The sequence below is a fragment of the Mesoplodon mirus genome (assembly GCF_964341445.2).
Source record: "Mesoplodon mirus genome assembly, chromosome: 16".
Classification (NCBI taxonomy): Eukaryota; Metazoa; Chordata; class Mammalia; order Artiodactyla; family Ziphiidae; genus Mesoplodon; species Mesoplodon mirus.
In genome coordinates, this window is record NC_138992.1 from 70,817,524 (window position 1) to 71,075,869 (window position 258,346).

The 258,346-nt window shown below is 46.2% G+C and overlaps 1 protein-coding gene across 4 annotated transcripts; it reads right to left on the bottom strand.

The window, feature by feature from the left end:
* Window positions 1–41,760: 41,760 nt before the first annotated feature.
* On the bottom strand, window positions 41,761–223,251 carry CHD7 (chromodomain helicase DNA binding protein 7). 4 transcript variants are annotated; one of them, XM_082601631.1, is made up of 38 exons: window positions 222,944–223,251; window positions 163,197–165,060; window positions 123,774–124,204; window positions 108,952–109,093; window positions 103,586–103,723; window positions 102,481–102,546; window positions 96,544–96,599; window positions 90,218–90,332; window positions 86,691–86,774; window positions 85,114–85,251; window positions 84,910–85,031; window positions 84,313–84,556; window positions 82,920–83,096; window positions 78,674–78,817; window positions 77,207–77,462; window positions 71,274–71,484; window positions 70,423–70,618; window positions 69,971–70,138; window positions 69,579–69,758; window positions 66,074–66,184; window positions 65,780–65,985; window positions 63,266–63,465; window positions 62,932–63,091; window positions 58,500–58,589; window positions 57,941–58,044; window positions 56,476–56,605; window positions 55,919–55,991; window positions 55,702–55,759; window positions 54,780–55,008; window positions 54,353–54,561; window positions 53,600–54,274; window positions 52,679–52,836; window positions 50,514–50,744; window positions 49,842–50,285; window positions 46,543–46,764; window positions 45,345–45,485; window positions 45,022–45,126; window positions 41,761–43,728 (listed from the first exon to the last, which is right to left on the bottom strand). In XM_082601631.1, the coding sequence occupies exons 2-38, from the start codon at window positions 164,886–164,888 to the stop codon at window positions 42,736–42,738; spliced, it is 9,099 nt and encodes a 3,032-aa protein (XP_082457757.1). In that variant the 5' UTR covers window positions 164,889–165,060; window positions 222,944–223,251; the 3' UTR covers window positions 41,761–42,735. The 4 variants fall into 4 exon arrangements, with proteins under 4 accessions (XP_082457757.1, XP_082457756.1, XP_082457754.1 ...); XM_082601630.1 differs by having other exon boundaries at window positions 52,679–52,839; XM_082601628.1 differs by having other exon boundaries at window positions 52,679–52,839; window positions 53,600–54,561.
* Between the last annotated feature and the right edge of the window lie 35,095 nt (window positions 223,252–258,346).

Sequence of the window (258,346 nt, forward strand, 5' to 3'; positions counted from 1 at the left end):
CACAGGAAGTCATCTGCAGAGAGGGCTGGGGATGCCAATTCGGAGGTGACCAGTGTAGAGTCCGTAGTTGCAGGATGGATGCGGGAGATTCAACAGTGTGAGACAAATACAGGGCCAGCAGGTACTCCCAGCTGAGCAACGCTGAGCAATCACACAATTCATCAAGGTCAGGTGGACAGAAAAAGGCAGAGGTAAGATTCAAACCCATCATCATGGATCTTGAAAGAGGAAGGGAAATATGGAACAGAGGATATGCCAGTGTTCTGTGATGCTAAGTCACTCGACAGAACAAAACAGAAGTCTCTATTCTGCATGAGCATTGAAGCTGAAAGAGACAGAAGTCTAGACACTCTTCTGATTAAGTGAGGCAAGGACAGGGAGGGAATCCGAGAGGTTTGAGAAAGGGCCACCGCCCTGACACAGTGGCCAGCGTCTGCTGGGCCGGCCGCAGCCTCTGCCTGGAGGCTTCTCTGGAGCCTCCTTCCCTCCCCCTCCCCTACCGGAAATGCAGCCCCAGGGCTGCCATGATGGCTGCTTTCCAATGGCCACGGAGCCGGTGAGGGCAGAGACGGGGAACAGCTCACCCACTTGCCAGAGCCCTGGTGGCAAAAGGCCCTACAACACAGGAGCGAGGTGGAGGCCCTGAGAGGGACTTGCCTGAGGCCAGCAGCTGGGGGTGAGGGAGGGAGGGGACCATCAAAAAAGAAAAAGTCCATTGTAGCAGCATCTGAGTTTGCTTACAAGTGAGCTGAGAGCCCTAGGGCTACGGCAGAGGGGCTGTTCCACCTCATCCCTCGGCTGGGTGCTTCCTGTTACCTCACGTCATATTCTTTTGTCTCTTCCTCTCCTCCACGTCCCACCTGAGAACTGGAAAAGCCTTGCCCACCATTCAAAAGTCTAAATTTAGGAATGAGAAAAGCAGGAAAGGAAGGAAAGAGATGGGCCCTTTTTCCAGGGAACACAGGGGTGACTTGATGCTTTTATGGGAGAAAAGAACCAAATCTGCCCTTGGCTGCTGGGATAGACCTGTGAGTGAGGAGGGACACCCCAGGCCTCTGGAAGAAGTGGGAAGCAGACCTGGAGGCTGGATGGCAGGCGCCTGAGAGAGGAGGCCCACACCCAGGTCTGAGGGGGCTGCTTCTGGGGGCACGAGTCTCTCCCGAGGGGAAACACTGGTCCTGGTGCACGGGTCGCGGGTCTCTCCCCTCAGAACTGCGTAACCCAAGCCCGTCCCCACCAGTTGGCCAACTCCTCAAGATGTACCCTCTGTACCTCCCCCCCCCACCCCGCCCACTGCAGACAATGGATTTTTGCTCTGCAATAGCTATGTCTTCTGCTTTCAATCAATATTGCCGACTTTCAAGGCAAAGAAGGTTCGCAGGTAAAGAGGGCAGCGTCTGAGCTCTCAGCCGGCCTGCTGGTTTGCGTGTGGAAGTGACTCAGGGCAGACGCCGGTTACAGGCAGGCTGCAGGTCAGGACAGCGCCCCCTGGAGTTGTGCAGGCGGCAAGCGCAGGAACCCTGGGCCTCCGCCCCCGCTGCTTCTCCCCAGCCCTGCGACCTGCGCCTTCCTTGTCTCTGCGACTGAAGCAGCTCCTCCCAGACTTCCTGCATCTCTCTGCCTGGACTGTTTCTCCCAAGTGGCACCATGGCTGCCTCCCTTTTGTTTCTTGATCTCAGCTCAAATATCAGCTCTGCAGAGAGGCCGTCTCTCTGTCCGGTGGTATTACTTTCAAAGCCCTCATCCCTATCCAAAAGTCATTTAAAACTTCACCTGTGAGCTCTCGCTCCCCCATAGGATGTAAGTTCCCTGAGAGCACGGCCTCGGCCGGCCGTGCCCTTCCGTATCCTCGGCACCTAGGAAATTTCGCACCTGGCTGGGATCACGGCTGCTCCGTAAAAGGGTATCAAACTGAATTCATTGAACTGAAGCTTCCACCCACAACAAGTGGCCAAATGCTACAAATGATTTGTTTCTAAGCAATTACAATTTAGCTACAAATAATGATTTTTGCCCACATCCCTCAGAAGGATGGTCCATCTTCTCCCTCCTCCTTTGCCTCTTTCATCTCACCAGATACTACATTCGGAACGTCGGGAACATCTGTAAACTCCCCTTGGTTAAAGGGAACCTATGACTTTAAAAAGACAGTCACCACTGAAGTTGGTATAAAACACACTGTAAAAGGAAAATCTCCCAAGGAGATAAAGGGCATCAGGAGTAGGGCGGCGCCTTTTTATGAAGAGTTCCTAGGTGGTGCCGGCCGGCTGCTCCGCCCGGTAAAATAGGGCAGCAGGGAAACCTGCCTGTGGCCTGGTTTAACCCTTCCCTGGCCCTCAGCTCACTAAGATGTTGGGGAAGATCAAAAGAATTTGAGCACTACTCTCTGACTGGAAGAAAACAGCAAACGGGAAAAAAAAAAAAAAAGACTTGATTCCAATGTTGCTCCCCAGCCCCAAGCTTTCTTCTCCCAAAGAGCCTTCTGTTCAGAGAAATTAAAGGACTCTGATAGCAGATCACAAATTCAGGACAGAAAAGCTTCACTATGCAGCCAGAGACTGTATTGTGGGTAACCAGACATCGGACACTGTTTTTTGCTTATGAACTTTTGGAGACCATTCGAATAAAAGACTGTTTGTTCCTGGACAAACACTCACCAAGCCTTTAGGAGGAGGGGGAGTTTTTGTTTTGCATTTTCCCTTTGTAAAAAAAAAGAGAGAGAGAGAGAGGAGAGACAGAGACAGAGAGACACTTGCTCTATTTACTTTTCAGATGGAAGAACCTAGACTAATTTGTTTACTGTTGCTGGGGATTTGTGTTTACAAGTTCCTATGCCATTGCGGTAAAAAGAAATGCTATTTTTAAAAAGCAAAACCCCACACAAGCCTCCATATGCAGGGCTTTTCTTCCTCTTCCTGTCTCCCCACCTTCATCTGACAGGTGGTCAGGAACCTATAAGGCAAGTCAGCACTCAGGAGCTAACTCGGAGGCACTTTTCTCTCCCTGCCTCCCTTCACAGAAGGCCATACCTGACCTGGAAAGCACTCTCTCGTCAAAGTTCAGTGAAATTCTACTTGCCCTAAAAGTCACACCCCAGATCTGCTGCTTTTCAGAAAACCCAACTCCTGGCCTGGAGGAGGAACCTACACCCTAGGTTTCAATTCCCCATCCCTTGCAGTCTTCATCCTCCTTGTATCCATGGACCGTTTCTGCAATCAAGCTAGCAAGATGTGGACTGATGTCCTTTTAAAAGAGGGTGTGCCGTAACTGGGTCACTCACTGTGTGTGACTAATCGTGGTTGCCTGGAACCACAGTGACTGTGGCTTCAACCTGACTTGGTTGTTTGTAAACCGCAAAATGACCCAGCCATCTGCAGGCTCTGGAGCTTGCAGCTCTTCCTAGGCCCGTTCCTTCCTCAGCGGCGGAAGGGATGGGAGCAGCCCTGGGCTTGGGGCCTCTGGGCATGTGCGGCAATCCAGACGGGTGGCTCTGACCTGCTCAGACTTCCTCTCACTCAAGTCTTTGCAGGCTCCAGCTTCAGCAAAAGCGTCGGCAACAGCTGCTCTCTGGTCCCAAGTCCACTTAGCCACACTGAGTCCAAATGAGAAAAAGAAGGGGCCCAGAATAAATTTCTTTTCAAGAAAAAAAAAAGGAAGAAAAAATACTTGCCCCGACTTAGTTTGGGGTCCTTTGTTGTCCCTATCTTTTACTCATTTGTTGCACTTAAAATGTGATAAAATCCATACATCTTTCCCCAATCACTACAGCAATTTAAGGTATTTTCAGGACAGAAGCATCCTTTGCCAAAGGGTCCCCCAATGTATCCTAAGTTAGGAGCACCTGAGGTTGCTTTGCTGTAATGCTGGCCCCCGGCAGGGTCAGGGATCAGTCTGGTCCGGGTGCAGGGGGGAGCAATTAACCCCTTCCCTTCCTGACACCCGACATCATTTTTTTCAGGCCTGCAGTGCTAAAAAAAAAAAAAAAAATCACTCAGGGGGAAAAGGTACAGTTATAAATGAGGAAAATGATTGGTGGGGGGGGGAGGGGAAGGATCTGTTCTCACTGTCTCTCGGCACAAACGCCTCACCCCACCTCTCTGGAAATAGGGTTTTATCCTACACAGTTGGGGTAAAAGTCGAAGGTCCGCGGTGGACTCAGCCGGCTCCTTCAGCCCCGCCCCCTTACCTGCGTTCCTCTCACCCCCTCTGAGCAATCCCTCAGGGAGACACTCACTTTCTGCTTTCTTATCACATTAAGTCTGTAAAGTAACTACCGTCTTGGGGAGGGGAGGGGGGAGGCATTTTCTCCGAAAGGACGGACGGAAGCAACAAATGGGAAAGAAAACAGGCAACGCTTGTGAAACCCCAAACCGGATTGGTAAGAGCAACATCATAAATTATGGATCCCTCGAGCCGCCTCCGGCCTGTCACCGCGCGGTCCGTCTCCAGGGACCCGCCGGGCGCGGGCGACACCGCGGTCCGGGCGCGCGGATCGCCGGGGCCTGCGATGCCCCGCGGGGCCCTGGGGGGAAGGAGCCCCCCGAGCCGGCCGAGGCCAGGCTCGCCTTTGTTCGCCGGGACCCCCGGAGCGCGGGCCGGGCCCGGGGACCGCAGGGGCGCACGGGGCAGGTGCGGGGCCGGGAGGGCGGCGTCACGCGCGGGACGCCCATCTGGCCCGGCCTTCCTCCAGCGCCCGCGGCGGCGGGTGGAGAAGTCAAGGTCAGCGGCGGCGGCGGCGGAGCCTCGGTGGGCGCAGAGCCCCGGCCCCTGGGCCCGCGCCGCGCCCAGCGCCCCGCCGCCAGGCCGCGTGCGCCCCTGCTCGCCCTTCGTCCTTCCTGCGGGGCAGCTGTGCCGTGACCCCGGCAGCCTCCGGGCTGGCAGGATTGAAGGAGCCTCCGCCCTGCGGAGGAACTGCGAGCCGGGTCCCCCAACCCTCACCAACCCCACCTATTGTTTTGTTTTTGTTTTGTTTTTTGGCAGCATTTCAACCACTCTTCATAAGGTGGGCAAGCCCCCCACCCCGGTTCACATTTAAATTTGTTGGTGTGCCAAATCGGCCTGGTGTTACAGCCTTTCAGCGCTGCAACCCGCACCGCAGACACAGTGAATGAGGAGATTAAAGCCACCGAAAAACGACTCATCCTGCAGATGTGGCCTGCGGAAGGCTGCTCTATTGACGAATGTGTAAAGGGGCTTTGTGTGTGTGTGAGTGTGTGTGTGAGAGAGAGAGAGAGAAAGAGAGAGGGAAGGAGGGAGGGAGGGAGAGAGAGAAGCCTCACATTTGTTCTTCGGTAATTTGTCTTCAGTATGCTTTTTTTTTTTTTTTGATGATGATGATGAAAGGTCAACTGTGAGACTCAAAAATAAGCCACCTTCTCTAGCAAGCCCCTACTCCCAGAAACGAATGGCAGAGCTGGGGGTTCTCCTCGGGCAGAGAAAAGGGAACTCCAAATCAAGCTGAGTCGGGTGTGAGTTGGGCCCTGGAGAAAATTGTGCGGAGAGGAAACGTGGGGGACGGCTTCCTGGATTTCTGCTGCAGGAAGAAACCACCAGTGGGAGGGAGGGCAGCGAGGGGAAGGGCGAAAGAGGGCCGGGGGAGGGGAGAGGGCTGGGAGGAGGGACCGGGCCTCCTTAAGGCCGCGCGAGGAGGGCGGGGTGGACGGGGGAAGGTCGGGCCGCCTTTGTTTGGCTCGGGCCGGCAGGGGCTGGGCCCCGGGGAACTCGCCTGAGAGCGCCCAGACGGTCAGCTGCCCGGCGAGGTACCAGCTGGCACCTGTGCCTGAGAATGCCGCGTGCTTTAGCAGCATCATTATTGCGCATTAGAGCACTGCAAAGATAATTATTAACAGTTAGAAAAAAGGAGGACGGGGGACTTGAAACCCCAGACCCCTTGGCTTATGAAACTCCCAGTTTACACGTGTAATTTCCAGCAGGGTTTGGAGGCCACCACCTCTCGCAAAGCTGCCAGCCTGTGACTCTAGATTCGACAGCTGGAACCAGTTCCCCGGGGGGCTTCTTTCCTGCTCTCCTCCTAGCTCAAAGGTCAAATTAGGGTCAGAGATTAAAATGTCAAAGGTCATCACTCTAAGATATTCTGATATCCAAAGCAGTTCTACCTGGAATACCAGAACTATCCTTTTTATCTGGAATTAAATAGGTCCAATAAGGGGGAGTGGGTACTTTGGTCTTCAAATAACAATAATCACCTCGACAGCTAATTGCTGAGCTCTTTTCATGTGTCAGACACTCTGGAAGCACTTACCACCACCATCTGACAGATGAGAAGACTGAGGCTTAGAGAAGCCCTGGGGGGTACACGGAGTTACTCAGCACCCAGCAGTCCTGTCCCACTGCCTGGAAGGTGAGGAGATGGCAGTAGGAGCTACAAGCCCACCAGAGAGCAGGCAGAATGAGAACGTATATCCTGATTCTCTGTAGCCAGCAAAGACCCTTTCTCAGAGCCTGAGATCTTGCACAGAAATGCTCCTTCTCCAAAGACACATTCTCTCCAAACATGTCCTGGTTCGGGTCAGAAGTAAACCTCACAGAAGTTAATGTCAGGGTTTCTGGAAAACCAACTATTTTCAAGAAGTGCCTTCTTTTACAGGTTGGTATAGTAATTTAATTAGTGAAAAATGTTTCACAAACTTTCTTCTTAAAAAGTTTGCCTTCGGGGCTTCCCTGGTGGCTCAGTGGTTGAGAGTCCACCTGCCGATGCAAGAGACACGGGTTCGTGCCCCAGTCCGGGAAGATCCCACATGCCGCGGAGCGGCTGGGCCCGTGAGCCGTGGCTGCTGAGCCTGCGCGTCCGGAGCCTGTGCTCCACAACGGGAGAGGCCACAACAGTGAGAGGCCCGCGTACCGCAAAAAAAAAAAAAAAAAGTTTGCCTTCAGGCTTCCCTGGTGGCGCAGTGGTTGAGAATCTGCCTGGCAATGCAGGGGACACGGGTTCGAGCCCTGGTCTGGGAGGATCCCGCATGCCGCGGAGCAACTAGGCCCGTGAGCCACAACTACTGAGCCTGCGCGTCTGGAGCTTGTGTTCCGCAACAAGAGAGGCCACGATAGTGAGAGGCCCGCGTACCGCGATGAAGAGTGGCCCCCGCTCGCCGCAACTAGAGAAAGCCCTCGCACAGAAACGAAGACCCAACGCAGCCAAAAATAAAATATAAATAAATAAATTTATAAAAAAAAAAAGTTTGCCTTCAACACATGCAACTCCTTATATGGACAATAATAAACTGTTTAGGGATCAAAATCGGCTTCACGTTCGAGACCCAGCTAGGCTAGTAAACTCACCGCTCAACTCCTGATCTAATTTTTTTTGATGTTGTAGTGACTGAAATCAGAGAAGACATTTAATTTCAGGTGTACGTGTTGAATTTATAGCATCAGATTATGATGCCAAACTGAAGCATTATTGCTATTAATACTGCTAATAATGACTAACAGCAATCACATAAACTGGGCAGTTATTATGTGTCAAGTATTGCACCAACTGCTAAACATTCATTATCTCATTTAATCCTTACAAAGAAAACCCTGACTTCCACTCCTTTCCCAGTCTCCACTCCACACTGCAGCAGCGAGAGAGCTCTTTTTAAAATGTAAATGAGGTCAAGTGCCGCTCTTGAGTGAAGTCCTCCAATGGCCTCCCAAAGTGCTCAGGAACTGAGCTCCAACTGCTTCCCTTGGCCCACAGGCCGGCACCACCTGGACCCGCCTGTTGCTTATTTCCCCTCACAGCCCACAGCACTGTTCTCCAACCAAGAGTCCAGTGTTCTGTTTCTTCAGCCTTCAAAGACACTTGCACCTCAGGGCCTTTGCACATGCTTCTCCTGCCTGAAATATCCAGCCTTTGCCTGGCTAATTTTGTTCATTCTTCAATTTAAATGTCTCCACTTCATGGAGACCTTCCTTCAAACCAATCAAAGCACCCTATTTTCCTTCATAACACTTAACATCATGTAAAATTGCTTATTTTTTGTTTGCTTACTTGTTCATTTCCCTCCCTGAGCAACAAAAGCCAGAAGGACAGGGACACACGTTCAGTGTTGCTCTCCGAGGTATCCTCCACACCTGGTGTTTTGGGGACACGCAGTGGTATTTGTTAAATTAATCAACAGAGAAGCCCTCTCACAGGAGGATACTATTATTACCCTCACTTTATAAATGAAGAAACTGAGGTGCAGGGGTGTTGAATAACTTGCCAGAAGTCCTACAGCTGAAATGGGGCAATGGCTGTTTCAGGTCGCTAGCTTTGAATGAAGCCAAAAACAAAATGACAAACACACGTGATCATGAAGAAATGTTAAGACCAAACTGGATTCTATAGAAAAGGAACTCTGAACAATTTGAATTTACAGAAGGGTGCTATTTTCAAATACATCAGAGATGAATACATCCTCTTGTACACTTATTCCAGCCATATAGGTTGACATTAAGTATTCTGTGGCTTCAGGTGCAATGTTTCCTACTATTTCTGACTTTTTTTTAAGGTTTCAAAGTATTTGAGGATTCAGACTATGTCTCTTCAAATAGCACGGGCTGACGGGCATTCCATCCAGTCATTTCTGCTCTTACCTAAGGAAACCAGCAGAACATGGTTTTATTTCACAATAGTAGGAGCCAGATGTAGCCACGAGCCCAGTGACCTATATTCTTCTAGTACAGTCGGCCCTCCCTATGTACGGGTTCTGCATCCTCAGATTCAACCGACCTCAAATCAAAAATATTAGGGGAAAAAAAGAATTCCAGAAAGTCCCCAAAAGCAAAACTTGAAGTTGTTCCATGCAGGAAACTATTTACATAGCATTTACATTGTATTAAGTATTACAACTAATCTAGAGATAATTTAAAGTTTAAAGGAGGATGTGCATGTGTGTGTGCCATTTTATATAAAGGACTTGAAAATCTGCAGATACCCTGGGATCAATCCCCCTTGGATACCGAGGGACAAGTGTACTTCTAAATCTCTGAATAAATCATAAGAAGCCCTCACCCAAGAGAAAGGCAAAATTCAAAAAGAGGAGGGGCTGATTTATCCCTCAATTGCTGGAGTGCCTTTAAAATGAAGGATTTGCTGTTTCTCCAGACAATAAGCGAACGGCTTTTCTGTAACGAGGAAAATGTCCTCAGTCTTCTCTGTTTGTTGCTTTCACAGCTGAGATAAGCCTGCAAGTCCTACTGAGGAAGTGCGGCCGGGTTCCAGCAAAGCCCTGTAGCTGCACATGCAGTAACTTCCCTTCAGAGACCTGAAGTTTTCTGTTTCCTTCCGGCAGGAACCAGAGATGCTCCGTAGGAAAATACAGGAATTCGATTCACAGGGAACAAAACACAACAAGCCCAGGGGGAGGGAGAGATTTTCTGGAAATATATGAATTTCCCTGGTTTCACATGACACTGTGTATGGTTTATAATTCACGTACCACAGGAGGCTGAAAATTGTCATTTCCTGGCCCCTCCAATGGTGGTTTTCCAGTGAGGAGAGCGTTCTGACTAACCAGTGCTGTTTTTTTTTACTTTGAGTCTTCATGTTTGTGAAAGAAAGCTGACCTGTACTTGCAGGGGGAGGGGATGAGAAGGTGGGCTGCAGAGAAACAACCTAGAGTTGGTCTTATTATCAATCATCTCTGCCTGTTGTCAGAGTTTTAACAAGAAAAACCTACCCACACAGACCGGCATTGATATGCATTTCGGCGTGTTACTTAGAGCATAAGTGAGACATCATCTAACTTTCTATCAGATGGGTTTTTAAAATATAAATATTCAGACCAAATTGAGATTTTTAGGAGAATTTTGTAACATCCAAACTTGATCATGAAAACATAGGCGAGAGAGGTTATATGCACTCCCTGTTTTTTAGTACACAATTTTGGTTTCGCTGGTTCACTTTGTGTGTGTGTGTTGCGGGGGGAGTTTTCGAATCCTGAGCTTCTGTGTAACGTGCTTTTGCTGTTATACTTAAATGACGCTGAAGTTCAGCAGGGGCCCGCAAAGTGAACCTTCGGTTTGCTCTGGTTTCATCAGTGATTTCTCTTGTGTGGTGGATGTGAAAATTGGCTTTTCATGAAAGCAACATCGGGGCTCATTCAGCCCTTCAGAAAGGCCTTCTGTGACATGGGGAACCTTGGTGTATAAGGTATGATCAGCTGTCTGTAGAAATGACAGGCTCTCAGGGGTAGCCAGTGAATGTGCAGCTTGCAGAAAATTAAGAGGCCTGGTGTCACGGAGGGACGAACCCACATTCTCAGGAAGGTAACATCAAGTCACCAAAGAAGACCTCGGGCCCATCACAGTGAGGGAATGAAGGGACCCAATCTCAACTTGAAATGATCAGCACGGGGATTTTTAGATCCAGAAATTGTCACTCTTTCCCCAGAATTGGCGGGGGGGAAGGGGGAAGGGGATGACTTGAGCAATGAGTCATATTACGCACTCTGGGACAGACTCCTGACCCCAGAGATGGAGGCCAGAAGGACAGACGTCGGTGGCCTCTTGTTGTAGGTATTCTTGACCACGTGGGTGGTAGATTTTGCATTACACGTGAATTAGCTGGACTTAGGGTTGACATGTCAGTTTCGTGTGGGTTTTGGTTAAGCAAGAAGCAGTTCTAAGCCAACCACTCCAGGTGACCTAACTAATCATTTCTTGCCCTGAGAAGCCTGGGACCGGACTGGGGACTTCGCCAGGCAGTGCCCCCTGGGAACCCAGCCTCCCAGCCAGCTAGCCCCCTGGTGACACATCCAGCAACTCTCTGTGGCAAAACCCCAGGGCCTGGAGAAACCGAGAGGGAAAGTGCCCATCTCTTCACAACACCTCAGCCCACAGCTGCAATCCGACATTGGATACTTTTCACACGATTCACAACTATTAATCAAAAAGCAGTTATTTTTCAACAATCTTGAAAATAGACACCCCAAAGTCAGAGTTTCTAGGGATTTTCCCTCCGGGAATAAAGGTGTGAAGAAGAATCTTCCTGAATGGACAGAACTATTTCTAGTGGGGCAAGAAGGCTGGAATATTCTCCTAGAACATGAAAAGGACTCATGCTTACGATTAGGAGGTGCGCTCAACTCAGAGAGTGAGGCCTCTCAGGAAGTAGAAGAGTGAATGAAAGAATAAATGGATGAACACGGTGCCACTCAGTGAGAAAATGAGGGGTGATGCAGTCTCTCTGTTTTCCGGGGGAAACACTTAACTTGTTCACAGGGCTTTTTTTTTTTTTTTCTTTTACTGCTGGAGGAAAGCCACACAGGATGCGATTCTGTGGAGCAGCCTAGAGACAATTAAGCCAGGTTTCCAGAGAACATTCTGGCCCCGTATGTAGGTGGGTCCGTGCTGGCCTCAAAGCCTTCCTCATCAGCCTCAGGTTACTCAGGTGGTCCTTCAATTTACTTGAAGGCATTAGAGGAATAATGTAAAAATCTAGAAGAATTGAGCTCATAACGTGATAAGTAACACAATTCTGCGAGCCTATTAGAGGGGAAAATTGAAAAGGTTGCAGCCAATTATTAATAAGACAGGTGAACATGAGCTGTCTGGGGATGTGCTCGGACCACAGGAAACAGATTACCGGTGTGAACATGCTCGGAGCGGTCACCTAGCAGCCCTGGGGATGGATCCAGCCAGGAGAGGAGGTGTTTTGATAGTCCACAGGGATTAAAAAAAAAAAAAGTGAGCCAACATAAAATCAAGATTCTTTTTCTACATGTAGTAGAATCTGCATTTTTACCTTCTTTATCTCACATACTTACAAACAAAATTCTTCATTTTTTAGTTTGAGGACGCTAACCTGGGTCAGAAAGAGCAGGATAAAGTGACTGATCTCATCTAAACCACCAAAAAATTTTGCTTTTAGGAAAATGAAACCACCATACTTCCTTGAAGAGGGCCGGGACTCTTATAAGACAGGCGGGAGCCCAGGGCACAAAATTTAAGAAGGCACTTACTGTCCGGCAAGCGCAGGCAAGTGCAGGGCTGGCACCTGAAAGGGAGAGAGAGGGCCTCCTTAAACTGGGGGCTTGTGCCTCCCTCTGGTTCTGGCCCACTAGGAGTTACAGTGGGGTGGAAGGAAGAGAGAATGGTGGAAAGCATGAAGGCTCTTTTACTAAAATAAAATCAGAGGAGTATTGGGCTTCCCATTTCTATTATATTTTAGAACTCAAACTATAAAACTCTAAATTATAACCCCCCTGACTCCATCACCTCATCTAAGAACATGCTTTTAGAAGCTTTTCTCAGGACTGCACTCTGGTTTAATAAGGTTGTTTCTTGCTGCTATTGAAACCCATCCACCAAGCTCTGCGCTCCCTGTACATATGGAATAGCTGAGTAATGTCTTTTTTAACCTTTATTTTCCTAAAAACATCACCTTTTAGCCCCTCTCAACCCCGTTCACCTTTTCTTATCAAACCCATTTTCCTTTAGTCATGGAGGTGGTAGGTTTCCAGTTTCCATTTAGTCACATATACTCTAGTGGTATCACCTAGGGTTTCCAAAAAAAAAAAAAACCACTCTCTACAAAGATCTTTCTTTCCGCCAATGTCGTTTTAGGTTTGTATAGCATATACTAGAAATAAAGATGGGAGAAAATGCTGAATGTAATCTTTAGGCCACAAAGATTGCTGACTGCTGTGCCGAGCAAAAAAGCCAGACTGCAGCTTCTCCATAGGTCCCTTGATCTATAACGGAGCACAGCTCTATCATCCCGGCTGATTATTCCAGGGAAAGGGGTCTGACCTGAAGGAAACGAGCCGCAGGCTGGTTGGTGGCTATGAGGTGTCCTGACATGACCACACTGCTTCATACAGACACTATGGAGCAGATGCTAACAAACCCAAGCAGGTGACTTTCAGGGAACTGCAGTGTGAGTTGTTAAAAGAGACACAGCTACAGTGGAGTGAGAAGGGATGGAAAGAGAATCAGAGACGAATGTAAGCAGGAGGCATGAAGGTGTGAAAGTTGGAAGGCCGCAAGGCCATGAGTTATGAGAGTCCGGGAGGCAGGGGGGAGGAGGAGGGGGAGGAGGAGGGGGAGGGGAGGCCAGCAGTAGTGACAGGAGAGGCGGACCAGGAGGCGCTGGCCTGGGCTGTGCTTGCGGTGAGCATCCCTTGTCCTTTCTTCACGCGGCAGGGGCATGACCATCCCTGGGGCACCTCCCCAACCCCCGTTCCGGAGCTTTGTTTTCAGGGCATGGACACTCCCCAGCTCCAGCTCCAGCTCCAGGACTGGCCAGTCAGAGCATCCCATTCACCTGGCGGCAGGGACTGGTGTGAGGATGGGCCTGTGACCCAAACCAGGTGAGCGAAGCCAATGGAACTGGCTTCCAGAAGTATTACTGAAGCTGCAAAGAGAAGTTCTTTTTGCTGCGGTTGTGAAGATAACCTTGCCCCGAGCCACCATATGGAGAATGTCGGCCCCAATGTGAAGTCAGCCCAGAGAAAGGCAGACCCAAGGGGTCGAGGGGGAAAGCCTGGGCAATGAAGGTGAGGCCTACCTCTCTCTGACACAGGAGGCACCGTGATGGGGCCAGGCGCTTGCTTCAGGGGACAGTGGCATAGCTGGGCCAGCTTGGAAGGACTGGCCCTCATTCTCTCTAGTATGTACCATATAAACCTAACACCATACTTGCTGAAAGAAAGAAGCTCAGAACACAGTGGCTTCTTAGCCGGTGATAGTTATCATTACCAAGACATGACACACCCTTATCAGCCGGTGGGATCCCATCTCTGACTCTCAGGGCAAAGTCACAAATTTTCAAAAGGACCCTTGTAAGTCCCTTAGGAAGCTGCCACATTGGAGAGAATTTCTCCAAGGTCCAATACGTCCAGATTCTCCTCACTTCTGGACAGATCATTGCTTCCTCAGTGTTTACACGTGAGCACTTGTGGAGAATCCATCTCTTTAAATGCCAGAGTGACAGAGATCAGGCCACAAAGGCGTGTGGCAGCTGAGGCCCCCTAGAAGGACAGACTTCTGACGCCCATCTCAGCCTGCGAGGGGTGTAGCTCATTGAGTGGACGGACAACATTGCCTGCACTGCCACACTGTTATTCTGCACTCCCCACACCACCTTGTTTTCTTCCTTTTTGACCTTTATTGCCAAATTCACTAAGGCAAATATGCATGTGGCAATTATGCTCTAATATTACGGTCTGTTCCCAGCTAAGTTATCACCATCAAATCACATACTATGTGGATCAGCACCCAAATATCAACTGCCAGGTCAGTCTATCTGGAAAATACTTTGACATTTAGATTATCTTCTCCCCAGCATATGCCTAGAGCTGAAGAGGGCATTTTTGGAAAGTAAACTTTGTGGTAATTCTAAAATAGTCCTTGGAAAACAGTATGGAGATTCCTCAAAAAATTAAAAACAGAACTATCATATGATCCAGTAATTTCACTCCTGGGTATTTATCCAAAGAAAAAGAAAACACTAATTGGAAAAGATATCTGCAACCCTATTTTCATTGCAGCATTATTTACAATAGCCAAGATATGGATACAGCCTAAGTGCCCATCAATAGATGATGTGGTATACATATATATATACTTGTATATAAAATGGAATATTACTCAGCCATAAAAAAGAATGAAATCTTGCCATTTGTGCACAGCATGGATGGACCTAGAGGGTATTATGCTAAGTGAAATAAGTCAGACAGAGAAAGACAAATACTGTATGATTTCACTTATACATGGAATCTAAAAAAAAAAGAGCAAATGAAACAAAACATAGCTAAACAGAAACAGAGTCATAGATACAGACAACAAACAGGTGATTGCCAGGGGCGGGAGGCGGGGAGGTGAGTGTAGGAGAGAAGAAGGTAAGGGATGTTAAGAGGAACAAACTTTCAGTTACAAAATAAATGAGTATGGGTAGAAATGTACAGTATGGGGAAGTAGTCAGTAATTATATAGTATCTTTGTATAGTGACATAACAGCTAGACTTACCATGGGGCTCATTTTGAAATGCAGAGAAATATTGAATCACTATGTTGTGCACCAGGAAGTAACGTGGTGTTGCAGGTCAAGTACACTTCAAAAACAAACAAAGAGGGCTTCCCTGGTGGCGCAGTGGTTGAGAGTCCGCCTGCCGATGCAGGGGACACGGGTTCGTGCCCCCGTCCGGGAAGATCCCACATGCCACGGAGCGGCTGGGCCTGTGAGCCATGGCCGCTGAGCCTGCGCGTCCGGAGCCTGTGCTCCGCAACGGGAGAGGCCACAGCGGTGAGAGGCCCGCGTACCGCAAAAAAAAAAAAAAAAAAAAAAAAAAGAAAGAAACAAACTCATAGGAAAATAGATCAGATTTGTGGTTACCAGAGGTGGGGGAGGGAACACTGGATGAAGGCCGTCAAAAGGTACAGACTCCCAGTCATAAGGTAAGTTCTAGCGATGGAACGCACAACATGATGAAGAAAACGAGCACGGCTATAGGTTACAGATGAAAGTTGCTAAGACAGTCAATCCCAAGAGATCTCATCACAAGGGAGAAGGACATGTTTTTTCCTATTTCTTCCATGTTGTATCTATCTGAGATGATGGATGTTCCCTAAACCTCCTGTGGTCAATCTTTCATGATGTATGTAAGTTAAATCATTATGCTGTACACCTTAAACTTACACAGGGCTGCATGTCAATTATATCTCGATAAAACTGGAAGAAAACTAAAACAAAATCGTTCTTGGATACTTCCCAGGGTCAGAGGGTAGCAACGCAAAGGTTTGGCTTTCCCAAGAAAGCTGCAATCGTGGATGCTCAGAGCAGCCCAAGCCCCATTTCCTCCCTGACACTGACCTCACAGAGCGAGCGCTTCTGTGGGAGCCCTGCCCAGGGGAAAGCAGTGCAGCCACAATGCCCACCAACAAGACACGCGGGGGGAAGTAAACGTCTCCTGTCCTCAGAGGGCTGCACTAACCTTAAAGGAGGGATCTGGATTCAGTGAGCACTCACTTTATACACTGGACGGAGATGAACAGAGACTTGATGCAATTTGAGAGGACGCAGAAGGACCTAGAAACACTGAGACCAGAGAGCAGGGGCAGGGGATGGGGGTGGAAGGAAGGAGCACGGACTAAGGAGTGAGCGTCATGGAAGGCAAATACTCCCATCCGCTGTCCACCACCACCCCTGCCACCTGGGAGCTTAGGGGGTGCGGTGGTGAGTGGAGCCAAGATCAGAAACAATCTGTCACAAGGCAGGGGACGCCATTAACTATTGGTTCTGGGTCTCTCTCTACTCCTCTTTCCTTCAAAAGAGAGCAGGCTAATAGCAGGGTTAAGCGTTCAGGGTCTGAGCCAGATAAATCTATTGATAGATTCGGACGTTGACCATCACCTGGTTGCTTTCTGCCCTGGAGCAAGTTACTTCTTTTTGCCTCAATTCCCTCATCAATGAAGATGATAACAATACTACCTATCTCAAAGGACTGTAAGAGATAATGGCTGAAAAGTGCCCAGCACACAGAAAATGTTCGGTAAATATTAGTTGCTGCTACAGTATCTTCTCCCCCATCCTTAACAATTTATGCAGGGCCTGTGATAACTGATGTGTGTATAGATTATTGACAAAGCGCCATCCTCCTCTGGGCATCCCGAGGCTGGAGAGAACGCTGGGGATGTCACTTTGATCTCGTGTGTGTTTACAGTCAGCAGAAATTAATCCACGCACTAGATTTGTCGGTTGCCATAGGCTTCAGGTCCCACTTAGGAAAAGACCTTGAACAAGAGAAAGAAACATTCAATGTCAGTAAGTGAATTTGGAACTTCACCAAAGTGGGCTCTTACTCAAATGAAGTCGCATAAAGCGTGAAAGTTCTCAGAATGGTCTCCCTTGATAATCAGGTGGAAGCATCGGTCTTTACATTCCAAAAGCAAAGTTGTAAGAAATGGGCCTTTCAAAAACCCCAAATTCACACCAGAAAAAAAAAAAACATCTGGAATATCTCCATACCAGACTCCGTCACACACAAACTTGTTGAGAAGACGTTACTTATCTTTGCAATTTCATGTTTCCACTTGAGGGTGGTTTTCCCAATGTTTGCCCCAACAGGGGACTTAAACTGTGTTGGTCACTTTAGGACAGAGACATCCTTGACAATGAGACTCTCACATACGTTTTCTGCATTTTCTGCTGAATTACCCAATTGACTGTGGTTTGCCATCTTCTGCCTTTTCGTAAGGCTTGAGATTCAAGAAATCCTCAACTCATCTTTGGAAAGTAAACTGGTGATGAAAGTAGCTCTGGTAATACTCATTACAGTTTTAAATGACTCCTTTTTTTTTTTCCATTTCATCATAGTCAAAATTAATTTTGTGGCTCAGGTACACGAAGAGATTTAAAGCGATGTTTATAAAATGAATTAGGCTCTTCCTCATCTTATTCAGAGTTCTCCATTGTGTAGATATTCAAATTGTAATGGAGAGGCAATTTATGAGAGAGCTCTCTGGTGTCCTTGATTCTGGATCCTCTAGAGGATTTATTAGTTAGTTCTCCTCCTCCCTGGGGGCCAGAAGACGGACCATGTGGCTGAAAGACAGTGGCTTTGACACTTTTTGTAACAATCAATTGTTCTCCAAACATCCCATTTGGGATATTTTGATGAGGCTCAACAGTAGGGGCTGGGGAGGGGCAAGGTGGGAAGGGAGGAGTGGAGTGGAGTGGAGTGGGGCACCCATAGCTCAGTGGTGTGGATGCAGCTTTAGCGTGAATCGGTGACAAACGTCATCTTTAGCTCTAGGTGTGTGAGGCCGCCTGCGAGCGTGCACAGGCCCAGAATGGGTCTGGGGGAACCTGGTTCTGATCCTGCCTTTGCCCTTATCTAACCCTTGATCCTAGAAAAGTCATATAGATCCCTGTGGTCTCCACCTTTGTCAGCAGTAAGATGAGGCTGTTGGAACAGGCAAGCTCTAAGGTCTCTTCTAGCTATGAAATTCCATGATTTAGCAATTTACCAATTGTAAAACTGTTCATTCGGCTAGTCGTTATTTCAGTATGTCTTCAGGGTTCCGGTAGTTGATTACACACATACATATACATCTTTACAATTATATCTCTTTGCCTGTATTGAGCCATAATCATGATCAACCGAAAAAAAAGACTTCAGCTAGTTCATTACTAGAGCTGCCCCATCCAACACGGGAGCCGTTAGTCGCCGTGGCTGTCTACCTGGAAACGAGTTCCTCCATAATATGAGCCACGTTTCAAGTGCTCCATGGCCACACGTGGCTAGTGGCAACAGTATAGGACAGCACAGATACGGAACATTTCCACCATCACTGAAATTTCTATTGGACCAGAGCTGTCATTAGAAGGAAAATTGTTTCTAAATAAGAGACTAGGGACTTCCCTGATGGCCCAGTGGTTAAGAATCTGCCTGCCCATGCAGGGGACACAGGTTCGAGCCCTGGTCCAGGAAGATCCCATGTGCCACAGAGCAACTAAGCCCGTGCACCACAACTACTGAGCCTGCGCTCTAGAGCCCGCGAGCCACAACTACTGAGCCCGCGTGCCACAACTACTGAAGCCCACGCACCTAGAGCCCATGCTCTGCAACAAGAGAAGCCACCGCAATGAGAATCCCGTGCACCGCAACGAAGAGTAGCCCCCGCTCGCCACAACTAGAGAAAGCCCGCGTGCAGCAACGAAGACCCAGTGCAGCCAAAAACAAATAAATTAATAAATTTATTAAAGAAAATAATAATAAGACACTAGCTTGGGTGCCCAAGACTGGTTACTATTTTCCAAGGAGTATTCTTCCTCCTAATCCTAGATTGATAAATCATGACCTCCAAAGCCAGTCCCATAAACCAATAGTCATTTTTTGGCAGAATTTAAGGCATCTCAAATGTCTGCTTAAAAATACCTTCCCCACGAGTTGGTCATGGGGTTTCCCCACCCACTCTTGCCCACTTCTCCCTCCCTCCCACCCCTGCCAACTTCCTCCTCTCTCTGCTGATCCCTGGTGTCTAGTAACCCTGATGTAATAACTCAAGGCAACAGCAGCTAAAGAGGAGAAAATAGAGCATCTTCCCACCATTCAAACATGCCATTGATTACAGGGCATAATATTGTTTGTTTTTTGGTTTTAACTTCTGACGCTGAGATGATTTTAGATGGCCCACAGGTGAGCTGCCAAAATAACAGAGAGCTCCTCATCCAGCTTCCTCATGGTAACACCTTACATAATCATAACACAACGATCAAAACTGAGAAACCAATGTCAGTATAATTCTACTAGCTAAACGGCAGATTCTATTTGGATTTCACCAGTTTTTTCACTGATGTCCTTCTTCTGTTCAGCGACCCAGTCCAGCATCCCATGCTGCATTTATTTGTCACATCTCCTTACCTCCTCCGATCGGTGGCAGTTCCTCAGTCTTTTCTTGTCCTCCATGACCTTGACATTTTTGAAGAGTGCTGGTCAGTTATTTTGTAGAATGGTCCTCAATTTGGCTCTGCCTGATGTCTCCTCATGACTAGACTGAGGTCCCGCATCACTGGGAAGGAATCTTCAGAGGTAACGTATCCTCCGTGGTGCCTCGTATCAGGAGTACAGACTGCTCTCTGGCACGGGGACAACTGTAGCGAGTGAAGTTCCTGAGAAAGCAAATCCAACAGTGCTGGTGCTTATGTCTCATGACTGTGCCCAGTGGTGTCAGGGGTGGGAGCCATGACAGATGGTACTAGGAGATGAGAAACACAGGGTCTTCATTCGACAGATCCTGTGATGTAATCTGGTGGTGTTATTCCTTCTCTCACCCCGCTAGGTTCTCTGGGATTCCCAATATCTTTTTTAATGAGTTTCTTTTGTGCTTAAATCAACCCCAATAAGTTTCTGCTGCTTACCTCTAAGAACGCTCCTGGATGAAGAAATTGGAACCAGAGGTGGTTATAGGAAACAGACCTCGAGGTAATGAGGGAAATCTGGGATTGGTTATCAGCCCGAGTTGGGGCAGATAGCAGAAAAAAAGTTCAGGTAAGAATCTGATTCCGTCAGGTCCAATGCATGGTGGCAAAATGGTTATTCGTGACCTGTGGTCCTCCGAATTAAGTGCCCATTCAGGGCAGGCTTCAGGGGGACAGGTGACTCCTGCCAACAATGGTACCAAGGCCACAGGGAACTAAAGATCTAAGGGCGGAGCTCAAATATGTAAACTTTTGGCGCAAAGCATAGTCAGAAAAACATGGGACTTGTATGACAGTTAAGATAAACTCATTTCTTGCAGATAAGCCTGAGGGAGACAACAGCCAGACTCAAAGTTGGATCCTGAAGGCCGAAGAACTCCGTTGCCAATTGAATTCGCAGCCTTAGTAGGTATTTTATGCAAAATTTAGGGCATTGATCCGGAAAGAGTAAAAGCCTGGGAGTTGAAATGGGGATCTGGGGAGTATCCACTAGAATCCTCTGGCTCCCGGTGAACCTTCCACAAAGATCCACACCAAGGAGATAAGTACATATTTGTAGATCAAACTGAATTTAGTTGATATAGGAGAGTCTGGGTTCACTGAGTTAGCTCAGGCGGCTGCGAACAGTTTCAGTTATTTATTTGTTTAGTCAACTGAAGTCTGACTCATCGAGAGTCCCTGCTGAATGAGACGGCGATACCCAAAATTAGTTGAGGTAGTTGAAAAAATCAATCTAAAGACTTCAAGTTTGGAGGGACAGGACTGTTACAAGCAGATTTATCATAAGTGAATAAGTGAAATATATTCCCCCAAATGTACCGTGTCTCCAAAGAAGGCCCCAAGAAAACACTCCCTTCATCAAAGCACTGAGAAACGCATGGGTTAAGTGAAGGCCAGTGTATTTGTATGGCGCTAGGGTTGCCATTTTCTATAGGCTGGGTTGCTGGTGGTCTTAGAAAACACCCACTTCTGGAGACCCGGAATGCCACTCTAGTCCTCCAGTCAGAGAGGGAGATTTGGGAGAGTGAGGTAAGAAATAGTGTTTTGACCTTTGACCAAAGTCCTCTTCCAGGAGATTCAGTAAAATCTTATCCTACCCACCCCCCGCACCCACCGCTCCCCGCCCCTGTCCCCCTCCCCCACCCCACCCTTTACTAAGTGTGTCATCTCAACAATTCATAGAATCCTCACTTTGGCTCTCTCTTAGAAAAGGAGCAAAGGCTACTATCGTCAATGAATTGGATGGAAATCCCTGAAGCATACTGACTGCTTCTGGCAAACAGTAAATCCAAAACTATGCTTTATCTCTGGGAGAACTGCAGAGATAAGTTCTTTCACCAAAGATGTAGGGGGTTGTAAAGTACATACCTCAGCCAGAGTCAGTTTCTGTTGCTTCTGACTGAGGATGATCATGGGTAAAGGAAATAGAACCAGAAGTGGTTACAGACCTCAGGGCGACGCTGAGGATAGACGGGTTTTGGAGAATGAATGACAGTGGATTACCATAAGGTTAATAAAGCGGTTGTTCTAATTGCCACGACTCTTCCAGAAGTGGTCTCCCTCTACTGAAATAAGTCAACAGAGCCTCTGGTACTTTCTATGCGGGTAATAATCTAAAAACAAAACAAAAAAAATGCTTTTTTCTCTACTTCAGTAAGTAGAGAACATCAGAAGTTTGGTTTTGCCTGGTCGGCCAGCAGTACACTTCATCACCTTGCTCCAAGGCTCTATGCCAAAGGGCCACTGATCATCTCTCTTTCCCAGAAGGCATCACACTGGTCTACTCCCCTGAGAACACCATAGTAACAGAACTTGGAGAGCAGTAAATAGCAGGTGCCAAGATATCCTGGTAAGTTATATAGAAGCCGAAGGTATCAGATACACCCCATGAAAATAAAGGCCACATCAGTACAGTTTCTGTGGGAGGCATGAAGGGATATCTTCTCAAAGTGAGGAACTAACTGTTGCACCTTGCCGTCCCTAAGAAGCACAATGCCTCGTGAACTTCTTGGAGTTTGGAGGCAACCTTTACAACATTTGGTGGTCCTGTTCCCCTCAGGTACCAGGTAACTTGAGACGCGACCAGCTTTAAGTCGGGGTCAACCATTCTCCACCAGCATGAGTGTGTGACAGACAGAGCCCTTCTGCGTGAGCCTTATGACGGCGGATCCAATGGTTCCAGTGCGTCCGTAGCAGATGAGGACACTGTATGAAACCTCGGCCGGGCTCCACCTTGTCTCCCGGCAGAGGCCTCCAGGTTTGAGAAGCAGAGCCACAATCGTTTGGCAGGAATGAGTTTCCTTCTGAGAAATAGGCATTGTTACTGGACTCTGATGGGTGTGGAGAAATCTCAGCCTAGAACACCGGGTAATGCTGAAAGGCACATCACGAAGCGGGCTTTATCTCATCCTCCTGGCCATAGATTCAGGCATTCCCAGACGCACCCGTCATTCAGGCTGAACAGATCCCGAGGGCACAAGGAAATTGTAGGAGATGACTCACACTTCCGGTCTGAACCCTCCTCCTATATTAGGACCCTTCCCTCAACCCACCCCTGGGCCTCCTGGAGAATTCTCCTCACTATATGCTGGTGTCAGCCAGAGACAGAGTGCTGAAGAGTTACACCTGACTCAGGGGTGGCCTTGAAGGATGGCTAAGAAACCTTCCCAGTCACTATAACTTTGACTTTTTTCATCCTCTATCTCACATGGAAGGAGATTGGAGTTGATCAGTCTATACAGGCATTGGTTAATTGTTTAGCCATACGGTAAGGAAATGGGAAAGAGTAAAATTTAAGAGCTGGTGACCAGGTTAGGGAAAGAATATGGACTGGCCTCTAAGAACAGGCACACAGAGTGCCATGTAAATACTCACCAAAAGTCCCCTGTGATGGAGGAGGCTTTCTTTACTAAGCTGGATGTGATGACCTAGTTTCTGAATATCTGTCAACAGCTGGGCTCACTCAATAGGTTCATGAAGTAAGTGGCCATGAAGGGTGCCAGCGAAGCTAAGCATGGGCTCAAAAACCTGGGCATGTCCTCACCTGGCTGAGTATGCAGCTTTTCAGCAGCAGTGATTAACCCTAAGTGTCAATACGGTGCCATCCCCAGGAGGAGCAGCCAGCTTCCTGGTGGATGGTTAATTACACTGGATCTTTTCCATAATTAAAGAGGTAGAAATTCATCCTTACTGGGATAAACACTTATTCTGGATTTGGAGTGCTTTTGCCTTTCTTCCTACCATGCTTCTTCCTCCATGACCTGCACAGTCTTACGGATGTCTTTATTTTTTTTTTTTTTGCGGTACGTGGGCCTCTCACTGTTGTGGCCTCTCCCGTTGCGGAGCACAGGCTCCGGACGCGCAGGCTCAGCGGCCATGGCTCACGGGCCCAGCCGCTCCGCGGCATGTGGGATCTTCCCGGACTGGGGCACGAACCCACGTCCCCTGCATCGGCAGGCAGACTCTCAACCACTGCGCCACCAGGGGAGTCCTGAATGTCTTATTAATGATGGTATCTTACTAATGATTAACGATGGTATCTCACATTCACACAGAATTACGTCTCGCCAAAGCACTTACTTCTGAGGAAAAGAAGACAGACAATGGGTGTCCATGAGACTCACTGATTTTACCCTGTAGAACAGCAGAATAACCTACTGAAGACTTAGTTCTAGTGACAGGAAAAGTAGAAAAGAGAAATCTTGCCCTTAAATTGAACCAAATGATCTTGCCACTACACAACCATTTTTGACCTACAGAAATGGTGCGCTGAGGCCATTCAACCTAATGATTTAGGGTATACAGAGTGTGCCGAGCCAGCAATCAACACGTGGTGCCTCCACCTGTGACTAGGGTGGCTTGTGGGAATGGTATGACCTCATGATCACTTGGAACCATTCTGTTTTCTGATCCCACAGCACTGGGCTTTGTTTAGAGGTCTTCATAAACAAGGAGAGAATGCTTCCTCCAGGTGGGGCGGCACTGGTTCCACTGTACTTGAGGCTGAGACTCACACCTGGACATTTTATGACCCTCCTCCATTGGATGAAGAGGCAAAAAAAAAAAAAAAAAGTGTGTGTGTGTGTGTGTGTGTGTGTGTGTGTGTGTGTGGTGAGGGGGGTGTTAGGGATTGGGGCTGAAGTAATTCATCTGCTTATAAAGAGGAACTGGAGTTGCTGCTCCACAGTGGGACAGAGGGGACAATGGATAGGCTCCAGGAAGCTCCCTGGAGAGCCTCTGGATGCAGCGTTCTTGGAACCTGGAGTCATGAGCTTTGATAAGTTTTCTCTTCCTACTTAAATGAGCCAAAATCGGTTGCTGTGAGTTGTAACTAAGAACTCTGCCACACCGGGCTGGACCTCAGGTCCATCGCTGTAACATGGAGGTCAGACAACTGCCCACTGCCGGGTAATGGTTAAGCACACACAGACGTAAGATTCCTTAATTCAAGTCCTTACTCTGCCACTGTCCAGCTGTGGCATCTTAGGCAAGTTACTTGACGTTCCTGTCCTGTTTTCTCATCTATAAAATAGAAATGACAGTTAAAGCACCCGTAGCTTAGGGCTTTTGTAGGGATTAAATGAGATAATTTGCATAAAATGCATATAGCAAGGATTCATGATGTTAACTATCATCATCTGTGTCTATTATTGATATGAATCTTAAAGAAAATTACCTAAAATCATAGAGTGTTAGTTATTATTTAGGATATATCTGCCCTTTCCTTCTCCCTCTGTGTCGTGCTCGGTAACCACTTGTATAAGGTATGAGGCAGAACATTTTGGGAGCTGCTGGAAGGAGTCCTGGGGTGAGACTTAGTGCACCTGGGTGTTGATACCCGCCTCTCGCTGTGTGGGCTGGAGACAGTTTCCTTATCTGTAACTTGAGAGGCTTGGGCTTGTTTCCTCCAGTTGGATCCAGCCCTGACAAGCTCAGGATGTTAGGGGAAGGGCCACAGGCTGAACTTCTCCTGGAACTCCTGTCTCTGGGGTATGTCTCACAATGGAGTGTTAGATAGGTGTTGCATAAAATAGAAATTCATTCACGTTCCAATTTTTCCCAGCACCGGACCTAATGACAAGTTTCCCTCAAATATTTCAGTCAAAGGAATCAGAACTTTCAAATGAGCTAAGACATAACAAATACTTAGAACAACTTTGGGACAACCATGCAAGTATAAACCACGATACCACACACTTCCTAGATGTGTGGAGTGCAAAAAAATGTTCCAAGTTATTTGCTCCCTGTAAAAAATAGAATGTGAAATTGACTCGGAAAAACTGACCCAACCTTTATAGAACAGGTTAGATTTGAGTAGTTTACTGACTATATTAAACAAAAAACTTGAAAAGCAAGGAAAAGATTTAGTAATCCCCAGAATGTTGAAAGAGGGATAATTAATGGGGATGTGATGTCATTACTGTGTTTCATCTTTAGTTCTGAAAGTTTTCTGAACTTTAGTCTTCTCATTATATTTCTTAACTAAATTTTAAAGTGTTGACTAAACAAAGAATCCTAAAGAGAAAGGCCAGCAGGCAGTGTATATTTAATAATGTTGAGTAATTACATCTTTGTAAATTACAACTCTTCCATTCTTGTCTTGCTCACAGGTATACTGAAATGACAGTAAGAGACTGGTCGTTAAGTATACTTCAAATGTTATTACGCTAAATAAGAAAAGGAGAGATGTCATGCAAGAGGACTCCCTAATTTAGGCAAGGAAGCTTTCATAGGATTCTGGAGGGAAATGTTTTCTAAAGTAATAAGTTGGCATTGTTTGCAGATAATAGAATCACCCACCTGGGGCGGCGGTGCTGAACGAATCAACAACCAACCCTTAGAACTAACCAAGAGCTTCGCCAGGTTTAGTCAGTGTGGTCAACCTACTAAATAGCAGAAACCAACCAACTAGAAATTTTAATGAAAAATAAAATAAAATCCTTCATTCATAATAGCAACAAAATCTATGAAGTGTCTATGAAGTGTGGAGAAAACTAAATTTGAGGAGGAACATATAAGATGACCTGAAAAACAACAGGGAAAGAGTCCACGCTCTTGGATGATTTAATAGTTTGTGTCAGTGTCTCTAAAATTAACCCGTGATTGCAATGTAATCACAATCATGATTAGAAATTGAAATTTTGAGGAACTTAAACTTATATTAACATGTATATGGAAGAATAAAACATCTAAATCCATCTTGAAAGTAATAGAGAGAGGATTTTCCACACTAGATAATAAAGTATATTATAAAGCCACAGGGGGAAAAATGTGATATTGGTACAAGAACAAAGAGGCTAATGGAATATTACACACACACACACACACACACACGAAGTTAATATATGATCATGGTGGCACTATAAACCAATGGAGAGAGTACAGAATTTTTAGTAGCTGGTAATGGGGAAACTGGTTCACTCTAAGGAGAAAAGTACCACTGCACCCTTATGTAATAGCACTTACAAAGATGACATCCGGATAGATAAAATTCTCAATGTGAAAAGTAAAACTACCAAGTCAAGAAAGCCTGGGATAAGATCTTTCTGATACAGGTTTGCAGACTGACTTTCTAAGTAAAATTAAATTCACCAGAAAAAAAAGCAATCCCAACAGAAAAACAGGCAAAGAAGCTAAACAGGCAATTTACAAAATGAAACCAAAAATGCTAATAAACATGAAGAGATGCTCAAACTCATTCGTAAATAGAGAAATGAAAATAAAACCACAGGACACAAATTTACGTCTGGCAACAGTTAGAAAGATAGACAATGGCACAGGCTGGGGCGGATGTGGAGACAGGGCAACACTGGTTCTGGGTTGGTGGAGGGTAGACGGGTGCAGCACTTCTGGGGAGCAGCCCATCACTGCTCAGGCACAGTGAGGGTAGGCACGCATCGGTGACCCTGCAATCTCATTTCTGAGTGCACGTCGTAAGGAAGTTTGCATGGAAGTCCGTAAGAAGACATGAATGCAGGTGCTCTTTGCAGCATTCTTTGTAGTGATGGAGAGTAGGGGCCAACCTGGTGTCCATCAGTGGGAAAGTGTGTACCTAAAATGCGGTGGATGCACGTGGCACGTGGTAGGCTGGATAATGCCTCCCAAAGATGTCCCTGTCCTAATCCCTGGAACCTGTGACTATTACTTTGCAGATGTGATAAAGTTAAGGATCTTGAGGTGAGGAGATTATTCTGGATTATCTGGGTGGGCCTGATGTGATCACAACATCCTTATAAGAGGAAGGCAGGAGGGTCAGAATGAGAGAAAGAGATGCGAGGACAAAGCAGAGGCTGGAGTGATGCACTCTGAAGACAGAGGAAGGACCACAGCCAAAGGATACAAGCAGCCATTAGAATCTGAAAAAGACGCAGCGAAATAGGTTCCAGAAGGGACCAGTCTGGCCAACACCTTGACTTTAGCCCCGTGAAACTGACTTCAGACTTCTGACCTCCGGAACTGTAAGAGAATACTTTTGTGATGTTATAAGCCTTTATTTAGGTGTGTGTAACTTGTTACAGCTGTAACAGGAAACTAATACTCTTGCTGAAATTAAGCAAGAGTTAGAAGCAGTGCAGTAACTATACACACAGGAACATAAATTAAGCTTAAATTTTCTATGTTAAGAGAAAAGGGTTTTAAAAAAATATCATGTTCATGGATCGGAAAATTCAATACTGTTAAGATGTCTTTCTGCTCAAATTGGTAGGTAGGCTCAATGCAACCCTAATCAAATTCCCAGCAGGCTTTCTTTTTTTTTTCCTAAAAATTGACAAGGGAATACTAAAATTTATATGGAAATACAAGGGAACTAGAATAGCTAAAACAACTTTGAAAAAGAAGAATTAAGTTGGAGGACTTAGATTACTTGACTTCAAGACTTATTATAGAGCTACAGTAATCAAGACAGTGTGGTTTTGGCATCAAAATAGACAAACAGATTAATGGGACGGAATATAGAGTCCATACACAACCCCAAAAGTATGACCCGGAAGAAAAACAAATTGATACACTGAACTTCGTCCAAACTAAAAATTTCTGCTCTTCCAAAGGCTCTATTAAGAGAATGAAAAAAAAGCCACAGACCAGGAGAACATATTCACAAATTACACAGTGTATGATAAAGCACATGTATCCAGATTATAAAAATAACTTTCAGGGGCTTCCCTGGTGGCGCAGTGGTTGGGAGTCCGCCTGCCGATGCAGGGGACACGGGTTCGTGCCCCGGTCCGGGAAGATCCCACGTGCCGTGGAGTGGCTAGGCCCGTGAGCCATGGCCGCTGAGCCTGCGCGTCGGGAGCCTGTGCTCCACAACGGGAGAGGCCACAACAGTGAGAGGCCCGCGTACCGCAAAAAATAAATAAATAAATAACTTTCAAAACTCAATAATAAGAAAACAAAAAACCTCCTCCACAAATGACAGAAGATGTGAACAGACACCGCAGCAAAGGAGATACACAGATGGCAAATAAGCACATAAATGGTCCTTAACATCATTAGTCACTAGGGAAATGCAAATTAAAACCATAATGATACACCACTATGCACCTATTAGAATGTCTAAAATTAAGAGAACTGTCTACATCAAGTGTTGGCAAAGCATGTGGAGGAACTGGAACACTTCTGGCAGGAAAATGAAACACTGAAACTGCTTTGGAAAGAAGTCTGGCAGTTATAAAAAGTTAAACTTATACCTACCACGTAATCCAGGTGTTCCATTTCTATACATTTATCCAAAAGTAACAGAAGTGTCTCTCTATTAAAAAAACTCATAGGAGCTTTACTTGTAACAGCCAGAAATTGGAAAAAAACCAAAATGTCCATCAGCTGGTGACTAGGTACATAAATTGATATATCCATATAATGGAATACTACTTACGCTACCACAGAAAGAAATGAACTATTGATACACACAACATGAATGAATCTGAAAAACAGTCATGCTTTGCAAAAGAGGGCAGACAAAAAAAAAAAAAAGAGTACATACCATAGAATCCCATTGATAGAAAATTCTAGAAAATGCAAGCTAATCTATAGTGATAGAAAGCAGATCAGTGGTTGCCTGGAGATGACGGGTGGGCAGGGGCAGGAATAGAGGGGTTACAAAGAAACAAGAGGAAACCTGAGGGATGATGGACCTGTCGGTATCTGGATTTGGGTGATGGTTCCACAGGTGTCCAGACTTATCTAAACATGTTCAGTAGAACGTCTGCCAATGATATCTCAATAAAGCTGTTAAAAATAAGATAAACTCACAAGATTAAAAAGTAGAATGAGATACACAAACTACCATTTACATAATTAAATATATGTGTGCACGCAAAACAACACACATTTTGAAAAAAATATAAGCAAAACTAAAGCACATATCTGTGATAAACACATTAGAAAGTGTCTCCTAGGTGAGTGGGAGCTGAGAGACCAGAACTGGAGTAAAAAAGAATAAAAAAAGAAATGAAAGAAGAGAGAGACTTTTATAGACCAGTGATGATTAATGAGGAACACAATGAACTCAACCCTCTGCAGAAAAAAATTTTTTCTCATTATTTATTATAAAAAAAATGTATCCTAGGATAAGATAAATTTTTGTCTCAATTCAAAATGGGAATGTTTTTGAGATTTTTATGAAACTGATGCAATAATTTTGTCTCCAAAGGGAGACAAGTCACATTTTAGTGCTTCTGGATATGGACTTGTGGCTGGTATGTGTCATATCTCTGAAAATCCTGCTAGAAATCCTGCCAGCAGCAAAATGCTGCCATTCCAAAGGGCGTAATTACCTTGATGTTTACAAAACTCCGTCATACCCTTTACGTGGGCCCATTGCACAGATGTTTAAGTACCTTTAAGCTGTGTTTTCCTATGTACAGCTAAAAACTCCTAGCGGTCGTTTCCCTTTAAATAAGGCCAACAGTAACCAGAAGATACACTTGGCAGAAAGGGTTCCCTATGTAAAACATCATTTATTTTTAGTTTATTGCAGAGAAATGAGGTAGGGGGAGGGTGGTTAGAAAATAATTAAAAGTGTGTGCTTCCTTCTAACATGCTATCTCCACTAACTGAACTTCTAACCTGACATAAATACATTGCATACTGTAACCTGTTTCGCCTTATTATTAACCTTGAGCGTGGCAACCTATAAATCATCCCCGAAACAGCTGGCGCTCAGCATTGCCCCAAAGGTATATGATTACGATCGTTTTATATACGTCTTGGTATGCAGACATGAAAAATTCATTGAAGAGGTTGGTATTGTAAGACTCATTGTAATGAATTTTCTCAAAAACATAGATCATGCTTAAAATAGGTGTCTGCTTACTATAATGCAGCCATTTATATCTTCTGAATTACCTTGCCCATAGCTCAGCCATTTTCTTAAAGTCAAACACGATGATACCGAAACAGATTTGCTGCAGTCACTTTGCACTGCTTAAAAGTAGTTTTGTCCCCCCTCTTTCTGTGTTAATGCCTACACAATTCAAGGGTACAGATTTTTTTTAAGGGAATCATTTGGAAGGTCTTTCCTTAAAGGCACCCCATTTACTTCGGTTTCTCAACCATGAACACATAGAGTATAGAAACCCCCAAAATTGTTATGCTTCTCACAACTCGCTAAGCTTTTTCACTGCTCCTGAAGAATGGTTCATATCAACATTTATTAGAATAATAAAACGTTAGTGCTGAAAGAGTCCTCAAGTGTCGCTGGGCCTTCACCGTGTAGATGAAGTATCCCCAGGGGGCGGTGACCTCCTCAAGGTCACACATCTGGGAAGGAGGAGGTTCCAGACTTGGAGCCGAGTGTCAGGTTTGCAAGAGTAACAAAATAATCACTCAGATAGTACTTCTGGGTACAGGTTCAGTGCTAAGTGCTGGACACATGGTAAACTGCTGAATCCTTCCGGCAGGCTTGTGAAGTGGGCACTGCCACCACCACCATCATCACCATCACATTCAAGCAAACAGCCCCAGTGAGGAAGAGCAGCTTGCCCTGGGCATGGACTCATAATTGGCTGAGTAAGATTCAAGCAGACTCACTCCAACCCAAGTCCGTATTCCTCACCACTGCTTTTTACTTCTCTGTGATGGTTTCTTATTTTTTCCTTTTCTCATGTGGCTGGCCAGACTTGTAACCTGTTACTATATGAATTCATAAAGCACGCAGGGTGTTAGTTTGCTGGGGCCACTATAACAGAGTACCACGAATGGGGTGGCCAAAACAACAAATTTATTCTCTCACTGTTCTAGAGGCCAGAAGACCAAGATCAAGATGTCCACAGCGTTGGTTCCTTCTGAGGCCTTTCTCCCTGGCTTGTGGATGGTCGTCTTCTCTCCATGTCTTCACATGGTCTTCCCTTGGTCTGTGTCCTGATCTCCCCTTTCTATAAGGACACCAGCCACACTGGATTAGGGCCAACTGATAGGACCTTATTTTATCTTAATTACTTCTTGAAAGACCCTGTCTCCAAATACAGTCACATTCTGAATCACTGGCAGGGGAGGGGGGGCGGTCAGGGCTTCAACGTATCAACTGTGGCGGGGGCGGGGGACTCAAGTCAGCCTATAGCACAGCATGACTTTTCCCAGTGGAAAACACCTGATTTAAAACAAGTAGGCTTAGGGCTTCCCTGGTGGTGCAGTGGTTAAGAGTCCGTCTGCCAATGCAGGGAACACGGGTTCGAGCCCTGGTCCAGGAAGATCCCACATGCCGCGGAGCAACTAAGCCCGTGCGCCACAACTACTGAGCCCGCGTGCCACAACTATTGAGCCTGCCCTCTAGAGCCCACGAGCCACAACTACTGAGCCCACGCGCCACAACTACTGAAGCCCGCATGCCTAGAGCCCGTGCTCCGCAACAAGAGAAGGCACCGCAATGAGAAGCCTGCGCACCGCAACACAGTGGCCCCCGTTCGCCACAACTAGAGAAAGCCTGCGCGCAGCAACGAAGACGCAACGTAGCCAAAAATAAATAAATTTATAAAAAAATAAATAAAACAAATAGGCCTAATTCTTGTAGGTATATACATCTTCATTTGTTACCAGGTATGAGCTGTTAAAAGCAGCGAAACCTTTTGTCTCTGTGTCCTTTTAAGCCAAGCTCCAGAAAAGAAGAGCTGGTTCTGGCAGAGGACTTGTTTGCTTGCATTTCAGCCCCTCCTGGGAGCAGGACCTGACCTCACGCTCCATCTGTGTCCAGCACAGCCTGAGCTGCCGCACTGCCTACTGCTGTGTCCAGCAGAGCCACTGCTGTGTGGAGCCAGGCGTCGTGACTGAGCAGCGGGACAGCAGACAATGTGGTAGGCTTCGCAGATAAAAAGGCAGAAATCCAGCCTCCCCCAAAGGCAAGCAACGCACACACAGAGGCATTTTCCTTCTCAACTCACATGCTTCCTCAAACGGATGGAAAGTGGAGGGCAACCCTCTCGGGCCTATTTTGTTTTCTTCTGATTTGATTTTTATACCAAAGGGTGAGTAGGGGCCCGAGTGCAGGTCCTGGGCGTTGTCTGCCATCTGGCAAGCAAGGCACATGGGCACCCAGAAACCTGGGGTAGCCTGGCAGGCATGCCATTCAGGCCCTGGGGCCGGCTTCCAGAAGCCAGAGAGGGAGGAAAGGACTCGTTTCTATCCTCTAGCTTTGTACGAGGACCGTGCGGAGAGGCCCAGACATATATTTGATTGCCCTGAATTTCTATCTATCAGCCTCGATCCTAATGAATGAGGGAAATAATTCATTCTACTAAAAACAAACACACACACTCATACAAGAATGGAGCAGATACAATGGGGACAACCTTCCCTGTGGCACCACCATCACGCAGGGTCCGTGTGCACAATAGCTGACACTGTGAATGTGTTTATCTTGTGCCCATTCTGCTCATTGTTCTCTATGCATTAGCTCATCCAGTCTTCAAAACAGGCCTATGTGGTGGGTGCTCCTTCCACCCCGACTTGGTGCAGTTGAAAAGGGGGGCAGTCATGGCCGCTGGCTGTTACACAATGGACAGAGGCGTCCTCTATCCAGGAGACGTGTGGAGGATGCTCGGTTTAACTGTGAACTGGGCTTTCCTCTTCAGGGACTGGTCTTTCATCAGTTCTCCATTTCTAAGTGGCATTAAAAGCGAGTCCCAATCAACGCACACTTAATTTTCTGGTTCTCTTTCTCACTACCCTCTCAAAGAGGGAGTCAGATGCTTTGAAAACCAGATGAAACTTAGGGACCCTCTTTCCAGAAAAACGCATACACACACAGGTGTGCATCCGACTCCAGGAAATCTGAGGCCACCTTCACCTCCCTCCCACAAAGCCCATCCACAGGCCCAAGTTAAAAGTCCTTGTTTTAAAGCACAATTTTCCAAAAAGCAGGCAATTATAGATTTCAATTTATTGAAATAATTGAAATTTCAATTTGTTCAAATAATTTTCCAATAACCATTCATTAGTGTATCCTAAAATCAATTTAGAGGGGCGTGAACATTTATTTTTTTAATGGAATAGGATACAACAGAGAAGAGTGCATTAGAGGATGTAAGGATATGTTATACTGTGTGAAGCTTTGAAAAAAATTCATATCCAAATGTGAATATGTACCAGGTCCCAGTGCCACTCGTATTTCTCTCTGGTGTTTGAGAGCCAGCGCCCTGGAAGCCTCGCCGCCACCCGGACTCCCTCCTCCAGGCTCTGCATTGCTCTTGCCTGCCAGCATTTTCAGGACGGGCATCAGCCTCATTTCTGTGGGACCTTCCTTGCAGACCCGTCACCCCACCCCTCCCTCAGTGCTCTTCAACTGCACCTCCTACGCCGCTTGGCTAACTCGATAGATGAGGATGGTTTCATTTACTTTTGTTAAGACTTTTTTTTTATTGGAGTATAACCGCTTTACGATGCTGTGTTAGTTTCAGGACGGTTTTAAAGTCATCCTTTACTGCGTGTCAATTCAGTGGCAGGCGCTGAGGACTTTGCACAGTCACAATTTCTAATCTTCCCACAACACTACAAGGAAGGCATGTTTGGTGTTATTATTATTATTTATTTTTTATTTTTATTTTTTTTGCGGTACGCGGGCCTCTCACTGTGTGGCCTCTCCCGTTGCGGAGCACAGGCTCCGGACGCGCAGGCTCAGCGGCCATGGCTCACGGGCCCAGCCGCTCCGCGGCATGTGGGATCCTCCCGGACCGGGGCACGAACCCGCGTCCCCTGCACCGGCAGGCGGACTCCCAACCACTGTGCCACCAGGGAAGCCCTATTATTATTTTTATTCCAAGTTTACAAATGAGGGCGGTGAGGCTCAGAGGAGAACCGAACTCTGGCCGTGCAGGGCTGCCCCGCTGTATACAGTGGAGTTGCCTGCCGGCTGTCATAACGTGGTAGAGAGATCTCTGGGTTTACAGTCCAAACACCTGCCTGCAAGACCCAAGTAGGCCACCTGCTACTCTGGGATGGCTGAGCCTTAATATCTTTCATCTCTAAACTCACAACTAACTTGTGGTTTCAAAATTCTATCAGCTGAGATAATGCCTGCATTCATGCTTTGAAATCTTGAAATCGCAGGCAGGTATATATTATTTACACGCACTACGTCAGCAACACGCGAAGGGCCCAGAGAGCAAGGACCCTGACTATACCCTTTGTCCCGCGTCTCCCCCCCGGCATACCCTCTAGCTGCACATTAAATATTTGCCAACTGATGGCTGCTTAAGAACAAGAACGATGCCTATTATTCCCTTTCCCTAGTGAGCTTTAAAAAAAGTGTCCTTCGTACACAAAAAGACTCCATGACGTTTGTCCTTGAGAGAAGAGGAGGCTTCTTGTAGGAAGCCCCGAGCACAGATCGGCTGCCTGAATCCACCAAGCAAGGGTGTCCAGGTCCAGGGGGAAATCGGCCGTGGGCACGGGCCGCAGGGATGCTGTCCTCGGCCCCGCCGCCGTCATTTTCAGATCACCGCTGGTGCACCAACAAGAAAAGAGGCATCACGACCACGTTCACGCAGGAGGCGCTGATGTGTGAGCCGTGCAACTGACGTTTCTAAACTTTTTTTTGTGGGGGGAGTGGCAATGATCCAGAAGCCCAGATGGCCCCTCGCCTTCGAGTTAATCGAGATCAGTTCAAGCTGCTGGTGCTCTGGAAATGAGGCTGTCAGGTGCAGGGAGCTAAAATTACCTGGAGCCGAGGACAACCCATCGTGCCCCCCCTCCTCCAGGATCTGCGGGCTCAGGCCCTCCTGAAGTATTCACTACATTTACACACAGCTGACAATCAACTGGCCAGGATATTGTGTACCTGGAACGGCTATTAAAACCTAAGTCTGCCTAAACCCTCCAGTTACGGTGGATTTCTGTGTTTTCTTGAGGGCAGGGAGAGGCACCAGACTCCCGTCACCCATGAAGATACATGTGCCACGTCAGCAGCATTTTAGACAGTGGGAGCGCTGCGACCAGTTCTCCCTTTTCCCTGTGCCTTAATGCTATAAACCACCTGCAAAGTAAAATCATGCGCTGTCTGATGCACACAGACGTACACAGAGAATAAGTTCAAGCGTGCTGGGAACATGTGGACCGGAGATGAGTTTTTGGCCATTTAGTCATCTGAGCTCCAAATACAAGGAGGAACACCAGATGATTTGCAAAACTGCTTTTCTTCCTGCGCCTATTTTCCACCTTGGTCGCCCAGTCCCCTCTCAACCTTTCACAGGTCACAGCTGTTGTGCGCATTTGGCCTGCTCCCAAACCACATTAAAAAGAACAACAGGGGCTTCCCTGGTGGCGCAGTGGTTGAGAATCTGCCTGCCAATGCAGGGGGCACGGGTTCGAGCTCTGGTCCGGGAAGAACCCACTTGCTACGGAGCAACTAGGCCCGTGAGCCACAACTACTGAGCCTGCCAGCCACAACTACTGAGCCCGTGAGCCGCAACTACTGAGCCTGCACGTCTGGAGCCTGTGCTCTGCAACAAGGGAGACCGCGATAGTGAGAGGCCCGCACACCGCAGTGAAGAGTGGCCCCCGCTCGCCACAACCGGAGAAAGCCCTCGCGCAGAAATGAAGACCCAACACAGCCAAAACCAAATAAATAAATTAAAAACCACCACAACAACAATATAAACACAAAAGCTTTTGTTTCTCTGACATTACCAACGGTATTTGGGTTTTCGCAGTGACTGTCCCCCACGGGAGGATTTTAATGGTAATAAACATTTGATACCTGAGGATCTCCTAGCAATGGACAGCTTTCTGGTTGAAACGTAAAGGGACACTTTCAGCTTTAATTGCATCCTGCCCTCCCCCCGCAGGCGGTCCTGATGGCCAGTGGTGTTTTTCTTCTCAAGAGCCGCCTGGAGGCTGAGCGGCAGAGCCCAGCCCCTTGTCCCTGAGTTGCCATTGCTGTGTTACTCTGTTTCCTCTCAGAACACACAGGCTCTGCACAAGATGAGGCTCGAGAGAAAAGGGGGTTTGGGGTTTGTTTGTAACTTTACGTTTTGGAGAGTGAGGGGGAAAGGGAGAATTCTAAGTGGTTTCATGTAACCCTTCAGGCCACTGAGTCGGTCCAGCGGCTCCCCAGAGCAGGCCAGGCTGAGAAGCAGGCCAGCTTCGTCCAGCAAGAACACTGCCTCCGCAGTCAGACACGGCGGCTGCTCTCATTTTCCAGGGGCACTGACAATCAGATGGAAAGGATCCCAGAGGCGCCTCGCAGGGCTTCCAGCCTCGTGAGAGAACAGGAGCTCTGCAGCTACAGATATGCAAATCCGTCCTGAGAGCCACAACTGCCCAGAAAAGCCCTGTAGGGGTGGAGGCTGCCAAGGCCGTGTCCCATCCCTGCAGGGACTTCAAGTCCCAGACTTAGCTGGGGCTGCCTGCTAGGGCCATTCAGATACGCGATTCACTATCCAAAAACTCTAAGGAATAAGCTGCAAGAACGTGCAAGGATATTTAGACTATCAGTTGCGCAGGTTCTATCATAAAATCAGCATGGATGTAAATAAAGCAAGCTCGTAATGGTATACAGTTTTTTTTTTTTTCTTTTTTGAACTTGAACATCTTTCAGTCATCCCGTCCTGGGGTACTCTGGTCTTGCAGCATGAGAGACTGCAACCTTCTGGCTTGTTATTCAGATTACAACATCAGCTGTTATTAAAAGAGTGTGTAGCTTATTCTATTTTAGGTTGGGAGTTTTTGTTTAAGCTCATGGACTTGAATGAACAAGAATGGCAGGTTTATACTTCACACAGACAGCCCACTGCTGGACACGGCTTACACTGGAGGAGCCTAAATACTAGTTCTCGCCACCACACCCGTCCCAGCACTCAGACTCGGGCAAGAGATCCTGCCTCACCAGGTAAACGGCTGGTGGCAAGAACTCCGAGCTAACTCGCCAGGCTGTGCTCTGGGTTAACTCACGAGTGCCTATTACCAAACAAAAATGCTGAATTCTAAAATGTTAAGAGCCTCCTGACTCCCAAGGAAACATGGTGAAACATGTTGAACAGGATGAATTTTCCGTTCCAAGACGTGATGTGTGCTCCCCAAACTATTAAATTTACAGCCCGCTTAGGTTTCAGTCACCCAGCCTACATCCAAGTTGAAGTCGCGTTAACTGCAGCTGACAATTAGGAGATGGTTTGGGGATGCAAAGGATGTGAAGCTACTGCAGTACCTGGCTTGAGTCACGGGAAAGAATCAGGTCCCTCTCATGTGTAATTCTGAAATCAATCAAAATTCCTGTAATTTTCAGATCAAAATGCAGAGGCGGGCAAGGGATGACGGAGGAAACCACCAAGAGTTGAGTATTAAGTGATGCCTAAACCATATTTTGACTTAGTGTTTCTCTTTATTATACCTTAGAATAAATCTATTATGTGGTCCTTCAGCTGTAACTCAGATTCACCATGACAGATTTATCTTGGAGCCCAGTAAAGACCTGGCGAGTGAGAAACGTTCACAGGAAGAAACCTGCTGGAAGACAGCACTACACTTAAATAACATGTCTGTATCGCGTTTGGAGATGGGTTCTGCCATCTTTGTTCAAATGATGAAAACTTCAACCAGTTTAGGAGCTACACAAATGATAAGAGTCAATCGTTCTGGAGCTAAAGATGTCAGATGAAAGAATATTTGAAATTTTAATTGTCATTACCCTATTCTTCAATTTCATTTAAATTACATGGTAAACATTCATCACGGAGATGCAAATGAAAAATCAACTCTACATTGGTAGATCCAAAATAAGATCCACAGACCAATAGGCCCATTAGGACGGTGGACCTATATTGCCAACACATACACACAGGGAGTTTTTTAGTTCTGGTCTAGAGCATTAGGAAAGTTCAGCAAAAACCTTAGACATAGAAATGATTTCTATAGCTCAAAATACTTTGAAAATCACCATTCTAACTCCTACAAGAAAAAAAGTCTCCAAATTAGGTGAGTCTCCCAACAAAAAATTCAATGATGAAATACTTTCACTGAAGGAGTCTTATGTTAGATTAAATATTCCGGATGGTAATTTATACAACTATTTTGCCAAACGTAGTTTACTTTACTATAAAATGTCTATAAAACGATGGTAAATCTTACCTGTGCTAAGAAAATACACAACATTGCTCATTACAGAGCCAAGTTGAATGCATAAGGTATATTCTAACTTTTAAGTGCCTGTTAGGAGAGGTCATTTACATTGTTTTGCTTCCTAATTTAAATTTATTGATGGCTCTGGAGGCGCACTGATGTTCACTGCACACACATCACTTCAACGACGCACACACCTTCCTACCTCCGCTACCTGTTAGAAATAATTGCTGAAAACTCTTCCCAAAGATAATTAACAAATAATTTTCATTGAACTGAAAAGATAACTTTGTAACAGGACATGGACGGAAAGATTTCTGTTCCTAGCACCTTTTCTATTAACAGTAATCATAGAATTAAAATAAAAAAAAGTGTATGTTCTTCATCTGTTGGTTTTACCTTTGGGTATATTTCAGTAGGAGTAATCCTGAAAAGTTAATTCAAATTATTCACTTAATGTAAATTGGAGGCTCTATTTCTTTAAAACATAGCCCAAAGCCATTTACCGCTTTCCATCTCCACTGCTACCTACTGCCTTGATCCAAGGCTGCTACAGCAGTCTCCCAAATGGGGCTCCTGATTCTTCTTTACAAGCCATTTTTTTCACATTGCAGCCATAGTGATTATTTTTTTAGAAACATGAATATGATATCAATTCTCTGCAGAAAACCTTCCAAGGAACTTTCTATGGCACTTAGAAAAGACATCCAAGTCCTCCACCAGGACAGGTTTGGTCCCTACCCCCCAAATCTTCTAGGCAAACAGCCTCCCTGCCCCCGCTTCCTCCAAGCTCACTGTCAACACAGGACCTTTGCATTGGCTCTTCCATTTGCCTGGAACGTTCTCCAACCAGCTTCGTCTGGCCACTGCTTCTCATCACTCAGGTGTAAGCAGAGTTGTCCCCTCCACAGAGAGCTCCTGCCTGACCACCCCATCACCTTATTGAATAGTATTCCTCCATCTACAAAAATTGTATTTGTATCTGTGTATCACCTGTCTCTTCCTATTAGCAGATAAGCCCACTGACAGCAGGGCCCTAGTCTATTTTTGGTTTTTGCTATATTCTTGCCACTAAAACAGTACCTAGCACATAGCACCCAGTAAAGGTTTGTTGATGAATGTTAATCACCCCAGCGCAGTGGTTAATGCCTAGGGCTGAAATACCCCAGAAGTTAGATCAACCTGAGTTGAAATACCAGGTTTGCAATTTGCTAGCTTTGAGGCTTAAGTTAATCTTTTCTAAAGACTTGACTTCTTCATAAAATAGAAACATTCACGGGGCAAGATAAATCCAAATTTAAATGAGGTAACTGGGACTCAAGTTTGCCTAGTCAGAGCTCACACTCTTCTTCCAGGTTCTGCCTCTTAATTCCCAATCTGAGATTTAAGGTCCCTTATGGAGGGATAAGGGGGGAAACATAAAAATACAAAAGCCCTAGACACTTCAAATCATCACTAAATAACTACTTTATTTCAGAGACCAGAGTGCAGTATTTCAGGAAACTGTAAGGAAGCTCTAATGTTAGACTGCCTGGGTTCAGATCCAGCTCCTGTACTTACTGCTAGCAAGTTACTTAAAGCCTCCAAGTCTCTGTTTCCTCCTGGAAAGCAGCACTTCCCTCACAGAAGAGGAGTGACGGTGAAACAGCAACGCCATGGAAAGCACTGAGCACCTCAGTGCTTAATTTATACAAGCACAGGACAAACACCAGTTATGAAAGATCAGACTGAATTTAAAATATTTCTTACTTAGGCAAATTCGAGATCTCACGTCGAGCATTAACTCCATTAGAAAAAACAAACAAACGCATTTTTTGCGTTTGGAAACTTGCATGACTTCAAGGCCACCTTCACAGGTAAATCCCAGATGACTCAGGGCCGGCTGCTGACCTACCTATCATGTCAGGGTTCCTTCTGGCCACAAGCAATTGATGCCTCTGCTTTGAAGATCGTCATTATTCTCAGCATCTTCCTTTAACAGGGACAGAGTCACATCGTGTGCTCTATTTACAGAAGGTCATAGGAAAACTTCCAACGCTATAAAGAATTTCAGAAGAAGCCCCTTTAAGACTCACTTTATGAAACATATCCTCCCTACCTAAGGTCCTATTTTAAGGCTTAAAAAGTCTTTCAGTTATTTAAATATTTAAGTTCTTTATACTTTGTGGAAGTCTAGTCTTATTTTCCACGTTTGAAGAATTCTGTTCCCGAAGCTATTCTTTTAAAAAAATTCTTTTTAAATTTAATTTTATTATTGTTTTTATTGAAGTATAGTTGATTTACGAAAGGCACTTTCCTGCCCGCGCACTACCCAGGCGCTCACTTTCAAGAACGAAGAGTCACGGTGAGGTGACTGGTGAAGCCACCACGCGGCGTCTAAGGTGGAGGCTTCACGGAGCTCCTTTTCCAGAATCATCATGGGTATATTTTCATCTTGCGATGCTAATTCACGGAACCTCATTATCTAAAAGGGACTCGGACAGCCTGTCTTGTGCCACGTCGGGCGGGGGACGGGTTGGGCGCGTCCCGGGGGCGGTGTGCAGGGAGCCACCGCAGACCACCCTCACCCTCTCTTCCCCTCCTTTTTAACTGCAGGGACATGGGGCTTTGTGTTTGGTCAGGTGACATTACAAGGTGAAACAGAGAATCTCAAATTCTACCTTACCTCAAAGGGGCGCCCGAACCAGCGGCTCTCAGCCTGTGCGTGCGCGTACCTGCACGTGCGCTGCGTGCCTGCATTGTGCGTGTGCGTGTGCGTGCGCGTGCTCGCGCTCGCCTGCGCTTGCTGCAGCGGCTCCCTCCTCGTTCCACGTGGGGCTCCGTGGCGCTGGCACCGAGCCCGGGTCCTCAGGACACCAGAGTGCCTTTGCGTCCCTTGCTGACACCACGGCATTGTGTTTTTCTACCCATTAACCGAGGATAAATGACCCAGATATTGTGCCTATTAAAGCCTCGTTTTTCTTTTGACCCTTTGTTCCTCGGTGTACCACGTTATCAGACGCTGCACACGTTTTTTAAGTAGTCTCAGCCTCGCATGCCCTTTTGAGGGAGTAATGGGAGGTTTCTGCGTGTGGTGCTGCTGAGATATCTGGAGTGGAATTATGTCAAGGTAATGTGAGGTTTTTCTTCCAGTCTAGTCGGAAGACAATCAGTTTAGCGTATTACCAACAGCTAATCTGGTATAGGAGGATATATCAAGAAACTGTACAAAGGCCAGAATGCTGTATTTGCATCTATTGCGAATACAAAAAAATAGAGTGAAACCAGTTCCCCTACCCTACTACATTCTATAATTACATCTCTGCATATCATGGGTCACTTTTATTAAAAGCATCATTACTACAGTTGGCAGCAATTTACATTTTATCTTACATGATAGCAGTTTTCAAAGGGAAAAAAAATAAAAGGACATCACAACAAAGAAAAACAATACATTTACAAAGTCATGTCTGTAAACTTCAAGGCTAGTTTAGAGCTGAGGTAATGCTGTTTTAGCTTGTGGCTAAAGTAACAAAGTCCTTTAATTTAAAAAAGGTACCTGATTCTCTCTCACTCTTTATTTATTCATCTATTTATTTTGTTTATACCAGTGCATTACAAGACCACGAGACAATGGAACTGCAGTTCTGTCTGGCAAGAACCCTCCCAGTAGGTTAATTTCCAAAGGGACCCTTCACATTCAACAGCTGCCTTCTTATTGCTGCGCCTCGGGACAGAGACGCTCACACTAAGGTGGAGATTGTCAGAGTGTGTGGATGTGTGGGATGCGCAAGTGCGGGAACCCCCGTGTAGTCAAAAAGGGAAACAAATGAGCAAGGGTGATATGTATGGTAAATTTCATCTTGACCTTCACAGCAAAAAAATTAAAATTAAAAAATTAAATATATAACTTCATACTTCCTTTGAGCAGCACTTCCTTCCATTCGTGCCACTTGGTTACAAATTGCTCTTTATTATAATACCAATGGTACCAAAAGAAAAGGAAAAGGAAAAAACAAAACAAAAAAGCAGAGCATTATGTAAGTTTCCTTAAAAAGACATGATCATCTCTCAAATTTCATCTCTCCTAGGGATAATAAATAATGCACTGCACAATACTTAATGACCAAGATACCTTTTGACACACCTGTATAACATGACTTGGACTTTTTTTTTCTTTTGCTACACTATGTTACAGAACAGCTTATAAAACTAGGCATGAACATTAAGTGTGAGTGTAAACAGTAGGACTACCACTTGTCAGAAGTTTTAAACACTTTAACTGAAACTGGTACTGCTTAGCCATCATTTTCATTGTTTTCTATTTCGTCCCCCCCGTCGAGTGAGTCTAGCTCTTCGCCCTGCGCTATCTCGTCTTCTAAGACTGAGGACTCCGCCGTCTTGTCCAGGCTCTCCTCGGCGTCGCTGCCCTCGAGGGTCTCCTCTTCCTGAAAGGCGCCCCCCTCGGCCTTGTCGGGAGCCTTGTCGTCGCCGGAGCCCACGGCGTTCTGCAGTCCCGCCAAGGCGGGGAAGCCCGGCAGCGTCAATCCCCCCAGTCCCGGAGGTAGAAACATGGACGGGTAGAAGAGGCCCGGGGCCATGGTGGACAGGAGGAAGGGGTTGAACGCGAGCGGGTTGGAGGGCAGGCCGGCCGGGCCAGTAGCAGCACCAACAGAGCCATTCGCAGGGTCCGGGCCCGGAACGGCGTCTGTGCTTTTCTCCGAGTCCTTGTTCTCGTCCTCGTTCTCGTTGCCCTTCTCCTCCGCTTTGCACGCGCCGTCTTCCGGCTCCGCGGGGCCGCCCGCGGCGGCGGTGTTGCCGGCGGCCGCGGCGGCGGTGTTGCCGGCGGCCGCGGCGGCGGTGTTGCCGGCGGCGGCGGCGGCGGCGGCGGCGGCGGCGGCGGACAGCGGGGTGTTGAGCAGCCCGCCCAGCCCGAACATGCTGGGCAGGCCGGCCACGCCCGGCAGCACCAGGGGCAGCACGGCGGCCGGGTTCTTGGCGTCGCCTCCGGCGGCGGCGGCGGCCGTGGCCGTGGCCAGTCCCGGAGGGAAGCCCATGAGGCCGGCCAGCTGCAGAGACTGGAGGTTCTGGAGGCTCTGCAGGCTCGTCAGGTCCATCCCAGCGAACAGGCTGTTCACCAGCAGGGGGTTGATGCCCGACGTGGAGGCCACGGCGGCGGCGGCGGCGCGGGCGATTTCACTTTTGGGCCTCCGTCCCCGCCGGCTCGCCCCTTCTCCCCGCACCACGGGTCCGGTGAGAAGACGGTCAAACATCGACTCAGGAACGAAACCCTGAAAGGAAGGGAGAGGCAAACAGGGGCTATCAAAGCTTCGGAAGAAAACCTCATTTCCACGCGGGACTTTGTGATGGACTGAACACTGACATTCGGAATGGAAATACACAATTATTTCCATTCTAGAAGCTCAAGGATCAGACCTCGGAAAGCAAAACTCCTCTTTTTTAGCACTGCATAGCTCACCGAATTATGCTGAATTGCAGAAAAAAATGTTAAAGGCTACTCTATCGGTGAGGTAAATGTCAAGATATCTGCATCCATAGCTAACTCGAGAAATATCACATCAGAAGGAAGTTGAAAACTATGGAAAATTTAAAGTTATATTTTAGTATCTACCCTGGAGAAACAAAAACTCATGTTCACACAAAAACCTGTACATGAATGTTTATAGCAGTTCTACTCATAATTGTCAAAGTCTGAAAACAGCCCAGATGTCCTTTCGTGGGTGATGGGTAACCACACCCAGGGGTACATCCACACACAGGAGCCTTGGTCAGCAGCGAAACCTGTGACACATGTAACCACTTGGATGAATCTCAATACGATGAGTGAAGGGAGCCGTCTCAAAAAGGGTACGCAATTTATGCTTCTGTTTAGGTGACATCCTCAAAAAGACAAAACCTCTAGGGATGGAGAACAGATCTGCGAGCGGTTGCCCTGGGCTAGGGGTGGGGACAGAGAATAATACAAAGGAATTTGGGCGAGTCACAGAACTGTCTGTATTCTGATTATGGTGGTTCAAGAAACCATCCATGTGTGAAGACTGATAGAACTGTATACCAAAAGAAAAATAAGCACTTTTACTGGATACTTGAAACAAACAAAAAGAAATCAAGACGTTTAAACAAATTAATTTAAAAAAGAAATAGTGAGATTAATGCTTAGGCAGAATTGCTGTATTTTTTCATTTATTTTAAAATCAGAAATCACAGTTAATCTTAAGGATCTCAACCACCATAAATTCCATTCCAAAGATGCTGTTAGCCATGTTTACCTGGGGCATTCCTCCCCGGAGCAAGTCTGCCTCGAAGACTGTGAATGGATATTTCTATACAATCCCTTTAAGTCAGAGCTGTCAAATTAATCTACCTTGGTGGATTAATGACATATTGATACAAGGAATGATGATGTATTAATGATGTATGAAAATGATGCATTATGTCAACTCTTTTAAGCCAAGAATAAGTTATCATTGAATAATTAATGGCCCACAGAAAATAAAGAAAAATTCAGGAAAACAGTTTTGTACAGATACCTTTCTGGACAGAAAGGCAGAGTCTGTACTTACAGACTGCTTGACTATATCGGTCCAGTCTGGGGCAACTGCAAACTCGGGGTTTTCTTCCAGCCACCGGGGTAGATCCTTCATCGGAGGCGCCATAGCTCCACCCATCTAGGGAGAGGCATTCGGAAAATGATTTAGAAACAGACAAATTCTTCCCTCTCCCCCTCCCGTCTGTGTATCTACACATATACGTACACAGATCATATAAATATACAGGTATTCTGGAAGAAACATGATTCTTTTCCCCTATAAAAGATGTCAGAATAAAACACTTCTTTCTGGGAAAAGAAATCACATAGAGATCAATTCCCTTTCCCAATGTTTACCTTCTTCCCATTTCGTTTATTGACAACAGGCACCCTTTCTTCTCCTGTCAAAGTGTTTATATCCAATTTATTAGGGTTTCGACATCTATGTCGTTTCTGTTTCGGTTTCTGAAATGAGGAAAACAGCACATCTGCATTCTTCTGCAAAAAAACAAAAACAAAAATCATATTTAGTAAAATTGTACTTAGTACTTGTTCTTTCCTATATAAATGACAAACAGAACCGTCAAGCCATTTTCAATTACTATGGAAGTTTCAAGAATCATTTTAATTATTAGAAACCATAGTTTCCTTTGAAAGGAAAGACTATTCTCTTTTTCCTTTACTTAAGGAACAAACTTAGAAGCGGAGAACATGCTTTTCCTTTTATCTCTCAATAACTTGCTTAAAATCTTTTCTTCAAATGTTTAACCAAGTCATGGTATTTGAAAAGGAAACTTTCTCTGGTACCTTTGCTAATCTCTACTCAGAGACTTGAGTGGATACAGAGGTGATCTCACATCTACGACATGCGACTGTACATGAGGAGAAACAACCCAAGGGATAAAAGAGCCTTTGCAGGAGGGTGCATTCTGAGTGGCAGGAACTCAACAAGATAAAATGTAAACTCCTACACTTAAGTTTTCAAAAATTCAGTCACATAAGTTATAGGACGTAAAACATCTGCACAACCAGCTAGCAAACAGTTTAAGTGACAAATCATCTGGAGATCCAGTCTCATGTTTAATAAACGGCGTGAGTGTTACTTGTTTAAGAGGCTAATAAAGTCTTGGGCTGTGTTAGCGGCTCAGGTCTCTGCAGTAACAGCTTCCTAATATTCTGTGCTGGGCAGACCCAGTCCAGAGACCAATTAGAGCACGTTGGGGAGTGTCTTCCCAATAACGAGACCCCCCTGGAAACCACGCCACGTGAAGAGTAACAGAAAAAAAAAACAAACATCTATTTGGTGGGAGAAGGAAAAAGCAAGGAAATGTGTACTAGGCGTCTTCAAATAACTACAAGGCCGCCCGTCACGTAGGACAGACCTGAAGCTAGTTTCTCTAATGTAGAACATACAATGACAAAAGCTAGGAAACGTCCGAGATGACGAGACATTCAGGCGAAAGGCAGGGGGACCAGGGATTTCTCCGTCGCGTGGGAGAAGGAAATGGACTGACTGAGCAAGAATCCTCCCAACTCTGCACTCTGTGATACTCACTGGTACGTAACTTGGCATATCAACAGTGTAAGCGGGATGCAGCTTCAGCCATTCAACTAAGTCCTTATTTTTAGGAGCTTCTTCCCCCACCAGCCTAGTCCCATCTTCGAGATTTATAACAGGGATCCGCGTGTCTGGGTCCAGCTGTCCAGGAGAAGGAATGTTTCTTGTAGGTGGGGTCTCTATATCTTCTTCAAAAGCTTTGGTCACCTCAGCATCCTCCTGCAGAAAGTTGACAATGGTCGGAATTCTCACATGAAGAGAGAGATCCTGACAACATCCTAGCCCGAGGAGACGCCAGCCTAGCATAATGGATCTCTGATCATAAAGGGAAAAAAGTTACTTGAAACAACGGCAGTTTGGGAACAGCTATTAAGTGAGAAGATGGAACATGTATCATTCTTCACACTGCAGAATAAGTTAATGGGGTAGAAAATTCACAGTCCATCACTGTGGACTTTGATGTGATGTGGTCCATCACCGCTCCATGTTTGAGACCTTAAGCAAGCCACTAGGAGCATGACACAGGCAGTGGAGCCTGAGCCCGATATGCATGAAAGGTAGCTGCTCAATCTCTTTTGGGGATCCCTGGATAGCATCATTAAAGAAATTATAATTAAAGCAATGTTCCAAAAGCCAGTTTATACCTAGCTATTTGGCACTCTGTGATCAGTACACTTTTGTCGGTAGTACAATAGCTCACATGAGCCGTGTGTGGCAACACTGGAAAAATCAACTCTAACTGAAGTTGAGTTAGAGTTGAGACTCTACCATCACCCAGCCACTGGTCCTCAAACTCTGTTATTTCAACCTGCAGACATCTTCAGTGAGGCCCATCTGTCCATCCCTACTGTTCCCGCTTTGGTTCAGGTCTCCGTCACTGACCACCTGTATCACTGCATTTACTCCTAAACGCTCCACCTGATTCTAGTTCCACCCTTCTTTAATCCAACCTCCACTCTGCTCAAAAATCATGCTACATCACTCCCCTGCTTAAGCTATTTTGATAAGTGAATCCGCATCACCTTCAGGATAAAATCCAAGTTCTTTAGCATGGCAATCACAGCCCTCCGTGGTTTGCAGCCTACCTTGTCGCCAAGGTCATCTCTGCTGAAGCTGCCTCCTCACCAAAGTCCCTGGCCAGTAACTTTCAGTTCACCAGACATGATAGGCTCTCTCTGGCCTCAGTGCCTTTGCACATGCTCTCCCCGCCCCCTCTTTTCAAATGACTTAACCCCCATACAACCTTCAAAATTTCACCGAGGTTTGACCAACGCCAGGGAAACTTCCCCGTCTGTTTCTCCCCATATCCTCCTCCTCCAGTCCCATTCTTCCTTTGGGTTTTCAGAGTACCCCAGGGGCTTCTCACGACAGTGATATGTTGTTATTTATCTGTCACCCGTCTTTTACACTGAGTTCTCTGGTGCAGGCACCCGTCGGGCCTTTATTCTTCGCATCCCCGTGCCTGGCTCAGGGCGGGGTTGGCTCTCACAACTTACTTACTTTTCACAGCTGCACAGTGGTCTCCAGTTTGAATGCTAACACAACACAACATTTTGGGATCTGTCTTGTTCCACACAAGTAACCTTGCCGACCTCTATACCTCTTCACTACTCAGTTTATTTACAGACCAATCAGCATTCTCCTTGTATTTTATGTGCATGCACATAACCCTCTATAATACCAAATGAGGAATTCCCAAATTCCAACAGTTAAGAGTTAAAAAAAAAAACTAAAATAATAAAAATAAAAATACATTCTCTTAACATCTGTTAGGAGTTTTGAGCCAGGTTGCTAAATATGACCTCAGGGGAAAGAAACAATAAATTCCTAGGGACAGCTTAAAATATGTGAGTGAATAAAGTCAGCCATAAGTTTAATATAGGGTGTATAACTACAATAGGACTTGGTCGCACTGACTGTTAATCCCTGACGCTGGGTCCACAGACAAACGTGAGATTCAAATTGAAAGACAATAAATGAAGCCGTGTGTGAGCTGCAGAAACTCCCGATTTGTTGATGTTTGTTCAGTGAACAAAACCTATCAAAGCATCAGGGTGGTTCCCAGCAGGAAGCTAGTGGCTGGCGATGCCACTTTGGGGACCACACACCTAGAAATGGCGTTTTAACTTAGGGAAAAAACAATCACAGCTGATCCACTGTGAGGTGTATTTTTCAAGATTCTAGAAGTAGTCAGATGATCAACAAAAAAGACCATTACTACCACTGGTACATTCGTAATGAGTTTTGAAAATTACCTTTTAACCACCCGGATGCTTCTGGTTTAATCAGACCCCACTTAGGGGGCAAGTTTCAGTGAAGGCTATTTTGTCACTTCCAAACTCTAACTTGACCACGCCTTCCCTACTCTTTTATTAAGTTTCCTCTAAATTCAAGAAATAAAAAATGGGGAAATAATAATAGGAATAAAATAAGGAAAAACATATTGAAACAAACGTCTCCCCTCGGTGTTTCCCAAACTGTGTCCCACCGCCCAGGGGATGGGCCAGCCGCCGGCACCCCATCTCCTTGGGCAGGAGCTCCAGCACCTCTGTGCTGATTCGGGTTTCAAATCCAAAGGCTTACAGTACCTTGTACCCATTTTAGTGCTTTAAAAAGACTTCGTGTAATCGGGCTCTCTGGGGTAAAACCTCATCCTTAGCTGGGCGGCACTTTTCTAGGTGACTGGTTGAAGCGGATTAGGGAAGAGAGTTATTTTGATTACACTGCACTCATTTCCTTTGAATTGAAGAAGAGGATGACAAAATCCACTGACAAACATAGTTCTTGCAAACCTAAACTAGCACAGACCTCAGTTCAGTGGAGGTTTTGAAAATATCTGCTTCTGGAGGCAAGAGGATTTGCAATCACCGCCTTTGCATGCGAACACAAATCTTAAGTCTGAAACTGAACGAATCTAATAAACGCCAGGCCCCAAACAGATGGATACTTTTAAGAGCAGAAGCTTTTTCCACCTCGAGGGTTCAGAGACAAGGATTACAGGCTCAGAAGAACACGTTTTTGTTTTGGGCTAGTCTTCCGAGAGTGATCAATGTATTAGGATCTTGGGAAGAATAAATCCTCAAGCTACCCATGGTTCAGGCCGAGTGACCTGCGTCAACGCTCAACACAGTTTTCCGGCTCAGAACCACGACTCTGTCCATCGCGACTCCTTCTTTAGCGGAAGGGGCCGGCTTTCGCGCCGCGTCACCGAGGGGCGCGCGCCCCGGAGTGGGCAGCAGAGCCGGGACCCGGGCCGCCGGCGCGGGCACGCGGGGGGAGCCAGCCCCTGGACTTACTGCACTCAATGACGTCCGTTTGTGGCTCATGAACAGCAGGTCGAGGCCCTCCACGTTTTTCCTCCTTCCCCGCCTCCTCTTCATGGGAGGCTCTCCATCCACGAGGGAGCCGTTGAGCAGATGCCTGGCGGGCGTGCGGGACAGGCCTGCCTGGAGCAGCTCCATCTGAGTCTTAAAGGCATCAGACATGGGCGCCGAGACGTTAGGCAAGATAAACTTTGAAGTAAGAGATGAAAAATTTGAGGTAGAGCTTGCTGCCTCTCTCGAGGCCTTTGATAAATCGACAACTTTCTCTTGTCCGTTTTCCGAGACCACCTGATTCTCCCGCAGCTGGGCAACCATCTCCATGAGGTTTCGCCGCTTGGCAGCTCTTTCGGCCTCGATTTCGATCTTTCTCCTCCTCCTCCTCCGCTGGCGAGGGACGGAGAGGTTGAGGGCGTCTTCCTGTTGAGAAATCCCAACACAAGAGTGAGCCAAAACTGTACCTGCTGCACGGGCTGGCTCGCGGAAACCAGGAACGAGAAGCTTAAGGAATTAAACATCCGAGGCTGCTGAACGGAGCGGAGGAAACAGCAGCCTCCTTATTTCTCAGTAGGACCAGTGAACACGAGCTTCCAAACCAAGTCAAGGGAGCTTATCTTTAAGCGGCACCAGCAAAGCGCTCTAACTGACCTTGGACAACTGAGGGGAAGTGGTGAGGTCCTCGCTGCTGCTGATGCTCGCCTGGCCCACCACCATGGAGAGCTCGGCCAGGCTCCTCTTCTGCAGGGGACTGTCGGCAGTGGGGGGCGTGTAGCCAGGGATGAGGCCCTGGAAATCAAACATCTGGCGCCTATTTACCGGCCATTTGCCTTTCAACACTGCTTCACAGATGTTGTCTAATCGGTTTATCATTACTCGATCCTGGAGGGAGAAGAAAAGTCACACGAAACTGTAACAAAGACCTGGTGAAAATTACGAGATACATACATCCACTGAGAAGCTGAAGAGCAGAAAAGGCTTAAAAGCAGACGGGCAGGCGAAAAGCAAAAGTAAACAAAAAGCAAACAAGCATGGAAATAAACCAAACCCACCAGAACCACCTTACACTGGTGTGAGGTCTGAAGGTGGCCGCAACACATAAGACTCAGCATTTTTCAATTATGAACAGTGAATCACATAAAACGAGAGAATGTTGCATAACCACCACCTCTAAAATGTCCCCGTGTTTTACAAGTAACTGTTGTGTAGGCTAAAGATTGTTGGTGCACGTCAGCAGGTGACAATGGAAGCCTGCAGTCAGCTTCTCGACGCTCTGGTGCTTCAGTCCCCAGGCTGGACCGCAGCCTGTCCCAGGAAGTGGGACATCATTAGCGTCACTATTAATAAAGTTCAGCATTATGAACGGGCAGCAACCTAGGAACACCTAATGAGCGTCAATTTGCATCTCCCACCTATCATCACTTCAAGTTTCACTGAAGCGTGTACTTTAAAAATTTCTAATTACAGCTCTTAGACCCAGTTTCCATAGATTAAAAGCCTGCTACTATGGACCTTTCGGCTTACCTGGGAAGCTGCCTTCTCAACTCAATAAGGGAGACTAGCAAAACAGGGGAAATAAGGGAGCATACAGAGGAAAAAAAAATGTCTCCGATAGTACACTCTTCAGTTAAAAATTTCACATTGTTTCTTTCACAATTAACACTATGGGAGAGTGGCCTGGGGATGAGTCCACGGAAGCCTTTTTTGTGTTGTTTGTTTTAAACCAGACAGCCCTGTTATGGTGATTAGGATGATTATCTCCCCACCCTGAGAAACAGACCCAAATTACATAGGGATTTATTATAAAATTATGCCAGTTAGCCAAAAAAGTAATTTCTACTTTGCTTTTGGTTACAGATAACTGCATTTGGAATTATCTCATAATGTATTCGAGCAAATGGGTCAACGCCCACCCCCTTCCCAGTTCAGATTACAGGGTTCCAAATGTATGAAGTTGTCTTAAATCTGAAAGTTCTGCTTCAGGATTTAAAAAAAAACCAAAACACACAGTTTTAAAGTCCACACAGGTTCCCTCGGGCATTGTTGATGGGATTACAAAATGATACAATGGCTATGGAAAACAGTACAGAGGTTCCCCCCAAAGTTAATAGAACCATCACATGATCCAGCAATACCACTTATGGGTATGTTTCCAAAAGAAATGAAAGCAGGGTCTCAAAGAGACATTAGTACATTTACATTTACAGTAGCACCATAATAAGCTAAGAGGAGGAAGGTACCCAAATATCCCAATGATGGATGAATGGATAAAGAAAATGTGGTGTATACACACGATAGAATATTATTCAGCCTTAAAGCAAAAGGAAATCCTGTTACATGCTTTGACACAGATGGACCTTGAGGACATTACACTAAGTGAAATAAACCAGTCACAAAAAAACTAGTACTGTATGATTCCACTTATATGAGGTATCTAAGCTAAAGGAGCCAAGTTCACAGAAACAGAAAGTAGAATAGTAGTTGTCTAGGGGCAGTGGGGCAGGGGAGTCGACCTACGGGGAAGGAGTTTCAGTCCTGCAAGATAAAAAAAAGTCCTGGGGGGTGTCTTTTACAACAACCTGAAAATATTTAACTCTACCCAACTACACACTTAAAAACAGTCAAGACTGTAAATTTCATGCTATGTGTTTTTTACCACAATAAAAAATTCTTTTTAAAAAAGATTCACACATTTTACTTTGGCAGAGGGGTGAGTCTTTTGAAACAATAATCCATAGACTGTACTAGACAAATAATCTGATTTCCTCCACCCTATTCTTTTTTGGTCACCAAAACAACGACAAAACCCCACCAACCTTAGGCCAAAATGAGAAGGCAAACGTTCTTTCATGAAGGAGCTGAGCTACGGATGGATCTCCATCCTCCATGTAGAATCCGTCTCGGGTCTCATCCCTCGCAGTGCTCATGGAAGCATTGCTCTCTTCATCAAAATTCTTCCCTCTCGAGACAGTTCCTGCTGAGAAATGAGTTAATGTGCATCGCTCACAACCAGCATATCGCTGAAAAGGGAGTGTAGAAAAGATAAGATTTAATATCTGAATGCTGATGAGCTCCATTTTATCGAGTACCTACTACGGCTACAATGGTATTAGGCATGTTACAAATCTTGTCCCTTAAAGCTTGCGAGGGCCCTTTCACGTAGATGGTGTGATTCCTGTTTTACAGATGAGGAAGTAGAGAATTAGGGACGTTACGTCACTAGTCGTCAGGCATCCGGCGAACAAGTCTCGCGGGAGGCTGAATGACAGCCAAGCCTCTGACCCGGCAGACCCTCTGTTCCTCCACCAGGAAAAGGACTAATGCGTTGGCCACAGTTTCGAGCCGCAGCTCCGGCAGAAAAGTACAACGCGGCGCTTCATTTTTCCTTCGTGGCAGGTGCGGCAACCTACCTGGGGCTTAGGAAGAGAACTGGTTCTTCCCAGATTCTACTCCCACCCTTTACTTCGGAATGAAAAATAAAGCATCATTTGTTTTAAAATTGTTAGTGTCTGTAAAACCCTCCTTCTGGGAAGTTAAGTCGTTCGAAATAGCACGCTGACACATCATATCAGAGCACAACGTACATCTAGGCATAACCTGACACTATTCCTTCACAGAAGGAAATGTACAATCATTACCTTTAAAACGACTGGAAAGAAAAAAAAGAGCACCGGTCACATGACAGGAAGACACCTGCGGGGATGGGGTCAGGAGAGGCCTGGAGGGCCAGGAGTTACCTTCGGGCTGGGAAGACTCTTCCGACTTGTCGTCGTCCTCCAGCTTTTCCTCTTCGTCCTCCTCGGAACCCTTTTCCGAAATGGACTTGGGCCCCGTGTCCGCACCGACCTCCACCCCTCTCGGCTCGCTCTTCCCGGCGCCGGGCTCGGCCTCGGCCTCGCGGTCCTGCTTCCGGTCCTTCCCGCCGCCCTCGGCCTCCTCCTCCTCCTCCTTCGCCTCGGCCTCCCCCGCCTCCCCGGCCTTGGCCTCCGCCCCTCCCGCCTTCTCCTCCTGGCCCGGGGCGGTGGCGGCGGCGGGGGCGGCGGCGGCGGTAGCGGGCGTCTGGCCAAAGCCCAGGGCCAGCGCGCTCAGGGCCGGGGCGCCGGCCGCCCCTCGGGTCTGGGCGAAGGTTTTGTGCGCGTCCAGGAAGGAGAGCTCGGGGTCGTTGAGGATGTGGTAGTCCGTGCGGCTGACCCCGTGCTTGGCGGCGCCCACCAACAGGTCCCGGTCATGCCTGCCGCACTCCCACCACTCGGGCAGGTCCAGGCTGGGCTGGCAGAGCCGGAGCCGCTCGGCCAGCTGCGGGTGGCGCAGCACCTGCTCGCGGATCTTCCGCAGCAGCTCGATGCGGTACAGGGTGCGCGAGGCGCGCTCCTCCGTGATGGGCTCGATCGCCGAGGGCAGGTCGGGCGGCTCTGCGGCAGGGGGAGCGCGTGTCACCCGAGGGCGCCCGCCCCGCCCCCGCCCCGCTGTTCCGTGCCCGGCGAACCTACCGCCATCTGGCTTGGCGGGCACGCGACACACCCGCCGGCACATGGCCACGAAGCAGCTGAAGTACTTCTCCAGACTCTCATCGGACTTCTTGTCAAGCCTGGCAAAGGCTCGGAATTGGTTCCAGTCGAACTGTTGTTTCGCCGGGTCAAAAATCACCCCAAACGTGGACACCACGCGGTAGAAGTCCGCCTCTTCCCGTCGCGTCCACCTGTCAGAAAGGAGACGTTAGCCGGACTTGGGCTGCGTAAAAAGGCTTCACGTTTATTACTGCTTTTCCTCGTTGGCCCTGAACTTAATTCACAGGGCTTGTCTCCTTCTGGGGGGGCCGCTTTGACGGCGGTTATCCTGCCTGCGATGCCTGCCTCCCGCGGGTGGAGGAGAGCAGAGGGCAAGGTACCAGGCGCTGGTGCACCCGCGGGAACTCACTTCTGCCGTTTCTCCGATATTATAGCCTCCCTTTCAGCTTCCAGGGCCCGCACTTCCTCCCGGGGCCGCCGTCTCCGCCGGTCGGTCTTCATCAGAGCCTCCTGCCTCAGCTGCTGCCTTTTGTAGCTGCGCTGATAGGCGGTAATGAGCCTGCGCAGACGGGTGGTCAGGGTCGAGGTATTGGGCCAGTACAGCTGGCCTAACTCGGCGCTGCCCTCGCTGTGCTTGCCTGGGGAATCGAAGAGAAGATTTCTGAATGTGTAGCCATAACCTCGCCATACACAGGGTTTCCCAGCCAAAGCAAAACGAGATGACTCGCTAACATTCAAGTGGCAGTGTGGGAAAGGACATCGTAGGCTCTCGTTTTTACAATATAAATAAGGAGCGATGTTAGTGTGGAACTTGTAAACCATTTCTTTCTCAGCTCCTTAGGGGGAAAAAAACCAAGGTCATACGTCAATCGTACATAAAGAAACATACTTTGTGCCGCAAACTACATGATAAGGGTGCCCTCCTGTAATGTGATCATCTTGAACGTAAAAGACAGTCACAAAATTGTGAGCTAATGATCTTACGTTAAGAAAAAAGGGTAGTAGTGTCTCAGTAAACTGGCAGATACTTAACAAATGCCGTTTTTAAGAGCTGTATTTCTAAAGATGCTTCAAAGTTTTCACGACCTGATTTGAAACATAAATATGTAAATTATCTTAATCCAAAAAATAGTTATTTTATCAAAGAAATTCAACAGAATGAAAAACCAAGAATAAACAGGCATTAGAATTCTTCACAAAAGAGGCGAGTCAGCGTAGATGAAGCGGCACTTGAAGACGCCGCCGTGGTGAAGCGGCGGCAGTCCAGCCGCAAGGCAAGGCCTGCACCCCACGCTTCAGCCCTGCTCCCCCCGGCTTTCAGGGAGCCATACCTGGGCCGCGTATTTCCATGGGTTCTTCCTTGTCTTCTGGAGGAGAATTTGCAAATTCCTCAAAAGCAAAGCGAGAAAGAGAAATTATTTTAATTTGGGGTTTTACTTTGCTTTTATCTTTTAAAGAAAAGGCCATTATCTGTAAAGTTTAACAAGTCTTATATGAGCATACAATATTTTACTGGTGCCGTAAAAGTCAATGTACTCAAGTTCTTACATCTATTTCATCCTTGAACGGCGTTCTGGTTGGTTTATATTCTGGGTCTTCATCTTCTCTATCAAATTCTCCCCTATATAAAATTTTAAAAAATGTTTAAATCACACTGATGAGCAAGAGACTGAAGGGAGCCTGGGAAAGAGTAACAACCCGCCTGATGCCACTTTAACTTCTGAGTCTGACATCCAAAGCGACTCTGTCGGTATTCAAATCGTGCCGCCATGGGGGATGGGGTGGGGGTGGTGTGTGTGTGTGTGTGTGTGTGTGTGTGTGTGTGTGTGTGTGTGTGTGTGTGTGTGTGTGTGTGTGTGTGTGTGTGTGTGTGTGTGTTGGGGGGCGGGGGCTTGTCATCATTTGGAAAAGACAAGTTGCAGATTATCTAGATCATATATTGTGTTTAAATAGTCATTATGATATATAAACAGACTACACTGGTAAACATCACTTAAGTCCAAATCAGATGCAATGTAATGCACAGTGCCGTGTAAGAACTGAACCCTGCCAGTAGATGTGACACTGACATAAAGTTTATTAAAATTTTAAAATGTCCTTCTTACCCATCACCGCCATCTGCTAGCATGTCTGTTCCTCTCTGCTCGGCAGCGATGGCCTTGGCATCGGGCATACCAACTCGTTCCAGGAAACACAGCGCGGGGTCAGCTCGCATGGAATTGTACTTCTCGTACCCTGTGCCGTCCCACCGGCCCACAGAGGACACACACGGAAACAACGAAGGCCCATCACTCACAGGATCACGAGCACGGCCACCTCACCCGTGGCTCTCGATTGAGGTGATCATTTTATGTAGGATTTAAACGGACCAGGCTGTAGTAGCCTATTCTATGGAACACTTATCCCCGGGCAGATGTGGAGGGGGAGGAGGGGGCCAGGTTACATTTCAGGGATGCTATCAGAATGACTGCAAATACTAACGGAAAAACAGGTTCAGAATAACTGCAAGATGCCTGGGAAGATGTCTGACCCGATTGTCCCCAAGACCTAATTTTGCTTGGCATTAAAAGGCTTCGTAATGTTCTTCTGTGACCTCTGCAGTGGTCCACCCCACCTTCCCTGGGAACAGCTTCGGTCCTGCAGGAACATGCACCGCCGGCTGAAACATCCCTGTCTACGTCAGGCCAGCGAACCTGTCTTATTAGGTTTAGGATGACGCGTGTCAGTAAGATGACACTGTTCCCTCTATGGTTTTCAGGCTGCAATTTGCTTTCTGACTGCCCGAGTTGACTAGATGGAAGATGGCAGATCCCAACAGTGCACTGCGGGAGGATGATTTTTAGGCTGAGCTCACAAAACACGGCTGTGGTACGGAGGCAGAAGAGCACAATTCAATTAGGATGTGTACTACCACACCCCGCTCCTAACTGCTGTAGAGCCGCAAGCCAAACTGTAATCATGAAAGGTTTTATAAGCCATCATTCTCCCCTTTAGTCAGGCTGGGCTGCTGAGAATACCTCCACGACCTCCAGAGACTCGGGATTATAATCAGGAATCGTTCACTGTATATATCATGCCAGTTCTGCATCCCCAGCCTTTCAAAGTTAACAAGGCTGCATCCCACTCAGGGGAGCCACGAGTTCTCGGCACTGACATTTGTGAAATATTGCTTGGAACAAAGCCCAGGAGGCACTCGTACAGATTAATAGCAGAGGTTAAGCCCACCGTCCACTTTGACACGGGCTGGCAGAGCTCGCAAGGGGAGCCATGCTGGAAGCAAAGTTTAGGGAGAGCTATAGGACAACTTGGCCATTATTAAAACAAATATGGCTTGGGTTTTATTTACAGCCAAGAAAGAAATGTTTTCTTCTCAAATACTCAACAAACATTCAAAAACAGCATCTGATATTTACAGTTCATATTAGATTTTTAGTACAGGAAATGGTAGACGCCAAGAGTCCTTTGGAACTATCCTCATTAATATTATGACTTTGGAAAGAGAATGCAAAGAGCTCTAAGTAAAGACAAAGCCACACGGTCAAGATGTGGTCCAACAGAGACGCCCCTTACCGTGCTTGAACACTCCAATCAGGAGGGACTTATCAGCTTCCTTATCCCACCAATCTGTGGGGACTTCCGCGTGGAAAGGCTCAGGTATCCACACATCAGCTTCACTACAAAGACAACCGTTGACATGATATTTAAAACAAATCCCAGTATTAAAAAAGAATGCCAAGGGACGAACACAACCCGCGTCCCCTTCCCACAAGCACCTGAGCGTCGTGGGGTGGGGCTGGGGGCGGCGTGAGCAAAGGTTAAAAGGGCAGAAGTCGGCCGCGTCCTACCAGGACCAGAGGTGAACTTTACCACGCAGGGCCCCGTTTTAAAGGTCAGCTCAGAACACCGGTCATTTAGTTCACACCTTTTCGTACATCCACACATACATACGAACAGGCTTTTCCCGATTCTCATCACGTCCCCAGGCTGGTAGGGCAAACAACTGCTCTCGAGATGCAAAAAGGAAGAGGCGCCACCGATGGCCGACGGAGGTTCGAGGCGCGCTCCGTGCTGTGTTCTGACCGCCCGGATCATCGCCGAGGGGAACGGGTGAACGTGGGCTCATACCAACCTTGAGTCGGCGCCCTCTAGGATCTTCTCCGCCTGGTCTCCTATCACTTCTTGTCTCAGGTAGTACAGCATGCGGACACGCAGCAGGACCCTGGAGAGGAAGACAGAGGGGGGGAGAAGTTCTTAACTTCAGGACTGTTTGCCAACAGTGGCTTCTGGCAGCTGCTGCTGTTCATCCATCATCCTGCCAAGGCTGATTAGCCATGCTGTATGGTAGGCTTGAAGCGTGACAGATGGTGGCACATAATCACCTCTGTGTGGTGCTTTCTGCTAGCTTCCAGCAGGCCTGCCTGGCAACCGCTCCCCCTGCACAGAGAGGGCCGGAGCTCAGCCCGGCCCGGGCACACTTCATGGAGTCTACCTAGTGCAGCTTGTGAAGTTTAGACACGTAGCCCACCACTGCCTCTGAAGTATCGAAGCGAGTTTGTAAACAACAGAGCAGATGGCTTTCAGTAACTGTTCTGCTTCATTATCTCATAAAACTTCCTCAGCTGCTGCCTTAATACCATTTTTGGAAGCACATCAGAAGTTGTAGGAATCAACGAGATATAAAATCTGGTTTTACTACCTTACAATAAACCCTCAATATGGAATGTCAGGTTTTTCAGATTATACGACTTTGCTTCCGAGAAGGGAAGATGGTGGTGGCAGTGGGTCCTTACGTTTCCCCCTTAAGGAACAGTCACCGTTTTTTATTCCTTCTAGCTTATATTACCTGGAAGCCTAAGTTATAGCTTAACAAGTAATAATAAAACATCACAAAGGAGATGAAAATGTGTCCAAGGCACTGAAGTTCCTAGTCATTTTCAAGGAATCAGTTTTTAAAAACTCATGGAATTCTAGGAACCAGATTTTTTATCTCACTTGATTTCCCTCAATGGCGTAGAGCTAATTCTTTCAATAATGCCCACCTGGTAAATCCCCAAGGCCTGTCTACTCCAAGTCTAGCATCTCCTGCTGGACAGCCCCCAGTGTGCATTCAGGACTCATATCTGAAGACTACGTCCTTGGCCATGAGTAGGTAACACCAAGTGCTACTCCCCTAGCTGGATAATCCCATCATACACTTGCAGGACACTTTACAACCCACGTATCACATTGACTAACACTAGCTCATTTGATCTTTACAATAACTCTATGACAAAGTGGAGCAAGTTACAATTTCCATTTTCACAGACATGAGAACTGAGGCCAACAGAGGACAAGTGACATATCCAAGGTCACAGGGTCACCTTGAGCATGGACCACTCAGAATTAGGCCTTCTGACTCCATCACTTCATAATGTCTCTAGGGACGTGGCACTTGTACTTGAAAATATCAAAATGACAACTAGGGGCGGCTTCACCACGACAGACACTCCTGATCGTACACAGATACCCCGTGACCCGCCTTCCTCTCCACCAACAGGCTGCTCCTGGCCGACCTGGGTTCTTAGCGGGCAAAGTGTGAGGCTGTAAACACCTGAATGCACTCCAAAGTAAGCGACCTTTCTGGATAATTCGTTTTTATTTTTTAAGATTTCTTTCTTTTGATAAGATTAAAAATTGGTTGTGCCACACTGAACCAGCAGGAAGAAAAGTGACAGTGCAGGCCCCCATGGCTGGCACAAGAAGACCCTGAAGACCAGATCTCCTTCCAGAGGATGCTTGGCAAGGCGATGCCCTCCACCTTTAGCTGAATCCTCTTTTATTCACCAAAACTCGGTGCAGCAGCAGTGGCCCTAACGGTTTCTCTCCCTTCGGTAGAAGACAAAGTTTTCTGCCTCATGAGGAATTTTAGTTTTGTGGAGGCTTTTACGAACTAACTGTGAATGTCACCTTTCTTCTAGAGGAAAAAAGTCAAACCAATGCACTGGCAAGCTGAGAGGCCTGGCAGGATAATGGGGTGATGGGAGGTGGCCTCTGACCCTAAGGAGCTTGCACGTGGTGAGTCAGACAGACAGGACTCCTAACAAGTCCCCAGACCTCATTCTCATTTCAGCGGCTATCCCACTGGTGCCCGTTTTCCGGACCAGCATCCGGGCCGGGAGCATGTGTGCACTGAACTGTCCTACCCTTTTCGTCTCCTTCAACTTGAGGCAGTTCCTGTCTTTGTCTCTTGAAACTTTTTTTTTTTTGCGGTACGCGGGCCTCTCACTGTTGTGGCCTCTCCTGCTGCGGAGCACAGGGTCCAGACGCACAGGCTCAGCGGCCATGGCTCACGGGCCCAGCCGCTCCGCGGCACGTGGGATCCTCCCGGACCGGGGCACGAACCCGCGTCCCCTGCATCGGCAGGCGGACTCTCAACCACTGCGCCACCAGGGAAGCCCTATCTCTTGAAACTTTTGAAGAGGACCGGCCAGCTATTTTCCAGGAGGTCCCTCAATTTGGGTCTCATTTTCTCTCTGACTGTTCATCCCAGAGAGGAGATGGAAGAGGCACTGCCGGTTCTTCTCCTGAGACCCAGGGGAGGATGTGAAGAACACTAGTTACATGTCACGTACTAACTTAACTGGGCCGCGTACCCTACAGAGGTCTGTTAGTGACATCAGAGTGGGAAATTAAAAACCGCCACCATCACACTGGGGTCCGGGAAGAGGAGCCGTTGTTCCCACACTAAACCCCTTCACTTACAGTTTGTCTGAATCCAGAGTTCGGAAGGTTATGGACCCCAAGTTCACATAAACCACAAGGAAACAGAAGTTTTCTAATAGCTCTAAGTGGGGCAGGACTTTAGGGAGAACCATTATGCTATGGCAGTAAGAGCAGTTTCTGAGGTGCCAAAAGGGTTTGAGGTAATGGTTTTGAAGACTCAGAAGGGAAAAATTTTGTCAGTCAAAATCCAGCAGTGATGATCAAAGGTTGTCCCTGAAAGCAGCACTGCATTTAAAAAGGGACGAGAACCACGAGTCAGTGCGACCCAGGAGTAGCAGGTGTTCTCCAGGAATTATTTCACTGACGTTTTCGACAACCCTGAGGGGAGGCAGCGTTCCGAGGTGGGCAGGGCTGCTCGCAAGCAAGGGCGCTCGCCACCCCTTAACCAGCTGAGGGACCTCGAGCACCCGAGACTTGGTCTCCTTGCCAGGTAAATGGGGATGAAAGAGCCCGACTTATCCGAGACAACTCAAAACACAGAGTCCACAGGAAGCGCTTGGCGTGCTGCCAGTATTAGGTGCTCAGACTTCTGTTGTTACGATTTAAAAGAGAGGCAGACATTTATTTAAGCTCTAGTTGACGAATACAGAAAGTGGGTCTTTGAGAGGTCAAGGAGCTTGCCCCCAGGTCGCCCAAAGCCAGGAAGGGGAGAGCTGTGCAGCGGTAGCACTCCTCAGCCCGGATACTGAACACGCACGCTCAGAGGACGGGAGGAATCAACACACGTGGATGCTGGTGTAACGTGTCGGCAGCTCACAGAGCTCCAAGCGATGAAATGAATTCGGATCTAGTATCCTTCAATTATGTATAATCAGGTTCTGGGAGTAAAGATAAGGAATATGATTCTAAGCTCAGAGGTAAGACGAAAGGACCCGGTAACTGAGGCATTATGAAGCAAAAAATACCACGTGAACTCCGCAGCCGCTCGACTGAAAGCAGTCAGTTGAAGGCGGGATCATATAAAGTTAACCATAATTCTCTAATACACGTTGGTTAAAACTTAGTTATCCACAACGTCCGCAGCAGCATCATTCACAACAGTCAAAAGGTATCAGCCTATGTATAACTGATTCACTTTGTTATAAAGCAGAAATGAACACACCATTGTAAAGCAATTATACTCCAATAAAGATGTTAAAATAAAGAAAAAAAGTATCAGCCAACCCAAGTGCCCACTGATGGATGGATGGATGGATAATCAAGTGTGGTCTATACGTACAATGGAATATGGCTCAGCCATAAAAAGGAACGAAAATCTGGCACAAGCTACAACACGGATGAACCCTGAAAACATTGGGCTAAGTAAAACAAACCAGATACAGCAAGGCAAATATTATATGATTCCACTTATGAGGTACCTAGAATAGGCAAATGCACAGAGACAGAAGGTAGAATGGTGGTTGTCAGGGGCTCCAGGGGGGAGAAATCATTTAAGAGGTACAGAGTTCATATTAAGGTCAACAAAAAGATCTTGGGTAGAGACAGTGGTGGTGAGGACACAGCAATCTGAGCATCATCAGTCCCAGTGAGCTGTTCACTTACAAAGAGTTAAAACAGTAAAACTGTGTCATGCGTCTTTCACCACCCCCAAAAAAAAAAACAAAAATCAGTTGCCTAAAGGCAGGCTGCCACGTGACTTGGCATCACGTTTCAAGAAAAGCAGTAAAGCTGTACCAACACAGTAAATACGGTATAACAGTCTTACTGATATGTATCTAGTACACACACATACTTCAGCACACGCGTGTTTAAGAAGCAGAAGGCTCGCCAGCTCCCCACGCCCGCCCTCCCTGACGTACTTGTTGCAGTGGTGTTTCAGATGCTTCTTGTAGCTGTCCTCCTGGAACAGGGCGTCTGGGTTGCAGCCGGCCAGCCAGTCAGCGTCCTGCACCACCGGGTGTGAGCTCTGGGCTTTCACCTTTTTGCCCTTCCGGCCCCTGGGCACCGGGGCTGATAAACCTACAAGCAGAGTAGTCATGATAACCATAACAATAGAAGCTCTCCACGACCCCGGTTACGGCATCAGGGTCAGGAATCTCCGTGGAAGGCAGGGACACACGGGGTCTGGGACACGTCCCGAGCGTCCCGGCAGCTCCCTGGGAGCCCGCCGCACGAGGCGCGACGCTGACCCACCGGAATGGTTGACCAGGGCTCGCGTCTGGCCGTCGGCCGTGGGCGTGATCAGATCCCAGATGAAGCTCTTGATGTTCTCGTCCCCCCTGTAGTGGTGGAGGCAGTACACGAGGACAGTCCTGCAGATGGTCTCCACGTCCTGCTCGCTGAGCTGCCGCTTGTAGCGGCCGTGGGAAAGGATGTCTGTCCAGCGCCCCCAGCTGCAAAGCAAACATTCACATGCTGACGGTGCCTCTGGGTGTAGACGTGCGGCTTTGGTTTCATGGTCAGGTGGCAGTGTTAGGAGAGCCTGGGTCAAAACTAGTGACCTCTGACATCAGGTTAGAGTGAGGCAATCCAGGGCGCCGTTACCACCCGGCCGCGTGTTCACTGCGCCTTCCCAGCTGAGACCTGGAAACCCCCTGCTCCGCTTCACGCGGGCACGGTTCGTACTTTCCGAAGCTGACCCACCATTTGAGATGGAAGGTGACGAGAGTGACTACCCCAAATCAGGGATGCACGCGGCTAAAGGTGCAGCTGCATCCATTCACCTCCAAGGGACGCCCTGATAATTAACGAGAGGCCATGAAAGGTCTCCCTTTGACACAGGGGTGCTAGGTGCCAAGTACAAAAGTGCTCCCAGGTCCTTGTGTGAAACGGGGAGAGAGGACCGTGGACAGACCTACACGTGCAGCGTACAGGCAACGCTGCGTGAGCGTGCCCTCCCCGGGTTCCAGGCGCTCAAGGCAGGAACCAGCCTCCCCGCGAGGGGCACAGTTCGCCCCGCGGCCCCGCCTCTGCCCCGCCTGGTCCTCCCGGCTTCAGAGAAGTTTCCCCAGTTCCTCAAATCGCCTTCGGACACACGGCTCTTTCTGCTGGGAACTGTCTCCCCCTCCCTGCCCGACGTCCCACCCTCCCTCTTACCCCAGCTAATTCATGATATCCATTCACACGCCTTCTCTGATTCCCCACCCCCCGCAGTGGGCAGACAGCCCCGAGCTGCACCTCAAAGAGAGAGGACGTGCCTCTGCCCCACGGGCACGTGAGCACCTGTGCGGCTTTACCAGTTTACTGCCCTTTCTGCTGGTTCACCTGCCTGCCCACCTGCCTCCGGGGTGGAGGGGGGGCGCCATGACCACCTGCTCACGGCCGTGTCCTAGCACAGTGCCCCGCAGGTGGTAGGTGTCCAACACACCTGATGCCTGTGGGAGGAGGGAAGGGTGTTACTGAAAGACAGATGTCCTAAGCATACTGCTTAGCTTCAGCAGTTATCAATGTTCCGTTTCTAAAGTTAGCAGCAACGTTCTCAACTTTGATCATTAGGGTGAAACATGGAAGCAGGGGAAGCAGCAAAGGGTTCAGTAGCTAGGGGTGGCCAGACCGGCTTGCAGAGATGATGAGGAGAGGTGACACAGCTGCCAAGACCCGGGACTGGCTGCAGTGGAACCTCCTTTACTGCATAAGCAGCCACTGACCCAGCACTCACCGTGCCTGCTGGCCCCGCACTCTGGCCCGAGGACACAAAGAGGGAGCCCTGGTCCTCACGGAGCCCTTCACCAGGGCTCCAGCAGGAGAGGCTATCACCTGACATGCCGAGTGTGACAGCAAGTGCAGGGAGACCCTCTGGGCCAGGTGCTGAGGTGATGCCTGCTCAGAGGTCAAGGGCAGGAGATGGTGGGCGGGCAGGGCTGCACGTGGAAACAGAGATGAGACGGAGCAGCGCACACGGCAGGAGAAGAAGCCTCTGTCCCAAGAGCAGCCCGGGGTGCCCGCGGAAAGGACCCACGAGACAGACAAGGGCCAGGTAGGAGCCCTGTCTGCCACGTTAGCAGAATGTTTGTGTTTCTTCTGAAACTAATGACGATCCATCGGAAGAAAAAAAATCACAGAGCAGATGTCGTCAGATGTATAGAAATATTGTTTTGGTGGCAGTTTTTTCATTTGAGTGGCATTCGCCTACAGTCCCACCATGTGCCAGAGCACGCGTATTTACGAATTCAGATGCTCACCGAGCACCTGCCTTTCAGAGCCCTGTGTGGGTGCCGGAGGTTCAGATATGGGTCAGATGTGGATCTTGTGGTCCAGCAGGAGAAACATGACCCATTCAGAGTGTTGAAGTGACCACCATTTATGTTTCAGATGAGTTGGAAGAGCTATACAAGTTGAGACAACTGCCTTCAACAAATTTTTATAATGGAAAAATAATGAAAGATTACCATAGTGGTAAGTTTATGTGAAGGTACACTAGGAAAAGGGGTTGTTATTCTGAGACTTCGTTCTGAGTTATTAATGATTAGCAAGTAAATTTGGATCTGACATAATTCCTTAAGGGGCAAACCCCCTTCGAATCCGTGAGGATCATCTGCACAGCTTTGAGCTCTTTAACCAAGAGGCCCCAGGCCTGCCCGGGTTGCGTCAAAGGCATTTGCTACGGGGAGTCACAGAAATCCAAACACAAATAGGGTTTTTCTCCGCCACTTGGAATTCTAAGTATTTTTCGAATAAAATTCCATCTCTCACAGGAGCCTGACTCACCCATAGACAAGCAGGTTCTTCTCTACTCTGAAGCACTCGCTCCTGGCGTAGCCCTGGGACCTGTCCTGCGGCCGCCGTGGCTTCGTGCAGGGCTTCTCCTCGGAATCGCTCTCCAAGTCTGAAAAGTCCATCAGCTCATCCTCCTTCACTGCACTGTACAGCCTGGTTTGCTTCCTCACTCTTGGAGTGTCAATAACCAGGTTGTTCTAAAAGACAGCAGGATACATTTGACACTTCTGAAAAAGCAACCGCCGGGGGAGATCAGGCAGAGTTTGAAGGTGACCTCTCACTCACCCTCCCATTTAAGGCATCAATATCCAATTCCGCCTTCTTAGCCCACTTTTGCCAGAAATTTGGATCATCCAAGGAAATATCTGTCCTGTTTCCAGATGCAACAAAACTGGCCTAAAAGGGAAAAAATGCATGTATTACTTTGAGATGCTTTTCTCAGTGGCAAAAGGCAAAGCAGTTTTCACATATGCATTCACTTGAACATGGACCCATCCTTCTACTGTGAGCCAGATGCTGTGTGTGGTCCATGGGACTGGGATGAAGGGCTGTCCCTCAGGCAGCTCACTGTCCAGGGGCTGATAAAAGATGATAAAAGATGACAGCACAGCATAATAAATGACAGGCAACCAAGGTACGTACAGGTGTAGCCGATATACAGAGAGGAGCCCTAACCAGGCTCAGGTTGGGTGCGGGTACAGGGAGGGCACTGCTGGGAGGAGGGAACAGGCCCTCCAGAATACGGTGCCTGGACCAGAGTGTTAAAAGCCCACAGAACAGGGGCTTCCCTGGTGGCGCAGTGGTTGAGAGTCCGCCTGCCGATGCAGGGGACACGGGTTCGTGCCCCCGTCCGGGAAGATCCCACATGCCACGGAGCGGCTGGGCCTGTGAGCCATGGCCGCTGAGCCTGCGCGTCCGGAGCCTGTGCTCCGCAACGGGAGAGGCCACAGCGGTGAGAGGCCCGCGTACCGCAAATTAAAAAAAAAAAAGAAAGAAAAGGAAAACAAAAGCCCACAGAACAGGAAAGCATGTGGAAACGTGCAGGGCGGGGCACGTGCAAAGGCACAGAGAAGAAAGGTGATCACGTCGTATGGCTGGGGATCTGGGTGGTCAGGGGAGTGCAGCCCAAGGTCAAGCTGCGGAGGAGGGCAGAAGCCGGGCCAAGCAGGGCCCTGCACGTCCTGTTAACAGAGTCTGAACTCCATCCGGAGGCAGTGGGGAACTCTTTGAAAATGGGAATCATCTCAAGAGGTATGCGACCACATCCAAAGTCACCTGTCAGAGGGACCACAGCAGTGTCCTGCAGCAGGGAGGGCAGAACAAAGCAGGACAGGCTGCCGCCACAGTTGAGGGAGGAACAGTGAAGACCGGCAGAAATGAAGAGAAGGATGCAGTCTAGAAGGTAGCCTTTAAGAGGTAAAATCAAAGGAGTTGGAATCTGAGTGGATGTGAAGCCTGAAGGACGAGGAAGCCAAGAAAACCTCAGCACCCAACTCTGGCATCTGAAAGGTGTGGCTCAGGTGAAAAAACAGGGGTGTGTGTGTGTGTGTGTACATGCACACGCATGCAAACAGAGGGTGGAGGGACAGGGATGATTAATCTGCTTTGGTACCTACTGAATCTGAGGTGTCTGTGAGGATGGAGGAAAGAACCTGAAAGGAGGCTGAAAGATGTGAGGGAGAAGGTGTTGGATCACAGAGCCCAGAGGAGGAGAGCCTTTCAAGACTGGAGTAGCTGGGACAAGTGGAGTAGCTGGGACAAGTGGAGTAGCTGGGGCAACTGAAGTAGCTGAAGTAACTGGATATCTACATGCAAAAGGAGGAAGCTGGACCTCTGTCTCCCATCACACACAAAAATTCACTCAACAGGGATCAGAGACATACAGTTAAGAGTGAAAACTATAAAACTCTTAGAAGAAAACACAGGAGCACATCTCTGTGACCTAAGGTTAAACAATGAACCAAACGCACAAACGATAAAAGAGAAAATGGGTGGGCGTCTTAAAATTAAACACCATTAGGAAAAGACGAGGAGAAATATTTGCAAATTGTATTAGCTGATGGGAAACTTTTATCTGGAATTCTTAAAATTCAGTGGAAAAGATAACTCACTCAAAAGAGTTCAGAGTTGTTCAAAAGATGTGAATAGACATTTCTCCAAAGATGATATACATATATGGCCAATAAGAACATGAATAGATGCTAAACAGCAGCAGAGAAACGCAGATCAGACCAGAGTGGGCTCCCACTTCACACTCAGTAATAGGACGATAATCAACAAGTCAGACAACGAAAAGCGTTGGTGAGGATGCGGAGAAATTAGAACCCTAAACACTGCTAGTAGGAAGGGAAAATGGCACAGTCACTTTAGAGGACAGTCTGGCAGTTCCTCAAAGGATTAAACACAGAGTTAACATACGACCCAGTAATTCCATGCCTGGTATATATGCAAGAGAAGTGAAAACATATGTCCACAAAAAACTTGTTCACAGATGTAACAACAGTATTCATAATAACCAAAAAATGGAAACAATCTGAATTTCATTATCAGCTAATGAATGGATCAACAATCAATGTCCATTATCAAGTGGTAAGTGAGGTATAACCATAGAATGGGATATTGTTCAGCAATAAAAGGAATGTCTGAGGCTTCCCTGGTGGCGCAGTGATTGAGAGTCCACCTGCCGACGTAGGGGACATGGGTTCGTGCCCCGGTCCGGGAAGATCCCACATGCCGCGGAGCAGCTGGGCCCGTGAGCCGTGGCCGCTGAGCCTGCGCGTCCGGAGCCTGTGCTCCACAACGGGAGAGGCCACAACAGTGACAGGCCCGCGTACCGGAAAAAAAAAAAAAAAGGAATGTCTGATGCGTGCTACAACATGGATGAACCTCAAAAACATGCTGAGTGAGCGAGGCCAGGCACGGAAGACCACACGTTGTATGATTCCACTTATATGAAATGTCCAGAGGAGGTAAACCTCGAGAGACGGAAAGCAGTTGAAGGGTTGCCAGGACTCAGAGGGGGAGGGGACGGGAGACGGGGTTGGGGGGTTGTTACTGGGGTGATGGAGACGTTCTAAACTTAGATGTAGGGATACTTGTACAAGTCTCTGAATACGGGAAAGGCACTGAACAGTACACTTAAAGTAGGGGAATTTTGCAGTAAGTAAATTACATTTCAATAGAGTTGTTAAAAATGAAAGCGTGGCATTGGGCCTGGGTGTGGATGGGGGAAGCCTCAAAAGGGGCCCCGGGCGGAGGGGATGGAGTGGAGAGGTGAGGGAGGGGTGGAAGCTGGCAGGTGGGAAATGAGCAGAAAGGGAGGCAGGGGAGACCAGCGTGGATAACGCTTGCGTGGATCTTCGCTGCGAAAGAAGAGCTGCGGGCTTGTAGCCAGAGCGGAAAACAGACGCGGGGCTTCTTCAGATAGGGGTGAGCTGACTGGTCTGAAGGCTGTCAGGGCAGGTCAGGATCACAGGAAAGGGGGGAGAGGGTGACGGAGCAGGGGCTCCAGAAGCAGAGAGGGCGGGGCCGGAACACAGGTAAAGGACGAGCCTGGCGAGGCGGGAAGCGTGGCCGGGACAAGGTGAGGGTGACCCCGAGGCCCGGTACAGAGAAGAGAACCCAAAACACAACAAGTGTTTCGTGCGTCGGGGGCTCCATCGAGCGGGAGTTCATCACTAATCTCTTAACGTGCAATATAAAGCAGACGTTACGTGTGCTTCCCGTGAGCGCGGGACACAAACTCTGTTCCGCTGCCACAGAACACCCGCCGCTTGGGATCGATCCGCACCTTAGCAAACGTGGAACCCTTTCCCTCAGACTCGATGGTGATGGTGTGGGTTCGCCGGAGGAGAATCTGGTCGATATCTTCTTCGCAGAACTTAGACCCCTCGTCCTCCTCATCCATGAGTGCACCGTAGGCCCCTTTCCGGAGAAGATCCTCTATTTCTTTCTTGGAAAGCTGTTGTACCTGTTTTAGAGAAATATTTTTAGAATTGTCTGTAGACGGAACAAATGATTCATCTTTCTCGAAGAGGGTAAACCTTAATGATAAGAAAGGAAAATGTGACAAAATATGCTTAAAGTATCGAGGCCAAAAGATAATCAGATGCTGGAAAATTTCTCAGTATAAGCTAAATAATGGAGCGAGAGTGAATGCACGGTGTGGGCAGCATGCTTTACCCCGTTGGGAGCGTTTTCTCTTCCGCTCATGGACTGCAGGACAGCTTTATCCAGACCGAGCTTCAAGCTAGCTTTGTCGAACATTTCCCTCTCGTAAGAATTCCTTGTAATCAGCCTGTAGATTTTCACAGATTTGCTCTGTCCTATTCTATGACATCTAGCCTGAGCCTGGAAGAAAAAGGACATGAATGGCTACCAAAGAAAGAAGACTCGACTGTCAGGTATAAGAGCATCTGCTCCAATAAATAGGGGTGCAGTTTAACAGAACAGGGTTAACACACTAAGAAATTACTCTCACATTATTAATAAATTGATTACTAGTTGGTTCATTTGCCCCAATCACGGGACACTGCCTGAGCGACTACACGATTTTAATTTATTGGTCTGACATAGCAGAACGACTTTCACAAGTGGGAGAGGGAGGCATCGGGGAGATTTTCTTGCATGTTTACCTGGAGATCATTTTGGGGATTCCAGTCGGAATCAAAGATGATGCAGGTATCAGCAGCAGTAAGATTAATGCCTAAACCTCCTGCCCTTGTACACAGGAGGAAAACAAACCTATCAGAGTCAGGTTTGGAGAACCTGTCGATAGCTGCCTGGCGGAGGTTCCCTCTGACCCGGCCGTCGATCCTTTCATACGGGTACCTAGAAAACGTCAGTGTTAACAAGGAGTCCTGACGAACGGCCAAGATACACTTGTTCCTTTTTTGGTGTTTTAAAGAAAGTACCATAATATGGGATATATATTAACAGGATGGTGTTCTTTATCAGAAATAATTCCAGAGCAAATAGGTGTTGTTGTAGTTTTTCATACAATTGGTCGAATGCCCCAAGGATTAAAGTTCCTTCTACTTCCTCTCCAGTGAAATATCTAAGCTCTGAAAAGGGCTGACACCTCCAACAGGGAAACAACAAACCATTTCAATTTTCGGTAAGAACTGTTCTCCCCTAGCCAAAGGAAAGAACTGGAAAGCAGAACTGCCACAAAAGCACGTGTCGCATGGACTAGCCGTCATGCCCATCTATAGCTTTTAAAAAGAGGTGTGACACATGTCCCCTACTCCATCCCCTTTACTATAAAGGCCACTTCAAGGGACTTCCCTGGCGGTCCAGTGGTTAAGACTCCGAGCTCCCACTGCAGGGGGCACGGGTTCGATCCCTGGTCAGGGAGCTAAGATCTCGCATGCTGTGCCGTGTAGCCAAAAAAATTATAAACCCACCCCCCCACGCCCCTTGGAGGTGAAGCGCGTGGAGCCCCGTCTTCTGACCCCAGCTCCCCGCCCGGGTGTGGAGCCCTCACCGTCTCTGAATGAGGTAGTCTTCCAGGATGTCCAGGCAGCGCACCATCTGGGAGAAGATAAGCACCCTGTGGCCGCCGGCCTTCAGCTTCGGCAGCAGCTTGTCAATCAGCACGAGCTTCCCAGCAGCCTGGATCATCGCCTGGAGCTGAAAATCTGGAGAGTCGGCATTGTGTGTTTCTTTAAACTCTTCCAAAATTTTCTCTTCAGCACCTGCAGAGATTGGATAGCATAACGGGAATACTGTAATATTCTGTTACAGTATGGAATACTGTTTTTAGTAGTAAAAACAGTGAACCTGCTTTCAAAACCCACTGCAAACTGTAAGGACCAGGAGGCTGCACTCGTGTTTATGAACACACATCCATCCACTGGCTCCAAGGAGGGTCTACACAAAACCGTGGAAGTACAAAAGGGATCAAAGTTTTAAGCGCAGCACATTTAGGCGTTTGTGGTGGTGGTGGGGGAAACCCCACATTTTCCAACAAACAAATGTTTGCTGTCTGTAGAAACTGAATTTCAACAACAGACTGTCAAGCCAGAAGTGGCAGAAACAAGCCAAGGGCCAGATACCTACAGAAAATTTGGAACCTAAAATGCTAAAGAAAGGAAGAACTGTTTACTAGCTGAATATAAACACAAATAACAGAATCTGTTCTGAAACGAAGAGACAAGGGAACAGGGTTCTAGCAGTTATGGTGCAAGGGCAGACGTCTGTGTGTCCACCTGCACGTTAGTACAGCCAAAAGGGCTGCGACAACAGGAAGCCCATTTCCCAGGGTAACCTTAGGGATTTCTCAGGGCGCCTGAGCACACCTCTACTGCGGTCTCTGCAGTTCCCTCCACGTTCATTCTCATCTGATGATTTCCTAAGGTACAAAAATTCTACCCTGAATTATCCAAAGCTTTAAAAAAACAAAAACCGACCTCTGTTTCACGAAAGACTTCTAACCCTAACCCTCTTTTTTCTCATCGCCCCACAAGAGACCTCTGCTCGCTCCAAGACCTGGGTGCGTCGGAGAGAAGCCTGGAGAGAGAGGCACCTTCCCAGGGGTGGAAGCCCTTCCACCTCCTCCCCTGACCCCAGACGTGCTGGCTCGGGGAGCAGCAGGCTGAGCTTCCTGCAGCCGCTTAGGTGGCTTAACTAGAATTAGGCAGCAGGGGTTCGGCCACGCTGGCTGGGGAGGGGGGGGTCAATCAGGGCCCGGCAGCTGTGCTCAGCCAGCCCCTCTCCCCTGGGGATAGAGGGGTGGTCACCTATCCTTTGGAAAATACAAACAAATCTATCTCATGGGATTTATCCTCAGCCTTAAACCGTACCAGGAACTTGAAACCACTCTTCTTACCACTGGTTTTAAACGTGAACGAACTATGCACAGGATGGGGATACGGGACCCTCACAGGGTGTAAAGGTCACGTGAGTTGGGCCACCAGAGCCGTGAGGACAGGACGGTGGCACAGAGCAGTGGGTGGGACAGCAGTGCCCTCCATTCCCGTTTTCAGGGCACTTGAGCAAGTTAAGTCATGACACGGTCACACACTGAAACACAGCTTGTTCATGATTAATCAACAAAGGATCTTACTGAGACCAGATTAAAGTCACTAATGCCTGGACCGGGCACTGAGGTCCGCGCAAAGTGCATCGCCACCTCTCAGGAAGGGCCTGGCAGAAAGTGCCGGCTGGGTCCAAGCTGCTGTCTTTCACTCCCCCGTCCACAAGAATAAAACGCTCATGTTCAGGATGTTAATCTAAGTGAAACAAATGGCAGAGGTTTTACTAGGAAAAGGTAAAAACCAAAATGCTGTTTAAGAGAATCGGCAGGAATATTCTTGAATAAAGAATATTCTTGAATAAATACTCTTGCATAAAGTTGAATAATGTTTTTCAAGGCAAGAAATTTAGAAATCTAGGTTCTGGATTCAGGACAAGAAGGCCCTCAGGAGACAGGAAAAACAGATTTACCTCCATATATTACATTAGGTCTTTTCAAAGAGTTTGTTCTTGTTGGATAATATAGTACAAGCTCTGCAAGTCAGATATAGATTTTACCAATAATATATGGGTAGTTATTTTTTGCTCATATTAGGATTACAATCCATAATCAAAATATAGCATTGTAGCTTAAGTTAATGGTCAGTGAATAGCTTTTAAAAATGAAATACTCGTTTTGACAAAATAAACATGTTTGAGTTATTTTAGTAAAAAATTTGAAAATATTAAGTTCAGTCTAATTGGTAGAGAAATTTAATTTTTTTCATTTTAAATTTATTTATATGACAAAAATAACTTTCCTTCTTTTTCAGTACTACCAATGATTTCTTATGTCATCAAAAATAGCCAGAATTAAAATACATTTCTTCTTGTCTGACGAAAGTTCCTGCTGAATGAATCAATTCAGCTCTTTGCTGTGAATTCAGGTTCTTGAAGTGGCAACCAGTTGACACTAATAACGCTTCATTTAAAAATATCAGCAAACATATTTCCTATATGGTTCCTTTAGCTCTACCTTATGCCCAGAAGAGCTGAAGACAAGAGGGCAGGGATGGAGTTGCGGAGGAAAGCAACACCTACCTACTAAGTCATTACAAGGCCGAATTTTCAGGTTTACCAGTTAAAGATTTACCTTGATGCTAGATCTGTAAATATCAATCAGAAAATTAACTGGAAATAGGTTATGATAAGCCCAAATACACCGTTGGCACTGCCCTGAAGTCCTGCATTTACATTTAAAAGTGTGTGTGTGTGTGTGTGTGTCAGAGACAACTTGAAGAAGTGTGGAAGTCTGTTCCCTTAAACAGATGGTCACTGTGAGGGCAGGAGCTGCAATGTTACCTGGCTATATTAGCCGCAAACAAACAAGAAAGTATTTTCTTTTTAAATTTTACTTATTTATTTATTTAATTTATTTATTTACGGGTCTTCATTGCTGCGTGCTGGCTTTCTCTAGTAGCAGCGAGCAGGGGCTGCTCTTGTTGCGGTGCGCGGGCTTCTCATTGCAGTGGCTTCTCTTGTTGCAGAGCACGGGCTCTAGGCGTGCGGGCTTCAGTAGTTGTGGCTCGCGGGCTCAGTAGTTGTGGCGCACGGGCTTAGCTGCTCCGCAGCATGTGAGATCTTCCTGGACCAGGGCTCGAACCCGTGTCCCCTGCATTGGCAGGCGGATTCTTAACCACTGCGCCACCAGGGAAGCCCAAGAGACTATTTTCTTTTGCAGATTCCCATTTTCTCTCTGAAAGTCATTCCATCACGTGAGCTCAGTCTTGTCTTCTTTCTGCCCACGGTTCTCCACCGCCCTCCCCCCACCACCAACAGAGGATGCATAAGTCGCCCTGAACCACCGGGGCCCCTACCAAGTCTTTGACATCATTTTCACTCTAACATACGGTAACATACAGTTACCTGCTCAACTTCTAGCAAGCAAAACAACTAGCAACACTTACCAAGCGTTTCTGGTCGCCTGACACTGCTCGATGCTCTTACAAGCCTCAGCACGTATGAGACACAGTTCCCATTTACGTACAGTTTGTGTTCTACAATCAGTTCTAATTTTTTTCCCGCTTTGCTGATGTTATCGCTCTCAACCGACACCAATAGCTGCTTCTCTTGTCCGCAAGCACAGAAACGCTGTGCTGTGTTGAATGAACTTTCATTTCACTGGGGCTGCTTTGCTCTTTCACAGCCAACCCAAACATCAGTTTAACTTTCAAAATTGAAAGCCTCCTGTAACTGCTCCATCAGTGAGCGTGGAGCCGGCGTTGGGTCAGTACTGTCCTTCCTTCTCCAGGTTGTGGATGAGAACAGACAGTGCTGGCCCTGGGGCAACCTCTGAAACACAACCTTTACATAGGTCACCTGGGCAGCTGTAACACCCGGTGCGTCCATGTGTGTATTTTTTTTTTTTTTACTATAATTTCCCAACGTGAAGGCATGTAAGGATGCCTGCTTAACAGACACCTTGTAACTTGCTGTCAGGACAGAAAAGCTGACCTCGAGCTGTGACCAATCAGAACAACAGCCACGGATCCACACCTGGGAAGTCCTCAGAACCTCTGCCAACAGCGAATGACCCTGGAGAGCCGTCAGCCGGGGAGGAGACCTCCGGGCGGTGGTCTGGGGTGGGCTCCCCCCTCCACAATGCTCAAGGCATGTGATTAGCATGTAAGCTGACAAGGTAAACTGATGGGACTAGGGCGGATTTCTACCAAGCACTGCGGAGACATTCCTTTCCCACACTTCCTGCTGCAGCATTTCAGCTTTTGTTAGTGCCTTCTTTTTCCCCTTGGAAGCTACCGTGCCTCATTTTTTTTTTTTTTACAGACATTAAATGAAAAAGTGTGTGTGTGTGTGTATGTCTCTCACGTGTGTGTGTCCATGCACCAGAGTTTTACTCATACCATCAACCACCTTCAGCCCCAACTCCATCTCCCCAGCTCAGGACCAGGCTGGTGACACTCGCCACAGTGGCCTCACAGGCTCTTAAACACATGGCGATTAGCAGGCTGGCAGCATTAAACAGGCAATGATCACACATGATACTCTCTTTAAAGACCAAGCTACAAGCACGAAGTTTGAACAAGACATCCACTGATGTCACACCACAGCCACGGCCTCGTGTGCTATGTTGAGACAGTTCCAGGTGGGGACTACTCTGTCGTTTAGGAACTGCAACTTCTGGATGTGAGGTGGTCGGTACGTGTGTGGTTACGCAAGGGGGAGAGATGAGGAACTCTTTAATTTAGCTGCACTTGAACCTCATGGAGTGTGATAATGACAAACCTGGCTTTGTTCCTTCTCCCCTGGAAAGGAACCTAACTGAATTGCTGGCCAATTATAATTGCACACAAGCACCCTGATTTAGCGGGCCATCACTTTTCTTTAACCCGTATTAACTCCGGCCTGGACTATAGCAGTCGCCTCCTAGCGGGGGCTTTCTGCTTGTTATGTCTTTCCCTACTCCCGTGCATTTTATACGATGTTGCCAGATCAATCATCCTGAATCACGTTTCTAATCATTTCCAAGCTTCACCAAAATCCCACGAGCTATAGCATCTGGGCTTCCCACAAGGTCCCACTGTGTCTAAGGTTCACCGTCCTGCTGTTTCTTACGCGTCCTTTATACTTTGGGCAGGTTCCCCCTTTGTTCTCTTGCCTCCTTCTCTATGTTCGTGTGATTACATCGGCCTAAATGTCCTTTCTTCTTCTAACCCTGACGGGCAAAATCCATGTCTCGATGCCATAGCTTTCTAACAGTTTTCATAATCTCAATCCCTCACAAACTGAAGGTTCTCGTATTCCCCAGAGTATCTAACGCATCATAGGCATGAAAGCTTTATTCCTCTAATGATTTTTGGAAGGGTATGATACAGGTCTGTACTCGTATCGGTTCATAACACCACCAATTTAGTTAAGAAAACAGGAAGACCACAAAGCATCCGTCAGCATCAGGAACCAACTATTATCAACACTCGAGGTAACCTCTCACTCTTAGAGAATGGATGCTAGAGGCCTCCAGACCGCAAGAACTTTTCTCCCATCCAAGTCTTGAGACAGCGGACAGCTGCCTCTCACCCCAAAGGTGCTCCTTAACTTCTCTGACCTAAACACACACACATACAGAGCAAGGAAACCTCAACCAGGGGCTCATTTCTCTTTACCTGTTACCATGTCTGATGACTTCTAGCCACCAAGCACCCAACACCTCCCTTCAAGGGGTGAGATGCAGACACAGGAGAGGTGAGCAGAGGTCCTGCTTCAGGGGTCAGTGGGGACAACAGTCCTGCACCCTCGGCTACAGAGAAGGAGGCTTTGTGAAGAACAGGAAGATGCTGAAACCCACACTGGGATGATTATGAACCATAAAATCATCAGTCTGGAGGGAGAAAAGGATTTCTGGGGTTTTGACAATTACTGAAACAAGGTGCCAGGCGGGCAGCTTACCGTTAATAAGGTAGGGATGATTGCAGCACTTCCGTAATTCCATCATAGTGTTTAAGAGGTTGGGTACGTTAGCTTGACCACCACCTTTGGAAAGAAACGTAAAATTCTTCTCAAGGATGGCTCGGTAATATTTCTTCTGAATGTTTGTTAGCTCGACTTCGATGATCGTTTCTTCCTTGGGGGCCAAGTTCTTTTCCACGTCCTCTTTGAGACGTCTCAACATCATTGGCTTTAGGATAGCCTGGAGTTTTTGCACCTAAAAAAGGACCTCAAGTAAATACCAGTATCATGACTTGCTTGCATGGTAAAACATATACTAACATGAAAAACCACGATTCTCTTATTTATTTACCATTCATTTTCATTTGTCAAAGCCCAGGAAGGGTATGAAGGCACCGATCTTACACTACAGATGTCATAACAGAAGTGCATAAAGGTTGCGTGGCCAATTTCCGATGGGCTACTTCGCTTGCCCAGGAGTCCTGAACAGCCAGGAGGCTTGAACGGTACAACACAGCAGAAAAGAACCCCCCTTATTCTGTTAGTTTTCCCTTCTGTCTGTCTTAAGCCTTTGTGATGACGAGGAAGGAACAGACAATGTCATGGGAGTGCCACACTTCAATTCTCTTCCTTTCTAGAAAGAGCTGATAGAAAGTGTGAGGACGCCAAGGAGCTATCCGGTCCCTGCACCAATGAGCACGCAGGGACGTCCCTCTCTGTTCTCTTTTCTGTTGACTGGCAATAGGAAACTGCACACCTGACAGCTCTTATTTTAAGAAAAGCAAAACAAAACAAAACAGACTCCACTGTGAACTAAGCTAAGAGGTTTTAGACAGTAAGTTAGGGGAGGGGGCACATGAAGACCAAGATTTCAAGAGTATCTCCACGTTCATCTCAGATACAGCCTAATAACCAACACCAACGTAACTCTCACGATGTATGAAATAACCGACCACTTTTCATATGCAATACCATATTTATTTCTCACAGAAATCCTGCAGGGTAGTTAGGACCCATGTTTCTAAATGAAAGTACGTAGACTCAAGAAAAGTAAGCAATGTGACCAAGTAAGAAGTAAGACTAGAACCTCAGAACTCCAGGAGGGAAATGGCTCGACTAATTTCAGCAGCTTCTGACACTACGCCCGAAGCATACATGGCAAAACCACCAAACTCAATAGCACAGTGGCTGAAAAGTACATGAACAGGTACGGAACCTCTATGAATCGCGACAGCCCTTCCGGAGGGCAAAGGGACAAACAAACCAATCAGAACACCACCTTAACGAAGACTCAGGATGTCCAAGGAGAGTGGGTGTAAAGCTCACCACCGGTCTACTGAGGTTGGTTGGGGGCAGCGGGGAATGGATATAATTTACATTTTTAAATGGTTAAATCTGAATGCTCTGCCCTTGCGGGAGTTAATCTTCAATTACGTGACTGAAATACAAAGGAGACTAGGTAAGTACCTGTTCTTCGGTTTTCAGATCACCAAATTCTTGCATAAAGGTGGTTTCCGAAGGGAATCGACCTGGTTCCAAGAAGTGAAGCAAGCTGAAGAGCTCTTCCACGGTGTTCTGGAGCGGGGTCCCTGTCAGCAGCACTTTGTGTTCCTACAGGGGTGCGAGGAGGGCAACTGAGCAAATCATAACAAAGCGCGTCTCTTAACCCCAAAGCCTCTCCCGATACAGGCATTTTCCGACTTCCACTCATGAACGCTGAACTTCAGCACCCGCCCTGCATAAAGTACAGGAATTAGATCCGAAGGCGGAGGTGCGAGAAACGTGGTCTCCGCTTCAGAGAGACTCCCGGACCCCGTAAACGTGTCTTGCCATTTTGTTTTTTCCTGGGATTTTTAGGTCCCAGGAAACATTTTGGTGCTGTGGCTTCGCAGGTCCCCTACATCTTGAGGCTTCTCTCCCCACCGAAGTTTAAGGTTTTTCCTCAAATCCCTAGGCTCAGACAAAGCTCGCACGCTTCTTTCTGCTCTCCACACCGACAGGGCTCTCCCCTCCCCGTCTACTTCCTGCATGACTCACTTCAGAGACAAAAGAAGGTCTTCCACAGGCAACAGCACATGAAAAACTATTTTTTTCTGCAAACATTTCAAACTAGCAAAGAGGTCAGCTTGGTTTTAAATACCACAATCACTTTTTTTTTTCAAATAGATGCTATTTCTAACTTTGTCTCCTTGAACCAAAGTACGTATTTCTTTAAAGCAATTCTTCCTGTTTACGAGCTCTTTCTCCAGCTTTCCTTATGCATTTGTACCCCTGGCCTCCTACTTCCATGTGTCCGACATGGTGACCAGTCTTAACCACGGTGAATTTATTAATCTGAAGGGCCTTATTATTTTCTACTTTGGCCATCTGGTACACAGTCCAGTTACTAAAGCTATTTCAAAAGTGGCTACACCTTCTAGGAGGCTCAAAAGCAATATTCTGACTCAACTGGAAGTCCGATAAGGCTTGGTTGCCGAGCGGAGGGTATGTGCTCAGTAAACACTGGATGGTGACACACCTAAGGGCATATGCTCTTTTTCTCAGTACCTACCGCGTCTTATCTGTCAATGGAGTACTTTGAAAGCGAGGTGAAGCAGTTCAATTTGCTTTTATTCTTCCTTTGCTCCCTTTTGAATAAGAGGTCTCTGATTCAGGAAGACACACAGACCATCATCATCTTCCAACTCATTAAATTCATAAAGAGTAAGAAGCTTGCAAATCCATTCAGGATTTTCTAATGTATAACCATACTGGTGAGTAACCTGGGCCACGGTCCCTGACATATTCAAGTCCAAAATTACTTTATCCAAGAATTGTTTAAGATATTGCCATAGATTCAGGAAAAGAGTTATTGCTGTGGCAGAGCTGTGCTGGTACTAAAGATTGTCTCCTAGTTTTTTTATATCCTTTGTGACCAAGTGAAATGCTGAGCCGCTATCCAAATATCAGTACTTCAGAAAAAGCCTTTTAAGTTATTAATTTCAAAATTAACTTATTTGGGGGGGAAAAAAAGAACTTTTTATGCTGCTTCCCCTCAAGGGCTGTTTAAAACCAGTTTCACTAAATGATTACACATATGACCGTTCGGTAAGGCTGCATGGGTAGCAAAACAAAACCAGGTTTCCCTTTGAAAGTAACTATTATGTAACATACAATTAATATACAGGTGTCACAAAATGTCAGGTAAGAGACGGGCTATCAAGCTTATCATCTCCAAGCTCAACTATGTCAGCAGCTAGGCTTTTGGCTTGAAAACGTTACCATTCTTTTTAGCTCTGATGGGGTGGCGTCCATTTGATTTCATTTCAGCAGAGTCTTTAATTTGTGTGAGGCCTCCTGACAATGAAAGATGAGATAACAGAATCCATGAAGAACTACTGCTACCTCCAGAGAGTCCCCTCCTTGTCAAGAAGGGACCAGGAGGTGGCCCTGCTTCCAGGGCTCCCGTGGAGGACAGTGGGGACCGTAAATGTCCCTCATCCCAGCATCTTCACAAGAATTTCCCTTGTGATGCGAGAGTTGAAAACATTCACTGGTCCTCCCTTTCTCAGAACGCACTTAAAGATAACCCGAATCACTTCCATCATAGCTGCGTCTAGTGCAGGTAACAGCAGTTCCCTGTGACCTGCTCCATAGCTAGATATAGTTATTATTTGCTATTTTCACCGTGACTTATTCTAGAAAAGATGAACAAAAAGTGGCCAGTGTATAAGTTCTCATGATGGATGTTTTAAGTAAGGACTTAAAGACCAGGCAATGAGCTGTTCAGAACTGGACAAATATAACTATATTCTAACTCTGAACAATAATAATGTGTTCCATCTAGAAAACAACTTGTGAAAGTAAAGATTCTTGATCATCAGAAAAAGAATTATTTTGTTCATTTGTTAATCAGAGCTCCCCATGGTGAGACATGAATGAGTTACAGGTATGCCAAGTCCTTGGGGCAGCCGGCACGGCTGTGACAGTCAGGACCCCAGGGCCAGTCACCTGCAGTAGTGGCCAGCCTTCTCAGCTTACCCCAGTATGATATACGAATATCATTTTCTATATGTGCCATTATGTGAAAATGGTTAGGGAACACTGCGGTATGTAACAGAAAAATTATACATCAATGAAGTATTCCTACAAACAACAGAAAATCCTTTGAAATCTCCCAGTGACAATTAGGTTGTTTGATGTTGACAGTTAAACGAACTGTGCTCACCAATGAAGGGCTGTTTTGCCGTAAGAATCTACTACCTGGGAGCACAGACACTAATAACAGAAAACAATGGAAATAAACTCAGATGACTATCTAAGCCTTCAGGAAATGGTGCCATAACTGTGTCTTATATGGACCACTGTGAAGATGGGTCCCTACTCAGAAGACGTAGTTAGATATTTCATGAGAATTAATGTTCACCTAAACATTAATAGGTTTACTTCAATGTAAGACTAAAATATCACCTAGAGAGACCAAAGAGTTTCTCTTTTCCACATGCTTATTCATGTCTTCAAGACTGTTCACCATTTACAAGTGTTCTAATTTGTTCTGTGGACTGAACACCAAAGAATACAAAACTGCTCTGAGAAAGGTCTTAAGGATGGGAAATCCCATCCTAAATAGGATAATTCAGTCAGACCTTTTCCTTTAAACAAAACTAGATTTTTGTTTGTTGTTAATTAAAAGAATAGCTGGTTAATCCAATCCCCTTAATTTAGGAATAAAAGAAGCTGCTTCAAAGAACCAGCTGCAACAGAAAGCTTTTAAGTGTTCTTTCCCGTGGTACCAGTCTTCAGTTAGAAATGTACAAGCTGTGAACATACAGCATATTCCTTCCCATCTCAGACTCTCGATTAACAAGAGATCAAATTAATCTATAGAAGTCAACACTAAAGGGATTTGTAAAATCTTTCTGTATTTTTGAAAAGCTCATCAAAACATCCAAGACGTGTTAAATAACAATATCTTTGCTTCTTAAGTGTACATTAAAAATAAAAACAAGTGATCAAAACCCATCTTGTAAACTACAGAGTGAAAAGAAACCTGAGGATGACTGAGTCATGTAGGAATTTCTGCTAGAAAATCATACAGCAGTGTGGAAAGGAAAATCAGTCAAATTCTACCACTTCTACAATATGTTTTCCTATGATACTCCTACTGAAAAAAAATCTAATCAGGAAGCCCTGACTATCCCTTAGGAAGCTGGAAGAGTATGGGATAGACATATCTAAAATTCCAGATCAAACTCAAGGTCTTGCAATGCCCCAAACTTCTGAGTGTCTGCATGAACTGAACCAATTCCAGATATCCATTCAACTTACTGAGAACTTGCACCTACAAGTCCTCCTGGCCCCTGGACACCAAAACCTACGAGCCCTGGAATATAACTGGATGATCATCACGGAGCTAACATTTGGCCCAACAGCTTATGAAATGGCAGTATTTACAAACAAAGGGAAAAGCAAATACTGGAAACTCATTTCAGTGAAAAATACCATGACTATCCTCTGCTGTGATACAACTGTGCAAAGAAACCAACCAACAGCGTGAGAATCAGGAAGACAGCAGCAACTTTTAAGTCACTGAAAGCGCAGGAGCACACATCACAGTGTTTGACTGGTTTTGCAAACCCCCTTCAAAGGTATCAGTCAGATTCAGAGCAACAGGAGTACCGAGTCAGTGACAATTCTACTCGGGGTCAAGGGAATGGCCAACATGACCACTGACCAAGTCCATCAGCTTGAGTCCCTCCAACAGCTTGCAGTTCCGATTCTTCAGCCTGTGGGCTTCATCAATGACCACGCAGCGCCAGGGAATATTCCGCAGCTCAGGACAATCGGTCAGAATCATCTCAAACGTAGTGATGATGGCGTGAAACTTATAGGACCCCTTTATCACTCGACCCTACAAGAACAACTCTGGATTATTACTTAGCATTAAAGATTACATTAATAACTTTAAGGATGAATAAATAGCATAAAATATATGTATTGATCCCCTTGGGGACATCTTTATTCTAGGTAACACTTATACTTTGTTTTCAAGGTGTTTTGGAGGTTTTAAGCTCTTATGGTACAACAGAGTTTTAAAACCTTACCTTTTTCAAGGGAGTCTGAAAATTGTTAGTAAAATTTCCAACCCAATTTCCTTACAGATCACATGCAGTGAAGAGTCACTAAGTGTGCCCATTCTAGTTACATCCTACAGACTCCAAAAGGTGAAAGGCCAAAGAGATTATGTACTGAGACAACTTTTTAAGACCGCTTTTACTTTTTAAAACTTCTTATTTATTTATCTAAACTTTTGTAACTTGCTTTTTACTTTTAACGTGCTAACACGAAAAGAACATTCAACTCGGGACAGAACTTATAACAATTTCCCAAATCTAAAGATCAACACCAAAATAGATTTTAGTTTTTTTCTCCTTGAAGTATTTAACTGTAGGTCAGATTTTACACTCAAGGTAAACAAACATAGAAAACAAAACTCTGTCCTATTTCCAGCTATAGGACTTCCATTTTCCGCCTACTGCTTAAAACTATTTTCGCGTATACTATTTATTCTTCTTTCTTTGTCATTTATGATGCTTCACTGTCAATATCATAGGATAATTGCAGACAGGTAACTAAAATTAGTTAAAAATCATAGCAGTTGCTACTAACAGCCAAAGTATAAATTCTCCCCTTTGGGTATATTTCATTCAATGTACTACTACATATTAATACTACATATCTAATATTTTTCACTTCTAGCAACAATAAGTAACACAATATTCTTTCCATTCACATTTAAAAACTCCATTTTTTGTTTCGCTTTCTTCTAGGGCTTGCCAAATAAACCAAATGAGCATAGCAACACATTAAATGATTTTTAGCAGTCATCCAAGGTAAAACGAAATTTCATTCATTCTAACAATTAGAATGACCAAGGCTATAAAAATAAAGAGCCGCAATCAAAAGATGTGGAATTCTAAGACAAACACAAATTGGGTAAGAAATCTAAAGCAAAATTCTCTATCTGCAAAATCTAGACCTCCCCTGCCAAAGGTCTGAGCCCATTTTAACATCCAACGCCTTAAAATGTCTATAAGCATAAGGACCGCCCGCCTGTGGTGCTTTACCTGGGGATCTTTGAAGTACATTTCATACAACTGAATGGTCCGACGACTAGCTTGACTCCCATGATACACAACCACGTTCAACTCTGTCCAGGTCCGGAATTCCCTTTCCCAGTTGGGGATTGTGGACAATGGGGCAATTACTAAAAAAGGGCCATGGATTCCTTTCAAATATATCTCATAGAGAAATGTAATGGACTGGATAGTTTTTCCCAAACCCATTTCATCTGCTAAAATGCAGTTTCGCCTTTGGGAGGGAAATAAAACAGGGAAACTTTAGTAAGTATACGTACAAGACAGTGCTTTCATACTCATAAATGCCTTACATGTTCCCTTAGATACAAAAAAATACAGTTTCAAACAAAATGCTTGCTCTAAGACATAAAAATTATTTCTACACACTTCTAGCAATCTCTATAATTCATGTGTTAAGTAAACAAATATCAAGCATACTTCCAGGGTTTGCTTTTCTCTTCTAAAATAATTTCTATTAGCGAGTTAAAATGTTAAGCTATATTTGATCAATACTTCAGATAACGACAAAAAAGCTACTACAGGCTTTTTTTTTTTTTAAGTGAAAAAAACCCACGATTTACGTACATGTTGTACCAATTGAAAAGCAGCCAGTTCACTCCCTCCAACTGGTATTCCCTGAGTTTGTTATTGTTTTTATACTCCCTGGAACTCTCCGATTTCTTCCAGTCATCAGCAGGAGGTCGCTCCTGTTTCGAAGACAGTAAAAGTCCCATTAGTGGTTTCTCGGAGACCACATACATTAAAGCCACCGCCGCTCACCCTCCTTACCACGCGCGCTGTTTCCGGCTCCCGGGACAGCAGCTTCTCAAACTCTTCGATCTTGGCTTGGTCGATGTCCTGCCGCAGCTCCCACGTGCTGTCTTCATAAGGCAGTGAACACCACTTCACCAGGTAGTGAGTCACAGGCTGGGCCGGGTTTAAACACAGCACAGTTGGGTTCACGCTCTACCGCGCTTACCGACAGACACGACCCCAGACACAGTGAGACGGAGCTGGGAGAAGCTTTAGAACTACGACCACTGAACGAGGAGTCCTTAGTTACAGAGTCTCAAGTCTAAACTGGAAATAATATGACTGAGTATTATTCAGAACAAACTGATTTTTATCTAAGCCACTGGGAAGTCATGTTCAAAAGCCAAAAAAGTATACAGACATAGCTAGCAAATAACAAAGCTGAATTTCAGCCTTATTCTTATCTGTGCAAATCGTCGGGCGTCTGATTCAGACTTATATGGTAAGCCATCTTGGTGTGTTTACATATTTGCCTAACTGGCTACTTTCTTAAAGAATGAGAAACAGACTTCAATTTATTAGGATTTCTGCCTTCTTCTTAAAGAGATACTATTTGCATGCTATCACTTTAAAATAATGTGTTTGAGCTCTAGAAAGACTGCAGAGCAAAATATTTTGGATAACACAGATCAAAACGACTTCCTTTGTCTTTCTTCTCGAAAATATTTTGGTTTGTTGATCTTCATCTCAGGACCAAGGTACACTGACCTGGTTGTGATGTTACAAACATTTGCTGTACTAGGTAAATACACGATGGGAAAAAAAAATTTTTTTGAAGTACAACTTAGCAAAACGAGAAAGGTAAACATCATGTCACAGACACGATCTTTGAAACATCATGGACCTCGTGATACAGAGTTTGGAGTAAAATGGGAGTTCACTGCAGACTCACTAGACAAGCAAGATCCAAACCTTTATAAAGTTTAATTTACAAGAAGAAGCTAGGAATGACATACCTCATGGTGGGTGGGCATATACTTACTAAGACACAAAGCTCAGAAGTCACTAGACTTGTCTTTACTCTCATGCCCTATCAACTGTCCTTAACAACCTCGTAGGGTTCTGCAAAGCAACCTGGGCGTGCCTAGACTGGGATCTCATAAAGAGAAAGATTTTATAGTATCTTCTGTGCACCACATTAAATGAGATCCATCAGCTTCACTAAGGACGTCCAATGTTAAATGTCTCTGAACTGCATTCTGCTATAAGAGCACTCTTAATTTATAAGGGAAATTCATGCTACGTAATAGATTTATACCAAAATATACTGAATCCTTTACTGATCATATCTGGAACCGTGGGAAAAATCTCTTTGCTTCACACTGAAAACTGATTTCTTTTAAAAAGCTCTCAGACTAAACAAAAAACACATTTACAGTGATTATTAAGTCCTAAAACTAATAGTAAGTCAATAAATTTCAGTTAAGTTTAGAGCAAGTGTGTCATAACCCAAGGCCCTGACCAGAACCAGATCTAGGAGCCACAATCGTTCTCCATAAGCACGCGTAAGCTCTCTGCGTCACTGGCTCCTAATACAAATGATCTTCTGTTACCTCTCCCCGGTCATCTGTGCTACGTGCAAAGTCCATTATCCGGTCAACCTCCACGTAATCTGGATTAAAAAGCTCATCTTCAATCTACACCAAAGGAAGAAAAGTTAAAATGTTTATTTAACTCCTCAGAGTAGACACTATTTCACTTTTCATCAGGCAATAATATGCTGGGTCACAGGAGTACAAAATTTATATTTGGCAAGTTCTATTATATTAATTGAAATGCCACAATTTAGCAAAATCACTCCCCATGAGGAAATCAGACTTCTCAGACTTTGTTAACTGGGTCTTTTAATTACTGTGCGAAACCTTTTTACTGTGAGAAAATGTTTAAGAATGTTTTAAATGAAGTGTGAAATTATAATTCACTAATGAGCCATCCAGAAGGCTTATGGCACGCAATGCATTTAACATTCCTGAAACCACAGCTTGCGGTGAGGACTCAGAGCCACGGACAGTGAGTGCTGTTGGAGTCTCGTAACCACTGGAGTTGTCTGATGCCTCACAGCATCATCTGCAGAATGTTATTCAAAAGCTAAAACGCTGAGACCAGTGAATTCCATGTTTTAGTGTGAACAGAGCTTATGATGTTTGGTCGTCTTTGCCAGTCAGTATTAGTACCTCATTTGAGCACAGTCTTGGCGTTCATCTAAGTGTTCTAATGATTTATTTGTACTGAACATAGAGCATTTGGCGAAAACTCTTAAGGATAAAGAAATGAGGCTTAAAAAATTGGGTTCTTGGGCTTCCCTGGTGGCGCGGTGGTTGAGAGTCCGCCTGCCGATGCAGGGGACGCGGGTTCGTGCCCCGGTCCGGGAAGATCCCACATGCCGCGGAGCGGCTGGGCCCGTGAGCCGTGGCCGCTGAGCCTGCGCGTCCGGAGCCCGTGCTCCGCAACGGGAGAGGCCACACGGTGAGAGGCCCGCGTACCGCAAAAAAAAAAAAAGGGTTCTTTAGCCAATATATTAACAATCTTTACAAAACTAAAGTAAAGCTGCATGCCTGCAAAGTTATCTCATGTAAAAGAACAGAATGAGGCTCAAAAGGAAGTTACAGACTAAGCCATACTTTAAAGAAGTCAGAGTCAGACAAGTTAGAAAAGACACATTATTATGTGTTTCTAGAGATTAATTTATCAGTAATATAACTTCATTCAAATGCTTTGCAAAGACATATTATAAGCCACTTAGATACTGGTTGTATCCCCTGAGTTGCAGGTTGAAGGGCCGTTTGGTCACAGTTGGCTTGAGGATAACAAACATTCCCTGGGCCCCTGGGCCCACTTATAGCACCCAGTCTGGATGCTTTGAACTGTGAATTATAAAACAAAAGCCAGAAATACCAGAATGTGTTTCAACTGCCTCAGGCCTTTACACAGAGTTCATGACTAAAGCAAAAAAACCTTTGAAATGTTCCATTAATTTAAAATGTTAATATATTAAATGCATTGGCTTTGTCAAAGCTTCTAGACTTAGGTACACAATATCTATGTATTATTCATATAAAGCATAAACACTAGAACTTTCCATAAACTAGGCTCTTCTGATAAAAGCTCTCTCTAAGACAACTTGTTCTTAAACAGAATCTTTCATTACTGAAATAAAATCCTTAACTTTATTCCTAAACGTTTATCCTTCAAGCGAGCAATCTATGCCACCATGCGTGTGACATAATTTCCAGTTTTGATAATCTTTTTGAGTAGAGATTTTAGTTGCAGTGACTTAAAAGGAAGGCTAAGGTGAAACAGAGAATGCCAAAGTGGTCATAACTAAAAATCCCAAAGAAGCAGAACCATGGGGTACCTGAAGCCAGGACCATCTACAGGACATGACAAACAGTGTGTCTGGTGAGTGGGGGGTGGGGGTGGGAGGGTGCGTGTGTGTATATAAGAAAGAAAGAGGGGAAGAGAATTGGGATCCTTCTCTGTTCACCTTCAGGTCACCTTTTCAGACTCAAATTTATGCTACTTCCATTCAGGACAAAACTTGAGATCTCTAGCTGCCAAGTTACCAGCAAGATAATGTATTTCAGCCTTGGTACAGGTGATTCCCAGAGATAGACTCAAAAAGGCAGACTACACACCTCGGGCCGGGCCCACGTCCCTGAAGTGCATCTGACTCCAAGAAGCACAAATAAATTTAATGAGCAGAACCATTATTTAAGGACCAGGGCAGGGGTAACCACTGTCCCCTTTCCTTTTCCTAACACAGATGCACAGAAACATCAGTAGAACATACAGTGTCTCTTTCTAGGAGGAAGCTAAGGATTTCAACTTGCCCAACATCACAAACATTTAACTTCAGTTTTATTAAGGGGCATGAAAAACAGAACTTCCTAGTATTTTCTCAGCACCTGTCCTTTCAAAGGAAGAATCACCTACATATTCTCCAGGACATGAGGAGTGAGTCCCATCCAAGCACCTGCACCCCTTGGTGCTGACCGCTGCAGGCAAGGAGGCTGGTGCTCGGTGACATGGACACATCTGTCTAGTGGAATCCCCTCCACCTCATCTGCCCCATCCAGTGCAGATTTTACAATATGCCTTTGGGGGCGTGGAAATCAGATTCCAGGAGAAGGCGGACCTGTCACCTGAGGGCATAAGGATTGACTCTATGACATAAAAGTACGGAACTTTCTTCCATCCCCCATTCCCCCGTCTCCAACAAGGGGTCGGGGTGTGTGGAGTTGGTCGTGAAGCAGGTATTATTTTCCATCAGATTTCACACTTCTGTACAGTTTGCATTCTGTTAATTCCCTTATGGAGAGGAAAACTCATAAGTCAGCCAATTTAGTCTTTCAGTGTGAAGGTTTCTCTTTTATCTGCTTCAGGCTGTAAGTGAAAGCAAATTGGTGACCACAAGCCCAGGGACCCCAGGAAGCACTCTGTGAGGACATTTTGTCAATGTAATTGACTACACTGGAGGGGAACCTGGCACTGCGTAAAACAGGCAGGACTTCTTCCCTGCCCTAGGTATGGGTACCTTCTCATCATAATTGATAACCTAGGATAAAGGGGGGCAGGCAAAGGTATTAGAATATCATATCAACTCCTGTACCACAGCGTGTAATCTGTGAAAGGGAGTTCAGTGAAAACTCTCTGTAATTAGGCACTGACTTGAACAGAAGAAATTGGTCACACACCTCCCCCAACACAAAGAAACTTTTATATCCTAGAACTTATACTTAATACTCACTGTAGCGTTTTTATCCTGCTAAAATCTTAATAGGACTTTTGTCTACTTACTTTTTTCACTGTCTACTAACTGTATTTTCATTACAAGATTTAATCAGACCATCATATTTCCACATAATATCATAAGGACCAGTATCTTCTAGAACTAAGCAACAGGAAGAATGAGAAATTTCCTGTTTACAAATTATTTTAGCAATAACCAGTTACCGATATGCAAGTAACAGCACCAAATGAGGCAAACTAGTTTTTCTTAATAATATACTGACCTAAAATTCAAAATTCAGAACATTTTAAAAATGTAAATACTTTAGAAAATTAACCAGGTGTTCCATACCTCTGAAAGGAATTTGTTCTGGCCCTGCTTTGCCTTAAATCGTTTAATCTTTTGCTGAATTCTCTTATCTTTTTCCAGATCTTCTACAGATGCCCATTGACAATGAAGATAAGAGCTAAAAGAACAAAATAATATACTGAAACAGGTAGAAAATAATTAATCTTTTATTATACATGTTCATTATCATTCCCCCCCAAAATGAACTAAACAGATAATTAACATAATAACCTGTTTAACTACTCACAGAGGTTGCCAAGCCACATTCAATATAACTACTAATGTTTGAGAATAAGAAAAGAAAATCGATAATAATGCCTAAAATTTGCCTTCTGCTCTGGGCCTGCAGTTCTCTTACCCACCTCCCATTAAAAAAAAAAAAAGAAAGAAAGAAAAGGAAATGACCTAGTAACAAGCTGTTTTTCATAAGTGAATGGATTACACTTCAATACAAAACAATTAGGACTACAGGGTGGCCTTAATTATGAATTCGTTTTGAGCCTTTTATCATTAACTGATGAGAAATAGAAGGTTTTTGTCAAGGTAAAGGAATTCAAATTTAAAAGAGCGAAGGTAAACCTAACTCCCTCCTTCTATAACTGCTGGGCAGCAAAGGGCCACCACCAGCTCTGGAACTCCCTTGTCCCCAACCAGCTCCTGGTCAGTTCCCGTCTCCCAGCTCTGAGAGGACTGATGCCCCTTGGGGTCCCTTGTGAATTTTTCACTCCCTACTGTCTACCCTCTCCTTGCACTGGTTAGTCTCCTCCTGTTCAGACCTGCCACAGGCCTGTGCTGAGCATCTGCTGTGTCTTCTCTAACCTGAACTTGAATACTCCCCACCCTTCCTTGTCCATCCCCAAGACTCACTGGTACACAGTTACTGTTTTATGGTACCTCTGACATTCTTTCGTTTGGTATTTCAATATTCTTCTGTACTATCATCCTCTCTCTGCCACCCCCCACCCCCCTCCATGGCCTCGACTGTCTGTTGCTTCTCTTTCTGGTGATGACATCAAAAAGAAATGAGGTGCTTTCACAATCAAGGTACCACTACTGTTAGAAATTATGCAGCCACTGTAAAATCTCTCAAAAAATAATTAATGATATGGAAAAGGCGTCTGACATTAAATATCACATCATTTGCATTTATGTAACGTCTAGTATGCATTTTCATAGGTAGGACTGATTTAGTTCTTCTACAATTGACCAAGGGAGATAAGGACTTTAAATACATATGCCTTGTACAGATATGAATTGATAGAAACCCTGCGCACAGAGGGAGAGAGAGAGAAAACAGACTAGACGAAAATGCATCAAAATGTTAGTAATGATCACTGTGGGTGGTAAGATTGCAAGTATCCTACTTTCAACTTGTAATTTCCAAATTTTCAATAAATAATTTGCAATACTGCTGTAACCAAAACCAAATATTACAAAAATCACCTAGTCTAGTCTCCTAATTATTGGACGGAAAAAGGCATGTGTGCAGTCGGCACCCTTGTCTTGGCTGAGGTGAACATGCCATAAAGCACTGCCAGGGTGACCACAAGGGAGACACAGGCCCTTGAGCAGCTGGGTCCAGCCCTGCTCTCCCTCTTGTAAACTGGGCTGAAACTTTCTGGCAGTGACTCTGCTTTAGCTAAATGGAGAAAAACCACAGGCTTTTGCTCTAGGATCAGAAACAAGGCAAGGGTGCCCATAGCTCCACCACAATTCAATATCATATTCCAAGCATTAGCCAATGCTATTACATGAGAGGAAACAACAAGAGGAGTGATAAATGGAAAATAAGAAGTAAGACTATCTTTATTTGCAGATGCCATGACTGCATAACTGGAAAACCCTAGAGAATCAATTAGGAAACTAATTCAAATAATAAAATAAAATAATTCCGTTATGCAGCAGGATATAAAATTAACAGACAGAAGTCAAATGTCTCCATTCACACAAATAATAGCCAGTTAGAGGAAATAGCATTAGGGAAGACCTCTTTTACGGTATCAACAAAGATAAAATACTTAGTAATATATTTAATAAGAAGTGTGTGAAACTTGCATAAGGAAGTACTTAAAACCCTCCTAAAACATACGAAAATCAAGTTGAACCAACTGGAAAGACATCCTTGTTTTTAGATAGCATGACTCAACATCATAATTCATAAATGTGTAATTAACACAATGTAAATAAAAATATAAACAACCATTTTAATGGAGTTAGACAAGTGAATGCTAGATTTATATATAAAAATAAACATGCAAAACATCGAGGAAAACACTAAAAAGGAAACGTCTTAGGAGAAACTAGATAAATCAGATATTAAAATACACTAGAAATCCTCTATAAGTAAAACAGTGTGTTACTGGCTCGTGCAGAGATAGAGCAAAGGATCAGAATAAATAACAGGTGTGGATACAATAAATATGTGTCTTTAGTTCATGATAAAGATTGCACCTCAAATCACCGGGGCAAAGACGGGCTTTTTAATAATGGTGCTGGAAGAACACTATTTGGAAAACAATAAAAAAATTAGAGCCATGTTTTACCCATATACAAGAGTAAACACCAAGTGGATTAAGCACCTAAACAGAGCAAATGAAACCATTCAAGTACTAGAGGAAAACATGGCAAATTCCTCTTTAACCAGGGGGTAGGAAAAGGCTTTCTAACTATGATTCAAAAGTCAGATCCTATAAAAGGAAAGATTAATAAATCTAAATATACAAAACACTTTTTAAAACTTACAATGCTGTAACCAACAATAAATAAAGCCAAATGACAACAGAAACTGGGAAAAGATAGCTGCAACATATAACACAGATTAAGGACTAATATCCCATATATATAAAGAACTGTTAAAAACTGAGGGAAGCACAATAGAAAAAGGGCAAGAGATAGGAACACATAACTGACAGAACAAGATACAAAACTGGTCGTTAAATTTATGAAAAGATGTTCTAAATCACTCACAATAAAAGAAAATGCTAATTAAAACCACACTGAAATACGATTTCCCACAAAAAGTAAAAATAACAAAACAACACACCACACTACACTGGAAAGGTTGTGGGGAAATAGGCGCTCTCCTACATTGTTGGTAGGAATGCAAACTGACACAACACTTCTGGAAGGGAATTTTGCAATGTCTAACAGAACTACATTTATGTATGCCTTTTGATCTAGCAATCCCCATTCTAAAAATTCACCCTGAAGCTATGCCTCCAACAATTTGAAAATACATAGGCATGAGAATATATATTGCAGCATTATCTGTAACTATAAAATATCAGAAGCCATTTACATGCTGGTATACCCAGGAGATTGGCTGGATAAGTTATGACACAGCCATACAAAGGAGTACTAGGCAGTTGTAACAAAGAATGAGGAAGACTCTATGAACTGATGTTGAATAACTTAGTATACATAGTATTGTGAAAAAAGCGAAGTGCAAATGTGTACTGATGCTATTCTTTTGTGTTTAAGGAAGAAGGGGAAATAATAGTATCTATCTGCACATTCATGCCAAAACTTATAGGAAGGATCAATCTGGGATTAATGAAAAGGTAAGTAGGAATGAGGTGGAAAGGACGGGAGGGATGGCACCTCCTCTTTGGGTATCATTTTGTGTGCAGTTCTGACTACTGAACCGTGTTAATATTTCATGAACTTGGAAAAAAGCAAAAAAAGAAACAGAAAAGAAAATCAACAAGGATGGGGGGGCGTGGCCTAAAATGGAATACAAATACAAACAGAAGCTAATGAACCAAACTGAGTAGCAAATAACATTGCACTGAAGGGGGGCTGGGAGGAGAACTAACCTGAGGAAATACTGGAAAAAGCATTTAGCCTCTACAGCATCAGGCTAAAGACAGAAGAACTCTAAATAAATACTGAGTGAACGCTAGTTAGCAGGCTTCTTTTTCACAGAAACATGGTCTAGTAATCCTGAAAGCACTTCCTATATATCCTAGGATTAACAAATAAGAAAATATATTGTGGAAAGTAGGAGCCAGGTTTCTCATAGTCGAAGAAATGGAGTTATTAATATTGGAAGGGGAAAGAATAGAATGAACCTGGTGGTACTGAAATAAAATGGGAAGTATCACTATACGGGCACTGGTTTTCCCTGTTGGTAGGTAGGTAGGTAGACAGACGTGCATGTGTGTATATATAATAAACATACATGTGTGTGGAACATAGGTAGGTATATATGTCATACATACATACATGTCATACATACACATGCACGTGCATGCCCTTCCTAGCCCCATCCACTGAGAGGTCTGGAAGCAACGACCCCCCAGCAGCAGTGAGCACACCTAGTAACCCAAATCTTGGTTTCTAAATGCCCTTCTCCAGTAAAACACCACCAAGGCTCCTTAGAGCAACGAGCAGTTCCAGGACTTCAATAGGGACGTTGCAAATGGGTTAGGAACATCCTCTGGTGCCAGAAAGTAAGGAAGAGCTCCAAGAAGGAGGGGGACAAGGCAAAAGGAAGGGAGGAGACGGCCTGCAGGGGCTGCCACCGGCCAGATCTGGGATAATGTGAGCCAAGTATATAACGGTAGGATGGTAAGGAATTATGACGCACTGAATAAAAGGAGACTCGGGAAGTCCACACAGCTATAAATAAGCAGATAGGTAAGAAGGTAAAGCTCTTCCTGACAGCAGAAGCCCGACCAGTAAATTCAGAAGGAACCATGGAATTGTTAAATCACCACTTAGTGACCGTCACGTTTAACAGTCTCAAAGCATCTTTCCACAAGATACTTTTTGATTATAAGAAGAAAAACAGGAATTCTTTGCACTGTCTTTGCCATTTTTCTGTAAATCTCAAATCATGTCAAAATGAAAGGTTAAGAAGAACTTTTAATTTTATGGAAACGTTAACGTCCCTTAGATCTCGATAACGTCAGAGAGGAAAGCTACTTCTGAGCACTGCTTTGCCTCATCTCACGTGACCGATGGCAGACAGGTGGCTCGCCTCCCCTGGCTGGTGGCGGTGGCACCTGGGCAGGGAGCCCGGGCCCAGCTCTGGCGCTGTGCGCCTCACCTCCCACAGCCACACGCTGACCGGGACGGGTGCCTGTCTCGTGGTGCCACTTCCTGGCAATCGATACTTAAACTTCTGTGCTTTGAGTGTGATTTGATCAGCCGGCCAGAGAACTCTCTTGTCTCTCCGGCTTACTTCGTTTTCTCCTCCTTATCTGGTCTTTCCGCGCTCCTTAGAAGACGACCTGAAAGCACGCCATGTGCATAACTTGCACACATGTAGGCTCATCGTGCTCTGAGCATAGAACGATGACAACATCTAACGTTTACCGAGCATTTTTCATTTCACTGAATTGTTACAGTAACACTGGTAAGAGACTCCTTCATCTTTTTACCTGGTCAGAGGTTTTGCCCGCAAACGTCAGAAATGCATCCGTTAATTAACACAGTGCCAACTGCAGCAGGGGGGAATGACAGAAAGCACGAGGCTTGATGCTTTTATTTTCGACGGTAGGGTAAATTTTCTCAAGCTGTTCTGACAGCTCCCCAAAGCCTCTCTTTAACCCTAGAATTTATTAATATGGTACTTGAGTTCCTTGCCTCAAAAAGCTTAAAGTACCTTTAAAAAGTTTAAAGTACATTTAACTTTTATGTTATCAATAAATATTTTTGTCCTTGTTCTGTGATTGCGATTTGTCCTCCTCGGCAGGATGACTACTGATGCTTCCAACGAGGCGGCCTCGTCAGAGTGTGCTTGGTCCTAGTATCCAGCTTCCATCTACAATCAGAACAACTCACGGTGGTTTTTCATGCAGTTTTCTTAAAAGTTATGCAATTCAAATTCACTAGACGAAAATGAGAAATGAAAACGGAGCAACAAAATCATAGCTCATTGCATTTCGGAACATGAGTGATGTCACGATTTCCTAGAGCCTCTGCCTGAGAGCAGAGTTCTCATCTCGGGTGCCAAGCATCCCAATGAAAGGTGAAGGCAGGGAGCCCCACAGAGCAAAATTCATTCTCAGAGTCAGGCAGGTATTATAATGCTTTCCTCACTTTTCTGTTATTGTATGAGTTTTCATCCCCTCTAAAAAGAACTTCTTGGTTATACACAAAAACTAGTCAGCCTGTACACCAATTATACATTTTGCAGAAAAATAAAGCTCATAAACTATCAAAGATAGAAAAGTTAGTAGGTAATGGCCTAAATGGCACTGAATAAACCACACCAAAATTTCCCCGTTGTTAAGTTTTTTAAAAAAATTTTCCTGATTACCTTTTAAAATTTGGTACATTGAAAATATATTCCTCCATGGGAAAAAAAGTCACAATGTACTTACAAGTTTTTGTATTTCACGTAGAACTCCTCAACTTCTAGCTCTTCTCCAGATTCCTTCTGCAACAGAGGAAAATTTCAGACATGTACTTGAAACCATCTACTAGAATGTTCCAAAGTAATGATTTACTCCTGTGTGGGCACAAACAGGCACCGCGGAAGCAGCATAGGGCGCTCCTGGAAGGATGAGCATGTGGTGAGCTGCTGGGAGGCCAGAGGGATGGGGGTGGACCGTGCGCGCTACCCGACGGGCTCCGGCTTCTCAGACGTGCATGGCTTTAGCACGTCCCTAACCACATGCAGCTTCATTCACAACAGCCTGACCCCAAATGTGGCTTTCTGCCAAACCCACAGTGCTAAGTAGACACCAAGTGTACCATTTTCTCAGGCAGCAGCCAATTAGCCACTGCTCTCCTGAATGCCATATGGATTATTTTTGGCCGCCTCATGGCAACTTTACATGGTGGGTTTTGTTATGTTTTAAAATATTTAAAAGACATTTATTCCTTCATATAGTTAATAACACTAAACAAGAAACCATATAAAACTAAACCTTGTTCCGAGGCTGTAATTTCAGTGCATCACTATTCACAGTTTCAGTTTGACTCAACGGTACAATTAAAATCTCTCAGACAAGATGTCACATACACACAGCAGCCAAATAAAATTAACACTCCAAATACTACACCAAGGTGAGGTTAAAATCGTGACCCATCAGCCAAATCAAGGGTGACCCATCAGCCAAAAGTCGTGACCCATCAGCCAAATCAAGGGTGACCCATCAGCCAAAAGTCGTGACCCATCAGCCAAAAATCGTGACCCATCAGCCAAATCAAGGGTGGGTGGCGAGATTATCTCGAATATCTCCCCTGATCCTGCCTATTGTAATGTCTGTAGAAGATACAGCACATATAATATGTTAAGCCTCTCTTTCAATATTTTTTTTTCCTCTTGGTTGTAGGCTGTTAAACAAGTCGTGATATGTCATTTTCTTCTGGAACATTTGATCAGATAAATCAGGGATGTAAAAAATAAACACCACTTACAGATGTTTAGAAATTGCTTTTACACTCTTACAAGAGTACCTGCCTTGAGGGTCACATTTGGCTGCTAAACTGCAAAGAAAATTAAGGCAAGTCAGAACACAGCAGAGGGCAAACAACGGAGCAGGGACTTCTCACTGGGTGACAGACTGGCACCAGATCTGTTCAAAGAGACTAGGATCACCCTCAATCCCCAGTCTTCGAACTACTGTCAAAGACTGAACTTCAAACTTTTCTTCAAAACTCTCACACATAGCAGTTAAACCTAAATTTTAAGCAGTTCTTCCATCTGCCTAGAGATCACCAGTAGGAAGACAGGATATTCAGGAGTGGGGTCGAAACCCATTAATATCTGATCCTGCCCTAATGGATCTATAAATGGTCATCACCCTAAAGCAGCTTCTTAAATCAACGTGTTCAGAAAACCATCTGTAGCCCCAGATTTTCTTTTTTTAAATTATTTTTTATTGGAGTATAGTTGATTTACAGTGTTGTGGCATGTCCCAGACTTTCAGGCATCCAAAATGAAAAGAAATGTTTGCTGGGTGCCCTCAAGAGCCAGGGACATAAACCTGCAATTACTGTATAGGTAAATTCTGGTCGATTCCAGCAACAATCCATCCCGAACTCACCTTACATTTTTCTAGCCCTTAACATTACCCCGTTCCACTCCCACATTTCAGCAACCATTTCAAGACACATTATCTTTGTATAGAACTGGAGATCACAGTAGAAAGGCAAAGATAAGACTGTGGTCAGCCAAGGAGAATGGGGAACCAGGGTGAACCTAGATCTTGTGATGCTTCTCACAGCATATCACGAAATTCAAACCTCGAGTGGAATGCAAACGTCTGGTCTACTGTTTTTACTTTTTTGATGTTAACTATGTTTCTTTCAGTTCTGAAAGAGTTTTTCAAAATTACTTATCTTGGAGGCAGTAAAAAGACACGCTTTATCCTTTCTATGTTCTGTTCTCTCCTGATTTCCTTCTTCCGGATCTTTCCTCCTGTACTGTCCCCTTTCCATCTCGTTCTAAGTGGCCTCACTGTCTGTGTAACTTCTAAGTGGGCCTCAAAGCACACAGATCAACTCTTGAACAAAGGGACAGTTTTCATTCTGTCTCGATTCTGCTCCAGAAAGTTCCGACTCCTAACGCCATCAACGGTCTGTCCCTGACTCTCGTGAACGCCCATTGTCTCATCACGATCAGCTATGCCTCTGGGGGTGTGCTGTGGAGATCTCAACAAGAGGGTCTCAGGCTGTCTGGGCGGAGGTGATCAGGTTCTGAGACCTCATTTAGTAGCACCTGGAGCTCGTGCAGAATTGTCCCAGGACCTGTTGCTCTTGGACATCCCAAATTAGAACCCTGTGCTTTGTTTAACTGACCACACATACTGGGTCATCTTCTTGCTCCCAGAGCTGTAAGTAGAAAGCTGTAATGGAGCTGTGGTGCCCTTCATTTCATATACATATTATCACGCTGGCCTCTTCTGCTTTACTTAGAGCAAAACAATTAACCAAAGTGTGTGAATTCATAAGCTCTCAGGAGCATCATTTTAATTACGCACTAAACGGCAGTCGGTTTGACCAGAATCTCTTGACAGTGGAAAACAGCCCCAGCCTCTACCTCCCATGCCCCAGTGTTCAGAAGCCTTTCCATAATGGGCATATCCAATGCATAACTGAGTCAAGGCACTATTTCTGCAGGTGTGTGCATGCACACGCGCGCACACACACACACACACCACGCAAATTTATTTCTAGGACAGTTACTGTTAAACTTGAGAGTCCTCTAAAGTAATTTTATGTGCTCGATAGACTAGTTTTGAGAAATGTGTGTATCTTTCATTCACTAGACTCCTAAAGCAGTCTGTCAAAATCCTTACTATTCACATGAACTTGAAAGTTCCAAACATATTGAGCCATACTTGTTCCACTGTTCACATGACACAGAAACCTTGACCAGGCACTAAATCAACTCTCCTGGTCACCTGGATTCTAAAACAGCCGTTCAGCAAATGATAATCCTGTTGGCCTGAAAGAATGAATGACCTTTCCCAAGCATCCTATTACTAAATTAAGCAGTCACACTGGGGAAACAAAGCCAAACTGTAGTGTGAAAAGGCAGAAATTTTGTTAAAAAATGCACAAAAGAATGAGAAAGCGCCTTGATAAAGGTAACAATAAAGTAAAGGTATGAATCCATTCCTACTTCTGGCCCAAGTAGGTTGGTATATTCTACCAGAAATACCAAATCATAGTTCATTTAGGAAGAAAATAGGACATAATAATACAGAATCCACTTTCAAAACTATTTTTGACCTTCTGGTACAAAAAGGATTTGAACTGTTTTCCCCCAAAGACAGATGGCTCAAAGCAGAAGGGGCTACATGATGACTAAATGTGGAAAAGAAGAAAATTAACCTTTACACAATCCAAAAGTCCATTCTTAAATCTACCTCAAAATTCAAATACAAGTACCACCTATGTCCCTGGCACTGGGTCTCAACGCACATTAATTCGGGTTTAGAACAACATAAGTGCCTGAGCCATCCCTACATAACACGAGGTGCGGAGTTAGGGAGGATGAGTTCTGTGAGTTTGCACGACTCCACCATAATGGCTGATGCTTCTCAGGCTACAGTGATGAGGTCAGCTGATTGCAAAACCCATGAACTGTCCCCACTATGTGTCCGCACCATGCTGGGGAGGCTGTGAGCCCTTAACCAGTTTCCATAGTGCTGCCAGGGGGAGACAAAGGCACCTTCTCACAGCCATGTCTTCCATTATTCATGGTAATAGGAAACAGACCAGCAGGCATAGCTAGAATCCAGGGGAAAATCTCAAATTTCCTTTTGCTTCTATCTGCTACACTTTCCTCCAATATTACTAAAGCTGATAACTAAAGTAACTATTTGGAGAACATTAGCAGTTTAAAAAGTTAGTTCCTGCTAATGTTTACAACCTTCTAATGGTTTTTTATGGCCCTTTATGAAAGGCCACTAATCTACAAGCAATTCAATGGGCTCCATACCTCTTTCTTATTTTAAATCTTATCTCAAGGCATATCTCTCCTTCCAGAGGAAATTTCCCATTAATTTTCTCCATCCTAAAATTCACCTACTCAACAAATACTCTACCCTCAAGTACAATTCCAGTGATTTTTAATCTCCTGTGTTAAGGTAAGCCTGGTCATGTAAACGGCAGCAATACCTACTCCTAAACTGTGGGTACCTATCTTTAAAGGATTGGAAAGAAAAAACAAAAAGTGCCCTACGGTGGGCAAAACAGACAGAAAAAGTGATGCCCTACATCATGCATAGTCTAAGCAGCTCTGAATAATAGAGCTAATTATAATTTGCAACCCCCAAACCTGCTGGGTATGCCTGCTGAAGCACTATCGGTTGAATGAAAATTATTATATCCCGTCCAAACCACGTGCTATTTATTCAAACAAGCCACTTCAATTCGCTGAAGGGGATTATTCTTTAAAGTACATCAAGCATTCAAATTTTGCCATATATCTACAATTCACAAGTTAACAGTTCTAGAGTCATTAGAAGGACAAAAATGCAACCTTTCCAATTAGTTAAATAGTGCCCATTTCTGCTTGAACGGGTGGGAAATTTGGTTGAGATTTTATGTTCACCAGAGAGGAAATCCTCATGTTCAAAGAGCTACCAGATAGACACCCCCTACACTCCCACTACCTGCACTCATTATGAAAATATCTTGACATGTTGTGCTTGATTATTTTTGTTTGAACCAGAGTTGTATCTTCTGATAAAAATCTATACTTTGAATAACACAATACAAAAGCAGAGAGTATTAGAGCAAAGGTAAAGAGAAGTATACAGCTGGTGCAATACCATTTTCAAGGATCTCTAGATAGTATCTCAATAGTAAACGTTTCCTATTTGATAAACCCAGAAGCTCACTTTAAATCCCATAATTCCTCCATTCCTCATCTCTCTCCCTGGAGATTACACTTTGTATACACTTTACATCTTTAAAACAAAAAAGCTTATTTTACATGTCAAAACAATGAGGTTGTCTTCCACATACCTTGAAAGCAATAAAAAGAAACAACTCTGCCTTTGACAATGATTCAAGCTAGGAGACAGACACCTATGTCTAAAGGAGACCATTTTCTAGAGACACCAAACACGGTTTGCAGGAGTATGTAAATGCATCTGGATGCCTATGTACTTCTTCAAACTAAAGTGTTTTCTCAAACTGGGCAAGAAGGGAAACGGTGGGATGAAATGGGGAGCCTCCAACAGTACAAGAGATGCAGTGCTCCTGGAATTCGTTGTCACAGAGTGTGTGTGCCCCTCAGTGACATGGGCACCAGGCTAGTGACAGGTACTTAGGGCTCACCTGCGTGGATCAACGTGAATTCCGAATATTTTGGAAGGATAAGTCATATTATCTTCAAAAATTACACTGAAAATAGTTCTGTATTTCACTTCTGCACTAACAAAAGAATACTAATATTTCAATTGCATATGAAAAGTATGAGAAAACACCTACTTGCTAACATGATAAAGAGATCTTCCGGGGGGGGCGGGGGGGGGCTGGGGTAGGGACCTCCCTAAGAGAGATGAGAGATAGATTCATGGTCATGATTTTTCGGAAATAATATTTATGAAAAAGGCAGCCTACAACTCTAGGAGTCCTAATATATTTCTTTTGAGACGTCTGAGTCCTGGCCTACTCTAAATGGGGTAATAAAGCACTGATCGTTTGCTACATTTTAATTTCATTTTGGGTTGAACATTCCAAAGACTGAAGTTTAATTTTCAACAGTGAAATTTTTAAAGGAAATTATAAAGCAAAAAATAATTTAAGAGTCACACACACACCCACAGGTTTTGATAATTCCACACGGTGCTTACCTGTTTTTTTACTGAACGACTACTCATAATTTTTTCTACCACTGGACCGTCTGCATCAACAGATTCCTAAAACATAAAGTGGAATGAATGAATCCAAACAGAAAGTATTTCATTCTAAGCTGTAAAAGCAAGAAATCATTCCCTTCTGCGCCTCCTTCCATACCCTTTAAATTCATACCCTTTAAATCACTGGGTACGATCACCAGTGGGGAATATGACTGAAAAGAACAAAAATCTCCCTTGCAGAAAGGCAAAAGGAAGAGCTGTGCTTATTCCTTCACGATTATGTGGTTTAATTGCGTGGACTAGCATGGGTCCCTAAAGCCAAGGAGCGTTCAGAAACTCCAGCTGCCAAGAGAAAATGATCTCTGCGTGATGGCAAAAACATAACTTTTCCTCGTCTGGACCCATGGGGTTAATATACTCATCATTCTGTTATTGTAGGCAGCTTTCTATCTATGGAGGTCACATAAAACGCTATATAACAAGAGCGCAAATTACCAAATAAAATACAAAACTGTATTTAATATATTTTTCAATGGGTTGCCAGTTTGTTAACTAAAGCACAGTAAGGGTAAGAAGAGGGCTTTGGGGGGGGAAAAAAAAGATCTTCACAATAATCAATCCTCCATTGCTACCCATATTTTACACAAACTCTTTTATCCATCACTTACATGGCACAGAGAATAAAGTAGGCCCTGCTGGGTACTACAAGGCAGTAATTTCATAAAGGGGCTCTTACAGTGCCAAGCAGCAGGAGACAAGCTTGAGTGGTTTATTAAAGTCCCAGAAGCTACAGCACTGAACTCTCGGAGGTAAATTCAGCCTCCCTGCATCCTACGTCTGCCTCATCCTCGACAAAGACCATTAATTCTCCAAAATTGTGTCAAATTACATATCACAGGCTTGGACAAAAATAAATCTCAGTGAACGGGGCTTTTTAAAAGACACTCCTAAAGGACTAATTTCCCATAGCGTGTTCGCCAACACGAGATGAATGTTCCCAGCTCAAAGTCCGACGCCTCGACTGAACTTCTCAGATTCCAGCTATAAAATTTCCAGCCCATCTTTTGAAATGCACGTGAGAACTGCGCAGGCCACTCACCTGCGGCTCCGACTGCGAGGTTGTGGAGGGCGAGTCTCTCCCAGCAGCGTCTGCGTCATCGGCCTCCTCGTCGGAGATCTTGAACTCCAAGTCCTCGGTGTACCGCTTTCTCTTCACCTGCCTGCTGGACCGTCTCTTCTAAAACGAAAACCCGACAGACTGGGTTTAGAAAGCTGCTGCTCCCCTCCTTCTCCGGAAGGCACGGCACATTTATAAAATAATAACGATCGTCAAGAAAAGCTGGTGACGTTAACCCTGCAAATCACAGAAGATATCGCAGTGGCAACAAACAGAATGGAAATGGGGGAAATCTGAAGCCAGGCGCCTCGGACAGCGATGGCCCTGCCACTCCAGGGTACGTGACCTTCAACTGGGAAATGGAAGTAACAACACATCTTCCTCCTCATTCAGCCGGTGAGTTGCTCAAACGTGAAGGCAATACTGAAGCTGGGCGATGGATATGCAGGGGTTCGTTATACTCTTCTATTTTTGTATGTTTTAAAATTTTTCCCCACAAGAAAAAGTCAAAAAAAGTGAAGGCATGAGAAGATAATGTGTGAATAATAAAGTTCTAGATAACTATTGTTACATTAGTATCCAAGGTTCCAAAACTATCTCAGAGACCCATTTAAATAGAAAGTTTATATTTTCATCTTGGTCCAAAAAGAAAGAGTCTGAACATTTTTAAAGGGCTGAAGGATTGAACAGCAGAATTTATAATGAGTGACTAGGAAAAGGAATTAAAAAAAAATTTTTTTTACCGCACTGATGAAAACGTGAAGGACTGTTAATAGCTAGCATTAACAGGATTATTGGCAAAATGGGCCCTCTCCCACCCAGTGGTCAAAACAGAACGCAGTACACCTTTGCAGGACAGTGTGGTCACAACGTAAAACACCCCACCCCCTTCCCACCCCCCTTCCCAGCAAGTGCACGTCTAGTAAGCTATATGACGCATCTGGGTAACATCTAGCAGATAAATGGTTAAGTAAAAAGAAAAGTAAGTCAAGTAACAATAGCTAGCTTGTAATTCTAAGATTACAAAAAAACCTTGTGTGTCTATTTGTATGTGTGGGCGATCGATATATAAACTCCTCCAGAGAAACATACTGTAAATCCTGTTTACTGCCCTACACTCAGTGAATATTTGCTAAAAAATGAATGTATACGGGTATGTTTTCAATAACAGAAAAAAATCTGAAAAGACACAACTGTTAATAGCTGTTAATTCTGGAGAATGAAATGAATGGAGCAGAAAAAAGGATTTCGTACTTTTTGTTCAAAACAATTCTAGATGGCTTGACCTTTTTGATATAGAAATAGTTTTGTCAGTTAATTAAAAACAGAGAGAAATAACCTTCCCATTAATATGTGTATGTGATAACACCTCAGATAACTCGAAAATGACACGTGTAAATTTTAAATCCCTGTTCAATTACAACTCATGGGTGAGTTGGCAAAGCACATGGAAGAAATAAAAAGAATACTGAGAAAAGTAACACTGATGCTAACTGTTCTCTAAGAATTATGAAAGAAACCCTTCTGAAGAGCCTTTCAAATTTTAAAGTTGGGACAGTAGGGCAGAGAGAAGCAAATTACCCTGCCGTGCAGACCTCAGGAGAGACGGGCATGGGACCTACAGGGCACAAGTCAGGACCAACAAGGCCCCGTGCATGTCTAAAAGAATGGGAACCACTCAGTTTTACTGTATTAAGTTTGTGCTCCCCCTGCTCTCAAAGGGGATGTGAGACAGCTCACATTACGACTGTGTATAACAGGACCATCAGATGGGTCATTCGAGGCTGTGAACTCAGCCCTACAGCCAGCGCTGCAGAGGCACGATGTACCCCTCTGCCGGGAGGTATCGGTGGGGGGGACATCTTATTAACAGACTTCCTAGCGGCTCAGACGAGAGGGAGCGGTGATGTGGGCCAAAGGCTCCACCTCTGACCCTTCTCTCCTCTCCAGCCCCACACAGAATAACCAATTCCATGTGGAGGTGACACCCAGGCCAGCGGGGGTCTTACCACCCTCCATCTTGCCCCACATCACCAGGGGCAGTTTGACCTCGGGGGTCCAGGAGCTGAGTGCCCACGTCAGAATGAGGCCAGGCTCTCACTGCGTGACCCTGGACGAGTTCCTTTAGGGACCTCAGCTTCCTGGTCTGTAGACTAGGGGTAATGATGGTAGCTGCCTCATCAGTATACGGTGAAGATCTCCTAAGAGAATTCATTGAAAGCACTTAAAACAGCGCACTTAAAGGGACACGTTAATGCCACATGCTATTAGCAGGATTACAGTCATCAGTAACTAGCTCCACCTTTCCAAGGGAAAGTCAGAAAGCAATGAGGCTCCGAAGCCGGGCTACGTCACACGGCTTCCCTCCTCTTTTCCCAAAGCTGATGTGGAATAGCTCCGCCTCTTCGGCTTACTTTAGTATCGCCTGCTTCTGGCTGTCAGTTTCTTTAAGATATAAAAGCCTATTATCAGGAACAACATTTTAATTTGGTGAAATTTAGTACAGTATCTGTATTTCTTTTGATACATCAATTTAGCTAAATGGAAATGGGTGAATCTACAGTTTCATCTTTCTGTCATTACTGTAAGGAGAATGTGCTACTAATGACACATCTGTGATGTTTTATCAGGTTTCCATGGTTGGGGCCACACTGCCCTAGTATTCTTCCAGCACAAGTAACTAAACATCCTTGGACAGAGTCTAAGACAAATCCACTTTACACTAAATCCCACTCTGATACTAAAGAAATGTTCCAGTACAATAAAACAGAGACGTCTGGGCCTCCCTGGTGGCGCAGTGGTTGAGAGTCCGCCTGCCGATGCAGGGGACACGGGTTCGTGCCCCGGTCTGGGAAGATCCCACATGCCACGGAGCGGCTGGGCCCGTGAGCCATGGCCGCTGGGCCTGCGCGTCCGGAGCCTGTGCTCCGCAACGGGGGAGGCCACAACAGTGAGAGGCCCGCATACCGCAAAAAAAAAAAAAAAAAAACAGAGACGTCTGTTTATTTTTCTAATAGAAATGTACATATTGGTGAATATAATGTTTATAACGAAAGTTTCTCCTCATATCAACTTTGTGTTATAAATCTATGCAACAGTGATAGGCTTAGTAATAGTGGATACAAGGTCACTTCATAAAAGAAACCCCAAAATAGAATGACAACTCAACTTTCTAAAATTTTTAAATGTTATATGGCTTCTCTGCCTTCTAAATAATAATTGATCTTAAGTTCATTTATTTTGGATATCAAGGTTCCTTTTCCAATTTCCCAACATAAAATAAAATTATTTATCACATAATAGGCTTCTTTATGTCTGTTAAACTATTGTTATTTGAAACATTTGGGGGAATCAAAATAAAATATAAGAACTGCATTTAAAGCTGAAAACTTTTGAATTAACACTACAATAACAGGTCAACTTGTTAAACTTGGATTGTTTTAGAAAAGTTTCATATAGTTAAAACAGGTATGCTGAAGAGCAAATTTAAATGTGTTACCACAATCTCACTGTTGTAGTACTTTGTGACACAATTTTCAGTTTGTTAAAAGAAAAAAAAAGACATGGCATTTACTAAAGTTTAAACAAATTGATCATAAAACTCAAGAACTTTAAGCCCTTTACGTGTGTGCTACAGGAAGAAACACAACAAACAAGCAGTCAGCGTCACTTCCTGTGTTGCTGTGATACAGAAGAGACACTGAGAAACATGGACCTGTGTGTTTACTGATATTAGCTGTCTGACCCGTGACAGTTCAGCACCAGCCAATTAGAAAGGATGCATGGATGTTCATTTGCATTGATTAGCATTTTCTATAACTGAAATGCAGAAGGAAAAAAACCACACCACTAGTATTTCATAAAGTCCATCTGAGTCTGTGTTAATGCAAACAGACTTGTAAAAAGACAGCAGTGTTTGTGAAAGAACAACAGAATTTTCTTGACTTGTGTGACGGTCTTCTTAGTATTGTCCAAATACTACTGCACGAAGGTCTTGGTTTAAGCAAAAACAATTCAGGGGAAAAAAAAAAAAAACACCTGTGGGCATAAGAATTAAATTCAAAATCATTAAAAATACTTTAGTTTGAAACGCCCTAAACGATTTTTTAAAAGATAGCTACTTACCTTCCCAGTATCTTTTCACTTGATATGGAAAGTTAGAGGAAATTACAAAATTAACTCAAACTGCCAGAGGTTATCACTATGTTAATTATAGAACCAAACCAAACTGAAACACATTCATTTACACACACACACACACACACACACACACACTCTCTCTCTCTCTCTCTCTCTCTCTCTCTCTCTCTCTCTCTCTACCCGCCCTTTCAGGTCCTCTAAGGTTGGGTCGTTCTGTGAAGTTATAGATACCAAGGAGTTCTAGTTAAACACACACACACAAACAAACAAAATCTATCTGAAATTCTTTAGCACAGAGCTGCATATTGCAAGTACTTTGTTTCTAACATTTAAGCAAATCACTAGGTACAGGGAGAAGTACCGAGAGTGCACCAAACCATTAGGAAAGGTCAAACCCGCTTCCAGGGGCTGCTTGCTTTTCTAGCAGGATCCTCAGTAACTGCTCCTTGATAACTGAGATGTCATTCACAGAAGCCACATTCCCAGCCATCCCAGAGGACCAAGCTGGCATGCTTCCAGGGAACGTAACAAGGAAATAATGTTTAACGGTCACGTGTAGGGGTCCCTTACTTACTGTCCAATCAGCGAAGGCAGTGTGCTTTACGCACAAGAACCTAAATTCCTGATGTTTATTTCAGGGCCAGTTTTTTTTGACCGATTCCTATAAAAGCCTCCAAAAGTCAGGAGACTCTAACACTGGAAAATTGTGCAGTGCTGCTGTCCAGAAAGTCACTAACTTGTTCAGAAACTTTAGTATTACACAAATACTCTGACCGTCAGATGTCAGAAACCTGAAGACGAGCTACAGATTACACTGTGATTTTTTGTTCTGCAAAATAAAAGAACTGACAAGGAACCAAACTTAGCAGAAAATTAGAAGTGTGGGTGAAGCTTTAAATGAACCAACATATTAAGACTATGTTAACACTAACATATATATAAACATCAAAAGATACATGTACAGAAATAAATGAAGAGTCTCCGTTTTATTTATCACAGAGTCAAAGATGGCAAAACCAAGAAGTCAGGAGTTTAATTCTGGGTTGGCCCCCCAGCTCTCATCACTATGGATATAACGTTCCAGATGACAATAAAGCCATCTCTACAGCAGCTCTGTAACAAAGACAGGGAGGTCCAGTGTACTCGATGTGCAGCTAAAGTTACCCACGCTAAACAACCACAGCTCAGGATCAGAATAATGGTATTACCTGAACACCTGGGTCCTCGTCTTCTTCAGGAGGAGGAGATGATGGGGGTGTTTTGTCTAAGTCTGAATTCTCAGAACCTTCTGTTTTTCCCTTGTTGGCCTTTTTCTTCAAAGCACTTGCTTCTGAATCAGGTTTCTTATTACTAGAATTCAAAGTGGATCACTTAGTGTTCACTTTTTAACAAGGTTTTTCGTACGCCCCATGCCTTGTATTTCCCACATCAATATCCCTAAAGTATCTATAACAATTGATAAATCAATGCACGTGGGCCATCGAGAGTTAAACAGTACTCTCAATTAAGTTTTTACAGCAAAACCCCGTATCGATGACCTTCAGCAAATATCTGACCTAATGAAAAAGAAACTGCATGCAAAAACTCCTGATACCACACAGAATACATTTGTTCATCTAGACGATGCACGATCCCTGGCAATACACCAAGCCATAATGAAAAACTGGATTAAGAAATCATTTTGCTATCAACTTTTTTAAGGTACCAGAAGATGGTTTTTAAAACTGTCAAGGAAAACTAGAACATAATGATCATTTCTTCTGTGTCTCTTGCAGATAGTTTTAAATACTCCTGTTTAAGTCCTTTTCTTGACCAGTACTACTAGGTGTCCTCTTTTATAACATTCAGATACATTTTAATTCAATTTATAACCTTTTAAAACATAACAAGCTATATAGCAATTCCTCTTCTACATAAATTTATTTAACGCTGTATTCTTAAGTAAAAATCAGCTTTATTTTGGTCTAGACATTTTTTTTTTTTTTAGGTCGTCACGATGGCCTTTTTTTCAAAAGCTGGGTCTCCAAAATACAAAAATATACCAAAGTGTCCCCAACAATTCAAGTGCGTGTTCCATAGTATGTTTCCATCAAATGTTAATAGGATTTGAATGTTACATAAGTCAAAAGACAAGAAAGAACTGTAAGAAAACAATTTTTAGATTTAAGTTTACTATCACCTTCAGAACCTTTATTTGCCATTCTTTTAGAATGCGCACTTGGTGCTGCCTTCCATACCAATTCCCAAAACCCAGCCCCGAGGGTTTCCTAATATTGACTATTACCATTTACTATCCAACATTTCAAATAATCCAACCTCAGTAATAATTAGTTTTACTATTTCAAGAAAGCCTAAAATTCTAATAAATTTTGAAAACAAAAGATACATTTCGAAAAGCTTTGAAAAGTTTATTTAAGTTTGTAAATTCCTAGGAAAGTATGCTGTCAGAATGCATTAAACAGCACTTTTTTTCAATCCCAACAACTACAAAAGGAAAAGAGGCCAAGATACCAATATGCTTTTATTTAAGTAAAGCACGTCATGTAAAATGTTTCAAAAGTATTTAGTATAATTACACACCTAAAAGGCATTTTTGTAATGAATAAATACAATATTTGATAATCATAAACTAGTCATTTTCAAATACTCAGAGCTTGTCTTTATTTTGTTCTGTTAATATTTGAGCCTAGTAAATGGCCACATAAGGAAAAAACTTACGACAATTCAGATTATAGCAAGCAGCAGTTAGGTTTAAAGAGTTCTTTTTAATTTACAAAAAAAAAAAAAAAAAAAAAAAAGGAGTGTCCTAAAAACTTTAAGCCCCGAAAGATCCACAGAAAGCATAATATTTTTTAAATTAAAAAAAAAAATCCATACAACAGTTCCTCATCCAACTGTCCTAGTGTTTACGCTACACATGGACAGAAGTCTCCCCTACTATGAGGCTCCATTTCCAGCATTTATTTCCGCTCTAACTGCCACAAATTATACAATACTACAGCTGAACGCTGGGCCCCTTTCCTTTCATCTGCACGCCAAGAGCAATCAGATTACCCTGGTAACCAGCGGTCACATGACCAGCACCTGCTCTTTTGGCTGGATGCCACTGACTAAAGCCATCTGCTTCCCTCAATCAGCTTTCAAACATTCTCAACACCTGCGCTGCAGTGTTTTGTGGTTTCTTTTATCAAATCAGTGCAAAACTGCTTCCAAAACTTTACATATTTCTCAAATTTGTTTAAATCAGAGGTAGGCCTGTCACGGAGTTGAACCACTGCCAGGTAAAGAGAGCTGGCATCAGGTCCTTCCCCGGTGCCCTCTCCACACCCCAGTGAAGGACACAATTTGATTTAGTGGGGTTCCTGCACCAGGGGGTAAACCGTCCTACGGGAGAAAAAGGCTTACTGCCGCGGAGCCCGCCAGAGCCCGGGTCTGAGGAGACGTCAGTCTGCTGGAGGAGAGACGTGCTAATGACGTTCCATCTGCCCTTCCCAAGGATGCACTCTGTGGAACCTCCAAGAACGTGCAAAGTCAGACAGGACCTCTCCAAATGCGCGGACAAAACGCCTGTAGCCAAGGGAAGCAGCCACCCCAGCTCTGATGACTGGAGGATTTCTAAACTCAGTGGACCTTGAGCTATTCATGCTGCTCCGAGACATCTAAGCATTTCCTTGCTAACATCTTCTCATGACATCAACGTACAAATCAAAAACACACCAAGCAGTCAAAAAAGCTACAAAGCCTTCAATGTTCACCCCAAGACATTACAATCAAAGACACGATAAAGTTATTTACATCAGATTGCCTTTGCCACTATTTTGCAATAAGCTCGTTTGGATTTTCAACTGTTACATTAAAACTGCTTTGCCCCAGAAGAGCTAAAGCCAGCATTTTTTTTTTTTTTAAGCCAACGAGGAGCACTGATTACAGACAGCCCTCAGTTCAATGCCAACTCTGTCATTTATAACCTGTCTGTCTGTGACTCTGGATACGTCATCTCATTTCCCTGAGTCTCAGTTTTCTCATCCATAAAATGAGGTTAGTAATTACATCTTGCTCCAAGATTCGACCTTTCCAAGCACCTGGCACACTCGACTGGGAGCTTGTTCTCTAACTGCGGCTCAGACCCACGGGCGGAATCGACTGCGGAGACTTAGGGACAGGACCCTCTGCGTCGTGACCACGTCACCTGGGCCACGTGGAGAGAAGGGACATCCTTTATCAACAGTCTCAACACCAGCCCAGAGGCCACTCGCCTCTATACCCCTGGCCCCTGCTTTGGTTCAGACGCACATCAAGTCCCACCCCGACTGTCACAACGGCCTCCCCGCCTCGTCCCAGTCACCTGGGCCACGTGGAGAGAAGGGACATCCTTTATCAACAGTCTCAACACCAGCCCAGAGGCCACTCGCCTCTATACCCCTGGCCCCTGCTTTGGTTCAGACGCACATCAAGTCCCACCCCGACTGTCACAACGGCCTCCCCGCCTCGTCCCCGTCACCAGCCAGGGGCAGGGCCACCCGCCATCAGACTGCTGGCGAAAGGACACGTAACCCACGGCCACAGCCGCGACCCAAATCTGTAAGGTTCAAGGCTGGTCTTTCGTAATGTCAGAGCCAAAACACGGCCGTACACACATTCCTCTCCCCAGCTATCATCTGGGAAGCCCGAACGCACGAAGAGGGCAGCTCTTCCGGCTGGGGACAAGGAAGCGGTACTTACAAGGACCACCCCTCAACCCGACACTACAAGGTCCGGGAAGAGGCCACGGGCTGCTTGGCGCGAATCCAGAGCCTCAAGGCGCCGCCAACAGCTGCAGGGCTGGCCCCGGCCCGACGCCCCGCCAGCGAGGACGGCCAGAAGAGCCAGCTGTGCGGGGTCCAGCCCTGACTGGCCTTGACCCGGAGAAGCCCCGGGGCTGCCTCCACGCGTCCCCTGGACCGGCCCTGCCCGCCGCGTTCCCGAGCTCTGCGGCTCAGTCCTGCCGCCCGAACATGCCCCGCGAACCCAGCTCCAGGCACCAGCAGAGCGGCCCGCTCACACACAGACCCAACCGAATCATCCTGCCCAAAGCCCCAGCCCCACGTGTACTGCCGTCTGAGATTCTCAGTGCGCAGTTTGTATAATCGGCAACATGAACTTTATTTTTCTACTTTTCCCACACCCCAAGCTCTCCACCCTCCACCCCGCAGATGCACAGGACCGCTCCCAGAAGCGGACGCACGTCTCGGCTCCTTCCACTGCTCCTCGCGCGCTCATCTGCAAGGCTCAGTTGGACATCACTCAGTCCGAGAACCATTTTCTGGCCACCAAAGTCTGGATTAGTAAGATCTCACACTCTCCACAGGCCACGTGACGTACCCCACACAAGGGATGTTTAAAACACACAGTACTGGGTGGTAACATTACTGCAATGCAGTAAAACCAAAGCACCGGGGGTGTGTGTGTGCATATGTCTTTCTCCAACTATCCTGTTAGCTCAAGGAGGAAATGTGTCTTATTTATCTCTGTATTCCTTGTACCTGGTCAGGTGGGCTACTTATAAACTTTAGCTGACCAATTAAACAGTACAAGTAACCGTGAAATCAACAAACACATACACAGCCCTGACTACCTGCAGCTAAAGCGCTCTTCTCATTAACTCATTTACATTTACGAAAACCCCACGTAGATTCTATCTTTATGAAGCTCAGTAAAATGGGGCTAAGCTACTACCAAAGTAGAGTGAAACCTAGCAAGTTTTCAAACCCCGTACACCTGTATACCTCCCCTCCGGACTCACAGAGTTCTTTCATTTCCTGACCCTTATCGCGCACCATTACTGGTGAGGCCAAGATGCAGGGCCACCCCCTCGTGAAGCTAGGCAGGCCCTTGTACCCTTGGAAAGGGTTATATCTTCCTGGGGATGCTGCTGGCAGTTTGTAGGGCCACCGTCCCTCCACCAGCTTTACTTACATGACCCATTTCACCATGAGAGGGAGGTCCCAGTGGTGAGCAGCGGGACATTCTCAGGGTCCATGGCTAAGGGACACTTAGGTCACCCTGCCAGACCGGGCTCTAAAGTTCTGTGGTTGCCTCCCCCAACCCCATGTGATCATAACCTACACCACCCTGATGAGAACTCCAAGAAACAAGTGCTGGGTTCAGAGAGGAGGGGTCCACACGGGGGGAGTCATCCCTCTGGAAGGACACATTCAGTGTATGGCTTAGGAGTCCCCAGCGACGGGCCCAGTGACAGTACCTGAAGTGGGGCTGGACACATAAATCCAAGCTAAGATAGAGCATGTAAATAATGAAGTCTTTTCGGTGAGGAACGAGTACAGGTTTTTTAAACACGACTTGATGCAAAGGGCTAGAACTTACTGGAAAGCCAGCTAGCTGCCCTGATTTATTACAGAGTGCAGGGAAACATGGATAAGCATCAGCCTAAGGGTCTAAGTCCTCGAAGGAAAGACAGTCTGAAAAGGAACCGTATCGTGGAGCCCAACGTAACGAGAGGAATGGAGTCGGCGGGTGAAGCTGTGTGGACAGTGGCGGGGCTGGGCGGAGCAGGACAGCAAGGATTCTCCAGCACACAGACCCTCGAGACAGGACACGTCAGTGACGGGCCCCCTCACGTCGGGGAAAATCAACCTGGAGGCTCGTGAAGATCAAACAGGTCCGTTTTCAGGAAATCAAGCCAAAGTGTCACACTACCATCTTTTTTTTTTTTTTTTTTTTTTTTTTTTCTTCTTTTTGCGGTATGCGGGCCTCTCACTGCTGTGGCCTCTCCCGTTGCGGAGCACAGGCTCCGGACGCGCAGGCCCAGCGGCCATGGCTCACGGGCCCAGCCGCTCCGCGGCATATGGGATCCTCCCAGACCGGGGCACGAACCCGTATCCCCTGCATCGGCAGGCGGACTCTCAACCACTGCGCCACCAGGGAGGCCCCACACTACCATCTTTTAGGAGAGCAGAGAGTACTGAAAGAGATCCTCATATTTTACATACATAAAGGCCTTTTAATAAAAAACTGAATGTCATGGATGAGAAGTGAGTGATGTGTATGGCTTGTCGTGATTCAGGAAGTGTATGGCTTGTCGTGATTCAGAAAGATCATGTATGATAAACTACATGAGCCGCTAGGGTCAAGGTCTCAAGGCTGCTAGGAGAAAAGCGTCTGGCCTCTCAACTTCAGATTTTCCTCTAAGTTTTTCAACAATGAAACAGAAAATTAAAAGATAAAGAGGCAAACTAAAAAAGCGACAAGACAAAGTACTAAAAGTTTAAAAGGATCAATGAAGGCAATGTAAAATGTGATACATCATGAAGTAAAATAACCCAACAAAGTAAAATAAAAACGTTAAAGTCCTAAGACTAAAATTTTATTTAACAGCTAAACTGGGATGTGATAAAATGCAGGTGACAGAATAAACTAATGAAATAAGAGTCAAGACAAATTCTGCACGACAGACAAGAAACGCACAATTCAACACCTTCACATGAAGGCCCTTGGAGCTCCCTAGGCCAAGGGCCCAGCAGCAGTCAGCAGACAGTCCGAATGCTTGAGACTCCCTACAAGGCAACACGGGGCAGAGAGCATCTGGGCAGGATCGGGGGACAGGAGCCCCCGTCCGCCCAGGCAGTCAGCCCTCAGGTGCTGAGCCGGCCCCCGACTCCTAAATGCCACCCACAAATTCTTCACCCTACGCTTCTGCTTGAGAAAGAGAAAGAAGGAAAGCTGAGAAGTGGAAGAGAGAGGGGGTTAGGGGAGGGGGTTCTATTTTACTTCTGAACAACAAATTGCAATGACAAATTATCAATAGAGTTTTTAACTTCTCTGCCTCGAAGACAAATAATTTAAATTGTTACCTTAAGTAGCTCCAAATAATTTAAATTGTTACCTTAAGTAGCTCTTACACGATCAAGTACTCCTGAAGTACATTAATTGTGCTAAATTTCTAGGAAGGGAATAGCAAAGAAAGTTAGGAAAGATACAGAAACCCAACTTGCTTTCATTTAAAATGTGTATTTCAAACTCAACAGGCCTCGCCTTCACATCTTACAATCAAACTGTGCAAGGATAAGGAAACAGGGTCAAAGAGGTTACACGCTCAGCCCAGGAAGCAGCCGTCCCAGGACTGGGCCAGAACCTGCCCAGCTCCAGAGCCCCTGTCTTCGTCCTGGGGCCGGCCTGAAGGTCTCACCTCCTCGTGGAGACGTACTATGGGTCCAGCACTGGGCTGGCCTTTTGGGGGACCCTCCAGGCCTTGAAAACCTTCCCTGGTGAACGCTTCTGTTACTCTGGCTCATCCCTGGGTGGCCTTCCAATAACATCAGAACCCTGTCCTGAGGAAAGCTCCAGTTGGCCATGTTATAAAGAAGAATGTTTTTAAAAAATGAAAGAGAAAGTACAGTAGAAAGTTCTCCTGAAAGAGCTAAACCCATTTTTAATGTTGAATATATTGTAGATGGAAAAAAAAATCACCAAGTCACGAATTGAAAATCTAAAGGTTATTGAGTTTTATGGACTGAATTAAGATCCACCAGAAGTAAGATGGAAGCAAAGTCTGGTGAGCTGATGTGTTATCCGATCCCAGAAGCTCAGCAAACATCAACATTAGCCCCCCAGCTCTGTAGCACCGCCTGGCACTGCAACACAGCAGGAAGGATCGGGCAAATCAGACATCACACGACCTGTGCAGAAAGCATGCCTTTCAGTGCCCTTCTACTATGGGATATTCTTCCAAGGGCCAATACTTGGCTATCTGTGCCAAGTCCTAAGATGCTAGCCTTATTCACGCCCAGCATTCCCACGACCCAGGACGGGGACAGCGAGGGCAGTGTTGGCAGCCAGAACCCCACTTCCTGGATTCATAAGTATCTTCTCTGATCCACCAAGGTGGCTATGACAACCGGTGAGACATGCAGCCCACCCTCGGTTTAATCAGGTGGGGTATGAGGTATGTAGGTGGAGAATTAGGCAGAGCAAATGGCAAGGCCTATGAGGAGAAAACCTCACCACCTACCCCGACAGAAGAAGCATGAAGTTACATTATTCCTACAGGAATCAGGCTACACATAAAATTAGTAATCTAATGGAAGTTCAAGGGTGTTGCCTTTCTAAAATTAAGAGAGAGAGAGAGAGAGAGAGAGAACAGTGTCATTTTTCTTTTTTTCGCCACAGCACTCGGGGCTTGTGGGATCTTAGTTCCCCGACTAGGGATCGAACCCGCGCCCCCTGCAGTGGAAGCGCGGAGTCTTAACCGCTGGACCGCCAGGGAAGTCCCACAGTGTCTTTTTTCTTAATTCGAACTCTCCAGCTCCCTGTTAAACATTTTAGAGCTCCGTCACACGGACTTCCATGGAAAGGTGGCTGAAGCAAAGCCCAGCGTCTCACGGGACTGACGCTCTCACAGCGGCTTTGCATCCAACACCCCACAGGGGGCTCTGTCTGGGCAGAAGACAACTAGCAAAAAGATCTTTATGTACCACGTGACACGTTTTGCCTCTGCACGGAACTTCATACTTTTCAAAAGCATATTCATATCCATAGACTTTTTAAATGATAATTTAAAAACTCAGCCTGTGACGCCTTCTGCTCTGTATCTTCCGACTCTGACATCCCCAACACATCTCCTACGGCAACACACGCGACACCCTAAAATTCCACTTAAGAAGACTTCAAAGGAAGGCGTCTCCAGAAAAATGCCCCTTTAACACCCTCCTGCTGCCCAGGGCCGCCTCACCTCTCACCTCTCCTCCGATGGGTGCAGTGGGACCTACCTCACCTCTCCCACGCAACCACAAGGCCAGCAGGCCACCGCTCTGAAGTCCACTGCAGCTCACTGGACGGGCAGGAACAAATTCCCGCCAGGCCCATTGTGGCCCATTCCTGCATCCGGCCCAGACATGAGTCAGCAGAACTTGCTGTTAAGGGTCACTGCTGTTGGGCCTCCGTCCCCCCCAGTGAGTGTCAAGGGAATCACGGGCTATCAGAGACGGCAGGGTCTGAACTAAAAGCGGCTGACAGCTCCCCCCCTGCTCATCCTGACTTAAGACAAATCAGATAGCGGAAGGGTCATAAGTGGCCTGTCACTGGCCTTTTACATGTACAAGGAAGTCTCTGAGATGGTTATCGTTCCTTTCTCGAAGGAAAGGAATCCCCACGGGGATTAAGAAGACCTCACGGCCCAGTGCCTTTGTCAAAGAGAAGGCAGTCTTCAGAAGGGGAAGGGGGCACCTGGCTGCACCCCTGGCCCGGAGCTTGGACGTAACGACCAGGAGCAGACAGGGCAGGCCAGTGGGCAGACGCGTGATGCTCAAGACACTTCTTCCTTGTTCCTCGCCAACACCTAAAGGGCTCAAAAGTCCTTTGTAACCACATGCCAGAGAAACCTACACTCTCTTCTGCTGGTACAGTATCCAAAATACCTAATTCAGTCTGTTCAACTATCCAATGTCTTGGGTCAAAGCTAAGTCACGGCACGTGAATAAAAGAAAGAACAAGAAAATAGAAGAAGAAAAGCTGCTGGTTTAATTTACTTTATTACCTGATGGGGAGATATCTGACTATCTAGGTTTTCTGTACTTATCAGCAAAACAAGTTTAACGGTTTGCTTTTGTGTCCGAGAAATTTTACATATATAAGAGCACATTAGAAAATATGTATTAAGTTACTCAAAATACACCACTATTGGGCTTGCTGGCGGAATAAAAATATTTCTCAGGTAAATGCTGATACTCTTTTAGATCATAATTGAGAAAACAATATCTGAAGAGTTAACTAAGTTCCTCAGAAGAAAGTAGCAACATAAATATTAATGACAGTGTGGTATGCAAAAAATACACTTAACATGTTTGGGGTACTTTATATGTCTTTTGAAGTAAGAGTGGTAAGTTTACTTTTCACAGTTTAAAAAATATATATCTTCACTCTTAATTGAGAAGTAGCATTTTAGCTTCCTATTAACTTTAATACTGGGGGTGGAGAGGGGGGCAAGGACCAGATGAGTTCCTAGAAACTGCATTAGAAGCAAATCTCCATGGCTTCATTTAAATGAAGCTTCAGTAGTCAAGTCACAACCTTTGGCTAAGTTCCCTTCTTTATGTACATTCAAAGAATCTTTATATAGCTAAATGGACCACTAAATCCTCCAAGAGTCATTCAAAGGAAGCACTTCCTCCAAATTCTCTCTCATTTCACAAGGTCCAAGCATACACAACAGAAAACGCATTGAAGAGAAGACCACAAATCCTCATATCTCAGCTCCGTGAATCCTTCCATATGCAAAATGGCATCCTCTCCAGGCCACAGATGTCTTAGCCTTTATTTTCAATATTAACCGTCAATATTTAAAAGCTATAAAGACACCTGGGGAAAGCACTAGACAGGTAGAAAAATATATATTTAATGTAAAATGGGAAGAGGGGAAAAAAAGATATGGTCCTAATTAGAAAAGAGGCATGTGGTCCATTTTTTTCACCAAGATTTTAAATGTCTCTTTTTGGGGACTTCCCTGGTGGTGCAGTGGTTAAGAATCCGCCTGCCAATGCAAGGGACACGGGTTCGAGCCCTGGTCCAGAAAGATCCCACATGCCGCGGAGCAGCTAAACCCATGCGCCACAACTACTGAGCCTGTGCTCTAGAGCCTGCGAGCCACAACTACTGAGCCCACGTGCCACAACTACTGAACCTGCACTCTAGAGCCCACGTGCCACAACTATGGAAGCCCACGAGCCACAACTACTGAGCCCATGCACTGCAACTACTGAAGCCCGTGAGCCTAGAGCCCGTGCTCCGCAACAAGGGAAGCCACCACAATGAGAAGCCTGCGCACCGCAACGAAGAGTAGCCCCTGCTTGCCATAACTAGAGAGAGCCCGCGCGAAGCAACTAAGACCCAAGGCAGCCAAAAATAAACAAACAAACAAACAAATAAATAAATGTCTCTTTCTGAAATGCCGACACCTTTTTCTGTTTCACTACCATTCTATATAACAGCTTCTGGGCAGATTCTTTTAGGTTCTCCTGCATAGGCAAGACAGACCCAATTATATCTTGGTTGCCAAAAGGGCCACTTTGCTGGGAATGGCCACAAATTCAAGCCTCAGTGGCTTTCAGGGATGACAGGTAGTGAGAAGGACACCGTGAAGGCACACAAAGAAAATCAGCCCCACTAATGACAGCCACCTTTCTCATGTCATCTATGACTGTGAGTATGTGAATGACACAAAACCAGCTCTCTCCTGTGTGGACATAATGTAGACCCGCAGCGGGTCACTGCCGTCACCAGCCGCTCAAAGGGCAGCACGTTTGTTCGGAGAATCTCACCAGTGATAAGGCATAGAGGGCCAAACAAGAAAGATGTGAGTAGTTCTACAGTAAATGTTTCCTTCCATTTCTGTTTATCCCCTCTGTTTCAGCCCTCTGTAGGAGAATTATTTTCTGTATAAACAAATTCATCAAGTTAACTTATTCAAGGATGGAAATAACTGGTATCACATAACGTTCTGCAAAACAAAATTGCCACTGCAGTATTCCAGCGCCTAAAGCAACCTGCTCTGGCAATTCAGCCCCAGCACTGACATAACCCAAACCTCCTATTACCTTCATCACTGCATATTCAATTTACATAATTATTCTGCTATGCTATTCAGAATTTACATGTAGCTGTGTGCAATCTACTTATCCTTGCTTCAGGGATGTTTTTTCCTTCCTAGACTTAGAGGAACAACAAGACCACAACTTGAGATACTCCATTCCCCTGACCACCTGAAACACTGTAGCTCAACACAGTAATGGGTTGGCTGGTTAATTCAATGACAATCTCTATTCAGTTACCATATTCTTGGACAGCCACCCCCATCTGAACATCCACGACAGGAAAACCTCTCAGGCGTTATCCCCACCACACTTCATCCTAAATCAGCAAGTGGCCCTCCAAGGTCAAGTCGCCAGGGCCAGCAGAGGTGCCGCAAATGCTCTCAGCGGCCTTCCTGGATGCACCCCCTTCCCACTTGCACTTCTCCAAGCTCTAAAGAAGGGCGCCCCTCAATTACTTTCACACCACTCGGGGAAAAACGACTGTCACCTACAGCAGCCATCAACTGAGACTACTAGTCAAAAGCAAAAATAAAGAGAAAAAAAGTACTAGACTTCCTCCTTAGGAGAAGATAATCACGCGCCTTCCTCCTGCCAAAAGTGTGTGACTCCAGCGCAAAGCTATCACTCAGACTCAGCCACGTCAGCTGCTCACCCTGCACAGAGACTCACACCTCAGGCTGGGCAGCTGAGGGCACAGATGGGCCTGCACTAAAGGGTCTCCTACCGGGTAAAGGCAGAGTCTGCACCTGCACCAAGGAGGCGGGGGGCCCAGGAACGACTGGACTTGATGCCCCAAGTTCCTAACACCTGTTTATGGTCATTAGGAAAATTCAGTAAGTTCCACTGTTAAACAGGGCAATTTAATATCTGTCCCAACATATCCTACAGGATGTAAGGGTGTGCTAAAGTACGTTTTTAAAGATAGGGTCAGGGCTTCCCTCGTGGCACAGTGGTTGGGAATCCGCCTGCCAACGCAGGGGACACGGGTTCGAGCCCCGGTCTAGGAAGATCCCACATGCCGCGGAGCAACTGAGCCCATTTGCCACAATTACTGAGCCTGTGCTCCAGAGCCCATGAGCCACAACTACTGAAGCCTGCGCGCCTAGAGCCCATGCTCTGCAGCAAGAGAAGCCACCGCAATGAGAAGCCCATGTACCACAACGAAGAGTAGCCCCCGCTTGCCGCAACTAGAGAAAGCCCACGTGCAGCAACGAAGACCCAACGCAGCCATAAATAAATAAATAAATAAATTTATAAAAAAAGAAAAGAAAAAAATAAAGATAGGGTCAGTCTGAGGTAGACTGAGAGCTTGAAAGAATATATTTGGAAATTTATGGTAAGTATCCAAGATACAGTGGGGGTTTTTAAATCAATTTTTACCATTTGGTAATAAATTCAAAAAATTAAGATAAAAACTTAAGACATGTATTTTGAGGCTACAGTTAGTTTTGGTGATATATGATCTGAGTTCCAGAAAACTTCTTCAGAACACACACTCTTTTTTTTTTTTTTTGCGTTACGCGGGCCTCTCACTGCTGTGGCCTCTCCCGTTGCGGAGCACAGGCTCCGGACGCGCAGGCTCAGCGGCCATGGCTCACGGGCCCAGCCGCTCCGCGGCACGTGGGATCTTCCCGGACCGGGGCACGAACCCGCGTCCCCTGCATCGGCAGGCGGACTCTCAACCACTGCGCCACCAGGGAAGCCCAGAACACACACTCTTACATTGTAAGTTTGTTTAAAAAAATACATTCTTTTAAGATTTTGCTTTGATTTCTTTCTCCTTAGGAGAAATAAAGCACATGCTTCCTCCTACCAAAAGCACAATACTCAGACTTATGCAACTATGTATTTTTTTAAAACCCCCTCATAAATCAGACTGAAAGTCTAACCGTCCTCTGGGCTCACATCCCTAAGACTTAACACAGTACCTACAAACAGTAAGTCCTTAATAAAATATTGCTTAAGTAAATGAAAATAGAATTTATAATAAATTCTGAGGCTAGAGGAGTGTTCATAATGGGAGAAAAACATAATGGCTTTCAATTAAGAGACCACACACTGAGGCATCAAAGGACACGATAAGTGAATGCAAATATTAAGTTACCTATAAGACTGAGTTATTGAATATACGGTGGTCCCTCAGTATCTGCAAGGAATCGGTTCTAGGACCCCGGCGGATACCCAAATCTGCAGATGCTCAAGTCCTTTGTGGAGGGCCAACTGTAATTCAGTTATTTGGGTACCATAAAAAGTACTGGTGACAAAAGTTTTTTTAATGTCTATGATTCAAAACACTACAGAATAATGTATTGGGTTGTTTAGATATTTTTAGCAGGAAGTTGAAAACCCAAGTTTGTCCTCTCACTTTGCGGCATCTTTCTAGTTACAGAAACCACCCTTCTTTGTGTACCTGCTCCTGACACACAAGAAAGCTCAGAAGCCCAGGGCTGCCAGGCCAGTGAGCTCGCAAAGCCCGCGTGGAGCATGTCAATCTCGGGGTGGAACGCCACGCGCCCTGCACAAGCGGGCATTCGCTCATGGCGGGAGGAGGTGGAGCGTGTTTTCTCCTGCGTCCGCAAACAGGTTCAGAGGAACCAAGTCTGACCATACTTCCATCTGGAAACTATATTTTCTAACATGAGCCACATTCTGAAAAACAGATTCAGATGTTTGGAACTGGTTCAGAACAGTTGTAAGAAATGTTCGGTACAAATGAAAAAAATTAGCCTTCAATGTCTTCTCCTCTCAGCTTTTCTTACTGAATAAATATGCCTCCTGGGGGGTCAGAGAGTTGGTGGGGAAGTACCAGAGGGGAAGTATGATGTGGAGGCGGCTATTTCCTAGGACCTAAAATCCATGCTATTCTCCAGTGCATATCTAATGGGTAACTGCTATTTGATTTCTCCCATGTTGCCCACTAGGATTTCAACGCTGCCCCTGGAAGGCTTACTCCGCCTGCCAAGCGGCGAGAATTCATTCTCCCGTTTCAACTTCTGGGAAGCAGGACAGAAAAGCCTAGTGAAATACAGTGACTCGCCTTGCTTCTACAATCCTTCTTACCCAGTTGGGCACCGTCGCTGAGAATGAGGTCGGTGGTCTAAGCTCACAAATGATTGTGCTGCTAACTTGGTTCTATTCGTTAAATGACAGACTTTCACAAAAATACAAGAAAGGGATTTTAAAATAATAGACAGTTTTTATCCAGTAACGTTTCTAAAGAATCTACCAACCGAATCAACAGTTCATAATCATTGAGTCCTGAATCTTAGAATGCATGAACACCTTAACGTTTCAGTTTGGGTATGAGAAACAGCAGCTCAGCAATGAGGACAAATGTCCGAGTGCCCCGTGCCCACCCTGTGCCCCCACCCCCATTCCACAGGCTGTGACCGCTGTGCTTCTGTCTCTACTGTGTCTGGGGGTGGTTGTTTCCGCCCACAGCCTACCTTGACTTTTTGCTGGATTTGGGTTTGGGCGTCGCAGGTTTTGCTTTCTTTTCCTTTGGCTCTTTGGGGATCTTAGGGGCTTTCGGGGTCTTGGGTTCCTTGGGCTCTTTTTTCTCCTTGGGTTCTTTCGGTTCCTTGGGATCTTTTTTTGCCTTCGGCCTTTTCTTTTTCTTTTTCTCTTCTTGGGACCCATCCAGTGAGTTCCTGTGTAGGTCTTGGCTATCAACCCCACCAGGGAAGTCATCTTTACCAAAACTTTTACTGGGATCCTCTGCAACAATGTGGTTGTTTTTCTTTTTCTTCTTCTTTTGCTGCGGCTGCTGTTCTACTGACAGCAGGTAATCATCACTGTTCACTAGCTGAGCGCTCGGTCCACTAACCTGAGTCATATCCGGCACTGGTTTCTCTAGAAAGGGCTCCGATGGAGAATGCTAAGAGACACAAATAGGAATTGAAGTTAGTTTATCATTCTTCGTAGTGAAGAAAGGAACTGAAAGTTAAGTGGCTGATGCTTCTGAAACTTACACTACACTCAAGGTAGCAAACTTAACCAACTATGCATTTGTGAAACCTATCATTTTCTCTCATCCAGAAAAAAAAATAGGTTTCTTCAACAGGAAAGCTTTTAAATAAATAAAGAGGGCAATTTAGTAATACAGTAAAAACTTCTGTTCAGGTGGAAGAAAATTTCTCATTCAGCTGAAGACACTTTCCATGTTCTTAGCACCTAGGTAGGAAATGGTGAAGGACAAAACAGCAGCAAAAGCTAAGACACAAAGATGGAATTCAAGTGGAATTTTCCCCATGCAGGAACAGGAACTCCAATTAAAGATATATAATCAAGTCACTTTTAAAAAGAACAAGTCTACTGAGCATTGTAAGAATCAGATACCATGAAAGTTTGAAATCTGAGTGTAAACACGTAAATCTTATACAGTACAGGTCATTTCTGATTTAAATGACACTCAAATGTCAAATTAAAAGCACATATACAAGCTTAATGACTTTGGGTTGGTTAGATTTCTCATACTGATAGAAAACGCAGACAATGTTTTTCTTAAGTTATTAAAACTTTACATTTCCAAATCTCACTGAGAGAGCGAGAGAGAGAGAGAGAGAGAGAGAGAGAGAGAGAGAGAAAGCGCCCCCACATAGTCAATTTGACATGCCTTGCAGGAGATTTTCAGCATCCACTAAGACCATACCCAGAAATGGTCTTAAATGTGGTGGAGAATACCAACACCTGGGATGGGATGCTGAGTGGTCATGACACAAATCAGGGCAGGGGTAGGGGACCATCTGTCTCCACTGTAAACTCTGACATCTAATGAGCCTTTACAATTCAATGCAATACTTGAAAATGTTATATCTGCAAATGTCACTCATTTCCTGCCTTTTTCATATGCTTCTCCAGACACTAAACAGTAACTGTAATATAAACAGCAACAGCAATAACAGCCACAAGAATGTACTAAACAGTCTTACCATGTGCTGGGCATGTGCTAAGTAAGCACTTTATGCCCGGACACCATTCGATCCCCATGCCAGCCCGGAGAGCTCCATAGAGACAGAGGCTTGCTAAGATGAAGAACGCACCCAAGGAGTTATGGATGCAAGTGACGGAACTGAGAACTGCGCCCCTCACACATGATCCCCAAAAGAGGAGCCGCAGGAAAGCCCAGGTCCAGGTCTGCTGAGGCGCCCAGAAGTTGCTACTCACCACCCACAAAGGGCTACAAATCAGATTCCAATACAACTCACCTCTACTGAGCATCTGCTTCATGTTATACACTCAGCAAGGTGCTTTCAGGAGTGTGTGCACCTGAACTCACACCAAAATGTGATAATTTACCCCCATTTTTCAGAAAAGAAGTAAAATTTTTTTAACAAATTTAATCAGTTATATATATACATATGTTCCCATATCCCCTCCCTTTTGCGTCTCCCTCCCACCCTCCCTATCCCACCCCTCCAGGTGGTCACAAAGCACCGAGCTGATCTCCCTGTGCTCTGCGGCTGCTTCCCACTAGCTATCTACCTCACGTTTGGTAGTGTATATATGTCCGTGCCGCTCTTTCGCTTTGTCACAGCTTACCCTTCCCCCTCCCCATATCCTCAAGTCCATTCTCTAGTAGGTCTGTGTCTTTATTCCTGTCTTACCCCTAGGTTCTTCATCACATTTTTTTCCTTAAATTCCATATATATGTGTCAGCATACAGTATTTGTCTTTCTCTTTCTGGCTTACTTCACTCTGTATGACAGACTCTAGGTCTATCCACCTCATTACAAATAGCTCAATTTCGTTTCTTTTTATGGCTGAGTAATATTCCATTGTATATATGTGCTACATCTTCTTTATCCATTCATCCGATGATGGACACTTAGGTTGTTTCCATCTCCGGGCTATTGTAAATAGGGCTGCAATGAACATTTTGGTACATGACTCTTTTTGAATTATGGTCTTCTCAGGGTATATGCCCAGTAGTGGGATTGCTGGGTCATATGGTAGTTCTATTTGTAGTTTTTTAAGGAACCTCCATACCGTTCTCCATAGAGGCTGTACCAATTCACATTCCCACCAGCAGTGCAAGAGTGTTCCCTTTTCTCCACACCCTCTCCAGCATTTACTGTTTCTAGATTTTTTGATGATGGAGGAGGCCATGTGGCTACCCAAGGCCACACCATGGGGGACAGAGGTGACATCTGAATCTAGGTTTCCTAAATCCAGTGCTCTTCTGACTCTGTCCGGCTCCTAAAACCTCACACACGGGCATCCTCCTAGGAAAGGTGCCGCAGGCTTCACTCTATTTCCAAAGTGCTCAGTAATCCAAAGAAACATTTTGAAAAAGAAGTCACTTCCAGAAAAGAAACTGGTTTTCCTGTTCCCAATAAAACCTACTATGGTTACTGAAGAAACCTACATGCAGTTCTCCACCTGCACTAGTGTAAGAGAAGGAGCCAGAACTGTGAGGAGAGAGAGAAAATTCTAGTCTGGGCCCTGCCATGAGCTTTATAATCTGGGGAAAACCATTTCACTTCTTCTTCATCTGCAGAATGAAGTGTTTGCTTTAGATGATTTCCAAAGTCTCTTCCAAAATCCTACGGTATGAGAAAATCTTAAAATACACATTGCCCTTTCTTGGTCAGAGCTGAGAAATAAAGATGCTGAAGGAGAGTAAGGACAGACAGGAGGAGAGAGAAGCCAGGGCAGAAGACTGAGAATATGAGCACATGGATGCAGTGTCCATCCGGGGGTGACACGACCGACCAGGTCCTGAGAAAAGCCACTCACCTGCCCCTGGGTTTTCCCTCATAGACATGCTTAACAAACATCAACCAAGGAACTCTCCAAATTAGCCTTCGCTGAGAATTCATGGGATCTGACTTAACGGTTTTACTATACCTAAGTTGCTGAAGTAGAATTAATTGTTACATATTATTTCCTAATGTAAGTAAAAAGGAAAAAGCCAAATCTTTTCATAAGAGACACAGAGATCAAACTTATTTGGGACAAGCTATTTCTCAGGAGGTGGAAGAAAAAACATTTCCTGGAAAGGGAAGGAAAGAGGAAAGTCTACCAGTAAACAATGCTTACAGCTTAGAACGGTGAAGTAATTCCAGGTATGTGTACCTTTCTTTTTTTTTTTTTTAATTTTTGAATTTTATTTATTTTTTTATACAGCAGGTTCTCATTAGTTACCTATTTTATACACATCAGTGTATACATGTCAATCCCAATCTCCTAATTCATCCCACCACCACCACCACCACCCCCCGCCATTTTCCCCCCTTGGTGTCCATACGTTTGTTCTCTACATCTGTGTCTCTATTTCTGCCCCGCAAACCAGTTCATCTGTGCCATTTTTCTGCATGTGTACCTTTCTTTAACCTGCATGGCATTAACTCCGGTAACCAAATGCCAGCTTCTGATGAGAGATACCTGGTCCACGTTTGTCAATCAGAAAAAGCGTGTAACACATGATACCAGAGGACTGAAAATTTATCTGCACTTGAGCACACAAATCATTTTGGATGCTCCTTTCAGTAATACATGAAGCCATAAATTAGTATCCCTTAAAAATTTAATCTTCCATAGGAAGGAAAAAAATGTAAAGACCAAATACAAAAAGGATAGTAGTCCTGTTTGATATGCGGCAGAACTGTGTTTTGGTACTGCTTGAAATAGGGTGGAAAGGTGCTCGGAAATATTATAGTGTTTACCAGGCCCACATCTCCTTAAATCTTTTAGAGAAAAGCTGTTTTTGTAAACATTTAACAAAGAACAGATGGCCTGCCTTAATCATGTGGGGAAAAAACCTGGAGCTCCCAGTAATACCCTGACAAAGTCTCCCAGGCCCGCCGTTCCCCTCCCAACGCCCCGCGCGTGGTACAGTCTTCTCTAATGCTATTTAATTTTACAGCGGACATTTCCCATCAATTCCCACTGCCTGACAGGTAATCAATGCCATTAACATCTGATATCACCATACAGGGCATTCCTCATACCTCTCATTTACTAGGGCAAAAGCAGAGAATGTTAGACACCAAAGGTATTTTTAAATACACCCTTTAGGACTTCCTGCTTGATATATTTGCTATCATAATTCCATATGCCTTTTGGAGCATTATGGAATATATAAGGACTATGCGTGGACTTCTGAAACTGAAACAGAATGACGGATAGCTGAACAATAAATTAAAACGATCCAAGGTGCGTGTTGTCCAAAAAATTACCATAAACTAAAGATAGTTGTTTTTAGCCTTAACTTCACTTTTCGTAACATATAAATTAGACAAACACATAAACAAGTGGCCTCATATAAAACAGCAGAGTAGACAGGATGTAAATTTAACCAAAGGAGAGGGGCCGGGGAGGCGAGGCCAACCCCTCCGTTACCTTTAAGCAAACGTGACCCAAAACGCTCAGGAGCCTCCGTCAGAACAACATAAAAACAATGTGTAAGAAGACACTTTTCATCCATCTCCACTGTGTTTTCCCTCCAACATTAACCAGCATTTTCTGACTTTAAAGGCTATCTTATTTAACCATATTTTGTCTTAATTATAGTCTTGCAGCCTCAACCTGCTTCCAAGGTCAAGCACCATGAATGAGCAAATAGTGTGCAATGTCTCCAGTATGGACAATCCCTGCAAACCCACACCATTCGGTAATACAGGACGTCTCTGGGCAAACGTTCTACTTACTGGGTGACACGAACACATCTAAAATCAAAACACTACTTTATAATAAGGAAAAGATACTACCAACTGGATGAGAGTAACATGGCACGTCCAGGAGACACGCCCCGCCCCACAAATGAGGCTGAAGGCAGACAGGCCCTCGCAAGCTCAGAGAAACGCCGGTTCTGGGGGAGAAGCGGCAGGCCAGCTACGACCCACGTGACAACAGGTACAAGCTTAACACGCTCCACTGGGATTGAAGCGGCTTGTAAAAATACAAATATTAAGTAGTCATTTAAGACTGAAAAGTACAATTCAGTTTTGGGTTTTTTTTAAAAAATCACTTTGGAGACACGTTCCTACTACCGGCCTTCTTCACTTCTATTTACTTTTCCAGGATCCCACAGGGTCTCAACCCCTCCACACTCTTCTCAAAAGGAATTCCAATATGAACCCTGAAGCTCCATCTCCAGCCAAAGGAGTGTACCAGGGTTCAAAAGATCATTTAGCGAATGTTCAGTAAGTCCCACTGAGATTTTCACATCTTTTTCTTGTCAATGACACTGATAAAAAGAAGACTGCTCAGTAATACTTGGTGCCCAATTCATTCATTCATCCAACAGACAGTTGAGGACCTAACAGTAAACCAAGCAGCCCTGGTACCTGCCGGGGGAGAACGGAGCACCGAACCCAGGCTGATGCCAAGGGGGGTTCTTGGAAAAAAGGCAGCCAGGCTGGGACGGAAGGGGAGACACACGCTGGCCAGGGGCTCCTGCCTCCGTGGACCAGCCCAAGCAACAAACCACGTCCAGGATGGGGCGACAGAGGGCACAAAAATGCATCACAAGCAGCTTTTAAAACCTGCTTTGTGGGGAGGAGATCAAGATGAACAGATGTTAGTTTGAATGGTCAACTGAAATAGTTTAACTTTGATACAAAATAATACGTACAGAAATAATCTTAAGAAAAGAATCAAGGATTAGAATATTTTCTGGGCTTCCCTGGTGGCGCAGTGGTTGGGAGTCCGCCTGCCGATGCAGGGGACGCGGGTTCGTGCCCCGGTCCAGGAGGATCCCACATGCCGCGGAGCGGCTGGGCCCGTGAGCCATGACCGCTGAGCCTGCGCGTCCGGAGCCTGTGCTCCGCAACGGGAGAGGCCACAGCAGTGAGAGGCCCGCGTACCACAAAAAAAAAAAAAAAAAGGATTAGAATATTTTCTGCTTGACTAAATTTGGTACCAGAGTCACGGCCTCAAGTTCAAGCCTTTCATAGATCAGTTAGTTTTATTCAGCTCATTTTTAAAGACAATTTCTAGGAAAAAAATATTGAGTGAATACTTTTATGGACACAAAGATGAACAACATCATGCTTGTTGGTCATACGACTTGAGAAGGCAGAAAGTATAGAACAACATTTTCTAAGTTTAGGATTTTAAGACGTGTTCCAAGAAAAGAAGACTCAGGTCACGGGAGTTTTGAGAATTCCGGGTTAAACAAAGTTAAGCATTTTTCTTTACTGTAAAACTCTCCAAGCCCTTACTACACTCTGAGGGGGAATAGGACACAGTGTGCCATACAGGAAAAAGATATTCTTTTTCCAAGAATATCCTGAATAAAAGTGCTCTTCAAAATACACTCTGGATTATACTGATACAGTTAATCCATCACCTCTGTGGCAGGGATGTGAGAGTGTGAGAGAGAACAAGAGAGACGGCACGTGCCAGTCTCAAAGCAGTGGTTATCAAATGCTTCAAAAGATAGTATGTGACTCTACGAATAAATACTACTTTATATAAATGCCCTGAAACTGCTTACTCAATTATGCTCAGATGTAGGAATAAAACAGGAACATTAGGATAATCATATAATCTTCTGACTTGTACAGTTTCCATTATAATATATATGCAGTGAAGGTAATTACTAAGTTAAATAAAATGAATTTTGAAATATAATAACTTATCTTAGTGTGTCCCTCAGAAGAATCATTAAATTTTAGAATTGAAAAAAAAATTTTAATTACTGTGAAGTATCTCATCTAAAAATCATCTGAAGGCATTTTTGAACCTTTGGTTTTCTGCTTCCATTTTGTCCTTAGAATAGATCTGCCATATGCCCAGAATCTTTAACAGCTACAAATTAACGTGAGCCACTCTGACAGCATCTACATTATAAATGCATTTTGAATCACTAGAGGCCAAAATAATGAGAAGACTGAACCAACTGGCCATGTGAAATTTAATGTGAAATAGCTTCCCATCACATATTGAATACTGACCACCTTGCAGTCTTCAGGGTGGAACTACGCCACAGGAAGGGTCCCATGGCCTCTGTAACGTGTGACACACTATGCTGTGGTGTTTCTATGGTCAGCTGGACCAGAATAGCCCAGCGGTGAGGCTCCAGCAATGCAAACCTCCTTCCTAAGTGTCTGAGAAGCTCTAAGTGGCGCGGACTCCCTATCAGTGGAGGAGAAGAGGGCGTCTGGGCGCCGTTCCTCACTCTCACCGCCGCCCACTGTGTCTGCGCCACCAGGCTCAGGAGGTGCTGGCCCAAGGGTGCGGCTCTGTGGCCACCATGCCAGTTGGGTAACAGGTGAGTTCTACTCAGAAAAAGCACCAGGCCAAGTAACAGGCTTGCATTTAAAAACCATGCAGTGAAATAACGTTTGTCTGACACACACACACACACACACACACACACACACACACACACACACACACACACACACACACACACACACACACACACACACACACACACACACACACACACACACACACACGGCACAGAATTGAAGTGATGTTAAAGTTCCGAAGTTTGTTTTTTGTTTTTGATGTTTCTCCACAAGGGCCTGGGAAAACTAGCTTAATTGTTTGGACAAGAGTTGAACGTTGTTTTAACATGTGTTAGTTTTCCAAAAAGTGTATGCGGGTCATCAGACCACGCCCCTGACCTTGAGAATCTCCCATCCCACAGTACTTTTAATAGAAGGAAGGGAAACGCAGAGGGGCCGAGAGGAGCATCACTCCTCTGGGCAGGGGAGAAACAAAAACCAGCACAAACTCGACACAATTCAAAGCCACTCGCTGGAACGATGAGTAACCTCCTAGGCCTCTTGGACCGCACACAGGGGAGCAGGCCCTGCAGGCAGCAGGATCACCCACCCATAAAGATGACACCCATTCTCCTCCAATAGCAGCCCCCCAAGAAGAAACAGGGTCTGCAACTGTGGCATCATGGTGCCTCTGACTTACAATAAGCAAACCAAACTCTGAGCCCACTAGGGGAATCTGAGACACAGCCATACTTTCACACTCTTGCTCTGAATGTCTTGGTTCCTAAAGGCGGTAAATCATCAAGTGTTGTCTTTTACCAGACACTGCCTGCTAGAAGTAAAAACAGAAAAGATAACGTATGTGCTCAGGGTCCTTAGCAAAGTCAACTGTATTGTCTCTCCCGTCCCTCATTTTTTCTTCCTTCACCACGGTGCATATGGTGCCCTACCCTTAAGAGGCTCCGCTCCACAAATAGCAGGGAATGAGGGTCGAGAGAACCAATCCCAGTTCGCAGGCATTTCTCTTCCTTATTTCAAGTTATCTCTGAGGTCCATACTGTTCTCAAAGGAGTGTCTGGAGGCTGGACTTTGGCAGCAGATACCCAGAGGTGAAGCCACCCAGCTCACCAGGGATAAAACTTGGCAGAACACAAGACAGCAGGGCTTCTGGGCTGGTTGACATGTTTTTTGGGGTTTTTTTTTTTACATCTTTATTGGAGTATAATTGCTTTACAATGGTGTGTTAGTTTCTGCTTTATAACAAAGTGAATCAGCTATACATATACATATATCCCCATATCCCCTCCCTCTTGTGTCTCCCTCCCACCCTCCCTATCCCACCCCTCTAGGTGGTCACAAAGCACCGAGCTGATCTCCCTGTGCTATGCGGCTGCTTCCCACTAGCTATCTATTTTACGTTTGGTACTGTATATATGTCCATGCCGCTCTCTCACTTCGTCCCAGCTTACCCTTCCCCCTCCCCATATCCTCAAGTCCATTCTCTAGTAGGTCCGTGTCTTTATTCCCGTCTTACCCCTAGGTTCTTCATGACATTTTTTTTTCTTAACATAAATAAATCCTATTCAAGGCACTACGGACAAAGACCACATTTACAAACTAAAAACCACTTAGTTCAATTCAATCTATTTTTTTTTTTAACCGTACACTTTCCACTGTTTTTAGCTATTGCTGGGGTACCTAAACTGTAAGTTTGATCCTCAAGTCAGAAAGGTGAACTGTATGGAGTTTGGCTCTGGAGAAGCAATGTATTCCAAGCCTGCACTGGTCTAAAAAAAGGCCAACGTTAAAGGTAACTTACTATAAAGCAGAAACTAACACCCCATTGTAAAGCAATTATACTCCAATAAAGATGTTAAAATAAATAAATAAAAATAAAGGTAACTTACGATGCTATTCCTATGAATTTAAAAAGTCAAACCTCAATAGACTGAAAGGAAAATGTGCCTTTTTACCTAACATTGAACAATCCCAAGGGTTTGTGTAGAAATGGGAATAGAACAACCTTTCAGGGGAAAAAAAAAATCCATTTATAAAGAGCTTGGCGATAAAGCTAATTTACACTCGGCAAGTCCTCCAGGATTCAGAGCCTTTGAGTATAGCAAATCTCGTTGGCAATAAATGCTTAATGATGGACTACTTTGGTCCTATAAAAAAACTCATTCACATCTTGTAGGAGGCCGAATTCTAAGGTGACCCCATGACCTCCGCATCCTGGCCATGGAGACACCTGTGCTGCAAGCCAGTGGAACACGGCAAAGCTGAGAGGGTCTCGCAGGTGTGATTAAAGGGCCCAAGTCAGTTGGTTCCGAGTTACTCAAAGGGGAGACTACCGTGGGTGGGCCTGACTTAATCAGGGGGCTTGTGAAGAGGGTGTGGGCCCCCCTTGAGGGCCAGACACTCCCTGTTGCCTGCTAGGAGGAAGCCCCCATGGTCAGGAGCCAAGGGCAGCCTCCAGGGGTCAAGGGCAGCCCCAGGCAACAGGCAGCGCAAGCTGAGGCCCCAAGTCTCACAGCCGCCCGGGATGAATTCTGCCCACAACCTCAGTGGACCCGGAAGCTGATCATTGCCCAGCCAAGGCTCCAGATGTGAACGCAGTCCTGACACCTGACTGTAGCCTGGAGAGACCCCAAGCGGAGGAGCCAGCTAAGCTGCGCTCAAATCCTGACTCCCGGATGTGAGGGATAAGAAGGCAATATTGTTTTAAGCCACGAAATCTGTGGCAATTCGTTATGCAGCAATAAACAACGCATACCTTAAAATCCTCTGCCACTCAAAAAGGAATTTTTTTCAGTCTTTTTTTTCCATCCAGGATCCCCCTTCCATGCTAGACATCTCTGTCCGCAGGAGGACGGACAGCACAGCAGGACTTCCTTATCCCTTTGCGACGCTGCTCTGCTGAGGGTCACACTGAGCCCTTCTGTGCCAGGCACTGTTCCAGGCTCACAAAGAGGTTACGCATTTGTCCAAAGTCACAAAAAGCTGGTTCTAAGAGTCAGGACTCAACCCAGGCCACCTGTCTGCAGAGCCCACATCTTAGCCATTACACGGCTCACCCATTCCTGCCTCCGTGTCTTCAAAGAGGAGGAAGACATGATGACACCGAGAGCAGGGTGCAAGGTAACAGCTGGACAGAGGTGGGACCCTCTCCGACAGGAAGAACCCGGATGACGTAAAGGGTGTAGCTGTTACAGGCAGGCTGGAGCCTGACACTGTGAGACAGTTAACTAGCACTGAAACCATCACAGGCAGAAGATTTTAAAAGAAAATCGTTTCCTTCCAGTAAAAAAGAAAGGAAGGAAGGAAGGGACAAAGAAGAAAAGGAAAAGGAACTTCACTACAAGCAACGTCAAAGGCCCCTGATGTGTATTTTAACAGAAAACGTATCGCACCTTAGAAACAGTCAGTTCAACACTTAAAGGGGATTGTGTCCCCATGACTCCTTCCAGCTGGAATTACACATGAAACAGAAGATACCAAAGCAATTAAGTATTTTATAAACACTGCTGAGGGGTCAAAAAGAGGGAGGTTCATTCACTGACTAATAATGCAGTAATAAACAAACAGCAATGTTATGCAACTGAGAAAATTATTATAATTGAATCTACACAGCTGGGCAAGAATAGAAGCCTGGTTATGTATATCAGCTCACAAATGCTTTGTGTGGGTAGGTTTTAGTTTTAGAACTGGTTCAGATTTGAGACCCTTTAACAGTCAGATTTTTTTTCTCTCAACCGAATGCAATTCCACAGTGACAACTGCAGAAGAGAAAACTTAATGAACTGCCCCACCAATTATTCGCTATTATTTGTACTACAAAGAAATAAGTGTGTACAGAGCCGTGAGGAGGTGAAACTTCCTTGCGATGCACTCATTTCAGATCTCTTCCAGAGACATTTTATCTTGTTTGTGCCCGGTGATATGAATAATGAATGACCATGACTGGGGCACATACTGGAGGGAAAGCCCAGAACAAAGTTGCTTTTCACATCTTAACATTCAGCTCCCACTGTGTTCTTGGAGTTTCCTTCCCACCTTGATATTTTCCCCTTTGCAGAAGACAGGCAGAGAAACACCACCAATTACCACATTTAAGTTTACACAGATGTGCCTAACAGGGACGAAAGAGTGACTAGTATATTTCCCCTGAATTGCTGAAGTTGCAGCATTAGAATCAGAGAAACATCAGTGTTCTCTGGGGTTCGAGAACGAGCTTGGTAAAAATCCACCGTCCTTCCATCAATTAAATGTAGTTAAAATACAAACCAAAACAAGCTTCTTTTCAGACGATAGTCCAGCTGGATGTTACCCTTATTACTCCGTGAATTCTTTTCTTAATTAAGTGACTAAATCCGAACAAATTTGTGATCTATGTCAAGTTCCCGTCTGCCTAAGACCTAACTTCAAACACGAAAGGATGATTAGCTAACCATCAGGGCAGAAGTACCCATGTGTCTTCGACAGGCACACATTTTACATCAATGATATCTATTTTTATGAGATAAAAGTACTAAAGCTTTAATGGTTGCAATTAAAACAGCCAAGAGTTTGAGTAGCTCGATGGCTGAGTCACAGACCTTTTACCTATAATGGGACCCATTATATCCCTGAGCTCAGTTTGAGGGAGTAAAGGAGGAACAGATTTTTAAATATGGTGATAAAACAGGAGTGCCCTCTGAACTAAGCTGTTTCATTTTAAACCGCTGCGTGACTTACCCCGCGCCTAATGTCAGCCTCCGTTCAAGCAGCCTTCTTCATAGTCCTCAGATACCTGTGTCTACCTGAAACTATTTGAACAATCTGAAGACGCTGTTATGTAATGATGCATATTTTGAGTAATCTGTTTCTATTTTAACTTATTTATATTTAAAAATTCATCACTTTTTTGAAAATGTGTAACTTCAGATGACTTCTGACAAAATATCACTTATGCCTAAAATAATAAATATTTGTATTTTGATATTCCCTTTTAAAATGTAATTTAGGGGGATGAATAAGAATGTATTTCTTCACAATGAGATGGTGGTGTGTGTGAGCAATATTTACGTATGAACATCAGCAAACAAAGGAGTGGAGGTTTTTCATGGCAGTTTAACACTGTTATTCAAAAGTATTAGGATGATAAACTCTCTAGTTGCAAAATCTAATAATCATCTAACATCCAGTCCAACATTAAACACTTCTCTAATTCGGGAACCCTAAAGGTTTTCTCCTTTGCTTCTATTACAGCAAATCAGAAATAGAAATAGAAATTATCTTGGGAACAGTCTCACAACTGTTTCTATCTGTTACCATCCTGATCCCCAGGAAGAGCTGACAAACAGGAAACAACATGCAGAAAGGATTTACCTCCAACCAGGAAGGACCCAGCTAACAGGGTGAGGCCAGCCACGGAGCGGCCCCGGCCCAGGGGGCCTGAAGGCAGTCGAGGTCTCTCGCGGCTGCAGTGGGTCTGCGCCCACAGCAAGCACGCCAGCCTCCGCCAGGCACTCACCTGGGCATGTTCCTCTGGGTGCTGGCACCTCTTCTGATATAAGTCAGCTGAAGCAAGAACAGGAGGATGGACTAGAGGATTCACTATTAGGTTTGGCTTCGGGGGTTTTCTCTGGGGGGCTTTAACAATCAAGTGTGAAGACAATCTTCTCAGGATGCCTCAACTTCCTGTCTGAAAGATGAAGAAGTGGATGAGCTGATCTGTAAAGCCTTCTAACTCTAAGGCTCTATAGTTGGATATTCTCTACTGCTAAGATCTGGCTTCAAGGCTTCCCTGGTGGCACAGTGGTTAAGAATCTGCCTGCCAATGCAGGGGACACGGGTTCAAGCCCTGGTCCGGGAAGATCCCACATGCCGCGGAGCAACTAAGCTCATGTGCCACAACTACTGAGCCTGAGCTCTAGAGCCTGCAAGCCACAACTACTGAGCCCACGAGCCACAACTACTGAAGCCCGCACTCCTAGACCCCGTGCTCTGCAACAAGAGAAGCCACCGCAATGAGAAGCCCGCGCAACGCAACGAAGAGTATCCCCCCGCTCGCCGCAACTAGAGAAAGCCCGCGCGCAGCAACGAAGACCCAACGCAGCCAAAAATAAATAAATAGATAGATAGATAGATAGATCTGGCTTCAGCCCTGCTTAAATAACTGGCCCACACGTCCAAAAAGAAATGAGCATTTGTAAAGTGAAATGGGAAGTGAAGATAATTTCAGAGGGAACTATTAAGGAAGTTTCTTAAACACAAAAAAATAAATAAAACTGACTTGAAAATCTACAATAGAAAGCCCAAATTAAATGAGATACACCAGAATTAGAAATACAAATGAAATCTTAAAATACACAATTTACTTTTCCCATTTATAAAAAGGAGAACTTTTATAACTGCATTGCAATAATTCATAATCTCATTTCATGGATACCTAACCTCTACAAGGTTTTCTCCCAGTAAGTTTAGTCTCTGCTCAATATAATGTGTCACACTATTTATTAAACATCGCAGTACGCGCCAAATACTACTACTTAGGTATAAAAATTCATTCATGTCGGGCTTCCCTGGTGGCGCAGTGGTTGAGAGTCCGCCTGCCGATGCAGGGGACGCGGGTTCGTGCCCCGGTCCGGGAAGATCCCACGTGCCGCGGAGAGGCTGGGACCCTGAGCCATGGCCGCTGAGCCTGCGCGTCAGGACCCTGTGCTCCGCAACGGGAGAGACCACAGCAGTGAGAGGCCCGCGTAACGCAAAAAAAAAAAAAAATTCATTCATGTCTGTGAACCCCTGAAGTCATGGATCCACACCACATAAACCATGGGGAGGTGACAGGGAAGGGGAAGGACAAAGGTGGGGCAGGCGGGACAGGAAGCAGCGTCGTTCACAGGAGCCCCGGGGCCCCGAGAAGGCGCACACGAGGGCCACTGTACAGGGACCGTCTCCCAGCCCTGAAAGGTGTGCTGAGACTTTTGGAGCGAGGCACGGTTGACTTCAGGCAGGCAGGCACAGGGAATTCCTGGGGACCCCAAATTCCTCACGACACGGCTCAGTGTGGGCCGCAGCAGCAGAGATGCCCATCAGCCGGGGGCCACGCAACACCAGCCCCGCAGCCGTGCGCGGGCTGCCCACGGGACAGCCTGGTAGCAACAGGCTTTCAGAAGTCGGCCTCGGGAATGATTTAAACAGCGACAGCCTCCGAAGGTACCTCACTTCTCTCCACCTTCGATCGACCCCCTCCGCCCCTCGCTCAGATTCTCAGCGACCCACGGGGCCTCTCCTGAGCCCACGTCCTCCTGCAGCTGGTCACCTGTCTCTGCCCCCCTTTAGAACAGGATCCTCCAGAGAGTGAGCGTTTGCTGCCTTCCTCCACTCCACCCGAGCGGCCGGCCCTCCTCCCCGCGGGGACCCCAGGCCCCTCCCTCCCTCGCTGCTCCTGGCCCGTCCGTCCGCGGGAGCTGACTCAGCCCTGCCCGCTCCGACCTCAGCCTCTCTGCCACATCTCCTGAGGTGCTGGGCGCCGTCGCGTTTGGATCTCAGATCCTCGCTTCCTCCCTCCGGGGGTGCCACGGCTCCAAATACCGCCCAACCACGGCTGATGGCTCCCAAGGTCCCTCCTGGAGCCCAGATCCCTGCCCTGAGCTCCGTGCTTCCCTATGCGACTGTCTACCTGACATGGCAACCTGCACGCCCCAAGAGGCATCTCACACTTAATGAATTCCAAACCAAACTCTCGATTTCTCTACCCAACTCCAGCCCCATGAGCTGTCACTCCGCCAGCAGCAGAAGCCAAATGCGCGGAGTCACCCAGACTCTCCACTTGGTCTCATCTAACACTTTCAATCCACTATGTGAGTCCTCTTGGCTCCGCCTTCAGCAGACAGGAAGTGGCCTCTGATGCCCTCTCCACACACCAGGAGACCTGCCTGAACCACTGCCACAGCCTCAATAACTGACCCCTGATTCCCAGGTCTGCCCTCGGCCCCAGTCTGTGTGCTACACAGGCTGAGTGATCCTTCAAACATGTAAATCAGACCACGCCACACCTCTATTCAAAACCTCTAGTACCTTCTCAGTTCATTCACGGTAAAATCAAAAGTCCTCAGCATGGCCTACAAGGCCTCAAATGACATGGACTCTGGCCACCTCCCTAACCTCCTCTCCTACAATCCTCCCCCAGCCCCACCCTGGCCTCAAACTACAGATGTGTAGGTAAAAGTGCATAAATGCACTGACTTCCTTCTCCCTGAATATATTTTTAATAAACAGCATTATCCTACAAAAAAAAAAAATTGAGGCCTTCCACTCCAACCGTTTTGACCACTTGCTTACTGTCAAACAGCAAAGGCCAAAAGCCCTTCCACCTCAGGACCTTTGCACAGGCTGTCTCTGTCCTCAGAGCTCTTCGCCCACGTTTCTCCATGGCTACGTCCCTTGCTTCCGTCAAAAGGGCTGAGGTAGCAACAGATTAGCGCAAATATAACGAAATGTTAACTGGTGATTTCAGGTAAACGATAAACAGGGATTCATTGCATTAAACCTTGAAGTTTTCTGTAGATTCAAAAATTTTCTAACCTCAAACGTGGAGGGGGAAAACCTCCTTGCTTCCACATCATTACTCCCTCTTGTACCTTGTTTCTGACCATTCTTCCCTCATCTGCCCTTTCCTGACCCTCTTCCTTCCTCTGTGGTTTCCCCCAGGTCTGGGCGTCCCCAGGACTCCAGTCTCCACATGACACAGTCCAGCAGGCCCGGATGCTTAGTGCGCTGAGCCTGGATGTGGCCCCAGCACCACAGGGTCAGCTGAAAACCAGAATCACGCTCCTCTGCCAACGGCCTCGCTCTCCCATCTTGGTTAAGGTCGCCACGATTCCCGGTCACCCACCCTTGTCTCCCCCTCACCCTCACTGGCCACAGCCCACCGGTGGTGAAGACCTGCCTCTCCTCCGGACCCATTCTCCTCTCCTTCTCCCGCTGCGCTTGCCTTCTTCACTGGACTACCTGAATCGTAGTGGAGACCATTGTAAAACGCAAAGCGCCTCTGCTGCTTTTCTAGGTACCATTTGTCAGTGATTCCCCATCAATTACATCTAAAACGGAGCCGCTGGGGATGGCTGGTCAGGGCCCTCCCCCCGCCCCCTCCCAGCCCTGGGTCCACCTCTCCCCACCACACACACCGCCCCCCCAGGCCAACAGCTGCGGTCACACCCAAGTACTTTGCTCTTTCCCAACTTCGTGCCTGTGGACACGTCACTCCCCAGCCTGGAATGCCTGTTGCTACTCTGTCCTCCCAGTTAAATCCTACTCCGTCCTCAGAACTCAACCCGAACGTAACCTCTGCCTGAGACCTTCCCTGATCTCTCCAGGTAGAGTCAAACAGTCTCACCAGGCTAGTAACACCACATCACTTGGCTATTTACCATTAGATCCTTCTAGACCCCAGGACTATGAGCCTCTGAAAGACTGTCTTCGTATGTACAGGTGACCCCTGAACAGGGTTTTTTTCCAACAGCAAATGTTATGATACTACACAGTCGAGGCTGGCTGCAGCTGCAGATGCAGGACTGTGGATACAGAGGAACCATGGACACACGGAGGACCAACTATAACTCATACTCCGATTTTCGACTGTGCATTAGGTCGGTGCCCCAAACCCCCGAGTTGTTCAAGGGTCAACTGTACACAGGAGCACATAGATACAAGAATATGTGTCTGTCTGTCTGTCTCTCCAACACCTAAAGCAGGAGCTGATATATACCACAGGCCTAGTATTTACCAATTGGATATCAAACCCTCCCCGAGCCTCCTTCAAATGTTCAAACAGATGACACACCTCCAGCCTCTGTCCTGATCACGTGCACATCCTTTGGGAGGTCCTTGAAGCAGCTGTAGCCCAAAGGTGCCCAGAAGGGTGCCTTGAGCCACTGTGGAACTAATAAATGCATATGTAAGTGGGCACACATTTTACTGACCGGTCCAAGGCAATGTTGAAACATTTGCTGTCCACTGAAAGAACCAAATTCTGCCTTCTGTCTGCACAAACTTCTTCATTATTCCTCTTTCCCTGACTCACGTATCACCTGTCTTCCTGGCCCTGCAAATAGCTAAGTTGCATGTCTACTCCCATACAAGTCTGCACTTCTCTCTTTTCATTGCAGTTACATGACTGATTAACTGGAATTTTTTAAAGGGGAGAATAGCTTCTTTTATATATCTCCACAACCTCACATAGCGACTGGCAGGTTATAAATGCTCAAAACTGCCAACCGATGAATAAATGGAGAATGAACGGATGGGTGGACAGATGGGTGAGGTTCTCACCTCATCTTTAAATATCCTTAAATAAGGCCTGACAGGCACCGAACGTTGTCCCTCTGCTATGAACTGATTACCATCCCTTATCTCATTCCCAACAAAAGCGCTCCTGGGGAAGACATCTAGAAAGAGTTCTCAGAATTTGACCTCCAAAAATAAAAAGGTACAGACATTTTCCTGCAATTGCTGAACTACAGTGATCATATATTTTTATCTAAGATGGCTTTTAATTTTCCTGTATGTAAGTTTTTAAAATTCGAATGACTTTGAACTGTGAAATATTTCAGCTGCTTTAGATGGAAGGTTAAGGCATGTTTGCAAATTCTGCCACACGCTTGCTTCTCTTTTTTGCTCTGACCACAGCCCATCTCGCGAGAGGGTGGGGGGAAGATCATCTGTCTTCTGCTGAAGCCCAAGAAGAGAGGCCTGGAGCCTGTTGGAGGGATGCATGGCCCAGGGGTCTGCGCTGGGTTTAAGGAGCTCTAGTCCCAGTTCCCAGGCCCCAAGGTCATAAAGACCCTAGACTAGGCTCCGTCACCACGAAGCCCGATGACCTATGTGGACCTCAAACTCCAGAACCTCACTCACCATCTTACCCCCTGCCCCTCTACTGATGAAACAAACACACCCAAAAACCTTATGCTCTTTTTGCTGATGTCTTCCACCTACCTGTGAGGCCACCACTCACCTGGTTAAGCAAGCGAGCAACGTGGTGGCCCAGATTCTCCCTCCCCGACCCCTACACACACTGTCGCTGTCTTCGTTCCAGACCCGATACCTCCCGCCCACCTTTTCCCAAGGCTTGTGACGTCCAAGGCGGCGGCCACCAGACACGCGTGGCCTCAGGGCACTGGAAATGTGGCAGGCCTGACCTGAGAGGGGCTCCAAGTGTAAATCACACCAGAGCTCAAAGAATTAGGGGAAAATGTGTGAACTATCCCGTTAATATTTTTGTATTAGATATTGTTTGTTGTTGAAAGGATATTCAGTTATTATATGCTGAAACCATACTTTGGATATAGTACATTAAATTAAATGTATCTAAATGAACTCCACTGCTTCTTTTTGCTTTATTAATGTGACAACGAGGCGATTTTACTCCACACCTGGAGCTGACATCCGGTTCCCAGGGGACAGTGCTGCCCAGGGCAGCCCTCAGTTTCTTTGCCGGCCTCCCCCTGTCGTCCGTCTTCCCCGCCCACCCTCCCCAGAGTCCTCCCGGCGGCTGCCCCGTGACCCTCGGATCTGGCTGCCTTCCACCAGCAGGGGCAACTCAGCCCAGAAGGCACCTCCTCCGGCAGGGGGGTCCCTCAATTCCATTCTCCCCACACCCCCTTCCCCCCTCCAGGGCCTCCTCTCTCCCAGGCTCTGCCGTGGGGTGTCGCACATTGGACGTGCCCTGCACTGGGAATACGACACAGAAGGTGACGGACAGGAGCCCTCACCTAACTTAGAACACAGCGGGGGTGACAGAGAAAATACCCTGTCAAATACTCTAGCAAAAATAGAGTCACAGGCGTAGTTATGATATAATAATGAGGCATTAACAGCAGTAGTCGCTTACGGAAGCAGACCATGCGCCGGGCACAATTCTAAGCACACCACGTGTATGATCTCACTTAAACCTCCTAACGACAGTATCAGACAGGTACTAGTATGATTCCTGCTGTAGAGGTGGGAAAACTGAGGCCCAGAGAAGCTATGCAGTTCGCCCGAGGTCACGCAGCTCATAAGTGACGGAACCAGGACGCTGCTCTTCCACGCTGCGCCCACTCCCAAGATGAGTGATCGCACAGCTGCTATGGACGCAGAGGGGCAGGCCAGGCCCCGCAATAGGTGCGATGAGTAAAGACATTACAGAGCAAGTGATCTCTACACTACAGGCGAATGTTCTGGACCAGAAGTCCTGGGGTGACGAGGTCTGAAAGAACGAGAATCCGTTCACTGTGTCTGGGGGTGGAGAGAAAAGGCAGCAGGTAGAGGAAGACAGGGCTTTGCTCATCTGTGGTTGCAGAAGGAGCTTCTCTAAAGAACCTGCAGGGTCTGTGAAGCCATGAGACAGGCCGACCCAGAAGCCTGGCGAAGGACAAACCAAACACCGGGGAGATGGGCCCCTCGCATGGCTCCCTGATGTAAGAGGAGGTGGCCCTGCAGCGCTCACTCCCTGTCCGATGCGCCAGCCAGAACCTCCCGTCTTGACCAGTGGGAAACCCAGTGCTCGGGAGGAATGCTAGCGGCCCTGCCTAAGGGCTTCTGAAGATTGTACTAATTTTATCCAACAGAGACATACACCTAGACGTTAAGGAAATTTCTGATTACGAGGTTATGGAGTAGAAATGTTACAAAACCACCAGCTTAAGCATTTCCCCAAAGCAGCCAACAGGGATTCAAAGTAACCCCCAAAGCACATCTTCCTTAAGCATCAGAATTTTTGCTTAAGGGTTTGGGGTGAAGGGGGAGTTAAATGACCAAATAGCTAAGGAAACATGACACATCTGCGTGGACTGCAAACTTCACTTTCATTGTAAAGATGAAACGTGAGATTTAGAAGAAATGCTTATCTTGTCAGTCAATTCAAGCAACACCACAGGACACCCCCTACCCCCCAACACACACACACACACACACACACGGATTCATTCTTTTTTTTATTTTAGGGACAGCACATGGTAGGAAAGTGGGACAAGCACCACGCAAAGATTTCTACTGGTACCTGGGAAGTACAGTGATTTTGTTTTTCAAGTGGACATCCTCCCGTAAATATCTTCATAAACTTTAAGACTGGTTATTTTTTACAGTGTAAAGATGGCACCGGCTGGAGGAAGGTGAGTAGAGACTGAATGTCAGGTGAGCCTTGGTTCTGAAGCTGCTCTCAGCACCGCCCCCCCGCGAGTCATCTATCATTAGCTCTTCTGCAGCGCTCAATCGATCTCCGCATATTTACCACGGCAAGCGCTGAACTAAAATTTTTACATACCTTCTCTCTGAAGGTTACAAGCCTGGGGAGTTTACAAGGGCCTCTCTTATTCACCTTTGTACCTCAGGAGCCAACGCAACCTGGTACATGGTAGCTGCTAAGTGTTGTTATAACCATCTCGAGGTCAACAGCTACCTCAAATTCAGAATTCTGCTAAAATTTAACAACTAAAAAAAAGAGTGATGCTGGCGAGAAGCACATAAGGATGTGAAAAGGGTTGACCTTTAAGACTGAAAACTGGTGAGATTCAGTCCTCGTCTCACCAGACCTCCCAGTGGAGAGCATTTGACACCATGCGTGGCTCCCTCCTGGCAACCCTGTCCCCGCCTGGAATCCAGGACGTGCACCCGGCGGGGGTCTCTCCTGCTCATTGTACTTTCCCGGATCCTCTGTCTAGTCTAGAGTATTAACCATGGGCTGCACGAGAGCCCTAGCCTCACTTTTCTCTTCTAACCACCTGCTCTAAATGACCTCGCCGAGGCCTACGGCATCATATACCACCTATTCAATGGTATAGGGCCCCAGTAGTTGTGTCTCGTGGGCTCTAGAGCGCAGGCTCAGTAGCTGTGGCGCACGGGTGTAGTTGCTCCGCGGCATGTGGGATCTTTCCGGACCAGGACCTGAACCCGTGTCCCCTGCATCAGCAGGCGGATTCTTAACCACTGCACCACCAGGGAAGTTACCTATACAATGGTAACTCTTAAACTCCTCCCCAAGTTCCCATATCCGACTACCTATCTGAAACCTCCACTGGAGTCTAGAAGCATCTCCAAATTAACATGTCCAAACCAAACTTGAGTTTTCTGCCCTAAGCGGCCATCTCCAGATCTCCCGACTGCTTGAGTCAAAACCTCGAGGGCCCTCTCTCTCTCTCAAACCCCATTTCCAATCCGTCAGCAAAACTGTCACTTCCTACGACCAGCCCCTAGTCCAGGCCACCACTGCATCCTGCCCGATCAACAGTCCCCTTGTGGGACCACATATGCCCTCCTATCTAGGCCTCATAGAGCAGAGTGAGCCTGCTAAAATACACAACACATGGCGCCACTCTCATGCTCAAAGCCATGAGATAGCTTTCCATCTCACTCACAGTAAAGTTCAGACTCCTTACCACAGCCCACAATACCCTACCTGATCTGACCCCTTTTCACTCTTCTAACCGAAGCGCCTATCATTCCCTCACTCTCTCCCTCCCTCCACTCCAAACACACTGGCCTCTTTGTGCCCCTCAAACATCCCAAGCACATTCTTGCCCCAGGGCCTTTGCACAGGCTATACCCTCTTCCGCCAGATGTTTACAAGACTTGCTCCCTTTACTTTATTCAGGTTTTCTGCTCAGTGTCAGCTCCCAAGGAGGAGTCTCCTCAGCAGCAAAGAGTTGAAGTAAGAAATATCAAAAGGGGGCAGTGCCAGGGGGCAAATGCCTGTTTAGCGGTGATGGTCATGCAGACCGACACAATTTAACGTATTTGTCTGAACTGAAAAATAAAATTAGAATTTTAAAAGTTTTTTTGTTTCAAAATTCTTTTAGGGGACCAAAAAACGTTGACTACCTCTGTTCTATCGATTATGACTCTAGGATTGTGCTGTTGGATACAGGAGTCACCAGCCAAATGTGGCATTTAAATTGCTTAAAATTAAATAAAATTTAAAATTTAGTTGCTCAGTCTCACCAGCCACAGTTCAAATGTTCCTAACCACACGTGACTACAGGCTACCATAATGGACAGTGCAGAAGACACTTCCATCCTCCAGAAAATTCACAAGGCAGAGCTGCTCTGGGGTCTTGATCAACTGCTCAATAAAGGACTGACTTTGTTTCTAGAGGAAATCCTGGATTTTACCCACAAGCATTTTTACGGCCCCAAATGCCAACAGCAGGTGAGGGATTTCCATCCAGGTGACAATGCCTACTGGGAACCCAACTTTCAAAATGGAATGTTCATCCGAAAACCCGATAATCTAGTTTCCAAAGAACAGGGCTCTGGCTCTCTACCAGTAATATACAAAATTAGTATTTTAGACTCTTTTTTTTTTTAAATTGAGTTGAGATTCACAGATATAAAATTAACTATTTTAAAGTGAATAATTCAGTGGCATTAAATATATTCACAATAATTGAGACTCCTGATGACCTAAAGAACTGTCAAATTATCTTCTGTCAAGAGCCTATCCATGACCTAATTAATAGACCAGAAGTCTCGGGGAGATTGCCTAAGACGTGCAACCCGTCACCTCGGACATCCTCAGCCCACAGACTTCACCGAGCAGGCTCTCTGGGATACATCACCTGGGCCAGGTCAAGGCAGCCCTCACAGGACAGCTTTCGCCTTGTAGCCCTGAGTGCTATTCCCTCGGACAGTATCATCCTGGGTCAAGGAAGGAACTAGCAGATGAAAAACAAACAAAAAACTCAAAACTATTTCTACATGTGTTGTAAAACTACTCTTGTCAAGAAAAGTATTCGTGATGCCTGTCGACACCTCCTACATATAAAATACACCAAGCACAATTTCTCTTAGGATTTCATGCCAGGAAAAAAAAAATATCTCTGAGGGGGGGAAAAAAGTTTCCTTCTTTCTGATGAAGAGAACATACATCCTCCCTACTTCCCTGTGCACACTCACCAGGGCACTCAGCCCAGCAGCCAGGGCCGCAATTAGCATATTTCCTTGTTCTCCATTTCAGAACCTGATTTCCTGTTTCTATTTCACTCACACACACATGCACGCACGCACACGCACACTTTTGTCAAAATGTCTCAAATCCTTTTTGGAAAAATATCGGCTAAGGACTATAACCTAAATTTCTATTAATTCCATTTACCCTCTGCCACTAATCATACATTAGAAAATTTGGGAGCAACAATATCAATCTTAATATAGGACGAATTCACCCTAAAATAACAACTAAAGTTTCTCTGCTTGTCTTTAATGCCAAATAAAGGCCAAGCACCTTCTGATCAAGAGATCCACACAGGTACCCACGCCGACCTGGAGACGTGCAAAGTACAGCCTGGGAGGCCAATGAGCAGGACACGGCTGGCACCCACTGGAGAAAGCGTTTTGATTTTTTTTTCTTCCAGGAAAAAGGAGACTGAATTTAATATCAAATTGTGAAAAATCTTTTTCAAGGAGAAAAAAAATCGATTTTATCACCTGTAATAACAGATTTTCAACTTACGAAACCAAGTACTATCAAACGTTTTATATGAAGTATTTGTGACCGGGATGACTTTGGGAAAGAAATTTAAACAACGACTTTCTGAAAGATCACTTATATTTTAAAACAAGACACTCTCTTCACATTACTAAAGAGAGTGTGCTGTGTTAAGCGACATTGGCTGGTACACAGCAAAGATTTACTCCAAAAATAATGAGGTGAACTGTGTCGGCGTTACCACGTGTGGATCATTCACTATATCCTCTCACTATCTAGCAGGGTCCATGTGGTTAAGAGGTGAGAGAAAAACAGTAGAAATAGAAAGCTTACACTGGCTACGCACTCAACAAAACACTGTCTTTTCTAGGTCTACTCGTTACATCTTATATTCCTGTGATTTAAATAATTTGTCTTATTTGGTTATACACACTGAGCTGTCCAACATGTATGTCACTAGCCACATATGGCTATTTAAACTTAAATTAACTAAAATTAAATTAAATTAAAATTTCAATTCCTCAGTCTCACTCGCCTCATTTCAGATGCTCAGGAGCCCCATGTGGCTGGTGGCTTCCATACCAGACAGAGCAAACAAGGACCATTCTCACCATCACAGCAAGTTCACAGACAGCACTAGGCTATACATTTTCTACAAGCACATTACTGTGTGACATCCAAAAACATGGCAAACTTTCTTTAAAAAAATAATTTGGAAAATTATAGATACTTATTCTTAGATACTTTCTGACAAACTTCAGTACACAGCTCAGTATATTTAGAGGCATTTTTTCCCCCTAAACATTGAATTAAATGAAAGTATATGACAGGCCTGGATTGCAGCCACTCTCTAGTATTTCCATAATGTGAAGGGAGCGCTTCATTTTACACACAGATTGTAGATTGCGGTTCAAAAAAGTAGTATGTACAAACCCCACACATAATATTTGAGAAACACATTATATCTGGACATTAGACAATAAATAAGAGGTTTTCCACTTACTTTTTTCTGATCTCACTTTTCAACCAATATTGTTATAAAACGCAAAAACCCACAGTACATAAAGTTTGAAGATGATAAGCCAAAGGGCCCCTTCCCTCATCTGCAAACAGGAGCAAAGACGCAACTGTGACCTTTCCTACAGAACAATACTCGGGCTCCAGCCTCTGCCAGCTCTCAAGTGCCAGAGCTCCAAGCAGCAAACTTCAAAGAGGGGCAACAGTGTTACGAGTTGCATAAAAATCGTTTCCAAAGCTGTAGACCTCACATACTCAAACATGTGAATCACCTTTTCTTTGGCAATGGTTTTAAAATTTAGCTACGAAATCAAACGACAACAAACTATTTTCTTTTTTGACTGTCTCACTTTAAAACATGAAGTCACTTTTTAAAGAACAAACAAAAAGATTAGGGAAGGAAACAATAAAGTGGTACGACCCTCACAAACCAAGTGAGTTCAGAACTGTGGGCAGTGCTACTTCCCCAGGAACCCGCTCACCAAACAAATCCAACATTGCAGATTCGGCTCAAGGTGTGTGAGAACCCACGGTGAAGACACAGCAAGATGCCAGCCAGGACGACCGGATGAAGTGGATCGCTGCATTTGTGGTTAACAGCTGTAACTTTAGATTTATATTTAACCAAGTCAAGACTGACTATACATAGGTGTAAACAGAGTTCGCGGGTTAACCTCTTGGATGCTGGAGGGAACGGCAGCCAACTCCCCTCGCAATACAAAACAGGAAGGATGCTGGCTTCACCCCTGCAGCTTCAAGTTGCTAAACGCTGGAGAGATGGTTTTCGCCTTGGTTAAAATTGGGAAGAAATTAAACACTGAGAAAGAAATTCGTATTTTATCTATAGTATCCCATTTCCTAGAGATTCAATTAAAAAGAAATACAGTAGCATGATAGCAATTTTTGCCCCCCCCCCTTAAAACTATTATGAATTTGTGTTTGCCCAACGGAGAATCTGACACATCGGTTTTTAGGGCACTGAGATCATGACGTTCTATTTTACACAACAAGGGAATGGTTTCCTACTTTATGGTGAAGAGTAGAAAAGGGGAGAAAAATTCCAAGAGCTCATTTCAACCACCACATTTACAAAAGTTATAATAGAACAGTTAACACTCCCTGAGGGCTCACTGCGTGTCCTGCACTGCGTTGAAACTTCACAGCCAAACTTCACTTCCTTTAATCCTAGTAAGAATCTTGTGCAATTGGTACAATGATCCTCAGCAAACGAAGGTTTAGGGACGTATCCAGTTTTTTTACCAAGTCAAAATTTTTGCCAAGCAAAACACTGGAAGAGCGAGACTCCAATGCAGTTCCTGTGCCCTAAAACCCCGGTCTCCACGGCTCGGCACGCGCCCGTGTCCCCTCAGCTACCTCCTGTCAGCAGGGATGCGCAGAGCCCAGTGAGGCCACTGGACCCAAGAGCAGGCGTGAGGCGTTTAAACTATGAGGAGAGAAGCTCTAAATGAAACAAGTAAACGGACACCTCTTCCCATTAACTTATTCTTGGAACTGTATTTATATTTAATATGAATTATTATGCTAGCATCTAACGCGGCACAGGATTGAAAGGATTTCTACTCAAGTCTGCAACGAGGGAAACGTTAAAACCGATCTTATAATTTGGCTCATTTTTACTCTGTAAGTGACTAGTTTCTTCCTTTTTTTTTTTTCCCTTCACCAATGACACCCTAGCTTAGAGACCTTACTTATATGAAAATATTGATTTTTTAACTTCCTTGCAGAAACTAAAGCTGTGAGCTTTAAGCTCGGCTCTAAGGACTAGACCTTTTCCAAAATCAGACCCTGGAATATTTCCTGCCTTAAGCTAAGTCTTCTACCATCATTTCAAAGTAAGAGGGACGCCCGGCTGAGTCAGAAGTTAAGTGATTGAAGACACTGAGCACACGAGCCACTGTGGCCTCTGACCCCAGCGTGAAGGATGGGGATGCTCCGTTAATGTCCCCAGAGTTTGGGGGACGACAGTTAAAGTGAAAAGGATATCAGATATTCAGAGAACTGTAAAAGTAAAATACTACCTAACTTTTCACCAAATCATCAAACTTTTTCCCTGAAGAACTCTCACTTATCTCCTTTAATCCATGGTGTGTCTCTCCACGTGTTTCATTTTCATTTGTGAAAATGTCCTTGCGGTGTTAGAGCCGCCAGAAGCGGAGTTAGCTCAGTAGTGAGTGGGCCGAGTTAAAGCAACGTTAGCGCATCACGCTAGGTCACTGCCCCAGGGCCACGGCGTTCCACGGCTACTCAGAGATCACCTGGAGACTTACAGCTGCAACTCCAGAGAAGGGAGAGTAACAGCGAAATGTCAGGATTAAAGTAAAATTCTCGTTAAGTCCCCACTGTCTATTTCTAGCCACCTCCATGGTGGTATTAAAGTTAGACCATCACTTCATGCTGACATTTTGAGGTGTTTCCAACATGAACAGTGAAAACAAACACATCACAACTCCGAATAATCCCACAATTGTATATGATGTTTTTCTAAGTTAAAGAGAACGTTCAGACTATAAGAGTTTATCTAGAGGCGTGACCTAAAAATTGAACTTTAATTTCAAGTATTACCATATTCAGTAAGAACTCTAAGTCTAGGACTTCCCTGGTGGCACAGTGGCTAAGACTCCACACTCCCAATGCAGGGGGTCGGGAGCGATCCCTGGTCAGGGAACTAGGTCCCACATGCATGCCGCAACTAAGAGTTCACATGCCACAACTAAGGAGCCCACCTGCCACAATTAAGATCCGTTGCAACCAAATAAATAAATAAAATAAAATAAATATTAAAAAAAGAGAACTTTAAGTCTATATACTGCCCCTTCATTTATTTTATTTTTATTTATTTATTTATTTACACAGCAGGGTCTTATTAGTCATCTACCTTATACATATTAGTGTACATATGTCAATCCCAATCTCCCAATTCATCCCACCACCACCCTGCCCCCCCGCTCTCCCGCCTTTGTGTCCATATGTTTGTTCTCTACATCTGTGTCTCTATTTCTGCCTTGCAAACCAGTTCATCTGTACCATTTTTCTGGATTCCACATATATGCGTTAATATACGATATTTGTTTTTCTCTTTCTGAGTTACTTCACTCTGTGCAACAGTCTCTAGATCCAACCATGTCTCTACAAATGACCCAATTGTGTTCCTTTTTATGGCTGAGTAATATTCCATTGTATATATGTACCACATCTTCTTTATCCATTTGTCTGTCGATGGGCATTTAGGTTGCTTCCATGACCTGGCTATTGTAAATAGTGCTGCAGTGAACATTGGGGTGCATGTGTCTTTTTGAATTATGGTTTTCTCAGGGTATATGCCCAGGAGTGGGATTGCTGGGTCATATGGTAATTCTATTTTTAGTTTTTAAGGAACCTCCATACTGTTCTCCATAGTGGTTGTATCAATTTACCTTCCCACCAACAGTGCAAGAGGGTACCCTTGTCCCTTCATTTAAAAGTACATCCAGAAATATAACTTTATAAAGTTTTGGAAAAAGGATCATCTGAAAGTCCTTGCGTATTCACTAGCATCTCAGGGAAATCCACCCTGAGATGCTCCTGACCCCCTACGATAAGCGAGAGGCAGGGACTTCACAGCCCACCAAAGGGCGAGGGTGGGATTCTTATGCTAAGGCTGCACACCTGTCCAGCTAGCCCACGACAAGGCAGGAGAGCACAAGTTAACATCACTGGAGAAACTCGTAACCAGGTTTTTCCGACTGTACCACGTGCACTGCCTTCAATATCCTCCAACTCCTTACGCCCACAGCCAAAGCAAACAAACAAACAAAAATGCTCTTGAGATTAATCTCTCTCACTTACAACTTAGAACAAGTGTGTTCGCTTTCACCCAGTTAGCGTTCCGGTCTGAGAATCCTCCTGAAATCTGTGGTACAGAATTATCTAGAGTTACACTAAACACAGAAGGCAGCAGAGAACTGACCGAGAACGCTATAAAGCAGATGAGAAATATCACGCTCTTCACGAATGGGCATCAAAATGGCGTGTTTCCTTCAAATAACTTCCTGGGTGCTGATTTTGATTCAATCATTAAAAGAAGAATTATGGAAATCCCACCCAGTCTTCCCAGACCATCTCTCTCATCACTCAATCCAGACCAGAACACAAGCAAGGAGAATCACAAGCACCTCTGTATCTATGTTGACTTTTTAAAATGGTGCCAATTTCTTGGCCTTTTGCCAACTTCGTTTAAGTTCTTTACTAGTACCTTGACCCAGTGCCATGGCCCAGTCCCTAGAAGGTCTATGTTTTTTACACTTAGTGAAGAAAAATTGAAACCTCACTCGTGGTGACGCATCATCACCTACTAAGGTTTTGCAAGGCAAAAGCACAAGTAGGGCCTCCCTGGTGGCGCAGTGGTTGAGGGTCCGCCTGCCGATGCAGGGGACGCGGGTTCGTGCCCCGGTCCGGGAGGATCCCACATGCCGCGGAGCGGCTGGGCCCGTGAGCCATGGCCGCTGAGCCTGCGCGTCCGGAGCCTGTGCTCCGCAACGGGAGAGGCCACAAGAGTGAGAGGCCCGCGTACCGCAAAAAAAAAAAAAATCTATGGGCCTTCCCTGGTGGCGCAGTGGTTGAGAGTCCGCCTGCCAATGCAGGGGACACGGGTTCGTGCCCCGGTCCGGGAGGATCCCACATGCCGCAGAGCGGCTGGGCCCGTGAGCCATGGCCGCTGAGCCTGCGCGTCCGGAGCCTGTGCTCCGCAACGGGAGACGCCACAACAGTGAGAGGCCCACGTACCGCAAAAAAAAAAAAAATCTATGGGCCTTCCCTGGTGGCGCAGTGGTTGAGAGTCCGCCTGCCGATGCAGGGGACACGGGTTCGTGCCCCGGTCCGGGAGGATCCCACGTGCCGCGGAGCGGCTGGGCCCGTGAGCCATGGCCGCTGAGCCTGCGCGTCCAGAGCCTGTGCTCCGCAACGGGAGACGCCACAACAGTGAGAGGCCCACGTACCGCAAAAAAAAAAAAAATCTATGGGCCTTCCCTGGTGGCGCAGTGGTTGAGAGTCCGCCTGCCGATGCAGGGGACACGGGTTCGTGCCCCGGTCCGGGAGGATCCCACGTGCCGCGGAGCGGCTGGGCCCGTGAGCCATGGCCGCTGGGCCTGCGCGTCCGGAGCCTGTGCTCCGCAACGGGAGACGCCACAACAGTGAGAGGCCCGCATACCGCAAAAAAAAAAAAAATCTATGGGCCTTCCCTGGTGGCGCAGTGGTTGAGAGTCCGCCTGCCGATGCAGGGGACACGGGTTCGTGTCCCGGTCCGGGAAGATCCCACATGCTGCGGAGCGGCTGGGCCCGTGAGCCACGGCCGCTGAGCCTGCGCGTCCGGAGCCTGTGCTCCGCAACGGGAGAGGCCACGACAGTGAGAGGTCCGTGTACCGCAAAAAAAAAAAAGCACAAGTAAAAGTTTGCTACTGACTTCATTCGCTGATAAAGAGCTGTATTCAGTAACAAAGGAAGAATGAAGGCCATCTCCCCGTGGTTACTTAGAGATTATCTACAGACTGACAGCTGTAACTACAGAGAATGGAGACATATTAGAGAGCAAGATTAAGATGAATTCTCCACCTCAGATCCAGCGATGCTTTTCCCTTAACTGTCCCCCTGAGCCTTTTCCCAATTCTCCTCCCCCGGCCAATAATCGCTCTGCAGTGCCAGAGCCTGCCTTTCTGAACGAGTGATAAAACGGAGAAGAAAAAGCAGCAGAGAATAAACAGGTGAAAGGAAAAAGAGTGGAAGAGGCCGGCAGGGGCCCGTGGCAGTACATGTGTAAGAGTGAAAATGAAGGCTTTCTCCCTCATCCTTGGAGGACCAGTCTCATAAAGAAACAAGCACCAGAGACAGAGGGGCAAAGAAAGGTTGAGCTGGGGGTGGTGGTGGTAAATAACTACTAAAAAGATCCAAAAACCACTTAAAACTAAAATCTTGAAAATGGCTGTAATCCACCTTTCTGAGAAAAATGTTATTTTTTCCCCACAAGAAAACAGAAAGACAGCCTTCTTTGAAATCTAAACAAATGAAAGTTCATTTTGATCATGTATCTTTTCAGGAACTGATACTGATACTACACACACACACACACACACACACACACACACACACACACCTCCAGCAATACATGTATTGTTCATATATTAAACAATGCTACTAATTTCCCAACCGTACAATGAGGGCGCTAACACCTCTGCTGGAGGTGGGCTGCTGTCATTGGACTAAACAATGTTAAAGTTACTTATATGTGCATTAGTCTTGCTTACACTCTGCCTTGTTTTCCAAAAGAACTGGAAGCAACGGCTATGGAAAGTGTGTAGCTCTGCACTGTCCAATGTGGCAGCCACCAGCCACATGGGGCCACTGGCTTGCCTTATGCAGATACAAATGCAGATGGGCTCTGCCTGTAAGTACACACCGGATCTCAAACAGCTGTGTAAAACGTCTTTTTATTCTGATTATGTGTTGGAATATCCTGGATATATTTGGTTAATTAAATATATGATACTAATGTGTAGTTTCTTTTTTTTTTAATGTGGCTACTAGAAAATTTAAAATAACACATGTGCCTCGCATTAACTGTTCCCATTATATTTCAGTTGGACAGCACTGGTCTACAACATAGTAGGTACACAAAGAAATGAGGGCCAGGTCATACCTAAAAAACAAAATTCCCGGGCTTCCCTGGTGGCGCAGTGGTTGAGAGTCCGCCTGCCGATGCAGGGGACATGGGTTCGTGCCCCAGTCCAGAAGGATCCCACATGCCGTGGAGAGGCTGGGCCCGTGAGCCATGGCCGCTGAGCCTGCGCGTCCGGAGCCTGTGCTCCACAACGGGAGAGGCCACAACAGTGAGAGGCCCGCATACCGCAAAAAAAAAAAAAAAAAAAAAAAAAAAAAAATTCCCTGTCCATCTATCTCAGTGAAGGCCTTGACCTCCTCCCCACCTTCCATCACACCGCCAATCTCTGTCCTTAACACAGTGCATGGCACATAACAGGCACTCGATAAATGTTTCTTTAATGGAGCTGAACGAAGGCAACCAAGTTACAAGATTAAAAAGCAGCAACTAAAAGAGGCTTCTTAAAAGTTAAGAAAACCCCCTGGTTACTTGGGACACCTAGCAGATGGTTAACATGCAGGCTTTGAAAGTAAATTTAAAAACGAACTTCTTATCACCTACAACATTTTTTGACAGTCACAGGAAACAATACCCTTTTACAAAATAAAAGCCACTAAGTCGCAAGGCTAACATTTAGTATCCGGCTCATTCCATGCTTTCACACCATGGGGTGAAAGCACAGATGGAGTAAACTGCTTTTCTTTGCTCTAAGTCTGCACTTGGCGTCTCCATTTTAACCCACCGAAACGCTGCCCTCTGGATAAACCAGCTATGCTCGAGGGAAATGCAGGGCAGTGCTCACTGAGCGGTAACATGTACGAACAGAGGTGGTCAGAAGAGACACCTTCAGTCTTCGTGGACAACAGGAGGCTCTGGGAGCGCCTCATGGACCAGGGGAGTCGAGAGCAATCGGGGAGGGACAGGCGGCCTTAACCCGCGATGTCCTGAAGACCGGCACGTGGGAGAGCAGGGCTCCCCGTAACAGCGCTGCAGGGCTCCCCCGCTCCAACCAGGTCTAACCATGGGTGCCTGTCCCTGAACGTGGGCACGCTCACCACAGCCCCTGGGAGCCACTTAGGTCCAAATTGGGTTTTCTTCAGAGATGATCCGTTTCCCCATCTCCACCAGACGTCTTCAGGGGTGTGAAAGTATACGTCTGTCCGGAGTAGTATTCAGAGAGGTACATCTACTCTCGATTCAGAAGGCCCTTTTCTCTACTTCTGAGCACAGTTTGCATAAATGAGGCATAAGATGCGTGCCTATTTTTTCCATAAAAATGTATTTAGTAGTTGCCAGTTACTCTGCTCGTGTCTGCAATTCTGTATTTACCGGGTGAACCGAGAGGATTTCTCTACTTGAGATTTACCAGGAAAAGGTTTTCCCAGAAAGGCTATTTTTTAACGATACTCATAACACATCACGGAAAGACAGAGGACTGGAGAAGCTGCACCACTGATTCTTCTGGATCTGTTTTATTTTAATCTCCAGGGGAAAATTAGGAACAGAAATTACTACCCACCACCTCAATCTTAGCGGCCCTTTGAAAATGCTTTCTGCTTCTGTCCTGCTTCACCATGACTGTACTTCAGGACCAAATTAATGAGGGGAGCGTAAACACACCCAAACCACACTTAATCCAAGGACACAATATTGCAGATCCTAAAAATCCCACCAGGATCTGCCCGTCTGAGAGCGTAATCCATGAATCTACCTACACCTGTGTAGGCCTGAGCAGGATGAGTTGTTCAGAAGCTCAGAAACTCCCCCTGGAACCTCGAAGGACAACCCACGTGACCAGTCTTCCTTAGACAAGCTCTTCAAACAAACAAAACGACCATGTGCTGAGCTCTCCTTCCAGGTGGTCCTCGCTGGCGTCCACCCGGCTCCGTTCTCTGCTTGCTTCCGGCTACTGAGGATGGTGCCGGCTCCGTCCACGTCCTTGCAGTGCACCCGTGGACCCGGGGCCTGGTAGGAGCGTCCTGCAGAGGGGTCCCCCAGGCCCCGGCCCCACATGCCAGTGACATGAGGGACACGCAGGGACACAGGTGCACTCTCTTCACCCTCACGGTTGCCAAGCCTTAAACCCTCTCCTCCTCCACCTTTGTGCATCCTCCTCTCAACTCAACTGACGCTTCCCAGCTCAGCAGAGCTATCGCCTGCCCCGGCACACCCTCCCAGGCTGGACCAGGCGCTGCCCCCAAGCACGCGAGCTCACCTCCGTGTTGCGCCTTCCAGGGGCTGCCTGCACCACCTCTGCCCCGACCAGCCCTTCCTCTCTCCCAGGGAGCAGGACGCGGAGCCTCAATGTCTGCTAACTGCTCCCAGAAGCCAAGGGAAGGAAGTGCCACAACTCTGACCGTACTTAACACTGGAACAAGTGCTTGAGATTATTTCCTAAACTCTGCGACAAGCAACTGTAAACATCTGCCCGATGATAACAGATCATTTTTGAGTGCCCACCGCGTGTCTGACACCATGTTAAACTCTGAGAGACGTTATTGCTAATCTCTCTATGCCTCTAACCAGGAAGGTGTATCGCCCCTCATTTTGGAGAGAATGCAGCCAGGGCCCTGAGGTTAAGGAACCTGCCCGAGGTCCTGGGGTGAGAAATCAGCTGCTGGTTCTCCGGCTCAGGAACTGCAGGCTCCGAGACCTACGCTCCTGCCTCCACACCGGTGGCTCTCAGAGTGCGGGGCCTGCGAGGTCAGAACCGTTTTTCATAAGGACCCTGAGATGTTCTCCGCCTCTCACTCTCCTTCTCTCCAGGTGTGCATGGGCCTGGCCAGAGGCTCCTGCAGACTGCATGCAGAAGCGGCTATCAGAATCCAACACTTCGGAAAATGTAAAACAACGCCGTTAATGTTTTATTGTCTTAGAAAACAGCTGCTTTTCAGTTAAAAATGCGATATATGTTAATGCATAATGGTTTATTATTTTTACTGATTTTAAAAATGAGTAACAAATATTTCAAACAGTCCTCAGTTTAAATTTCTAAGACAACAAATACCAACACATGAAGTCCACATAAACAAAGGATCTTTGGAGTCACCAGTAATTTTTACGAGCATAAAAGGGTCTGAGATGCAGAGAAAGACAGACACTGTATGACTCCACTTACATGTGGGACCTAGAAAAGCAAAACAAGTGAACAAACATAACTAAACAGAAACAGGGTCACAGATACAGAGAACAAACAGGTGTCTGCTGGAGGGGAGGGGGGTGAGGGGAAGAGAAATAGGTGAGGGAGGTTAAGAGGTACAAACTTTCAGTTACAAGACAAATGAGTCACACAGGTGTGAAATGTACAGTGTGGGGAACAGAGTCCACAATTATGTAACATCTTTGTAGGGTGACATATCATAACTAGACTCACTGTGGTGACCAGTTTGAAAGGTACAGAAATATTGAAGCACTGTGTTGTGTAACAGGAACTAACACAGTGCTGCAGGTCAATTATACTTCAAATACAAACAAAAAATTCACAGAAAAAGAGATGAGATCTGTGATTACCAGAGGCAGGGGCTGGCGGAGGGCGAACTGGAGGAAGGTGGTCGAAAGGTACAGACCTCCAGTTGTAAGATAAGTAAGTACCAGGGATGGAGTGTGCAGCATATAATAAATATAACGAAGACTGCTGTATGTTACATACAAAAGCTGTTAAGAGAGGAGATCCTAAGAGTTCTCATCACAAGAAATGTTTTTTTCTATTTCTTTCATTCTGTGCTTAGATGATGGGTGTTCACTAAAGTTATTGTGACAATCACTTCATGATGTATGTAAATCAAATCATTATGCTGTAGCCCTCATACACTTTATACAGGGCTGTAGGTCGACTATATCTCAGTAAAGCTGGAAGAAAAAATTAAAATATAAATAATTTAATGATGGATGGATGGATGAATGGATAGATAGATAGAAAAACAGGTCTGAGAATGGAAAGGGAAACCACTATCCTAATCAGCTGTTGAAACAGAAGCTAGGTTTTCTCCTTCCCTGTAAATTTTTATCAAATCATCAGGCTAGTCTGGAGCTTCCATTAAAGACTGTGTCCAGACAATGAACATATGGCCTGATGAACTCTGGCCTCGGTTCTAATATTTTCCTTTGCTGACTCTTTAATATAAAGTTAAACTGATCTTCAAAGATACTTTAACATGCGACAGAATTTAGAAAATATCTGTTCACTACCCATGAAACATCTAAAAACCATAACTTCTATTTTTTTCAAAGTAAAAAACTCAAGATAAAACAGTCAATAAGCCTCTCTGAATGTGATAATTCAGCAAATTACATCAATATTTCAACTTAATCTGGTAATTTCCCTGCTACACAGCATGGTTTCAAACCACCATCCGGTCATACCCGAAATGCAAAATAATTTTAGTAGTTGTAAAGCAAAACAATCATAATAATAATAGATTATTTGCTAGAGTAGAATGTGAGTCAGTCCCAGGGAGAGCGAGGTGTTTAGGATTCTGTGACAGCATTGTGAACCCACCTCATTATCCTCACCACACCCAGCAACACGGGCAAAAAGGCGGGTAATATTTCCACAAGTCAAATTTAATGTGTCACAACTAAGGCTGTATTTCATAATATGTAACCTGTTCCTTAAAAATAAAAGTAATTTTACATTGTATTTAGTACATCTGAAATGACATGAATTATAAAGTACGGTTCGCACTGCAGGAGATCAGAAACTAAAAGCTAGAGGAGAATTCACGCTTAAGTATGCACCACAGGCTACAGATCACACTCACTTGATGTGAGTATATTACCCTAATTAATCTCAACACCTTTGGAGATGGGTACTATTTTTCCTGTTGTACTGATGACGAATCTGGGGCTCAGAGAGGTCAAGCTGCCTGAAGCCACCAAGCTCGTAAGCAGCAGACCTGGAATTCAAACCCTTTGCTGATTTCACAGTCTGTGCTCTTCTCAAGACTTTATACCTCCCTAGTATGATGTGCAGAACCGAGTGCTTCAAAAGCTGAAGCGGATGCAAAGGTGAGCAGAAATAAGAAAGCAAATACCGTGCGAAATGTTTAAAACATGCAACTGAACTTATATAATAAAGATACCTCAAGTGTACTTGTTTGCACCCCTTAAACCGTTCCAAGTGTGTCTATGATGGCACACTCGAGAAAATGGAGCTGGAGAAAAAGGGAAACACACTTGGCGTCCCCCAGCGCTCAGGGACCCAGAGTCCACCTACTCACACTCGTCCTCTGAAACACCCGCTGAGAAATCTGTGCTCTTAAAACTAAGAAACGCTGGAGGAGACCAACGATTCCCAACCAGGGATGGGGTTATAGTCACAGGGGGTCTGCTTCAAACTGTGCTTGTCCTCCAGGGAGGAGAGAAGATGCTGGGACCAGGAGAAGTCTGAGGACCACTGCTCTGAAAAGATCCCATGTTTAGTAAGAAACTTCCAAGGAGCAAGAAAAGAATCATCCCTGGAAACTAAGTCATGTTCATTTCTGCCCTAGGAGCCATCCAGGTGGGCCGAGGCCCCAGCAGCTGGTAGATGCCCTTTCTCACCCCCCTCCACGCTGTCCACGGTCTCAGGAGCCCGCTCCCGTCACTGCAGGTGAGGCTCCCCAGGAGGGAAGCGGCTCTCTCCCGGGCAGCGCAGGCCCGGTGGCTGAGGCCCACGTGGTCCCCGCTGACCTCAGGGCTCCTCCTGAGAATCTTCAAGCGTGCCGGACCTGAGGGCAGCCTTCCCGAAACCCCAACGAGTCCTGTGTCCTGAGGTCCCCAGGAGACCTTCCTGGCCTCCACTTCCCCAGTCCCACCAAGGCTGAAGCTTCTGAGTCTCCAATCTAAATGCCTCTCCACCCGGGATGCCCCAGGGGGCTTTGTTTCCTGACCCGACCCTTTTACTTGCACGTAGCTTCGTTCCCTTCTGTTCCCATTCCCCAGTCCCTGATCCCAGGACCAAACTGTCCTCACAGGCCTGGACCACAGGCTCACAGTTCATCTTCCGGTTCCCTGGCTGTCCCCGCGCACTGTCTAGTTTGATACCGCTGGCTCCCCAGTGAAATCCAAATCCTTTACAACAGAAGATCAGACCCCTACCACCTGGCCCTGCCCTGCAGCGAATTCGGCGTCCCGTGCCCCCTCTAAGGAACCATCCCCCAACCTGAAATGCCATCCTCGGTTCACACCCCTGGCTACGTCCTAGCCAGATTCCAAGCACCACAGGCGTTGCCTCTCTCTCTGAACACTTGTCACACAATCATGCATGGTCTTTTTACTACACTTTATACTTTCGTGTATTGGTCATGTTTCCCCAGCTTGATTACAGGTTCATTAAGAACAAGCATTGTGGCCTTCCCTGGTGGCACTAGTGGTTAAGAGTCCGCCTGCCAATGCAGGGCACACGGGTTCCAGCCCTGGCCTGGGAGGATCCCGCATGCCACGGAGCAACTAAGCCCGTGCGCCACAACTGCTGAGCCTGTGTGCTGCAACTAATGAAGCCCATGTGTCTAGAGCCCGTGCTCCACAACAAGAGAGGCCACCACAATGAGAAGCCTGAGCACTGCAACGAAGAGTAGCCCCTGCTTGCTGCAGCTGGAGAAAGCCCGCGCGCAGCAACAAAGACCCAACAGCAGCCAAAATAATAATAATAAAAAAATAAATAAAGTTTAAAAAAAAAAAAAAAAGAACAAGCATTGTGCCTTACAGCTCTAAAGATCACACTGTGCCATCCATGTTCAGGGTTGCAATCGTAGTGGAAGATCAATGCATATTTCTGAATAGCGCTCTGAATAATCTAGACATACAGACATGATTTCTCCTAGAGCCAGAGCACAATCGCCAACATTTATAATGGAAAGCTGTGTGTGGGAGTACTAGAGCTTAAAACCTACATCTGTCTGCTTATAAATTCTGTCGGATAAAATCCCAGCATACGAAAAGGAAGACTTCTGCTTTTAGTACTAGGTATCCAAATCTCTTAAGAGACCGCTTTGTGTGGCTTATCATTTACTGTGATTTTCTACAGTGTGCAAGTTAACACTAACATTCAACAACTAGTCCAATAAGTATTACAGAAGAACATATTTTGTAGCCTCCCAAAGGAAAAATAACAATTTTCTAAAAGAGGTGGGAGGGACCATCACAAAAGTATAAAACGTTGCTGGAAACCAAGTTTCGGTGTGTTTTTAAATCAGAGAGAGAGAAAGAGAGAGAGGGAGGGAGGGAGAGAGAGAGCACAGCATAGAAGAATAAAGGGAAGGAAAAAACCGTTTAGATCCCATGTGCGTCTCACCGCTGGCAGTGAGAACAGAGCTCCCTGCAGGCAGGACCCAGGCTTAGTTTTCTACGCACCCTCAGCTCCAGCACAACCCCGGGGACGGGAGGAGTCACGACTTTTTGAAAAAGTGAATAAATGCACAAGCCAACAGTGAGAGAGAAAAAATAAATAAATAAATAAAATAAGAGAGAGTAACAGAAAACAAGTGAGATGCTGCAGCAGCTTACACGGCAGAATTCAAGGACCTCGGGACGAAGCAGCGTCCGGCGAGGCTGAGAGGGAGCCCCACGCGGCAGGGCGGGCAGGGCCACACCCCCTTACCTGCGGCACAGGCACTTTCTGCGGGGCGCTCTGGGGCGAGGGGTGGAGCTGTGCCCAAGGCTGGTGGTGCGAGGGCGGGGGCGAAGCCTGGTGGTGCAGGCCCGGGTGGGGCTGCAGCGGAGGGCAGCTTGGCAACTGCTGGAAGGCCGGCGGCTGCCCGGGGTGCTGCTGGCCAGGGAGCAGCCGGTCCTGGATCGCCTGCGGGTCTGTGAGGCCGACGCCGGGACAACCGTTGGCTCTCAGGTGCCCAGCCAGCTCCCTCGGCGCCGGGGACATGCCCATAAACGGACGGGACGGTTGCATGTTCCTGGGGCCCATGTTCCTCTGTCCGATCCCCATGGCGCCAGGGGGCTGGTGAGACGGCTGCGGGTGAGGCATATTTGGGTAACTGCCGACTTCCATCGGGATCCCGGCACTTCCGGGCCGGACTTGCGGAGGAGGGGTGCCCGCCGGGTTACTCATTGCTTTCATGGGTGACATGGGAGGCGGAGAGGCGTAAGTTCCCTGAGGCTGCGAAGGGTGCATAGTTTGCGTGTTCATTTGGTTAAGGGAGCCGCTGGGGTGGATAGGCTGCTGGTGCATGAGTCCTTGGCCACTGTTCGATGGGAATCCTACAGCGTTGGGGTATCTTGGGACGGACTGGTTCATTGGAGTATTATTTGTAAGGCCTAGATTCTGATTCATCCCTGTATTGTTAACTAATCCCTGATTTAGGTTACTGTAAGGATAGCGAGAATACTGCCCTGAGTTGTTTATAGTAGGTGAGGGGACGGTCTGGCTCCGAGAACTAAAGGTGAGGGTCTGCGGCCTCACGGCCCCTTGCGGGGGAGGGTTGGGGGAGAACCGGGGGCTGTGGGCGACGGGCTCCCCGTGGAGAGCGGCGGGGGGGTGGTGGTGGAAGGGCTGCACCGCGTGGCGCAGGCTCGGCGCCACCCCGGGGCTCTGCGGGGGCACGTGCGACAGGTGGCCGGGGCCGGCGATGAAGGGGCTTCCCTGACCGAGGCCCTCCTGGCCCGGCGGAAACTGGCCCATCCTCGGCTGCGGCTGCCCGTGCTGCTGCATGGAGAAGTCCCCGCGCGCCAGGTAGCCGCCCAGCTGCTGCAGGTGCGGGGGGTGACCCTGCGCGGGGGGCCCCGACGGGGCTGCCTGGGGCTGCGGCGGTGGCGGCTGGTAGGGGGCTCGGATCTGGTCCGGCACCTGCACGGCCCGGGGAGCCCACATGGAGCCGCCGTCCACGAAAGACTGCCCCCCGTGCCGCTCGTTCGGCAGGCCGGGGTAGACACCCATCTGGCCGCCGCCGCCGCCGCCGCCGCTGCCACCGCCGCCGCCACCGCCGCCGCCAGCCCCGTGGGGGACCTGGGGGACGGGCGGGGTGTGGTACTGCGAGTGGGGAGACGCCAGTCCGTTCCCAGGGGCATTGCTCATCATTCTGTTCGGCTGGTCCATCAGATGCATCTTTTGCTGCTCAAACTGATTATAGTGATCGAAGTGGGTCAACTTGGTTTGATTCTGATTCGCGGACGGATGGTGGAGGGACGGCTGCAAGGAGGCAAAGCCTTGGTCTATCGGCATCTGCTGACCCATGGGATTCACGGGATTTTCAGGGTAACCACATTCTCCCAGGCTTTCGAGGCCTTCGCTGAAAATATTCCCATCCTCGCCGAAAAGACTCATCATTCCTGGATCCGCCATCTCCTCCCAACACACGGCTCCTCCAGACCAGAGCTCAGGAGCTTGTCTGTGCTTCACTTCACTGAGGGTTTGTCCTCAGAGCCTATAATCCTTGACTAATCTTCTTCATGTCACTCCATATTTCTTTAATTCTCTTGGACCCTGCAGTGTCAGGCAAATCTGGATAGAGGTCCTAGAAGGGGAGCGGGAGGTGGGGAGGAGGGAGGAAGAAAACAAAGAATTAGGAACAAATGATAAAAACTGCCGGCGTTGTACGCATTTGAATTTGGTCTCCATCGACAATACTGATCTAGCCCCCTCACTGAGCTGTATTTTATAAATCTAGTTCGCTTTAAGAGAAACTCATTAGCTTCTACCAGAAGCATTATTATGATCGGTTACTCAGAAAGCAAGCAAAACACTAACCTTAACCTTAAATTAATCCATTCACTCCACTTCCTCACGTTCCATTCTTGGATGGAACAGAACAAAAGAACACAACATGAAGCAGCAGCAGCTGCCACAGCAGGCCAGCAGATGTATGAATGTCGCCAAGCAGCCCATCTGCTGCACGAAAGCCCTGGAAATGCTCTGGTTACCAACAGCCCGCCCTTAACCTTATTCCCCTGAGCGGTGTAATCAGATGAGCAGCCACAGCACCGAGGGCTGTGAAAAGCTCAACTTAGTTAAATTGACTAGAGGATTATACAAATACCAAAATCGGTCATTTCGTACAAATTGGATATTTACGGCCCACATACAACCAACTACAGAACGGCAACAGAGGCGTCGAAGGAGAAAGCGGCGGAGGCCAGGAGGCTGGCAGGCACGCTGGCGAGCGGAACGGTAGCTCATCATTTCCTTACGTCCGTCGGATGGCAGGAACACGCCAGGCTTTCGTTCTCAGCAGCACATGCCCGCCCCCCCTCCCCCCTGCCAGAGCACGTCCCGTCACGGGTCCCTCATCCACCCGAGGGCCCCGCCCGGGCTCTGGGGATGGACCAGGAGCCACGCAACCACTCAGACAAACTCTAGCTGGACGGACAGTTTCTAGACGATGACCATTCTCATCAGCAGAGACAGAAACCTTTCCCCCAAACTGGTCAAAACTGAAACTTTTAACAGAATGAAGTTCAAAATGTCCATGCAGCCCTCACCCTCGCCTTGACCTCTTCTGGGACAAGGCAGGCCGGAGCAGGTAGGCGGAAAGGTGGGCAGGCCTGCCCGTAAGCATCCCCTGTTTACAGCACACGGTGTAGACAAACTACTGCTCTGCACTTTATGCAAACAGTTGCTAACGGATTCTGTGTCAGATGAAAATAACCAACTTAAAGAATGTTTCCACAATCAAAACAGGAAAGTGTTTTTGTTGAATGCTAATTAAATCAACGACCTAATAAAGAACTAATTCACATAGGAAAAATGTCCGAAATCTTAAACATCTCTGGAATTTAACTCATTTTTTTTCCTCTTTCATAAGCACATGAAGCATTGTGTGATACTGCCCAACTTGAAAAAAACAGTATCTTGTGAAGAATTTCAAAAGGGATATTACAAACAGGCCCCGCCATAAATCCTACTGACACACCGTCCACAGGAGCACGGGACTGGGGACGGCTGGGGTAGGAGTGGGGTGGAGGCAGCCAGCCCCACCAAGAACCCACGCCCCCAGCAAGGGGAGGACTTCGCCTATGGGAAATGTATGTAAACAACATTCCTGCTCGCTGTCAGAACCACAGACAGCACACCTGAGAGGGTCTCCAGGTCGGCAGCGCTCAGGCGACAGCTGTCAGCCGAAGCCAAAGGTCTCCTCACTCTGGCGCTAACTGCCATGAATTTTCTGATCTACTTTCTCCAGAAACAGAGGTCAGGCGGGTGGAAGTAAGGTGAGCATGAAAGCCATTTTATTTACAGACATGCTGCTTTAAAACCCAAACCAAAGAGAAGTCGAAATCTCCAGTGCCAAATGAAACAAATATTTATCAATTGAATTTACTCCTAAAAAGCCTATGCGGTCAGTCTTCATTTATTCAAGGCTCATTCTAGCTTTCAAGGAAATAAATACGGGAATGGACTTGATAAGAACTTAAACCAGCCGTGCAGACTAACCACTTACCAAAATAACCTTTCAAATTAGCTGAAGGAAGGTAACGTCTAGTTGCCTGTCCTGGGTGGCCTTTACAGGATAATGGTGGCTTCATCCTCCAGGGCCCAGCATGTGTCACGGGAGGAACTGCTACGGACTGGATGTGTTCCCAGCCAGCTCCAGAGGGAAAGGAGCCCAGGGGGAGGAGATGGCTCGGTCCACTGCCTGGAGGGGCAGCATGGAGTTGGCACTCACTTTATAAGGCTGAGCAGAAAGGGAAAAAGAACTTGACTACAGGCCCAGGGGAGGGACACAACAGAGCACTGACTGCGAGTAATCCTACCCGACACTCGGGTCTCCAGTTCCCGGCTGCTTCCACCAAGAGGCCATTTCCCAGCAGCAGGAAAAATGGCAGCATTACCTGGTACAGCAAACGTGTCACCCACCACAGCTGCGACCACAGTCACGTGAAGTCCGGGCAGAGAAGTCCAAAAACTATGGCTTTAGTGTGTCACCAGTCACCACTTACGCTTGCTGGGGCAGCCGTCACCGCCTTCCTGCCCCTTTTCTGACCTCAAGACTCTGGCTGGCGACTATGCTAGGAATCCATCTGGTAGCTGGATTTCATATTTCTGATCTGAGCTAATCTAATTAATTTATTTTTGTCTTTTTTAATTTGATCAAGACCATTTGAATGCCCACTTTCCCAAGTCACAGCTGCAACCTTTAATTTTGTTCCTATCAAAGATATTCATTTAAAATTCCTTTTTGGAGTTTGCCCCCTTGTCTACGTTCACTATCTACATTTTCTGTGTCTAAATCAGCACTGTCCAATGAGCCATCAAATCAAAGCCATATTTGTCTAAAATTTTCTAGTAGCCACATTTAAAAAGTAGCCCCAAAAAGCGTGAAAGTAATTTTAATCATTTTTATTTAACCAATAAAACCAATTTATTTATTGGTTTTATTTAAATAAAACCAATATATGCAAGTAATTACATATTACTTCAACATGTAACCGACAGAGATGAGACAGTTTACATTTTTTAGTACTAAGTCTTTGAAACCCGGTAGTTCACACTTACAGTGTATCAATTCCTACTAGCCACATTTCAAGTCAAAAAGGTGCACATGGGCACAATGGCTACCATACTGGACGGCACAGGTATAGATTATTAAAAAGAAGAGGCAGAAATGCAAGTTATCAGTGTTACCAAATAATTCTCATCGTTATCACTTGGGAAATAAATATTCAAGTTGTATTTACATTTGATATGGCTTTAAATGAAAATCAAGTTAAATCCCAAATAGCATTTATGTATTCAAAATATATTGGGTTTCGCTGGTGGCGCAGTGGTTGAGAGTCCGCCTGCCGACGCAGGGGACACGGGTTCGTGCCCTGGTCCAGGAAGATCCCACATGCTGTGGAGCCGCTGGGCCCGTGAGCCATGGCCGCTGAGCCTGCGCGTCCGGAGCCTGTGCTCAAAAAAAAAAAAAAAAAAAAAAAAAAAAATATATATATATATATATATATATATATATATTTTTTTACTGAGCCTCTACTATGAGCCAGGCACTGATCACAGCTGCCAGAGATACACTGGTGAATAAAAACAAAGTTCCCTTTTTTCCTCATGGAGGTTACAGTCACCTGTAAATGATGAAACTTTTAATTAAAAATTAAGATTCATGGGTTATGGTATAAAAATTTACGATACCATTTTACAAAATATTTCTTGGTAATTCATGATGACAAGTGCTCTGTGTGTGATATTATATACTAAACAGTATAGACACCTATAACGAGGACAAAATACATGCTTCTGCTCAGCACCCTACTGGCAAGTCTCTTCTGAGTTCAGAAGGTGCTTAAGGGCGTGTTTAGGGATGAAGAGAGGCACCATGAGACACCCCAGCTCACAGCATCGTGGACACCATGGAGACTCACTGTGAAACCAATGATGAAAACTTAGAGCGGGCCAACACTTTGGAGACCTCCTAATCCAAGCCCCTCTTCACTGTACAGATGAAGAAACCCTTTTATATACCGAGAGCAGTAAACATCTCCAAAAAATATTTTGATGAACAACTCCCAGAGACGAAAGAGAAATGTATAGATGAAATGGCAACTCACCAGTGAAGCCTAGACGGGGCCCTATGAAAGGCCTACACGGGGTCCTATTTAATCAGAGATAAGTCACTAGAACAATTGCTGAAACCACCAAACAGAAGAGAGTTTCCTTTTAAGAAAATTTTTACTTATACTATCGATAACTTTAAGAAAGCAAGCACATATTAGCACCATATTGAGGCTACTGGTTAATATTTTGGGAAATAAGCAGGATGCAAAGTAGGCGGCCCCAAAAAGTAAACAGCACCCAGAAAATTGGGGACAAAAGTAGGGGGTGTACAACAAACCAAGGTGAAAGACATAAGTTGTACAAAAACACATATTAAGATTTTGAAGTGAAGTTCTGACTTCCCAAAGGTTACATAAACAATGCTTAACTACTGTGCTCTACTTAAAGTAGGACGGCATTTGTGTAGCCCAGTTTTAATTTGGTATCACAGTGACCTGAAAAGCTAGAAAGGAGATGGGTGAACACAGGACACCTTTCATTTCGTGGGCAAAATACTTCCTACAGCTCAACCACTTTGTATTCGACTGTGGAAGTAGAATGCCATCCAGGTGCTGTCCATTTTTTCAAAAGTATCCAACACATGGGGCAAGTAAAAGGGAGCTGCCCTGTAGACACTAAGACCACCTTCCGTAGCTCGATCTGCATTGTTCTCTTTACTTGTCTCTCCTCCACCTCCCAAGAGCCTAAGGTTTGTGACATTACTTGATCAGGGTTCTCGGGACCGGGTGGAGCCTGTGCCAGCATTTCCAAGGGAGTGTGGAGCAGCGGGAAAGCACACCTCCCACCCTCAGTGCAGCCCGGGATATGCCTCTAGACTCTCAAGGCTACAAATCACATCACGAGGGGGAAGGACCCACGGCTGAGAGGGGAATGGACCGGAGAAAGGGCTCCGCATGGCTGGGCTTCACCTCACCGAGAGTCCTTCCAGCTCGATCACGAGGCCTATGGACGGTACTCCCCACCCACGGCCCCTAGCAGCCGCCCAAGGGGGCGGGGCGTCTGCCCAGGCATTGATCCCACGGACAGCGACCCAGAGAGAGAGGCACAAAGCGCCTCCAAGTTACCAGCGTCAGTTCACCAGTCAGTTCCAGGTTTGCCACACGGACCAAATGATGCCCCTCCCGGACCCCCCCCAGCCCGGGCTAGACGACATTTTCTTCCTCGCTCATGTGTCCGGGCTGTGGCTGTGCTGTCCCACACGGCAGCCTCTGGCCACGTGTTGCTGTTTAAATTAATTCAAACTAAATAAAATTTTAACGTCGGTTGATCAGTCGAACAAGCTGCATTTCGTGTGCTCAGCACACCCGTGTAGCTGGTGGCTGTGGTGCACATGTGGACAAGTACAGCCGGGGAACCCTTCCATCAGGGCAGAAAATTCTATGGACAGCACTGCTACAGGTTTCTTCCTAGAGGTAACATTCTTAGGTGAAGACCGTATTAAATAGTAGCAATTCTCTTTGATGAAAAATTTTTTCTCCTGCTCAGGGATTAGTGTTCTTTCAAAGGTCCATACCTACCCTTGTGATGAAATTTAGTGTATTCTTTCCATACATCATATTTTATGTTAATTAACTGTATTTTCAACCTATAAAATTTCTCCTTTATGTAATGTCTCCCAGCATATATTTCTATTTCTTTTTTCTTTTTTCTTGTTTCGTTTTGTTTTGTTTTGTTTTTTGGGAATCAAGCCATTTTATTGAGGGGTTCGGGGGAGGGTCGAAAGGCTGGGAGGACAATGAGATTCGAAGTCCTTCTCCAGGCCGGGACCTCCCAGCTTCACAGTTGCTGAAAAGGCTCTATTTCTTTTTTTTTTTTTTTTTTTTTTTTTGCGGTACGCAGGCCTCTCACTGCTGTGGCCTCTCCTGTTGCGGAGCACAGGCTCCGGACGCGCAGGCTCAGCGGCCATGGTTCACGGGCCCAGCCGCTCCGCAGCATGTGGGATCTTCCCGGACCGGGGCACGAACCCGTGTCCCCTGTATCGGCAGGCGGACTCTCAACCACTGTGCCACCAGGGAAGCCCTCTATTTCTTAATAAATAATTTTTATTATGTTAGGAATGATTCTCAACTACACAAAGTTCAGACACTTAGGAATAATTAATTTCAAAATCCTTTTCACGTATAGTTGCCATATTACCACTGCTCTTTAATGAGGTATTTGCAAGCTTAATTTTAACAACAAAAAAACTACATAGCAATAGTGAGGCCATTACTTTTTTTAGTGGCTTTGTGCATTATTTTCTTTCTCTATTTTACTGGAAGAAAAGGATGCAGGAAGAACAAAAAAGGATGTGAAGTCCTTCAGAAGGTCTATGTTAGTCCCAAGCACCACATGAAAAATAAAACCAAAAAAAGGAAATAATTGCATTTACAGTTAGCTTCCATTTATATCACTACGTAGCCTCCAATTTTGCTGATGTTAGTTGAAGAGATATATCTTTCGTTGTGTAAAGCAATGCTGTGCCCATTCCCCATGGCAGTTAAGCTCCCTCCACCCACCCCTTCCACCCAGCCAGATGATGGAAAACCACCCTCAATCCTTCTCAGCATTCATTCACTTAAAAAATATTTAACGAGGGCCAACTCTGCATAAAGCATTTAATAGACACTGGGTATACAGAGTTGAACGAACAGATGTGGCCCCTGTTCCATGCAGCTTGCTGTTCTAATAAAGCCGTGAGGATATCCTGCATGTTCAGTCCACTGATCAACCTGTGGATTCTCCTCCCAAATATCTCACAAGTCTTCCTCCTCCTCCAGTTCAGTCTCTGATATAATCAGGCGTCATGGTTTCGTGACGGACACAACTTTAAAGGCTGACTGGTTCGCCTGAATCCGGTCGCAATACGCTCGCACAGCTGCCTGAGTGATCTTGTAAGACACAGAATGTGTCCTCTCTCCACCCTGATTAACATCCTTAAAGCAGTTCCCGAGCTCCCAGGATGGAGCCCAAAAGCTCCAGCAGGTCACTAGGCACTTTGTATTCAGAGACCCATCAGCCTCTCCGTTCTCTGCGCCCCAGTTCCCTTCCCTCCGCCCCTGAAACCTTCACCAGCACCCAGGCTGGGTCTGTCAAAGCGCTGGAAGTTTCCTGCACATCATCCACTCACCTCCTCACACCTTCCTCACCCCCACGCCGCGCTGTGCGGTCTGACCGCCCACTCGTGGGCTCGATTCCTTTGTTACCACTCATCCCGGGAAGCAGCCTGACCCTCAGCCCTCCCCACCCCAGGGTGATTTTGAAGCCCTCCCTGTTATTCCCACCACCCTGGGGGCAGGAGCTACACAAGCACCAAGCACACCTTGTTCTTGTTTCTTTCCCTGCCTCTCTCCCTGCAGACCGCAGCCTTGCCATTTGAAGGAGGGTCCTGGAAGCACCGGCACCCCCCGGGAGCTGGTGAGAGATGCAGGGTCCGGGGCCCAACTCAACCTCCCGCCCCGGAGTCTGCGTGTTATTAACAAGGCGCCCCGGTGATGCCCGCACACGTGGAAGTGTAGCAAGTCCTGCTCGCAGATTCTGAGCTCCTCCTGAGCAACACCTGGGATTCTCCTCAATTAACGTGGGAAGGAATAATCAACAACAGGTCCCAAAGATTTACAAAGCAAGTAAAACAAAGGTATGTCATCTTACGTTTAAGGAAAGGGAGTCTTGGCATTTGTGACCCACAAAGAAACAATACTGACCTCATCCAAAGAATTAGGAATAACCCTTAGTGACAAGTTTTAACTTGTCAAAGAGAGGACATCTGAAAGTGGTTTAATTTCAAAGGTACATCTGTCCCTCTGCCTGACAATCATTTTTGCAAGACAAAAAAAAATGCAGTTAATATTAATATCTAATGCTATGTTACATAACACCCTATTTCACAGCTCTCTTGCAGAAATACTTCAGTTATTTCTACACAACTTTGAGGAGTCTGGATATTCTGAGCTGCCTTTCAGATAAAGATGGGTTTTTTTTCCTACGTAAGAGTCCTGGGGCTAATATGTTTTCTTTCAAGGCAACTAATGAAATGGGACTCAGCTAACAGTTTATACTAAGAGCACTGCCTCCGCACTTTTTTTTTTTTCCTAAATTGGTCAAAAGGCGTATACTGTCCTATACGTAAGTTGTGCCGCTAAAGCACCAGGATCAGTGTCCTTCAGAGAACAACCTTTACACCCTGCAATTCAACACTGAAATATCACTCCTTGAAATTAACTCCTTCTAAGACTAAGCCCAGTGAGAAGACAGCTGACCTGCGCATCCCACCACAGACACCAGGAGAAGAGATCCGGGGCAATCTTCCTTCCATATGCAGCTCAGCGTGGCCCAGCAGGAGCCCAGACACATTCCAGGAACACTTAACATAAGCAACAGTATATGGCAGAAGAGGGATGAGGACAATCATCTAGATTCAGAACCACACATACTATATCCGTGTAAGTAAACATCTATGTAAAATATGTGGATCTCTCCCTTATCTTTTTAATGCTACCCTAATTAATTTTATTGTAGGTGAATGGGAAAGCAAATGAAGAGAGACAGGTCCAGAAATAAGAAAATGGAAATTCTGTGTGTAATTTATTTGGGACTGGGAAAAATTCAACTTTGGAAATGTACTTCAACCCACTTGACAAGGAGGTGTATAGTGCAGACTAAGGGGAGAGTAATACAAATTTTACACAATGTGGTGTTTACTAGTGTATCTCGCTTAACATTGTAAAACATCCTGGGATAGTTTAGGCAAAACTTGGCTGGTCTATAAAGGTAAATGACACCACATGTTTACTAACCCACTAAAAAAACAAAAAAAAGTCATTTGAAAATATATTTTCCCACTCACTCTAGATCTATTTCAAGCTACTGATTTGACACATACATGCATGCACACACAAGCAGGCACACACATCTGGGTGAGGCCAAGCCTACAAGGAGTGAGCATAGGATAGGAGGAGGGACGGAAGGAGCAGCCCGGGACCACCTCCATCCTGAGATGCCCTGGGTGATCCCGAACTCCTATGCAGCGACCCTGAATCACTGGAGGACGCCAAGGGCAACATGCTGAGGGGAGGAAAACACAGTGAACAGCCAACTGCTCCTGTAAGAACCAAGCTTTCTGTATACTTACTATGGTTTTCACTGATTAACTAACTGATCTGGCAATTTCCTACATTCCTTTGCATTTTAAAAGGTTCTGGAAGGCTGAGAGGGGGATCTTGCCTCATAGTCTGGGGAGTTTTTAAAACTGTACCCCAATTCTGCTTGGTGGAAATGAAGGGAGAGAGAGTGTGGTTAAACAGTCTCCTCTGATACACACACCTCCAATGTTCTTTTCCTTCGGGGTGGGGGGGAACCCCTTTGGCAACACCACAGCTGAAAATAATTTATCTATTTTTCCCTGCGAGAGCGGAGCGCATGTGATGACAAGGGAGCCTTATCCATCACGGATAAACCCGAGCTCAGAGCCAGGCCAGTGTCACAGGACACCGAGGGCAGAGGTCCCACGGCAACCTGGAGGGTCTTCTAAGATGCCATATTTCACGCAAAAGAGAAATACACAGGAATTATATAAATCCAAACTGCCAGCAGGGAAGTGAGCAATATAAAAGTGAAACAGGAGACTTCCCTGGCGGTCCAGTGGTTAGGACTCCATGCTTCCAATGCAGGGGACGCAGGTTCCATCCCTGGTGGGGGAACTAAGATCTGCACGGCGCGGCCAAAAAAAAGAAAAAAGGGAAACAGAACTGTTAAAGAGGGTCGAGGAGGCCTTTGGAAAAGTATTAGAGAAACTATTTTGGAAAACTGACCATGGTCTCAAAAAGCTCAAACTATAGACAAAAAAATTGAAGAAAACAAATTTCACTTACTCTGTGACTACAGTATTAAATTACTCTTTCAAGAAATTATATTTGACAAAGGAAATGGAATTAAGGCTGGAATATACAGTAAACAGTTTGCATTCATTATTTCATAATCATTCTGACACCTAACAAAGTTGGAAACACTTATGAATGCAAGCTGGTTCTACAACGCCACCATAATCAAAACTATTTGACAATCAAAACCATTATCAAAAACTATTATAATAAAATAACTAGCATTAAAACTACCCATTTCATGCAACTAAATAAGCCTGGTATCTCTCTTACCAAATTGAATGTCTTCATTCATATTTGCATATAATAAAAGACAAAAGATTTATCCATCAACTCTGTACGTGTATATTTTTCTGCATCCATAGCAAAGGCTCAGCCCTAACCTGGCCCCTTTCCTCGCTGCCCCGAAATCTTCTGAGCCTTTCCCCCAGTGCGCTGTGTGCCATGGGGAAAAGTAACTTTATGAAACATCTTTTATATTTTTCTAAGGAAACTAATTCACAACCTAAATCTGCTTCCAAAAAAGCTACAGTACGATCTGTAACACATTCTTTTATGTAACATAGGTACATATATGTAACATATATCTGACTGCATCACCCAACTCTTCTGCATCACTGAAAGCCTCCTGTAATGACCTGCCTCACATACTTCCCCTAAAAATTGCTCGACTAGCCATCTTCCATCTCTCCACGGATGCTGTGCCATTTTAAAATTTTTATTTATTTATGGCTGCATTGGGTCTTCCCTGCTGCATGCGGGCTTTCTCTAGTTGAGGAGAGCGGGAGCTACTCTTCTTTGTGGTGTGCGGGCTTCTCACCACGGTGGCCTCTCCCGTTGCAGAGCACGGGCTCCAGGTGCACGGGCTTAGTTGCTCCGTGGCATATGGGATCTTCCCGGACCAGGGCTTGAACCCATGTCCCCGTGCACTGGCAGGCGGATTCTTAACCACTGCGCCACTAGGGAAGTCCTGCTGTACCGTTTAAAAGGAGAACTGCATGCTGGTGACAATCTTCTAGCTTTACAACTCCTTGTTTGTGTAATGACCTGCTCCAGCCTTCAGAGAAAACCTTCCAGAGCAACATGACCTGGTGTGTTTCCCATCAACAGGGTCCAAAGGACTCAGCAATCTCTTCTCCCCACTTTATGTTCTACCTATACTCTGGTGTACCCAAGAAAAGAATGCATTAAATGCTATTTATTGCTTATTACAGTTGTACACCTTTCCTCCAAAAAGTCCAAAGTTCCCTGCACACTGCTTTCTCACCTATTTTAAGTTCCATCAATATTTGCTAACCATCCAATTTCAAATACCATTAAAAACTATAATGTTATCTGGCACTCAAAAAGAAAACGTTTGAAATAAATTTTGATTATTAATTTCACCTGGCCCCTTTGGTCCGCAGCTTCTATTTAAAAATTTCAGATGTAAATCCAGTATTTAAAAAGTAACCACGTGGGGCTTCCCTGGTGGCACAGTGGTTAAGAACCTGCCTGCCAATGCAGGGGACACGGGTTCGATCCCTGGTCCAGGAAGATCCCACATGCCGCGGAGCAACTAAGCCCATGCGCCACAACTACTGAGCCTGAGCTCTAGAGCCCACGAGCCACAACTACTGAAGCCCGCGTACCTAGAGCCCGTGCTTCACAAGAGAACCCACTGCAATGAGAAGCCCGCTCACCGCAACTAGAGAAAGCCCGCACACAGCAACGAATACCCAAGGTAGCCAAAAATAAATAATAAATAATAATAATAATAAATTTTTAAAAAGTAACCACGTGAACATGCTGAAAATACCTGCTTCTTGATAAATCATTTTTAGTAAAATCATTTTTCTGCATTATAATATTGGTTGCATGTTCATACAAATGCTTTGAGTTATTGAGTTTGTTTTCTGTGACTTTTTTCTGACCCCTCCAACACTATCAGCTATCGTGTTGCCCTTGGGGAAGTGTTTTGGTGGTGATAAGCACGGAAAGCCCAGCAGCACAAGGCGTCCCTCCCAACAGTCCCTGTGTTGTCCAGTACAGGATCCAGGAGCCCCATGTGGCTATTTAAATTTAAATTAACTACAACTACAAAAAATTTAAAATCCAGTTCCTCTGTCACACCAGCCATGTTCAAGTGCTCAACAGCCACTCGGGTGGCTACGGAATGGAACACAGCAAACACAGAGCTCAGCTGACCTGTCATCATGACAAGAAATTCACAGGCAGTGCTGGTCTAGAAGACTCTGTCTAAGCTGAGACCTCCAGGGCAAATAGGAGACTGGCAAGTAGAGGGTCTGGGCAGGAGGGAGGCAGAGAGGCCTGAACAGTCCATTTCCGAGGCGTGGGGATCTTAAGCGGAGGCCAGATCGTGAAGGGCCTCTTAATTCATTCTGAGTTCATGGAGAAGTCAGTCTAAAGTTTTTAAGCGATGCTGCTTAGAAAGATGTACATCTTATTTTTTAAACTGAAGTATGATTTATAATATTGTATTAGCTTCAGATGTACAGCAAAGTGATTCAGTTATATGAATATACATATATTCTTTTTCAGGTTCTTTTCCCTTATAGGTTATTACAAGATATTGATGGGGTTTCCCTGGTGGCGCAGTGGTTGAGAGTCTGCCTGCTGATGCAGGGGACACAGGTTCGTTCCCGGTCTGGGAAGATCCCACATGCCGCGGAGCGGCTGGGCCCGTGAGCCATGACCGCCGAGCCTGCATGTCCGGAGCCTGTGCTCCGCAACGGGAGAGGCCACAGCAGTGAGAGGCCCGCGTACCGCAAAAAAAAATAATAATAATAATATTGAGTATAGTTCCCTGTGTTATATAGTAGGCCCTTGTTGTTTACCTATTTTACATACAGTAGTGTGTATCTATTAATCTCATACTCCTAACTTATCCCTCCCCCATCCCCTTTCCCCTTTGGTAACTATAAGTTTGTTTCCTATGTCTGTGAGTCTGTTTTTTAAATATTCATTTGTATTATTTTTTAGATTCCACATATAAATGATATTATATTAATATCTGTCTTTCTCTGACTTCACTTAGTATGATAATCTCTAGGTCCACCCATGTTACTGCAAATGGCATTGTTTCATTCTTATTTATGGTTGAGTAATTTTCCATTGGGGTGTGTGTGTGTGTGTACACACCACATCTCCTTTCTCCATTCAGAAAGATGTACATTTTAGACAAAATCCCCCTTACTAAAATACGGATCACAGATTGGGAGAGGGGGGATATTACAAGACTAGGGCCAGGAAGACCAGTTTGAAGGCTCTTACAGGAATTCAGGTAAGAGATGATGGTGCAGAAAAGAAGGGGATGGAGATACTGGAGAGAGGACACCAGCCATCTGCCTCGGTTTCTGATTGGATGCTGGAGGGTGAAGAAGAGTCTAGGAGGACAGGACTCTGGCTTGGGTAACTGAGCAGATGGCAATGCCGTGCACTGAAACACAGGGAACAGAAGAGGAGGAGGATTCACATGGGCGGGGGGAGGTGTAGAGAAAGCCCACAGGGAGCTACCGAGTTAGCAGCACAATGTAAGAGGGGAGAGCACCCCGGGGCGAAGGCAGAGCCGAAGAGACGACTATTCGGGTCCCTGCAAACAGAAGGAGGGCAAAGTCTAGGAGCCGATGAGATCACCCAGAGAGGACGGTGGTGAGACGCATTCTACAGTGACAAGAGAAGAAGAAAACAAGGACAGAATCCTGCGGAACACCAACACTTCCAGAGCAGACAGAAGAGTCAGCCAGTAAGACAGAAACAAACACCACAAAGAAGCTGTGAGGGAGACGCGATCGAAAAGTTCACACGCTATGGAGAAAGAAGCGTCCATCAGGCTCCACCAGTAGGAGACCAGTAACTGTTAAGAGGGGTTTCTATAAAGTAGTGGTGGCAGAAGCTGACGTGCTCAGTTACGGTGATGATGGGTGGGGAGAAACAGTACAAAAGACTGTGGACTGAGAAGGGGAACAGCAAGCCGGGAGTCGTGGGAGTGGACGTATCAAGGACTAGTACTGTTCTCCCCAGCGTGGGAGAAACTGGGCTGTGTTCCAGCACAGGCCAGGGAACCCCGGGCAGGTTCCTTAGCCTCTGCGTGCCTCAACATGACATGGGGATAGTCAGAGTATGTCTTTCATGGGGTTATTAGAATCAAGTGCGCTAATATTTGAAAAGCACTGAGAACAGTGCCTGCCACTTGGTAAAACATCCAAACACCAACAGAAGGAGAGCACGGAGAGCAAGAGGTCTGAGGAGGAGCACACAGAAGGGGAAGGACCAAGGCCCGCATCCCTGAAGAGGGGAGATGAGCGAGATCCACAGCACGGGAGACGAGACCCGCCTCCTCCACTGGGACAGTGAGGGGGGCGGGTGCAAAGGCAGAGAAGTCATCAAGGGAACGTGGTCTCATCCCCACGGCTTCAACTGGCTTGAATTCAGAGGGAGGCGCTGGTTGTGAGGTGCGAATTTTAAAGAAAGAAATGGAAGAAGACACAAATAAATGGGAAGATGTTCCATGCTCATGGATTGGAAGAATTAATATTCTGAAGATGTCCATCCTACCCAAAGCAATCTACAAATCTACAATCCTTATCAAAATGCCAGTGGCGTTTTTCAAAGAAACAAAGGATCCTAAAATTTGTATGGAACCACAAAAGACTCCAAGAAATCGACTGAACCGAGGGGCAGAGTCAAAGGGCACGAGGAACCCAAGGTCTGAGACCAACTGTGACTGACATCCTGTTCTAGAACTTCCTCTTCTCATCTGTAAAGTACAGATAATACCACCAACCTCTAACTCGTGAGGACGAGAGTGTATACATAAAGCGCCTGACACAGCACTTGGCACACAGTACACGATGCAGATGATCACTTCCTCCTTTAACATCAGAAATTCAGATACACAAACTATGTCGACCAGGCTGTGTGGCGTTGACCCAGTTACTTAGCCTCTCAGTTCCTGGTTTCTCACCTGTAGGGTGCGGAGCTGGAAAGGTAGCTGAACAAAATGGCAAACATTCCTCCACTGGAAGACACTAACTTAAGTAGCTGTGCAGTTAGACTTATGCAAAGTATGGCTGTCATCTTCTGAAACTCACACTTTTAATGGTAGAAAAGTAATCAAACTTTCAAGAAGCACAGATGATGGATGAAAAGTGATTATAAAGATAAATCAAACACACATATACGTATCATGGACATAATTCAGTGACGCTTCCGTTGTAAACGTAAAATTGCCTGGACCCACTAGTCTTTCTAAAGCAACTGTTGTGCCCTGCACGTCACTTAGCCCCTGGTTTACACGGGAGACTATGAAGCCAGCACTTCTCGGAACACGCTCACCTGTCATAGGAAATCCCTCGGCCTCAGCCCACCTGGAGAAAGAGAGGTCAGGGCCGTAGGGGACCTGCTGGCACCACCTCTAGGACAAAGGCCTCGGACGTCTCCCAGGTCCTTTCCTGAACGTCTGGAGCCCAGGCAGCCACCTGAAGCAAATTTCCCAGAAGAAGGAAACCTCACGCTTCCTTTCCGCAGCAGAACTGGCAGCACACTCTCCCCGCCAAGCACCAACAGTGGACGCTCTTGGCCACACGACTGCGACTCCTCCATTAAATCAACAACATTAGGGTCCAGAACACAGCTGTATACAAGGCACCCTAGAGAGCTCTGAAGTAAGAGCTAAGCGCTGGACACATTCTTTCCATTTCCCGTTTATCTGCTGAACAAACTTAAGTGCGAAGTAACTTCTTTAACTCCCTTTTCCACTAACAAAGCAGGTTACTGTCAACTGTCATCTTCAGGGATGCTGTGAGGATGACTTAACTACTTCAAATTCCTACTGAAAATATGCTTAGTAAGATAGAAAATATATTAAAATGTTTATTCTCCACTGCGATTAGTCTCGAAGGTCTAGGTTGGGACGCTTCTTCCCTGAGATGCCCTGACAATGCCCATGGAAAGCCTCTCTCATCAAGAAGCCACAAGAGGGCTTCCCTGGTGGCGCAGTGGTTGAGAGTCCGCCTGCCGATGCAGGGGCCGCGGGTTCGTGTCCCGGCCCAGGAAGATCCCACATGCCGCTGAGCGGCTGGGCCCGTGAGCCATGGCCGCTGAGCCTGCGCGTCCGGAGCCTGTGCTCCGCAACGGGAGAGGCCACAGCAGTGCGAGGCCCGCGTACCACAAAAAAAAAAAAAAAAAAAAAGTTTATAAAATCACCGCCTCTCATCAAAGATGAATGATGCCCACTCATGACATCTCTTCAACATTTTAGAAAAGCCTGTAACCGTCTTTTTTTTTAACATTAAGCATTTATTTATTTATTTAGTGTGAGTGTGTGTGTGTGTGTGTGTGTGTGTGTGGTACGCGGGCCTCTCATTGCCGTGGCCTCTCCCGTTGCGGAGCACAGGCTCCAGACGCGCAGGCTCAGCGGCCATGGCTCACGGGCCCAGCCGCTCCGCGGCATTTGGGATCTTCCCGGACCGGGGCACGAACCCGCGTCCCCTGCATCGCCAGGCGGACTCTCAACCACTGCGCCACCAGGGAAGCCCCGCCTGTGACCATCTTGGAGACAGAAATGAAGAAGAAACATCAGGGCCAGGGAGGGAGGCAGAAGAGCAGCACCGAGAAATCTGGGGAAAACCAGCTCGACCTGGATCTGGCTCTGACGCTCTCTCTACCTCAGGCAAATTAAAGCAGGTCTCTGGACCTCAGCTTCCTCATCCACGAAAACATGAAAGTAAGTGTTCCATCACCTCCCCCAAAGGGATACTTAGACATGATCTCATTTCACTGTCGCAAGTGGCTATTCACAGACCACACCCGGCAGGCAGACAGTAACACTAGCTGCCCCCCCCCCACATCTGCACCGACCTTAACCTGCCACCTTCTGAGGCAGACGCAGGGCTGGCAGGAAGGGCCAGGATGGCTGCAGACAAGTCCCCCGCAGGTCACCCTCCCAGATTACAGGGGAACCCCAGAACGGGAGCACTAAAAGACCAAAGCCCTAATCCGATCACTTGACCTTACACAGAAGCACTGAGGAGACACGTGCTTTGTTCAAGGTCACCCAGCTAGTCAAGGACAGAGCCAAGACTCACGCTCGGTCCCCAAGACTGGGGCCAGTGCTACTGTAATAAACATCCAACACTGCGGAAGAGCGTGCCCCCTGTTCTCAGACTAGACAACTGTATTTATGCATCATCGGGAAAATGTTAACAGACAGTGGAGGCAATACGGTTTTGAAACAGGACATCCAAACACGATCTATGGAGTGAGCTCTAGTCATAACTTGAAGCCGCTCCAAATAAGGCGGCATTCTAAAACATCCTAACGTGGTATTCTGTCTCCAAGGTCACTACGCTGAAGGAAACAACATTCATTTGCATAATGTCTGGTGTATTAAGTCAACTGTGTTGTGAGGAATTTTTTCTTTTAACCAGCAGAGTATACTTGCTTCCCCAAAATGTCTGAGTAGCCTTTATACGCACAGACATCTGCTCTCTACACCACCATTCCTGTACCCCTGCATCCTTCTAGACGGTGGTGCTTGTCAGAAACCATCCAATTCAAGGCAGATACAGAAACAGGTTGTACGACTGAGTTGCAACCTTTTTTCAAAGAGCACCACTTCGACTTGGGGGGGAAGAAAACTAAAAAACTATAGTTATTCAGACATGAGCACTTGGCAGGCATTTTCCTCAAAAGTGAACAAAATAAGTCTGTCACTTCAAGGAAAACAATTGACAGTTTTGTTGCCAATGACAGAATTTGAGTTTTCAAAGCAAAAATCAGAATTTTGGAAAATCTCTATCCATCATCACGAACTTGACAGCTTCCCAATACCTAAACACTTTTCTGATTAGATGGGTGGTGATATTAACAAATGTGATTTTTTTAATATTGTATAATGAAATGTGTCAACATTTAAACATTTCTGTAATTCACTGAAGCAATATTTTCCAAATTACCAACACATGATGTTACAAAACCATGCAGATAAAAGACCCATTCAAAGTGCAAAACACACCAACGAATTTTAATGAAACCAGATACAAAAATTTCACTCATAGGATTTCAGAGTCCACATTGCAACTAACCTTTAGGAAACTACCCCTTATGGTTTTAGTGTAATATCAAATTATCTGAAAAGACTCTTCAAATATTCCTCCCTTTTCAATTACAAATCTGCATGCCAGATTTTCTTCATGTTCTTCAACCAAAACAACATATTACAACAGATGGAATGTACAGCAGCTATCAGAATCTGTCTTCTCTTGAACCAGACATTGAAGAGGTTTACAAAAATATAAAGTAATGGGGGGAGGGGCAATATATGGGTAGGGGATTAAGAGGTACAAACTATTAGGTATAAAATAAGCTACAAGGATATATTGTACACTTAGCCATAAAAAAGAATGAAATAATGCCACTTGCAGAAACATGGATGGACCTAGAGATTATCACACTAAGTGAAGTAAGCCAGACAGAGAAAGATAAATATCACATGGTATTGCTTAAAAGTGGAATTGAAAAAAAACAAAAAAAGACAGAAAACAGAGAAACAAACCTATGGTTACCAAGGGGGAAAAGGGGGTGGGGGAAGGGATAAATTAGGAGGTTGCAATGAACATATACACAGTATTACATATGAAATAAACAACAAGGACCTACTGTATTGCACAGGGACTATACTCAATATTTTGTAATAACCTATAAAGGAAGAGAATCTGAAGAAGTGTGTTTGTGTGTGTGTATATATATATATATATATATATATATATATATATATATATATATATATATAACGGAATCACCATGCTGTACACCTGAAACTAACATACTAACACAATATTGTAAATCAACTACACTTCAATTAAAAATAAATAAAATAAAATAAAGGATATTTTTATAAAAGGATATATTGTACAACATGGGGAATATAGCCAATATTTTATAATAACTATAAATGGAATATAACCTTTAAAAATTGTGAATCACTATATTATACATCTGTAACATACAATATCGTACAGCAACTATACTGCAATTAAAAATTTTTTAAATAAATATAAAGTAACGTCCTTCATCCTCACTAAACTTTTGTTTGGGAAAATAATTATTTTTCATAAAAATTATGTTGTTTATATTAGTATGTAATGGACTTAATGTGATTTGAAATTAACTAAATAAAATGTTCAAACAGTTTACATTTCAAATACAGTAAATATCAATAGATATAACCCACATCAGCAACAGCTCTTTGGGGTTTTCAGTAAGAGTATAAAGTGGCCATGAGACCACAAAATTTGAGAACCACAGCTTCAAATGATTCAGAGCCTCATCACTGGTCAACAACATTGCTGAAAATGCAATATACCTACCATTAATTATACACACACTTAAAACGTGTATACCATAAAACATTTTAAACGTGGCAAAACGAAAAACGAAACCAAAAAAAAAGACCTTTCCAACACAATACCTGGCCATGAAAAGCAAGTCTTACCCATGGAGAACTAGAAACTTGGTAATTTCCAACGCCACATTCACCAAAAGAGCCACAGACACCCTCGACAGGGGAGAACTTGACACTCACCAGGACGCTTGGCTAAGATGCCTGGCTTTCAAGAGAAGCTGGGTGAGGGATGCAGAGAAGAGAAGAAGGTAAAGAGAATGTCCCCGCAGCCAGCAAACCAAATAACCGGGAAGTGTCCAGGGCGGAAAAGCAACAGAGCGTGTTCCCTTTGCTTTGAGTTTACTAGTAACACTCTCTGGCCTCCATCCCTTCGTTCTTTTCTTCAAGGGTGTGACATATCCGCTCCTGCCACTTTGTCTGAAGAGTAGGAGGACCCAAAGCTTTTATTTTATGTACGTATCGTAGCTTCCATAACCCTATGAGATGAACAATATAAATATTATCCCCATGTCACAAATGATGGAACTGGGTTGAAAAAGACTTCCATCGTTGGGTGGAAGCACCAACATCCAGACCCCAAGTCTCCTGGGCTCTTGTCTGAAGCTCTTCCACACGCTACTTAGTGGTTCTCAAGTGTGGTCCCGCACCAGAAGCATCAACACCACTGGGAACTTGTTAGCAACTTGACTTCTCAGACCAATCCAAGCCTATTAAGTTCAAAATTCTTGGGGTGAGCCCAGCAATCTGTGTTTCACAAGCCCCCCAGGTGGTTTTGATGTTTGGACCGATGGCCTAGGAACAATGATACCCTAGGCAGACACCCGTCCGTCAGGACAACTATCTCAGTTGCTGGAGCTTCCACAGGCTTAAACTACAGGACTTCATGTCTCACAGCTCTGGAGGCTAGAAGTCCAAGCTCAAGGAACTGGCAAGGTAGGTTTCATCCTGAGGCCTCTGCCCTGGGTCTGTACGTGGCATCATTGCATTGTGTCTCACATGACCTCTCTGTGCCAAAGAGGGGAGAGAATTATTTCTCTTCTTCTTCTAAGGCCACTGACCCTACTCGGCGAAGGCCCCACCCATGTGACATCATCTAACCTTAACTGCCTCCATAAAGGCCTGTCTCCAAATAGGCACGTCAGCATTGGGACTTCAACGTACGGATTTGGGGGGGCACGGTCCAGTCCGTAACCAACTTGAGAAGGAATTCTTGGGCCCCCTGCCAAGGCTGGCACTGCTGGTCCAGGCGCTTACCTGCAGAGTCCAAGAGATGCCGGGACAAGGAGAAAGGGTGCGCTTCCCCTGGAAGAGCAGCACCTGTCAAGGGAATTCCAGCCCTGACGAGGGCCCAGAGCAGCTAAGCAACTCAGGGGCTCCCACAGGCGGAGAGGAGGGAGGGAAAGTCACCTCCCACACTGGTGCCTGAGGCTGACGGTGGCATTCACTCAGGTGCCAGGCTCCAGATGCCCTCACTCATGTAATCCTTGCCACCCCCGTTACAGGAATGGAAGTGGAGGATTTAAGGGTTAAGCAGCCTGCCAACGAGCCGCTGCTGGAAGCACCACCAGTGAGAGGAAGATTCCCAAGACCGCTCTCAGAGCCAGCGGCCGGCACAGGCTCATGTGTGATCTTCAACCAGAGAGCGATTCCAGGTGCCAGACGCCACACAGCACGTGAGGCAGGGGACGGAAGCTAAGGAAACACAGAAGACCATAACACACAGGGAAAACACCCGACTTCACGGACAATGAAAGAAGTGCACCTACCAAACTGGCAAAGGACGATCACATCCCAAGTTGGCAAGTGCAGAAAAAATGGGCAACCCACACCACGGAGAGGACGGTGAACTCAGAGGACAGGCACCCTACAGAATGGACACAGCCTGGGACCCCAGGACACCCCTTCCTAGGAACGTGCTCGAAAGGTGCATGGAGATGGACAAGAATCTTCACAGCAGCGCTGATTTCAACAGGGAAACGCGGGAAGTGACCTAGATGCCTGTTAAAGGAGGATGGGCAAGTGAAGTGACACACATGGCACAGGATGGCGCTGCCTGGGCTACTTGAAAAGATGAAGTACAGCGCCAGGCGTGGGTATGAAAACATCAGCCACAGTACCGTGAAAGAAGGGAGCTGCAATATGTACAGTATGTCTGCACCGTGGCAACCTTTCTCTCCCGCTAAAAACCTAGAGGAATAATTCGTATACCGGCATTTATCGGGATGGGGGCTTTCACCTTCTACTTTATACATGTTTCATGGGGTGAATCTTTGGGAATGAGCATCCTTACAATTAGGCAGATGTCAGAAAAATAATTTATTACAATTTATTTTTTCCTACGTCATGCTGATCTAGCTTCCATCCAAGTTCCGCTAACTGGTAACCCTGGCTGGGTTATTAAATCTCACAAAGCCCCGGCTTCCTCACCAGTCAGCAGGAACAGTGGTGGGGACAGGGGGCGCCTGTGGTCTGTGCTCAACGTACCCCCGGCTTCCCGTCATTGCGCTCACACCTTGGGCGTGGTGGCGAGGGTCTGTGGGCTGGGAGCCCCCAGAGGGCGGGCCTGTGTGCCCTGTGCACCTGTGTTATTCCAGGGCCCCCTGGGTGCCTAGTACAAAAAGTTGACCAAGTGATAATTCGTGAACAAGATGACCTAGAGCTAGCGTACTGAATCAATGCTAACAATGTAAGAATGTGTCAGTCCAAGGCTGAAATACATTTCACACTCAAGGGAATCTTGGAAAAAAGGGTTTATGAATCTTTGAAATGCCACACACACTCCAAACATTCTAAAGGTATAAAACTGATTCACCTATCTAAATGTCTTAACAATTGTGGAAGTTCGAAATGAAAGATGTCCAAATTTTTCCACATTCCTGTTGGAAGCTTAAAAAATATTTTCAGGGTACTCATCTGAAATCATAACTCAGATGTATTTGAATCAAAAAGGCAGTCTGTCGGGGCTTCCCTGGTGGCACAGTGGTTGAGAGTCCGCCTGCCGATGCAGGGGACACAGGTTCGTGCCCCGGTCTGGGAGGATCCCACATGCCGCAGAGCGGCTGGGCCCGTGAACCATGGCCACTGAGCCTGCGCGTCAGGAGCCTGTGCTCCGCAACGGGAGAGGCCACAACAGTGAGAGGCCCACGGACCGCAGGAAAAAAAAAAATTATTTGGAGCTCTTGGAGAAGAAGTTCTACACAAAGGCCTCAATTGCCCAGGCCAGTCACTAACCAAAGTGTTTCTATTACAACCAACAAGTAATAACTAAATGAAAACACCACAGTGACCCACTTTCCTTCATTTTCCAGCAGACAAATCACTGTAATTCTAATTGGCAATAAATTAAGGTTATGCATGGAATTCTAATAACCTCCTTTTCAAGACAGAATATATCCCCTTCACCAAATGATCAAACCAAACATCAGCAGTAAATGGGACGGAGAGACATCATGTCCCCCGACGCAATGCCCTGAAGACAGACACACCATCGCCCGTGTGCTACTCTGACCAAAAAAGGCTTAACCTAAGTCTAAACAGGAGGGGGAAAGTCTAATTTGCTCATCAGGTTGCTAGGTGGACCACTGCACGGAGAAGAGATGCCTAATTGCTGAAAGCCACCACAGTATAACGATAGTTGCCATCTTCCATGAAGTTCCACCTGCTGTGCAGGCCAAAAACATGTCCCACAGAGAAGCACACGGACGACCTCTTTCCCTCCGATGATGGACTTCCGTGGTTCCAGGGCACCTGCCACAGGCGGAAGGCTGCTCCAGGCACTGGGGAGTCGGCGGTAAACGTCACAGGCAGCAACTCCCCCCTTCGTGGAGCTAAACTGCCGTCTAGTGAGGACAGAGTCTATCAGTTCAATAAGTAAAAGGTAAAATGAGCGAAAAACCACAGCACGGAAGGAAGACAGGCAATTTGGAAGGAGGGGTAAGATTTTAAAGTGGAGGTGGGGAAGCTTCTCAGGAAGAGGACTCTGAAGGTCTGGAACCAAGGGTCGGGGGGCGCTGGGCAGAGGGCGCAGGGACCGAGGAAACAGTCTGAAGGCGGCGGGCGGATGCAGAGACCAGTCAGGGAGCCGCTGCAGGAACTCCAGCAGGAAAAATGGCCACGTGGGCGGACGGCACAAGGAGAGACAGAAGGTGTCGGGCTCTGCCCAGAGTCTGCAGGTGGAGCCAACAGGCTCCGAGGACGAATATGATGCAGCGTGAGTTGTGGGGGGGGGAGTCAAAGAGCTTCCCAAGCTTCCACGTCAGACGGCCGCGTGATGGAGGCTCCGGAGGCCAGGCGGATGTCAGGAAGCTCCGCATCCTAGAGCATCCCGTCTCACGCCGCAGCACACACAGTCCCGTGAAGCAGGCTGTGAAGGTGGGGTTCCCACCCTTTACAAATGCAGGGAAGAAGCCTGAACCAGCAAGTGGTTTGTCTGTCTACAGTAGTGTTGGAAACAAAACAAAACCGGAGCCTGGATCTCCTTCCCAAGTGTAGGGTTTTTTCCACTATCTCATGTGGCTTCTTTTGGTTTTCCATTTATTTTTTCAAGGCAGAGTACTACAGAAAATGGAGAAGCCTTGTTCTAAGGTGTTTCCAAAGCTGGCTTCGACCCACGAGCTGCCTCACCTGAACTCACCTGCAGCCGGAGGTCGGGAAGCTCCCTTTACCAAGCAGAAGCCCGATACACGCAGGCCATCCGTATGCTGCAGACTCCCTCACTCAGGGGAACCTGAGCGATTCTACCAGGGATCCGTCCGCACAGCTAGGAGAGCGAGGGCCCACCCGGCCCCAGAACCCCAGAGCGGAGCCGCGGGCTGTCCGCTGCCCTCCCCGATCTCCCTTAAGAGGCAGATTGTGTCCATGTTGCTGTTTCTTAACATCACCTGTAAAACCCTCACATCCTCCCCAGTCACGTTTCTCACGGATCCCAGGAGACATGCGTTCAGCTATCCTGTAAACTCAAACAACAAATGTTTTAGACAGAATATTTCTCTTTCTGACTCTCCTGTGGCTGCCGGAAGAATGTCCTTCCGTTCCCTGTGTCACCTGCACCCTCGACACCCCACCACGGCCCTGGCCGGCCTGTCAAGTCCACTGTCCATTCGCTCACCCACTCGGTGAGCACATCTCTGATGAGAATTACGGCGTTCTAGGCCCTGGTATTTCCATCTCCCCGCAGGTAATTACAGCGGGATGGAGGCTAGGAAAGGGCCCCTAAGCAGGGCTACAGCCGGGGAGGGTCTCCCAGAGCGATGACCATGACCGGAAGCGAAGGAGGGGCAGAACCGGCAGGTGAGGTTGAGCGGGTGGGCGGAGCCCGCAGAGGGCGTGGAGGCCACGTGCCTCAGGCGAGGGGCTGAGGGGCGAGAAAACCTTAAAAATCACACCAGGGTTTCCCTGGTGGTGCAGTGGTTGAGAGTCCGCCTGGCGATGCAGGGGACGCGGGTTCGTGCCCCGGTCCGGGAAGATCCCACATGCCGCGGAGCGGCTGGGCCCGTGAGCCATGGCCGCTGAGCCTGCACGTCCGGAGCCTGTGCTCCGCAACGGGAGAGGCCACAACAGTGAGAGGCCCGCATACTACACACAAAAAAAAAAAAACAGAAAAAACAAAACAACAAAAAAAAGATGAGGCTGCTTAGACTGACACTGAACACAACCCTCAGAGGTTAAGCTGTAGTGATGCAGCAACAAACGTTTCAAAAAAGACAACTGTGATTTTAGAGCAAGCTGCTCAATGATGCATTTGAAATTACTTTCTAAAAACAGTCCTGCCTAAACATCTTCCTTCCACCAAAACTCGTTGAGTCAAACAATTCTACTTAGCACTGACAGACTAGTAAAGCTGGAGTCGGTATGTGTGAACAGGTACTTCTGAGTCTCCAAACAACCTCCTGACATTCACAGGATATCTTCTACTTCATTTGTTAACTCCCAACTCCACAGATGAAACACGTTCAGTAAATGTGACGCGCCAGACTTACAGAATCGTTGACTTTCAAGGCTGCAAAGGACACTGAAGGTCCTCTAGTCGGCCAGCCACTGGATGTTTTTGCCTCCAGATTAACGTGCATACGGAACCTGTTAGGATTTCGTGGGTAATCTGATGCTGCGTGCTTCGCGGCACTACATACAGCGGGAAATGGGAAGGCCCTATCCTAGTATCGCCCTAAAGAACTGTCACTTTAGGAAACAACACTAATATCTCCATGTCGTGTCACAGCTTCTATCGTAGACGATCCCAGGCTGCAACGAAATTTTATGTGCGACACTTTCCGAAAAACAAACTTCACCGTTTTGCGTTGAGTCGCTGGCGCTTCCCCACAGTTCGCTCGACATTTAAAGTCAAAGTCATGAAATAACGAAAGATTTCATTACCACCCTGTACTGACAGAGACCAATATTAATTATTATTTGAATTAACCTCTGAGCCATGGTTTTCATCAGTACTCAGAAAAGACAGGGACAATTTCTAATTACATGCCACCCTCATTATAAGTCACCAGGCCGCAAAGCTGTATCTGATGAGGCGGCCGCACTTTGCCTTGAAACTGCTTTGGACTCCATTATTACCTTCTCATCTCAAAATGGAATTTGAAATGGAATTCAGCAACCCTCAGAGATGCTCTCCCCAGGGGTTACCACTTTCTTCCTCTAGGACTGGGATGTGGGACTGCACACAAGTCTATGAGTAAAAGTCCTAAATGCAAGTAAACGGCATTCGCTTTTACACTTTTCCATAAAGCTGGGCAGCGGCGCCTTCTCACAGCTCCACGTGGAAAAGACTTTGGGGCCTAGTAAGTGGAGGAGAACTGAAGGGAACACTGCGATATCACACCGATCATTTCCCCCAGATGTTAACTGGCTCTACTTGATTTTCTGTGAAAATAACCTGATACAACAAGGAAAAGAATCCAACAAGAGAGAAGAAGGAAAACTGAAAAATGAGTTTTATTTCTCTCTTCCACTGCCGACCCTGATCTCACTCTCCAAAGATAATCATCTTAACGGTTTCTTATGTTTCCTTTCCTGCCTATGTGAGAGTACAGAGATGTGTCTGCACGCACCACGTATTTGTCCAACCTTTTCTTAGGCAGGAATCTAGGAGGTAAACACCCGAGCCATTGTCCACATCCCAGCTGCAGCCACTCCTGAGGGAAGCTCTGGTGCCACCCCTTCCAACCAGGCTGCTCTTCAGGTACACATTTCATTCTAGTCTCAGAAAAATGCACCGTTTTTAAATCCTAAAAGTGTCAGGTTAATGATCCATGACACAAATATTCACATCTAAATATCTGAAGATTAAGGACTCAGGTATGGCATTATATGATTCCTAAAACAATGTCAAGAGGAGGAGAGGGCAGATAAAAATGTATCTGTGTTCTCAGCCAAAGAAGACACCGAGTTTCTGAATCTTGATTAGAACTCGATTTTAAATTTGACGAAATCGACTGTACGTTAGCATGGTAATTTACCAATGTTAGCACAGTCGGTCCAGTGAAGAAAGACAAGATGTCATCTCCCACAAGGCAGAGAGCAAGCTGAACGGCGCGTACCCAGTGCCAGGGACTCACCCCTGGACCATTCACACGGCAGCCGTGGCATCTGTTCTCCATCGGGGCACTGCTTCCAGGGTGAGTATTGTTTTGTTACTGAAAAGAATACTGCTGCTGGGAGTAACATCATCAGTGAGATAAAGACAAAATTTTTAAAACTAAAAAGCCTACATAAGAATCATAATGAATTAAGAACCTACGTATTTTGATACCTAAAATTTCTTTCATATTTTGAAAGACCATAAGAGAACCTTTCAGGGACTTCCCTGGCAGTCCAGTGGTTACGACTCCGCACTTCCAATGCAAGGGGCGCGGGTTTGATCCCTGGTTGGGGAACTAAGATCCCACATGCCACGCAGCATGGCCAAAAAAAAAATAATAATAATAAGAGAACCTTTCATGTAAACAAGATGGAAAGAAGAAACTGGTATTTGAAGAATTCTTTCCCCAAAACTAAGAGTGAATTTTTGTAGTCACTTCAAGAACAACTTGCATGAACAACATTACTAAGGGAATTAAAACCTGAGATTTTAAAAGAATCTCCAAAACGATTCCTACCAACCTACCTATGTGTGAATCTCCAGTCTTAAATACCCCACTGCTAATAACAAATTTAAAGGATTTGAATTTATACAAATTATTACAAGACACTTTTAAACTCCTCTGTAAGAGAATCCCTGTCTTTAAATGTCAATTTCTATTATCCTTGTTATTAGAGGTAAGAATTGTAACTAGTTTCCTTTCACCTTAAATACAGTTTCAATTTCCATTTAGAAATGTAACCATGTATGGGTGTGAGAGACACTGTGGTCCTGGGAATAAAAAGTAAACAAGAAATTCCTGAGGAACCCTAACAGGACGCAATGTGATCTGGAACTCTAAGAACTTAGTTACAAAGTAACTTTTACCGAAGAGTTTTTATTTATTTTTCAATTAAATTCAAAACCTGTAAACCTATTCCTGTAGGCTGATTGCTGGCTGCTATGCGGATACAAAAATAAGATGAATGAGTGCCCGAGATTTTTACACTGTATTTACCTTCCTCACCTTTCTCTAACTTCACCCTGAATTCTAGTCAAGCAGACACAGGATTCCGCCCCCCACCCACCCAAGGGAATCCACCATTTCATCAAGTTCAACAAAATATGGCAAGCTATACAAAAGCACCTTGGTTACATCTTAGGGAATGTACAATGTTACTACCTATTTTAGAAATCAGATCTAACCCTTTCCATAATCAGGAAAATACTAATAAAAAAATATTAAAATAGCCCCAGACTGCCTTCAAAGAACTTATCATGTAAAAGAAGAAAACCGGAGTGTAGATACTTCAGGGCAATGTCATCATAGAAATTCTGCAAAAGCAGTGCGCTGCTGGCAGAGCCCAGCACCAAGGAGCAGCGGTGATCCTCCCGGGGAAGAACCAGGCAGCGAGGACTCCACGGGGACCATGGGGACATGCAAGCGACAGCAGGACGAGACGGTGCTGCACCTCCCCTGTGTGCTTACTGACTGAATCGTCTACAAGGCGACACGTGCACCACACAACTGAAAACGGTATAAGGTAAGGACGTTGTATTCCGCTGCTGAGAATTAGAAATGGCTTTACAGAAGATGTAGCATTGGAGACAGAATCTGAAGACAGATAGGATTTTGACAGGCGAGGGTGGGTTTGAATGGACGCAGGGCAAGCAAGAGCACAGGCACGGAGGGCAGGAACTGCTGTGCGCTCAGGGACCATGAGTGAGCCAGTTCAGGCTGATTACGGGAGATGTTTAAAGAAGAGTAGATACTATGGCTACAAAGTTAGGCTGGCATTAAGAATCAAAGACCTGAGTGCCAGGAGGAGGCGGTCAGTTGGGTTTTCAAGGGGAAAACACAAAGAAGGGGGTGCAGAAGTGTGAGATGAGCAGGCAAGGGCATTCTAGAGACTTCTGGAACACGCACAAGCAGAGAATTCACGCAAGAAGTCTCTGCCATAGCCCAGCACACGCGGAAATGTGGGCAGGATCTGAGAGGCTATGTCGGGGAGGTACCGTCGACAAAAGTACAAACTTTGACGATGTTCTGAGGGTGGAGGGCTACAAGGAGAGGGAATATGTGAGCGGTAGAGCATGACGTGGAGACGGCATTCCCGGGGGACGCGGAGAAGGGCTGGGGGGTGGCGCGGAGGCTGCATGTGACTTGGAACACCTAATGCCCCGAGCACAGCTCTGATGTCTCCACCCTCATGTGGAAGCCTCCGAGGGCCTCCCCCTCAACTATGAAATAAACCCGGGCTCATCCAAAAAGCCCCCCGAAGCTAATCTTCATACCTCCTCTAACTCACCCACACCACGTTCTCCCTATTTCCTAACTACACAGCTTTGTTTTGCCTGCCCCCCTCCCCTCGGCCCCTCTTCAAATCCTGCACGAAAGCTAATGCCTCCGGGACTCTCCCCGACACCTTAACTGGCCAAATACTGCAGCCGTTTAAGATTTTAATGGTAAACGATGTCAGAAAGAACTTCCCTCTTCTTCATGTATGAAAATTAACTTTCAGCATGTTCACTTCTTTTAATGACAAAGTATCTTAAGTGACAGATTTATGACATCTTAAATCAGCAAATCATAGCTAAATTACTATACTCTGTCCTCATAATTTGAAGATAAATGTGTTACTCTCTAATTTATCTTTTCATACGTTACAACTCTAATTCTTCCTTTTTATCACGGTTCTTCAACAATTCGAGCAAGATCCTCCATTAACAAGGCCAGTAACGTGTGATTACATAACAAGGGGTCCAGGATCACCCTTTATTCTTCCATCACCTACACCGCTCAGACAAGGCTTCAGCATATTGTTTAAATCATTTCTGTTTAACTATATGCAAAATTCTAGTCAAGCACAAAAAGATTCCCTGGTCTCATAAAATTCACTATTTTATCAAGTGTTTAAAAATACTACGCACCATAAATAAGTGCCAGAGTAAATTATTCCTAAGTACCTCATTAATGTCACCAACTTAAGCAATTCATAATGGCTCAACTACCTGATCCAAATTCAAATTTTAATCATTTTAAATAATCCTGCACAGACGTAATTAGAAAACAAATAAAATATTAATCAGAAAACTTGCTGCATCACCCAACAGCAATCAGACTGGATGAGCATAACAATCACCACAGTGTAAAGAAGTCCGTGGGTCTGTATTAGATACTCCCGTGCTGTCTGGAACTGCAGAGCTGGGGTCCACTAAAAAAATGTAATACGTCCTTTCAGAATGCCCATGTGGTGAGGCACTGGACTGTTTCAGAGTCATGAGGACTGGAATCAAGTATGTGGCAACCACCTACTATATGTGTGGCTCTGGGTAAATCCTAAGTTTCTTCATCTATAAAATGTCACAAGGATTACAGTGCCAATGTGTGTTAAGGTGCCCAGTAAGCAATAAAACATGGTGCAAATGTAATTCACTTCATTACATAATGTTGACCAAGGCACAGGGGTTGATGTACAGAACCACGCAGCTTTCCTCCACCTGTTTTCTCCTCTACATATGTCACCATTATCTTTGGACTTCATATCTAAATCTCAAAGAGTGGGTGGGGTATATTTCTCTAAAGCCCATGGATCAAACCATTAGCAAGAATCCTGCCATTTTCACTCCATGAGGTTTATTTACAGATACCTCAGCATAAATTAAGTTGGTAACACTCGGGAACTTAGGAATAATGCAGTATGGCTCATGTTGACAGCATTTAATATTTTTGCAAACTTGATAAAATAGTGAGCTGTCTTTCACGTATAATTTCATGCATAAGCCCAAGTAACAAGTCTAAATTTTCAATGAGTCCAATTTTTCAATGAAGCTCAACAGCTCAGTAACTATCAGTCTAGTGCTAAGAAAGAAACAAATAAACATGTTTATACATAAATACCTCTTTGTCCCCAATGAATTCTTGCTCTGGTTGGATGGGCAAGGCATAAATAGGTAACCTCACTTCCTACTTTGCAGGGAGAACAGGCGCCTCTCCTCACACCCGCCCCCTCCATCCACTGCTCCTGCCCCGCTGTCCTCACAGCACAGCTGTGCCCACCCGAGGTCGGGCTGGTCCTCCAGCTCTAGGCTGAGTCCCTTCCCCCGCTCTCAGGAATCTTACTCCATCAATTGCCCTTTGCTCTCCCATATAGAGTCCTATATGATCCATTTCTCAATTGGATCTTTCCCACCTGTCTCTGCCATTTGATTTAAAAAAAGAGAGAGAGAGAGACAAACCTCACCTGGTTTAGAGGGGAGGGGAGGAAAAGCTGGGGAGCCTGCATCTGGGTGTCTGGCAGGGCCTGCTACAGTCAAGTGTGTGACGGTCCGACATTTCACTGCCCCAGGGCTGAGGGAGGCAAGTGCGTGTGAAGATCCAGCCGGGACTCCACCAGCCCTGCCTCGTGCCCTAGAGAAAGGGCATCTCGTTAGCCTCACAGGCAGCTTGTGTGCCTGGGTGGCCCCACGGACATCCGTCACCCAGCTGGCCATGCAGGCGAACCAGAAGCCCAGGAGTCACCCAGGACACCTTCCCCGGATGGCTCCCATACCTGATCTACCATCAAACCGTACCTGTGAAACCATCCTCAGCCCTGTCCACACCCACGTCCACCCACTACATGGAATCACCACTTCCTCTCACTGACCAGGCAGTGCTCTCCCCACCACCTCCAGCCCCCTCCAACTGCACACACAACACAGAGTAACTGTTCCCCTTGTTCTTGGGGTTCAGACCAAGCTCTCCTGAGTGCAGCCACTCAGCCTTCAGGCAGGAGGACCCCAGTTCAAGCTTACCTTCTTCAGGTAAGCCAGTCTTTCTGCATCTGAGTCAAATGCCTATCACCACTCCACAGCACCACATGCTGCTCCTTCTTTTTCTTTTTTTTTACCAATTGTTACAGTTGCACTTTTACACGTTTGTGCGACTGCTTAACATCCATCCATCCCACTGGCTGCAGGCACCTGGTACAGTTTTGCCCACCTCTGCATCCCCAACACTCAGCACAGAGCCCAACCCACAAACAGCATAACTACTCTTTTGGATCAGTAAATAAAACATGAAACAACTAATTCTATGGCCAACACCTTAGGGAGGGTGAGATAAGATATATGATCAAGTACCTGAACACTGAGGAAACTCAACCAAGGGAGAAACTTTCCTGTGAGGGGTTTAATAAGTTTTAAAAAGCAGAGGGGACCTATACTGTTGGTGGGAATGTAAAGTGGTGCAGCCGTTGTGGAAAACAGTATGGAGGTTCCTCAGAAAACTAAAAATAGAATTACCACGTGATCCAGCAATCCCACTCCTGGGCATATATCTAGACAAAACTCTAATTCAAAAAGATACATGCACCCCTATGTTCATAGCAGCACTATTCACAATAGCCAAGACATGGAAACAACCTAAATGTGCACTGACAGATGAACAGATAAAGAAGATGTGGTACATATATACAATGGAATATTACTCAGCCACAGAAAAAGAAATAATGCCATTTGCAGCAACATGGATGCAACTAGAGATGATCATACTAAGTGAGGTAAGTCAGAGAAAGACAAATACCATATGATATCACTTATATATGGAATCTAAAACATGACACAAATAAACCTATCTATGAAACACAAACAGACTCAGATACAGAGAATAGACTTGTGGTTGCCTGGGGGAGAGGGATGGGAGAGGGATGGAGTGGGAGTTTGGGATTAGCAGATGCAAACTAGTATATATAGAGGATGGATGGACAACAAGGTCCTACTGTATAGTACAGGGAACTATATTCAATATCCTGTGATAAAACCATAATGGAGAAGAATATGAAAAAGAATATATATATATATGTACATATATATATATATATATATATAATTGAGTCACTCTGCTGTACAGCAGAAATTAACACAATATTGTAAATCAACTATACTTCAGTTAAAAAAAGAAAAGTGTTGGGGGGGAGCACCAGGAAGAAAGGGGCCTAACACTGGGCACCAATCAGAGATGGGCAGGAGATCAGTGGTGGTGGTGGTGGTGGAGGTGGGCCCCTGGGAGAGGGGAGGGGAGGGGAGGGGGAGGGGAGGGGAGGGGAGGGGGAGGGGGAGGGGGAGGGGAGGGGGAGGGGAGGGGAGGGGAGGGGGAGGGGGAGGGGGAGGGGAGGGGGAGGGGAGGGGGAGGGGAGGGGAGGGGAGGGGAGGGGGAGGGGAGGGGGGAGGGGAGGGGAGGGGAGGGGGAGGGGAGGGGGAGGGGAGAGGAGGGGGGAGGGGAGGGGGAGCAGGGAGAGGGAGTCTTCAAAGAGTAAGTGGGAATTTTACACTGTTGACCCAGGAGCTGAGACAGGCTGAAATCAAGAGGAATTTGGCAGAATGAAGTCAGACGCAGGAAGAGGCAGGGGTCAGGTGCCGTTTCACAGACGAAGCAGAACAGCAGCACAGGATGGACTACTGGCCGAATGCAGGAACTGAAGACGTGGTCCAAGCCCCCTGTGGTGGGGCTGTGGGTGGGACGGCCGCTCCAGGAAGGGTGGAGCGCAGGTTTCAGCACTGAACACAGGAATGAGTGTTAATTTCATGATGCGGCTAAACAGCATGAGAGTCAAGGCTGTGCTTCCATCACAGGAGCATCACGAGTCTGTCTTTGTGCTGGGGTGAGGCCAACGGGGTACAGACTGTAATTTCAATGGACAGCGTTTTAACCAAATAGGATTTCAAGAACTTATCCTAAAACGGTTACTATAATGGAGGAAATGAAAGCACAAATTCCACTCTTGTTTTCTTGTCTTCTTTTGCTTCCTACCCCTAAGTCCACCTTGACCAATGGGAAAGGAAGGGCAAGCGTCCTTGCCTCTCAGCACCGTCACCAGTCGACTGGCCAAAGGCATTTCACAGAAGAATCAGGGGACGGCACATCCTCTGCGGAAGCTGCAGGATGGCCCCGTCTCTCCGCGCCTCCCCCAGCATCCCTCCCCACCGCCTGGCCAGGTGAGCAGGTTACCCAGCGTCACCCTGAGGCTCCAGGTCCAGCCGCCTAAGAGCACCAGCTGATGCCCGTGGCTCCCACGTCCCCTTCTCCAGCAACGGCAAAGCTCTGACAGAGGAAGGGTTGGGGCGAGAGATTTCGGTTTTAAGTTTACAACCGAAACCACAGTCTCCTGCTCCTTCCTCCCCACACACTGGTCGCTGGGAGGCCTTAATATAAAAAGCTTTATTTAGTTAGTGGACTAAATAGATTCCCGTTGTTCTAGCAAGTTGGAAGGGACAGTTCCCGTCCAACTTGCTAGAACAACCAAAGAAGAAGAAGAAACCAAAATTAGAGCTAAAAGAGGCAATGTGTGATATGGATACAGCAACCTACATAGAAACCAGGAGGGCTACCTAATCTAAAGTGTAATATTTGGAAAAAGAAAATCCTGTATTTTCCAGATTATATACCCACCACATATGGAAAATTAACAGTGAAACGGGCTGGGGGCAGTAACTGACATTTCAGTAAGTGCTCACTGCAGACCGAGCCTTGGGCTCGGTGCTTTACACACACACACACACACACAATCCCCACAACTACCCCTAAAGTAGTACCTGCCCATATCTCGTAGATGAGGAAAGTGGTATTAAAGCAATCAACTTAACTCTCCAAACCACAAAACTGGTAAGTGGGGGAGCTGGTTTTCCCTTTATTTTGTCCAGCCTCCAAAACCCAACATTGCAAAGGAGAAAGCACAGGCCTCCTGCCCCACCGACCCTGCACAGAGCCCAATACCAGGGGCTGAAGGATTTGCACAAGAGGCAGAAACAGCTGTGCAGCAGGGTAAATGTCCTCTACAGAGAAATCAAACAAGCCACAGTGGTGATGGGTGCCCCCCCCCGAAAAAGAGTGGCGGAGAAGCATGTAAAAATCCCCAGGAAGGTTAAAAATATCTTCTAAGTTCACATACAGCTGTTACCTAACAAAATACCTTTCAAATGGGCAGAGTTTGGTTTTTTTCCCTCACCAAACCCACCTTTCCTAATAAAATTCTCTCTTTAAAAACTGTAATTACTTGGGACTTCCCTGGTGGCAGAGTGGTTAAGAATCTGCCTGCCAACGCAGGGGACACGGGTTTGAGCGCTGGTCTGGGAAGATCCCACATGCTGCGGAGCAACTAAGCCTGTGGGCCACAACTACTGAGCCTGCGTGCCGCAACTACTGAAGCCCGCGCACCTAGAGCCCGTGCTCCGCTACAAGAGAAGCCACCGCAATGAAGAGTAGCCCCCGCTCGCCACAACTAGAGAAAGCCTGCGCGCAGCAACAAAGACCCAACGCAGACCAAAAAAAAAAAAAAAAATTGTAATTACCTGATAAAAAGTTGTTCCAAGAGAGCGTCATATTAAGAAACACTCCCATTATATAGTACAGACATCTATGCAAGAAAGAACCATGATACAATCGGACCGTCCAGGCTACGTGGAGAAGCCACAACATCACCTTTGCGTGAGAAACACCCTCTCGTTTACAACTAGTAAACCCCATCCACTCCCAAACACACGGCCAAGTTTACATAGAAATAGGGAGGAAGGAAAAAGAAGCTACTTCACCTTAAGGGACTTACACTTCTTTGGGGAAATAAAGATGCTGAGAATGGAATGTAAGACCTTCTGCAGATGAAACCCGTGACTGAAAGTCCAGGTCTGTGGCCGTGATCTTGTCCATCACCATGACCCTTTACTAGCACTTTACCCCAGAGCACTCAGGACCAGACCCTTTACAAGGGCCGTCTCACAACAAGACGGGGACTCACCCGCTGCCGCTGCTGCTTATATACATGTGTGCACCACGACCCTGCATCTGGCCCGAGGTCTGCTGACCTGGCCGAGCTGCAGCCGCCTTCCTGTCCCATCACGTGGGACACCCTGAACCACTTCGGGGTGACGTCTGCGTGCGTGTGTGCGCTCTTCCCATCCGGTTATTTTCCAGCCCAAAGAGACATTATTCACAAACCTCACCCAGCTCAAAATTCACATGGCCACACTGTTCCAACCCGTGAGCTCAGCCCATGGCTTCTGGAAGGTCCTGCCTCCCAGGAGGCACTGACAGGCCCGCCGCCCCGGGCCCTGCTTGGCGCTGGGTGCTGGCCCCCTGGGGACCCGAGCCTGCAGAGGTCAAGGCACCTTCCCAGGGCCACGTGGCACGGCGAGGCCTCTAAATGAGAACCAAGTTCTGACGCCAGGACCCACCCACACTCCTGACTGAGGTGATGTCACCTGCAATGGTCACCAGTAGCAGGGCTGGAGGCTGCCCCACCCTTATTTGTAGACCATGAGGTTGGGCTAAGCAGGACCTCATCACTAGCCCCAGAGCCAGCACGTGTTTAAGTCTCTACAACTATTCTGCCGCCCGGTGTGGCATCATCTCATCATGTTAGGTCACGCACAGTAACCTCTTAACTCTGTGGTCCTGATTCCCTTGGGTTTCATCTTGTCTTCGTCCAGTATGGGCTGAGATACACATGATCCTTGGTTTCTGTCAGGTCAGTACCTTGTCTCAGGGAGCATCCAAAGAACAGATCCATGTACCTCTTACAGCATGGCCAGCGGTTGTAGTAACTGCCGTAAGGTGGTAAGCTTCTAGAAACGTCCTAGACACAATTTGTGAAGGTGAAAGCTCCAGTATGGTTGGAAAGAGCCTAAGGCCAGCAATCACCAAATATCAATTCAGTCTTTAGTTTTACTCCTAATGATATTTTGAACTTGGCTGTTTGGAATCTAAAATATTTCCATAGTAACAAGCCTTGGCTATGAAACAATAACAACAATAAACAGGGGGGGAGGGGAAACAGTTCATCTAACCCATGATGCGGCTGAGAGCAGAATACGAGGCACGACCCGAGAAGTCGGTGGCACGCGGGGTTGAAGAGGAGGTGGAAAGTTAATTCCACTATAAGCTCCTTCCAGTCCTGCCCTCTTGCTTATTCTAGCTCTCTATGCCCCCCTGCCTCCACCCCATCCAACAGTAGAGGGCGGGCGCTCAGCAAGGAAGCAGAGAAGCTGGGCCATACTTCACAGCAACGGGGGACACGCAGGGCCGGCTCCGGCAGAACAGGTTATCATAGGCTTTAAACAAAAAAAAAGAAAGAAGGGGCTTCCCTGGTGGCGCGGTGGTTGAGAGTCCGCCTGCCGATGCAGGGGACGCGGGTTCGTGCCCCGGTCCGGGAAGATCCCACATGCCGCGGAGCGGCTGGGCCCGTGAGCCATGGCCGCTGAGCCTGCGTGTCCGGAGCCTGTGCTCCACAACGGGAGAGGTCACAACGGTGAGAGGCCCGCGTACCGCAAAAAAAAAAGAAAGAAAGAAAGAAAGAAAAAGATAACATGTGATGAAACATAAAACAGGACCTAGCACATAGCCCTGGCTCACTCTGGGTGACTAGCAACAGAACAGTTAAATATCAACATGTGGCCACTTTGAAATCATCTCAGTTCTTCTTGGTCATATAATTCTTCGTTGACATTAAAATATCAGTTCATATCACCTAAGACAGAAGAAGCTATGGGATAAGACAGAGACGCCCCTGTCCTGCTGCACAAAGCAGGGCTCCCACACTTCATGAAAACCCAAGTGCACACGGCCACATTAAAACCACTCCTTATTCAACCACAAGACACGGGGGAAATCCAGAAAACCCTAACCAAGGTATCACAGCAAAACGCTCTACAGGGAGTCCCCACAATCACACTCTCAGTCTTTTCTTAATAACTAATTGCTCTCAAGTCGCCTGATGCTCACTGCAGTGCCAAGCAAGGCGTTATCTACCGTCTTCATCTGAAACCTCTACAGTCACGCTAATAGACACCAAGGCTCTCCAATCTTTACATCTCTCACTTTCACATTCTCTTTACTGAGAAACAAAGCAAGCCACGACACTGTGAATAACTGCTCATTCTCGTGAATGGCTGGTATATGACAGACACTGAAGAAGGCACTAGTATTAACCCCACTTCGTAAATGAGGAAACTGAGGCTGGGGACTAATTAACTTGCCCAAGGTGCCAAAGGTAGTTAAGTGTTGGAGCCAAGCTTTAAACCCGGGCCGTCTGACTCCAGAGCTGTTTGTTGGCTTTAACCTTTCCACCATGCTACCTATCTGATCTCCAACTAGACATATAAAGAATCTTTACATTGCTATAATTTCACTGGAAAATTTTCTTCCTTATGGCTGGTGGAGGAGGAACTCTCTGACATCATTACATTAGGTCCACATCTGCGTCTGTATTCTTTCCATCCTGGCTTCACACTATCTGCTGCAAAATCCTCTCAAACTATCCTAGATACAAAAAAAGAAAAGAAAAGAAAGAAAGGAAAAAAAGGGCCCTTTCCTTGCTTTGTATCACTGAATAATTAGATTTTTAAACTTATAAACAAAAAACATTCATTCTGCATTTGTATAACGTGGGCACTAGCCTAGCACTAAGCTCAGAATCTATATCCAAATACTTGATTGTTTGTCAAGTCAGGCTTTTAATGGTTAGCAGTACGTTTCTTGTTTTATTGTGAGTTTTAATAGATTTTGGCATCACCCTTGTGGAACAGTCTTGGTGACACTGTTTTATGGTACCCAATGTGTTGACAGCAGTCTGGCAGATTAACGCTATAAGAAGTGGCCCACTGTCTGCTTACATTAGGTCCAGTAGCCAAGCAGGTTCGTGCTGAAATGCCGGATTCATAAGCCCATCCAGGCTGTGCTCTAGGTGCCATTCACAATGGATGCAGCAAGGTGTGCACGGGATGGCACCAGGTGTGATTAAAGTGACAGGCAGCTGTGAAATCTTTTTGCTAAAGATTAGAGGCTTAAGTTCCAATTTCAGATGCAGTCAGGTGATTTTCCTTTTTGTTCAGTAAACGAAATTGAAAACCACGAGTGACTGCAAACTGAAGGTTTTCTAATTTTTCATTTGTTACTGTATTTCACTGAATCTAAGACATACTTTTTTTCCCACATTCCCATAGGTCAGAGATAGGATCTATCTTACAACTGACACCATCTTAGATGTGTATGAAATACAATAATAAAATGAAGTTGCATGTATTCTGGATTCTATGGTTTAAGTTTTACATTACCATCAACCCATGTATTCATAATTAATTTAGGAGACGATGTTAAGATTTGTCTCTATTTTTCCTTTTCTTATCCTCCTGTTTGCCATAGAAGATACAATAAAGGATGTTTGAGATAAATGAAAGGTCACATAACTTCAAGGAGACAAAAGCTTTGAAGCTATTTTATTTTAAGTGCAAAGCTGTTACCCTCCTATGAAGAAAATAGAGCCTGAAAGCTTCTCCAGGCTGCATGCGACCCAAATGGTTTCTTCTGTGAGAAGGACACAATTCCAAGGTGGAAGGGTTCCAGATGCTCAAGTCTTCCCACCAGCGTAAGTCGACTCACTCCAAGACACAATAAGCCTTTAAGCTCAAGCTCAAAACCCTCAAGGGGTTGGCTTCTCCTCCACATCCCCAGTATCAAAATCATGCTCCCATATTTAAACAATTAGGTGAGATGTACTAGCAATGAAATCTGGGTGCTAAATGTTTAGTAAACACGAACCAAATTCAGATCTCATCTACAGAAGTTTTTAAAACGATGATTCTTGTTTTCTTTGATTTCAGAAAACTAAGAAAAAAAGAAGAAGGCAGGGGTCTCCTAAATTCAACTTACTGCAGAACAAAATTTAAGATGCAAACGTTGGGGTATTCATTTCAGAAAGATAACTAGTTGAGATTACTTTATAAAGATTTCCCTGTCTATACCACAAAACACTGAAAACCTGTCAGGAGTTCTTTTTTCTTTATCTGGTATAAGATAGCTTCCTGGGGTGGTGATGGTTGTTTTTCTTGATTATAAAAGTACCTTTCAGTATAAAATTTAGAAAATACTTAAGGATGTAAAGATTAAAATAAAAATAACCCACAATCCAAATAACTAACATTTATGGAGGGCTAACAATGCAGCGAGCACTGTGTGAGGTATTTCAGAAGCATTGCTGCATTAATCCCAGCAGGCCTAGGAGCTAAGCACTGTTACCATCCCCCGGCCACAGCTGAAGAAACTGAGTCTCAGATAAGTTTAAAATTTTGCCTGTGGGACTTCCCTGGTGGCGCAGTGGCTGTGAGTCCGCCTGCCAGTGCAGGGGACACGGGTTCCCTGTTCCAGGAAGATCCTACATGCCGCAGAGCAGCTAAGCCCGTGCGCCACAACTGCTGAGCCTGAGCTCTGGAGCCCGCGAGCCACAACTACTGAGCCCGCGTGCCACAACTACTGAAGCACGCGCACCTAGAGCCCGTGCTCCGCAACAAGACACCGCAATGAGAAAGCCCGCTCGCCGCTACTAGAGAAAGCCCATGCACAGCAACGAAGACCCAACGCAGCCAAAAATAAATTAAAAAAAAAAAAAAACTTGCCTGTGGTCACAGAGCTACTAAGTCAGTAGTCCAAAGTCACACAGTCAGTAAGCAGTTGGGCAGGGATTCAAATCAGACCTGTGTAACTCCGGAATCAGAGCTTTTAACTAAGTGAAATTGTCAATCCCTGAAACTACTCATTTTTAAAATTGATGTATTTTCCCTAGTCTGTTCCTAGGCTTGTGATTTAATTTGTATAAAATTGGGACCACAGTTAATATATTCTTTTGTGCTCTACACGTTGAGGCTTTACGTTGTTCAAAAACGTGATGTGTAACGCCTGCATCACACTCTTAACATATGAACACAGCACACATTCAACCATTCTCAGTTTTTCACTGTCGGAAAAAAATGCTGTGACCTCTTATTCATAACAGCTGATTGGATTTCAGATTTTTCCTTAGGATGGATGACTGATGTGACTGGAATGGCCATTCATAAAGGTCTGGACACATATAATCTCCAATTACTTTCCAAAATGTTTGTACCTGCCGAACCTCAGCCTGAACCTCAGGCGGCAGTGGTCGTGCAAGTCTCACCATATTCCATCAGTATCAAAACTGTTTTTTAGGGCTTTCCTGGTGGCGCAGTGGTTGAGAGTCCGCCTGCCTATGCAGGGACACGGGTTCGTGCCCTGGTCCGGGAAGATCCCACATGCCGCGGAGCGGCTGGGCCCGTGAGCCATGGCCGCTGGGCCTGCGCGTCTGGAGCCTGTGCTCCGCAACGGGAGAGGCCACGACAGTGAGAGGCCCGCGTACCGCAAAAAAAACAAAAACAAACAAAAAAAAAAAAACTGTTTTTTAAATCTTTGCTAATGTGATAAGGAGGAAAAGTATCTCGTTTCAATTTGCATGTTTTTATTACTCCATAATTTGGAAATTTTCATGTTTTTGGCAATTAAATTTTCTTCCTATGCATGACCTGCTTATATCCTTTACTGCTTTTCTGCTGGGCTGCAGCTGTTTCTCTACTGTATTTGTTGATGTGTCTTTTTAATAGATCCGCACGCACACATTAGAGCAGGTGAAGCATAAAAGGCGAGACGGTTCGTCCTAACGTCAGAACACACGCTCAGAAGGAAGCTCAACTACGGTGAACGGATTAACTTTCGTGTGTAATAACCGCGGAGCCTCTTAACAAACTCCCAAACTACCATCGTGCTGTTTTGATTCTGAAAGAGCAACAGGAACAATCCTGCAGGATCCTTTCGTGTTATTCTCTGCCCAAGTTGTAAGGACATTTTAAAAAATAAAGTCAAACTACATGTGAAAACAGTTCCAAAATCATTTTTGTAAGACGCTGACTTTACTTAAAAAAAATTTTTTTTAAAAAGGGATTTACTATTTCGCTATTTTTTGGCTTGCAGGTTTCACAGCTTCATGAGTGATGTAGCTTTATTCTGGAAGCTTTCTAAAGTGACCTTTGATCTTTTCATACATCTCACCCTCCTCAAATGTTTCCTATTTGGGGATCTAATCTAAGTTCAAATCATCAAACCTTGGTTCTCCTGAAAAGAGGCTGCGAAGCCATTCTCAGCTCCGTGCCAGCCCCTGGAAGGACCGGGACTCACCCCGCTCCCCGTCCCCCCGCCCCGATCTCCCCCTCTTCCCAGGTCTCCCCCGCTCCTCAATTCCCCTGGCCCTGGTGCAGCTCCACGGTGGCTGCCTGCGCTATTTCAACAGCCTCTGACTTTTTGCCTCTAGTCCCTCTTCAAGCGCAATCCCCCACGTGTTGCCAGACTAACCTTTCAACTCCATTTCCGTCACTTAATGCAAGTCAGGATCTCACCGGGTCTGAACTTCCAACTTCGCCACGGCCTATCCCCAACCCTGTCTGTCCAGCCCCTGCCCCTCTGCCCCCAGCCACCTCTGACCCTCCTGGGCCCAGGAACGGGGCTCCCTGCGGTCCCGGGAGGCCGGGAGGAGGGCAGGTGTATGGCAGGGCGCCCCTCTCCCTGGGGCCACGGGTCCCGCCCCTGCGGCGTGCTCTGGGGACCCTGGCCTCGCAGTATCCCTGTGCTTTCTGCTCCTGTCATTTCTCAGTCCCTCCAACCTATCAAAGGGCACAGGTCACACCTGCTGATTCCCTCCTCCACTACCAGGCCCCTGCCCGTAGCGCCACCCCTTTTAGGCACCTGACTACATGCCGCGCTGTCCGGTTCCACCTCGTCACAGGTGTGCTACCCTGCAGTTCCCGGCCACGGTGAGCATGTGTAGTATCTCCCACAGAACTCAAGCACCCCTTCACAGACGTTAAAGTCACAAGAATATTCTTAAGATCCGCACACTCATAATTCTTATCTATCTCCGAAAAGAGTGAATACGAGAACAGCTTTCACCAGACACATCCATGTTTCCAAAACCCAAGAAGACTTCATGGTAAACCTCACACAGAAATCACCATGTACCCTTTAGAGGTGGAAATCTGGAAACACTGTTGAATCTTCCCTGCTCGTTACTGGCCACGCCTTTGCATTCACGAAGTCCTTCCTACAGCCGACTTGGGTGCGGCCGTTATGTAAGAGCTCACTCCAGCGTGACCTTGGAGGCCCGTTTCTGAGGCCCCCTCCTGAGCAGCCACCGCGGAAGGCAGGCGTCTGCCCTGATGCCACTGCCACCACATGGTTCCCTGGTGCAAAGGGCACCCGCTCCGGCACAGTCCCTCAGGCCACGCTCGCCGCAGCAAGCGGCGACTTCCCCCAAAAGGACTTCAGCTGCTAGTTGAACAGCTTTCCCTCCGACACCAGATTATTACGCGGACGTTACTGTGCTAACCTGCACACCCCTGGCCCGACCCACAGGGCATCTTAAGCACCTAATCAGGAGACCTCGACCAGGAATAAAGAAAGGCCTTCCAACCGGACGCCGGGGACACGACACAGGCTGAGGCCTGAGGAGGGACTCTCACCTCCTCTCCCCACCCACATTCTGAACCAGCTGGGGGACAGCCAGGCAGGGCTGGAGCCTGTCACTGGGGAGGCCAGGGAGGGGCCAGGCCGCAGGCACAGGGCAACCCCGCCTCGCCTGAGACCGAGCCTCCACTTTAAACCCGTCAGCCCGGCTACACCCGGAGGCGTGGAGCAGGACGCCTCTGCGGGACCCTGGGTGCTTCCAGACCCGCAGTCGGGGCGGCAAGGCGCCCAAGGAGGACTCTGGGAGCCGGGAGGGAGGGCGGGGGTCTCCTCCATCCAGCGCAGGCAGGCGACGGTGCCGACAGCCAGGGCTCAGCAGGCCGGGGACTGTGTTCTAACGGGCGGGCGGGGGTCTCAAGGGTGCAGCGCAGCGGAAGGTGCCCCCCTGAACTCAGAGGAGCCTGCAGTGGGCCAGCAAAGGCCAGGACGCGGGGCGGCACGGAGCACGTCGTTGGGGCTCAGATGCTCAGATGCGGGGCTGGGCTTCAGGCAGGAAAAGGGGGGGCCGGGGGTGTTGAAAAGACTTCCGTTTCAGACAGGTGGGGAACATTAAGAACAGACGTCTGGGGGCGATACTGGAAATAAAAATACAGTCTTAGGAGTTAACCACCTGGAAACAGGAGCTGGAGCTGTGGGTCTGAACTGGGCCCTACAGAAGCCGAGACAGGCACTCTGGGTGCAGGACGCAGGCTGTATTCAGGGGGCAGCAGAGGAATGAGGACCCCGGGGAGCAGGCCCAGGACGCGGACGGCACCTCCCAGCCACGGTCCGGTCCGGGGAGACGACGGGGCAAGAGGCCGGCACAGTCAGTGAGGAACGACTCGGAAAGGAAGGGAGACGGAGGAGACGCGAGGAAAGAGCCCGGATGCCGCTTCCCATCACCTTCCGCAGAGCACCTGGCGTCACGGAGAAGGACGCCGCCGAGCCCGCCACCAAATTCCCTGCCACTGTCGCTTTACACGCCTGACCTGCCCTTGGAGACAACACGGCTTGGAACGGGTGCCCCTAAACAGTTACTGCTGCCTATTAAATCCCCTAACACTTCTTGTTTATTATTATTATTATTTTTTTTAATTTAATTTAATTTTTTTTTGGCCGCGTCACGCAGCATCTGGGAGTCTTAGTTCCCCGGCCAGAAATCGAACCCGCATGCCCTGCACTGGAAGCCTGGAGTCTTAACCACGGGACCGCCAGGGAAGTCCCCTGAATCCACTCACTTTTCATACCACGTAGACTAGAACCACACATAAGACAAGTTTTTCATTATTCTGCGGCAGAAATGAAAATAAAATTTAACAAATAAAAACAACACATGCTGCTCTCTGACCTGTTTACCACCACCTTTAAAGTGGACTATGCTTCCAAGCTCAACCATGTGTCCATCTTTACCTTTTATATAACTGGTATCTCAAATAGCAACTACATTTCACTCATTTACGTGTAAGAGAATAACATTACTTGCAAAATTCCAAAAAACATTGTAAAAATATATGAGTTACCATTTTTCTGAACTGTTTTGTATTTCCATGGTACGCTCACCATATAACTAACATACTGGTCTAAACGTGTGGCCTTTTAGAATGTATCAGAAGCACCTAGATAAAAATTCAGACTCTAGATGGCCCACAGAGATTTTTTTTTTGAATTTTATTCTACTTATTTTTTTATACAGCAGGTTCTTATCACAGAGATTTTAATTCAGGAAAAAAACTGGTGTAGGGTTAAAGAATCTGCATTTGTTTGTTTGGCCGCGCTGCGGGGCTTGTGGGATCTTGGTTCCCCGACCAGGGATTGAAGCTGGCCTTGGCAGTGAAAGCGCCAAGTTCTAATCACTGGACTGCCAGGGAAATCCCAGAATATGCATTTTTAACAAGCACCTCAGGCGACTGTGTCCATTCTAAGGCCCCAGTAAATATCTATTTTACTAGTTATTCTAATTTTACCAGATGGACTTTTTAAATAAGTATATAAGATCCTCAAGGTCACGTAAACAGACCCGTTTTACAGGTCCCTTGGAGAAAACAGATGAAAAAGCTACATCATCCAGCTCACCATTCTACTCTTCCTTAAAGACCAATCAATGCATTATTTCTGCAAAACCACCTTGTACCTCTGAATCCCGGTTGGGTGGAAGGGCGGGGAGCGGAGACGATTGCCGAAAAGCTACAGGACAGAGGCAGAGGCCAGGCTCACAGCAGCTGCCCCCTCCTCCCCCAGAAACCACTACATACCGTTAGCTTTTCTGCCCAGGAATGAAGGACCAGCACTTTCTATGCAATGATCTCAAAACAGTGCGAAAAGGGAAAGCTGGGGTTCCTTTCACAAAACAGAATATTGGAAGTAAGAGATAAACACAAGAAAATTTCATAAGGATATAAATTAATGCTGTAATGCTCTGAATAAAAAGACCCGTTTTCTTACCTCTAGCCTGGAGCTGGCAGGTAAAGCAAATCAGATCACTTACTAAATTCAACAGCTGGCTCAAGCAGTCTTTTTTAGAAGAGGTACAGGTAGTCGAGTCATTTTCAGGTTTGCCAAGTGAAGATATTATTATTCTGAATGTTGTTATTATGGTGGTAGTGATCCATAAAGGATAATGCTGATGATGTGGGCATTTCTTTTTTTTTTTCTTTCTTTCTTTATTTATTTATTTTTGGCTGCATTGGGTCTTCGTTGCTGCGCGCAGGCTTTCTCTAGTTGTGGCGAGCAGGGGCTACTCTTCTTTGCGGTGCACGGGCTTCTCACTGCAGTGGCTTCTCTTGTTGCAGAGCACGGCTCTAGGTGTGTGGGCTTCAGTAGTTGCGGCACATGGGCTCAGTAGTTGTGGCTCACGGGCTCTAGAGCGCAGACTCAGTAGTTGTGGTGCACAGGCTTAGTTGCTCCGCGGCATGTGGGATCTTCCAGGACCAGGGCTGGAACCTGTGTCCCCTGCACTGACAGGCGGATTCTTAACCGCTGCGCCACCAGGGAAGTCCCTATGTGGGCATTTCTTCAAGTTCTGAAGAGCCTGAGCTACAACAAGCGACTGACAGTCGGTCCCCTATGTCACCAATCCACCAGCAAAAGCTGGGCTTCTGTGCAGATCCTCGGGCAGTACATCACCTTTCGTTCACACCAAGACAAACACCACGTTTCCCAGGTACTCCACAGTGACACCGCCTGCCTTCCCGCAATTCAGGTACAGTCGTGTCACCACCCATGGGCTGAACCATGTGGGAAATTACCTGATTGCATCATTTTATTGCATCCCTACTAAGTATCTGACAGCACATGAGACAGGGTTCTCTCTTTATCTTGCTCGACCCCAGCAGCTAAACGAAAGGGTTCTCAACAGCCCACAGCAGCCACAAGGTTCCCTATCAACTTGAACTTTGCTTCAAACACCAGCTCGGATTTTTATTTTTTGTTTTTTAATGAGAAGGGAAAATGGAAAACTTAAACTGCTAATTCTGGTGATAAACCTAGCTCTCTGAAACTTAACACAATCAAAAAAAAGTTAAAATTTCAAGTGCACCAAAACTAGCAAAACTTCAAGTTTTAACGAGAGATTTACTGTACTCAAGCTGGACGACTGTTTGTTCAGTTGTGAAGGACTAAAACCCATAAACATATACAGAATCTAGATATGTCACCATAGAATAGTTCTAAGACGCAAAGGAGTATTAGGATTTGGGATACTATTGTTTTGGGTTTTGTTTTTTTAATCCCCTGAAAAAGGAACACACATCCACCCTATAACATGTAAGCCTACCTACTGCTTTATACATCTGAATGTGAGACCTACTGACGCCACGCAGCGTGCAGCTGCAGGGACGGCCCGTCGTCCTGCGTGTGAGCAGGAGCAGTGCGCAAGCACTTCCTGGAGGCTGGCTGTCGACTAGATTAAGTATTTACCAAGAGCGAGTGCTATGGCTGGGAGCTTAGGGAACATCCCGTCTTCTTTCCTGAGCAACTCAAGTCCTCTGCAGTGAGAAAAAGATGCTCCATGAGTTAATACATCTTGGATAAACACTGGAAAGAAACTTTGAGGACAGCCAATTCTGTAGCAAGCTGAATACTCTGATGTTGGCCACGTCTTGGACTGATAAACAAAAACAGGGTAGAAGACTAGTAAGTCTTACAATAAGTGTCTTTTAGGTAGAAAGTGTTCGCAATTGATAAGGTATGACTTGTGAGGAAAAGAAGCCTCCCTGACTCTAATGCACTCATGGGCTGCTCTGGGCCCTTCCATGTCACTCCCAGAGGCGGGCCTTGAAAGCACAGGTGTGTAAGTCTTGATAGATGCTGCTCCTGTCCTTCTAAGGCCAAGGTCATTCTGATGGGACCCTCCAAAGCAATTTCTGCAGAGAGGTTAATGCTACATGGTCTTAAATAAGCCTGTCCTGATTTGAGTCCCAACTCCACCATTAATAGCCGTATTCTTGGGCAAATTTATTAAACAATCTCTAAAACTCCATATCCTCACCTACAAAATGGCAATTATTGCTCCTACCTCAGCGATGTGATTAATCCTACTTTGGTAGTCAGGGACCAACAGTTCACCTAAGTAAACAGGTTAGCAAAATGCAAACTCAAATATAGGCTACGCTCCGCACATGGTAGCTACTGAGATCAAGCCCTTAGAGTCAATGTTATTCAAGAAATGGGTTTGAGGGCTTCCCTGGTGGCGCAGTGGTTGAGAGTCCACCTGCTGATGCAGGGGACACGGGTTCATGCCCCAGTCCAGGAAGATCCCACGTGCCGCGGAGCGGCTGGGCCCGTGAGCCATGGCCGCAGAGCCTGCGCGTCCGGAGCCTGTGCTCCGCAACGGGAGAGGCCACAACGGTGAGAGGCCTGCGTACCGCAAAAAAAAAAAAAAAAGAAAAGAAAAGAAAAGAAAAAAGAAATGGGTTCGAGCCCTGTTCCGGGAAGATCCCTCATGCCACAGACCCGCAAGCCACAACTACTGAGCCCGTGTGCTACAACTACTGAAGCCCACACACCACAGTAATGAGTAGCCCCCGCTTGCCACAACTAGAGAAAGCCCGCACAGCAACAAAGACCCAATGCAGCCAAAAGTAAAATTAAATAAATAAATTTTTTTTTTTTTTTTTTTTTTAAAAGGCAACAGCAGCTTTTCCAATTTTTCAACCTTGCAGTAAGGACGGGAGAATACGGGGAACTTCCACAGGCTCATGTCTGTCAACTGTTTCTACTCTGCCCCATTTCATTTTCCCTTTAGAGTCTCTTTTCAGTGAAAATAAAATAGGATAAAACAAAACAAAAGCTGTCTACGTTCCATCTCTCCCGCTGTCGTGCCAATCTGGAGAGCAGCGGGATTCCAAGGAAGCTGCCCCAGAGTCTCACCTTTCCAGAGGCAGAGGGTCTCCTATCCCAGACCCCATCCCAAATCTACCCATTTTAGATAGCTTCTTGTCTGTTCCTTAAGCAAGGCACAGAATTTGGGGGAGAAGGACCGGCCCCAAGGTTCAGAGACTTGAGGACCTAGAGTTACAGATTTTGAGAACACCGTGTACCTCTCCAGTCTATACTGGAAGGTTCTAATGCTCCAGAACGCATGGAATATGCCCACCACTGTTTACCCAGGCTAACATCTCCCACCGACTTTGGAGAGCTGCAGGTTTGCTGCAGGTTTGGGGAAAACAAGGACTGCCGGGTTCCCTGGTGAGACAGCCCCAGCTCAGCCAGCAGATGGGTAGCTCCGTAGCCAGAGAGCAACTGCTCCTTCAAATGTACCATTTCTAGTGTCTGGGGTATCCGAGCCCCCTCTGCGTAGCCAATGAGAGGACCAGGTGAATAACATCTAGGTGTGTGCCTGGATACAGGCGCACTCCCATGTTAATTCTGATGTCGAATTCTGAGGAAAGGTGAAAACCGTGCAGCCAGGATCCACTGCAGGCCTCTCGTGCTTGGCCAGTCATGATTTAGGATCCGGGGACTTTTTTTTTTTTTGCGGTACACGGGCCTCTCACCGCTGCGGCCTCTCCCGTTGCGGAGCACAGGCTCCGGACGCGCAGGCTCAGCGGCCATGGCTCACGGGCCCAGCCGCTCCGCGGCATGTGGGATCTTCCCGCACCGGGGCGCGAACCCGTGTCCCCTGCATTGGCAGGCGGACTCTCAACCACTGTGCCACCAGGGAAGCCCGATCCGGGGACTTTTTAAATTAAAACCAAGACACATGGTTTGATAAGTTCAATGACTACCAGTTAGCTAATGATACTAGTAACTACACAATAAATATGCTTTACGCTATACCAAGTGCTTTAGGTGGAACACCTCATGCAATCTTCTGCTGTTAGTAACCCTGGCTGGTTGAGAGTATTATTGTTCCTATTTTTTTGATTCACTAGCCGATCCTCCTGACGCCACAACTCAAGTTCTCGGCCACCACGGAATAAAACCTCCACAGGAACAACTCCTCTCCTCATCTCCGTGGGAGAGGAAGGGCATTAGGGTGAAAGGCATGGAACCCGATTGGCTTAGGGGTCAAGATATCCCAAGATGTATGGCCCCCCATGAGTACAGTAGGCACAAAAAGAGAAAGTGTGGACAGAAAAGCCCAGCTTTTCTACTATGTCACCACATGGCAACATTACTACCCCTAAATTTTAAACATATCCAAATAATCCCTCAAAACCACCAGAAGTGAGAGTAGAACCTTCAGAGGTGGCACACCCCCACAGCTAACGTAAGCCCCTGAAAAATCTGCAAAGCCACACAATCGTGCCCACCCTGAGGAAGTCACGGAGGGCCCTGGTGGACTTGATCAAGTCACAATGGCACCAAAAAGGCCTATGAGGACCAATGTCATACAGAGCACCTTTGAAATAGAGCCCCAACCAAAGACAGCGAGTCCCAGGAAGGATCTCCCTGCACACGAAGATCAATGTCTGACCTATAATAAAAATAAACGGGTAGGGCTTCCCTGGTGGCGCAGTGATTAAGAATCTGCCTGCCAATGCAGGGAACACGGGTTCGAGCCCTGGTCCGGGAAGATCCCACAGGCTGCGGAGCAACTAAGCCCACGCGCCACAACTACTGAGCCCGTGCACGAGAGGCCGCACCCTAGAGCCTGCGAGCCACAACTACTGAGCCCTCGAGCCACAACTACTGAAGCCCGCGCACCTAGAGCCCGTGCTCCGCAACAAGAGAAGCCACCGCAATGAGAAGCCCACGCACCGCAACGAAGAGTAGCCCCCACTCGCTGCAGCTAGAGAAAGCCCACGTGCAGCAACAAAGACCCAATGCAGCCAAAAAGAAATAAATTTTTTTAAAAAATTTAAAAATAAATAAACGGGTAACATCATTACTATACAAACTGGCAGAAACAAAAAACAAAACAAACAAACAAAAACACTGTTTCAAGATAAGTGTTCAGCAGACGATGGCTTTTTCTCACGATGGTCTGTGGATGCCACCGTGGGCAGTGCCGATAATGCCAATGGCTCAGCTGATGCCAGGAGGAGCAGAGAGCCCTGCCAGGGGTGGCTGTGTCTCTTGAGTGAAGGCTTGCTGAAAAGTTGTATGGCTGGACTGGGATCCTCTAGGACAGGATGTCAACGCCCCTCCCCTAGTCACCCTGGACTCGTTTTCTTACAGCTTCGTTTCTCCCTCTCCCCCGCAGTTTGCCTACCTAGCACGCCTGGCTCATGAGGTTGGCTGGAAGTACCAGGCAGTAACGGCTACACTGGAGGAGAAGAGAAAGGAGAAGGCCAAGATCCACTACTGGAAAAAGAAGCAGCTCATGAGGCTGCGGAAGCAGGCCGAAAAGCACATAGAGAAGAAAATTGACAAATTCACAGAGGTCCTCAAGACCCATGGATTCTTAGTCTGAGCCCAATAAAATTGACTGTTTATTCTTAAACAAACAAACAAACAAACAAATAAGTGTTCAGGGTTTTCATACTTTTTCTCATATAATATTAAAGTCAGCAACTTGGAAGCTTTTCTGGATTTATCAATCAGCATCTCTCATTTGCGACCAATCACGCTCTATCATCCACTTTTTATAATAACTGAATAAAGTGACTTTTAAGATATATTAAGCTAGTTTATACATACTTCCCCCAAAAAACAGGTAAGTGTTCTGACCGAGGATGGTATTTCCCTCCACAATTATTTAAGTAATCTATTCATTTCTACCACACCCATGTTTGGCCACAACCGGCTCCTAAAATGCGACCAGTTTCCTCCATGGGGAGCACAGTGGGACCCACCAGCTATCTTCTGGGAGTCCAAGGACCTTGTCCCAATACATAAATAGCAACAGAAAGCGGCCTCCAGAATGTGGAGGTACACAAGAACAAAATGTGGCAAAGTCCGCTCACTGGAGGGTCCTCTTGTTTGTACGAGCAAGCGGAGTCCTATTAAAGCAAGTAAGAAACAAAGTGCCACATATCAAGGTAGATAACGAAGTTTCCCTCTTCTCTCCCCTTCCATTGACCCACCAGCAATCCTTGGTGGGTTCGCCATACACCGACATCTTTGGGGGGAAGCTGGCAGACTATTTTGGAAAGTTTTAGAATGCCGCTAGCAATGGGAAGCAGGCTGAAGCAAGAGTTTCACGGTCTGTTATCGGCCACCTCAGTCACATGCTTCAGGAGTTCATGAACTTCCTCCTCAGACCTGGTGCTCGTCAGGTGCTCCCCGCCTCCGTGAGCAGCATCGCCAGCCAGCCGGCCACGCAGGGAATACACTAGAAACCTACACTCCCTGACACCCTCCTCTCCCTGAGAACAAATCTGTCTTCAAGTACGATTCATGGAGCCTCCTAAATACTTCTCCAACCTGTCCACTTCTCCATCTCCACGGCCACCAGTCTAGCCCAAACCACTGGTCCTTCCCTACCCCATGGACCACAGCAACAGCAGGCAGGACGAGGCTCCCAGCCTATTCTCTCTCCGCTGCCCCACCCACCAATCCAGTCTTCAAAACACAAGCCTGCTCACGTCAAGCCCTGCTTAACACTCACCAGTGGCTCTGCTGCTTTTTTTGAAATCCCAAATTCCATGTAAGCCCCGCCCAAGCTGGCCTGTGCCCGCCTCTTGCGTGTCATCTAGCTGCTCTCTGTGGGCCTCAGACACGCTGCCTCCCTCCAGGTGGGCTAGCACTGCCCCCTTCTCCTACCACCACTTGGACGGCAGCGCTGAAACCACTCCTAACAAGTGCCTCTCCTTCCTCCCAGTCCGCCGCCCAGCACCTATGACGTTGCGGTGGCTCTATTTTTCACGTGGGTCTTTCACATCTTCTCCTGGCACCACTGTATTCCTAACTCAGGCATAGCGCAGCGCCTTTTAGGTAGCAGGTACCCAATAGATACTTGAGCCGATGAACAAGAAAACAGGTGAAACAGGAAAACTGATCACAGCCCAGTCACTAGCCACTAGAGCCAAGCCTGGCACCTACAGCAGTGGCGTAAGGTCAAAAGGACCACTGAAGGGAGTGTCTTTGATGCCACATGGCCACAAACAAACAAGCCCAGGGGCCAATCAGCCCCTTACTGCCAAGTAGTGCTTCTTCATTACTATTCTACATTATTTTTATTTTTTAAAAAAATAGTTTTTACTTTTCAAAATAAAAAGAAAACAAAAACCTCCAAAAATATTTCACTGAGAAAACAATCATGTCTGCAGTCATCTAACATTAGTAAAAGGTGCTGGAACCTAGTTATGGTAATGAATACGTGCTTCTATAATGAAAACAATAATCAAATCTCAGAATAATTTTCTCTGCATTTCTCTAGATGGATAATCATACCTCCCTGCTCCCCCCTCCCAAAAAAACCCTCCAAACCACCACACAGAGACAAATACAATACTGTTGGCTTAAGAACACCCTTAAGAGCTATGTTAGCATAGGCTATAGGATGCTTAAGCCAAAAGGTACTTTTGAGTCAGAACATGAGAGGGAGAGCTAGCCTCTTCCAGAAGCAGCTCAGTCATCCAACAAAGACCAACCCGGCACTCCCCTGCATGAGCACCCAGCTAGGCACCAGGAAGACAACCACGACCAAGACAGCTCTGCCTGCAGTAACTGGGTGGCCAGCCAGAGACAACTCCTTTAATTAATCCTCTGGGCTTTAGTTTCTTAATCTGTAAAATGAGAAAGTTCAACTAGCTCTCCAAGGTCCTCATGCTCTAAATATCCAAAGATTTACTAATGACTGTAAGATGAATTTCTACTTGACAGTATCATTATGATTTCCTGTTTCTATTTATTATTTTTATCACACAGGTGTGGTTTCATTTAAGGATTTTAATATATTGATAAAAGTAAAATATAAAAGAACGGTACTAATGTTTTTAATTACCATCCCAGCTCTTAACTACCACCATAATCAGCTATGGGCTTTTGCCATAACTCCAACTGAGTAATACCCAAATTAAAATAAATCATTACATCTTCATATTTTTGGTAGAAAAACAGAAAAGTGATAGAAATAGAAAAGTGATCATTTACTCCCAATTTCTCTCATATTTTAACATCATCCATCATCTTTGAATGTCAAAGTTTTCTTTAAAAAAAAAAAAAAAAAAACTAGGACCGAATAATAAAGATCTCCAGAGAAAAAGGAAAATTTTATCTCCCAAACGGATAAAGCTATAATGGCTTTAGAAACCTGATAAGATATAACAATACAAAATTCTGAATTTCTAAAAGGGCATAAAAAGAATACTCTTTTAAAGATATACAGAAGTGTCCGTGTGAATGAACAAGACAATTAAAGAGTCACACAGGGCCATCATGTTCCCGACATCATCTCACCATCATCACCCCAGATGTTCCTTCCCCATCCACCTTAGTGAATTTAGCTATGTGACCTACATCTATCTAAGTGCTGGTTTGTTTACATCTAGAAAGCATCTGAATACTGGAAGCAAATCACTTGATTACAAAGCTGAAATTTTAAGGGTCATTTTTTTTGCAGCCACATATTTTGCTCAGCCCTGACTAACCATTTTTATTCTTGCAATGCCTTATTTATAGATGTCTATAAGACGGCCATGGTGACTACTATCAAACCTGAAAGGCCATGTACGGATAATAAAAGATGGACAATAACTACCACCTCCAAAGCTGATCTTAAAATTTAAAATATGACTACTTGGTTACCTACAGAACGCGCTCTCCTAGTAGATGGTAAACTCTGTGAGGGAAAGCACCGCCTCTGACTTGTCGTTTTACACACGAGAGCTTGCCAGTGACTGCTGAATCAAAAGTAACCAAATGGATGGTGACACTTTCTTAAGCACAGGGAATAAAATGCTCTTCGGCTAGGTTTGAAATAACTACTCTAAACTTGGCACTGGAATTGCTCTTACGGGTTACACGGCATGTACGTAGAAGCACTCTGACTGTATTTTCTCATAGACGAAAATATTCTTTTACTTTTGACCTTACTGCTTAAAAACTATACAATAGGTAATATGAAGAAAAAGTTGTAACATTTCTTTGATACAGTTTTATAAAGGTACTCCCCGTGGTATTCATTTTAACTCAATAAAAGTAAGACGCTCATGAAAAAAAGTTTTGGAAATAGTCCTATAAGTCGAACTGATTAACAACTAAACCAAGTACAGGAGAATCTACGAAAGTACTGCTTCAAAATTAAGTTACTAGACCTGCTATTTTAAACTCAACTTAGGTATTCTCAACTTGGAAAAAAAAAAAAGTGCTATGTTTTTTCCTCAAAAGAGGAAAATAATGTTTGAGTTTTTAACCATCACCGTCACCTATAAATGACCTATATTTCTCTATCCTGACTTTCAAAATTAAGACACAGAAAAGGAAGCAATTTTTTAAATTGACTTAAAAATAATTTCACTGATTAAACCAATATAATTAGAGTTTGGAACTCACATACCAGTTCCTTTATTATAATTATTCATTTCTTATCAAGAAACTCATTTGAATCCTGAAAAACCTAGAACAGAATTCATCAAGCTTCAATTTACTGGCTTGCACAGAGGAAAAAAATAGAAAATATCAACAGACTATAAACAATAAAATCTATAGTGCTAGAAAACAATTCTTGAGTATTACGGTGATGAAATTCACCTGTTACAAGCCTCACAAAAATCCATCACGTCCCTTTATCTGGTTACCAAATGGCCGGGGTGGGGGGGATGTCATAATTTCACTATTTGGCAAAACAAGAAAACTTAGTTTCTAAAATTTGCTGCAAGTCGCTTTCCACTTCCAAATTCTGTTTACCTTGTAACTTTTTTCCACAGAACAGATTTTTCAGGGAAAACAAACTTTTTGTGAGCAAATCCGGAGGACATAAAATGTCTCCCACTTACTATCACCTAGAAAGGCAAACCCAGTCCTGCTCGGTGCCCCCAGCATCTAGCTTTCAGCCTCTTCATTATCATTGTCAATGAATGGGCCCCAGTCAAATGAAAGCTGCCATTTTAGGGTAAAGACTGGAGGGCTTCTGTTGTGCAACAGCAAGACAAAAACACTCCGCGACAGATGTACTCTGGGGGCTGGGAGGCGGATTCAACTTCGCAGAATCACTGCTCAAGTTATTTCTGAAATAAGAAATTACCTACTACTTACACACTGCTACAATCTAAACGGAATTATAACTGGGAGAAATCAGGTTCCCATGCTGCTAAGATCATAGTCACTACGATTTTTTTTTTTTTTGGCCATCGTTAGACCAGATCTGTGAGGAAATAAGGAGAAGTTTTGTGTGGTTTTTTGTTGTTGTTTTTCTATTTGATTATTACCTTTAGTGAGTACTCCCCCCCTCCCCTTATCGGGAGAGAATTGGGGGGAAAACACACTCAACCTCTTTGAAAGGTACTGCCCACTGCAAAGACGGCTTAAATGAGAATTTTCAGAAAATAAAAATCAGGGCCTTCACATAATCCTATAGAAATAAGTTAAAATATTTAATACAGCCCAGAAATCAAGCCCAGAGGATGAACATATTTCAAGATAAGTTCTTTAAATAGATGGCTACATAATATACAATGGGAAACTAAAAAGTATACTTAGCAAGTGGAGAGCTGGATAGTGTATCTAATTCTAGCAATTCAAAAGGAAACTCTCCATGTGGGTTGCTACTTTTCTTTTGTCCATTGTCTGTTTGGAAGAGGGGGAAAAAAACTAGTTTAAAATCGAGGCGTGAACAGTCCCTAAAAGTGACCTCCAGGAAAACCGGCCGCCGGGTAGCAGGAGCACTCCCCGCGCGTCCGCTCGACGGGGGCGCTCACAAAGCCGGCGGGCGGGCGGGCGGCCGCGAGTTCGGGGTGCGCTCCCACGGCGCGGGGCTCCTCGAGGCACAGCCATCCGGAGAAAGGCGGCTCGGTAATGATGGCTGCTCGGGGCCGGCAGGCTCCTTCCCCGGAGCCTCCCGACCCCCCGCCCCCCCCGCGCCCGGGATCCGCCGCCCTCCCCCCGCCCCCCGGCCGCGCTCGCCCCGCGCCGACGCGACCGCCCCGCACCGCAGCCCTCCGGGTGCCCGCGCCCCCGCACCCCCGGTGCCAACCAAACAAACAACGCGTCCCCCACCGCCCTCCTTCCTCTGCCCGCTGACCGCCTGGCCTCCAGCCACCTCGGCCGTTCACGCCCCGAACGGCAGATCTCGGCGGGGGCAGAGCGCACCCGGGCCACCTCGGGGGCCACCTGGTGACACCCCCCCCCGGCGTTGACCCCCGGAGGGCTCGGGGATGGGGGAGCTGAGCTGCCTCCGGGGACTTAAAGTCGCTATTATGCAGCCGCCGCCGCCGTTGGCCCGGCCAGCTCGGCAAGGTGGGGTCCCCTCCGCGCCGCGCCTCCCCGCGCTCGCCCCGACCCCGCTCCCTTTCTTCTCCTCCTCGCGCACCTGGGAGCCGCCGGGGAGCCCCGGGAGCCCCCGGCTCCGGGCTCGCAACTCCGCGCCCGCGGCCGGCACGGGCCGGGCTCGGGACGCCCCCCGAGCCGCGTGTTCGCGCCGCCCCCGCCCCACGCGGCGCCCCTCGCACTTTCCTCGCCGCCGACCCACCTCGCCCGGTGGCCGTCCCCGCGCGGGCCGGCGCCGCCGCGCCAGGAGGGACGCACTTTGTTCGCGCCGGTGCGGCCGCCGCTCCCGGCGAGCGCGGCGTGGTCGGTCCGGGGCGGGGGGCGGGGGCTGGAGGCGGGGGTCGCCGCCGTCCCCGAGCCGCCGCCTCCGCTGCTCAGCCGCCCCGCGCCCGCGCGCCCATCGCCCACTCGCACTGGAGTTGCAGCCCAACTTTTCCTCCTTCCTTTTTCTTTCGAATGGAGCCGGCAACTCGTGCTCGGCGCCGGCGGGAGGAAACGCGCTCGCGCTCCCCCGCGCGCAGACACGCTCCCTCCTGTCCCCCGTCCCCCCCCCCACGCCGGCAGCACAACAAAAAGCCATTTACATGCGAGGAAGTGACCCTCGGCCGGACCGCGCGCCGCCGCCGGCCCCGCGGACGCAGGCAAAAGTTGGGTCGCCGGGCGGCGCTCCGGGCGCGGGTTCGGGCCCCGCGGGCGGCGACGCCGGCGACACGGCCCGGGCGGCGCTGCGCTCCAGCGCCGGCCCCGGCCCCCGCCCGCCCTAGCCCCTCGCCCCGCACACGCCCAACTCCTCGCTCCCAACTCCTCGCGCGGCCCCGGCCCCGGCCCGGAGCGATTTCCTGCCGCCGCCGCCCCTCCCGGGGGCGACCGGCGAACTCTCGCGCTTACCGGGTCGGGCGGGCGGGCGGGCGGGCTCCTCCGCTGCCCTGTGCCGAGGGGAAAACAAAACGCAGAGCGGGCTCCGGAGTTGGCTCGGCGGCCGCGGCCAGGGGGTTGAGTCCTCGGGCACGGAGTTGGCCGGGGGCGAACGCGGCTCTGGCGAGTTTCAGGGTCTCCGGGTCCCCGGGTCGCCTCCTCAGCGGCGCTCCTTTGTGTAATTGCACTCGATTCAAGTTTAATCCGATAGTTCCCGAGCACGAGCGCGTCCGCACTACCACGGCTCAACCCCCGCGCCGCCGCCGCCGCCGCCGCCGCCGTCGCCGCCGCCGTCGCCGCCGCCGCCGCCGCCGCGGCCCCAGCACGCCAGCGCCTGCGCGCGCCCGGCACGCCTGCGCGCGCCCGAGGCCGCGGGGCCGCGCGCGCCCGCCGCCGGCTCCCTCCTCGCCGCGCCCGCGCCCGCGCGCCGCCACCTGACGTCAGGCGCGCCTGGCATAATTTATGCAAGAATTCGGCCCGGGTGTGGAGGCCGAGGGAGAGGCCGAGAGAAAGGGGGCGGCGCGGGGCTGCGGGGCCGCGGGCCGCGAGGGCGGGCGGGGCGCCACTTCCCGTCCCCGGGCGGGCGCCGGCGCTGCGGGCGGCTCTCCCCGCGGGCTGGTGCGTGGCCGCGCCGCCTTCCCGGCCCGGCTCGCTGGAGCGCTCGGCCGCCGCGCGGCAGCGCCCGGGACGCGGGCTGGAGACCGTGCCACGTTTCCCCGAGCGGCACCTTCCCGGGGTCCGGGTGCGCCGCCCGCGGGCAGGAAGCGGCGGCTCGGCCGGCGGCGGTCCTCCCGGCCGCGGCGAGGGGCTTCCGAGGCTGCGCGGACAGACGGCCCCGGCTCAAGGGGTTGGGACGTCCTTTCTGCAATTATCCGTCAACTTGGAACGATTTTCCCACCTGAAATTATTTAGAATGGGCACGTTCCATTTCAGATTTCTCCTGCCTCTCCACGTTGCTTGTCTTAAGCTCCTCGTTGACAGGACCGCCGGACCCACCACTAAATCAAAAAGTTTAACTAGATGGCGTTGATTTTGTTGAATTTGTTGCCATGCCAAAAAAGGGAGAGGGAGCGCGATGGTTATGAAACAAAGAAATAGGTTGTGTGCCCATTTTTAAACATGTCAGGACTAGAGTGTTTTAATCATTCTTTGGCCAAAATGGCACTTTTGTATGATCTCCTATCCTCAATTACCCAAACCTCTTATTCTATTTCCCTTCCCAGTACAAAATTAATATGAAACCTGGAGAAATTTCTCTTTTACCAATTTTCCTTTTAGGAACTGGATCTAACAAACATTTATCAAGCACCTTTTATGTGCAGATACCAAGCAGTTACAATTCTTTTAAACCATCAACTGTTGTACACTTTAAGGTGATTTTATTAGGTAAAAGATTACGTTTATTTTTAAATCAAGGAAGGAACGTAGATCAACCAAACATAGACCTATAATAGATACAGAGGACAGCGAATTGCTCTTATTGGACTCCAAAAGACACTCAGAAAATTGCAAAACTATGCAAAATATAATCTCTCCTCATTCAGCGTCTGTAGTGCTAAGACTATCACGATACTTCTACTTGAACCAAAGGTTAATCAAAACTATTTTGTTACATTACTACTACAACTCTTCAATACCTCAGCTTGATTATCCTAGACTTAATCACTAACACATTTACTTCCTAACGTGAGCAATGATTTTCTAAATATTTGTTACATTTTACTGTCATTGATTGAAATGCCGTGGTTTGGGCTTTCTTTCATCATATATTTGAATGGTCTTTTGAAAGAGGTAAATGTTTCATTCAAGGGATTTACAAATAAACAGCAGAAAGAAGGTTGACACTACAGAAAATTCTGACGTTAAAAAAACAGGAAACACTAAAATCAACTTCTACCTTTTTTATAGTCCATTTCATAAACCAAGAATCAGAATTCCGAGGTTAGGTTTACATTGCCATTAAGTTTATGTCTCTCAGTGAAAGCATGTTGGGGATGCTTTGGGGTGTGCTGGGTGGATGGGGGTTAAAGACAGGACACATGTCTGCAAAGAAATCACTAGCAACAGATCATATTAGAGCCCATAAAAGTGGCATAAAAGGGATTATCTCTATCCTTTACAATATACCCTGCTCATTGTCAGATGTGCATATATTTCAAGTCAATTTACGAGCTTAAAAAAAAATGACATCTACATAAAGTGAAAATATATTAGTTAACCTTTAATTAACAAATAGTATTGAGTCTGAGGAGGTCCCCCTGTGCCCTTGTCTAACTAGAAAGTGAGGACACCTCCCTTTGAGACATATGAGAAATAGTAAAATAGTACAGCCAAAGCTCAAGGTGGAAACCAACAGAACTGCAGCCCCTCCCTGGTTTAATCTCCCTCCTCATCCCACCACGGGTCCAACAGGATGGAGGAGTCTCTAAGCTTTCAGAAGTGGTAAAGGTGCAGAGCTAGAGGGGCCTTGGAAAGTGGAAGGCCTCAGGGGCAAACTCCTAGGCGGCTCTGGCCTGCTTGAGTCATAACTCCCCTCCCCATCCCCATCCCCACTCCCTACCCTTTAGCCTCCAATGTTTTCTCTCTCCATTTGCTTCACTATTGAAGTTTTCCCATTGAGAATAATTTGAATTCACAAGCTTTCCCTTTGAGTATGCAAATTCCTTAGGGAGAGATAAGGGACTCCTGGTCATTCACAGATGAGTATAAATTAGTTCAATGGGTTGTTTTCCTCCCAACACATAGCTGGGACTAACAAATTTAGACATTTATTCATTCATTCAACACTGAGTGTCTAAGAAGTTCCAGGCCTTGTTCTAGGTGCTGGAGATAGAGTAATGAACAAAACAGAGCAATGTTTCTGCCCTCTGGGAGCGTACAGCCTAATTGGTTGGTAGTTTTGATTTAGTGCTGAGAGAAAATGGTAACTTTGGAGTCTGAGCCCTTGGGGAATAGGACAGGCTTGAGTTCATTGTAGCCAGAGGGCAGTGGAAAGGTACAAGGGGCCTGGAGGTGGGCCTAGAAGTGGCTGCCCCCAGAAAGCTGTTGAGAAAAATTCCAGAGACAACTTGGCCTGTTACAAAAAAGGTTTTCTAGGCCCCATGAAATGAATGAAAACAGTCTCTTCCAAGAACTGAGACTAACGCTAACTGACCTATAATTTGGCTGCATTACCGCCTAGACAAATAAATATTTGTCTCTGTTTGGAAACGTAGTCATAATGTACCAACCTCTAATACCCGAACTTTAGAACACCCTCAATTTAAAACTATCTGCTCTTCCCTATCGGTTCTTCCAAATCATTAAAATCAGCTACACTAATCAATTACACTAATTCCAGTGCTGAGGACTTACTTGATGTATTTTTGGAACTCATCTCTTGAAACTGTGTTCAGGACCAATTTGCAAGTCATAGAAAATAACTCTCTTTAGTGCCCAATTTCTTTTTTTCCACTAAAAACTATATTATTCTACTTTATCATTTACCAAATTTGTGTCCAAATGATTTTGGCAAGCTCCAGACAGTATATTTTGCCTTTAAATGATGAAGATGGACTGTCATTGAAAATATATAGAATGTAAATAGTATACATGATAGCTATTCACAAAGTTTTAAAAATTTGACTTGTAATAAATTCTGAGCAAAGTATTTTTAATCCATAAAATTAAGAAAAAGAAAGAAAAGACAGAGAAAAATAAAACTATAGTTATTCAGAGGGCTATAAATGCTGAAGAAAGCACCAAAAAGAGAAGTCTGAAAAGCATTTCCTGCATCACTGGAAGGACAGCATAACCTTCCTGGGTGATGTTTTCATGGGGGAAAGAATCCGGCTGGATATGGAAGTTCAGCCTCCATATTCCACTGGTAATGGACCCGGTTGCTACAGCCTTTGCAGGCAACTGTCCAGACTGGAAAGGTGAAGATATCAGGTGAAAAGAAAGCCACTAGGGCTACAGTCAGGCCACTGCTGGCTCCCAAAGACAGCATGGTTAGCTAAGTTTTAGCAAACATTGATTGAATGCCTACTATGTGGCTGACTCTCTCTTAGCCTTGGAGGACACAGTTAGCTCCCTGTTCACGCGGAGCTCGTGCTCGCTGGCAGCAGAAAGAAGGGAGTGATTCTTGCTGCCGGGGCAGCAGAGCAGCCTTCCTAGAAGAAGGGAGGCTTGAGGATTTCCTCAGAACAAAGAGAGCAGGACAGATGACCATGAGGTCCAGTTGTTTCAAAGCCTAGTGAGCACGGGTCATTGCAAGTGGTTCCATACTGAGTGGAACATGGAGGGCGGTTCCTGCTCAGTCTTCTCTGACTGACCCCCCAGGGTGGGTTGGCTGTCCTCTTGTTCACCCATCTCCATCAATACTGGTTTACATTAAATTGTAATTCATTCCTGGGACTTCCCTGCCAGTAGTTAAGACTCCGTGCTTCACATGCAGGGGGCCTGGGTTTGATCCCTGGTCGGGGAACTAGGATCCCACATGCCGCGCAGCACGGCCTAAAGAAATAAATAAGTAAATCATTCATTCATTCATTCCCGTCTTATCTTCTCACTGGGTTGTGAGCTACTTGGGGGCAATGGCTATACCTTGTCCTTTGGCATCCCCAGGTGGCCCAGAGCCCTCGCACAAATGGCAGGGTGGGGAGTTAGTAGATTAGACTGGAGAAGTAGAGAGGGTCAAGGAGAGGTCTTGACTGCACCCCAGAGGCACTGGGGGCTCACTGAAGAGTTCAGCAAGAGAGTCACAAGTCAGATCCTTACTTTGAAAGATCTCCGTGATGGGGCAGACTGGGGGAAACGAGAAGCAGGGAGAACAGAGAGGAGGCGCTCCTGAGGCCAGAGAAGGGGAGAAATAAAAGAAGTTACCCACATCCTGTATTCCTGTTATTGTTCAGACTCAAGACGCTCCAGACGAAGCAGCGCTGCACGACCACTTCGCCCTGTGGTGGAGGAGGGGGCGCTCTGTCTGGAAGGAGCACTGTTGGGGCCCCTGGGGGCGGTGGTTCCAACATGACCCTGCCGCCCACCTGGAAGGAAGCATTGGCTTCTTCTCCCCTCAGGTACTGGCTCCAACTTCCGTGACTTACCACCAGACTTCTCCTAAGTCATGTCGAGCAACACCTAAACTCTCTCACCTCTATTTCTAGACTGATAAGTGGAAATTCATGGTGCTAACTTAGACAATTATAAGATGCTTTTACAAAACATTAAAAGTGGGAAAATACAGTGTTTTATCCATTCAGTAGTTATTGAGCACTTGCTGTGGATCACACACTGTGCTGGGTGCTGTGAAAAGAAAAATGAAGCCACCGCTGCCCTGGAGGAGCTCTCTGAATCTATTAGGGGTGACAGACATTTAAGCCTGTCACTACAATTAAAATGTGTACAGTCGTGGTACTACTGGGTACCTGGTCGCTCAGAAGAAGAGGCGCCTCATTTTGCTTCTGCCCAGAGAGGCAGGGGAGGCTTCACAGAGGATATGACATTTAATCTGAGTCTTCAAGGACTGTGCAGATGGCAGGGGTGGGGAGGTACACCAGGCAGGAAAAGCGCCTGAGACATCCATGGGGCAGATGGTTAGTGTCGGCACTGCAAGTAGTTTGGCTCGGAGCACAGTGTACACAGGGAAAGGGCGGAAAATGAGAATGGAAATAAAAGTAGGGCCAGGTCAGAAAGGGTTTAGTAGCATATCAGAATATCTTTACCTTATTCCATAGGTGATTGTCAGCAAGAAAATGATCAGGACAAATATGGATGTCCCGGCCACACCTCAGAGCAGGGAGGCAACGAGTAGACGTTGGTGATAGTCAAAGTATAACATGATGGGGCCCTTGACCAGGGCAGCATTCAAGGTGATGGAGATAAAGGAATAAATGTGAGAGACATTTAGGTGACATACTTGATAAGATTTGGTGAATGACTGATTGTCGATAAGTGGATGAAAGGGAGGAGATGAAGATTCACGTCTAAGTTCCCTCCTTGAGTGACTGGTAAGTAGATGCATCATTATCCAAGATAAGGAATAAGCGGAACCGGGATGTAGTTTGTGGAAGAACGACACAGTGCTTCGGTGTGCGAATTAGAGGTGCTCTGTGGAATATTTAAACGGGGATGTCCGTTAAGTAAGAGATGGGAACTTAGAAGATTGATCTGGTTTAGAAATGTAGGTGTAAGAATTATGAGGTATGAATGGTACTTAAATCCATTGGAACGGATGTTTGGAAAAATATGCAACATTGGAGGAAAGCAGGATGACAACAGGAATCTTTAAAATACCAGGTTTTCTCAGCTGTTTATCATTGTATAGCAAACCATCCCAGACCCTAGTGGCTTAAAACAAAAAGGTATTATTTATGTGATGGGTTATCTGGAGTTGGGCTCAGCTGGAAAAACCTGGGGTAGTTGACATTCTCTCTCTCTCTCTCTCCCTCTCTTTCTCTTCACTTGGTCTTTCACCTTAGTCATCCAGAAAACAAGGAAGTTTCTGAGGAGTGTCCCAAGAAGGCAAACCCCAAGTCACAAGCCTTATCGAGCCTCTGCTGACTTCATGTTTGCTGATGTTCCACTGGCCGAAGCAAGTCACATGGTGCAGCCCAATCTCAACGCTGGGGGAGCCCAGGGGAGTGATTCACTGGGACCATTACTTATCCATGTAAAACACATGTTACAAGATGGGCAGAAAAAATATTTAAGGGAGACATCAAAAGAGAAGCCATTGGAGAAAACGTATGAAGATTTGTCTGAAAGAAAGAGTAAGACATCAAGGCAGCAGAGTTTCTAGAAGGGAAGGGGCAATAGTGCCAAGTGTCACAGAGAGAACAGGTAGGGAAGGAATAAAAAGTGTTCATGGGGCTTGGTCTTTGTTAACCTTTCCAGTTTCAAGCGTTGAGGGTAAAAACTGAATCGCAGAGGGGAGAGAAAGTGAATGGGCGTTGAGGAAGTGTAGGCAGGAGATGTAGATTCCAGACGCTTTTCTCAGAAGGTTGGTTATGAAATGAAGAAAAGACGGGGTAGTATCTAGAGGAGAACTCACATTAAAGAGAGAGTAATCGGGTTTTTTTTGTTGTTGTTTGTTTTTTTTAAAGATCAGGGTGGTATGCATTACTTCAGAGTAAGAGACAGGAGCTGGGATAGGACAGTAAGGCCTACCGGGAGGAACAAACGTCCAGCTGATGATTGATGGGAAGAGCAACACCTGTTTTTTTTTAATCAAAGAAAGGCTGGTGAAAATGGCAATAAGTTTGTAGGTTGGGGTAGAGAGAGATGACAGAAAGTTAAGCAAATGCATTTATAATAGCTTCTGTTTTTCTTCTTAATTCAGTGGTTAATCATCTACTGAAATTGAAATGCTCATGAATGGTCAAGAGATTTGAGGCAAGGGTTTCACTTTTGGAACAGTCTCCATGGGGAAGAAAGAAGCTGTGAAAAGAAAGTAAAAGGACCCTCCCTGAGTCCTGAGAGTCCTTGAGTCCTGAACTGAGACTGTAGAGGCACCAACTTGTTATGCAACTTTCTTAAGTGATGTTCCACCCTGGGGAAAAGGAGTATGACTGGAGAATTTCGAGGTTCACTAGTCGTTGTCGCCTGTGGAGACCCAGACCCAGGCCACATAACGAGCAGGGTTCCCAGGGACCAGGTAAGATCAGCTTGCATTATTCCCTGGAGTCATGAAGTAGCCACAGTCACGGGTCCTTTGTTTAAATATGGGACATGGGGCTTCCCTGGTGGCCCAGTGGTTGAGAGTCCGCCTGCCGATGCAGGGGACACGGGTTCGTGCCCCGGTCCAGGAGGATCCCACATGCCGTGGAGCGGCTAGGCCCGTGAGCCATGGCCGCTGAGCCTGCATGTCCGGAGCCTGTGCTCCGCAACGGGAGAGGCCACAGCAGTGAGAGGCCCGCGTACTGCCAAAAAATAATAATAATAAATAAATAAATAAATAAATAAATAAATAAATAAATAAATAAATATGGGAGCTGTATATGATTATATTATAATATGATATGCAGAGATTTCTGGCCATCTCAAATCCTCTTTGGGGAAATAAATACATTAACAAAAACAAAGAAATAACTAAGTATGTCTCTTCTTCCCTTTATTCCCTTAAGTCCCTGGGTGGCTGGCTGGCTCATTTGGTTGGATTCCAGTGTTAACCAGGCCAAGGCCTTGGGTGCTGTTTCTGTTATGGTGATCTCAGCAGTGTCAGTGTCATACAGGGGGACATAATATTATCATTGCAAGTTCTTGGACAATTCTAGGCTGAACTATGTCAAACTCAGAGTTGTGCTTTGATATGTAAAATGAGAACAGGTCATAAGTTAAGGTTACCTAATTCCATAACCCATGTGTCAGACCTCATGGTACTCCTACATTTAACTCTGGTTTAGGTATTTGCCAAAAACTATTGCTAGCATGTGGTACTCCAGCCCTTTTCCTCCTTGGTCAAAATATTCACAGTAGAAAAAAGATTAGATTTGGGTTTTGCAGATCATGCACATATAACCCTCTTTTACAGATGAGGAATCTGCGGCTTGAGAGGTTGCCCTGCTGTGAATGACAAAGGTGGGATCCAAACCTAGGTCTTCTCAACCCCGAAGAGAAATCCAACAACTGCAAAAAGATGCCTTGCCTTTGTCACGATCTGCTGTGAACTGAACTCCTTTACATCCAATTGTGTACACTCTCCTCTGTTCTAAAGGGAGAAAAGTCACATTTGACAGACAAGTCTGCACCCTGATTTTTACAAGATCTTCTTTAGGCTGCAGCTCTGGATAAGATGGACTTGAGAATGATGCAACCAATTGTGACGAATGCCTTCTCCTGGGTGGAAACACAAGCTACTCTCTGCTCACTGCTCCACAGTGAAATACGGTAGTCGTGCGAACCCACCCATCCAGTACAGCCCTCAGATTTGTGAGAGGTTGGTTCAGGACCAGCACCTAGTACAGTGCCTGACATAGAGGAGGCACATGACAAATGTTTACGGAACGAGTGTTGCATTTAAGGTGCTAGGATGGCCGGATACAGAAAGGCAGGAATCATTAAAAAAAAAAAAAAAAAAAAATTCTGTGTACTTGAATCTGAAAGGAGAAACATTCTTTTATCTTAATTTGTAATTTAACGGAGTTAACTTCCTCCAAAGTAATTACTTGTTAATATGTTTCTAATGTGTTTCTAATGTGACGGAACTGCTATACTGGGGCTTTTCATTTAGAAAGCTAGCAAGACTCTGTACTAACGTCTCCTAAGTGCTCCTCTCAGCAGTTTCTCTGGATGTCATTCCACATGCTGACTTCGGTTCCCAGGCAGAGCTTCCTGGGATCGAAATGGCAGGAGCTGAGTAGACTCGAGGCTGCACACCACCCACCTGGTCCCTGTCCCTGTCCTCCCAGGGCTGTTGTAGGGCCCTCACAAGCCACTGCCCTTGAGTCACTCCTAAGTCACCTGGGTTGAAAGTCACAGAAGTATGGCTACATGTGTTTCACCAACAGCCTACTTCTTTATTGCCCCTCTCAGGAAAAGAAAATGTAATATTAGCAGACCTCTCTCACCAAGGGTCAGATAGTCCATGTGAGCTCAGAGTGGGTACAAATCAAGGCAGCGGAACAAAAATGACTACGTTGGGAAACAATACCACGTTCTACAATAATATACATTTCCCTTGCCTCATATCTTTTATAAATAGTGGTCAAATATATATAATATCATTTGAACCAGTTTTAAGTGTACAAGCCAGGGGGATGAAGTACATTCACAACTTATGCACCTATCAGCCCCATCCACCTCTAGAACCTCATCACCCCAAACAGAAACTCTGCCCCCCCAAGACATGAGCTCCCCATTCTCCCCTTCCTTGTAACCTCCATTCTACTCTCTGTCCCTATCAATTGGCCAAGTCCAGGTACCTCATATAAGTGGACTCATACTTGTCCTTTTGCATCTGGCTTATTTCCCTTAGCACAATGTTTTCAAAGTTCATCCATGTTGTAGCTTGTGTTAGAATTTCCTTGCTTTTTAAGACTGAATAATATTCCATTGTATATATAGACACACTTTTTTTAAATTTTATTTTTTATACAGCAGGTTCTTATTAGTTATCTATTTTATACATATTAGTGTATACATGTCAATCCCAATCTCCCAGTTCATCCCACCACCAACACCCCCTGCCATTTTCCCCCCTCGGTGTCCATACGTTTGTTCTCTACATCTGTGTCTCTATTTCTGCCCTGCACACCGGTTCATCTGTACCATTTTTCTAGGTTCCACATATATGCATTAATATACAATATTTGTTTTTCTCTTTCTGACTTACTTCACTCTGTATGACAGTCTTTAGATCCATCGACGTCTCTACAAATGACCCAGTTTCATTCCTTTTTATGGCTGAGTAATATTCCATTTTATATATGTACCACATCTTTATCCATTCGTCTGTCAATGGACATCTAGGTTGCTTCCATGACCTGGCTATTGTAAACAGTGCTGCAGTGAACATTGGGGTGCATGTTAGACACACTTTCTTTATCCATTCCTCTGTTGATGGAAACTTGGACTGTTTCCACCTTGTAGCTGTTATGCATAATGCATCTATGAAGATGGGTGTAGCCTCATCTTTTTTTAAGACTGAGATGCCTCCAGCGGAGGTCCTGGCACTTTGTAACTCCTCCTTGCCTGAGAGTGCTTCAAGCCAGTTCCCTCACCCACTGCCTGGTGGAGGCCTCACCCGCCATGAGCAGAACAGAGTATGGCTCCCAGGCACACTGCCGCGTTCTCTCCTTGGGGTGCTTCTCTTGGTCCTGCAGATTCCCTGCTCCTGACTCCGGACGTGGGGCCTTGGCAGGATCCAGTGCCTCCCTGGAAGCCCCACCACAGGCTCAGTCCCCCTCAGCCCCATCTTCATCAGCTGAGACCTAGTATATCTCAAGGTCAAGCCTAAACCATGGCAAATGCCAGTGAAAGATGGACGTGGTTGACTGGCTAGTGCTATAAGACTTTCCCAAGTTACTCCTAAAACATTTGTATAAAGTAGAATTACTTTCTGCTTGACTATTTACTGATAAAAGTTGACAATCAGTTATTTACTAAGCTTTTCCTGTGTGGAAGGTACCACACTCTGGATCTGTGGAGGACTCCACTAAATGTGGTTATGTTCCTTCCATTGCCCTCCGAAAGAGTACATTTAATCAGAGAGATATGGGCCATGATGGCGTAACTAATCAACTAAATTAGGGTTTATCTTTACTATAGAAGCTGCACAGGTATTAGAAAGAATGAGGTAGATATTTATGTACTGGTATGCTATAATCTCCAAGCTATACTGTTGTATGAAAACAAAAAGAGTCTAGGGACCTCCCCGGCGGTCCAGTGGTTAAGACTCTGCACTTCCACTGCAGGGGCCAAGGGTTCGATCCCTGGTCAGGGAACTGAGATCCCTCAAGCCATGTGGCGCCACCAGAAAAAAAGAGTCTAGATGCAGAAAAATGTATATGATATGTTCATAGCTGTGGAAAAAAGGACAGAAGATTTAAAATGACACACATATATACATGTATGTACCTATATGTGTGCATATAGGTACATTCATGTGTGTGTTTATAAATTCATAGGTGTGTCTGGAATGATACACAAAGGACTAGCAATAGCCGTTGTCTCTGAGGCAATTGTGGATGGCAAATACCTTTTTCCTGTGCAACTGTCTTGTACTGTTTGAATTTTCTACTGTGTGCACAAGTTACCTTCAAATTAAAAAAAAAATGTTTATAAAACTAATAATAAAAGAGAGTGCCTGGTTTCCTGATGTCAAATTTATCAGAGCCATTTCAACCACCTGCATACCCAACTATCCTGATAGAAATCTGCCCACAATATTTGTGTACCTTGAAGGTGATATCAAGGCTCAATTTATTGGACCTCTGGTGTTTGGTGGCATGAACCTGACAATGGACGAGTTGGAGTGGAAATTGTCTGAGTCTGGAGCAATCAAGACAAGCCTGGAGGAAAACCCTAAGAAACCCATAGAAGATGTGCTGCTTTCTTCCGTGCTGTGCTCCGTCCCTGCCAGGAGGGACAGTGATTCCGAGGATGACTAAGGCTGCGGCCCTGGTAACCTGATGAGCTTTCTTGATGTGACACATCATCTGAATTTTTTTTAAAAGGACAAGTAGGAATGTATACTTTGGTTTTAGCCTTTTATAATTATGTTTCAAATCTCATAGATCTCAGAAGTAATCATTGCTGGGAATCCTTTTAAATTTCTTGGAACTCTCTTTTTAAATTAATAATATTTCCTTAAGGAAAAAATAAAAGCCAGATATTAGTATGGCAAAAAAAAAAAATAAGAAAAAAAAAAAATAAGAGAGTGCCTGGGAAGTAGTAAATGAGTAGTGTACAAACAACACGAAAGGCTCTCAGAGGAAGGAAAGCTTGCTCTAGGCTGCAGCAGTCAGGACGGTTCATGGGGGAGGAGAGGACATTTGAACTGAGGTATCTGGGGTGGCTGGGCTTTGGGGAGTGGGGGGTGCTGGTGGGAGAGTAGGATGGGGCAGCATTCCAATCAGAAGGCACAGAATAAGCAAACTTGGAGTCGTATGAGGTAAATCAATTGACCTTTGCCTGGGTGGAGGAATGTAGTAGCATTTTATTTACTTAAGGTACACACGGGCTCATTTCAAAATGCATTTCAAGAAGCTTATAAAATAATTAACAGCACAGAAGTATTAAAGTAGAAATAGAACCTGAACTCAGGACCTCGGAGAAAATACAAAATTCCTAACCAAAAAGATTAACCGGTTATTGAGCTTTGCAACTGTACAATATCTGAGCCTCCTGATGGCCAGGGTAAAAAGTGAAAGTATAAATCCATAGCTTTTCCTATGGATAGAAGTATGTCATACCAGCTCTTTGAAAACCAGTTCTTTCTGCCGAATTTTACAAGAAAGTGTCACATGGGAATTCTCATGGAAGGTAGTAAGTTGTGTCCCCTGGCAGAAGCCGTGTCAGCAGGGTCATGTTCCAGAGCGTCTTGGTTGAAAGTCATCCAGGATGCAGAGGGTCACTGACTTACCTCAACAAAGTTCTTGGAAGAGTGGATAGATACCGTGTCTCCTAGAGAATTTTCCCTGAATGTCCCCTCTCTCGGCTGGGAGTTCTTTGTGTTGTTGGGTGTTTGTGTGCTTGGCTGGTAATTAGAGCCACAGGGCGGGTTTACATGAGGGCAGAGCCTAAGTGGCTGGCAATGTATTACTGGTTGACGGCCAGGCACTTGTTTTGGGACCAGACAAACACAAGTGTGAACACCCCACCAGGAAAGCCGAGAAAGCTAGCAAGCAGGGTTTTGCCAGGGTGACAGGCAACTTTGCCTTCCCCCGAGGGCCATAGGTATCCCTTGAGACAAATCCAGGATTATCCTCAGAAAGAAGCTTTGCCTTATTCCACTGCTGGAGTAAGTGTTTGTTTGACTCTCCAATATTCAACACTAAAAGAAGATGTCAGGTATGACCTTGGTCCGGTGGCAGTTTACAAAGTGGAACCGAGGAAAGAGAGACCAGTGGGGGGAGGGTATTGTAATATTTTTAAAGCCTTTATGAGAGCAATGGGTGTGAGAATCAAGGGGCAAGGATGCTAACACCCTATAGAGAGAGAACTGGAGGGTCTTTGTGACTGAATATGGGAGCCAAGGGAAAGTGGAGGGCGGCCCTGAGACTAGGGGCCCAAGCCATTTAAAAGGACAATAGAAATGGCCGAAACAGAGACCGCGTCAAGAGGGAAAGCTTGTGCAGGAGAAGATAAATTTGTTTTTAGACGTGCTGATTTTGAGATGACGGCCAAATATCAGTTGGCTGAAGATAAAGGGATGAAGCTGGACACAGACTTGGAAGCCATCTAAATAAATGAGATTCTTGGAGGTAGATCATTTCACCTTTGAAAGCATCTTGCCAAAGAAATGGACTTGAATCAGCTCACACCTCGAGATCTGACTATAGTTTACTGGAAATTTGGGTGGGTGGACGGGACCAACGTGTTAAACAACCCCATGGGGATGTGATCAGCAAAATACAGAATGTGGATTTCGAGCACCAATGAGCTGGTGTTTTCTACAAATAAACTTCGGGGGCGGGGACTTTCCTGGTGGCGCAGTGGTTAAAAATCCGCCTGCCAATGCAGGGCACAAGGGTTCAAGCCCTGGTCCGGGAAGATCCCACATGCCGCGGAGCAACTAAGTCCGTGTGCCACAACTACCAAGCCTGCACTCTAGAGTCTGCGAGCCACGACTACTGAGCCTGTGTGCCACAACTACTGAAGCCCACACACCTAGAAGCCGTGCTCAACAAGAGAAGCCACCGCAATGAGAAGCCCGCACACCACAACGAAGAGTAGCCCCTACTCACTCCAACTAGAGAAAGCTCGCATGCAGCAAGGAAGACCCAACACAGCCAAAAATAAAAATAAATAAATAAAGTTAAAAAAAAAAAAAACCTTTGGGGGCGAGGTGGTGCAGGGGAATAAAAAAGGGGAATCAGATGATTAAGGGTGATTTAAAGAGTACAATGTGTGGACCTTGGATCCTGATCTGAACAGGATTTATTTATGAGACAACTGAGGAAATATGAACTGATTGGATATTTGCTGATATTAAGGGATTCTTTTTCATTTTTAGACTTATTAATGTTTATGTGGTTAAGGCTTTTTTAAAAGGGTCCTTACATTTAAAAAAATATACTGGGGGCCTCCCTGGTGGCGCAGTGGTTGAGAGTCCGCCTGCCGATGCAGGGGATACGGGTTCGTGCCCCGGTCTGGGAGGATCCCATATGCCGCGGAGCGGCTGGGCCCGTGAGCCATGGCCGCTGGGCCTGCGCGTCCGGAGCCTGTGCTCCGCAACGGGAGAGTCCACAACAGTGAGAGGCCCGCATACCGCAAAAAGAAAAAAAAAAAAAATATATATATATATATATATATATATACTGGAATATTTACAGATGAACTGATATGATTTCTGAGATTTGCTTCAAAATAATCCAGTGGTGGGGCATGAGGACTGGCCGGGTACAGATGAAACAAGCATGGCTATACGTGGATGACTGTGGACTTGGGTGATGGTGCCTGGGGGCAGGGGAGGGGGTCACTACACAATCCTCTCTCTCTCTCTCTGTGTTTGTTCCATTATAAAGAGGTGAAGAATAAATGAATAAAAGAGAGTGTTCACTCCACGAAAGAACACTGCTTTGTAAAAGTAAATGTCTATAGACAGGGAGCAGGTAGTCCAGAACAGAAAGCCCTAGGAAAGTCTCATATTTCAGGTGAAATCAGGAAATGAGGAACAACAGGTGGAGGAGAAGCAGTGTGCTGTCCCGGTTTGGAATTCAGCAAACGTGTGTTTGAGTTTAGCTCTAACTCTTACTAGCTTTGTCATCATGAGCACATTGTTGACCTCTGTACACCGACAAGCCTCGGTTTCCTTATCTGTAAAGAGGGGATAATAATTGCATCTCCCTCACAGAGTCAGTACTCTGTGGGTTAAAGGAAATGATGTATATGAGGCACCTTACCTTCTGCCTGACACAAAATAAGTGCTCATTAAACATTTGCTCTTAGCACTGATGTTTTATTGCTTATCAGAGTGGTCATAAAAGGTAAGAAAAGAACCAGAGTATGTAGTGTGATGGAAGGCAAGAGGAAATTTTGATGGAAGGACCATGACCTTAGTGTCGTGTTCTAATCCAGGAATCTGGTGCCTTCATTGGATGAGGTAATTTGGAGGTCACCGATGACCACAAAGATGTGGTGTGTGCCACCCGATGACAAGGAATCGAGTTAGGAGCGGTGATGAAACACTGGGAGCAGTGGATACTGTGTATTTCCTTATTCGGCGATGAAAGAAAGGAAAGGGATAGAGCAGCAAAGACAACAGTGCCCTTCCTCAAAGTATAGGATCTCTCGCAAGTCTGCAGGAGGAGAAGAAGCAGCCTATGGGGAGGGAGGATGGAGAACGCTGAGCCTGGAGCAGTGTCCTCAGCTGAGAGGAGAGGAGGGCCAGCCCTGCCATGACTAGAGATTCAGGGGAGGTGATTTACAGTGAGTTAGGTTTGGAGGATAAAAACGGGACAAAGCCGTGAGAGCGATCAGGGTTTCCGAGGACACCGGAAGGGACTGGGAGGGAGGAAAAAGACGGGAAGGAAAAAAGATCAGATGGAGACGGGAGAAGGTTGGAATGAGAGTGAAAGAGAGGCTAGGTGAGTGGAGGGCTTGCCATGCGGGCTGGTGTCTGAGGCTACAAGGCTGGTTACAAGCAAGAGCAGGTGTGTAGTGCAGACTGGGGTCCCCTGCAAGCAACATCCGCAGCCTGTCCCATGGCAGAGATTGTGGCCTCTGATGACACCACCTCTTGGGTGATTGGAGAAAGGCATCCACAGTGGCCCGCGGAGGAGCAGAGACCTCCAGCTTCCCGGGGTGGAACTGCAGATGCTCAAGGATGGGAAGGGCTAGGAACATGCCCCAGAGAGCCGAGCCAGGGAGAAACAGGACAAAGCCAAGCCGGCCCATGAGACTCAGGGGCTAGCCAAGATGTGTTAAAACATGACATCCTGCCTTTGTTCCTACTGAGCCCTTTCTCTACTGACACCCCTCACCTCCACCCCCTCTCCCCCCACCTCTGAGCCTCATCCTAAGGACACAGGGATAGCACTTGTTTCTTTCATTGCCTGGTAATAGGAGAAAACCTGGAAATTTAGAGATTTGCTTAATGTGAAAACTTCTGAGTCTAAATGTCATGACTGGGGACTTCCCTGGCGGTCCAGTGGTTAAGAATCCGCCTTCCAACGCAGGGGACACAGGTTTGATCCCTGGTTGAGGAACTAAGATCCCACACGCCGCGGGGCAACTAAGTCCATGCGCCACAACTACAGAGCCCGCACACCGCAACAAAAGATCCCATGTGTCACAATGAAAACCCGACGCAGCCTAAATAAATAAATATCAAAAATAATAAATGTCATGACTTTTCAACAAAGGAGATTAGGAGCTGGGAAAAATACATCTGAAATGTAGATTCATCTGAATTATGGTATTGACATATTTATTTCTTTTTTAAACTCAGCCATGGCCTACCCTTCACTTTGTCCCCCAATATTCATTGCCCCTCTTCTTCCATACCAGTGGGATTTTTAGCTGGGTATACAACTGCTCAAAACAAAGACCATGTGTCTCAGCCTCCCTTGCAGCTACATGTGACTGAGCCAGCCCAACAGTATATAAGCAAGAATGTTGGATGTGAGCATCTGAGGAGCTTCCAGAAAGAGAGTTGGTGTGCGCCCTACACCCTTTCTTGATTCCTTCCTGGAATTCCAGCCTAGCCTCTGTCTTGGAGCACAAAGACAGTGGCACAGCCTCTGGATGGCCACGTGAAGCTGAAAGAGAATTGATCCCTGAAGATTTGGAGAGAGATGCATATCAGCTCAACTCTATCTGTACTTGAACTTGTGCAGAATTGGGATCAAACTTCTATTTTGTTTATGCTAATGCTTATCTGAAGATTTTCTGTTATGTTCAGCCAAACTTAATTTTTTAAAAAATTTATTTATTTTATTTATTTGTTTTATTTATTTTTTTGGCTGTGTTGGGTCTTATTTGTGGCATGTGGGATCTTTGTTGAGGCATGTGGGATCTTTTGTTGCAGTGTCTCTCTAGTTGTAGCGTTTGGGTTTTTTCTCTCTAGCTGTGGAGTACGGGCTCCAGAGCACATGGGCTCTGTAGTTGTGGCACATGGGTTCCAGGGCACGTGGGCTCTGTAGTTTGTGGCTCACGGGCTCTCTCGTTGAGGTGCACGAGCTCAGTGGTTGTGGCACACAAGCTTAGTTGCCCCGCGGCATGTGGGATCTTAGTTCCCTGACTAGGGATCGAACCCACGCCTCCTACATTGGAAGGTGGATTCTTTACCACTGGACCACCAGGGAAGTCCCTGGCCGAACCTAATTCTAATTGGTATACCAAGTATTAAGATTAACTAGTCTTTGGTTAAAAAAAAAAAAAAAGATAACATAAAAGGTAATGACAATATTTATAAGAAGAGAATAAAATTATAGAAATAAAATTATAAGTCAAATTATCACCAGTTAGAACAAACCTATAACAATGTGTTCTTAAAAGTATATTCAGCGACTTATTCAACAATTGTATTGTGTCGGGCCCTGTGTCAGACTGGGAGGATGCCATTATGAAGATGTCACGGTCCCTGCCCTCATGAATCTCACATCTGGGGAAGTTGTAATACAAGTATGAGGGGAGGAAGAAGCAGAGAGGGCTGTGGGCACACATGCTTCTCCTGCAGCACGAGGGAGGGGTCAGCACCTGCTTTCTCAGAGATGAGGTCCCAGCTGAGCCCTGAGGAATGCGTAGGAGTTTGTTAGACAAAGAAGAGGGAAGGAACAGCAGGCCAGGCAGCGGGATCTGCTGGTGCGGAAAATTGCAGCAGAAGGAGCATAGCACTTTTGGAGGGCTGCAAAAAGAGCGGTTTCAAATGAGGTTTGTTCCTGCAGAACTAGGCTGGGACATGAGCAAACAGGGCCCCATAACATGCATTAGCAGAGGCCTCGAGTGAAATGGAATGAGACTTAACGAGAGGGCAGTTTCACAGAGTGTAAGAGGAAGCCACCAACAGACTTGCAGGGAAGTCCTGATGGGCTTTACTTTGGGCTCGACTGGGGTTGCAGACCATCAGCCGATGTGCACGGGTCCCAGTGCACACAAGTGTGGACACCCCCCAAGCGGCGGAGTGGGTGCTTGGGTAGAGAGAGGCTGACGGGTGGGGTCTCCATGAGGTCACGGGAAAGGATGGAGGCTGTGGATACAGGCCACACATGGAAGCACTTGAGAAGCAGGGTGGCTCCAAGCAACATCCTCAGTGGACACGGGAGAGCCAGACTCAAGTCTGCAGTGATGGCTCCACAGGGTGGCGGAGGCCACCGCTCAGGGCTCTGCTTGGGAAGAGGTGTGGCAATGCCAATACCAGGTCAGGTCCAGGAAAGACCTGTACGTTGAGGGAGAGTGAGCAGCTTTCCCTGGAGAGGGATACCTAGGGGGTCTTGTCATGCAGGCAAAGACTGAGGCTGGGTCAAAACTCAAACAGACACACAGAAAAGTCAGGTGCAAGGCACCAGGCAGACCAAACCAACAGGTCCTCAGCCCCTTTCCCACGGCACACATCCAGATTTGTTTGTTTAAAGTTTTTTTGTGGTAAAATATACACATGATAAAATGTACGATTCTAACCATTTTTAAGTGTACAGTTCAGTGACATTAATTATATTCACAATGCTGTGCAACTATCACCACTGTCCATCTCCAGAACTTTTTCATCACCTTGAACTAAAACTCCATACCCATTAAGCAGTAACTCCCCAAACCCTCTCTGTCTCCACCCCTGGTAATCTCTGTTCTACTTTCTGCCTTAGGAATTTGACTGGGTATTTCATGAAAGTGGGATCATACAGTATTTGTTCTTTAGTGCCTGGCTTATTTCACTCAGCATAACGTCTTCAAGTTTCATCCGTGTTGGAGCATGGGTCAGAATTTCCTTCCGTTTTAAGGCTGAATAATATTCCAGTGTATGTACAGACCACATTTTGTTCACCCATTCATCCATGGACATTTGGGTGGTTTACACCTTTTGGGAGCTGCCATGTTTTTTTACCACCAGTGATAGAAGCTTAATTACAATAAAAAGAGCTGGGAGAGGAGTGAGCAGGGAGAGGGAGAAACCCAGAGCAGAATAGGAACGTAATTTACTCTCTCCTTTTTACACATGTGGAAATTGAAGTCTGTAACAGGTCTGAATGGCTCAAAGTCACAAAGAACTCAGGTCTTCTGACCTTCAGGCTGTTTTTTCTTCTAGTGTCACATTTACCATGAAGCTAGTGTGAATCTAGCTGAATCCCACGACAGTCAAGGACCATGGGTAGCACCAGATGCAGAGATCTGGAAGCCTAAGAACAGAGGCTGGAAGCCCAAGGCACCATGTCACACCTGCACAGAAACGGAGCTGGAGGGACAGCCCCGGGCAAAACTATCAACGTGCTTTGGGGTCCCCTCTCTATGGGTCATCCATCCTTCCTTTCTACCTTGGCTGTTCACGTGCTCTCCTGTGTCCATCTTGTTCCCTTTCTTGGTCTCAGCAGGATAAGAACCATCTCTGCTGAGCAGGTAACAGATTATTTAGGTGTTAGCTTCTAGTGCCAGCTACACCCCTCCCAGGGAGATTTCTATTTTAACGGGCAACTTTAGAAAATGGACAATATTAGGACCCAAGAGAATGAGGATAGAAGGCCAGAGGGTGAGAGTGTTGTATTCAGGCAGGAGTCACCTCCTCTGCTTGCTGGTGGGGTTGGTTAGAGACAGCGGGAAGTTGCCCATCCAGCCTCCTTCCCGGGCAAAGAGTGTAGGGTCACTCACAAGCGTCTAGGTCTTTGTTTCTTTTCTTTCTCAGAATTCTTCCTTGAGAGAAAAAGCATTTTGTAATTATTTTACCATCCACACTGTATACACTATAGCTTTCTGCACGTAAGTTCTCAGTGAAACCTGCGGAGGATGATTAAGCGCTGGCCAAATATTTCAAACTTGGGTGAAGGAGTCAAGGCTAATAGAAGTGCTTCTTTTGCCACTTTGCTACTTTATCCTCCAGATTTATCATGGGTCAATAATAACAAACAAATACTGTCATCAAAGAATATCTTCCTTTTTTAGCCTTTGACAGTGAGCACTGAATAAGATATACTTCATTAAATATTTGCCTTATTTTTCTTTATCCATTCTTATCAGTTTCACACACACACATATCACCTGGCTCTTGCATTCTACACAGAGCATAACAAAATCTAGACTGTACCAGAATGCTCTGTACCCTTACTACAATGCTTATTTTTTATATACAGTGCCCCAATTGTCTCTAATACCAGCTATTACCCATGAACAAACGCAAGTATATATGAACCCTCCTTAGGGAGTCAGAGTTTATGAAAAAGTAATTTATTTCCTTCTTAGATTTATACACATATACATAAAATACAATTTTACGATTTCCATGAAAAGTAAATGTCTCCAATTCCAAAGCAGAATGTGTAGGACGGTACCAGTACCTACGACTTATCCAGTGTTTCAAGGCTGTCAGGATGCATTAGCCTCACTTGATCCCCACATACACAGTGGTCAAGATGATAAAGAGTTGCCCCATTTATAAATGTGGAAAGTAGGTCTCAGACATAACTTGCAGAAGGTATAAAGCTATCTGACTTAGACCTTAGACCTGAGTCTTTTTTTTTTTTTTTTTTTTTTTTTGCGGTATGCGGGCCTCTCACTGTTGTAGCCTCTCCCGTTGTGGAGCACAGGCTCCGGACGCACAGGCTCAGCGGCCATGGCTCACGGGCCCAGCTGCCCCGCAGCATGTGAGATCTTCCCGGACCAGGGCACGAACCCGCGTCCCCTGCATCGGCAGGCAGACTCTCAACCACCGCGCCACCAGGGAAGCCCAGACCTGAGTCTTTTAATTCCAAATCCCACCCTCTTTCCACTCTGCTGGTCATCACTATCTGCATATCTCAACTAGCCGATGGTTTATTTTCAATGCCCAATTAACTTGAAATCTCTGCTAAAACCAACAGATGTAGCCATTGGCAATCTTAGATCTCATCTTCAACGTGTGTTTCTCTCAAGTGGTCACCTAATCAGGTTTGACATGCTTAAATAAGGCCGAAAGGTATGTCATTGTAGATATGCTCTTTTTATTTTTATTTTTAATTTTACTATTTTTTAGGTTGTACAGCTTGTGGGATCCTAGTTCCCCGTCCAGGGATTGAACCTGCGCCCTCTGCAATGAAAGCACAGAGTCCTAACCACTGGGATGCCAGGGAATTCCTGACATGCTCTTAAAAGTAGCTATTTTTAAACAAAAATAGAGCTACCACATGACCCTGCAATCCCACTCCTAGGCATATATCCGGAGAACAACATGGTCTGAAAGGATACATGCACCCCAATGTTCATTACAGCACTGTTTACAATAGCCAAGACGTGGAAGCAACCTAAATGTCCATCGACAGAGGAATGGATAAAGAAGATGTGGTACATAGGTTCTGAAGAACCTAGGGGCAGGAGAGGAAAGACGCAGATGTAGAGAATGGACTTGAGGACACGGGGAGGGGAAAGAGTTAGCTGGGATGAAGTGACAGAGAGGCATGGACATATATACACTACCAAATGTAAAACAGATAGCTAGTGGGAAGCAGCCGCATAGCACAGGGAGATCAGCTCGGTGCTCTGTGACCACCTAGAGGGGTGGGATGGGGAGGGTGGGAGGGAGGGAGATGCAAGAGGGAGGAGATATGGGGATATATGTGTATGTATAGCTGATTCACTATGTTATAAAGCAGAAACTAACACACCATTGTAAAGCAATTATACTCCAATAAAGATGTTTAAAAAAGATGTGTTATATATATACAATGGAATATTATTCAGCCATAAAAAAGAATGAAATAATGCCATTTGCAGCAACATGAATGGACCTAGAGATTGTCATACTGAACGAAGTAAGTCAGACAGACAGAGAGGGATATCATATGATATTGCTTGAATCTAAAAAGAAATGACACAAATGAACGTATTTATGGGGCAGAAACGGACTCACATACTTGGAGAATGATCTTGTGGTTGTGGAGTGGAGGAAGGGTGGAGGGAAGGGATAGTTGGGGAGTTTGGGATTGACATGTACACACAGCTATATTTAGAAAGGATGACCAATGGGGACCTACTGTATAGCACAGGGAACTCTGCTCAATGTTATGTGGCAGCCTGGATGGGAAGGGAGTCTGGGGGAGAATGGATACATGTGTATGTATGGCTGAGTCACTTTGTTGTGCACCTGAAACTATCACAACATTGTTAATTGGCTATACACCAATATAAAATAAAAAGTTTTTTAAAAAATAGCTATTAAAAATGTTTCACTATAAACAGTTTTTTAAAAATCCTTTACCACTCTATGGTTTGGAAATAAGATTTTTTAAAAGGTTTAAAAACTAAAAAAACCACAATTAGCTAAAATGTAAGTAAAACGTACTTATAGGATTTTTACCAAATCACAGTATCTAAAATGTTTTCTAAACTCAAAATTATCCAAGCCTACATACACAAGAGAGAAGCCATTTCTCCCGCATTTCTTTTTCCCTTATCATTTGTTTATAATAATCACTTGGCATGTCCTGTAAACAGATATGGTATATGCTGAGAGAATACTTCTCTGTAGAAATAGTAAATAATTATAATGCATATTTTTCTGCTTTAAATATTTTAAATACATTACTTGCTTTCACTTTTATATAATCTCATTTTTTTTGCTTATTTCACTAAACAAACTTACCCTCCCTTTTAAAAAAAATTTTTTATTTCTTACTAAATTCCACTCCCTTCCACCAAAGTGAAAAAAAGTCAACAGACTAGTTGTACAGTAATGAGAAAACCAACAAGGATCCCCTTCAGAGTAAGGCTGAAGGGAAACAATTTGTAGTAGCTAAGATTTATTCCCCCATCCTCCCTTCAAATATTACATCTCTCAACAAAGAATTCTTGTTTAACTTTATTGGAAAATGTGTAGCAGGGTGGTGTTTAGAAATACTACAGATCTAAATGTGCATGCGTTAGCATTGTGAGCTCCAAGTGAACACAAGGAAAATGAGAATTTCAATTTGTTACACAGACATCTCATGTAAGCAAAAGAAAAATATTAAGTGTATCAGGAGTTGTTTGTTAAACTCAGTTTCAGAGCAATTTCTTAACGTACGGATAATGCTATCCTAAAAATTAATGATAATAATAAACAAGGAACCAGAACTCTCAGCTTAATACTCTTCCCTCCCACGCCTTCCCTCAGTCATTATTGGGGCATTACTTTCAGCTCAGTTTTAAAGATTCAGAGTCTGACCTTAAAAGGAACCCATTTAACCCACTTCTGCCCATTTGCATTGAATAGCAGCCACTGGTCCAGAGTTTCATTTCACAAACCACACACACTATTTCTGCTACAAGAGATTTATAGTTAATTGTGACAAAAACATCACATTGGTTTAAGTAAAATTTATTTTTTTTTAAAAATGTTACTCTTCTAGAGAAACCTGTAACTAAGCAGAGGAATTCAAAACTGAAAAATACAGCAATGTAAAATGAATCTATCAGCAGACACCTAAGGCTACCGGTTCCCTGTGCCCATCACTGTGTATTCTAAAAGGGCTCTGACCAGCATAGCCTAGGAGCTGGGAACAATGTTGAGCAGGACGCAGCCCCTGCTTTGAAGGGCAGGACAAGTGACTGCGCTGTATGGCTATGGTTTGCTGCAGAGGTAGGGGTGCGATGGGCGCCCCTAATTCTCACTTTGGGGGAGGAGGTGAGGGAAGGGAAGGAAGCCACCTCTTAGGAAAGCAGGAGAGTGGGGAGGGCTGCGGAAGCTGGAGAGGACTGGGCATGTTGAGAGCACGGAAAGCAGTTCAGGTAGTCTGGAACTGGGGACGGGTGGGAGGAGTGGTCGGTGGTCAAAGATCCAGCAGGGGACAGGATTAGGAGGGCCTTATAATGAGAATTTAAAGAGATAGGACTTCATCCCGAGGGCGACAGACACCCCCTAAAAGAGTTTAAGCGCGGGTAACACGATCTGATTTACTTTGCAATAAAGTGTCTCTCTGGTTGCAATATCGAGACGGGGGTAGGGCAAAACCCGAGACCGAGAGACGAGTGAGCAGGTAACTAACGGTAATCCAGGTGGGAGACGCCGGTGCTGCACGGAAGAAGCCAGAGCATGGCAGGAGCGACAAACAGGAGACCAGAAGCACGGAAGTAAGACGGATCCTGGGGCTTAATGACTGGAGGAAGGGGTGAGGGGCTGAGGACCAAGCTGTCGTGATGCAGTTGCTGAGATGGGAAACACGGGAAGTTTGGAGGGGAGATGCGGAGCTCCGTTTAGGAACACACAGATGATGAGATTTCTGTGGCACCCAAGTTAACTATGCCTGGACCTCAGGATGGGGTCGGCTGGAAGCAGGACGACGCTCTGCGAGTGGACGAGACCATCCAGAGGAGAAGGTGGCCCAGAACGGCTGCCCGGGGAATGCCTCCCGTGCGACTGGACAATGCTTATGTTCTCTTTTTCCTCAAATATACATCGAATCACAAAACACGCTGCGCGATTAGTCAGAGGAGTTCATGGCTTTCATTTTGCAGGTGAGGAAAATGAGGCTTCGGGGTACGGGTTTGTTCACGTTCACATACACCCCCTACTCTACCCTAAAAATTAACTCAGTGTATCCGATGGCTGAAACATATACTCTTCCCCAAATGTTCGGTAGAAGAGATCACAGAAATGAAATTAGTTTTAAAATGCCTTTTGCTCCTTTTCTCCCCCCAACTCCCACGATAAAATACTGTGATCAACTTTCGGTTTTAATAAATATTACCAGACATTAAAAATATGTAATCACTTTTCTTTAGAAAAATTCGGACAGAGGAGAACCTTAGAGCTTATCTCACCAGCAAGTACACAACTTCTTTTAGTTCTCTGTGCTGCATAAATAAGCCTTGACAGACCCTGGCTTTATGCTCACTACCTCGGCATGTCCATCCCCGGTTTTCCAATCTCCGGGACGTGCCCACTCGCCCCCTCCCCCCTCCCCTCCCCCCTCCGGCCTCACCACCTGCTCCCGGCGCCGCCCCCTCCTCCCGCCCGCCCGCGCCGGTTCTCACGCGCGGCCCGCGCCCCTCCCTGCCGCTCCCGCCCTTTCACTTCCGCGGAGCTTCAGAGTCGGAGCCGGTGGCCTCCGCGCCCGGCTTCCCAGCCGCTCCACACTCCCGTTTCCCCCGCCCGCCTCCCGGCGCCGCGCCCCCCACGAAGTTCTGCCTCCCGCACCGCCCCCCGCGAGGACTTCGGAGGCGGTCCCGGGCCGGCCGACGCTGATTGGTGGCCTCCTGGGCGCCCCGCCCCCCGTGCACGCGCAGGAGGTGGGGCGGGCCCAACGTGGGCGCGCGCGCGGCGCGGCCCCGAGAGCGAAGCGTCCGTGACCCGCGTGCCGGGCCCAGGCGTCCGGGGCCAGGCGACAGCGAGGTGGGGGCGGGCGGCCGCAGGGCGCTCCGGGGCTGGGGTGCTCACATGGCGCCGAAGGCCCCCGCAGGCCCCGGCGGCGCCCCCCAGCCTCGGCCAGCCGGGCGTCCCGCAGGGGCTGGGAGCTGCCCAAGGGGCCGTCGTTGTCGCCAGCCCGGTAGCCCGGATGTCGCTGCCCCCCGCGGCGGGGCCGCCGACGCGCTCCTCGGCCCGGGAGGAGGCTCGTCTTAAAGGGACAGCGCCGCGTTCGAGCCAGAGGGGGCGGCGCGTCCTGCCCTCCGTGCGCGACCCCTGCCCCGGGGGACGCCGCGGCGCCCGCCGCCCCGGGCCCCCTGTTCCGGGCGGGGTGCAGTCGGAGCGCGGCGCCCTGCCCCGGGATGGCCGCAGAGAGCCGCCCGGAGGCCAGGTTTTCCTCCGGCCCGAGCGTGGCCGGTGGCGCCGCGCGGGGCCGGAAGGCGCCGGCCTGTGATTGGCCGAGGCCCCCGTGAATGCAGGACATTGTCTGGTCGCGGCCGTCTCTGTCTCTGCCCTCCGCCCTTCCACCGAGCAAGATGGGTGCGCAGCGAGGTCCCGGGGCGGCCCGGTCCCTCCGGCCCGCAGTCCCTGCAGCAGTGGGAACCCGGAGTGGGAAAACCTAACTTTCACGAGATCATGGCATCCGAGAATGGAACCGAGGTGCTGTTTCAAAATACAAAACCATCTCCACTAAGAAATAAAATCATTTGTGTTTGACATAAAGGTTTCCTTTAAGGTAAAAAATGCTAAGGTAATTGAAAAGCGCCAACAGTTATAAAAACGGCTGTTTTGTCTTCAAGATTTCTTTAATTAGGATCTATGATAATTCCTCTGAATATCCTTTATACAAATTTAAGCAATATGTATGTCATATATACATACATGTATATAGGAAACAACCTTGTTCTAGAAGTGCAGCTTCTCTAGGTCTTAGTGTCCTTACGCTGGACTGGTCGCTTTCCAAGTTTGCTTCCACTGTAAAAATAACTCTGAGTCTGATTCTAGGCGTAAAGTTCTGATACATCCTATGTACTGGATCATATCTCAAGGCCTTGGAATAGATGAGACCTTTTAAAGAACCCTTGAGGAGATTACAGTTCTCCTAAGATTGTCTTTGAAAATATGTGGGAGTTATTTAAGTGAAGTTGTAGTCTTTTAGTAATTTTAGCACAAAGGAAAATGAGCAGTAGAGAAATGTACAGAGATCAGTCAGTTATTAGTCAACGTGAAAAGCAAGGTTTGCTTTCATTCTAAAGAAGTTTTCTAGGTAATGGAATATTATAATAAGGAATAACCATCTTTCCTATTTTGTTCCCAGTATCAAAGGCGTAGGAAGGTGGCAAAGGAGAGAAGACCCACGTGAAATAAGAGATACAGAAATGGAACATGTTTGGAGAGTTTTGAATAAAATTAAGTCGGTATTTGCTTTTTTAAAAAAATTGAATAGGAAAAATTATTGTAGAGTTAAAAGCACACGTGTTGATATAGATAATATTTTGTAGGTTCAGTTTTGTGCCCTCTTCAAAATTTAAAAAAAAAATCAGTGCTTTCATTTAATTGAGCAATCAACAAGAATTAGAGACTTGGAAATGACAAACAAATGAAGGAAGGAAAGTATCCAGAAAAGAAGATAAATTTAATGGACATGATTCATTGCAAGAGACATGACCTCATTCCTTAATAGAGGGATTTCCACTAAACCAGATTTGATGTTACCGAAATTTGTTTTACAGACTTTCCTCAAAATTATACTAATTTGATATTGCCCCCCACCTTTATTTGTTATGGAAAGGGAAGAAATACAAGGAAAAAATTTAAACATTGTTGCAACTTCCTCACCCTTACCCATCGTAATGAAGGAATGAAAAAGCAGAAATCATCAGCATAAAGATTCTAGCTGTCTCCAGAAATGAAACATGAATAGTTGTGTGGATGTCTGTGAGTGAAGCAAATTTAGTTTTGATTATTTAAGCTTCTAGTATTTAAATCGTTGGTTTTCTTAATTAAACAGATTTTTACTTAAAAGTTATTAAAATTTAGAGGTTAAGCTGAGTGAAATAAAAATAAATTATTTACAATAAACACAAGCAGCAGGTAATATGACACAGTCTACAAGGCACACAGTGTCTTACCAAATAAGTTTAAGACTTTTCCAGAAAGTTTTTTCCTTAAGATTTTTGCTTTGGTATTTGATGTATAACTATAAGTTAGTCTGTATACAGTGATAATATTTTGGAACACTTGGTATATGCCAAACCCTGTTCTAAGTGTCTTCTTTGATCTTCACAAAAATGTTGGGAGCAGGTACAAGCGTCCCCATTTTAAAGATTTGGAAACTGAAGCTCTAGAGGTCAGGTAGCTTGCCCAAGGTCAGACAGTTGGTGGGTGTAGAGCTGGGACTCGGGCCTAAAATCCTGTCTGAATCTGCTCAAAGCAGCTGGCTCTGTGTTTTCAGTCACTCACTAGGTAGACTTAATTACTTCTATGGATATGATTATTCATTTTTTATCAGTTCTTTTTGACAGTTAGGCATTTACATATTTTTGCATTAGCACTGTCATTCATTTATGTTTCAGGTGACCATGTAGATACAAGATATTTATTTTGTATTTATTTTGCTACAGAAAGTGAAGCATCTCTATCATTTTTAAAGAGAAACACCCCCTCAGATTTGCATCTCCTGTTCTCTTTTAAACAGACATGTACATGGACAGTAGCCCACGAGCAAGTGCCCTCACCCTCTGCTTTTCTGTCTTTTGTCTTTTTCTTCTTTCTGGCGTATTGCTTCTCAGGACCCCCATAATACCTATTGGCCGTGTTAGCTGCATCTAATTGGTGTCAGTCCCAGCGCAGGCGCTGGCGTCATTCAGTTAGTGTCTGAATGCTTACAAATCAGCCAGTCCTTCACAAGACCGAGAAGGGAGGAGGAATCAAGAATGCAAGACAGGAACTTGGGGGGCTCAGTAGCATAAAGCTGAGGCAAAGGGCTGTGCCTTTAAGATTTTTTTTTTTTTTTTGCCTTTTTTTCTTCAGTCTGTATCTTTAGCTGAGAAGTGGCACATCCTTAATGACAACGAAGGGTACAGGGTCCCTGTCCCTCACATTTACCTTGCTCTGTCTAGGCACTGGTCCCAGGGTTAGTGGCCATTATAGTCTTCATCTGTAGCTCTGCCCAAGACGGGGGGGAGGGCAGTCTGTCTCAGTCCCTGTCTTCACTTGTCCCAAGTGCCTGTAAGAGGAGGTTAAGAAATTAGAAATAAAATCATCCTGAAGGGGATCACTTGTGACTCATTAATCCGTGTGATTTCTGGTGCCCATTATCACTGGAAATGGGGTTGGCTAAGTCTGTTTAACTTCTGTGATGAAGGATCAGCGTTCGGATTTGGGGTTCTGGGGGCTGAGGGGGATGAAAGGATTGCATTCAGCTGTCCTCCACTCCCCACCCCATACCCATGGCGGCACTCCTGGCTCTTTGTCCTTGGTCAACAGGCCTCCATCTGCAGTGAAACACTGGCAGGGGAGCACACAGAGCAGCGTGGAGGGTGGCACGGCACCTGGTAAGCCCGACCCGCCCAAGCCCGCTGCCACCAGTGGGTGATGGGCACGACCAGCATCAGTGTCTCAACGGCCCAGGTGCCCAGAAGGGCAGGGGAGACACCTCTGCAGACCCCACAGAGAGAGCCATCTGGCCTCTTATTCCTCAGTGGCTGTCTTAAAATTTTTTTTTTTAACAAAGATCCATAATTAAGCTCTTACCGTTTGATATTTCTCAAGTCCAAGTATTAAGACACCTTACAAATGTGTAAAAATGCGTTAAATCGAATAACAAGCACCCACTCTCATTTCTCTTTGTATTAGTATTCTTAGCACTCAACAGGTGGCCACTGTCTGTTCCTGGGCTCCAGAACACAGCCAGATTCTGGAAATGCCATCCTCTCTCTGTGCCCCTGAGCCTTGGTGGGGATGCTGGTCCCCAGATGCCTTCCTTTGCCGATTCAGTCTGCCCACACTTCTTCAAAGTCTTTTCAAAAAGCCTGACTGAACGTGTGTGTATCTCCTTCCCTCTTCTGGTCCCGCCTGCCTCTCACATCGGCAGGATCTGGCCCTGGCCCACTCCTCCAGCGCAGCCTGCGGCCTGGCCCTTCCGCATCCTCTCTGTCTCTCACAGCAAACTCCTCCTCCCCATACACCTGGACCCTCGAGTCCGCTGCTCTTTCTGTCCCGAACACGCTGTGAAGACGCCCTGGGCCCCTTCCGTGTGGGCTGCGTCTACTGTTCGCTGATCACATCGTTTTTGAATTGCTGCCTTGCCTTTCCAAGACTGGAGGTGACCCGAGGTCAGAGACCACATCTTAATCACCTGTGCATCTTGGCGCTTAGCACAGCACGGAACACACGGAAAACATCATGAAACCATCGCTAAATCACCTGAAAAGGTTTTGTCTCCTCTATTGATTTCTTCCCGAGATCAGCTTTCTAGCTTTTCAAATTTTAATCAATTCAAAATTGAAGTGTCATGTGTTTCAATCTTGTCAGTATGTACGTAGATAAAAGTGTATCTTATAATTTGTACTCACACGATGGCATGCTCTTACCACACTGTATACAACAGTTACGCTCTCAAAAGTTGAGTAAATTAATATTTCTAATTCAGGTGTTTAAAATTTAAGGTCATTTGATTATTAGTGGCGAGGCTTTTTTTTTTTTTCTCCTTTTTGTAGAGCAAATAGTCATACTCTAGGTTATTTATTTTGGAAATATTACTTCCTGTACATCAGATTTACCTTAAGAAAAGCAATTGTATGTTGTACCCTACTACATTACAAGTAGATTTAACTGAGAAGTGTCATTTTCCTGTCTTTTGCCCGTAAATATAAAAGTAAAGACAACGATGCACCAGTCGTATTTTTCCTCAAGGCCACGCACCGTCTGTGTGTTTTCGGCGGTTGGAGAAGGTGGAGGGGTGCACAAGCTCCCCTGTCCCTCCCTGTGTTTTCCAGCTCTAGCAGAGACGTTTTCTGTAATTGGTTTTCCACATTTGCCAAGAGTCTGTTTCCTCTTAACATTCAACATGTTTAACAGAAGTCTTGTAATAGTTCCAAAAACAATAAAACCAGTCTGGAGCATAAAAATGATACACATACAAAACACACTGGTTTTTTGTTGTTGTTCTTGTGGCTTTGGTTTTGTTAAGTTCTTTCTAATAATTTTTAGTGGCAAATCATGTGGTAGAAGTAAAAAAGGTTTTCCTCACAGTAATAGAAACCCCCTAAAGAAATGCAATCAGAGAGTTGTCAGCGCAGAGGCCGTCCGGGGACAGGGGTTCCCTGTCAGTGTCCTGCACGTCACAGTAGTGATGAAGTGCGGGTTACGATTCAATTTAATGCTGTGTCCTCAGAAGGAACAAAAGCTTATTTGAGGTACAGGCTTCTGATGTATCGGTAAGGCTGTTCTTAATCTGTGAAAGTCCGTTTCTCACATTGTCAAATGTTAACATAAAAAAGCAACAATAGCTTATATTTTATCCCAGCCACCATCACTCCTAAGAGGGCTAAAACGTCCCAACGATCAATTTCTCTGCTTTAACAATTAGATGTTTGACAAGTGAAAAAAAATGGAGACTTCTTTTTCAATTATTACTTAATTTAAATATTACGGTTACTAGTTTTATTATTGTCCAAGCAGCTTTAAGTGTTCAGGGCATCTGGACTTAGGAAGAGCTTTGAAATCCCAGAGAGGAATCATAGGCACTGACAAGCTGGAAACTGTGGAGCTGATAACAAAATCTCCACGATCTCGTGCAAGGCATTTTAACCGTTTCTTCATCAGTAAACTGGAATCCAAAAGATAAGTCCTTGGCAATAAAAATAAATAACCCTGGAGAAGGGACGTCACTGCGGGAGCGAGCAACCCAGCGCTGGCAGGGTTCTATCTCCTGATCCAACCCATGATTGGGAGGCCTGTTCTGGACATTTCCCCAGTCCGGCCCTGGCTGTCCACTAAAGGAGCCGGCAGTTTTCCACCAGACCCTGATGGGGCGTGAACTAAAGCTTTGGTGCTCCAAGCATGTTGGGGTGACCAGCAGCATCCACGTGACCATAGACCGCACTGGAAATGCAGAGGCTCAGCCTGTACCCCGACCTGTGGAATCCGAACCTGCATCTGAACGGGGTCCGCGGGTTCCCTCCAACACCACCCCAGCTGAAGACCAAGACCGAGTGTCCAGAGCTGGGGAACTGGGAACCCCGTCGGATACTGTGGATGTCATGTGAACATCTGTTTCCCGGAAGTGGGAAATTTGGGGGGAATAAAACAGGAGTACTTAACCTCACGGAGCTCGACCAATACATGGAGTTCAAATTATATTATCACCTGCGAGGTAAAAAAACAAAACAAGGGGCTTCCCTGGTGGCGCAGTGGTTGGGGGTCCGCCTGCCGATGCAGGGGACGCGGGTTCGTGCCCCGGTCCGGGAAGATCCCACATGCCGCGGAGCGGCTGGGCCCGTGAGCCGTGGCCGCTGAGCCTGCGCGTCCGGAGCCTGTGCTCCGCAACGGGAGAGGCCACAGCAGTGAGAGGCCCGCGTACCGGAGGAAAAAAAAAAAACAAACTGGCGGGCGCGCTCGTCACCCAGTGGAGAAGGCTTACCTTTCAAATCAAAGAAATGGGAGAAGGCACCCATTGTTCAGGGTTGCTGTAACAAGGAACCACGGCCTGCGCGACCCGCGGGCCTCGCTTCTCTCCAGAAGCAGAAGTGCCGGCAGGCGGGGCTGCCCCTTCCCGACGGTGTGCGCGTGCGCGCGACCTGGTCCAGCCTCGCGGATGCCCGGCGGTCCTTGGCTCGCGGCCGCAGCGCTCCCACCTTTGTCGCGGGCGGCACGTGGCCTCTCCTGGGTGTCTGCCTCTTCACAGGAAAAACCAGCCGTGTTGGATTAAGCCCCCTCTTTCCCACCTCCTCTGTGATGTCATCTGCAAAGATGTTATTTCCAAATACGGTCACGCTCTGCCAGCCTCCAGGATGCGAAGGTGAGGAAGACCTCTTCTGGAGGGGGAGAGGGCTGAGCAGCGTGAAAGCCTCGCAGGGTGTCTTCCAACTTCATTTCAGGACACCCCCCAGCCCCATTTCGAGTCCGTGGCCCTGTAACAAGCCCCAACCGACAGCCTCACTTGCAACCCAGCGCCACGGGCTCCAGGACGCTGGCGGAGGGCCCCATCCTCCCATCCCGCATCGCCCCTGCCCGGCGCGGCCCCAAGGGCGCTGTAGACGGATGCGGGAAGTGTGAGATGGAGACAGCGGGAGAGCCTCTTGCTGGGGAAAGCAATTAGGAGTTTGTCACTAGAGTACAGTGACAGTGACAAGGTCCCTTAACAGTGTCACGACGCACATTTTTACTGTTGTGAGGTCCATACACCAACCTCAGGCATTTCAAACTAGAGGCGGTAAACTCACTCATCAAATGTTCGGGCGCCAAGCACGCGCAAGACCCTGTACTCAGCGCTGCGGAATTTGGGTGGTTGGCTATTAGAAACAAACAGACAAACAAACATCAAATTAAATAAATCTAGGAAATTAATCCAAGGTTGCAATTAAAATTTTTTTATTTTGCCAATTATGGACATTTTAAAAAAATTGCCATCATAAAAGCAAGGACTTCATTTACTTTATTTTTATTTAAAATTTGTATTTAGTTTGAATAGTAATATCAAAATGTACGAAGGATGACAGGGAAAAGTAAATGTCCCTCCCACAGGGACAACCACTATTTCTTGAGAAAAGACATTTTAACACCAAAGAAGTAGGAAGGAACAGTTTGGAAAAAAAAAAAAAAATATATATATATATATATATATATATATATGATTTTTCCTTTCTTTATTCATCCATTTATTTTTTACAAGTATTTTTTACACTCCTTTTATGAATGAGGCATTGTTTTTCGTGCAGGAGACACATCAGAGAACAAAACAGTGAAAGTAGCGTTCCCTGCCCTCTTGGACTTTACATTTTGGCGAACACTGAATCTGAAGTTGGGACAGAAGAATTCAGGTGGATGAAGCTGAAGGAAAAGGATGCCACGGGGGCCGAGAGCCACCCGTTCTCCTGCAGGCACACGAGGCACAAAGGCGGAGTGAATTTAGAAGCAGCCCACCTGCCTCGCCCAGGACCTGTCAGAGGTCAGGCCACGAGGGCCAGTTTCATGTGTGGCTCTGAACAGACTCGAGAAACAGAGTCTGACCATAGAATTTGGTTCAGGGGTGAGTAAAAATTCAGGAGATGGGTGTCGAGGTGGGTGTTGGAGGGATGTTATGGGTCAGAGAGGAGAGTGATTTTTAGTTTTTTGATGGGGTTTCTGGTCATGCAAAGAAATCAGCCAAGTCTGCATGCTACCTTCTTCCTTCTTCAAGTATCTGGGTGTGCCTCTAACCCAGGGAGCGGTTCAGCTGTGGCAGATTACTGTGCTCTGCCTGTGGCTCTCCCATCAGGAGATCTGGTGGGAAGCATAAACCCCAATCTTTACACTTTTAAAAAATTAATAGGGCTTCCCTGGTGGCACAGTGGTTGAGAGTCTGCCTGCCGATGCAGGGGACACGGGTTCGTGCCCCGGTCTGGGAAGATCCCACATGCTGCTGGGCCCGTTAGCCATGGCCACTGAGCCTGCGCGTCCAGAGCCTGTGCTCCACAGCAGGAGAGGCCACAACAGTGAGAGGCCCACGTACCGCAAAATTAAAAAAAAAAATTAATAGACTTTTTTTTCCAGCAGTTTTAAGCTTATAGAAAAGTTTCCACGTACCTCATCAGCCATCCCCATTCCCTGTACTAACATCTTGCTTTAGTGTGATAATTTGTTACAACTGATGAATGCATATTGATATATTATTATTAACTAAAGTCAGTGGTTTACATCAGGGTTCACTCTTTGTGTTGCGTTCTGTGGGTTTTGACAAATGTATAATGACATGTCCACCATGGTAGTGTCATATGGAATAATTTCCCTGCCCTAGAAATCCCCTGTACTGCACCCATTCATCCCTCCCTCCCCGAAACCCCTGGCAACCAATGATCTTTTTTTTTTCTTTTTTTTTGTGGTACGCAGGCCTCTCACTGCTGTAGCCTCTCCCATTGTGGAGCACAGGCTCCGGACGCACAGGCTCCGCGGCCATGGCTCACGGGCCTAGCCCCTGTGCGGCATGTGGGATCTTCCCGGACGGGGGCACGAACCCGTGTCCCCTGCATCGG

Bases quoted from the DNA above. Each gene is read 5' to 3' on its own strand.
- CHD7 (XM_082601628.1), bottom strand. From the start codon at position 164,888: ATGGCGGATCCAGGAATGATGAGTCTTTTCGGCGAGGATGGGAATATT. The intron at 46,765-49,841 runs GTAAGTCCAGGG...AACTTTCTGCAG, and splicing joins AACGGACGTCATTGAGTGCA to GAGGATGCTGAGGTGACCAA. The intron at 43,729-45,021 runs GTAAGTACAGAC...CCTTCCTTTCAG, and splicing joins CCGATATAGTCAAGCAGTCT to GGTTTCGTTCCTGAGTCGAT.